At 39.5% G+C, this 288,358-nt stretch overlaps 1 protein-coding gene across 1 annotated transcript; it reads right to left on the reverse strand.

Annotated features, from left to right (window-relative positions):
- Positions 1–24,502: 24,502 nt before the first annotated feature.
- NWD2 (NACHT and WD repeat domain containing 2) lies at positions 24,503–161,457 on the reverse strand. Its single transcript, XM_004579160.2, has 7 exons — positions 161,306–161,457; positions 115,940–116,028; positions 92,051–92,167; positions 42,488–42,691; positions 37,323–37,467; positions 32,807–33,396; positions 24,503–29,602 (listed from the first exon to the last, which is right to left on the reverse strand). The coding sequence occupies exons 1-7, from the start codon at positions 161,454–161,456 to the stop codon at positions 25,670–25,672; spliced, it is 5,229 nt and encodes a 1,742-aa protein (XP_004579217.2). The 5' UTR covers position 161,457; the 3' UTR covers positions 24,503–25,669.
- Between the last annotated feature and the right edge of the window lie 126,901 nt (positions 161,458–288,358).

The raw sequence follows: 288,358 nt of genomic DNA on the forward strand, positions 1-288,358 counted from the left end.
GGTGACTTCCTAAGGAGAGACACGCAGACATAAACGCATAAGGGTGCTTCTTCTCTCTCTTTGCTTCCTGGCCTGGTACAGGATTGTTCCTCAGCAAGTATTCTGTCATTCACGACCCTTATATACCAGACCAGTGGGGCCACATGACCTTGGACTGTGAATCTCCAAAACTGTGAGCCAACTAAAGCCTCCTTCATAAGAAGCTTATATCAGTGACTTTAGTTTACTGAAAAGCTGACTAATATAATCAAGGAAAATTTCAAGTCAGGATGTAGATGAATAGCATATCTTACAGTGAACTAGAGTGAGGATCTGGGAATTGTAGTTAAGAGCTGTAATAACTTAAAAATCCCTTTTGAAATTTAAAATTTTAGTTTCCTATTCATGTCTCACTTGTTCTACTTCTCATCCAGCTCCCTGCTTACGGCCTGGGAAGGTAGTACAGGATGGTTCAAGTCTTTAGGACCCTGCAGTTACATGGGAGACCCAGAAGAAGCTCCCGGATCCTGGCTTTAGATTGGCTCAGCTGCAGCCATTGAGGTCATCTGAGACGTGAAGTAGCAGGTGGGAGACCTTTCTCTCTGCCTTTCCTTCTCTCTCTCAATCTGCCTTTCCACTAAAAAAGAAAAAGTCTTTCTAACAAAGCCAATATTCCAGAGGAGAGAAGATGAAAGTAACAGGAAGAAGTTGAATTTGAACAAGAAAACAACTTTATCCTATGTGAATGGTGGGAATGAGAACAGGATTGACACAGATATAGACAAATCAATGGGTGCAAATTAGATTGAAGTCCTTTGAGCCTTACCGTCTGCACCTGATATGCCCAAGTCAACACCTGGCAGGAAGCTGCCTCATAGCTTGTGGGGACAGACACAGTCTGGGCTACCACGATGACGACTCTGGAAACAGCTCCAAAGGAGCCAAAGGAGAGCTTCTTATGGGGTGTCACGCTCCCTCTTGTTTGTCTTAGGCCTGAAAGTTCCCCGGACGGGCCACCAGTTGTCTCCGACCTGCCGCTACACTACCTACGAGGCACACTCTTAAGGGTCTGAGAAAACAGGAACCACAACCAGACCCCTTATTGCAAAAAATGGCTGCTTTTATACCCTTCTCTGCTGCTTTTCTCCCTGCTCTCCACCAATCACTTCTCCCTGTGGGTCCACTTGGCGCTACCTGATAGGCCAGTAGCAATGGCATAATCGCAGCGAGGACATCAGCCTATCCCTGTGACTTCCTGTTTGCCTACTGGCAGGACCAACCCTGCCTCCTGGCCCTGGGCCAGCCGCCATCTTGCAATGGCCCTTCCTATTCCTGGTGGCCCCCTGCTCTCCACAGCGGGAGCAGTTCATATTAATCTCAGATCAGAGTAAAAATTCTAGATGTTTCTGTTCAGTTGCTTTCACAGCCAAAGACTACATGGCCATAGTTTAAGAAAGACTTCTGAGTACGTCCTAACATCTCTTAAACTAGATACCAAGTTTCTTGGCTTCAAGAATCATGAACTCCCTCTCCACCTGGACACACTTTTAAAAAAATCAAATATATAGAGCCAATTTTTTCCACCTCTTTCTACAGACAACTTTTCTTTTTTCTTCCAATTTTAGCATTGTCAGTTTCTGTGCAAAGTCTTCCCTGCACTCTCTCTCCTTACCATTTATGTGGGAGATCATAGAGCCAGATGGATATCCCTTTGGCAAATTCCTCTTTATTTTGCCACAATTTAAGTTCCATTTCTGTCTCAAGATGAGTTGAGGTTCTTTTTCACCAGCTAGATATCGTAAGTCACACAAGGACAGGGACTCTTTATTTCCACAACATGGCTGGCACAGAGCACAACGCCCAGTGTGTAGTTAGTGCTCACGAAGGCAAATGCCTATACGTGCTGTAAAAGGCAAGGCAGCAGGAAACTGATGGCCTGAAGCTCTCTCCCTTCTCTGAGTTCCTGCATAGCAAAACTGCATCTTACCTCAGTACAGTCACGCATTGTGCCTAATGATTTCATCGCTGTGCAAACATCATATAGAGTATGCTTACCCAAATCTAGATGGTACAGCCTACTGCACACCCAAGTATATGGTAGACAAACATGGCCTAGCCTGTTACCCCTGGAGGCATGACGAACAAAATGTAGCCAGATTCAATAAAGTACAAGAGAAAATGGTGCAATCAAGCTGTGTGGTAAACAGAAGACGTGTGAGTGTGCTGCCTGCCTAACACAGCACACTGTTTTACAGTAGGTGATTCTTTTTATAAGTTGAAGTACACTCTAAAATAATGACAAAAGTATAGTGTAGTAAACATATAAACCCAATAACATTATTATGTGATTATCATGATCAAATAGTATGCACTCTGCATAATTATACACACTGTATTTTTATATGACTGGTAGTGAGTAGGTCTGTTTATGCCAGCACCCCACAAACACATGAGCTATAACTGCTATGAGATCACTGGGCAATAGGAATTTTAAAGGTTCTTAATAATCCTACAGGGACTTCTGTTATCTGTGTGGTCTGAGATTGACTAAAATGCCAATTTGTGGTGCCTCGATGTACGTAAATAAATGGAAACTTAAGGGATTAGTTCTGGAACAAATAACTGAGTTTCAGCCAACCACAGACCCTCAAATAATCACACCAAACCCAGATAAGGTCTACACCTAGCTGTGACCAATCATGTTACTTCTCCTCCTTCCTCCTGAACTCAGACTACTGAGCTGCACAGTGGCTTTCTTGGATCCTCTTCTGGTTCTTAGTGCTGCTCAATTCATGGGCTGTTCTTGAACAAGTCAGCTTTGTTAACCTGATGTTCCCTAAAGATTTCTTTTCAGAAATACTAATGTGGCAAGGAAGTATAGTGGTTAAGAATTTTATTTGTAAGGGCTGGCACAATAGCTCAACTGGCTAATCCTCCACCTGCAAGCACAGACACCTCGTATAGGCATCTGTTCGGGTCCTGGCTGCTCTACCTCTGATACAGCTGCCTGCCTATGGCCTGGGAATATAGAGGAGGATGACATAAAGCCTTGGCATCTTGAACCCATGTGGGAACCCAGAAGAAGCTCCTGGCTTCAGATCAGCTCAGCTCCAGCCACTGTGGCCATCTGCAGAGTGTACCCAAGGGTGGAATGTCTTTCTCTCTGTCCCTCATCTCTCGTTAAATCTGCCTTTCTATTAAAAACAAATTAATTTCTTTTTTTGAAAAAAGAACTTCATTTGCAAATTAAAGTTCTGTCACTTGCAAAAAGAACATTGTGAGAGGTTCTAGATGGTTGACATATTCTTTCTCTAGCAGAGAGAAAATTCATTGTGGACAAAGAATTAAAAGATAAGCTTATTCTGATGCGAAAAAATTTCAGAAACCACATGATTATCTTATATTGCACATGTTTTATGGACTTGTACACATGGATTCAAAAAGGTTTTGCACCAAAACAAACTTCTCTTGCATGATCTTAGAGGGAGAGACAGCAAGCATGGGAGAAAAGAATTCTCTCGCATTTTATGATTTACTTCCCAACACTTACCATGTGCCTACATGTGGTCCAGGCTGTGATGAGGCCAAAGCCAGGAACCAGGGACTACATACAGGCCTCCCATGTGTATAGCAGAGACCCAACTACCTGAGGCATCAGCCCCTCCTCCCAGGGTCTGTATTCCAGGCAGAAGGCTGGAGGCAGAGCTGGAATAAGTGTGGAACCCAGGCATTCTGATGTGGAACAGAGTTGTAGTTAGCTGTGAGAATAAACACCCACCCTAATCTATCCTTTAGTTTCATTTCCCATAAACTTTCTCAAATATCTTTATGTGGGAAAATACATATATTTTTTGAGTGATTATGATCTATGAATGACTAGAATTTTAGTTTCTTTAAGGAAAATAAAAACATATGGGGCTGGTGCCATGGCATGCTGGCATTCCATATGGGTGCCAGTTCAAGTCGTAGCTGCTCCACTGCCAATGTGTCTGGGAAAGCAGTAAAATCCATCCTAAGTCCTTGGTCTCTTGCATCCACGTGAGGGGGATGCAGAAGAAGCTCCTGGCTCGTGGCTTTGGATCAGCTCAGCCCTTGCCTTTGCAGCCATTTGAGGAGTGAACCAATGCATGGAAAATCTCTCTCTCTGTAAATATGCCTTTAAAATAAAAATAAATATATCCTAAAAAAAACCCCACACTTTGTGTCCAGGAAAGTTAATTTAGACAAGAAAATTCAGATTTAACAAAAAGCATTTTTTAGTATAAGTACTAGGGTCCACCAGAACCTTGATTGCAAATTATTTATGTTGAAAAGTACTGACACTAAAGCTTCCGGATAGCTTCTGGGCTGAGCCAACATTAGAAAAGTCAAGTTTGTGTCTTAAAGCTTCACACTCTGGGAGTTTTCTGGGCCATCTTTGCATAGGTTTGACCTCAGATACAAAATGAACGGACAGATTTTTGGTGTACAAATTCATGTACGTGCAAACTTGCAAAAGAGAAGACATCACCAGTGAGATGCTTACAGCCTCTACCGGGAGAATCATTTGCGAACATACTCGTGATTAGTATTGTATAGTAGACAAATATTTTTCCATGTTCCACCCAAAACAAACGAAAATGGAAACTTCATGAACAACTATAAAATACTTTCAAATTTAAAGACACAGCATTCTTTTATCATCTGGCTACCTTGTACATCTCTCATCAGAATTACATATTTCTTACTTAGTCTCACATAAGAATTTCTAGCAGGAATTTTAATTTGTTCCTTCTGACTGTGGTGCAATTCATTTTTTCTTTTTTTTTTTAGCAGTCAAAACACTGCAAAGCAAAAAAAATGAGAAGAGAGTCACATACTTGTTGATTGTGGGTATTAAGGAACATCAAGTAACTCCATCTGGTATAACCCTTAATTACACATTGCAAACACATCCTAACTCTTTCATGGAAATTTTATCACTGTTAATCACAATGTCTTAATGTAAAGGCATGCAAACTATGTCTTCCAGAGTGTCACTGTGTTGCCATGAAATGTTTGGTCTTAGCCATTTGTGAGAGAATACAATCACTACTCTTGTGGCAAATCAGATAATGGGTCAGACATGAAGGGTAACGTTACAGGGTGCATTAGTCCTTGAGTTTCAGGCAGCCTAATTCACATGGTTTATCTTGTCCATCTAACATGTTTTGCATTTTACTAGAAAATTCAGTCTCTATATCTTATACCAAAATTACTATCAGCTTGATTATTTTACTGCTTAATCTGGGCAGCAGATGAACCAGTACAGATACTCCTGAAGGTGTGCAGTATCCAGTTCCAGATTATACAAAGAAAAGGTCCATTCACTCAGTAACTGCTTGGGGTGTGGTGATCCTGTCATCTTGGTATTTTCTATCGTTGTTCTAGCATTTTCTGATTCTAGGATCTATTGAGTTGTAGTTCAATTCATTCCTTCTTTTTTTTTAAAAGGTTTATTTTTATTACAAAGTCAGATATACAGAGAGAGGAGGAGAGACAGAGAGGAAGATCTTCCATCCGATGATTCACTCCCCAAGTGAGCCGCAACGGGCTGGTGCGCACCGATCCGATGCTGGGAACCAGGAACCTCTTCCAGGTCTCCCATGCGGGTGCAGGGTCCAAATGCACTGGGCCGTCCTCGACTGCTTTCCCAGGCCACAAGCAGGAAACTGGATGGGAAGTGGAGCTGCCGGGATTAGAACCAGCGCCCATATGGGATCCCGAGGCGTTCAAGGCGAGGACTTTAGCCGCTAGGCCACGCCGCCGGGCCCAATTCATTCCTTCTTGTTCCACCTGTGATGAAGGCCTCTGGCCACTCTCCCATTCACTCTTCCCTTGACCATACTCAGCTTCTAGCTAAGTATGGTATTTAAAAAAACTCACCAAGAAAAAAAAACCCCTGTTTTGTGAAAAGAACAATTCAATCTTACTGAAAGTCATACTTAGATGACCAAGGAAAGAGTAATTATTAGTGCTTTAAATTTACTTTTGATATCAAAATACTAGCTTGCTTAGTAATGTTGAAAGGCATACTGAAGTTACAGCACTTAGCTGCTGTTGTGTCTCAGGATAAAAATGCATGACACAGACATCTTAAGGACTTAATAGCAGTGTGAATCCAGACAAGATGAGCAACAGAAGAAAAAGTTGCTTGAAAGAGTTGAAACTAAACCTGAACACTGGAATATATTGTAAAACACAGGGGACAACGGGGAGCAAAAGGGAGACAGAGAAAGGGGAGGGGAAGCCCTACCTACAAAACTGTAAAGCAGAAACAAAAATTTAAAAAAAAAATCCTAAACCTGCTAGAACATCTAGATGCTTGTGGGTCGACAGGACCTGAAAAATCAGACAGATGGTAACTTACGATATGGAAAAATGTTTACTAGAAATAAATTAATAAAACACTGGAAACAAGCTCACCAAATATGCAGAATGGGAGGCAGGGAGAGAGTAGTTTCCAAAAGACAGCGGCTCATTAGGAGATGAGCACCAGATGCCAGGTGGAGCGTGGCAGACACATAAGTGCTCTTTCTGATTCGCTTCAGGGGAGCAGCAGAAAAGAACCAGGTGAGAGAGCCAAAACAGCCCTGAGCAGCCTGGGGCCACTTCTCCAGCCTGGCTATTTGCTGGACTCCCAAATGGAAGCCCCCATCCCTCATTTCTGCCAGGGGAGGAGGTTTCTCTCAGTAGGCTGAGTTCCGGAATCATCTATTTGGTTGGTCATAAGAGTGGACAATCTGAGACACTACCCCGGACACTGAACCCTGCTAGGCTGGTCATGTCTGTATGAGATCAGAGCTGTGAGAGCTGTAGGAGAATTAACAGTGGGCCCTGCACAGTGATGTCATTGTCATTCAGGAAGTTCAGGATATTGGTGTGGTGCTACGGGGAAAGCATACCTGTTGACAGTCTTGCAAATCCATAGCTCATTTTGGCAATATAATCAGTCCGGCAGATGCCATTAGCTTATTCTTACGGGGGTGGGAGTTGGGGTGGTGTGTTTGTGGGGGTGGCGGCGTGTGTGTGTTAGTTAGCCTGATAACAAGTCAGTGAGGAACAGAGCCTTCATGACATCTCTGTGTGAGTAGAAACCAAGTGTGGGAGTCTTTCTCTTCCCCAAACTTTAATATTGTCTTTTATATCTGAAGTTAAAGGAAAGGCCATTGGTTCTTTTAATGAACGTTTTACACTGAATGGAACCTGACAATAGATATTGACTGAGTTTGAGCTAATTTCTTTACTTGATGACTAAAGTCAAATTATTCTCAGAGGAAAGAATTCCAGACTACAGGTTCCTGAGCACAATTGATTAATTTAGGGTTTGGCCATGTCATCAACCTCCCTGGACCTTGGTGTCCTCGTGGAGTGAAATGTGTATGATGAACTAAAATAATCCCTAAAGTCTTTTTCAGATCTAGCATTCCAGAATGAATGCAGTTGGTATCTTCAGGAGAGAAAGCAAGCAGTTGGAGACTGAATGATCAGAGATTTTCATGTTAAAAACAATACAGTTTAGGGCTCCGCAGCGTGGCCTAGTGGCTAAGGTCCTCGCCTTGATCCCATATGGCCGCTGGTTCTAATCCCGGCAGCTCCACTTCCTCTCTGTCTCTCCTCCTCTCAGTATATCTGACTTTGTAATAAAAATAAAATAAATCTTTAAAAAAAAAAAACAATACAGTTTGGGCCTGGCGGCGTGGCCTAGCGGCTAAAGTCCTCGCCTTGAAAGCCCCGGGATCCCATATGGGCGCCGGTTCTAATCTTGGCAGCTCCACTTCCCATCCAGCTCCCTGTTTGTGGCCTGGGAAAGCAGTCGAGGATGGCCCAAAGCCTTGGGACCCTGCACCTGCGTGGGAGACCTGGAAGAGGTTCCTGGTTCCCGGCATCGGATTGGTGCGCACTGGCCCGTTGCGGCTCACTTGGGGAGTGAATCATCGGATGGAAGATCTTCCTCTCTGTCTCTCCTCTCTGTATATGTGACTTTGCAATAAAAATAACTAATCTTTTAAAAAAAATACAGTTTGCGCATTCTTTGCATGATCTGCTTTCTCTGATTACCAAAGGACACAGGAGAATCACACAAAGTCCAGACCACAAGAATGTAAAATGTAGACTGTAAATGCTCTTGTAATCTCCAATGGTATCTACTCAGACTTTATTCTTCTAGGTATTTTTTATGAGCCCTAAGTATAATAATTTCTACCTTATAAAATGGAACCCAAAGCACAATTTTCTTCAATAAATTTTTAAAAACTTGAGACATTTTTCCATCATGTTGTTGCACAAACATCTAACTTTTTAAATAATTTATTTTTATTTGAAATGCAGAATTGCACAGAGAGGAGAAATGGAAAAGGGGAAGAGAGAGAGAGAAAGAGAGAGAAACTGAGAGGGAGAGAGAGAGGGAGAGATCTGCCATCCCCTGGTTCACTCTCAAGATGGCTGTAATGGCTGGAGCTGAGTTGAACTGGGGCCAGGAGATAGGAGCTTCCTCCAGGTCTTCCATTTGGGTGCAGGGTCCCTGGATTTGAACCATGTTCTGCTACTCTCCAAGGGCACAAGCAGGGAGCTCAATTAGAAGTGGAGCAGTCAATAACTGTACTTGATCAGTGGATATGCAACAAGGTGGAACATTCCACATGGGGGGAGGGCAGGGGGAGGGGTGGGGTGATTCCCAGTTCCAACGAAACTGTATCACATAATACAATGTAATCAATGAATAAAAATAAAAATAATACAAAGAAAAATAAAAAGAAAAAAAAGAAAAAAAAAAAGAAGTGGAGCGGTCAGGACTCCAACCCACACACCCATACGGGATGTTGGCTCAGCAGACATACAATTACCCTGATATATAACACCATTCTGGCCCTCACATCTCATTTTTTACATTATATTTTAAAATTAGTTCAGAGTGCTGCGGTATAATCTATAAATAGTAGTTGCATAACAGAAATTTTTTTTGTTCATCATGAAGAACACTGTATAATGATTCCATGAACATCTAGTTCCAAAAAATTCCCTTCTAATATTACCTTCTAACACCCATTTCCAATCCATCAACAAGTCCTTGTTACTCACCTAATTTCTTGGGAATCCATCTACCTCCTGCCATGTAATTGCTTCTGTTTCATTCAACTGGCATTTCAACACTGCCCTCTTGTGCAATTGTTTCTTACCTGGTCTTCTCTCTCCCCAAGTCTAACTTTCTCATTATCTTTATTTCCCAGTTTAAAACCCTCAATGGACCAGCACCATGGTGTAGTGAAATCAGTTGCTATATATTATTCTGACTTCTGTGTGAGCATAGGTTTGAGTTCCTACCTTTCCATTTTTGATTCCACCCCATGTCAATCCAAATGGGAAAGCAACAGTAGATGACCCACATGGCTGGACCCCTTTCACCCATGTGGGAGACTGGAGTTCTACACTCATGGCTTCAGCCTGGCCCAGTCTCAGCTGTTATAACCATTTGGGGGAGATTTGGGGAATGAATGAACCAACAGATCTTTGTCATGTTTCTTTCTCTTTCTCTCTCTCTCCCCTTCTCCATCTCTTTCTTCAAAAACATTAGTAACATGAACAACAAAAAGCCATCCAAAAGCTTCTCTCTGTTCTTATGATAAAGACCACTGACTATGATAGCTGCATTTTCCTTAATTTCCTTTCAGATTTGCCAGCACATGCTAATTTCTAAGGGTGTTTCTAGCCCATATCCTAAGACATAGACTAATTGGAGAACACTGGCAAGAACGTCACCAGAAGCCTAGAATCCAGGAGCAGCCTGCCCTAGTGCATGCCTTTGTTTGTGTACAGTCAACATAAAGGACTTTATGAATTAGCCAAGCAGATGTCATACATTAGGTTTCCTTGGTGCGGGTGGTTTTTATGAGGCTGTACTGGCTAGAAGCAGCATGAAGCATTCCCACTCTTGCATCAGTGCAGCAGACTGTAGTGATTTGGGAGCCTGCATACTTCACAATGGCTCTGTTCTTCCTGAAAATGCCACATCCAGCAGCCAGCTCAAAGGATTGCAGCTGCTTGAATTCAACTCTTACATGAGCTCAACTCTTCTTCAAGCAGGCTGTCACAACTGTTCAAACTTTCCATGAAAGATACACTTGGAGAAACCAAAAGAATAGGAGGAGGGACTTCACCGTTCTTACAGAACTAAGTGTGCAGGTGCTTTCACCGTTGCTTATTAATCATCTTGGAACGTGAGGCTGAACGGAACATGAGGTCATGAGGAAGGGAACCTTTATCCCTTACCCACCTCTTCATGTTGCAAGCTTCCACACCTACAAAATTCACTTCCCAAGTACAACACCAGATGACAGCATGTGGCCTCCAAGGTCCTGCACGATCTACCTCTCCTGGGACTCACTGTGGTCAGTTACACTTCTGGAATTTACCCCACCTCAGGCTGTGGGAGCCTGCTCTCTACCTTCCTGCCTCTTCCACTCCCTGTGCCCAGTGAGGTGCCCTTCTACCTGCATATCTCATGCACAAACCCCTCTGTCCTTAGGGAGGCTGCTCCTGCCTGCTGGTGCCCAATATTTGTTCCCTGCAGTCCACACTGGCTCTTTTGGCCATGTGTTGGCATAGTCAACGGACTGACCCTGCTCCCCAGATAAGTCTGTGGCCAGGCCCACTTGGCTCACTTTTGTATCCTCTCCACCTGCCACAGGGCTTGGCCTCCACAGACACTTGCTGAGTAAAAGTACATTTTGGTTTGTCTTCTACACAACATTAACAGAAAAAGGAAAGAATATGTTCTAGCTCCAGATCTGCTACCTAGCTGGGCTCTTCTGCAGAAAGAATAGTTTACAATGAGATTTCTGTAGAAATTCAATGAAATTCACAAAATGAAGGAATCAGAATAGCTAAGAACCAGAAATGAGGCCATGGGTTTCTCTTTCAAGTGCAGTAAGTGCCAACTCGGTGGTTTTGAAATGTTTCTGTGGAAATGACGACCTAATAAAGGTCACCATCTTCAGCTCCTGCTTCAGTATGTTTTGCAGTTTTCCTATCTGAACACTGACATGGTGATCATCTCAGCATGTAGTCATTTCTGCTTTCTTAAGAGAATTCCACTGGGACTCTTTTTCCTGTAAGTTTCTGGCACCTGTCCTACCTGGCACTAATGCCTTATAATTTGGATAGAGTTATGTTTAGAAGGTTTGTCCCTTGAGCATATACTTTAGCAGACAGTTTCTCAAGGAAATGCACCTAGTTTGAAATGGAGGGGAAATCCCATGTATTCAAGCTTGGACATCCATCCTGCCACTTTGCGAGGCCTTCAGCTAAGGCAAAGATGAGGTGAGTTGTGGGGAGGCGTGTACAGCTGGAGCCTCACCCTCCCTTATTTCCTTCCAGCCTGTATCCCTCACACTGCCCTGCTCAGAACTGTCTCATTTTGACATTCAAGAAATCTCTACAGGCCACCAAGTCTGAGAACTCAGAATTCTTAAAGCTTTACCATGTGCACACCTTGCTAAGGAGACACAAGTTAGGGGAAGGAGTCAGCCTTTTGGTTGGATGGATAAGAAAAGTGGAACCCAAGGTGATGAGGTAAAGTTCCTGAGATCCCACAACCAAAGGATGGGCCAGGGTCAAACCTGATGAGAACCCAGCCAGCATTCCAGTCTCTTCGGGAACAGCCAGGCCCAAGGGAGACCACATGGCTTTCACCTTTTCTTCCACTGGGACTCATTCATTTAGGATTTTTACTGCATGATACAGGTTGGCAGAAAGTACATCCCTGCCGCCAAGTATCTTTTCAGAGGACTCTCATAAAGGAAGTCATGGGTGGATGCCTCCTGACATGAGTTGAAGGATTTAATGGGGACAAATGTGCATATGATGCTGTCATTTGTGCCTCACAGGTGTCACTCCAATGATTTCTGACTTATGGGCATGGGTGTGCATGTCTTGCCTGGTCACGCCTGTCATTAGGTGTGCCATTAAGCCTGCAAAGTGCTCTGGCTGCAGATTTCCGAGTTTTGATGTGTTTGCTTGTTTGCTTTTTGTTCAACTGGTTACCTTTTAAAGGACAACTGCCTGCCAGGGATTACAATTCCAGCAATTTTACTCTCTAAAGCTACTTATGCTTCCCCCAATCCTTCCTCCTTTCTCCATTTGAACTACAAAAACGTAACACTCCTATGACTCCATTAAATCCTTCAATGTGGCTCTCTCCACATCAGTGAGCTGTAACTTCTCTATCTCCCATTGTCTTCAGGCTCCTCTCCCCAGAGCGACCAGCCTAGCCCTGTGTTTCAGAACCAAATACTAGCTTCTTTTCCTTGGGACAAAAAAGCAAGGCATCGGTGCGGGGCTGAATACATGTTCTAGCACAAGGATCCTGGGGATGTAGTGGGGCTTGAGGGGGTCTCTGCCCAGGTGCTAGCACATGGTTAAAGCTTTGTGTCCACTCCTAGAACACTTGGCTTCCTTCACCAAAGCCAAACCCAGCAGGGATCATAGAGACCTGTCCTGTCAGGTCTCAAAGAGAATACAGATAAATTGCATACTGTAAGCTAAATCTTGACTGTCTAGCCAATTAACTCTGGTTTATAATTCTCCTTAGGATGTGATGATAGCACTCAATGTTTTTTGTTTTACACCAGCTGGCTAGCAAATCAGGATTAAAACCCTGGTCATTGGTCATTTCAACTTTGGACCATGAGTTCAGTCAGCTTTACCCTACTGCTTGACAGTGGCTGTGAAACATGACGGGAGGGAAGGGAGTTGTTCTGGAGCAGTTCAGTCAAAGACTGTAGAAGTGCAAACTGGAAACCTGGGTTCTCACTTCGGGCTAACCCTAATTTATCTACAGGCTAGCCTTGGCGATCCCTTCTCTTCAGGCCTCATTTTTCTTGAATATAAAGTCAGCGGTTGGGCTAGGGATTTAGGGCAGCTGTTAAGGCCCTGCTTGAGACACCTGTAACCCATAATAGAGAGTTTGGCTGGGGTCCTGGTTATACAGCTTCTGATCCAGGTTCCTGCTAATGAACAACTTGGGAGGGAACAGATGCTGGCTCAAGTACCTGGATCCCTGCCATGCATTTAGGAGTCCGGGAATAAGTTCCAGATGTCTGGCTTTGACCTGGCAACCCCAGTAATTGTGGGTATCTGGAGAATGAAGCAGCAGAGAGAAGATCATTCTCTCTGTCTTCACGATTTCACTCTTTCAAATCAAATAAAAATAAACAAAAAATTTAAAACCATATGAGAGCTTGTGACCAATGAAAGCCCCTTCCAGATCCTGATTCTATCCGTGGACATCTAAATGTCTCAATTTTTGTTGCTTAAGAAATAGATTTAGAGTTGGCATTGTGACTTTGTAAAGCTACCTTCTGCAATGCTGGCATCGCATAGGGATGCTCTTTCGAATTCTGGCTGCTTCACTTCCCATCCAGCTCCCTGTTAATGCACCTAAAAAAGGAACAGAATATGGGCCATGTTTTTGGACCCCTGCCACCCAGTTGGGATAGTCAGATGAAATACCTGACTCCTGGTTTTATCCTGGCCCAGAGCTGGTCGTTGTGGTCGTTTGGGGCATGAGCCAGGAGGTTTCTCTTTCTCTGTGTCTTCCCCACCCAGCCCCACACTGCGTGTGTGTGTGTCTCTCCCCCTTCTCTCTGTAACTCTGCCTTTCAAATAAATAAATAAAATATTTTTAAAAGAACAGAAATAGGTTTAAAATTGACTTAAATCTAAATCTTTTTTCATTATTCAGAAAATCAAAGAAAAGGGCTACAAAAGAGTGTTCATTTTTAATTTTTTAATTTTTTTAATTGGAAAGGCAGATTGTACAGACAGGGAGATATAGAGAGAAAGATCTTATGTCTGCTGGTTCACTCCCCAAGTGGCTGCAATGGACAGAGCTGAGCTGAATTGAAACCAGGAGCCAGGAGCTTCTTCTAGGTTTCCCAGGTGGGGGCAGAGTCCCAAGGCTTTGGGCCATCCTTTACTGCTTTCCCAGGCTTCAAGCAAGGAGCTGGATGGGAAGCGGAGTAGCCTGGACATGAACTGGTACCCATATGGGATCCCAGCATGTGCAATGGGAGGATTTTAGTCACTAGGCTAGTGTGCTGGACCCAGATCCATATTGTTTGAATGATAAAATGTGATTGTTGCCATTGGGTCAACATAAGGATTCACGGAGATAAGAAAACCAGGCAGGAGAAGAAATCCATTTTTAAATGAGGTATTTTTCTGCATTTCCAATGCTCCCACAAGATCCGAGGGTTGCAGCTGATGGAGTCCCCTCTGAGTAGCACAGCCCATTGGCTTCATGGGAAAAAGAGGGATGGACAGGCTTTGGAGGCACAGACGTGGGTTTGAATGTGATCTTTTCTAGGTGGCAGCTCTTTAACCACTGTGTAATGGATACATGATTTTCTATCTTCTGAGATATTAATAAAGAGAGGCTTATCAGAGCTGTCTGTCTCTGGGTTCCCTAAGCTCATCACCTTTATCCTCACTAAGCTCCTCCCACAATTTTTTTTTTTACTTTGAATCTATTGCTTCAAGAGCAACTGTACCTATGCACATATAAATTAGATCTTTGCCAGAATGTTCATACCTGATTTCATTTCTTTCAGCACATAAAGCAAGAAAACGTATTTGTGAAGTTACCTCTTAATGCAAAGCATGGAGCTGTGTGATTTTGGAAGTGACTCCACCCCTCACTGAAGCACAACAAAGACAGGTAGCATTGCATGTGTTTCTGAGTCAGACAGACCCAACAGCAGCTGCTGCAGCCCTCACTCACCAAGCTGCAATCACTAACTAAGCCGGACAAACATGCCTGACACCCAGTCCTTCATCTGCCCACTGGGATTACTGCCTTCACCATTAGTGTTGTGAGAATTTTGTAAAGTGCAGGGCTGTGTGTGCAAGGCCCCAAGCTCCACCTCCTCCAGAGCCCATGATGTTCTCTCTGGCAGAGAGCCCATGATGTCCTCCCCATCTAAAGGTAGGGTCTACTCTCCTTACCCTGGAATCTGGCCTCTTGCTTCCAGCCCAGGACCTGTTGCTTCCCAGGGACTCCACAATGGTCAGCCAATTCTCGGAAATGGAGTCATCTCTCTGACCTTGGATGTGTTAGGAAGCCTGGGCAGGTCAGCAGATAAGACCAACTGTGCCCTGCTCAGATGGCTGAGCCACAGAATCCCAAGCTGAGTAAACAGCAGTTGTTTAAGCCAGTGTGCAGGTGGGGGAGGGGGAGTTACACAGCAGTGGATGACTGAATATAGAAATAGTTTCTCAGTAAACAATAGCTATCATATTCTTTTGGGAAAAGGTACTTAACAGATAATAAGTTGTCCATCTGTGTTTTTAGTTGGTTATTACTAATGACTAATAGCTGATCAGAGAAATGTGATTCAGTATAGTCCCAGTAATTTCAGAAACATTATTTAGCCCCTTCAAGACTCCGTTTTCTCTTCTGTAAACTCAGGTCATTAGACAAAGGGATTTATAGCTCTCGCCCAGATCTAAACAAGCACTCGAGGGTACATTTTTTTTCCAAAATGCAATCTTATTTTCTTGCTATCATATAGTCCTGAACCCAATTTAATGTTCTCTTTACATTACATCTGGCTTATCAGTGACAAAATTCACTGTATTATTTTTGCTGCCTAGGCAACTGGTTGTGACTACATCTCATGCTTATCACTGTAACCCTATGTTGAACCTGTAAGGTGGGTCTCCTTGCTTGGCAGGAACCCTTGTAGCCAAACTCCTAGGGACCAGGGCTGAAATAATGCCACCTATATTCCAGTGGGGATCTAAAAGTATGTGCCTCTTAAGGATGACTGGAAAGTACAGCTGGGAATCTTTTCCTCTTTCTGGGCACATTAAAGACACTGGATGGCCGCGCCTTTCAGCAACATGACCATCCAATACAAGGGGTACAAAGAATCACAGGTATAAAGAATCAAACCTTTGCATTTATGATACATCAATGCCTGAGATATGTACTCATTTATCAAGGGAAGGGGATGATTAAGTCAAAGATGAAAAAAGAATTTGAGACTCTTGTGTGCAGAGTCCCACTCTAGGACTAAGGAATAACTACAACGGTATCCACATACATGTTATGCTGGAAAGCTAAGGGTGTGGCAGGGAGCCCATAGCGAGGGTAAACTACCTGCTCTCACCAGCATGAGGCATCTGTCATAAGCCACCAGTTTATCCTATAAATACAAATTAGTTTTCTGTAACTTACAACTTGCCATATTTTGGTCAACATTCAGTTGGGGAAACAGGGAATAAAGACTGTTCTTTTGACCACTTGCACTAATGTCAACCAATCCAGAGTCAGGTATGTTTTGCCGCTACAAATTAAGCTCCAGCAGGTAAGGTGTATACAACATGTTACCAACAGTTTAATTGTATCTTCAGATACATATATTTAAGTCTACATAAAGAAGCACTAGGTTGTTGATACTGTCAATATAGCTGGCTCACTTTTCATTCAAAAATCTCTTTTCTGTGAGGAAAACCAAATGGTGCTCCAAGGTGATAATGGTGAGCAGAACATTGCAAAGGAGTGTGGCTTACACTTACCTACCTGGCCAAAACAGCCAAAACAGGCCTGAAGTGTCGTGCAAATTAAGATCACAGACTGTCTTCCAAGAATTTCTTTTAGTTCAAATCTTCCACAGCACTGTTTCCCTAAATATCTCTTGAGTTGATTCTACTGTCTTCTTTCTCCTGTTATTTGGGATTTTATCTTACTTATTTCAGAGGACAATGAATACCAAGTGAATGGTTTATTCCCCAAACTCCTAATACAGCCAGGGCTGCACTAGGACCAAGGCCACGATCCTGGTCTCCCACGTAAGTAGCAGGAACCCAGTGACTGGGGCCATCACCACTCCCTCCCACGGGGTCAGCATTGGTAAGAAGCTGGAATCAGGAGTGGAACTGAGCCTCAAACCCAAGCATGAGGTTTTGGGATTTGGGTGTCTTAAGTGCTAGGCACACACTGACCCTCATATGGACGCTTGCAGCAGCTGCCTCTGGTCTTGCTTGTATCTTTCTCCTTTTGTTCTCGATACAGGCCTAATAAACTTTCTAGAACAGAGATCTGCTTGGCTAAAATCCTTCAATGGCTTTGCCTAAGATATAAGACCCTGAAGACAGAGGCTCTGTCCCCAGCACCTGGCCAACTCTCTGGTACCTCTAGGTTCACACACGATATTCACAAGCCCAGGTGAGGGTTTGATTTTTGAGTGCCATCTGTACACCGAACAGAGTTCAGCACTCCTGGTACAACTTGAGAAACATCTTACGTGAGCAACCTTCCCTGCAGGCCCAGAGCATCTTCAGATGCCTAACAACACTCTGAATGACTATTTATAGTCTTCAATGCTCTGCTTTACAACACATAATATCCATGTGATATTTAAGGATAGCATCATGTTGATGATCCAAAGTCCTTCTGAAGAGCCCAACCTTTGCAGGACCATGACATTCACAGGTGCAAAGGGTGTGAGTGGATGAAAGATTTAGTCCACACCTTATTCTCTAAAATAGCATTCAGGGCATAACTGTAGTAAGAAAGCTTACAGCTAGGGAGACAGGATGATTCTGTAGGTAAGAGCAGGTGCTAAGAAAAGCTACAACTGGGTGACACATCTAACCTGCAAATAAATGGGTAAAGGAAGGCCCCAAAACTGTCTTCCCATAGGATGAACCAATCAGTTTTTTTTTTTTCTTGGATACTAGGAAGCATCAATTATGTGATCAGATAATCAGTGAGGAGAGAGAGACAGAGATGACACCTAATAGGAAATAGGTACCATGCATTTTAAAAATGCATTTTTAGATGCCATGTAACCAGCCAAAGATTCAGGGTTCCTGGAAAATATGTATGACCAGGGTGATGTGAAACAGTCCAGAGAGAGGAAAGCCTGCTCCCAGGAGACTAGTGAACTCTACTAACCAGAATTCTGTCCAAGAAGCACGATCGATGGGCTCCTGGGCCCCAAGGCAAGGAGGGCATCACCTACTCTGCCTTTGGGCTGGAATTGGCCAGAGCTTGGCCAGCTTGAGTTTCTAATCTCAGAGAGGCAAACAGTGTGAAGTCCTGGAGGATGAGAAGTGTTCATGTTATTGATAAACAAGTTTTTGCTTCGTTTCACATTTTATGTATGTCAAAGCTCCCTGGAGCATGGCTAAGACGAGTCACATTTATCTTTAGAGATTATTAGATATCTTCATCGTCAGCATCAAGCTCCAAGGCCAGCTGCCATGACAGGAGCTTGCCATGACTTGCCAAATGAAGGGAGAGCAGAATCAGAGGCCAAAGGAAGCACCAAGAGCGACAAGCCACAGGGATAGACCGCCCTGCCCATCCTTTCGTAGCATTTGTTCCATTTCTTGCTTTTTCAGGAACCCATCACAGTTTAGGGAAAAGCAAGTCATCCAAGAGCTCAACTTTTCTTCCCGAGTTTCAGGTAACTGCTGCAATGCCAGTGTCTGTACAGAAACAACCAGAAAGCTGTTTAATGGGCACTGGCGTTCAAAGTCACAAAGCTTCGACACTTGCATAGTTTTTGAAATTAGCGTTCCCTGGAGGATTAAATGGAGGGGGAGCTGTCCACCAGTAATCCACCATCTTGAAAAAAGCGGCCAGTTTCCATGACTTTCTCATCTCCGCTCTCAAGGAGTCCTCTGCCCTAGCCATTCCTCCTCACAGCAGTGGGGCCGCAACCACTGAGGACCCTCGCACTCCACCCCGTCCTCAGCTAGAGCCGGACGCACCCTCAGTACTTCTCCCCCCAGGTAGATGGGAACAATGTACACGCCGTGTATTTTTGAAAAACGATTTTCTCATGGAAGACAGACTTCCTCTAATGTCACTGGGTACACATCTGCACTGTGACGGAACATTAAATGTACTCACACAAGTTTCTGTTTTCAAGGTTTGTAATGGTGAGAAGGGCAAACAACAACGAAAACAACAAAAAAACCCAAACCTGATTTCTTGCTCCTGTCACTGGAAAAATCCTCCAGTGGCAGTTTATGCAAATCTCACTTCACCAGGGTTGCCAAAGTTCAGTCGACCTCGGAGATGCTTGCCTAATTCCTAAATATTTAGTGGCTGCCTAACTGCACGCACCTGGCACGCTCTGCGCACGACGCGCCCGCCTCCTCCCCTTTCTCCAGCTCCACAGCCACGGATGGTGCCCGAACCCTGGACCCAAGGACGTTTCAAAGAAACGGCGGCGCGCTCATTCCAGGTCCGTTTTACTCAAAACGCTCAGTTGCTTAGACGGGTGGAGGGTGGGAAGGGGAAGCACCAAGAAAGAAGAGAAGAACCTCTTGCCGTTTTTCCTGTTCAAGTTCTCAGACACCGCTTAAGGTTCATTAATTGGGGATTTGAAAGAAAAGCCCCCCGCCCCTCCCCGCCCTAATTTGATCCCACCTGAACTTCGTAAACGGTTTGGTCTTTAGTTTGGGGGAATTCACTTCTCTGACAGAGCCCTGGAGCCCTGACTTTGGCCTGAACACATCGATTCAGAGTCGCCTCTGTCCTACTTAGTCGTTAATTATTACTACTGCGGGGGCAAAGGGGACTGCAGAAACAGGAGCGACCCGAGGGGAAAGTCGGGGGCGTGATGCCCCAAAGCCAGGTTCCGCGGCAGTCGCACCCTTCTCCCGCGGCGGACACCGCGCGCGCGGCGCGAGGCCGTCCCTACCTGGGGCCGGGCGGTGGTGGCGGTGGCGGCGGCGGTGGCGCTGACGGGGTCGCGGCGCCCATGGCTTCGCCGTCCTCGGACGGCCGCGCCGGGAACCGCGAGAGGCTGAGGGCAGAGCAGCGCCCGGAGCCCGCCGCGCCCGCGGGGCCGCCCCGGCGCAGTCATTGGGCCCACGCATCACGTGGACGGCCCCGGCGGGCCCCGGCCGTCGGCGTCACCCTTTACCTGTGCGCCCCTCACCGGAACCGCGCGGAGCGGTGCTGGCCCTGCGGGGCGCTCAGGAGCCGGCAGAAGGGGAGCTCGGTCCCCAGCACCGACGGCCCCTTCCCCAGCTTCAGACTCTGACCAAGCTCCCGCCGTGCCGGGAAGCTTGTGGGAAACTGCTGTTTTTGCACTATTGGGAGAAGGGGGTTTCCTGTGACGGCTGCTTAAAGGGGACGGGTCTCCTGGTTGATGGACAGGTGCGGCACAGCCCTGTGCACTTCGGTTTCTCTGCTTCTCCCTGGTTGATATTAGCTGATTAGACCCCATACGCACACGGTCGCCTGCCTTGATGAGCCGGAGTTCAGCGAAGCTGTGGTACCTCCCCAACCGCTGCTCCTTCCCTGTCTTTTGCTGGGGCCAGAGGACGTTGACTGCGGGCACTCCGGGCACTCTGTTCATCCCACTGAGCTTCCCACTGGTAGTTAACTTGTTTCAGTTAAATGCGGCTTAGGGACTGAGACATTCTTTTTGCCACCGCACTCCAAGGACCATTACTGGATCTGCCAACAAAAGATGTGTTAATCTACTGCGCCACCTAGCTCCCCCTTTTCCCACTCATCCTGGGAGAGTTGGTAAAGTAGCAGGCTGGACAGACCTCTGCACTGAGCACTGCACACACATTCCAATTTGAGAACCAGTGCGCAAAGCCTAGTTAGTCAGGTGCATACTTTACTTTTATCTCTTAAAAGCTGACATCATAAAGCCGGTGGTATACTGTTGTTATTCGCAGTCCTTAAACTTGCAGCCTGTCACGTTGATATGCTTAAACTAAGCTCTCTACCTGTTTGTGAAGTGTTACCTCTGCTTTGTGCAGATCACTTGCGTTGTCCAAGTGGAGGCCTCGCGGCTGGATAGGGCTCATAGAAAACGCAGAACAACGCCCATGATGCGTGCGGGAATGACAATACCACCACTCACCCAGTTTTCAAAGTGTATTCATGTATTCAAAGTACGTTTTCAAAGTGTGTTTTGAAATTACATATTTTCAAAGTGTATTCAGTGTAAATAGTTCCTAAGTGACAGGTCATGGAAGATAAGAAACCTACATTATTTGAGTGGGGTTGACTATATGGCTTAACATTTTTAAAGTTTATGGGAAAAAAAAAAGCAATGAAAATGAAGTGTATGGTAACAGCTTACAGTACAACGGAAAGGAACTCTGCCCCATACTAGGCACCGTGGTAAAAGACTCCTGAGACAGCCGATTCAAGGGATGTAGGGCATGATTCCAGTGGCCTGTGTGGAGAACTTACCTTCATGTTCATAGGGTCTGAGCTCATGTCATGGTTCCCCAGGCTTTGATTTTCTACTTACTTTGCATTTGTAACTGTACTATCTACCCCATTTTAGTCAGAACTGGGTGAGGGTTTTCCTTTTGTTCCTTCTGTTTCACTTTGTCAGGTAAGTCCTGCAATCACCCTTAAACTCCCCTTCCTCCCTGTCCCAATATCAAGTTCAGATACTTTGTGCCTTACATCAGTGCAATAGTTTGCACTGGTCTTCTAGCCTCTGCTCTCTTCCCATCTCTAATTCATCTGATGAACTATTTCCCTGGACATTCTGAAATGCCAGTCCAACCAGTGCCCTACTGACTTATTAAAGGCCCAGCTCTCAACGTAGCATTATGTCATTCAGAGCATGCTTCAACTGGCTGTTTCTGCTTCTGCAGTTTTCTTCACCTGAAACACCTCTGAAATTGACACTGCTCATTCTTCAAGCTGTCTTTCCTCCTTTCTTTTTGTCGCTGAGGCAGAGTAAATGGCTCTGCTGTCATGAATCTTGGCTTCTGCTTTTACTAACACCCTTTTTAAACAGATCTGTTTATTGTAATTGAAAGAGAGAGAAACAGAGGGAAATAGAGTGCACGCGTGGGTTGGGCTGAAGCTGGAGCCCAGCATCTTCAACGTCTCGCACACGGGTGTAGGAGACCAAGGCCTTGGGTCGTCCTGCACAGCTTTTCCAGGCCTTAAGTGTAGAGCTGCATTGGAAGTGGAGAAGCTAATATTCAATCTGGTGTTTATATGGGAAGCTGGCACTGCAGGCATTGGATTAGCTTGCTCTGTCACAGCACAGGCCCCACGGTCCGCTGTCAGTCTTTTATCTGGTTTAGGTATCTCCTTTTAGATTATAGGATTCTGGACAGCAAGTCATGTGTGACTTGATTTTCAAATCATCCTAGGATATAACAAAACACCTGGATGTAGTGATCATGCCATACTTGTGTCTTTTACTCTAGCAAAGCAGATATTTAAATCACAAGCTTGATGCACATGAAATAACTGCAAGGACTGATCATCGGTTTCTTTCTTTCCTGATGTGGAAAGGATTAACTTTTGTCCCCAAGAGTACAGGCTAGCTTCTGAGAAGGCATTCTCTGATAGAGTAATGAATTCTTTTATGGGAGTAAGTCTTAAACACCCACTCAGTCTCAGCCATACCCACCCGAGGGCAATAAGCCTGGCAGATGGTTTTGTCAATTTCTTCTTAACCCTTTAAGTTACTCTGAGGGTGCTCATTCATGACAGTTAGGTACTAAGTATCATCTGATTATTTCCTAGTGAAGAGCTCTAGCGCTGCCCTACTTAAAATGTGTGTGTTGATATATTTTTGGTCTATATGTGTGTTCTCAGGTACAAAAATGTTAAACAGGGTGACATTATGAAGAGTTTTGTTCATCTGCTCTCTCACTAAGAGGATTCCTAAGCAGGACTGCTGCTATCTGCCCAGAATCCTCTCCCTCAGCACTCCCAGCCCAAGGAAAGCATGATGCTTGACACCTGCAGAGAATTTCTTTCCTGCTTCCTGTTTAAGGTTACGACTCTAGAAGGCATGGGCTATTTTATTTACCTTTTTATTACTGGTAAAATGTGTGACCAAATAAATGTTTGTTGAATGAACTCATTGGCTATTTCTATGTATCTGAAAAATCTTAAGAGTTTGTAGTGATCTTCAAGAGACCAGCTTTTATATGCAAGGTAGAAAATGGCTTACAGGCAATACTGGCAAGTGCCTATTGGATACCACATGCTATATGTAAATATGTAAATATTAATATATGTAAATATATGTAAATATTAATATATATTAACTTGAGAGTGAGACAGATTTTTTACTGCTGTTTCATTCTCCAAATGCCCACAATAGCCAGGGCTAAGCCAGGCCAAAACTGGGAGGTGATGGTTCAATTCCAGTCTCCCATGTAGTGGTGGGGACCAACTTGAACCCTCACCTATTGCCTCTCAGGGTCCGCATTGGCAGGAAGCTGGAATTGGGGGTGGAGTCAAGCCATGAACCCTGGCGTTCTGATATGAGAGACAAGTGTCTTTACTGGCATTTTTTTGGCTCCAAAATCTATAGGTCAAACACCTCCAGATCCAACACCCACCCCTAAATGCCATGTTTTGATGTGCTTTGAAAAGGTTAACAAAAAAGACATTGGATATTCACGTGGGTCTTGCTCAGGAATTTTCCCTGGACCTGTTTCCAGGTTTCCATGTCTGTAAATCAAGAATACTAACAGTGCTCACCTTATAAGTCTGTTGTGAAAATTGCATGGCCTAGTTCATGCAATGGTCCTACCTCAGTGCCTTGTGCACCTTGAACACTTCAGTGAGCATGAACAGATATTATTTTAATCCAGCCTAAAACTACGTCTTCTAAAGAGAAAAACAACTGACACACAAATCTAAGTGTTTTGTCTTTTATTTGTACAAACAATACATACACAAGACTGAAAGAATTTTCTAGTGTAACAACTCTGTAACAAAATTTAACTAAATGTAACATTTATGAAAAATATAAATCTTTGATTGGGTTATTCTTCCCAACAATACAAAGTTTACATAAAAACATTCATTATGAGCTATCAGTTGCAAACAAGTTAGGAAAAAAAAAGAATCATTCAAGTCACTTGTTGTACTCTATTGGCGTTTACACTGAACATTCACACACTACATTTAATCCATCTAGAGGTTTAATTCTTCAAAAAGGATGGCATGGAAGTCTAGCTACTGATGTCAGGAGTGAGTATGTGTTGCCTGAAGAGCTAAAAAGCATTGATTCAACTCCAGTTGGTCTACATGTGGCTCTGAGCCTTCTCTGGGTTATCACTTCTGCTTGGTAACTAACTTAGGACAGACATCTTAGTAAAAGCCTTTCACTGTGGAGTGGGGTATTTATATTTGGATCACATCTTTGAATGCTTATGCATCAAACTGATTTCCAAAGTGAATGATAACTGGTTTGGGTTTTCTACGGGGCATAACACTTTGGTTTTCTTATTCACATCAACTCTCAACACTCAAGACATTGTTATATATTTTTTTCTTTCAAGACTTTCCAACACTTTGTGAGGGATAAAGCAGATGTTACCAACAGCTTTACCTTGTGGTTAAGAAAAATAATACACTAGCCAAACATCTGGCTAGGAATAGAATGGGTTCATGGCAGAGATTTCTTTTCAGTAAGTATATTTGTGTTTTTAATCATGAAATATCATTTCACACCTTCTACTTTGCAGTGGCTAAGACTGTAAGAGGCTCAGCAGTATCCTCCACCAGGAAGTGTAATAGATAAAGAAGTCTACATAGAGTGTACAGTGGTAAGAAAGGCATTACAAATGGGGACAAGAAAGAACCTTTGGATACTCTGAAGGTATATATTTTAGCACAAGGACAGGAATATTCAATTTGTCCCAGAGTATTCTGTCATCTATCATTTTTTTTTAAATAGGAAAGAAGAAGAATGAGAATAAGGCAAATGTCATTAGTGTTTTAGAGACGATCTGTTGAGAACTTTCTATTAAGATAAACGGCAGGGATCTAGGAAATAACTGATGCCTCCATACAACTGACTGAATAGTACAGACTTCTGCTAGCATGATGATAGAACTGATGAAATTTGTAATGCCCTTCCTATGATTCCTTACATACAGCATGAATATGCATTTCAAAAAGATGTGAAAAAATCATGTTTTCTTAATAAATGTGTTATTTTGTAACTCAGGAAGCAAATAGTCTAAAAATCATATATTCCATCATATAGAAATCCTTGCATGCAGTTGTTGCAATCGTATCTTAAAACCAACTCTACACATTGAGTAGCCCTATGGTAGTGATGTTAGCTCTTGTCCCAGTCCAGCTTATGATCTCACAGTTCATGTTGTGTCTCTCAGGATACCGGGGATGCATCTGGGAATTTTTGTTACAGGATTTTGCACCTTTATACCTTTCATCTGCACACTAGGATAACACAGTTGTCAGGACTGTAAAATGGAAAGAGATTAAGGCTGTGTTTACTTAGCACACACTCGTTCCAAGTCAAGCAGCTCTTTGTCCTCCTGATGTCAACTGAAATTTTAGAACTAATTTCTATCTATAACTCTGCCCTGTCTCTCATCTGAACCAACGACATGAATCATGCTATTTCTTACAACACAAGCAATTCTAAATATTACTTCTAGAAACTTTCTATCATCCCTTCATTTCTAGATGCACTTTGGCAAAATATTTCATCTTGAATCAATCTCACATCCTTGTGTATTTCATGAACACATCAACACAACACTGGGTTTTCAGCATCATTCCTGTCCTTTAAGAAATGGGTAGTCGATCGTTTGGGATATAGGTGATGCATTATTTCTGGTATCTTTTGCATGTGGATTGTGTATATCAAGCAAGAAAAACACTTTATCAGTTGTCAGGGGCATAGCTGTGGCCCCTGGACTCTAGGGCGGAGCACACACGGTCGTAACAAGAGTTGTGTTTTTTGGAGGGCGTGGCTTCATTGGACTCCGAAGAGTCGCTCACTGTGATGGGGCTGTCTCTGGCAAAGACCTCAGTAGACTCTCTCCATAAGCAATCCACAGACACCTTAAAGCAGTAACTGTTAGACTTTGGCCTGGATGTCGGTGTTGCATTACTGAAAATCTGTCTGCTGTTTGAAGTGGCAATTTTAATTTTTAGTGCAGCATCCACCCGGTCCACGACTGTGTATATTCCTATACTCCCATCATCAAAGCCCACAATGATGTGCAGGTGCCTCTGAGAAAGGGCAAGGAAAGTGGGTGTTTTGTAAAGAGAACAAGCACCGATATTTTTGCCATCTGCCAGTCTCATGACAATGAGACTGGATATTGCACCATTTTCATCCTCCTCCTCCCCATTCCGGAAACAGATATACACCAGGTAGCGACCGTCTCGAGACAACTTCTGACGCCAGATGACTCCGGAGGCGTGAACCACCCGTAATTTACCACTGTGTAAATCCAGCACATTGATGTTTTCGTCTCCTCTAGATATAATGCCCAGCTTTCCATTGGGAGAAATTTCAAAATCTTCAAGATTTTTCAAGAAGTTGTTGGGAAGCTGCACACGTCGACAGATCACTTCGTCTGCCAGACTCCAGATGTTGACAGTCTCAGCTGACGTGATAAACACAATGATGTCAGGGCAGTCAGGGATCAATTTGAAATTCACAATGGTGGTCCCATCTTCACAGCAAAATTTTTTGGTGATACTGCCTGTCCACAGACTGACTGCCAGCACTTTGCTCTTTGTCATGCCCACCACAAAGGTGTTTGCAGATGTAATAAAGGCATTCTGCAAAGTGGTCAGGATGTTGCAGACCCTGTGGCCCGTGGCCAGTCTCCACACCCGGGAGGCATTTTCCTCGCACAGCGATACCACAAACTGATCATTGTGTGTGATCAGCAGCTGAGATATTCTCTGCCCATTAATTCGGAAGAGGTTTTCCCCACTGCTAGTGTGCCAGACATACTGGCTGCTTTTGTCATCTGAAGTCACCATGATGTCCCCTGCGGATGTTAACACACAGTGTTCAACTGTTCCTTCATGCTTAAATACAGCTTCAATGAACCCACTGCTGAAGTTCCACTTATGAACGCAGTCAGAGCCATCAAGGGAGTAAATGATCTCGCCTCTGGCAGGCAACACCAGACTTTGGATGGGTTTCCCTGTCTTATCAATGTTGGACATAGCTGTGATTATATCTATATCCCAAATAGAAAGAATGCCGCTGGTTGACAAAGAGAGAAGCATGTTATGATGATTGGATTTTACCAACTTCACTATGGTACCTGAGATCTCCTGTAAGCTTGCCATACATTGTCCTGTGTCTCGCCTCCAAAAGAACACGGCTGAGGTATTTTCCATGGTCGCAATGATGCAGTCTCCATTTTTGGACAGCACAGCAGATATGAAACGCTCATTGTGCTTGGCTCTGAACTTCTCAGCCACCTTCCACACACCAGTGTCCAAGAGCTCAATGCTGAGAGCTTTACAGATCAGAACGGCACTCTGGTCCTCCGAAAGTTCAATGCTGACCACCTCGCTATCTTCTCTTCGGCAGTCAAAGTCATCGGTCAGCTGGGGGTTAGAAATGTCCTCTGTATTCCAAACAGAAAGACTGCCCTCACTATCCACCATTACCATTTCTTGAGCTGTGTCCAAGATGAGAAGAAACTTCACAAACCCTCCTGAGAATTCTGAGGTCACTGTACATAACTTTTCTCCACTCCCTAAGTGAAAAATGGTGGTCGTGTTCAGGTACTGTCCACAGAAAGCATACACACCGTCCAGAGAGCACTGGACACAGGTTACTTCATACCAGCAATGGAACTGGTAGAGGGGCCACCCGTAGAGTAGATCTATGACAGTGACATCTTTGCTGGCTTCAAGCCACGCAAGGGCATGGTTGACTGACAGTGTAAATCCATTGATGTAGGTAGAGCTGCTTCCATGCTTGGTCCCTTTGATTTCCACTTCAGACAGGAGACAAGAGTTGACATTGTCATACACCAACAGGGTGTTATTGGTTGTAGCCACCACGAGGTACTTTTCATCACTGGTGAGTTTCATGCCCAGGATGACAGACTGGGCTGTAGTGATCTGCCTGAGTAGCTGGCGGCTCTCTACATCCCATGTACTGATGGAACCATTCTCTAAAGCTGTGAGGACAGTACTCGGGTTACAGGTAGGCAGAATCTCTGTGACATGCAGGTGACTGGATGATAAAGGCAGGCGCTCCGGGCTGTATGTCACATCCATGGATGAATGCAAGGGCACGATAGAACAATACTTGGGCCCGTCTTTGTCGCATTCTAAAAGAAGGTGTCTTAGCTTGGGCAGGGAACTTACGACAGGCAGCAGTCTTTGCTGAAGCTCTGCTGAGAGCGAGCCAGGAAATGCGATTACCTTGGTTTTGATGCTGCGGAGGGTGCTTGCAAGAAACTTGAGCTCCTTCTCCTGTGAGTAGTTGTAAGCCAGTTCAATGTCCGAAAGCACTTTATCAAACTGGCCAATTTTGATCATGGTATAAAGCCAGCTGAAGTTCATGATGATGCCATAGAGCAGGTCATCGGTTTTTCCACATCTTGTCAGGTGGTGCAGAAGCTCCGACATTTTCCGATGGTTAACGAAGAAAATGTCTGGCTCCAGGGGGTTGCACTGGAAAACCCAGGGTTGGTCTGGGGCCTGCCTGTCAAAGGAAGCCTGCTCCATGAAGTGCTTTTCTTCCTCAAGCAGACTTCTGCTCTCCAAGTCAAGGCAGCCATTCAGGTAGGGGTCTTCAAGGCAGAATGCTTTCCTCCTGCCCCCTGACCAGACCCCTAGAAAATAATCTGCCAGGATGGTGTGCATTTCACGCAGATCACTGTCTTCCTGCAGATACAGCTTCTGGGCTATGAGATGCAGGTGTCTGTTGGCCCAGACCAGCAGTGTGACGTTCTTCACGTGTCTTTCTATTAAGTATCCACTGAGTCCTTCCTTGAGCCTTGCGATATACAGATAAGGGACTCTGAGGGGATTGTTGGGCCTGGTGTGCTCATTGAGCTCATTCATAACAGTGTTGTCCAGGGCTAACACATCCTCCAGCTCCATCTCACTCAGACCCATCTTGGCCAGGGTGATGTAACCAAGAGCCCTGGAGATGAGTTTCTGACCACACTTCTTCTCCAAGGACCAGAATAACTGCTCTATACTCTCATGAACAGTGACGCAGAGGGAGGACTCATCGACATCTTTGTGAGATCTCCAGTGTCTCACCTCCCTGAAGGTCAGGTTCACAAACATTGGCAACGTGCACTTAGAGAACGCATTGTTTACATAAATCTGCTGGCCAGACGTGACCTTCCTTTTTACTCGCAGCAGCTGGTGTTTGAGTACCTGGCTGCACATCTTCCGGTCCCGGGGAATCAGCTCGATGTAGTTGTCTTCTTCGTGGATAAGGCACCTGAGTTTCTGCAGGATCCCATGTTTGTTGGGCAGTGTGGAGAGGACTAGCCGTACAAAGCGGGGAAGGTGAGCTGGGAGCCACCAGAGCTTTCTGGCGTCATCGTTCTCTGAGAGCTGCTCTAGGGCGTCGAATATTATCACTAGGGGTCTCTGCAAGGAAGATTCATTCAAGAGGTTTATAAATAAGTCGCGGAGGTCATGGATCTTCTTCGGGTAGCTTTGAACCAGACACCGGTAGTTAGCTGCCAATTGTTCACAAACACTCAGGAGGAGAGTCCTGAGGTCGGTGCTCATGTCTGTAGTCCCCAGGAACCTCACAACGACTACAGGGTCAGAGTCTGGTCCTGTGTCATCCTGAAGCCAGCCATAGGCCTAAAATACAAAAGTGTTTGAGTTTAGAAGGATGATAGGGATTCACACGGTCCTAGGCAACTGTGTTTTCTCCCAGCAGAGCTCAGACTTCTTGTAAGCCCCATCAAGTGGAAACTGGCCTAGAACTGAGAAATGGACAACTCTTCTGGAAAGGTCAAAGAGCTTTCACAAAACTCACACTCGGAAAGCTACAGGTAAGATGCTCTGGATCTCAAAGGTAACCCTTGCCAAAGGTAGAAAAGCAGTGGAAACAGTATTTTTCAATTATAGGGCAACATTTCAACATTTCCTCAGCATGTAAGTGTGGACATCTGGTGTGGTCAGTTTTTCATCACTGAAGCTGCATTTCCTGGTACCACTGCTAGTCGTGCTTAGAGCTCCTCTAATGATTAAGGAATGACTTATATGCTCTACTGAGCTACTCAACAGCCAATCAGATTTCCAATTACAGTGTGACAGAATGTTCAATACTCAAATTATGCTGAATGTAATGTTTAATGAGTCAGAGACATTTTGTGGTACCAAAGGGTCATTACTGGTTAGTTTTATCTTTGCCATAAGAGTCTATAAGGCTAGCTAAGAGAGTTTTGTTAAATGCTAAACTTTATAATACATGGTTCCATACAAGCATGCAGTCATTAGCACTCAATATTTCCCTGGAGAGCAGGTGGGATGATAGTATCATGTAGTGGAAGAGGAAATGGAGGCCCAAAATGGATACATAAGTAGCTCAGGCTTAAATGGTCACTGAGAGATTAAGTTAAAACGGAAGTCACCTATGGCTTTCGTTTGAAGTGTTTTTCACTTAAAGCCTGTAGACACAAAGTATGTGAGGGGACTAAGAAATTTATTATTTTTCTGTCTGGAGAGGCAAGGGTTAGAAGGGATATGACCAAAGTATTAAACACTTCAATGAGTTTAGTGTGATGAATTCCATTAGTCACAACAAAGAGTCTTCTTTGGAAAGGAAGTATTAATTTATACTTGAAGAAATAATTTTATAGGACTTAGTAGAAAGAGAAAGAGAGAGCTCAGATTTAGGCCTAAATAAGATTAGCAAAGACTTATGCATGTCAGCTTCACAGTGAGCTATGAAATAGGCATGCTGTTGTTGTTTAGTCCCAACATTTGGAGCTGGATTCAAGAGACACTCTGATTACTCTCCAGTTGCTCCTCAGCAACTGATTGCTCCCCCATTGATGCTTACAGTGATCACAGGCATCTCATCCCTGTTGCCAATCACGGGACTCAACGTGTTATGTCAGTAGATGGCATCCCCACATTCATGAGCTTGCGTCTGTCAAAGTGTTGGGAAGCACAGGAGATGGACATGAGCTGTGTGTCCGTATCCTCAGAGGCAGCAGGGGAGGGAGTACAGGCTGTTGTAAAGGATGGGTTCGTCATTCCTCAGGGGAAAGGGAAGCAGAGAATACATATGACAGATCATGGGAATGTTCAGGGAATCAAGTTCTGTTTTTGATAGAGTAACCAACCACAGGAAGAGCAATAAAGAGATTGTGACTCAACACCAGAATAATATAAATCATCATCCTTTGATACCAAGTGAACTGGAGGCAAAATGTAACTAGTTTAGTCCAGATTAGGTGAAGATATATGCCAACAGATGCCACATTCCAGAGAGAGGTCCTATACCTTCACATAAAACTTGAAGGGAAAGTTCTGAAAACCAGTTTTTCTGCCTTTCGTGGACTAACCACATCCAGCCTGGAAAAAGAGTAGAGATGCTGAGAACATTAGAAATGAGGGTGTTGTGGTTTTCAGCTTTTAGTGTTTCATCTCCAAATGACAGTATAGAGAAATGCCGTCTTCAATTTGGGAAGAGGCTCCCATGAACCACTTACCACATGTCCCCTAAATCCTGGGCCTTGTGGTCATCTGAAAAATGCCCAAGGCTGGGTAGCTGTTCCATTGGAGGAGTGGCAGACAGCCGCTGTACTGGATCTGCCCTGGAGGGTGAGAATTGCTCAGAACAATAGGACACCTGAATGCATGGCATATACCAGATGCTGGCCACCAGCAAGGGGGAGCTGACAAGGCAATCTATTCGCTTGTTGTGCTTTCTGCAGGTTCTGTGCCGAGGAACTTAACAGAAGGATTCCTAAGTGTGCTTAGATATTAGCAGCTAAGGAAGTGTTTACAGAACAAAGGCACTGCCTGTGTGTCGAGAGGAGCATGAACGAGAGATGCTCAGTGGGGAAAGGGTACAAGCGACAGGAGGAGAAGGACCTCCAGGCAATCATGGAAAGCCTCAGGTGACAGGAAAGGCAGATTTTAGAAAATGTATTTGTTTTAAAAGTAAAAGTTGCAGAGAAACGGGGAAAGAAAACGAGATCTTCCATTCTTTGGTTCACTCTCCAGATAGCCACAACAGCCAGTGGTGGGACAGGCCAAAGTCAGGAGCCTGGAGCACTATCTGGGTCACCCACATGGATGGCAGGGGCCCACGAATTGGGTCATCTTCCACTGTTTTCACAGATGCATTAGCAGGAAGCTGGATGGGAAGTAGAGCAACTGGGACACAAACCCCTGCTCATATGAGATGTTGGTGTCACAGGTGGTGGCCCCAACTCACCCTGCCAGAAGGCCAGGCCAGAGGCAGCTTTTAATTCTAGCAGAGAGTTCTAAGCCTATTTCTGAATAGTACTGGTCATGTAAGAACTCATGTCTGCCTCATTTTTGTTATGTACTCTAAACCACATTCCTGGAAGGTTCATAGATGCAGCCGGAATGAAGAAAGAAGAGAAAAAAAATGCTACATGAAGAGAGAAAGAAGATGGCTATTTGCTACATAGCTCCTCTATGGTAGGCCTTATCTGGGGGAAGAAATGTATAATATTAATTAGTACCTCAGATTGGACATAGTAAATTCTGAGCTCATGCTGACTTAGTCATCAGAAGTGACCTGGAGGACTTGACTGAGAGGAATGAAAGGAATTGTTGATGGAGAGAATTAACCTCACAACGTGAGTTTGAACAGTGAGAAAAAGTTTGTGGTCGTAACCTGTGACTCTTGTTCTCTCCAGTTAACTTACTCTAGCAAAAAATGAAATACCAAAGTATGCATTCCCAAAGGATTATAATTCAGATAGTAAAAACCAGACATGAAAATAAATTTGACCAGTTTACCTTTCTCTGGAAGTAACCATTTTCATAAATATGCAGAAGAAAAAATTAGGTTTTTACCTTCTTTGCCACTTCAGCTAGCAGAAGCGTCTTCCCAGTACATGGTCCACCAAATATAATGAGAGGGCTGATGTGCCCAGGTTTGCTTGGGAGAATGTATTTATGCACAACATTTAGAGACTCACATTTGTACTCATAGAAGGAGGCATATGTTTTACATAATGATGAATGCTGAAGGATTTCATCATAGAGTGTATCTGTTTCAGTGTCAAAATTCTGTTGCACTGTGGCCTGAATTATGTCAATCATGTCCTCATAAAATTGCTTTCCAAGTCCTTCTATATAATGATTTTCTATTTCTTGGGAATAGCCCAGTTTCATGTCACAATGAGTAACTGATGTGTATACTCTCAGATTAGCTGATGCAACAATAGTAGGAATAAATTCATCCCTAAGTTTTATCAGCTTCTCTTGAGCTTCTGGGTCCCGAATAATCCTGGGATCTGTTCCAGTGATATCCATGTATTTTCCCATCTCTGGAATTTTCACAAAGCGCTCGATGTTAGCAATTTTCCTAATGTAGCAAACACACTTCTTTAGGAACGCTGGAGTCTGCTTTCCTAGAGCGAAGTCAAACTCATCCTCTATGGCTGAAAGAAAATAATAGCAGCAGTTTATTGCCTAGATTGAAGGAGCAAAATGCCCATATCCCAGAACAGAATGCTTAGATACTAATGATAGGTTGTGCTTAAAGTATGTAGTGAAGTAGTCTACAGAATAATCTAATTTTCTAAGCCTCCTGGGACTCATATGCAAGGATTTTAAATTATTTCCCCAAAGACAGGGAAAGGTTGACCATAAATATGATAAAAACCGCATATCCATTTAGGGTATAGAGTTGATTTTTCCATTGCTGTTTGTATCCCTCTTAGCAGCTGTTGTAAGACTGAAGAAAGGTCAGGGACTGATATGGGCCAGGTACTTTATCCTTAACAGTGTGGTCCAACCGCACTGTTTGCAGAGTAGTACACTCTAGACAAGTATACTTCATACATATGTATAATCACATTAAAAAGAAGATATAACCATTTTCTGATTATTGAACAGTTGGAATCATTCCTGTCACTGAAGTGAAATTCCATTGTACTTCTAAGAAAGGCACCAAAAATGATTTTGCATTTAACTTTCTTCTAAGTTAAAGCCTAATATCATGGCTTATAACACACACTTATGCACAACTCAGTCTACATTCTTAATCATATTGTTCCCACAAAGAACACTGAATACTGAATCAGTGGCAATAAAATATAACTTTATGGAAACAACCCTATAACATGATTTTAGCAATGAAAATGAATCGTAAGGCAAGCTGTTCCTCCTTCATGCTGTCCTTCCTTGCTTCCCTTTTTTCTTTTTTTCTTTTTCCCTTCCTTCCTATAATCAGTCTTTACTGAGCACTATTATGTGCCATGCATGTTAGTAGTTACACAGAATGTGAGAGGCTGAATGTATGTGTTCTTCAAAATTCACACATGCAAACCCAAACTCCAATGTGATGGCATTAAGACACTGAGACCTGTGGGAGGTGATTAGGTCATGAAAGTGGAACCCTTATACATGAGATCAGTGCCATTATAAAGAGGAACCAGAGAAATCCCTTGGCCATCCCACAGGGCAGACACAGCAAGAGGCCATCTATAAACCTGAGAGCTCTCCTTGGACACCTAATCTGGAGGTTGCTTTGATGTTGGATTTTCCAGCCTCCAAGACTTTAAGAAATCAATTTCAATTGCTGATAAACCACCCATCCTATGATATTCTGTGATGTCAGCCCAAACAGACTAAAACATTGAGCTTACACTTCAGTGGGGGACAGCAGACTTTTAACCATACAATCTCCAAAATAAATGTGCCATGATCATTTTTAGTCTTGTTACAGGGATCAAATTGCTGTGGTGAGAACAGTTAGGGATCTGACCCCTTTGGAGACATCAATGGAAGACATTTCCAAGGAGGTGACTGCTCTATTGGGTTGGGATCAAAGAAGTGACATGGAGGGAATGCTGGACTGGCCATAAATTTAACAGATGTAAACATGCTGGTCACAACTTTAATGTCAAGTGATACTGAGCATGTACACACATACAAGTCTCTATTAAAGAAAGGTTTTTTTTTGTTTGATTGTTTTTTAAAAGTGATGCCTTTCAGAAGAACTCCATGATAGTGTTTTGTTTTAGTATTGATAGTATTGCCCCAAATTTTTGATTCAAGTGACTAAAATATGCTTATAACCATCAGTGTTTCCTAAGTTGTGCCCATGAAGTCCATTTAACAAAGGGTTGCAAACAGGCAAGTTAGAGAAGTCAGTAAAACGAGCCTATAACAAGTAAGCATGTGTTAAATGGAGACATGGAGTGATAGAGAAATTCCGGCATCATGAGCCACCGCAGGCTGTAACTCCAATCTGTTTCTTTTCTAGCCACCTGTGTAAAATGTTACATCACACTGGGAGAGCAAGCACATCACAAAGAGACAGGAAGTGGTCAAACTGTGGCTAAAACATGTAACACACCATCATCAGATGTGTGCTGCCACTTTCTCTCCCAGATAACAACTCAGCTGACATTGTTATCACATCTGTGGAAAGACCGTATCAATCAGCAGCACGGAACTTAAGTGGGATGTGAAGAGAGACAGAAAAAACTAAGCTGGTACATACAGCAAGCTTTGCTGTATGTACAGGGTGCTTGGTAGGATAGGACGCAGATTCACAAATGAGCCTGAATAAAGGAGTGGTGTGATACAGAGTTAGCTGTACAGAATTGTGGTTAGAGGTAATGTGCAACTCTACGATTTTTGGAGACTTATTTATAATTTTTGACATTTTATATAATTATTGCAGTTTTCCTCTTTGTTGGAAAACTGCATTTATTTTCTGTTTTGGATTTTCTTAATGTTCTTTCATAAGATTTATTTATTTATTTGAAAATCAGAGGGGGAGAGAGGGGGGCTTCTGTCCAATGGTTCACTACATAGATGTTCACAACAGCCAAGGCTGGGCTGAGCCAAAGCCATGGACCAGGAGCTTCATCCAGATGTCCCATGGGATGGCAAGATCCCAAGCACTTGGACCATTTTCTGCTGCTTTTCCGGGCAATTAACAGGGAGCTGGATTAGAAGCAGAGCCGCAGGGACACAAACCCATACCTATATGGGATACTAGTGTTGTAGGAGATGCTTCACTTGCTGCCCCACAACACTTGCCTGGATAGCCTTAAGTCTAGCAAGCTACAGCACCTGACGAATGTGCCACAAGGACTGGATTCCCAGCCCAGGTAACTACCACCCATGAGTCATTACTCTCTTTTCTATCCCTGAGGGCACACAGTTTTTTTTTAAACATTATTATTTTTTTAATTTTTCATGATACAGTTCCTCAGGCTCAGGGATTTCCCCTTCCATCCTTCACTGTTTTCCCCTATATTGTGACAATATTTAGTCCCTCAACTCCACTCACAAGTCCATCATTTTGCTATTTAAGTATATTCTGATATTGTACATATAGACAGTGTTATAAAGTCCAGCATTCTGGTGTCAATATATATTTAACAGTTTCATTGGTAGTCCAGTAGAGATGCATACTGTAGTGTATCTGCACTTCATGGTCTACTTGCCTCCATTGTATAGATCGTTTAGGTAGATATAGGTATATTCATGCTTACCTATGTATTTATTGATCTTGTTTTGCATGGAGGTTGCCTTATATCACAGAGAACATATGATATTTGTCATTTTCAAATTGCCTGAGTTCACAGAAAATGGTCTCAAGTTGGGACCATTTTGTGAGCATTCAGTTTTGATGTTTACAAAAAGATATCATTTTGAGTTCTAATTTAGTTCTCTCCTATTGTTGGAAAAGGTGGATCTAGAAGTGTCACGAATAACACTCAAATGCAAAGAAAACATATAGCTTTATCTTGAATTCTTACTTTCAAGATTTCAAAAAATATAAAATATAAAATAATGTACTATATCCATTGGAAGAGATGGCTCTTTTGCAGCAATTTTGAAATGTGCAGGCAGGGACTTAATTGAGTTTGAAATGTCAACTTAATAATGATCTTGTTTGTTTATGTGCTCCTTCCTCATCTTCTATTTTCCCCACTCCAAAAATAAATGCCAGGAGAGATGCTTCCCGAGTTGTTACTGTTTACCTAGTGCTTGCTACAAAGGAAGCCAGCAGGGGAATAAGTGTTTGCTGGATGAATAAAGAAGTGAATACATGAACAGTTCAACTAATGAGAAAGTCTGATCTGTTCTATCTACCTGAATTTTTAAAAAGAATCACATTTCCCAGGAAAGCCCCTAGGTTAAGTAGAGTTTTTTTTTTTTTATGAGTCAACATAAAAGAACACTTTGCTCCTCCAGCAGATGGAAGCATTCAGAAAAGTCAAATTTTGCTAGGTATTAAACTAGATTCAGTGTGCAGCACCATAAAGGGGAGGCAGTAGCTGCACCTTTAACCTAGTTATTTTATTTATTTATTTTTAATTTACTGAGGATATGTGGGAATTACCTGAGAACAGGTACCTCCTAGCTTGGCTGTGTTTCATTTTACCCTTTTCATGTAACAGTTTTACAGCAGCCTTAAATATCTTCTTGATCTCATCTGATATCTCTTTCCACGTCATCTCATTGTCAGCAGTGGTAGAAGGCTGCACCTGTGGAAATGTACAAGGAAGGAAAACCATTATTTAAGAGAAACAATTGCTGTCACCTGAAGGTCTTATCTGTGCAAAGATTATGATCAAACACATTATGAATAATGTCTAATTTAATCTACTCCCCACTAATAACCCTGAAAGTTAAAAATCATCTTCAGGTCTCTGCCCCGGTTTCGTAAGGCTATGATCCAGACAGTAATTGGTCCTTGGGCTTTCTTATTTTACCATGTTTTCCTTTTTTTTTTTTGAGTTTTGATACAAATGCTTTAAGAAAATTATCACTTGAGCACCCTTTAAAAGGGAGAGAAAGTTAAAATGGAGGGGCTCCTACACTACTGTTCTATTTGTCTATAATCATTTGTTTCAATGATCTGCTATGAAATATGAGAACTGTCTATTAAGACAGTAAAATTTATAGCCTTAATAAGCCTCATGATTTATACAATCCTTTATTTACCAACATTTTATGCTGAAATTTCATGTGCCGTTTTGGGAATATTTATATTCCACTAGGTGACTAGAGAAATAAATGAAGATGTACAAATAACTCATATGCTGAATTCCATTTTGTTTGGGTAAACTGCCGAGAGAGATGGCTGAATCATACAGTAGATCTATTTTTAGATTTCTGAGGAATCTCCATACTGTCTTCCATAATGGTTTGTACTGGTTTATGTTCCCATCAACAGTGGATTTGAGTATTTTTTCTCCCACATCCTTGCAAGTATTTATTATTTTTGAAGTCCTAGATGACACCCATTCTAACTTGGGTGAAGCCTCACTGTGGGTTTTATCTGCATTTCCCTGATAGCTGATGATCCTGTGCATTTTTTTCATGTGCCTGTTGGCCACCTGTATTTAATGGTTTGAAAAACGCCCGTTCATTTTTGTTGCTCATTTCCTAATGGGATTGTTTGCTTTGTTGCTCTTGAGATTTTTTGCGATTGCTACAAATCCTGAATATGAATCCATCATCAGTTGTGCAGTTTGAAATGATTTTCTCTAATTTTGTCAGTTTCTTCATTTTTTTGGAATGTTTTCTTTGTGGTGCAGAAGCTTTGTAACTTGCTGTGATCCCTTTTGTTTAATTTTTGCTTTTATTGCCTGTGTTTCTGGGGTCTTTTCCAAGAACTTTTTGCCCATGTCAAGGTTGTGCAGAGTTTACCTGATGTTTTCCTTTAGTAATTTGATGGTATCAGCTCATAGATTTAGACCTTTGATCAATTTTGACTTGACTCTTGTATAAAGTGTAAGATAGGAGTCTTGTGTCAGACTTCCGCATGTATAGATCCAAATTTTCCCAGCAATGTTTGATGAAGAGATTGTATTTTATCCACGGACTGATTTTGGCTCATTTGTCAGATTAGTTGGTTAATTTCTGGGACTTCCACTTTGTTCCATTGGTCTCCATGTTTATTTTTGTGCCAATGCCAGGCTGTTTTGATGATAACGTCATTGTAGCATGTCTTGAAATCTGGTGTCGTGATGCCTTGGGCTTGGTTCTGTAGTTTAAAATCGCTTTAGCTATTTGCAGTCCCTTATGTTTCCATATGAATTTTAGCATTTTCTCTAAATATGAGAAGAATGTCCTTGACATTACACTTAATTTGGATTGGAATCACACAAATGAAATAAACTGGCCCAAACAGAGAAACATGCTTTCTCTGATTTGTGTAAGTCAATATAGAACACAGGAATGAAATGGACACTCTCTGATTTGTTTTCAGCCCTTATTTATAGTCCTATGGAACTATAATCTTTCCACTTTTTACTTGTTAAAAGTTACTACAGTTAGTGGTGTACTAAGCCTGTGATTATAGTGATGGAACTTAGGTTTTTTTAAATATTTATTTTATTTTTTATTGGAGAGTCAGATACAGAGAGAGGAGCAGAGACAGAGAGGAAGATCTTCTATCTGTTGATTCACTCCCCAAGCGGTCACGTTAGCCAGAGCTGTGCTCATCCAAAGCCAGGAGCCTGGAGCCTATTCCAAGTCTTCCACATAGGTGCAAGGTCCCAAGGCTTTGGGCTGTCCTCGACGACTTTCCCAGGCCACAAGCAGAGAGATGGATGAGGGCTGCTGGGATTAGAACTAGTGCCCATACGGAATCCTGAATTGTGCACGATGAGGACTTTAGCCACTAGGCTACCACACCAAGCCTGGAAATTATGTTTTTAGAAACATCAAAGGGAAAGAAGAAAGGAAGGAAGGAGGCGGGTTGAAGGAGAAAAGAGGGGGGAGATAAAAAGAGAGAGGAAGAGAAAGCACAACTATTAGATTTTAACCTATGAAATGCATGAAATTTGTTTCCCTTTTATTCATAAAATTCTTAAAAATTGAAGATGGAATCATGGAAACCAATTTAATAGTATCTAACCCACTGTGTAAATATGGTTTCTTGAAGTTGTGTAATTCTTCTATTGACAACTGCTCCTAGTGTTTTTAACTGAAGAGTGATTTTGGTTTACTCTAATATTCCTATGTAGAGGAGTGATATTCTGACAACTAATGACATTGAAAAAAATGTGCAGGGAGAAAAAGAAAAATCAAGGATTGTGATGTGATTTCATGCTGTATGAAAAAAATGCTTTATGCTGCAATTGAGGATGACAAATACACAAGGTCCTGACATGTGCCTCTTTCCATAGCTGTCCAACTGCTGACCACACCAAGGATGCTCTCATGGCAAGAGGAATGCATACCTACACAAGGTTTTGAATCTGTCTGAATGTTGCATGCCTTGAATAGGCTCATCCTGCCCATTCTCTTGTGTCACTCAGCTTGAGGATACACACACAGGGTATGTACTTGAACACCAAGTTAGATGAGACAATGATGATCGCATTACACTGAAGGATGAGTTAACCACACACAGTAATTCTGTGTAAAATATGAGAATACAGATCATTTAAATATTTATATTATGCAGTAAGCATATAAATAAAAAGACTGTGAAAGCAGCTAACATGTTAAGAAGGGCCTATCTACTAAAACAAAAATCAAACACACACACATCTTTCAGAAGATAAATATTAACTATTGAACTTGAGGTCTCAATATTTAGATAGCATGGACACAGTGTAAGAAAAACTTATTGAACTAGAGAAAAAAGGTTATGTTCTGGAAGTCACCTCAGAGAGATAGGAAAGTTGATAAAGTGAAAGAGAATTAAGAAACACATAGGGCAGAATATTATGGTCTAGTGACCGGCAATGTATCATATATGGCACTTTGGTCAATGATGTGTTGAATATACATACATTAGTGGTCCCATAAGATTATATTGCCTAATGATGATATGGCTACCTTGACTTGTATAAGAACACTATGTTGTTTATGCAGTGATACAGCAGCCTAATGGCACATTTCACAGAAGGTATCCTTGCCATAATAATACATGCCATTAAAAGAAAAAAGGAAAGAAAAGAGGGGGAAGAAGAGAGATATTATTTGAGGAGATGATTTTCTAGAACTGAAAAAATATATGAACTTTACAGATATAGATTAAATATAGAGAATTCACAGATATAAATATACAACAATCAAAATAATTATAGAAAAGTGGGCAAAATAGTAATTTTCTTTCAGATAAACACACAAAATTCAATACTAGTGGATCTTCATTAGCAGGATTTTCAAAGGTTGCGTTTTAGGAGGAAAGAAAATGATCCAAGAAAGAAGGTTGGAGATGCTAAAAGGAAAGACGAGACAGAGATTCGAAAGTTTTGTAGTTTTGAATTTAGATTTTCTTTTTATTTTAAGGAACACATCATGATGCTTGTTTATTTTGAAAGGCACAAACACACAGATGCGCACACATGTCCTATCCATTACTTCACTCCTTCTACATGTTCCCAATCGTCACATTTGGGCCAGGTGAAAGCCGGAAGCCAGGAATTCCATCATGTCTCCCATACAGTCTTCAGGAACCCATTCTGTGGGACAGCCCCAGCAGCGTCTCAAGGAGTGCTTTATCAGGAAGTTGGAATTAGAAGCAGAGCTGCGACTTGAACCAAGACAGTCTGATGGGGGATGCAGTAGGTGCCTTGACTGTGGTATCAAATGCTCACTCACTATGTTTTGATAAATGCCTATACTGAGTATTGATTACCACAATCAAGAATCTCTCTCCCCTCAGATGGTTCCATTTGGGTGTGAGAACACATGCAGTCACTTTCAAATTTTAACTATATATTACCATTCACTATAGCTATTGTGTTGGTCATAGGTTTCCAGAATTCATTCAGCTTGGACCTGCAAGTTGTACGCTTTGACCAACATCTTCCATGTTCCAACCTATGGTAAACTTTCTTATACTGTCTATTTTTAGTTCAACTTCTCCAGCTTCCACATACAGATGAAATCACATAGCATTGTATTTCTGTGTCCAGCTTCTGTCAAGCTTGATGTTCTATAGGGTTGTTCCTGTTGTTGTGAATGAAGGCAATTCCCTCTTAGGGCTGAAGAATATTCTTCTCTCTCTCTTTTCCTCCCCAGCTCTGTGTATGTAACAAGAAGTACATTTTTAATCCACTCACCTAGTGATGGACATTTCAGTTGTTCCTGCGTCTAGGCCACTGTGAATAATGTAAAAAAAGTAAACATAGGAGGGAAGATAATGCCTCTGTTTCTTTTGGATGCTCACCGGAAGTAGGAGTGCTGGATCCCAAGGCAGCTCTATCTTACATGTCCTGAGGGTCTGCCCTACTGTTCTTCATAGTGGCTGCTCACAGTCCTGCCAGTTTTGCAGCACAGTTCCCTTTTCTTGACATCCACAACTATCTCTCTTTTTTTTTCCTGATGATGACCATCCTTACAGGTGTGAGGTGACATCCCATGTGGTTTTGATTTCCTTAAGGACTACTGTGGATTGAGCTGTGCAAAGGAACTGTAGGGCCTTGCACAGTGTGTCTGTTCATTGTGCCTCTACTGTCAGGAAACCCATTCCTGGACATTGTAAACAATATTATAAAGCAATGGGCTTTATAACACGCACTGCAGAGGAAGGTAACTTACTGCATTTTTGCTGCTTCTCAGCACTTCTGACCTGGGTCTGAGGTAATAAGCTGCAGGCACAGAGTTCTCATCTCGACAGTACCACTCTTCCATTAACTTGGTCTCCAACTTGGCCTCCATGGCAGCATCCAAGATCATTTCAAACTCTGAGGCTACGACTTCTCCAGGGATTCGGATGTTCCCATATTTCTCACCTAATAGTCCCTGTGTATCAACAGGAAAGTTCAGTTTAGAGTATCACCAAGAAAATGCATCTGCCCATTCATATCATGTGATCATTCAGGAAATGTTGATAAACAGTATGACACATTGCTTCATCAGGTTCTTTTTTCAATGACAGTGGTTTGAATTCATAAATGAAAGTAGATTAATCGTATTATAATAAATTCCTCAACATGATGAGAAATTAGATTACCTATAATATCAGGCAAATTTAAAACAACAAATTTCGTAGCAAATCTACTTTCTTCAAATTTGCATATAACAACAAAGGCTGCTTTAATCTGAGATTTGTTTGTAACAAACAAACAAAAAGACATGATGGACATTAGGAAATGTCAAACAACATAAAATCTCAAACAAAAATTCTGTCAGATTCACACAGCTACAAAGATGGCTGATGTTAACTTAGCAAAACAATCACAGAAACAAAAATAAAAACATAGGTTTGGTACTACTGGAAAATAATAAATGTTTCTGATGGCCAAGAAAATTGATCCAGTATTTCTCCTTTTCTGTGAACATGTTTAAAAGTTGTAAAAATCCATGTAGAAATCTCTTGACTTGGTATTTTTTTATACTGAAAATTTGTGTTTAGGAAGTAAAGAGATACATCAAATTTACTCTAACATTTAGGATGAGCCTATGCGTTTGAACAAGAAATGGTCTAACCTAAATGTCCAGCCCAAGAAACATTGGAATAAATCATGATACATCCTGTGCTCTCCTTCGGAGCACATATACTAAATAAATCATATTAAATCATTCAAAGGGAGTACCAGATTATTTTGTAGAACCATATTGAATTGACTCAGAAAGTTGTTAAAAATATCAGGTGAAAACAATAAGTTGGAAAATAGAATGCCTAAGACAATTCTGCTGCTTTATATCAGATATATATCTATGTATCTATATGCTTATTTGTAAAGAAATATGGAGAGAATATCACATATATTAGAAGAGAAAGGATATCATGCCTATGTATACACAGTCATACACGCATATATAAAAGATTTTGTAAGAGAACATAGCAAGGTTATTAATGGTTTATCCATCGGTGGGTAGTTTTAAACTTACTTAGATATTCTGTGAATTTACTGTATTTCTCCACTTTAATATTTTATTTATTATTTTTGAGATTACAGTTTTACTTTATAGTCAAAGGGTTAATATTTGACTGTATAAAGAGTTCCACAGCAAGTAACAAGAGCATAATTGAGCAGGAAAATAATCAAAGGTTATAAACAATGATCAAATGAAAAGATGTTTGGGGATGGTGCTGTGGCTAAGCCTCGGCCTGCAGTGCTGGCATCCGTAAGGCTTCATTTCATCCTGGCTGCTCCACTTCCCATCCAGTTCACTGCTTATGGTCTGGGAAAGCAGTGGAGGATGGTTCGAGTCCTTGAGACCCTGTACCTGCGTGGGAGAAAGGAAGAAGTCCCTGGTTCTTGGTTTCAAACTAGCTTAACTCTGGCTGCTGTGGCCATTCGGAGAGTGAACCAGCAGATAAAAGATATCTCTCTCTCTCTTGCTGTCCCTCGTTTTCTCTATATCTCTGCTTTTCACATAAAAATAAAATAAATCTTTTTTTTAATGTTTAGCTTCACTCACAGAAAATAAATTGTAAAATGGTCACAAAACATCAAAACGTATTATTAAGCTTTAGAAAAAATGAAATTCTATCATTTGCATCAGGATGGCTGGAACTGGAGGACATTATGTTGAATAAAATAAGCCTGACACAGAAAGACAAATACTGCATGTACTTCCCTATACACGGAAGCTAAAACAATAATAATAAAATACCTGGGGAAATTTCTTATTATATTTACTGCTCATAACTGCAACTTCAGTATTCCTTTAATTTGATACTGGGAAAGTGAGAGAGGAAAAAAATCTTGCTAGATCTCTGTCCAGAGTTGTTTATTCCTTGCACATGGAAGTCACTAATAAATAAATTCGTTGAATAGGTGGACAAACTGGCAGAAATCTCATTGTTTGAAGTTTCCTCTTGTATTCAAATATAAAAGCTCAGCTTTCAGAAGGTGGAATAACAATTTGGGAAAGTATTATTTTGTCAGCAGCATTCATTTAAGCCCATCTTCTGTAAGTAAGCATTGCTCAAATGTACCGCTGGTCACCCTTCCCTCTTTATCTCCTCAGCTTACAATCTGTTTCATATATCTGGTTACTGAAGGAGGCTATGGTTAACTGGATTCTGTCTCAAGCTTACTTCTCTTCAGTAGCTGCCTCAGTGACCAGATAAGCATGACCGAGGACTTGACTTGGCTGTTCTCTTTGGCTGCCAACTTCCCTTTCAAAGGGGTTTATGTGGAGAACTTCACATTCTTGGTATCCATTAGTATGGCAGGGTATACAAGATTTTCTTTTTTTTTTTTTTAAAGATTTATTTATTTTATTACAGTCAGATATACACAGAGGAGGAGAGACAGAGAGTAAGATCTTCCGTCCGATGATTCACTCCCCAAGTGAGCCGCAACGGGCTGATGCGCGCCGATCCGATGCCGGGAACCAGGAACCTCTTCCGGGTCTCCCACGCGGGTGCATTGTCCCAATGCATTGGGCCGTCCTCGACTGCTTTCCCAGGCCACAAGCAGGGAGCTGGATGGGAAGTGGAGCTGCCGGGATTAGAACCGGCGCCCATATGGGATCCCGCGGCTTTCAAGGTGAGGACTTTAGCCGCTAGGCCACGCCGCCGGGCCCGGTATACAAGATTTTCTAAAAAGTTTATTTACTTTTATCTGTTTGAAGCACAAAATACTAGAGATCCTCCAACTGCTAGTTCACTCCCCAAATACTTTAACAGGGAGGCTGGGTCAGGCCAAAGCCAGGAGCCAGGAACTCCATCCAGGATTCCCATATGGGTGGCAGGAGCCTAGCTACCTCAGTCACAGCCTGCTGTCTTCCAGGGTGATTGGTAGGAAGCTGAATTGGAAGCAGAGATGGGGTACAATTCCAGTCACTCAGATCTGAAAAGTAGCCATCCCAAGCATTGGTTTAACCTGCTACATTACAATAGTTGCCCTACACAAGAGTTTCTTAGTGCCTTCTTCTGAGACAACATTACTTTGATTGAAACCTAAATGTATTTTTCATAAAGTTTGTTAATCACTATTTTACATTTCAATACTCATTGGTTTGTGATCACTCTGATAACATGCTGTGTCTAAGAAAAATCATATAATTCAAGTTGTTTCTCAACTTCTAATGCTCCAATTCCTCTTTAAAATTTCTTGCCATAGAAAAGACGCATGACCTTATTTTAAAAGTCATGGAGAAGCTGATATTTTTTAAAGTAGCCAGCATGGTGTTTAATAAGAACCACCAGCACAGTCGGAGTTATATGTTATGAAGGGTGAAGTTTTAGAGCTGAGATGAGCATCCAGTAATGCAACATGGCATGTCTAAGTGGTAGGGATCAGAGGAGTCCAAACAGACACAGAGGTGGGGTTTGGCCATGAGTGGGGAACCATACAATTCGAAGATTTCCATCTATCAGACAACAAAGTCCAGAAAAAAAATCACATCAACTGTCACAATCTGAGGTGAGACAAGCTGGGATCGAGAGCACGGAAGAGAGAAGAGAGGCCAAAGTAGCAATTAGTGAACCCATACCTAATCCTGGGGAAAGGCAGGCATAAAGGCACTAGCAACACACTAACTCTTGGTTCTTCTTCTTTTTTCTGTTCTAATAAAGGCTGGTCTTTGAGATGAGGGGAGGGTCCACTCTACAGATCAAACTATAAAATATGCCCTATGAATGATCTGCACTTGGATCATTCAAAAACTCAAGTGCCTAGGTCTCTTGAGATCTCAAGCACACTGTAGATAAGGAAGCCTACAAAACTATATTTTATTCTATTTTCTGGAAAGATTTATTTACTTATTTGTTTGAAAAGTAGTTATGGAGTCAGAAGAGCATGAGTGAGAAGACGAGGGAGAGAAGGACAGAAACAGGAGAGAGAGAGAGAGAGAGAGAGAGAACCTTCCATATGTTGGTTCACTCTCCAAAAAAACTGCAATGACCAGAGTTGGGCTGGTACACTGCCAGGAACAAGGAACTTCTTCCAGGTCTCCCATGTGGATTCAGGGGCTAAGGACTTGAACCAATTTCTGCTTTCCCAGGCACATTAGCAGAGAGCTGTATTGAAAGTGGAGCAGCTAGGACTTGAACCAGCACCCATATGGGGTACTGTGTCAAAGGCAGCAGCTTTATCTGCTATGTCACAATACTAGCCCTGAAACACACATTTTCAAATGATACCCCAAAAATGTACGTAGAATTGGAGAGTGACTGCAATAGGCAATGCATAAGTGGTCTCATGAATAATGGTTAACAAGAACTGAAAGGGTAGATTTGGAGACATCACAGATCATTACAAAAATCGAAAGCTATTTAAAAGTAATTATTTTTGTTGAATACCTGGCCCCAGATACTATAATTATTTAATCAATATAGTAAAGCAAAATGTTCCTTAAAGATTGCTAGAGAAAAATACATTCATTCAATACAAATAACAAATATTGAGCGCCTACTATATATAAAGCAGTAATATAGAACTTAAAAAAAGGTAATAAGGTGCTCTATAGACTTAAAGTTACTTATCGGATTGTTCTCCCTGAACTTTTTTTTTTCTCTCTATTGATTCTGCCGTTAGGTGGAATACTCATAAATCATGGCTCAGTTATTTTTTAGAAGTCCAAGACCAATACTTTAATGTTATGTTGCTGATAAATAGCTAAAGAGAAATTTGAGAATACATTTTTCTGTAAGACGTTTTGGAATTCTTCATGCTATATCCTAAGAACATATGATTTATTGGTAATACGAAAGTATTTAGAAACAAGGTAACCTATAGCTATTTACGAGGGCTGTAGAGAAGGGATTGAGTCAGTCCAACTCATTTACGCAGTCAGGTAGCAAGTTCAGTGTATCAGAGCAGGGTAGGGCTGTGAGGTCTAGTCCGGGAGACTAGCAGAAAGACGCAATGTGGTTAGACAGAGTCCTCCGTTTTGCTTCCTATTCTGACCATTCTGGAGCGCTTACGGAGCATGCACACACGGCCTTCCTGCAGCTGGCCATGAACGGCCATGGGCCTCTTTGTTTTCTGACAGCGAATCAGTCCTTGCCACAGTCCCCAGGGAGCTCTTTTTCCTGTGCTTAAACTTATCCAGTTGGTACAGGAAAGTTTTGTAGGGATTTGAGGGACTTCCTTCAGTTTTGCACTGACGTCCATTTTTTTGCCTAGTTACTATACTGGCCAGTCTGCCTGTGATCTCAGACAGAAAAAATTCATGTGATTGAAATATGTTGCAAGTTCTTATTGAATTGTTCAGATACTGTTTTTTATACATGTTCATACAAATGGGATTTTATATACAAATGGGATTTTATCTATGTGTAGAAATCCATTTCCCTTATCAAATGTAGAAATATACTTAAACTGGCTGTTCTCAAATACTTTAAGCAGGAAGCAATAATCCAACTGAGTGTTCATATACAATCTGGGAAGTTAAATCCAAAAGCCTGAGAAAATTTTCTGTTTTGTTTTAAAAGGTCATTTCTGCATGCACAATTGTAGTGTAAGACATGTTATGTTGACACTAGAGAGAGTGATGGTTGTACAGTACTCTAAATGCATTAATTACTACCTAATTGTTCATTGTCAAAACCAGTTAATTTTATGTGAATTCTATCATAATTTAATAAGAAAGAAAAGCAATACTTTCTGATCAAACGAGCTCTCCATAGCTAGGAACTTTGATGTAAAAAGACTACTTTTTTTTCCCACATCCTTTTGCTTCTTTGCTGATATAGACACATCTAAGCCATGGTTTCAAAGGCTTAGAGATAACATTTTCCTTCTGCTCAATTGAATTTTCTTTTCCATTGAGCAAATATTGATCTTTTTCTCCTCTGCTTTTCATGTGCATTTGGTTCTGCCTGGGCTTGCCACTGAGGTCTTTGGGGTTTGGGTCTGGTGGTAGGCTGTTCTTCTGGCAGCAGATCAAACAGAACAACTGATGTGTTCTTGAAGGTATTGGTGGCCTTAGTATGCCCTTGCCTTTATTCTGCTGTAAGGCATGAGGAAATGCCATGGGGAGACAAGGCTTTGTAGGGTGGGGTGGACAGGTGCTCTCTGGGCTGCTGTTCGTCAGCTATCACTCACAGGGGAGCTGAAAGGGAAAAGACAGATCTTCACCCCATCCCTAAGTGATGTAAGAAGTGCATACTCTGTAAATACCCTATTACCCCAACCCAACCATCAAAGTAAGACAAGTTGGACAATTTCTCCCATTCTAAACTTCCCTTCCACTTATTAAAACTAAATCCACATTACATATGTATATATATTTGTTTATTTTTTATTAGAAAGTCAAATATACAGAGAGGCGGAGAGACAGAGAGATCTTCCGTCTGCTCATTCACTCCCCAAGTAGCTGCAAAGGCTGGAGCTGAGCCAGTCCAAAGCCAGGAGCCTGGGGTTTCTTCCGGGTCTCACACGTGGGTGCTGGATCCCAAGGCTTTGGGCTGTCCTCCACTGCTTTCCCAGGCCACAATCAGGGATCTGGATGGGGAACGAGGCTGCTGGGATTAGAACCAGTACCCATATGGGATCCCAGTGAGTGCAAGGTGAGGACTTTAGCCAATAGGCTGCCACGCCGGGCCCTTTATATTTTTTTCCTTGTCCATGACCTCACACAAAATTCTAGAGTTTGTGACACAGAAGAGTTGACAAGGCAGAACCTAGTCCCATAGAATGCAACTGGCTAGGCCAAGAGCACTTCTCCAAGAAGATACAATAGTTCTAGCACTCACAAACAGGACTTGTAATGCAATAGCCTCTCTCTGTACCTCATCAAGTTAGTTATTGTGCTACTTTCCCTTCTGAGAATGTTTCAGGTGGCTGGGCTGTTTGTGATGGCTCTTCTACCCAGTGCTGCTAGCAGATCCACCACGGATGGCTGTGCACTGCATGCCTCCAAAAGGCACTATTGACAAAGGCTATGTACACAATGTTACCACATTGGATAGTTCTATTATTTTAAATCTGGTTTATTATTGGATAGAGGGTCGTCATGTTGTGTTTCCTGGAGCTCACAGCCAGTGTTCAGATTCATGGCACTCCTCTCAGGTGGAGTTCTGCCAAAGAGTCAGCTATGCCTGATTCCTACACTGGGCACTATTTTCTCAATGTTTTGAAGTAGAGAAGCATTAGGATATATATTTAATTTTTAAAAATATAAACACAAGTTCCTTTATTCAGCAGTAAGTTGTAATTCATTTATACAAACCTCATATGTTAAAAGATGACAACCTGAAAGATAGTACCTGTATATTGTAATATTATTGCAATCTCTAACAACCTGTATCCAAACCAAAAAGATAATGCGATATAATCTATAAACCAACAATTAATGTCAGAATACTTAAGATCTACATCGAAAAACTGTAAAACCTACTATACCCTCAATACACTATGTTAATCCGTAATGGTGGGGGGAGTGCAGGGAAGCCTTTCAGGACCATAAAAAGAGTGAGGAAAAAGTACAATATAGCCTATCATGATCAAATCTGGTAATTCATAGACAACAGACTCAAAGCGGCACTAAACAATAGTAAAACTACTATACCAATGCATGAGGGGGGAATTGGATGTGATCCTGACAACCTCTTAACAGGAGGTCATGTGCGTGGAGCAGGGGGGCACTCCAGGGTAGAGCAGGTGGCAAGGAGAAAGCCTGGATCCCAACCATGAAGACTCCCAGACCTTCACCACAAACTATTAACACGAGCAACAAGGACTATATCCCAACTGCCAAGGAGGCCACAGGGAATTGGATGCCCTCGGAGGCAGAGTACTCTGAGGTCACCCACCCCCAACCGGAGCTCCCGCTAGGGATGGAAGAAGTCCAAACACTACTGTGCAGAAACCAACGTCATCGGAAAGCCAACCAGAAGCCCTGAGCGGTCCGCAGAAACAGAAGAACAATAAATGTCCTTCGGGACCAGGGAGGAGAGCTTTCTCTGGACCGAGCCTGGCTCCACCTCTGGACCCCCCCACCCTCCCTTGCAATGACCATCAGGATCGCTCCGAAAACCCCTCACAGCAAACAATCATACAAACTAAAAAAACCTAAAATAAATAGACAAACAACAAAAAGTAGAGCTTGGAATCTGACAGGAAAGAGCTGGCGTGGATTGGCTCATGCCTCGCTGGGTAGGACATGAAGATTAGTCACTCTTCACCGTGGTGTTGGGGACTTTCCTGCACAACCCCCCCCCAAAAAATGTTCTGCATCTTAATTGTTGACAAATGTCTTGTTAGAGTTACAAGCCAGTCTAGATTATCCTAAAATCTGCCAAGATCAGCAAAATTATACTTCAACACAACAAATGGCTAAATACTAAAATGAAATAGACACGAGACAGCTGAATGGTACCTTATAGCCATTTTAAGGTATATAGCAACCGGTCCTGTGTACAAACTAAAATTGAAATGTCAATGAGCAAATCATAGGTTGTGGTTAAGAACTTGTTTTTTTTGTTTTTTGGTTTTTTTTTTTAACATACTGGTTACGCAAAACCATGTCAATTCCATAATGTTACAAATTGCTGTTAATGTTATATTGGGACTCTTAATTGACCGGGATGATATTCTACCAGCTCTAACTTTGGACCAGAAATGGTCTCCCCAAGAAACTGTTCAACCCATCTGGACAATAAGTAGCTGGACTCTATGCTTGGTATATGTTTGCAAGGAAAGAATCTTGATGGAATTTGAACTGTAATACTGCATCAAGGTGGAGGAATCCACCAGGGGGGAGGGGCGTGGGGAGGGGTGGGGGGATTCCCAGAGCCCATGAAACTGTCACATAATGCATAATAATTTGTGCGGAGCCATGCAGTTGTGTCGGATGGCATGGGTGTGTGATGAGCACTGCTCCTTGGTTAGCAAGGCTACAAGGAGTTTCTAGCAGCGAGGCAAGGCCCGGCGGAATGTCTCTAGTCACCTCATTGCTGCCTCAGCCCATTGTATGGACACTCAATCACCTCTCTGATGTTTCATAGAATTCTCCTGAGGGTGTTGTTGTTGTTTTTCTGCTAATGTGAAGTGATTCCTGTAACTGGTATGACACTTCAAATTGATCAATTATGTCATGATAAAAACATCTTTAGCGATGTAAGGCTATGACACACAGCTAAAGTATACAATGGTACAATTGAGCCCACTATGTTTCCAAATATCCTGTTATGTGCCCACTTTTGTCCTGGAATTTGTCCTAGTATAAGTAATGTTTTCCTTAAGAAATGGCTTGATAATATCTTGCAACTGATGGCAATCATGGAGGTACAAAGAGCTTGTTTACCATGCACCTCAAACTGTTACAACACATGATATGACGCATTCTAGTTTCTCACACAGAAAGCAAAAGTATATGGGGCATCTTCTAAAGGGAAACAAATGTGAACCCCCTCAAAATGGCTTAAAATCTCAATCTTATATTAGCAGTTATGTTTAGGGAAAGAAAACAGTTTATAAAGATAAAAGGAAGTTTTTTGTAAAGGCCCTCTGTAGATTGGCTGAGTTGCCTTGATCCCTTTCATTGCCCTTTAACAAAAGAACAAAAAACAATTCAATCAGCACTAGGTGAAGGTGACGGTAATTAATGCATGACTTGATTATAAGATTTAGCAAAGAATCTATGTTATATGCTTTTATAAGATCCTTTTATGATCTTTTTATTCTGTACTCTTAATATTCTAAGCAATATTAGTTTGCTTGTGTTTAGTAAAAATTGATTTTAAGTATAAGTAAATCATTTGTCACTATGTAACCACATGCACTGCCATCTGTGGAGTTCCTGGCTTTAGCCAGGTGATCACAGGTTTCAGTAATGATTGTTGAAAATGTTTTCCTTAGGATTGTTTTTTGTATTCTCTTAATCATGATGTAAAAATGAAACAAGTGGATATTGTGCAAAAGCTTGTGATGATTTGTGTATAAATAAAGAAGGCAGCTTTTCTGAGTTGTCCATTATGAGCATCAAGCCATAGTGGTCAGTGTCTTATCTCTTTTTCTTATCATCTCGCCGATCCACGCATCCTTTGAAAGCTCTCAGTCAGCCGGAGCAGGTCCCCGGCAATAATTAATAAAAATAAATAAATAAATAAATAAATAAATAAATAAAACAAACCTCATATGTTATAAGAAAAACGAGGAAATACAGAAAGAGGGATGTGGTGATCAATTTTATGTCTCAGTTTGATTTTAGCATTTCCAGATTTTTTGCCTACCGTGACTTCTGGTTATATATGTGTGTGGGGGTGGTCTCTGGATGAGATTAGCATTTGAATTGGTGAGTTGAGTAGGGCAGATTACTATCCCCACTTAGGGCATGCATTGTCCAGTCCTTTGAGATCCTACATAGAACTGATGCAGAGGAAGGGAGAGTTTGTTCTTTGAGTATTAAGCTAAAAAAATTGATCTTCCTTTGCTCCAAGACCAAGGCTTACACCACTGTCCTGGGCTTCAGGCCTTCAGTCTTGAACTGTAATTTATGCCACCATTTTCCTAGGTTTCCAGCCTGCAGATGGCAGATCATGGGACTTGGCCGCCAAAATTATAGCAGAAAATTCTCCATAGAAATGATCATACCCTCCACCCCTAAACACACTTCAAAAAGTTTGTGGGGAAGGTAATCAAAAGATGTTTATTTTGATAAAAAATGTGAAATCTATGCATAGAAGAGATCTTTAAAAGATTTGTGGAGAACATGTATAATGGAAAATCTGCAAGCACATCCATCTACTTAACCACCAACTCACCTACTTACCCAAAAACCTATATATCTTACTGGTGAACTCTGATTATACAATGGGTGATGAAAAAAAATAATATTGAGCAATAATTATCACAAGTGACTAAAACATTATCTCTTGGAGCTGAATCATGTCTGCATAAAAGGTGATGAGGATGGAATAATTAGAAAAGGTGATTATTTTGGCACTAACAGATATAAGGGTAATATAATTAGAAAACTGCTTATCTCTCAATTACTAATTATATACTCTTATATTCAGGGATCCCAAGTGTTGGATTAGTTGATAGATTTGGCATATAGTTAACATATGTGTGTGTGTGTATGTGTGTGTGTGTGCGCGCGTCATTCTGTAATGATTAAGTATTGACTGGCTATCTGTCTACCAGAAAAATATTAATTTCCCATAACTGGCACATACTGAGCTTGTTTTTCACATATCAGAAAAACGAGCCTCTGAAATAGGAAATGTAAATCAAGAGAAAAACTCATGTCCAATATACTTACTCTGTAGTGTTCTGACTAGTATGAAGTTAGGGTGGGTAAAGTGTTAGCAGCAGCCTTAGCTAGTTGCTTCACCTTTGGGTCTCAGCTTTCACATTTGTTAATTGGGGTAACATTATCTTTTTATACTAATCTTCCCACACATTTGCTATGATTTATTGTAAGTGGCAAACAGTTATCATGAATATCAGCATTCTGTGAAATTCAGATTTAGAAATACAGAAGGTACTTAACTTAAACATACCTTATACCTTAAACATGATTTAAACATATCTTATAGAGAACAAACATCCTTGGCTTACATATTTGCAAACAGTAGAAATAACTGCTTAGAAGTACAGCTGGATGGATATAGAAAGGAATGGAATATTTCTTGATTAAAAAGACAAAGATAGGAGCAACACAGTGGGAGATCCTTGTTCATGGAGAAGGAAGATGAGAAAATATGTGGTCAGAGAGACAAAGGCACATGCTCTGCATTTGCAGAAGAGGCTTAGAATGATGTGCTCAGCCAGCCATCCTGGCAACAGATGAGGCATCATCTTCCTACAGAACAGGCAGGGCTGCTGACAGCTGACATAAAACAATGGAATGAAGAATTTGCGTTATTACTGGGGGGGGGGGTTAATAACTATGCAGGAATTGAGTGACTTAAACTCAATTCCTCTAAGAAGGAAGACTGGCCTTGCTAGGGAATTGTGTCCCTCCACTGATTTCATGTTCTCAAGCTTCAAGAGCCCACGTGATGGTATTGGAAGGTGGACTCTCTAAAGAAGTGACTGAAGTTAAATAGGCAGCAAGAGTACAACCCTCAACTAACAATAACAGTGCCCTTCTAAGAAGAGGAAGAGACTCCCAGCTCTCTTGTTTATGTGAGGTTACAGTGAGAAGGGGGCCATCTACATGCCAGGAGAGCCCTCACCAGAACCCAACCATACTGCTACCCTGATTATAGACCTCCAGCCTTCAGAACCGTAAGAAACAGAATCTGATGTGTAAAGCATAGGTCTGTGACATTTTATCATAATGGCTGCAGCTGATTAATGCAAGCACAAAGATAAACAACACAAATCGGATAGCACCAGCATAACTCTGGTATGGTTAACAATCATAAAACAAGGAAGTGAAACTGTAGAATAAATGATTAAGTCATCTCAGTTAACATAGCTGGGTAGTTTAACTGCTTCAAGCAAGTTTCTTCTTTAAAAATTTTATTTTTATTGGAAAGGCAGATTTACAGAGAGGAGAGACAGAAAGATCTTCCATCTGCTTGCTTACTCCCTCCAAGGACAGAAACCAGAGCCTTTTCTGGATCTTCCACTTGGGTACAGGATCCTAAGCCTTTGGGCCATCCTCCACTGCTTTCCCAGGACACCAGCAGGGAACTGTATGGGAAGAGAAGCAGCCAGGACACAAACCAGTGTCCATATGGGATGCCAGTGTTATAAGGTGGAGCATTAACCAGTTAAGCTATCACTCTGGCCCTTCAATTAAGTTTCTTTAATGGTTAATTATTTCAATTTTTATAAGATCTCAGTACAATTTTTATATTCTTTTGAGAAAGTGACATTCACGGGTTAGTTATGGTTATTAAATTTTACACACTTGAATACACCATGAAACTAATTCTTGCAAGATTCTTTTTGTCTCCAAGGCAGTTCCATTACCTATAAAATACTGAACACAACCATTATTCTCTTTAAATATCAGAATAAAAGAAGCTTTCATAAGGATGAAAGAATTGAGTAATAGAACCATACAGAATCAAGTCATGTGAGTGTTTGCAGTTAATTTACATCAGTTCCAAGCTATGAATTGCAACACTAACCCTGACCAATTACCTTATAAAACTGAAACTATGAAATACATAAGGATGACTGGAAGTCTTAAGTGCTACAGGGAGAATTCACTGAGAAAGAGAATGTAAACAGAACAGAGTTTTTCTGGGGGCTGCGGGGATAGAGTTTTAGACAAACCAAAAATGATTAATCGGTGTGTTTTTTAATGGTATTGCCCAAGAAACAATTAAAATTCTGGATCATAGGAAAAGTCTTCTAGCTGGAAGAGTCATGTTGAAAGTCTTCAAGTATTTGTTCAGCAAGTATTTCTCAAGCACTAACCTACCTTACTGCATAGTGACCAACTACTTCAGTTTGCTCAGGCAAATCCCACTTGGGTACTGAGAATACCAGGAACCATCTAAGTCCCAAGTAGGCTGGGATGATCAGCCACGCTGACAGGACAATCATGGTCCCTGCCCCATCAGGCGAGTAGCCAGTTATCTCCACAGACTATGTAGTTGCATTGGGAACAGCAAGGTAGAGGAGCAAGTGCCTTTGGTGTGGCAGCAGAAAAGGGGGAGGAATAGTTGCAAGTCAAGACAGAAGAGAATGATGACATTGAAACTGTGGTGTTGTACAGCAATGGAAAAGTAGACAAATGGTGTGTACAAATATGTAATAAGAGAAAAAAAAAAGAGCCAGTAAGCGTGACGACATTAGTGCCCAACTCTATTTAGAATTGTAAAACTTCAAATGAAAACATATATATGTAATAAACTGACAGAGGACAAGGAGGAAAATACCTAGTGGTTTCCAGACAACAGGAAAATGGGCTCACAGAGAGTACTGCTATGAATGGATAAAACCTCGCTGAAAATGTAATTTGGCAGCAGGAATGAAATTCCATTGCTGGCAATTCATTCTACAATTTGCATAAATATTTGTATTCAAAAAAGTTCAGTGATGCTTAACTTATAACCTGGATTTGTTCTATCAAAGAGTTTGGATTTTTTTAAGAATCTGGATTTACTAACATTAATATGAAAAGTAGTAAAAATGCTTACAATTAATAGTTTCCATAATGCGTGAGACAAAATTCTACTCTAAATTTCCATTTTTCTAATTCTTAGAAATTAAAAACGAGAAACACAAAGAGTAAAAACAAGAATGTCCCCATAGCACAGTCTGATCACCATATATTTTTCCTTGTTTCCAAGTGGCTTTTTGAGATTAGTAAACTAAAAAAAGAATAGTTTTAGGATTACAGAAAAGTAAAGCAGAGAATACAAAGAGTTCCAATTTGCTAACCATTTTCAACATTTTACATTTATATGGCAATTTTAATGAATTAATGAGTCAAGACTTGTATACTTTTACGATGCTCTTAGCTTATTCATATTTTCTTTTGTAAGTTTTCTATTTACATAAAGGGAATAAATGTCACGTGATTCATATAAAGCTTTAAGAACCTATTAATTCCTGCTCACCTCTCTCCCTCCCTTTCCTCACCCTTTCCCCTTCTTTTTCTTTTTCCTTTAATTCTTACAGTGACATTACTTTAAATTTTCTGTATAATCACAATCTTAATCCTCCACTAAAGAATACAACAATTCAGCAAACAAGGCTTCTTACTTAATCTCCCTTTCCAAGACCCCATTCAGAATCGAACAAGTCATTGATTTGTCCTTTCTTTTCATCTCCTCTTGGCTGACGTGAAGAACAGTAATCACGTATTTAAAGTAAACTCTTACACTGGATTTGAACAGATGATTTTCCTGTTATGAGACTGCAGTTATGGTGTTTTTTGAGTGGAAGATGACAGAGGTGGGCACCACCACATTAAGTGTACTTGCTATCACCATTATTTAGGAGTTTTGATATTGACCTTGAAAATCTCACTGACAGGGTATTTATTGTGTTTCTTTACTGTAAGCTTAGTTTCTGATCGCACATTTTTGTACTATACATTGCATGCTGTCCACACCTAAACAGTTGGAGCTCCATTCTTTTCCCTTGGAATGGCGTATCTATGACTACGTAACTTGGAGTAATGCTGCAGTGGAAACTTGTCCCTTTTCTCCCTTTATTAAATTATTATTCCATTTATTCATATCATGTAACGTTGAGTATCCTTTGCCTGTTTATCCAGCTATTACTGCTAACCTTCCCATATAGGAACTAATTATATGCCATTAGCTCGTCAGATCCCTCAGTGGATAGATGTGGAATACAGCTTTCATTCTGAAACTGAGAAATCTAAAGATGAGTGATATCAAGCAATCTGCCTGATATCACATATTTGGTGACAATTGGAGTCAGATTACACCAGAGCTCTAACTCCAAATTCCATGCACTTTCTCCCACACCAAACTTTCTTTTGGGCAATTTTCAGATAGTACAGATACCTTAAAGCCTCTTAAAATGTTTTAAAAGACAAAAAGTGCTCAAACTGCCCTTTTCTGTTGGTATTTCATCTGAATAAGTCTTAAACAGAAGGCACTGCCACAGTTTATCTTTTGCCAGTGAGGCAGCACTGGGAGTGGTTAACAGCACAAGCTCAATGCTATGTGACTAGCTAAGCTGCTTAATCTCTCCATGTTCCCGTGTCTTTCTCCATAAAATACAGATACACGAGGATCAGTCTCAGTGGGTTGTCATGTGGATTAAGAGTACAAATGATAAACACGGGAATTACAATGATAAGTGACATAGCAATGCTCTACAAAGACTAACCCATAATTGGAGAATTAGCAAAAAACAAAAACAAAAAGAAAACACCTGTGTTCTTGCTGACTCCATGGAAAGATTAGGAAGAAGTGAACTAAGTCTTTCTACTGTGGGTTCAATTATTTAGAGTGGGGCTTCTCAGTCATCAAAAAATATAGACTTCAAAAAACCAAATATTTGTAGAGTATGCTGTGAAAAGTGATACGAAAGATTGCACGACAAGTGGATCATGAAACCCAGTAACTAGGTTTTGTCTAACAAGAGCTGACCGTAGATAACGGTGTTAGAAACAGAAGAGGTTAGGCTGGGTGCACACGCTAGGGAGCATGCAGAGTGAAACGCTCATTTTCTACTTCTTATTGACATGCCGGGGCGAAGGAAAGAGCAGTGCTACAACCTAGAATTTCTCATCCCAGCTTTGCCTTCCTCTGTTACTTAACACATGTCCTCTTCAAATGAGTATCCAAACAAGAATCTAATTCATCAATAGAAACAAATTCTAGATATGGTAAGGTGCTCTGCATTTAAATAATATTGCTGAAGAAAAGGTCTAATAAAAATAAACTAATATTCTTTTCTTTCTTGTAATACCATTGTGGTTATCCATTTGGCTAACTTCATACGGTTTAATTCAGTGCTTCAATATCCTATTTTGGTAAACCATAATGTTTGACCCCGGGAAAATGGAAACAAATGGAAAGGGTACAGTTCCTGATCTCAGACGTAAATAGCTAACCTTGCAAGGGCAGCATTCTTATCAACAAAGTGTCAGTTGGGTGGGTATCCAGCATCAGTTATTATGTCATACCAACACAAGATGGGATAAAACACTGTCCAAGGAAGAGATAGTCAGCAGATTAGTTTAGGGATTAAGATTTTTAAAAAGTATCTATTTATTTTTATTGTAAAGGCAGATTCACAGAGAGAAGGAGAGACAGAAAGATCCCCCTTCTGCTGGCTTACTCCCCAGGTGGCTGCAATGGCCAGAGCTGGGCCAATCTATAGCCAGGGACCTCCTCTAGGATTCCAATTCAGAAGCAGGGTCCTAAGGCCCTGGGCCATCCTCTACTGTTTTTTTCCAGCCACAAGCAGGGAGCTGGATGGGAAGCAAGCAGCTGGGACATGAACCGGTGCCCACATGGAATCTTGGTACACGAAAGGTGAGGACTCCAGCCACTAGGTTACTGCATTGGGCCCTGAGTAAATTTTGTTTTAAAAAATGTACAAAATAGACATTATGGATCATATTTAATCAGTACTTACTGGCATTTAATGATCCGTGCTCATTTTGAAAAAAAAAAAAGAGTGCTATTTCCATTTGTTCTGCAGTGCTTTGTACAAACTGACTATATAACATCAATTAATGATAGCACAGGTCGCTGAACTCTTCATGCTCCTGTTGACTAAGCAGACTCTTAGTAAGGCCACAGTATGTAGAACTGTGGAAACCACAATAAAATGTGTATGTGTGTGTGTGTGTGTGTGTGTGTGAATGATTATTGTTCTTCAGGGAAAGGAAACCTGGCTCTTTCAATCCTCATTTCAATAAGCACAGATTGATTGAGATTAAAATGTATGCACTTTCCATTTTGCTTATATTGCATTAAGACTCTCAAGAAAAGCAGAACACTCCATCATGGCTTCCATAAAATGCCCATTTGTCAGCTAGTTGTCAAGAGCAGGTACACAAAGGCATTAGTCACAAAGCTAAGTTCTTTAGCTGGCTTTCTAAATCTTGGCAAGACTCGAGAATATTTTTATTTAAAAAATGACCCATCTAAGTGAGTGGATGAAGACCAGAAAAGTTGTGTCATTTGAGGAAAAAAATACAATTAGCTTATTTATCTATAGATGGATAATTCCTCCCCATAACAGCTGCAGGCAAATGGAAAAATCTGTGCTAAATGAGCTTCATGTCCCCAAACAATTTCTCTTTATTTTCCCACTGGAAGATCTGCTGGGGGAATCAAGCTGTTAGTTCTGGACTTTTTTCATTACTTAAGATATATAGGATAGCTATCAACCCATTTGGAAACTAATGCCAGGGATATTAGCGAAAAAGGGCAGGAAACTAATGATAAGGGATGAGTATGCTTCGATAGCATTAATTTCCAAGACAGTTGAGGCTTTGCTTTTTCAGGTGGTGGAGAGTACAGATTCCATGACTTGGCTTAGCTCCAGTTATTTGTTACCTACTGAAACTATACGAGACACCAAAGGAGTACCCAAATGCTTGAGAATGCAAAATCTGGCGCAGTGGTGCTCTCTCTTAAACACGCAGTAGTCATCTGTAGAGCTGGTTAAAACAGATCCCTGAGCTCAGTGCAGAGTTTTTGACTTTGTAGTTCCAGAGTGGGGCCAGGGAATCTGCATTTCGAACAGGTAAAGTTACAATCCCAAGTTGGAGTGTGGGGCTTCAGAAAGCACTAAAGGAACCGAGCTTATTCTGGAGGGGAGTCCAAAGAGACTAAATGTGTTGCCGCTATGAAGGACAGGTGCAGACACTGCCTCCATTAATAACAGGCTGGAAGGGAGCAAGCAGTCTCTAGGGGCAAGGAAGCCAGTTCCAGGGCAAGTATGAGGGAAATATTTGATTGGTAAGGAGTTTTCAGTGAGGGATCTATAAAGGAAATTCTCCATCATTTTAACTCACAACTGTATAGTAAGCATAAGATTTATAATTAAAAAGTGCCTTCGAAGGAAACAAATCAATAGTTCAAACTAACTAGTACTCATACATTAACCCAGGTGTCTGGCATTAAAACAACTGGAAGGTGGCTGTAGGAGTTCATTTGGTAGGAATCCAGTTTTCCCCCTATTACATTCCTGGATCCAGGTCACGGCAGGGGAGGCCTAACCAGTGGTCCTGGGCCTCAGTCACCCAATGCAATCAAAGTGTGACTGGCCCTGCTTGTGCGGCAAACTGATTATGTAAAAGCAGCAAATTTCATGTATTTAATATGTAAAGTTTTAAGGACATAATTCTACTTCTCACCCTAGCCTCCTTCCCTTGCTCCCCACCTTACTTTCCTTCAGTTGTTGCAATGACATATTTCCAATTTATCTGAGATTTTCTTGAAGGGAAAATGACAAAGATATAAGCCTCTTATTGACCTTCCTGCATGGATGTCATTTCCACTGAATACACAAGCCACCATTTTAAATAACAGGACACACGTCTTTCAAAATTCAATCATACTGAATTTGTGTTCTCTGATGAACAGCCATGCTTATCACATACGGTAAAATTTACTATGCCTTCTTTTTCCCTGTCATGGCAGCTAGAAAATCACAACATCACCTGCCTGTTTAGTGTGAGCTGATCTCACGCAGGATGTTCTTCCTTCCTTTCTTTCTCTTTCAGATTTGGTTTACTTGAAAGAGTTATACATAGAGAGAAGGAGAGACAGAGAGATAATTAGCTCATTAGTTCATTCTCCAAATGGCTATAATGGCCAGAGCTGAAATGGTCTGAAGCTGGGAGCCAGGAGCTTCTTCCAGGTCTCCCCTGGGTGCAGAAGCCTCAGGGTTTGGAGCATTCTCTGCTACTTTCCCAGGCCCTATGCGGGAGCTGGACCAGGAGTGGAGCAGCTGGAACTCATTACCCTGAGGAACTACCACGCTGGTCCCAGCATATTCCTTTCCTTCTTTCACTTCCACTTTCCCCCCTCCCTCCCTCATTACTTTTTCTTTTTCTCTTTCTCTCTTTCTCTTTCTTTTCTTTTCTTCCTTCCTCCCTTCCTTCCTTTCTCTCTCTTTCTCGCTTTCATTTTTTTCTTTCCCTCTCTCACTCTTTCTTTTTTTCTTCCCCTCCTCTTTTTCTTTGTTGGATTCATTGTTAATAGGTGATGCCTCTTGAGTCCTGCCACCTATATAGAAGACCTGGATGGTTCCTGCCTTTGGCCTGACCTAGCCCTCACTGTTGCAAGCATTTAGAGAGTGAACCATTGGATGGAAATCAATTTCTCTGTCACTACATCTTTTTTGAAAAATCTACTTTAAAGGCAGAGATATAGAGTGAGAGAATGAGAGAGAGTTCCCAGGGTAACTAGTGGTTAGCAGCATGTGTTTAAAAAGGCTGCCAGAGAAATTCTAGTAGAATTTCTAGTAGAAACACTCTGTACTTGCTGCATGCTTGTGTCAAATCTGAAAAGAACCTGAGAACGTTGGGGCAATTTTTAATCAGGGTGCTTTAGTTACCCTGACTCTAGCAGAGGCTACTTTATGCCAAGAGCAAGAAACTCTACAGGCCAGAAGAGAATGGAACAACATATTCCAAATTCTAAAAGCAAAAAATTGTCCCAGGATAACATACCCAGCAAAACTTTCCTGTCTTTGAAAATGAAATAAAATTCTTCCACAGTAAAGAAAAATTAAATGAATATGCCTCTTCCAATGATACTTAAAGATGTCCTCTTGACAGAGAAGAGGAACAGTGCCCACCAAAACCAAAGGCAAACGCGAAGAACATCTCAGTAAAATAACAACAGAAGACTAAATCAATGAACAACCCATTCCTAAAATGACAGGCCCAAATACCATGCATTCATATTAACCCTGAATGTCAACGGCTTAAACTCATCAGTCAAATGTCATGGATTAGCAGACTGGATTAAAAAACAGGCGATACATTTCACCAACAAAGACCAGCGGAAATTGTGTCTCATGGATTTTGACTTTGTTTTTGTTAGTTTCATCTCTTCGTAACACTTTCTTCTGATTAAATTCCTCAATGACTCATAGATCATTTAGTAACATTTTCTTCAAGAAGGTTCTTGATTTTCTTTTTCATTTCTTCAGCAACACATTAGTCATTCAGTAGCATGTTATTTAACTTCTTGGTGTTGTTAATTTTTTTTCTTCCTGTTGTTGATTTTATTTTGTGGCTTTTCATTTAAAGGGATTTATAGTAACTGTAATGGAGACTATCATATCTAGTAGCATGTTATTTAACTTCATGGCATTGTAAATTTCTATTTTTGTTCCTGTTGTTGGTTTTGTATTGTGGCTTTTCATTTGAGGGGATTTACAGTAACTGTGTAATGGAGACTATCATTTCCAGATGTGAGGATACAATGTAGTATGCATCTCCAATTCCAAAGATGGACTCCCAGTGAAACCGTTTACTATATCTTGACAATAGGATGCTGGACCCTCTGCCATTGTCCATGACTGCAGTGATGGACATATGACTGTGTATGAAGAACTATGGTAATAATATAGGGGAACTCAGTGATTGGGGAGGGATTTGGGAAGGGGATAAGGGAAATCCCAGGGCCTATGGAACTATATCATAAAATTATAATAATAAAGAGAAATAAAATAAAAATACAGAGAAATATATAAAGAAAAAACTGACAGGGAAAAATCCTCACAGTGAAAGCAGGTGCCACACAGACAACATTGAGGTGGAATTCTTTATCTTTATGGTTAAGAGAAGGGTTGGGAAATATTAGGGAAATCAGAACAGGGTTCTATGTTTATACCATAAGTCCTCTTTCCTGTTTTATGTCTCTTATAGTATATTTGAAAGGAATAATTCTTGTGCTTGGAGGACTTTTCTCTGCTATCTTCAATGGCATTTCCCCCTCAATTCTTTATCAAAACAGTGACCTGCTTTTCAAGGATAGCCTTGTACTCCCAGCCAAGGGACTAAGGAGCTCAGAAGAACTTTTAGTGGAATTGAACCGCAGGAATTGGACATTGTAACAGGAAAAGAAAGACACTGAGCAGGAATAAAAGCACAGGTGTAGAAGCTAACTAAGTCCATCTTACATTAGAGGTTGTGAAGAATGTAGGCAGAGGGAAGTTAGGAATTTAAGGATTCCAAATTCAAACCAGGAGATGATGCAGACAATTTAGCTTCCTAATCTTACAAGAAACTCTGAAATTGTGATCCCTGCTAAGTAAGAGACGCAAATGTTGGCTAACACGTCTGATATTATTTCTATTCATTCTGATTTTTTTTTTGGCTACCTCAACTATCTGCTCTGGAAATTTTCAAGTTGTATTGAGTAATTTTGGATTTTTTTATTCTTTATTACATTTTCAGACATTTCTTCTCATGAAACATAGAGCCTAAAACTTAATGAAAGACCTTAATTAAAACAGTAAAACTGACAAAAATTTCTGTGGGACCCCCTCCCAAAATTTTTCTTTGAGGATCCATTATTTCTCTTGTACAATTTCTGAAACAGAAATAGTACTTGAAAATGCAACAGAATGGTCATTCATAGCAGGAAAGACAATTTTCTCTGAATTCAATCTATTATTTGAGCATAACAGAGGTTAACTTTTTTTTCTGGATGTTTCCTGCCAGCCTAAAGTGGATCCTTTGTTTTCCTGGTAAACGGCCTGGTACCCTTGGCTTGGCCTTGCTGCCACACTCCTTCTCATTTCCTGCAGTTCACTGGGTCAGAGCCAGTGTGCTCAAAGAGGGCAACCAAGTGCAGCTTGCTCCCATAGCCGATTCACTTGAAGGTGGCTGGAAACAATTTTATGCCAAGGCTATAATTGGGGTCAAGCAAATTCTGAAGTATGCCCAGAAAGAACGACAGATTTCTGTGATACTCAGAAATTCTCCAAGAGGGAGGTCAGCTCATCTGGGTTTAAGACTTGTGGAAGAGTCTGACAAGCTCCACAGGTTGAGATGATGGATGATGAGTCTGTGACCTATGGCCAAGCCAGTCTTTCAGTCACTGAGTGCTCTGTGACTGCAAAGCTTTGAAAGAGCAATTGCAAAGCTGAGCTCAAGCTGCACAGGACTCAGGTCATAGTTCAGGAGTCCATTGCTAGTGACTCCCAGTCCACTTCTGGTCATTGCATCCTGGCTTGACTCACTGGGCTCCACATATTCTTGCATTGTCTACAGTCATGGCTTAGCATGGGACTGGTGGAACTGGACTCCCTGGCAGAGATGTTTGACCACCACAGCCTGGGAGAGCAGAAGCCTCAGTGCCATGCATCTTAATCTGTTGTTTCCACAAGTTCTTTCTTTTGGATGTTTGTGCATTCAAAAGGTTGCCTCACCTAACCTAACCTGTGGGTGCCAGGAGCTCAAGAACCTGGCCATCTTCTTCTGCTTTCCCAGCCTCATGAGCAGAGAATTGGAAAAAAAATGAAGCAGCCAGGTCTGGAATCAGTGCACACCTAGACAACAGATTCTCAGAAATACGGATTTAAACATTGCTTTTGCTTTCTATTTATTAATATTTTAGTTATTAAATTAAAACCTATTTGAAAGGCTGGAATTATGGCATAGCAAGTGACGTCACCAACTGTGAGGTCAGCATCCCATATGGCAGCACCTGTTCTTGTCCTAGCTGTTCTGCTTCTGATTCAGCTCTCTGTTAACACATTTGGAAAGGCAGCAGGAAAGGCTTTCTGTCTCCGAGCTTTAGCCTGGAACGGCCGTAGCTGTTGTGGCTCTTTGGGGGAGTGAACCACTGGATCAAAGATTCTCTTTTCTCTGTTGTTCCCTCTCTTTCATGCTGCCTTTCAAATAAATAAAAGTGAATCTTTAAAAATTTTTAAGGCTGTCAGAAGGAGGACAGCAAATACTGCCATCAAATGAATCTTTTTTAAACTGGTAAAGATATGTACAGAATAGTGGTTCTTAATTTTCCTACAATGAGGTAGTGAGGTGAGGACTTTTTCTGAACATACAAGTGGCATAAAACGAGAACTCTGGGGACAAGATTGGTGCTGAGGTCTAACTGCCTCCTCTTCCTTGTCAGACCAGTATGGGATTCATCCTAAAGGTCTTCTGACATCCCATTATTGCTAGAAACCTAAGCATCCATTTCATCCATTCATATGTCTTCACCAAGCGTTTCCCAGTGTGGCCTAGGCAAGCGAAGTCAGCACCTGGGACTACTCACAAAAACACCCTCCAAAGATTCTAATCTTGCATTAAGCAAGTGGTTTCTTTCTTTCTTATTTTAACTCTAAACAAGATGAACATTACCCATGTGTTATTTCAGAAATTTACTGAAATCTAAACCCCTTATTTCCCCCTCTATTCACAAAGCACTTCTACAAAGAACCCCCCACTCTATGACTGTGGTGAATGCATGGGCTCCTACCCCCACGGGCACCTCAATGTATGATCAATATGTTCAGATTCCCATTACTCTGCTGCTTTTTTTTTACTTAGGAGGCGAAGAAGAAGAAGAAGCAGAGAGAGAGAAGAAAACTAAAGTGAGTGCTCCCCATACACCCCAAGTGACTGAAATAAACAGGAATGAGCCAGGATCAAAGCCTGACACCAAGAAGACAATCCAGTTTGCCAATGTGGAAGGCAGGAACTCAGTCATGTGAGCTATTCATTGCCTTTCAGGGTCTGCACTGGTAAGATACTGGAATTGAACCCCGTCACCTGAAGTGGGGCAGGTGCATCTGTGACATGAGGTTAAACTCTTGTTCTATGCTCTGCTTTATATGCTTTATATCATATAAACCTATGCAAGTGTCTTCTCAGAAGATAGCAGAATTCTTGAGTATGGGCACCATACCACTGAATTAATCTTCATACTTTATAGAGTGTAGCGATTTTCAAGGATAGTGGACAGGTGCTCTTGTAGTTATTACTAAGAGGTAAGGCATCAGAATTCCACGAACACAGTTTGTGAGTGAAAAATCAACAGTAAGGGAAAATTGTATTATTATAATCACGTGTAGCTGATAAATGCTCCCAAACTGGATGTTTGTGACAACAAAAATAAGTGATGTTGACATGCAAAATTCTAAATTTAATTCTGGAAATGAAACGTTTAGTAATTGTATTCCACAAACTACTTTATTGAAATATAAAAAGCAATGCACAGCTTGATTTGGTGAACAGACTAGATAGATATTATATAATGTCCATTTTCTCTTCCCCTTCCTTTAGAAGATTTTTTAAAAAAATGTTTGAAATACAAAGTGACAGGATACGAAGGGAGAGAGAAGAGAATCAAGTATCATATTTTTCATGTGTCAGTTCACTTCCCAAATGTCCACAACAGCTAGAGTTGGCCAGGCTGAAATTAGGAGGCAGTAACTCAATCAGGGTGGCAGGAGTTCAAGTTCTTGAACCACTGTTTGTTTTCCAGGCACATTAGTAGGATGATGAAGCAGCACACTGATATGGGATGCTGGTGCTGCAGGAAGTGGGTTAAGCCATGGCACTGCAACACTAGCCCCTCTTCCCTTCTCCTGATAAAAGTCCCACAAAAAATGAAACATTTAACAGTTGTGACAAAATATTCATCACAGTCACTAATGAAGTTTCCTACTATTAGTAGGGTAATTTCAGGCCAATCATTTAAACTCTGAATCTCAATTTTCTGCATCATTTCTAGGGTCATTGTGATCTCTCCCTTTTGATGCATTTAAGACAGTAAGTCTGAAAATCAACTGCTCGGGGATGTCTGGATAGCTTTCAAAACTCCCAATGCCCAGGGACACCCCAGACCAAATACAACCTCTGGAGATGGAACAAAGCAATCACATTCTTTCACGCTCCCTGGGTAGTCCCAACATGCACCACAGGTTAGGACAGTGCTGACTCCTGATGCACACTCAATCAGGTTTGTCAGACCAGTGATTTTCTGAAGTTTAAACGATGGCTCTCGGAGCATACATGTAGCCTAGCAGCTAAGATGCATGCATCCTTGTGGGATACTGGCATTGATTCTCGGGTACCTGAACCCCACTCTCTGATAGTGTGGACCCTGGAAGGCATTGGTGATGATGTCACTGGGCTCCTGCCACCCATGTGGAAGACTGGGCTGAGTTTCTGGCTGCTAGCCTTGCCCCCCAATCCAGCTGCAGCTGTTGCAGCATTTGAGGGGTGAACCAGAGGGTAGGAGCCTTTTTTCATCTTCTTCTTGCTCTGCTACTGTTTCTCAAACCAATAAACACAATTTTTTAAATGGCTACTTGCCCAAAAAGATGTTCTATAACATACCCCCAAGTATCAGGTAGATAGAGACCAAGAAATGTCACTAAAAGCTTACAACCATACAACAAACCCCCAACACAGAATTGTCCAGCCTAAATGTAGCTCGTGTCATATTCTAATTGGATGGAGCTGACAGAGGACAATATCCAGTTTTCTTGCTTGAATAATATAATTGTGCTACATTTACAGAATTGGAAAAATGGGGGTGTGTAGAGAAAAGCAGGTTTAAGAATAAAAATTAAAAAAAAATTCTGCACTGGAAATTCTAACTTTTCCCATAAACTTTAAGATTGATTTGTTTATTTGAGTTACAGGGAGTGGAGGAGGGGAAGTTCACTTCCCAAATGGTACAAAGGCCAGGGCTAAGTTAAGCCAAAGCTGGAAGCTTCATCTGGGTCTTTCATGTGGGTTCAGGGGCTCAAACAACTGGACCATCTTTGGATGGTTTTCCCAGGCCATTAGTGGGGAGCTGGATGGGAAGTGGAGCAGCTGGAACTCAACACGGTGCCCAGGTTAGATGCCAGTGTTATAGGTGGTGATTTCACCTGCTACACTAAACTGGCCCCTCCCCATAAACTTTCTAAGCATTATCTTTTGTGTTTTGTTTTTTTTCATTACCCGTAGATGGAAAAACAGTGCCCTAGCCACTGACCACATTTCCAGTGTGACCACTAGATGGAACCCTTGCATTTCAAGAATAAAGATCTAAGTCCAGATACTGAACTCCCCAGAACATGCATGAAATTTAATACTTATTTTACCTCCAGATAAAAGTTATTGTATAAGGACAGAGGCATGTATGTTGGGAAAACGAAAGTTCAGTGAATGGTGGCAATAGTGTTTGTGTGGAAAGTCTGCTCCTACTTTTCCCTAGTCACACTAGGAGGTGGCCTGGCCATTCCTTCCCTTTCTCTGTCAAGGAAACTGAAATTCAGGCCCAGAAATACGCAGTAGCACGAAGAGCACTCAGGAAATGCAGCCATTGTCACTGTGGTGCCAACGAAGAGGAGGGGAATGTTGAAATCTGAGTTACAAAGAGGCAGAGCAGAACTTAAGCCCAAATGTATTGGCTTTGGCTTCCAGCTATGATAAAATGCAACCGATTTAAGGATCATAATATTAATACCCATTAAATCCACAGAAAAGAGAAGCACATTGGATTTCTATTTTTTCCCCAATGAAACTAGGCTTCAAAGTACTTACATTTAAAGCAAAACAGAATTAACAGCCCTGGAGGGAGGAACAGGGCAGTCTGAGGCTGGGACTCTAATGAGAGACCTCTGGGGCCAAGGGATCAGCTTTGGTTTCACTCAAAGTGCCTTGGGCTCCTGAGAAGGGGGATTTCAATACAGAACAGACCCACTGGCGCTCCTGCAAGGCTCACTCCTTCCCTCCATTTCCCTCTTTGGGCAAAGATGTTTAATAGCTCTCTTGTCCTGCAATTCCTTACATGGTTTAATTTTTCAGGTAAAAATAGCAGACACTATGTTAAATGTGCCTATACTTAATGTCTCTTTCAAGTAGATGCAAATACCAAAAGTAAAAAAAGAAAAAAAGTCAGTAACCTGGAATTGGGGACCAACAGGAAGTTACTGTTGAATGCGGAGTTTCTGCTTGGGATGAGGAAAAAGTTTTTGAAAGAGTTGGAGTGAAGACTGCTCAAACTGTGAAGGTAATGACTACTACTGAACTGGACAATGATTAAAATGGTAAATTTTATTATATCTATATCTCTATATATCCACAATAAAAATCCCAAAGCACTAAAGAATCTGTAGCTTAAAATGAAAACCCTCAGAGTGGTTTAAAAAAATAAAAACACTTACCACTTGCTAAGTGTTTATTCTGTAATGAGCACTTTGGTAAGCACTGATTAAGCAAATCCTCATAGTCAAGCCCAACAGGCATACTGTTGTTGTTCTCATTTTTAGAGTTGGGAACTAAAGCACAGATTGGCTTAGCAACTTCACACACGTCATTCTACTGAGCAGCAGTAACATGAGATATAATCACTGAATACTGATAGCTCCTACTGAAGATGGCTCCACTTGAGATACATCAGGCTTTTCAGTGATGAAAAGTGATATGCATCTAGAAGAAACCATACCTGGAATTTTGAAGTTTGCATTTGCTCGGGCCAGCAAAGGCATGATGATCTTCTCCCCTCTCCTGATGCTGGGTAGCCTCAGCAGAATGCTGCACATTGGACAACGTACTGTGTGGCGAAGCTATGCTGTTCAAGAGGTTAGGTGTATCCAATACACTTTCAATTTATATTTATATTTTCAATTTATATTTTCCACATGAGTTTACTGACATGTGTAAGCTCACTGGAATTTGAGAAGCATCTGCATATGTTAACAATAAGTATTTCAAAATGATTACTCTGGCTTCTGGGTGGAGAACTCACCAGTGGAGATGGGAACAGCTGGGTCATCAGAGAAGACTGAGGCAGAGGTGAAAGAACAGAGACCATGTACAGAGAAGCAGAAGGTTTCCATACGTTTCAGAGGTACAGACAACAGGACACAACACTTGTAGGAAACAGAGATGAAGCTTAGATGGAACACTGCACTGTCCAATGTGGTGGCCCCCTGCCCCATTACTACTGAACACTTGTTCTGTATCTACCAACAAAAGAGATTATATTTCTGAGTATCAAATACATTCAGGATTTTAAACATCTGTTATGCACAGAAGTACACTATACTGCTTTTTATGTTGATATGTAAGTGGCATAGTGGAGGTAATGTTGGGTTAAATAGAATCTACAGGTAGTCTTCCATAACCTCAGATTCTGCATCCATGGAGTCAATCAAATGGATGCCAAAAATATTTTGGGAAAAACTTTTATATTCCACTGAACTTGTACAGACCTTTTTATGTCTTTATCCCCCAGACAATACAATAAGATGACTATTTATAAGGCATTTTACTGTATTAGGTATTAAATATAAACAATCTGAATATCTTAAAATATATGGAGGATTGTGCAGGCTACAAGCAAATACTAGGCTATTTTGTACAGGGCATGTGAGTACCCAGGCTGAGTCCCGGAATTAGTCCCCAGTGGGTGTCTGGGAATGGCTATAACAGACAGCTTCAGAAAGCTCATGGAAATTAATATGAAAAAAAGCCTTTGTGGACTTTGAACATTTTAATAAAAATAAGCTTATGCTTTAATTTAATTTTTCTACAAGCCTTTCATCTATATCGCCCATATATCGGATTATAGTTAATCCACCATACTCTCTATATTGGCATTTCTACAAGATAAAGATCAAGATATTTTATTTTTGTTATAAATGTTTGAAATCTGAAATGTATTTTAACTCAACCCTACACAGTTTCTGCAAGTCAGCAGTCGTAACATGATGTGACTGACAGCTAGGATGAATTCCATCTGTTTTTTTTTTTAAATGCAACTACTATGAAAGATAAGATGACAGATGTAGCTCATGCAGTATTCTTATTGGATGGAGCTGAGAGAGGCTAATATTCAGTTTTCTTGCTTGAATAATACAATTGTGTTACATGTACGGAACTGGAAAAAATGGGGGTGTATAGGGAGAATCAGGTTTAAGACTAAAAAATTAAAAAAAGAGAACACTTTTATGCACTAGAAATTCTAGTTTGAGAAGTTCATGAAATATCCAGTTGGAGAAGAAAAGCTTAAAGCAGAGGTCAGAGCTAGGACCACCACTGGGCAGCACGGCCCGTACATGACGCAAGATGACCCCTTCTGTGGAGGCTAGTAAGGAGTCAAACATGCAATGAGGACCAAATCCTGCGACACCCCAGCTTCACAGGATAAGTAGAAATAGGAGGCCAAATAGTTCAGAAATTACATGCTATTTTCCTGTGTTTTTTTTTAAGCTAGGAAAAAAATGCTACAAACTCACTGAGACTTCAGTATTTTTGTTTGAAATTCATTTTGCTTGTGAACTGCAGTTTCTTTCAATGTGCACATAGGACTGCCTTTTTATTCTTCTAGACTCCATGAGCAGGGTTAAAGCTGCAGAAATCTCTGGAAAGCTTTCTTGATACAGAAGTAACAACACTCAGCATGATGAGCAAGGGCTATAGATAAATCTCACAAAATCCCCACATATCCAACATCAAGGTAAGAAATAGGCTCTCTTGAGAGCTCCTGTGACACATCTCCGTGGCAACTGCCTTGCTAGGGCAGGAAGCTGAGAGAGGTGCAGATTTTCAGAGCTTTTAACATTTCATTTAACCCCCAATTAAATATTTCTTCACAGAAATCAGCTTTTTTAGGCAACAATGAACAATAACATGGCTAAGAACTCAAACTCAGTGATGCATTTGGGTTAACAAATATCTGTAAATTTTTTTGCATGAAATAAATACTTGGCAAGATTATTATTAATCCCTGCTCAGTTCTCCATCCCTTAGTTAACTTCTATCACGTGAATAGGAGGGCATATGTCACCTGTAACATCTTGGTCAAACCTATTTCCCTTATCATGATATATGATGATTTTTCCAGTGGCTGTGTGTCTTGGGCAGGGGTTAAGATGGAACTGTCTTTGTGATGCCCATGTTTGCATATAGAGGAATGCATGAGGGCAACATTTCCAGTTTCTTGCACCCTTATGAATCCTGAGCGCAAGAACGATTGTCTGGAAACTTTGGGGAGATGGAACCAGTTGCACATCTGTTTTGGGAAACCTGCTGTTTTCCAATCTGCTCCTTTGAGCAACATGTTTTGTGGGGATGTGATGCTTTGGCGAAGGCCTGTGGATATATGGGTAAGTGAACACTGAGAAAGTTTAAGACTCCATGCTTGAGGATTTCCAACAGCCACATTCACAGAAAAATGAGGTTCGTAAACTGCCACCTGCCTAATTCCTGTGTTTCTTCGTTCAGAATTAAGCAAGGAAAACATGTGTCTTTAAGTGATACCCTTAAACTTCAAACCTTTGATGCATTCAGCTGGGTGAAACAGAGTAAACAGGCTCCCAGAAGGGCCAGCACACTCAACGGTGGACTTTGAGTGTGAGCAATGACCATAGGTCATAGAAGTGGGAATTGGCAATTAAACATCATCTACATCATGCCATGCAGCTGGGTCTGACTGTTGGCTTTTAAGTGATGTGGCTGAGTTTTACTTTATCCATAGTGAATGACTATTTTCACATAGACAGGAAAATGCATATATGTGGGTAGGGTTGGAGTAGCCTGCCTGTGAGGCAGTCAGAATGAGGTCAGGACACAGGGAGTGTTCTTTATGGTAAAGGATGTTCAGATAGTAGGTAGATGAATGCCCTTTCACTGCTGCTGCTTGGCTCTGTTGTTGGTCAGGGTTCACCAGAGCAAAGACATGGCTGAGCTCCATGTGTACCTCAGTGCACCTGTGGGCATCAGCTTTATGCTAATTAGTGCCAGGGCTATTGAGGCCACATTATTTAGACTGCTCAGAATTCATGGACTACACCCAAGGCCGGGGACTGGATTAATTTCCATAGCTTCTTGTAAATCAGATGACTTGCCAAAGGCTCTTGAGACTCACCTGTGAAAGGTAGTATGGTCAAAATAATTAACTAGAAGATGCCATTTTCTTGGGTTGAAGTAAAGAACAACTCAATGCAATTACCGTAAACCTGAAGATCTATCATGAGGAATCAGAGCAAGGGGGCAGAATTCAAAGGCTTTGAAATATGTGCTTCGGCTTGACAACCACAGCAGGAGCAAGGGGATGTGGAAAACACAATCAAGATGGCAAACTGATTAAAGGTTTCAAGGACAAATTCCTTAAGGGAAAGGCTCGCATTTTAGAAAACAGATTAGACAGAGATGATGTCTTGAAGGCAAGAAGAGATAGCAATAAGTTAAAGGAGATGGGTTTTACTTTGCCTGCCTGAGAGGGTATCAGGAAAGCGGAGAGACCTATAAAAGCTGCTGTTTGAATAGGAAGGGAGATTTTGATTCTATGAAACTTAGTAACAGGTGGAACAAAAGAACTCAGAAAAGTTGGAATTTGTCTTGGGGTACTAGAACACAGCAACTTCTGGAAACAATCAACGTTTGGGGTTCACAGTAAGAAAATCACTGAGGAACCCACAAGGGCCAGAGTACAAAGTACAGTAGGTACCTATGTAGACCTGTTTAGAACAAAAAGCCTGTTGAAAGTCACATAAAACACTCTACAAACTTCAGGTGAGCTGTCAGCTGATAAAGGCATCATAGGGAACATGTAGATATTTTCTAAGCCCTGAGGGATCTGCTCAGAAATATAAGATTATAAGTCTGACAGAGGCAGAGGCAAGATGAGACATTGTATGTGTGAACAGGCAGGGCAATAATAAAACAAGTCAAGTGCAGGTTCTACCCTGATGTGATGGAAAAATAGCACCCTGAGAGAATTCACAAAATTAGAGACAGGTAGAATTTCTTTGAAAAGAAGTCTGGCATATCAACAACTCATAATTTTATATTTATCATCACAGGAGATGCCACATTATGAAATATAGGAGCTATGTTAGCAAATTGTTTTGTTATTAAAAAGAGAAAAAAATCTCTACAATTTAGTAATCTTAGCAGTCTATGAGTTTAAAAGGGGGAAAAATTTGAGGCCAGTATTGTAACGTAGCAGGTGAGGCTGACCTCTGCGATGCTGTCATCTCATAGAGGCACTCATTTGTCCATTCATTTCCTGGCTGCTTCACTCCTGAGCCAGTTCCCTGCTAATGACCTTCAAAAGCAGGTTGGCTGAAGTGTTGTGGCCCCTGCCACCCACGTGGGAGACCTGGATAAAGTTCCTGGCTTTTGGCTTCAGCATGGTCTAGCCCTGGCTGTTGAACATGTCTCTTTCTTGCTTTCTTTCAAATAATGAAATCTTTTAAAAACAGGAACAGAATTTAAGAAATGACCAAAAATTCCTAGAAGGCTTCCTAAACAAACAAACAAACAAACAGACAAACCTAAGAATGCACAAAGATTACAAAAAGAAATAGTCCTTACACTCTGAGCAGTCAGAACCTGAAGGAAGACTGTGTTTTGGGTAGTACATGGCAAAAAGAAATGATTTATTAGTAGGTTCTAAATCATCAAGGAATCTTCCACATGGAGTTTTCCAGTTGGTAGTGAAAATATTTCCTCACTGCGGTACTGGCGTTCCAGAACATGGGCTCCAAGGAGGAAGAGCATATGGGAAGGTGTGGAATATTAGCATTCACAAACATGGACAATTCCTCACACCTGATGACTGAGGTTGCCACCCTCCCAATTATTTACGTAAGCGCAGCAAGAATGTCTCTATGTTATGTTCTGTTATAGGTTGATAGAACATCTAGGAAGAAACACTTTCTTCATAAGGCAAACAGGCTAAACGAATGTCCTGATGGGGTGTGCTCCTGTGGGAATTGGGATTGCTAGTTCCTAGAGTGCATGCCTAGGCCAATGGCCTCCTGGCATTGTGGAAACTAAGGCTTCCGCTGCTCAATAACTGCCTCACTTTGATACCACTGAAACCTCCATGACTGTTTCTGGTAACATGAAGTATGGACCTTGGGAACATAAAAATGCCTTGCTTTTTGTCTTCAATTTCATGGGTGTGACGAATACCACAACTGTGTTTTACTAATGTTTTAGAAATTCACAATCTATTTTTGAGATACTGAAGTTATCACAAACATGCAGAGGACTAGCCCAAGCTTGTCTGAGCAATTAAGAATGCCTCTGAAGGAACAAAACAAGGCATTAAGATCAAGTTTGAAGTTAAGTTTTAAAATCTCAGAAGAATTTTTGAATATTATGAAGTCTGACATAACTACTTTGTATTTTCTTTAAAATAATAATTTGAAACTTAAATTTCTGCCTGTGTAATCGTGAGATTTATACTGCAATAGAGAATACTTGTAGTGCTGGCACATCATTACTGCTCCAGAGATGCTGCCATTCAATCTTGTTACGAGCCTTTGTTGGACAATGCGGCTGCATGTAATTTGGGATGGGAAACAGGAAATAAACTGAATTTCACATTTACAATTAGACTAGACCAGTTAGTAATTTAGTAGTAAGTTCTCTCCTATGTGGTGTTTCCTATCAACAAAATGAGTGCTGCCTGGCTATGGTACAGGAATGTGGAGGATACCCAAAGAATCAGTGTGACTCCCAATCTCTGCTAACAGAGATAAATGCATCTATAACCCATCGCCTTAACAGGTGAACCCAGTGAGGCTGAGAAAATGCAGAACTAAGGATGATGCATGGGATTCCTTTTCTTGCTCAGGGGGTTTCTAACAAGGCGCTCCATTAGAGTAATCCCTGGGGCCTTTCCCTATCTGTATTCACTATACCCAGGGGAGGAATCAGCACTTATCTAACTGGTGATGTGGGAGAAAGAACAGGCTATCAGCAACTTGGCCTTTCCTTCACTTTCTGGAATCTTTCTGCTTACAGAAAGTGCTCACTCAGCTCTTCTCCATAGGGCACATTACTGGTGAAGTGAGGGAGTGAGGAATTAGGATGGCCAGTGGGAGCTTAGCATTGAATCGAAGTAATTTTCTACAACAGTTTTATCATTAGAGAGGTGACATTTTAATCTTCATCTACTTCTTCCTGCAGCCACCTCCTCTCAACAGGTTCTGAATTTAGACAGGGAAAGGAAGGATGACTCCTGACTGGCTGATGCCCTAACTCTTGGGCTCCATCAAGTTTGGGAGGAATGTCTATCTTAACTGGCTTGTCACAATCTAGGCAGAATGTCAATCAAGGCTCTGAATTCAACTTGTCTGGGTTAATCTTGCAGGTGCATTACCAGTCATAAACAGTGGAGAAATCTTTAAAAAAAAAAAAAAACACCAATCAACAACAACAACAACCCTCTCAAAATAACAATTGTAAAATGGGAATAAACTTTTGGTGCAACAAATGAGAGACAATGTAGGGTATTTATGAAATCCACTTTCTTGGTTTCTTGTACGTGATCACTTAACATACAGTTTCTGGTAAAATCACAGCCAGTATGGTTTTAATGGACTCTATAAAAAAGGCCCTCTGCTAAGCCACTTGAACATAGTATCTCATTTGAATTTCACAAAGCCTGTACAGAAGGTAGTACTATTATTCCAATTTTACAAATGAGGTAATTGAAGCCTACATATTAAAAAAAATCTTTAAGGTCACAATTCTATGAGCAGAATAGTAGATATTTAGATCCAACAGTCTGAATTCAGAATCCATAGTCTTAAAGAGCATGTGGTGCCCTGAAATTAACAACCATCATTCAGCAACTGCCTCTTGTTTTTCTGGCACATGTTAAGGGCATTGCCCCACACAATTTCCCTAATGCTAGGTCAGGTAAGGGAACAGACTCTCTAGTCAAAACAAACCCAGTAATTCTTGAAGAACTTTACACATCTCCTGGGTCTCAAGTTTTCATCTGTAAATTACCACAATATCTGCAAGGGTACTTCACAAGGCTGTGGGAAATGGAATTAAATGATGATTTATTTGAGTGCAAAAATATTTGAAGTCGACACACATGAAGAGTTTTCAAAAGCCTCATGAAAAATGCATATTATGGAAAAAAATGTACGAATGCTTTAAATGACTGCAGTGGCTAGGGACTGGAGCCAACAGTGGGTAATGCAATTCAGGTCTCCCACATGCGTGGCAAGTTAATCCAGTACTTGCGTCACTATTGCTGCTTCTCAGGCTCTGCCTTTAGGGGGACACTCGGAGTCAAATCCAGCCACTCTGGTGTGAGACACGTGTCTGAAGCAGTTTCTCAACCATCAGGCCAGTGCCCATCCTTATGCACATATTTCATTTTTGGGGGGCCCTAATCAGTTTATCTTTAATTCCACTTTCTCCAGGAACCTCTTGAAGTTCCCCCAAACATCTCAGAGGCTTGCTCTGGGGGTCCGATGAGAATGCTTAGTACTAGTACTAGAAACTTTCATTAGTTTTAACTTCTGCTTGATAGATGAGCCGTGGAGTGAAACTCATTCAGCTCACAAGTAGCAAACCCAATTTCAAATCCAGATCTAACAAAATAGTCTTTTTTTTTCTTTTTGCAATTTCTGTTTCCAGTACTTATTTCCTGGTCTGAAGAGTGTTAATTTTCCTTTATACCACCCATTTCTTCCTGGAAAGAACAAAACCATTCTTTGCTTTTTTGAAAGACACCACAGGGAAAGTGATGGACTCCTAATTGTGTTCCATGGAGGTGTTCAAGAGCCCCCGGGAGCGGAACAGAACAGCTACACATAAGCGGATGTCTACCTTGCTTCAGTAAGGACAGTTTTGCTTCGTTTATAACAAAAAGAGGGAGTCTGAGTAGGTTTTAAATGAGACTGTTCCTTGGCAAGAGAGAAAAGCCAGCCTCCCCAGGAGTCACAGGCTTGAGGTCAGGAGGCCTGGCGTTAGGACCTCTTAGTCTGATGAGGTTAGCTGGTCCTGCTTCACCATTCTATGTTGACCCAACTGGAAAAACAGAATAATAAAACCTTAATATCTCCTGGGGATATGAAGAGGATTGAGTGAAGATATACATGAAATGCCTTTTGTGGAGCCCAAATACACAGGATAAAGAGAACATATTCTGGAATTAACCTCGGGTTTGAATTCTGGCTCCTGCAATGGCTGTATGATTCTGAGCACGCTATTCAGCCTCTCAGTGGCGTGGGCTGTTCTGTGCAATGGTGACTACAATGACATGCTCAGTATGATGTGGTGAGGGCTAGGCACTGCTTTGTGTTGGTTACCCTTATTGTTAGCTTTGACTCACTATATATCCTTCTCAGCACAATTGCGCCTGCAGAAAGCCTCCTACCCTAACACAACACTGGGAAACAGTCCTGACTCCTGCGTCTTCATCCATTTCTGTTGCAATAACAAAATACCTGAGGCGGGGTACTTCTCAAAGAAAAGATGTTGAGCTTAACAGTTTCAGAGGTTAAAAGAAAAATCCTGAAACAGGTAATCCCATTGGCCAGCCTCTAATTGGGACCTTCTGGCTGTGGGATGAATATGACAGATGAGACCCAACGACAGCAACAGGTGTGAGACAGATCACAAGGTGAGAGGGAGCAAGAGACCAAGCAGGGGCCAGGCGTGTCTTCAACAACCTGCACTCAAGATCTGGAGTGCTACCTTTCCAGGGATGTGCTTCTATGATTTCATCTCCTATGCTTACAAGTCAGCCACTATTCAGGAGACAGGGAGGGGAATTAAACCTCAAAATGGGGTCCCATGCAATAGCCTAGTGGTTCTATCCTTGCCTTGCACTCCCAAGATCCTATATGGGCTCCAGTTCATGTCCTGGCTGCTTCACTTCCTATTCAATTCCCTGCTTGTGGCCTGGGAAAGCAGTAGAGGATAGCCCAAAGCCTTGAGACACTGCACCTCCATGGGAGACCCAGAGGAGGTTCCTGGCTCCTGGCTTTGGATTGACTCAGCTTACTGCCACTGCATTCACATAGGGAGTGAACCAGCAGATGGAAGATCTTTCTTTTTGTCTCTCCTCTGCCTTTTCAATAAAAATAAAATCTTCAAAAAGAACCCAGAAAACTAAAAACCTCAAAATGAACTTTTGGCATTCGCATTCAAACCACATCACTCTGTCAAATAGTTTTTGACCAAATTACCAGGCAATTAGGGGGAAAAAAAAGGCTTAATGGATAAGGGTTGGAGAGGACAGCCCAAAATAATTCAAATTATCAAGCATTTGCCAAAAATTGGTTTTTCTTATAATTAGCATAAAAGTAAGATTATAAAATGTGAACTGAAGCTGCAGGCAGCTTAAAAAATTAAATGCAATCAAACTATTAGTTTCTTCTAATGGTAAAACTATAAAAACGAATGGTCATTCCCAAAGCACCTTTAAATGGCAAATAAGTCCCTGTGAGTTTCAGGAAAATGCTCAATTCTTTCAAAATCCAGGTTTTAAAAGAAATCAGCAGTTGGGCCCAGTATTATAGAGAAAGCCATGGTTTTTTTATTTTTATTATTTATAAAATTACATTTAGAGTGGACACATGCGGGTGAATTGAAATAAACGTTTTCGTAAGAGTCACACAATTATCCATCCCTCTTACTCAAAGGTCACTCCAAAAAGAAAGTCATGTTCTGGGAAACAGCAAAATATCAGAGCCAGCACAAATGTAACTGCATGAAAAGCCAAGGAATTGTCCTAAAATCATGGCAAGAACAAGCCAGAATGCGGTTAGCATAAGCCATGGCTGTATGGGAAAGCGAGTTCTCCCCCAACTTTTCTGAAATTGTAGGCCTTTATTCCAAAGGCATGATAGGGGCCCAATCATTTCAGGTTTTGCTGTTGTCTCCACGGTCTGCATTGGTAGGAGACTTATTATGGAACCTAGATGCTTTGATTTGTGATATGGGCATCTTAACTGGTGTTTTTACTAGGAGGCTAAAATGCCTATCCCAGCAATTGGTAATTGTAAAAATGTTCTAACCTAAATTGACTTTAATTTATTCTACAGTTCTTTTTCTCTTAAACTTGCTAATCACTTTGGATTGACAATGAAAATTTTTTAGAATAATTCTGACATTTTATAGATCTTTATAAAACCTTATCAGTAAACTTTTTTTGTGCTTTACTACACAAAGCATTGCGTTATATTTTTGAAGATCTTTCTCTTCTGCTTCAATGTAAAGAGAAAGAGGGGTGAGCACTTATCTACCAGCCGAAGTCCTTACTGTGGATGTTGCATCTTTGTGGCTCAGATCCCATGCCACTTGCGGTGGTCATTACTTTTGCCTGGCCCTTGACGCTGGCATGAATAGCACTGACCAGTAACTGACTCAACTCTAAAGAAAGTGATTAACAAAGTCCAATATTTAAGAGCTACTTTTGACAACCCAAATGTGGATCATTTCTGTTTTTAAGAATAGTGGCCTAGTGGCTAAAGTCCTCACCTTAAACGTGCTGGGATCCCATATGGGTGCTGGTTCGTATCCCAGCGGCCCTTCTTTCCATCCAGCTCCCTGTTTGTGGCATGGGAAAGCAGTGGAGGATGGTCCAAAGCCTTGAGACTTTGCCTGCACCCATGTGTGAGACCCAGAAGAAGCTCCTGGTACCTGGCTTTGGATCAGCTCAGCTCCAGCCACTGCGGCCACTTGGGGAGTGAATCATCGGACAGAAGATCTTCTCTGTCTCTCCTCCTCTCTGTATATCTTCTGCCTTTCCAATAAAAATAAATAAATCTTTAAAAAATTATGTAGTACGAAATATTTTACCATACAAATATTTAATTGGAATATTCTTTGGGAGTAAGTTTATATAAAATTTTATATTGAAATTCAGAGTAGAAATGCACTTCTCAAACATGGTTTTTTTTTTTTTTGTTGTTGTTGTTTTTTCTGTATCTTTTGTGGAATAGCCTTTTTGATCCCTAACTTTTCATCCATATCTTTCCCTTACTTGGTAAGATTCATCAATTCATCATTATATTTTTATTGTAGTAAAAATTTGTCCAAATTTATTTTCTTCAGTTACATTGGGTTATGGCTTCTGATTCTAGTTTTCTAATTCTTCCTCTGCAGTTCTAGGGTGTATTTTCCATTCTTAGATATCCATCTCCACCTTCCCTCTTATTTTTTCTTCTTCTTTGACACATAAATCCTTTTTAAAAATGTCTTGATGCTACTTGGTTTTGAAGAGAAGTCAAAATAAAGCATCTCTTATCAGTTAACAGAGAAAATGCTTATTCTTATTTCTTTGTCTTTTAAGATTTACTTATTCGAAAGGCAGAGCGATACAGAGGCAGGGACAAATATTCTACCCTTTGGTTTACTGCCCAGATACCTGCAGCAACAAGAGCTGGGCCAGTTGTAAACTAGGAACCGGGTACTCTACCGGGATTCCCCATGTTGGGGGCAGGAATCCAAGAACTTGGATCCTCGTTTGCTGTCTGCCAAATGTATTGGCAGCAAGCTAGATGGGACATGTGGAGGAGGAGGGATATGGGATCGCAGGTGTCCAAGCAAGATCCTCATCATGGCACTACAATTCCCACCTCAGAGGAAATGTTAGTTAAACCCTGAACTCCAGAGTCAGTCTGCCTGGCTTTCAATCCCACCTAGGTGCCTGTTTGCTTTTCTGTAATTGGGACGCTTAATAGTATCTACATCTGATTAGAGCTGTTATGAGGTTACATAAATTACTATGTGTAAAATGCAGAAGAGTTCTGTATACATTAATAATACCCACAAATAAATTAAAAAAATGCCCAGTGAATGTTTGCCATGATTTCTATTGTCCACAGTTAGTGAATCTTAATTTAACTTCTCGTGTCTTATTACTAGTTAAATGTACTTCTTGATTTAGGGTCAGTTTTAATGGGTGAATTTTCCTTGATTTGTGTCTTCATAGCTCATTATGAAGCTAGGAGACATTACACTGAGTAGCTGGAGGACACATACAATATAAATCTGTGTCTTTAAATTCCTTTCTCCCCAAGGATCAGTGGAATGATGTCTTCTATCAGAGACGTAAGAGGAGCAATGGACAAAGCTTTCCTTACTGACACAATGCACTGGCACATGACACTGGCCTTCAGATAGTGATAATCCAAGGCAAAGAAAGAAAAAGAGATTGGAACTAGGGAGAAGGTGAAAGTCAAGAATGCTATACTTTGACCTTGATCTATGACAGAGACATACATACTCTGCAGGTGAGTTATTAGCAGCTTGCCTAAGCTCTAAAGGGAATTTGAGACTGATTGATTAAGATGGCTTTGTAGGTGAAAATGAACAATTCAAATTAAAGAGAAACAAAATCTGATCAGAGGAAAACAGAAAAGCAATATTATCAAGTGGTTAACGTGCAAAGCTCAACACCAGAGCACTGGGTTCATTTCTTTAATTGCTTCTCACTAGCTGAGTCCCCTGTTAAGAACTGGAACTTTTTCCTCTCAGTTATATCATCTGTACGATGGTAACAAGTCAATTCTTTACTGGTCAGGAATGGTAAATGAATTAATCCATGTGAAATATGCAGATCAGCTTATGTGTTCAGTAATGCTTTATATGTTTATACAGATCATTAAGTCTTCAAGCATGCTAGCCATTCTTTTTAAATGAAGTATGTTTTAATATAATTTGGAAGATAATAAATGCAATAAGTAAAAGACTAAGCATTAAGTATGCAAATGTATTATAATTGTTCAGACAAAATGTGTTCTAACAATGAACTAAAGAATCCACAGAAGCACATATTCACCATACTCAATACAAAGAAGATACTACTAATTTCTTTATTAAAATGTATCTCAAGAAACAGAAAGTTTCTTGATTATCTAAAACATACTTGTATTCATTTTTGTATTTCATAAATGTTATTAGCTGAAAACAGCTCTGCTTATCTCTTTTCTGTTAAAATACAAAACGTTTTGCAATGCAAGAATTCATTTCTTCAGAAAAATATTTTCAGCATTAATTTTTCTGCACTGCAGAGTAAAATCAGAATCTGGATATATATTTTAACATTTTCTCCAGGGCACTAAAAAAGTAGAAGACATGAAACTCCATCAATTGGTTTGTGAAAAAAAATTGGAACTGGGTGAGACATGTGTCAACCATAATTATGGATTATAAGTCATCAAGAAAAATGAAAGCCTCCTGCCTTCTTAATTTCCTGAGGAATCTCAACAGATCTAATTAGAATATGAGCAAAAGTCATTATTATATCAGCTATACTCAAGTTTTATTAAAGAAATAGTTTAACAGGTAATATTGGTCATATATTAAAACAGAATTTAAAAATGTGAATAATATTAGGAAGATGTACTTATATATTAAACAGTTTTGGGGTAATTAACCCACCTCTTAAATTTCAGCTTCTGGGTTACTTCAGGGCAATTTTATGTGTGGGTGTGCACTGGCAAGTGTTTGGGGGGTTCTATGTGGGTAGATATCGTAAGACCCTTGGTGCTGCTTACATTCAATAGGGTACCACGTTAAAGATAGTAGACTAAATGACAAACATCTAAATTTAATCTGTAGGCAGGATCATTCCAGCCAGCAGTAACAAAACTGAAAACTAAGACAAGGCTAAAGTTTTTATAATCAAGCTTCAGCCTCATCATTCTTCCTGTCTTGAAGCTGTGAGGCAGAGGGACAGATACAAAGACTTACCTAGTTTTTAAAAGCATAGATCATCTGCTATGTTTTGAAAAGTGTTGAGTCCAGTACTTTGCCAAAACTGCGATAGGCAATTAAGATACAATTGCTTCCCCACTGTTGGTTAATCAGGATCACCTCTGTATTTTATAACTGATTCAAGTTGGAGAACAATTAACATCCATTTTTTACAGGGACATAATTCAAAGTCTCTTTCAAATGCTTACTCAGATGCCTCTTTCAAGGCCGTGTTAACATCCACAAGTCTGTTCTTGCTCTTGGACAAGAAAAGGGAAAGCACCATGGTCAACCCATTGGTATGAAGGAATCTGTCTTCCATAATATATAATAGCATTGCTGTTGGTAAGATGAACATTGAATTCTAGTACAGAAGCATTACTCTAAAGCATGGGTTTGGAAAACCTGGGAGCATGCATGAACAAAAATTTGAGTTTCTGTGTAAGAATAGAAAGGTGACAAGATGCTGAATTAAGAAATAAGTAAAGACTGTCCCAAATTAGTTAACACTATCACCTCTTCATAGCCAGACGTGTCATGTATAAAAACATAATAAAAATAGCACACTATTTAAAGTTTTCTCAAATCATTCAGCTCAGTTGTATGGTCTGGCCAGATGGTGTCACCACTTGTCACAGCAAACTGGAAAGGAGTGAGAGGCAATGGTTTCTACACATTAGATCTACACATCCAGTGCTGCTAAAGAAGGAAATGAAAGCACAGGAAGAAGACAGGGCCCTCCCCGAAGCTCAGGGGCTGCAGGGGCAGGCTGGGATGCAGAAAGCAAATCCTAGAGGCTTTCTGATAGTTGTGTATATATTTTTTTTAAAGATTTATTCATTTTATTACAGCCAGATATACATAGAGGAGGAGAGACAGAGAGGAAGATCTTCCATCCGATGTTTCACTCCCCAAGTGAGCCGCAACGGACCGATGCGCGCCGATCCGAAGCCGGGAACCTGGAACCTCTTCCTGGTCTTCCACGCGGGTGCAGGGTCCCAAAGCCTTGGGCTGTCCTCAACTGCTTTCCCAGGCCACAAGCAGGGAGCTGGATGGGAAGTGGAGCTGCCGGGATTAGAACCGGCGCCCATATGGGATCCCGGGGCTTTCAAGGCGAGGACTTTAGCCGTTAGGCCACGCCGCCGGGCCCAGTTGTGTGTATTTCTAAACTGGAAGAACACCTCCCTCGCCTCCTTCTCCCCCATTTCCACCGCATTTGTTCCTTGACACACATTAACAAAATTGTTCCTCCCCTAATGCTTTAAGGAAGGAAACTAAACAGTGAGAGTATCCATGGAGTGTTGCTGTTCTACTCGGACTTGCTCCTTCTCACTCTCGCTTACTGATTTCACTCTCCTTCCATGCGATACAGCACCGGAAAGGCATATAAAGCAAACAGAGATTGTGGGTAATGAGCAAGAGCACATATGCTTGCTGGTTAATTCAGATTTTATTTTCAGCAAACAACTGTATTTTGTACATTTTGGAATGCGGGTTATACTACTGCAGGTTTTTTGTGTATATTTAAATATTTCAAATGATGGTTATAGATCACGCCACTGCAAGTTTAGGTGTGAATATTTAATTATCTTTGATGATGGGACTGAAGAAAGATCTAATGTCCTGGGTATCAATATATTCACTTCTGATTCACTTGTCCTCCTCAGCACCCACACACTGAACAACTTCTCATCAACTTTAAACTTCTTTAATCTCATCAATCAAACCTCTTTAAATCTTATCAATTAAAGCTCTCTCTGAAGTATCTCTCATCCACGCACACATATCTACTTTCCCCCACTGACACCAGATCATGTTCCACTAGGATCATGGCCATTAGCTGGGTTTCTTCTTCAGTCACCAGCCTCCTCGCAGCTCCTGCCAGTTTCAGAGCTGCATTCTGAACAGACTGTCCCCTGGCTACTTGCTCACAAGCTGGCCTAGCTTCTTCCTTATAAGTCTGGATGCTTTATGTTCCACAATGACCTTCTGCTAGCCCTATGTCTGATCTGTATGCAGGAATGCAGTGTCTGTATAATCAAGGTAACCGCTCTTGTCCTCTGCCTCAGAACCAGAGATGGAAAACTCAGTCCTTCCAGCCGCAGTGTAAATTCACTTCCGCTGATTCACAAAATCAGAATGTATCACTTCTCCATTTTGACCCCATAACATTTTCCAGTATCATATCATTCCATTTATTAAACTGTATTATATTTAATTGTACACACCTGACTTGAGGATATTTAAGAGCACAGAGGTATGTTATGCAGCTTTAGCAGGACCTCGGATATATACTGTGTTTATAGAACAGTAATGTGGCATACATATTTCTAGAAAGCATCCTACACCATTTCCGCTGCTTTCCCAGGAACATTAGCAGGGGCTGGATCGGAAGTGGTACAGTCAGGATTAGATCTGGTTCCCTTATGGGATGTGTAGCAGGCTTTACCTTCTATGCCACAATACCTCCCATTATTTTGAAGCTTTTCGGGTGTATATGACCATAGTAGTCTTACCTTTTCCTCCAGAATGCAACCTCATATCATCCTGAGAGATCTCATTTTATCTTCTTAATGTGAAACCTACCGTATAATCTTTTATTATTATTATTATTATTGGAAAGCCAGATATACAGAGAGGAGAGACAGAGAGGAAGATCTTCCATCCGATGTTTCACTCCCCAAGTGAGCCGCAACGGGCCGGTGCACGTTGATTCGATGCCGGTACCAGGAACCTCTTCCGGGTCTCCCACGCGGGTGCAGGGTCCCAAAGCCTTGGGCCGTCCTCTCCTGCTTTCCCAGGCCACAAGCAGGGAGCTGGATGGGAAGTGGAGCTGCCGGGATTAGAACCGGCACCCATATGGGATCCCAGGGCGTTCAAGGAGAGGACTTTAGCCGCTAGGCCACGCCGCCGGGCCCACGTATAATCTTGATGTAACTTTCTTTTGGGTAGTCTTTGCATGGTATATATGTTTCCATCACTTTATTCTTATCCTTAATTTTCAAAGGGATTCCTGTAAACAATATACACTTGCATCTGTATTTTCATTAGAGGGCTTAGTCTATAAATGTGGGTTGACAGACTACAAGCTTTTAAAAAATCTTTCAGTTCTTTAATAATGTCATTCCTTTGTCTTTTGATTTCTGTATTTTCTTTTTTGGAAACTCAGCTGTGCTTTTGTTGTTTTTGGAATACAAGGGTATTTTCTTTTCTTTTGAGGCTTACTTTCTTTAATTGTGGTTTTCAGTAATTTTAGTATTATATGCTCATGCACAACTTTCTTGCTTGGGGCTACTTGTTTTCTTGGATTTTTGGGTTGATGTCTTTCAATAACTTTGCAAAATTCTTACTTTTCCCTTCATTCTCGCCTTTTCTTTCCCTGTAACTTTACATAAATGTGTGTGTTGCTGTTTGACAATGCCTCCTGTGTCTCTTGCTTGTTTTGCTTTCATTATTTTTCTCATTAAAATTATATGCTTGGGGCTCGGCAGCGTGGCCTAGTGGCTAAGGTCCTAGCCTTGATCCCATATGGCCGCTGGTTCTAATCCCGGCAGCTCCACTTCCTCTCTGTCTCTCTTCCTCTTAGTATATCTGACTTTGTAATAAAAATAAAATAAATCTTTAAAAAAAATTATATGCTTGGATTGGATATTTTCTGTTGACTCCTCTGTTCATGAAGACAGTTTTACGCGGTGTTCAGTCTGTTATTAAGCCAATCAAATGAGTTTAATTTTCAATACTGTATCTTATAGTTTAAAAATGCCATTTGGTAATTGTGCTAATTTGTTGAACTAGCCCTCTCTTCATCTTACTAATATAATCAAAATAACTATTTTAAAGTTTCTCACTGGCAGTCCCATCATCTGGATCATCTGGAGACTGTCTTCCATCATGCACCTTTTTGTCAGTTTATTAACCATGTTTTCTTGTCCTTTACATTTTTTATTGTATTCTGAATATCGTGTTTACTAATGACTTTTGATTTGCAAGTTCCTAAATAGACTGATAGGATGAGAAGCAGATCATAACCATCCCATCCAATGGAAGGCACTGAACCTAGATTGCATTTTAATTGGATTCAGTTTACTTTTAGTTAAAGTATTTCACAGGCAAGTCTCACTGATTGGTCACATTAGTGTCCACAGGAATTTGTTTAATTGCTGACAGACCATGGAAGCATTATTCTGTGTTTCCATCCCAGGTTCCTGTCCTTCCAGACTGGCCCATGTTAAGCCACTGTCTTTTGGAGAAAAACGTCAATGCTTTTGGAGTTCCTCTTCTGTAAAGACAGTTTACCAAGACAGAACTCTTCCATTTTTGGACATTAAGCATGTCTAATTATGTTTGTCTCCATTCTTCTTGCCATCTTTATTAAAAATAGACTGTTTATATTTCGTCTTTTTAAAAAATGTTCTCGTACTATTCAGAAGCAGATGTTGCTTGAATTAAAGAATTGAACTTTTTTCAATTAGATTTGCAAAGATACCCAGTGCTCTCCCACTTTTTCTTCTCCATAATCCTCTTTTACCTCACACAAATATGCTGTCTTACAGAAACTGTGAAACAGTGTTTTAAGTTACAGCTATAGCTTATATAGCAGTTAAGTAAATGGCCCCGGGCCCAGAGCAGTGGCCACTGGGATCCCATATGGGCACCGGTTGTAATCCCGGTGGCCCTGATTCCCATCCAGCTCTCTTCTTGTGGACTGGGAAAGCAGTCGAGGACAGCTCAAAGCCTTGGGACCCTGTAACCGCATGGGAGACCCAGAAGAGCTCCTGGCTCCTAACTTCAGATCAGCACAACACCAGGTTGTTGTGGTCACTTGGGGAGTGAATCAATGGATGGGAGATCTTCCTTTCTGTCTCTCCTCCTCTTTAGATATCTGATTTTGCAATAAAAATAATTAATCTTAAAAAAAAGTAAATGGTCACTTCTTGGCTTCTCCCAGAGTTGAATATTGGTGAGAAACAAGCTGACTTTCAGTCCTTGTCTATTCTAACATTTATTTCGTGGTAGTCAAGCAACTTATTATCACTGGATTTTGAGTATATTTCAACCACTCTATTTTTGGAACCTAATTCAGAACTATGTCAAACAAGGACAAACTGGGCAAGCTTAATACAATATTTGAAGACATCTCTGTCTCTTCATTCTAGCAGCAAAACGTAACTGGGAAATCTGAGGCTTCACATTTATTTTTACTTAAATTTTACGAGAAAAGAGTTAAAGAAAATCTAAACCATTTAATTTACATGGCTTTCTGATTGAAAGCACTAGTTTCTCATTTTTAAGTATATTTTGTTGAATAAGCCTGTACTTACTCATATGGAAATCCCATACTTTATAGTACAAATCAACAATGTGCTATTATTTAAATTTTCATATGTACATGTAGCATATAGATCAATCATACATGATAATGTGAGTAAAATGAAATATTTTCCAAAGTTAAAATGATTTAAAAACACTGAAATACTTTCTAGTGCTTTAAGAAGTCTTACCATTAGTTTATAACTGACAATTATATAAGGAAGAGACTAAACTCTGTCTAAACTTTGTAAAAAAGATTTATTTATTTTTATTAGAAAGTCAGGCACTCAGAGAAGAGGAGACACAGAGAGGAAGGTCTTCCAACTGTTGATTCACTCCCCAAGTGGCCGCAACAGCTGGAGCTGAGCAATCATGAGCCAGTAGTTAGGAGCCTTCTCCAGGTCTCCCACGTGGGTGCAGGGTCCCAAGGCTTGGACCATCCTCGACTGCCTTCCCAGGCCAGGAGCTGGATGGAAAGCAGGGCTGCTGGGATTAGAACCAGCGCCCATATGGGATCCCAGTGCGTTCAAGGTGAGGACTTTAGCAGCTGGGCTATCATGCTGAGCCGTACCATTAGGATTTTAACAGGATTGGGCTCCCCAATACACGCCAGTATCTTATGTTCATGGCTAATGGCTTCTAAGAAATGCACCTAATGAGAGGTCATGAACTCAGAGGTAGTTCTTACAAGGCTGGTTACTTATGCTCAGGTTTGTGGCCATGTGTTCCACTGTGGTCATCCTCCAGATTCCGCAGATGGATATCCTGAAAGAGCTTGCCCACCACTGACTGCGGTTCCTCGCAATGGGAGACCTAAGTAAATCCTCCTTATTAAGGAGCTTCTCCCAGGTGTTTTAATTACAGTAATGAAAATCTGACTATGTTGTTGGATTTGTCTTTACTCTTCCAGCTTCCCTGAATCCTCTCCAAAGTAATCACCACAGTGAAATCTTCACAACTACACTACTAAAAATAGCAAATTTTGATCCCCTTCCACCCCCATGGTAAATGCAGGACTGACAAGAGCCATTTCATCTTCTCTGTTCAATTCTACAGTTGAAGATGCTGGCCTACTATATAATTTTATATGGGCCAACCAACCATATCCCATCATAAAGAACAGAGCTGGGCACAGAGTAGCACTTAAATAGCTGGTTAACAAATAACTTACTTTAATAGAATAGAAAAAACTAGTTTTTTTTTTTTTTTAGAGTCTTATGCACTTTATATTCTTTTTAGTGGGAAATTTATCATCTGCTGGTTTGATTTCTGACCCCATTTCTGTAGGCCTAACAATGTGTGGGGTTGAATGCATATCACAAACCATATGATAAGATCAGCTTTTCAGATCTCTTACTAGCAACTTTAATACTCATCCATGAAGAAGCATTCCTGGTTAAAAGGGTCAGCTTATCTATTGATTCCTGGGAGCTGTTTCAATTCAAGATAAGGCTATCATAAGCTAAATTAAAAGCAGTGATCCACTTAATCATCAGCCACAGAATGGCCTACTTGTCTTACTATCTTATGGCATTTGCATAGCAGAGTGTGTATTCTTTAGAAAGCAATAATGAACTAGTAATAATATTCCACTTGACAAATCTGTCAGTTTGCAGCTTATAAACAGCACTTAGCTGATTACTAGAGAAGCAATTGTTTATATGGTACTACTGCCCACTGGTTGATTTGACACATTGCATGTGCATTGGCTTAATGCTGTTTTTAGCAATTGTGCTGAAAAAATGTTACAAATAAAAACAATAATGAATACATTATACTATAGGATAAGGAAAACTGGGATATTATTGTGGGACTGAAATAGTAATTCTTGTTGCTGGTCACAAGATATTGTTGAGACTGCTGTCAAACCTAGTCATCCCTTTACCATCTCAAACGAGTCACCGTTAATTCACAGTGCTTCCTATGCAAAGCTGATGAGGTTTTTGTTCTCACACAATGAGGGGAGGGAGAGAGTATAAATAAATTAGACATCAAAGAGAAAGGTTTTGTTTCTCTCTAAAATTCTTTAAGTTATCACCAATCAGCAAGGATTCTTGCATTCATCTACAATTTAATATAGAGCATGAGTGTTATTATACCCACAACAAAACATGGACCTGCAGAAGTTTTCAAGCAATCTTCTAGTAGTTTCATGCGTGTCTTCTGGAGCTCTGGGCTGTCCCATTCGTCTTCATCAACTCCCCAGTACAAATCTATGACCTGGGAACAAAGAGACAGCCAGCATTAATGCACCTGTGGGGACATTAAATACCTGTGGGCTCTGTTCCTGGGCCCAGTGTTAAAAGAACGTGATTTTCAACTTTTTCCGGGCTGCACGCTTTTCCCCAGAGAGGGAAATGATATTTAATAGACGAACCTAAAGAGACATTTTGAAATACCGTGATGAGTTGGAAATGAACCTTAGTTCTTATTTTCTTTCTGTTTACACTGTTGACATGGGCCGAGAAAATAAAATGCTAAACGTCGGAAGCTTTGGAGCACAGACTTTCATTATACTGAAATGCTAAAAGGATTTTGTTTTTTAGAAAAATGTTTGAGAGCAGCTGGGATAAGGTTACCATATTATTTGAGACAATTAGATCACAGTGTATAATGTTATTGTATGTCTTTCCTATTATTAAAAAGGGCAAGCTCCCATGGCCATTCATGTGCACTGATACGAAGTTAAACATCTCTATCTTAAGAGAAAACCCATATCTTTGTTATTATGATGTTTTATCCCTTGGGAAAAGGTTATTCTGTTAATATCTGTTTTATCTATGAGTAGCTTGGCTTTCATCAATATATATCAGAAAAACCTATATTGGAAAAAATGTAAAGAGTGTCTTTCCGGGAAGTGAAGATAATGGGACCCTCCATCTCCCCACTTCAAAGCTTACCTCTGTTGAGGATGCTACCGGTTTGCAAAAACTTTGTAAGCACACCAAAAGGAGCGAGCAGAGAAGACAGGAATCATTCCCTTTATTCAACATTTATCTGCATAAAGTAAATGTTCCCAATTGTACCTTTGAAGATGTCTTCTTTCCCTTCCTTTGCCTGCCACAAAGAGAAACAGCACCTCCTGTCCTGTGTTGTGCAGGACATTCAGAAGCAGGAAGCACTGAGGAGGGAGTCTCCTGTGTGGCCTGGGTACATCCTAGTACTTTGCTGCTGATGTCTTGGCTTTGCCCCCAGGTCAGGTTGCACGCACCAACTGCACAAGTTCATCATGTAAGAAACTACTGAAAATGATTTGGGCATTCTTTCCTTTCATCTAGATTACAAGGTTTAATTGCACAGTATTAAGGAAGAGGCTGTCAGAAATGATAACTCCTCTTTGCAGTGCAAGAGCTTCTTGCTGAGGACACATCGAATTAGGTCTAAATGAATGGAGATTAAGCAATTTGGTTCCTCACAGGCTTACCAGTCCTATATGATAACTGGCTCTCACATTGGACATGGAGACAGAATATTTCACCTTCACAGTAAGTTCCACTGGACAGAGTTACAAATGACTAAGCCTTAGAAGTTTAAAAGCATCTAGTACGAAGGAAGACCAGAATAAGGATATAAAAATCTACTTTGGTAAACAATGGATAACCTATGATTGCAAGGTGCATGCTCCTGCCTAAGAAAAGAAGGAAGAAATAACATTTATGGCTTCTCTGTTATGAATGTTTCTGTGTACCATTGATGTATCACAGTATCTTTTATTAAAGTAATATCCTGCCAAACCTGGGCCAATTTCTGATGTTTTAGTACACTTTTTTAAAAGAGAAGATTTATTTATTTTTATTGGAAAGTGAGATATACAGAGAGGAGGATAGCCAGATAGGAAGATTGCCTGTCCAATGATTCAATCCCCAAGTGGCTGCAATGGTTGGAGCTGAGCCAATCTGAAGCCAGAAGCCAGGAGCTTCTTCTGGGTCGTGTATGTGGGTGCAGAGTCCCAAGGCTTTGGATTGTCCTTGACTGCTTTCCCAGGCCACAGCAGGGAGCTGGATGGGAAGCAAGGCCAACAGGATTAGAACCGGCGCTCATATGGGATCCTGGTGTGTGCAAGGCAAGGGCTTTAGTTCCTAGGCTACCATGCCAGGCCCACAATCAATATCCTTTTTTTCACTTCACTATCCTTGGGAAGATACCCAAAGAACTGTGTGTGCGAAGTGCTAAGAAAGTGATTTTCTCTCAATGGGAGCAAAATCCCCTTTACAGGCTGCTCAGATCTCTTGCCCTGAGAAGGACAATCATAGCCTTGGTTGAACAATGGGTGAAGAAAGATAAGCTGAGTAGTATTCCATAGAGTAGATGTATCATAATTTCTTTATCCAGTCCTCTTTCAGTGAGCATCTAGGCTGTTTCCATTTTTCTCTGATTGTTGATTGTGCTGCAATGAATACAGGGGTGCAAGTTGATTTCTCATGTCTATGTATCAGATCTTTTGGATATATTCCCAAGAGTGGGATTGCTGGATCATATGGCAGGTGAATTTTCAGTTGTCTGAATGTTCTCCATACTGACTTCCACAGTGGCTGCAGCAGCCTGCAGTCCCACCAGCAGTGGAGTAAGATTCCTTTTCCCCCACATCCTGCGCAGCAAGTGATCTTGGTAGTTTTCTGTATGTTGTCCATTCTCACTGGGGTTAAGTGGAACCTCAGTGTTGTTTTTACTTGAATTTCCCTTATTGCTAGGGAGCTTGAACATTTTTTATTATGTCTGTTAGCAATCTGGATTTGTTCCTTTGAAAAATGTCTGCTCATTTCCTTTGCCCATTTTTTAACAGGTTTGTTGTTATGGTTTTTCTGGTTATTTTTTTCTTTGATATTCTGGATATTAGCCCCTGTTTGTTGTATGCTGTGCAAAGATTTTCTCCCACTCTGTTGGTTGCTTTTTTTTTTCACTTTGTTGATTGTTTTCTTTGCTGTGCGAAAGCTTGTTAGTTTGATGTAGTCCCATTTGTTTATTTTGGTCTTGACTGCCTGTGCTTTTAATGATTTTTCTAGGAAGTCTGTGCCTGCGCCTATATCTTGTAGAGTGTTTCCTACACTTCTTTCTAATAGCTTTATGGTTTCTGGATGTAAGTTTAGATCCTTTATCCATTTGGATTTGAAATTGTAGTGTTTGTATCCAAATGGGCCCAACTGGAGAACATTATGCCAAGTGAAATGAGCCAATCCCAAGGACAGATATCATATGCCTGCTCTAATATAAAATAACTTCTATTGAAAATACAAAACAAAACAAAAAAAGAGAATAAATATACAAACGAAGGATGTAATAGAGACCACAGTATCTGTAATCAAAGAAAATCAACACAATGCATCTCAACTAAGGAATGAAGGTTCATCCCCAATGAAACTTCTAAATACACCCAGACAACAAAAAATTTGATTCTCTTTTATTGCCTATGCCAACAGTGTCATAACCCATGTAAAGAGCAGAAAGTTGGAACCATTTCTCCTTTATTTCTAATTTTAAGTAGTTGTTCTCTTGTGATGCTCACTGTTAATATGGGTGATGGGTTGTTTTGCTCATCTTCTTAGGAAATGGCTCTTCCATGTTTCAATTTGCAGTTTTTTTGGATCAAAATCCAATTATTTTTGCTGTGAATTTTACCTTGTCATACTTCCTATTCATTTGCATCTTTTTTGTTCTTTTTTTTTTAAAAGATTTATTTATTTTTATTGGAAAGGCAGACATACAGAGAGGAGGAGAGACAGAGAGGAAGATCTTCCGTCCAATGGTTTATTCCCCAAGCAGCCGCAAAGGCCAGAGCTGAGCCAATCCAAAGCCAGGAGCCTCTTTCAGGTCTCCCACACGGGTGCAGGATCCCAAAGCTTTTGGCCGTCCTCAACTGCTTTCCCAGGCCATAAACAGGGAGCTGGATGGCAAGTGGAGCCACCGGGATTAGAAGGGATTAGAACCAATGCCTATATGGGATCCCAGTCATTCAAGGCGAGGACTTTAACCCCTAATGCTATCACGTCAGACCGAATTTTGTGTCTTTTTCAGTAAGTCCTTGTGATTCATTAATAGAACATTCATATGAGACATTTTGATTGTTTGTAAGTAGCTGATGTAAATATCCCTTTAAGCTGTGTTTTTGCTGTATCTCACAGGTATTGATATTTCTGTTTTTATTGCTTTTTCTTCAGCACCACATGGGTTATGCAGTAATATCAATTTCTACAAGGTTTTTGCTTTTCTTTTTCATCACGTTAGTGATGCATTGGTCATTCTGTAACATGTTGTTTAGCTTCATGTTGATGCAAATATTCTGTTTTTCTCCTTGTTGTGGATTGTGTTTCTGGCTCTGTATTTAAGAGGATGTATAATAGAAGTGTAGTGGAGACTGACATGTCCAGATGTGGAGACATAGTGCAGTGTACATCTCTGTATCCAGACCAAAGATGGACTCCTGGTGAAATTGTTGAATATATCCTGACGGTAGGATGCTGGACTCTCTGACACTGTCCATGCTACAATGTCAGGAAACACTTCAATATCAGAATGATGGACTTATGACTATTCATGAAGGGCTACCCATTGCAATGGTAGAGGGAAATCAGTGGAGGAGAGAGGGGACTTGGAGAGAGGTATGGGACATCCCAGAGCCTAAGGAACTGTATCATAAAGTAATATTAACAACAACAACAACAACAATAATAATAAAGAAAGATAAGTTGGTGAATTTGGGAAAAGAAGGATGGCTTCACTGGTTGATTAGAGTTTTACTTCCTAGATTTTATCTATGGATGGGACCAAATAATGCAAGGTTCAATCTTCTGTAAAGATATAAAATTTATAAATGTACATGGAACCAATTACAGAGTCCCAAAATACATGAAACTCAAATATAAATGAAGTGAGAAATACTTTAACCATAATAACTGGATATTTGAATATCCTACATTTAATACAGAGAGGAACAACTGGGTGGAAAGACTAATGAAAAACTGGGAGACTTTTGAAGTACTATAAATACACCAGGCCTACTTTATATCCACAAAATAGTCTACCAAACAACAGCACATTTTTTTTATAAAGTACCCAAAACATTCTCCATGATGAGACATGTAAGTAAGCCTCAGTGAAAAACATAATAAATCTTATAAAGCATGTTTAGTGGATACTGTGGGTTGGAAATAGAGTTCAAAACGTCAAAGAAAATTTGGAAACTAAGAAATTTGTGGAAACTCTCATAATCCTAAATAATCAACAAATAAAAGAAGAAATCATGAAGAACCTTTTAAAAAATATTTATTTATTTTTTATTGGAAAGTCAGATATACAGAGAGGAGGAGAGACAGAGAGGAAGATCTTCCGTCCGATGGTTCACTCCCCAAGCAGCTGCAATGGCTGGAGCTGAGCCAATCTGAAGCCAGGAACCAGGAGCCTCTTCTGGGTCTCCCACACGGGTGCATGGTTCCAAGGCTTTGGGCCGTCCTCAAATGCTTTCCCAGGCTACAAGCAGGGATCTGGATGGGAAGTGGGGCTGCTGGGATTAGAACCAGTGCCCATATGGGATCCCAGCGCATGCAAGGAGAGGACTTTAACTGCTACGCTATCATGCCAGGCCCATGAAGAACTTTTAAAAAGCAGTTTAGGAGGTATGGAAATGAAGACCCAGCATATTAAAAAATTTTCTTCTCAGTACTGAGAAGAAAGACTATAAGCTCAACCACCTAGATTTAAAGTTAAGATCTCAAGTCAATAATCTAACTTTCCACCTTAAGACACTAGAGAAAGAAAAGCAATCAAGACCACGCTATGCAAGAGAAGGGAAGGACATAACAGGTTACATTGGAAGTTAATGAAGCAGAATAGAAAAACACAGAAACTTAGTGAAATATAAAAAAGGTTAATAAAATGGATAAAACTTTAGCTGGACTATCAAAATATAGATGACTCAATCACTAAAATTAGAAAAGAAGAGCCTTTATAACTGATCTTATGAAAATAATTACAAAAGGAAATTTTATGAACTAAGAGTTTTACGGAATAGACATTGAAAACATGTCTTTTACAAGAGATTAAACAGTAATTTAAAAAATCAACACTATAAAAAAGAAAAAGGCTAGGTCAACGGGAACGTTCTGAATAACTTCTATCAAATGCTTAAGGAAAAATTTGTCCCAATTCTTCACAAATTTTGAAAAAAAAAGTTAGAAGGAAGAATTTTTCCAAACTTATTCTATGAGACAAAACCATGCCCCAAAAACTACGGAATGATATTTATTAAGAACATAAGCCAAATATTCTCAACAAAACACTAGAAAACCTAACACCATAGTATATAAAAAAGACTAAACACTGCAACCAAACAGAATTCGTCTGGAACACAGTGTTGGTTAAGCACTAGAGAAGTTAATGCTGCTGTAGACCACAGTAACAGAACAAGAAAATGAGAAAATTTATGATAATCTCAAAATACCTAGAACAAATTATTATTAGAAGTCAATGAATTAGGAACAGAAACAAATTTTCTCAACACTTATAAAACAACCACAACTTATATCATGCTTAATGGGGAAGACTGAACATTTTTTTCTCTGATGTTAGAAGCAAGAGAAGGAAGTCCACTATTATCAGTTATATTGGATACAGGGCTGTAGATTCTAGGCAGGTCATTAGGCAAAATTATTAAACATAAAATCAAAATATTTGCAATTCCTATATTTGGATGAATTTCTGTATAGCATGTGTTAGGAACTCTTACAACTCAATTATATAAGGCATTCATTTCTCCCCAGTGTAGATATAAATTTCCAACTAGGATATACAAAGATGTTCAATATTAGTATTTATCAGAAAAATATCAATCAAAACCCTATTGTGATAACACTTCACACCCAGCAATACAACTATAACCAAAGGACTGCGATAAAAAGCATCGGCAAGGATAAGGAGAAATTGGAACCCTCATATATGGCTGATGGAAATATAAAATTGTTTATCCATTTCTCAAACTGGCAGCTCCTTGGAAGGGTAAGCATAGTTGTTATACAAGAGAATGAAAATGCATTTCAACACAAACATTTGTACATGGATGCTCACTGAAGCATTATTTATAATAGCAAAAAGCAGAAACAACTCAAATGTCCTCAAAGTGATCGATGCATAAGGAAGTACAGCACATTTGTGTACTATAACATTGGCTATTACAACTGATGTAGCAATATGCGCCCACCTTCAAAACATTAGGTTGTGTCAATCTTCAAACATTTTGTAAAGGAAGTCAGTCGTAAGAAACTACACCTTGCATGATTCCTGTCATACATAACATCCAGTATTGGCAAATCTAGGAGATTGATAAGCGATTGCTTATGGCTACTGAGGAGGTATAAGGGGTGACAACGGAGTAATGACAAAAGGGCAAAGGATTTCCAAAATTTGGGGGTGATGGAAATATTCTTTCACATTATATACATATGAACTAGTGTTGGATCATATTTTTTAATGGTTGACTTTTAGGGTCCATAAATGGATTAAATCTAAGTAAGACTGCTACAAATGATATTTATACAGCAGTTTCCAATTTTATTCAATTTTTTAATTCTCACTCACTGTAATGTTGCCAAATATTTATTTAAATCAAGCATCTAGCATGAAGGCACTTTAAAAAGCCCATGGAAAAGTAAAGTCAAATGTATGATTTAATTTTGGTGCACAATCAATTTTGAAATCCATGCAGTTATTTACATAACACAACTTTCAACGAACATTTTGATGATCTCGCTCATATGCATGAATTAAAAACAATTTCTACCAAAATAAAACTATTCTTTAATTTCATTTTTCATGACCTTTTGGAAGTACCTTCATAGATGAAGAGCTAAGCAGCACACTTTAACTCTGTGTGGACCAAATGACCAAGGAGAAAAACATAAAAACAAAGATTTATTTATTCTACTTGGCTTATTTTCTCCACAAGTCAAAGTTATCACATGACATGCTCCCATGGGAGTCTTGTAGTCATTTTTTGCACACCATTTATTTTCAGTGTGATCACCATCACCCCATAAAGGTCTTTGTAATCTATACCTTTCTACTTCCCAGAGCTTTGTTTCAATATTCTCCTGCCTCCAGCTTTTCTCCATCATGTTATTCTTTACCTGCATGCTACATGGGCGGAAAAATGATGAAAAAAGATAAAAATCCAGTAACCATGAAGATGGGAAGGAAACAAATAAACAGAACATCCAACTCATGCAATACAAAAGTGTTATTCTGGGCAAACAGACACGCCATATATTTGCATGATCAATATCTGCCTAAAAAAGGAAAACAAAATACTTTGGAACCTAAAATATTCAACAAGACAAGACTTATTACATACTTAAAAATTATGTTTAGCTTTTAGCCTAATATCCAGGTACCCCAGATGCCAGAATCTAATTTATTATTTATTGGAAGGCTAACTTGTTGACAGCACATTTTAGGTCCCTTTCCTTATTTGATCATTTGAAAGCTGAGGAAAGTAATTTGATTTTATCTTTTTTTTCTTAAAGCCATGGCACAGTAGAGCAACAAATGTATCAGGATTATTGAAAACAAAAATCCAGTAAACAAGGCAAACAATTGTGGTATTATATGACTGTGCTTTACATCTTACCTCTTGAAAGAAGATATTATCATTTAAATGTCCAAATTAAGTAGCAATAAAGCAAAGGGTAAGAAACCATAGTACTGCTTTACATCTTCCCAAATGTCTAATTTGACTCATAACAGCCTCACACTATCATTTCTTCAGGAAAAGCCTTTTAATCTCAAACTATTTCCTCCCAAGTTTTTTGTTTTCCCACACCATAGGACACTATCTGTCTGTAAAACAGAAATGTAACTACAAAGATAATGCGATTGACTATTAAAACAGATCTAGAACTAAAATGAAAACTGTTCCTCAAAGTTATTATGAGAGTTTATAGCTCAGGGCATCTCCTTTTGAAAATAATCTCATTTCATACTGAAAAAAAATTTATCTTGTTTATCATTGAAGTTTGTTTCGATTAAAAATGGTATTTGTTCAAGCTTTCTGGCCTTTACATATATAAGACATGGCTTTTGAGACGACTGTAGGTCTTTCATAAAAACCAAAATCGATTCCTAAAAGTATTAACACCTGGCTACCGCTAACAATATCTAAAAGAACACAGAGCAGGCTCAGAAAGTTTTTATCAGTCACAGAATTGTTGCACTAAGGACATAGTATTCACAGTGGTAAAGACAGAATTCATTTGAATTTTCAGTACTTATGTCTCATTTCTAAACTGTTCATCTCACAGAAGGTAAGCGGAAAAGAATCTTAAAACTCAGACTAACTTTACTGGATACTGTTTACCAATGGTGAGGTATGCTTTAGGTGCAAAATAGGCACAACTGAAGATGGGCGTTTAGTGTGAAATCGATAGCTTAATTCATTAATGGTGATGCTTTCTGTAGTTAGAGGAATTTGCTCCAGCTGCATGCACCTCAAGAAAAACTCTAGGCACACATTACCAATGACTACATATTAACTAGAACTATCGAGAATTTCCAATACAAGTTACCTGAAAGTATTCTCTAACTCATGAAATACACGAGTAAGAGATATGCAGGACCATGCTTCAAATAGACAATTCTTAGAAATACTGATTCTCAACCAAGCCCTCTATGACTGCTAGCTGGCCCAACAGATCCTAGAAGGATGATCACCAGGAGCAAACAGCCCCACAAGATGATGTGACCCAAAGTTCCAAGAAGACAACAAACTGCTAAGACCTGATCCCCTGCATCTTGAGAGTGGGCCGTGGGTCAGATCTGACATACATGATGATAAGGCAAAAATCAACCAGGAACTAAGCCAGGACCTCAGACAATAAAGCTTCACCAAGTGTGGAGAGTAAAAAGAGAGAAAATAGACTTCCCTGAGATAAAATGAAATACTGAGCATATAGCACTAACTTGCCTAAAGCCACAGATAGCAAGCAGTAGAGCTGAGATTGGAATCCAGGTTGCTAACACTTTTGGACAGTGCCTTCCATGCTAAGCTCCGTATCACCCTGAAGACAATACACAAACCTGTGACTAGATTCACAAACTCTGCATATCTGGTCCCTGAAAGACACTCAAACGTCATTCCATATTATACTTTCCTATACTGACTATATTTCATCCACATATCACTGTTTTCATATACATGAATGAATAAACACATACACATTTAAAACACATCTATGTACACACGCATATACATGTTTATCTACCTCTATGCACATCTATATTCATTAACATCCTTTATTTGTAGATGACAAAATTGGAGTAGCCTTTTTATTTTTTTAAAAGATTTATTAGTTTACTTGAAAAGTAGAATTACAAAGAGGGAGAAGCAAGAGGTAGAGACAGAGGTCTTCCATCCACTGGTTCTTTCCTCAAATGGCTGCAAAGGCCAGGGTCAAGCCAGGGCAAAGCAAGGAGCTTTATTTGATCTCCCACATGGGTTCAGAGGCCCAAGTATTTTGGTCCTCTTCCCTTGCTTTTCAAGGCAAATTAGCAGGGAGCTGCATCAGAAGAGCAGCCAGGACTTGAACCAGTGCCCATATGAGATGCCAGTGCTGCAGGCAGTGGCTTAATCCACTGTGCCACAGAGTTGACACCTCAAAGTTACATTTCAAGGTTCTAGATGTAAGTATTGACAAAGCAAACAAAGGCCTTTTTTATTGTGTAAATCTTTTAAAGATTTATTTACATACTGGAAAGGCAGATTTACAGGAAGGAGAGACAGGGTGAAAAATCTTACATCCACTGGTCCACTCCCCAAGTGGCTGCAAATACCGCAGTTGAACCAATCTGAAGGTAGATTGAAAGAGTCAGGAGCCTCTTCCATCTTTCCCATGCAGATATAGGGTCCCATGATTTTGGGCCATCCTCTACTGTTTTTCCAGGCCACGAGCAGGGAGCTGGATGGGAAGTGGAGCAGCTGGGACATGAACTGGCACCCATATGGGATCCCCGTACATACAAGGTCAGAGGATTTAGCCATTGAACCATTGTGCTGGGCCCTTTTTTGTTGTTATTACCATTTGTTGTTTACACCACTTAAACTTTAGTTCAAACTGGTATTGTCACAGACCCTTTATTCTCTCCTGGATGAAGATGACAAAAGTTCTTAAATGTGTGGTTTCTCCATTCTCCTGCTTCTTCTTTTAAATAATATTTTTAAAGCTTCTTGTATTTATTTGGAAGGTAAGAATTACACAGAGAGGCAGAGGAAGAGAGAGAGAGAGATGTTTCATCTACTGATACACCCTTAAGGGCCCGAATGGCTGGGACCGGGCCAGGCAGAAGCAAGGAACTGGACTGGGAGTGGATCAGCTCAGACATGTACTTATGTTCATATGCGATGCCAGAGTGCAGGCAGTGGCCTGACGTATGGAAGCTTAGCAGTGCTGATCCCTATTCCCCAACTTCTTTTCCATAATACAATATCAGGTGACCTCATACCCTTAAGGAGATGACGGAGTTCCTGGGCTCAGTTCTCGGTGAAGCTCACTGTCAGTTTGGTGTTTGCAGCCACAGCTGGGTTTTGTGCAGGTGTAGCCCAATGACTGGCCTTTCTTCTCAGGTTCTTCAGAGCCCGGTGTTGTTTTGCAGCCAGTCTGGGCCAACCTCCCCTGTCCTGAATGAAGCTCTCCAAGTCTTTGGGCCAAACTTCACACAACCCGGGACTTCTTGTGTGTTCTCCATCACAGAATCTGGCAGTAGCTTTCAACTTAGCTGTGGGCATGGAGCAACTGAGGGAAACTTTGGAAAGTTAAGTTTCATGATCTGCTTCTGTGTTTTGCCTAGGCAGCTGGAGGTAGTGTAGGTGATCTCGCTTGCGAGTTCTCAGTAGAGAATCTATTCAGGTAGTTCTCAGTGCCATGTGCCAATATGCTAATTCTCACTGGTCTAATCTACTTGTGTTCTTCAGGAGTGAATCTCAGAGCAAACAGAGAAACAAGTCCGCTGACTTCCGCCTTCCTCTCTCTCCTTCCACAGTCCTCCTAGCAGCCCTCTAGCACAGGACCTGGCTCTGCATTACTGACAAACTGTACCTTTCTCCCTATGTATTATAATCCAGAGGCAAAGTCCCACTGGATAGGCTAATGTGCCAAAGAAGTATTTAAAAAAAAACTTTAGAGAAATCTGTCAGGCCAGTAGCTTGATCAGGAAGCCAGAAGGACTCAATCTTGTTATCGTATGAACTTATGTTAGAACTTAAATCTCCAATGCAATAGTGCTGGCAGGCTTTTTTTTTTGGTGGGGGAGGGCAGGCCTTTGGTCGAGAGGACTGTGAGGAAGGGCCTGATGGATGCATGTGCCTCCGCCTCCCCTCCACTGTCTACCATATGTAATCACAACATTTCTCCCTTCTGGAGGATACAGTGCTCAAGGCTCCTATTAGATGAGAAACCCAACCTCTTGGTACCTTGATTTAGGACTTTGCAGCCTAGAGAACTCTGAGAGAATAAAATTTCTGTCATTTTGTAAATTATTGAGTATGAGGAATTGTGAAACACCAACACATATGGACTTTGACACCCAATCTGCCAATTTGTGTCCTGCTGCATGTAAGTGACATCATGAACATTTTCAGAACATTTTTCATCTTCGTTTTCCTTCTACACTAGCCACTAAACACAAATCAGTAGAAAGAAGCATTACAATGGCTTACTGTATTGGCAGCAGAAATTAAAAATGCATGAGTAATATCATTACACTAGGTTTTTGAGGAACACACAGAATCTAAAAGGGGAATGGTTAAAAAATTGACACTAGCTGAGTTTCTTCCAAGTACCAAGACCTTTGTTATTTTTAAAGACATATTTATTTATTTGAAAGACAGTGTTATAGAGAAAAAGAAAGTGTGGGAAGGAAAGGGAGAAGGAGAGGGACGGGAGGGCAAAGGGAAGGGAGACAGGTCTTCACCTGCTGGCTTACTCCCCAAACCAAATGGCTGTAATTGCTAAAGCTGGGCCAGTCCAAAGTCATGAACCAGAAGCTTCCCTCTTGGTCTCCCATATGGGTGAAGGAGCCCAAGAAGTTAAGCCATCATTATCTTCTGCTTTCCCAGTCATATTAATGGGCAGCTGGATCTGAAGTGGAGCAGCTGGAACTCGAACTGGAGTCTACATGGAATGCCAACACTTCAGGCAGTCATTTGACACAAAACCACAATACTGACCCCAGAACTTTGCTACTGTTAAAATTTTATTTATATATTTATGCAAAGGGAACATGTCTCATGATTTCATACACACAATTTTATGAATATAATGGCCTTTTTCTTATCCATCCTCTTTTCTTTTAATTTTGTGATAGTATACTTTACAAAAAAAATTTTAGAGTGATGGCTTATTTTTAATGTACTTTATATTCTCAGACCTAACCTTCCAGTACATAAATAATTCAATAAATAGAACACAGAAAAACCACTGTTGCTCAGGAGCAAAGACAAGGGCTATGAACAATAATTAAATGTCAAAATGTCAAGTTCACCTATGTACTTCATTTTTTATAGTCCCTATTAGTTACCGTAAATCATTGTTTTTAAAAGACTTGCTTCTTACAACAATTCTGAAGGGAACTACTACCCCATTCACTAATCAAAGGAATCACGTATGTACCAAAGAGTTTAGTACTGAGCTGCAGGGCTGGTCATCTGAAGATCTAGGGTTTGACCCACAGTCTTCCAAAAAAAAAAAAAAACTTTCAGGCAATATACTCTATAATAATATAACAGGCTGCATTTTATTGAATCTGAAAAGCCATCAACTGCAGAATGCTCCAGTGGCATAAACAACACTAAAACATGTACCAATCACATGACAGCACACCACTTATTTGTAAGGTACATTCTGATTTTAGAGATGCAAAAAAAAAAGTAAAAAACCGTCCATCTTGGAATGAATGAAATGTGGTATACACTACTTCAAGGAAAACAGTCTAAGCAGTTTTGTGTATAGTCTGCACCAAAACCAAATATACCAAAGGTGTGGAAAGATTCGGAGAAAGTTATCATTGCTGTGAAGACACTGAAGTTCCAGACTTGTGAAATGGAGAGCAAGTGATAGCTTCTGAGACACATCCTGGCAGATGAATGGGAATGGTGCTAACTTGGGTCTAGTTTGTACAAGGTAAGATGATGGGCTGTAAGGCAAGAATCCTAAGTCTCAAAGACTTGGAAAACAGAAGCAACTGGAAACCAGGTAAAGGGAAAAAGAAAGAGCTCCATTTCAAACGTAACAGCACTTAAAGCAGAACTGCACTCATTCAATTAGGGAGAGCAGAGAGCTGGAGATACTGACAAGCAATGACTCATGTATAGACATTAACTTAAGGAGAAAACAAAGATCTAACTGAGGTGTAAGGAGGAAGGAAAATAGGAGGGCAGGTCTGGAGCTGTGCCACCAAAGGAACTACGGAGATGGAACCGAGCCAAGAAGAGAAGGACCGAAACCAAAGCCCCTCAACAGGCACTCTCCCCTGCTGTCCTCTCTTTGGGGCCTTCAGGTAACAACTGCCACCCTGATGCAGTAAGCAGGTACATGCCAGCTCTGCCTGCCGGTCGGAGCTGCGGGTTTCACTCTCTCCCTTCCCTCACAACCGGAACCCAGCACATGCCTGTCAGAGAGAAGAAAAGCTGGGGCAACACAGGGCATGGGGTTCCTGCTGGGAGATCACAGAATTACAATTAATGGCAAGAGCATTCCTGAACAATCACTTTAGAAAGCTATACTTAGCAAAGCTGCAAAGGATAGGAAATGTCACCTCACAAGACAGGACAAGGGATGTTAATGTAAGATCTGGAAATAAGAGTATAGTTATAGTTTCGATCACACTTCTTTTGATTTGAAATCAAGTATTAACATAGCAGGCAAATAAACTGCCGGCCATGAAGTTTTATTCCTCTTCTTCATACACTGGTCATTCGGTCCTGATTTGCCAGCATCTATGAAAATTGTGTTGATTATTTAAGGTATTACACCCTATAAATGCAACACTCCATAAGGATGAAATAAAAAATGTTATTGTTTTGACGAATGACAAAGTTACATTCTTATTCATTATCTGGATTTATTTTTTACATGTTGAAGTAAATACCATTCCCCCACTAGCTTATATAGGTAAGGCCTCTTGTTTTCAGCTGAACACCTGTCATCACAGGTGAGTTCCTCTCCCCCCTGGCATGATCCCACCAGTGTCATCACAGGTGAGTCCCTCTCCCCCCTGGCATGATCCCACCAGGACCCCACTGCCAGATGCAGCTGTGCTACCTAGCCTGGAGCCACTGGCCACAAGTGACTGTTGACGTTCTGAAACGTGACCAGTCTTAATTTGGATGTGCTCTAAGTGTAGATTCTAAAATGGACTTCAAAAATTTAAGATAAAAAATACATAAATTTGTTCATTCATAATTTTAATTTATGACATTATTAAGTTGAAATTTACTTGTTTCCTTTCACTGTTTAAACGTGGTCTGTAAAAAAAGAAAAATGGAAAAGTACATAGATGGCTTGCTTCTGTGACTCAGTTTTATTATTTTGCAGCATGATGGTCTAGACTCTGTTTCTGTGAATTATTTACTTGATCAGAAAATTCAACCCAATCATCAGCATGTATTATGCATCTAGTATGATCCTGGTGTTATAAAAGTTAGTGAAGGAGGGATATTTAAAAGGGAGTTAATACAAGATGACATGCTATATTAGGATATTAGGGATAAAACACTATATAATTTCAAAGAAGGATAGTCATTGTTTCTTTAATACATATGTATTTCTTTTTTCTACTCATTTGTCTGGGGAGAGGCAATTTAAGATTACCACTGGTGTGCAAACACACGAAAAAGAAGCGAGATGTTTAGTGAACTCAGTGAAATTCAGAAAGATCAGAACAGGCTGTCGCAGGGCAGGATGACAGACAGGATCTCTGTGAGCATCAGAAAGCAAAAGAGAACTTTGTAGATTTTGTTAAAAAGCCTAGACTACCTCTTGTGTTTGAAAGTCAGAATGGATATATCTTCTACAACATTGTGGAGGGTGGATTGGGAAGGTGAGAAGAGAGGGTAGTATTAGGGAGGTGGACAAGATAAAGGTAAGGAGGTTATCTATGGCAACAGTTAATATGGCAATAATATGGACTCAAACAAAGAAGACAGGGAAGTGGGATCAGCAGGTCTTTAGGATTTACTGGATGATAGCGGCAAAAATGTGGATTAGAAACTTTAGTGACCAAGACGAAGCAAGATAAATACTACATTTCCACTAAAGAAGGTGGCTATCACAATATTCTTAGGATATGGTACTAAGTTGGGGGGGCCACACTCAAATGAAAACTGCTTTTAAAAGTCCCTAGATCAGTAAAAAAAAAAACCTTCAAGAAATCCCTACTCTAAGGTTCACTCTTGACATGGTAGATCAGCAAGGCTACATTGGACAGATTCATCAGAGGTCAGTGAGTAGAAGGGATATACTTGGGAATCAGAAAAGCCATTTTGGGAAAGCCAGGCATTGAGCTGGATGTAGAGGGATAGGAATATAAGATTCTGGGGGTATTCCTGGACAGGAGTGAAGAATTTAAATTAAAGTAGATAAGGCAAATGAGAGTTTCAGGTTCATAATGAATCAGCAAGATGTGCTCTGAGGACAGGTTGAGAATGGCATGACTGGTGAAGCCAGTTCATGTTCCAAAGAGTGGGAGATAAAGTTGAACAGACAGTGGAGGTCACATTAAAGACAGACCCTGCAGGCAGCAGGGAGCAATGAGGACCTTGTAGGCAAAGGAACTGACAACATGACTTTAAATAAGATAGGCCAGTGGTGGTGTACAGAAAAACTCATCTAGGGACATGGTCTAGTTTCTTCTGTTAAACACACTTTTACTACTGCATTCTCCAATGCCAAAACTGTATTTCAAGTCATTAGGATTTAAAACTAACCAAGAGGGATAGGCCTCTGGCACAGAGGTAAAGATGTCAGTTGGAATGCATGCAATCCATATCAGAGTACTAGCTGGGGTCCAAGTTTTGATTCCCCTCCCAGTTACAACTTCCTATTAGTGCATAGGTGATGGCTCAAGGGCTTGGGTTCTGTCTACCTGCAAAGAATTGCAGATTCCGGGTTTCAGCCTAATCTACCCTTGGGTATTGTAAGCAAATATTTGCGGAATGATCAACAAAGAGAAGTTCTCTTTCTTTACACCTCTGTCTTGCCATCTTCAAACTAAATTAAAAAAAATTTTTTTAAATCACAATTAAGGACCCAGTGTTTTCCTTGAGGGTTTTCAACCTACCAGGATAAGCAAAGAGATCAATTAGGATGTCCTATATCTGCCCAATCTGAGAAGCTTTGGGTAGTGGGAGTGGAGAAGAGACCTAGGAGCCAGAGATGCCGTCTGGGAATAACCACAGGCTCGCTCTTTATTGGGCTGTTCACCAGCTGCTTGCTGCCCAGTCTGTCTGTCTCTATTCATTCCTTTCATTTTACTTCCTATCCTCTTCCCTGTAGCCAAAGGCATTTAATGAGCACTGCCAAATACAGTAACCTATCATTTAAACATCTTGTCTTTCGGCAAAGTCAAGGGTGTTTGCACTCAGGGGCTTGATGTTCTTTCCACTCAGCCATTTCCATCTTTGAGCCATCTATGCACACGTGCATGTGTGAATGAACACTTACATCCCACAAAGAATTAACTGATGTTCAAATAATCAACCTGGTGCATTTTCATTAAATATCATAGGTTAAGTGAAAAAGCAAAGGAGATATTACAAAATAGCCTGCCAGATAGGCATATGCATGGAATCTGTATAATTCCACATCCTCTCAATGTGACTTAATAGAAAATGACTAGATGGCTTACTATTTGTCAACTGCTTCACAGGTTTTTGGGATAAGTTGAATAAAACACCACTCCAAGACTTCTAGACAGGTAATGAAAAACATACCTGACTAGATGATAGATACCTCCACCTCATTCTCTTCAGTACTTAATTTAGGCCTTGCTAAGATCATTTCTCTCCTATATTATCTTTTTGTTTTTGCCACCTCCCCCTTCCCCAATTCCATTCTATTCATAGCACTTGAGCAAATCTCTTATAAGGAAGCCACATTACATCACGTCCCTCTTTTCCTTTCTTACTCAGTTAAGTTCTAAGTTCTTAACCCTAGTTGTATGGTCTCATACGACTGGACTTTGATGTTATCTAATAATGATTCCCCTTACTTGTTCCATTCCACTCATATTTTGCATATTTACTGTTCCTAGAATATTCAAAACATATTCCCACCTTGGTTCTTTTCTTTATTCTCTTTGTCTTGATTCTTTCTTTTAGACATTGACACAATTTCCTGTAACAATTTTCTATAGATCTTTGCCCAAAAGTGGACCTATCACTGAGTCTTCACTGACTACCTGGTAATAACCCTAGCCTTCATTAGCCTACTTTAAGTAACAACATTTATTCAATAGGTGTATTTAGAACCACACACATTTATCTGCTTACTATCTGCCTCCCACAGTAATACTCAAAGATCCAGAGAAGAGAGTCTGCTGGACTTGCTCTTGTGTGCCCAGCGCTAAGAATGTTGACTGCCATGTGATCAATGCTCAACAAATACTTCTTGACTAGATTAGATGAATGACTGAGAGTTATGCATAAGAATTTAGTGGAACAATGGCAGCATGATGGACTTATGAATGGAAGATATCCATTGTAAAGCTAGAGAGAGGGAGCTTGGCGAGGGGTACAGGAAACCCCAGTGCATACTAAACTGTGTAATAAAACAAAATATTAACAAAAAAGAATTTAGTTGAACAAAGATGAGGGTGCATTGTACACCCCAGGAGGGAAGAGTTCCAGGGAAATATTTCTTAAACAACCAGTGTTTGAGTTGAGTTTTCAATTTTTTTTTTGTTTTCATTCATTCAACACATTCTTACTATAGTTTCTCTAGGTGTTGGGCACTGTTTTAGGACAACAAACGATATGAAAGACAATAAGTAAGCCAACACACAAGTAAAGAACTAATACTGCCATATACTATGCAAAGAGCTAAGATGAGTCCTTAGGGGAGGTTCTCTAGGAATGAACATTGGAGTGGTAGCCATCAGAATACAGCAGGTGAAGATGAAGCGGTGAGTATTCTTGGCAGAACCGCTGGGCAAAGGTCTAAAGTTAGGAAAGGCTTGGAGTGCTCAGGCAACCCAAAGCAGGGAAGTTGGGCAAGGCAGAGAAAGGCACAATGTGTGACCAGACATAGAGACTCTTAATAATGAATAGGATTGAGGAGGTGAGGCAGAAGAGTCAGACAGAAAGCCTGCTAAGTACACAACATGGTAAAAACAGGCAAGCATGCATGAAATAGGTCAATAGTTTCGAGCAAATAAAGAAAATTCATTTATACCGTGCTCCATGTACAACCAAAGGAGGAATCTGGAAACTGTGTGGGTATATTGGCTTTTTATGGAGCTTTTGGCACCGTATTTTGTTGGATTTGAAGAAGGAATTCTCTCTAGAAAACCTATCATCAGAGAGAACAGCTATAATTAATCTACCATAAAAGACTACCATAAAAAGCACATTCTTAGACAACTCAGATCTTATGCTTTTGAGTTTCTGTTAACGTACAGCTGGGAGACAACTGCAACCTTGAATAAGTTACTTCATTTTTTTTACACAACCTTAGATGTGTAAACTGCTATCACTCCTGAATTAGACACGTAGGGACAAGTTAAGTCACTCATGGTGGAGAGCTGGGGCTCAGTTATACATCTTCTGAGCCCAGTGCTATTTCCTTTGCTTCCCAGCATCTTCACCTTACTTATTCACCTTCCTAGAATGGTCCTTGCCAGCCATGGATTTCAACTAGTTTTTGTCCTTTGGCTACATCTTACTTCCCTGTTCCTCCTCGCATTCAGAAGCTATCCCTTTCTCTGTTTTCCTCAGCTATTTCTTGTCAATACCACACTTCATGAAGGCTGCTGTGTTTTTCAACAGCATCATTCCACTACAGACTAAAATGATACAAAACAATACACACAAAGATGGGATTAATGGATCCAGACACATGACTTCTACTGTAATTGAGTCACCAGAAAGTGTTCAAATGTAAGGGAATGCTGACAGATTGGAAGTTTTATAAAAATTGGTATCCTGTTTTCAGTAAAAGCAGATTCTTTTTTTTTTTTTTAATCTATTTTATTGTGTTGTTGACAATCTTTACATAGTTAATTACAGTTAAAGAAAGAAAAAGAAAAGAAGAAAAAAGAAAAAAAAAAAGGTTCAGGGGGATAGGGAAGTGGGTAATACTATTATGTCCACATTGTTTCCATCTTGTATCTGAGGTAAAGGGGGATATTGAGGGAGAAGCCCCACCCGGTTTCCCGCCCACCCCGAGTCCCGGATGTGGGGCATGCTCTGAGATATGTGCTCGAGTGGTGTTAATAGTTCTCCGGTTATGAATCGCTGCCAGTTTCGCTAGATGAGGTCGTCCACTGATTGATATGGTCCATCATAAAGTCTCCGTTTGCCCCATATATCGCTGCCAACATATAGCTGAGATGAATGATTGATCTGCTCTGTCTTCTGTCTTTTCTTGATTAGAGTTCTGAGTCCAGCAGTTCGATTAGGGAGATCTCCAAAGAAACTTTGAGGTATTCCCAGACTAGTTTCTTGTATGCTCTAGCAAGCACAGGGCCCGGCTCAGTCCATCACCACGATCAGCTGGTGGTTGCAATTGCTGGGTTGGTTCTGTTTTCAGTCCCGAGTTGCACTGGAACCAATGGGTGTTGCAGTCCAGTCTGGTTCTGCCCAGCACGTACTCGGCCCTCACGCAAACCAGTGGGAGCTGCAGCCTAGTCGGGGCGACCCACAATAACCCCCACCAGGCCCGCCCCCTACCCTGGTTTGCCAGTATGTGTAGCAGAAGACCAGTCTGTCCCCCATCCCATTTGGCTCTTGTACGTGTCAATGGGTATTAAAGCTTAGTTCTATCTAACCAACTCAACCATCCAGCCCTCACGGTGTTGTTGAGTGCCTCTCTATCTAGCCATCCCAGCCCCCGTCCCAGTCTTCATGCCCTCCCACGGGAATAGTGACCCAGGAAGGGGGAACCCACTTTTTCCCTCCCAGGTCTCTATGTCCCGGTTTATGCACTCTTTAGGTGGTTCTGTGATTTGACTTGACAGAATTAGTCCCCAGTGCCAGCTTCTGCGGCTATGCCCAAACATCCCTCACCCACTCTAATTTATGCTTGCACCAGCAGGAATAATCAGCCCAGCCTGGCTTTTCCCTGATCTGGTCCACATGCAGCGCACAGGTGTTGTAGCCTTGCATAGTCTAGTCTGTCTCTATCCCAGCCCACGCTCTCCATTGGGAGTAGCTGTCCGGCAAGGGGACCAGCCCCTTAATCCCCCGCCAGTTCTGCCCCTCCCTTCCTTCCTGGATCTCATGTGTGCTGGTTGGGTGCTGCATTCATATCCAGTACAGGCAACCACGCCCTGGCATTCCATAATGTGTACTGGTTTTGTCGCGACCAAACCCGGCTCATCCCACACTCTGATCTGGTGATCGGATTTGCCAGTGGGTGATACGGACTGATTCAGCCTGGTCTGCTCCTGACCCATGCTGAATGTGTGCCAGTGGGAAACTTTCCATGGCCTATTCTGGACTGTTTCCTATCATGCTTCTTGCGCTTACCTGCAGGGACTGTGTCCTGCCAGAGGAGTTGCCCAGGCTCCTCCATCAGATCCCCCCCCAAAGGCAGGTTTTGCGCATGCCAGGGGGTCCTTGAGCCAACCCAACTCAGTTCACCTCCTGCCCTAGCAGGAACAGTGGCTTTTCCTGGCTGGCTTTCACCCCATTCTGGTTCTTGTTGTTGGATGTTTCAGCCCAGCCATGGCTCGTCCATACCCACATACAGCTCACGCATGGCTCAGTAGGGGGTTGAGACCCAGCCTAGTCAGTCCCACATCTACCCCCTGGTTCTCCATGCCACCAGATGGTGTTGGGGTCTGAACTGGCCTGGTGCATCCAATCCCAGCCCACACTAGTGCCTCGGGTGACTGCAACTGTTTCCTAGATAGAACGCAGCTCCAATTCTAGCACATACGCCCCTTGGTGGGAACCTCAACCTAGTTAGGGTGTCCCGTTACCTCCCCGATTGGGCTTGTTCCTAGCTGTAAATCATGCACCTGCCCGTGGTTGCTCTGGGGACCAGTAGGTGCAAGAGCCTAGCTCGGTATGACCTGTGTTCCATGCTGGTTTCTAGTTTTGCTTGTAAACAAAGGTTTGTTCAGTCCTGCCCAGTACATTACGGTCCATTACCAAGTTACACATTTTGGAGCTACTATGCCCTGCTAATCTGACCCCCAGATTTGGACGGCATGTTCACCAGCGAGAGCTATGACTCGCCAGGGGAGCTTCCCAAGTACCTCCACTTGATCCACTCCCAAACCCAGTTTACATACATGCCATTGGTTTTTAGGCCAGTGCCCGGTGTACTCTGGCCTCCCATTTGGCCTTGTATGAGCTGGTGAATGTTGCAGCCCGGCCCACCCCACAGCCTATTCAGGATGCACATTTGGGTGCTGCTGCCTTGCCCAGTCCAGTCTATGGTGGATCCCTTTACCTGTGATTGATGGCAGGCTCCTTGGTCACACCTAGCTTAGTCCATAACCACCTAAAATTTAGGTTTACCAGTGGGGCCAAACTTTCTACAGGGTGTGGCCCACACATCCTGCACAGAGTCCACCCCAGTATAAGGTTCTAGAGTGCTAGTTAAAATTATTGCTTGGCAGCGTGGCCTAGTGGCTAAGGTCCTCGCCTTGATCCCATATGGCCGCTGGTTCTAATCCCGGCAGCTCCACTTCCTCTCTATCTCTCCTCTCAGTATATCTGACTTTGTAATGAAAATAAAATAAATCTTAAAAAAAAAAAAAGTAAAAGCAGATTCTACAGAGAAGTTAGTACAGAATTCATGACAAGGAATTTAATTTACGCCCTCAATTTATCAAGTAGATGGTGACTTAGGAGCAGCTATTCAATCGGTGTGTCCTAATGGCCTGCTGCTGACTGATGTTACACAGTGAGATGGAAGGCATTTAGAAGCAATTACTTTATACACCGCATTAGAAGGCATCATGAGGTATACCAAGATAAAATACTGATCCAGTAGGAAACAAAAGTAGAGCAAAGATTTCTTCACAACCAATCTGTAGTCTTGCACTGAAAACTCCTATCTCATACACATCATTTGACAGTATAAATGTATAATTGAGACAGGACCTCCCCAAGCACCTAACTTATCTATTGTAAATAGTTGAAAAAATCTGAATAAATCATAACTGTTGCAAGAACTGTCTATTTCTTTTACTCCTTGGACTTCTACGACACACCCAATTTTTACAAGCACCTTTGCACCAATGGCAAAATCAACACTGAATAAAAACTCAGAATTAGAATGTCAGTAGTAACAAATGCAGATACTGTCCTTTGAAAAGTTGATAGTATTTTTTTAAATAAATCACAAAGCCTTGAAACAAGTAAAAGGATTTTATATGAATAAACTAGAAGGCAAGATAGATGGCAAGGAATGGACAAGCCAGTGAAGGGAAACACTTAAAAAATGCTGGTCATGATTTGTAGGTGAAAAAGCATTTTTAGTGGTACTAGCTTAAACACAGGTATTCAGCATCATTTACTTTTTGGATAATAATGGGGCCTGTCAAGAAAGGAACCAAAAATGGTTCAAAGAAAAATATGAACCAATACTAGGTGGAAACCAAGAACATTAAGATTCAGACATCAAAACTGACTCAATATTATATTTCTATTTCCTTGAATTCTTTTTACCAATGCTCAAAGGAATGAAAAAATTTCAGATATTAGCACTTGTCTTCTACAAGACAAGTTATGGCAAGAAACATTGATTCAGCTGACATAATTAAAAGTGAGATTAGTATTGGCATTACCTGAAATTCCAATCCGTAGTTTTCTCTGCAGAATTCTCTCAGTTTAGGATATACATTTTCTCTTAGTGCTTGTCTTTCTGCTCCCGTGTCTGCAAGTAGAAAAATAAATACGCAGAAATTGAGTATGTCTACACACATTTTTTCTTCCCCCAAAAGAAAATAATATAATCAAGTTGGAGTGCTGCCATGTGACATGATGCAATATCTGACTGTTGGGATAATTTCACAGAGATTCATCTATCAGGAATGCCTGCCGAGAGGAGGGAACCCCAGTGGTAAGTTGTGTTGTATGTGATTTCATGGTTGCCACTTGTCCATATAGGCCATTGCACTGAGCTCTAAAACAGCCACAGTCATGCTGCCTTTGGAAGAGACAGAAGGAACCACTGTGGGTTTATCAGGTGTTCTGGACTCATAGAAGTTTCAAAACACACACATACACATATATGTTATTTGCTGATTTATATAAAAAAAAGCAGACTGCATTATTGTGCCTAAAATATATGGAAATAAGTCACCCTGTACAAAATTTGTACAGCATCTATGCAATCAGCATAATAATAGGATATAAACTGTGAGAGTAAATATTAACAAGTAACAGATTCTACACACTGTAGATTCAATGAACTGGCTGGTGGTTTAAAATTGTACCATTTCCCCCTCCAGGGTTAGGGGAGATGGGAATTGTTTCACATGTGCTGTGACATATACAAGTTCTGAAATAAAGTGTTTTTATTATCTCCTGTCATTAAAAATACATGAAGAAATAGAGAACCCAAAGCTACAGGAATCACAGAACCCACGTGTATTTAATATTTTATGTTTTACAGGAGAGAAGGTTTCAAAGGCACCTGTGCATCAATAACAACATTGTAAGGAAGACTCCAACAGTGGAAAAGAGGCTGTTCATGCCTAACTTACCTCAGTATAACACGGAAAACACGATTTCCAAAAATTAGGTTAATGTGTTATCTCATGAAAAGCAGCATTTGCTAAATGTGCTCCAATCTCAGCCATAACTATGAAACATTTGCACACCACATTTATAACAAAGATACCAATTTAGAAGAATTTCCTTGTTATTTTCAAGCACATCTGTCCATGGAAAGTCAGCCATATGCTGTGTTGACCTACTCTATTTTCCTACTGTTCTCAAGCCTATTTTGGGCAGCACAGAACCAATTATGAGAGTCTGAAATGCAGCTGCAGGCTGGCACAGTGACAGGAACAAGCATTTAAAGGAAATCAGAGCCAGAGAAATACAAGATCTTCTAAACTGCCCTGGGACCCAAATGTTCAGGGTCCTTTCCCACCTAAGACCCAACGTGGGCCTGAGCCCAGTAGGAAAGCCTCAGCCCAAATGGGCAGAGCCAAAGATTTGATGGCATGGCAGGAAGCAGTCTACTAAGCTTCTGCATAAGGAATTTAATCTTGGAATATGGTGTCCCTTTTCTCTTCCCTCATTTTAAAAGCCACAAATGCTCTTTACGGGAAAGCAGATAATCATTGACCAATTCTGCTAAAAGGCCTTAGTAGAGTTCAAAAACCCACACAACAAAAATCCATTTTTTGTTGCTATTCCATGTGGATTTTAGGAATATGTTAGAAATTATTGTTAGGAATTTTGAAAGTAGCAACCTAAGGATTATAGGATGATAAAAGAAACAAAGTTTCGGTTTCCTTAAAAATGTTGTTTTATTTCTTAGCTACTGTCTGAGATCTGAAGTGTGGTAGAAAGAAGGCATAGAGATACAGTACCCAGCTGTGAACCTTTGCTTAGTGCTCAGTACCATCCAGCTGTGTACTATGTTGCATGCAGTTTTTAGTCATTTCCGCTGACAAATCTACAGGTGACTTGGTTGCTCCGTTTCCTCGGCAGAAGAAACAGGAAGGTACAAGGTTCAGGAAACACCCCATGTCATTTGGTCACTACATTGGAGAACTGAGATTTGGTCCAGGCAGCTGTGCCTCATAGTCTGTTTAAACATGACCGTAAGTAACTGGGAAAAGAACAAAGGTTTAAAAAGGACTCCTGCAATAAATGATGAGTGAGGTAAGGGAAGTAGAAGTGAAATAAAAATGTCTGAGGATACTTGGTGGATTCTTGTTTCTGTAATTTAACTTTTAACAACCAACCCAACACTAAGTTCTCTTGCTCTACCTCTAAACAAATCCTGAAATAATCTACTTCGCTCATTCTGTTCCTAGAAAAAAAAATTCATCAACTGTTTGTATTTTCATCTCCATCTTTCCAGACTGTCTCCTTCAAAACGTTCATCACAGAGTCCTTCAACAGCTCTTGGTGGACTCCACACTCTGCCCTCCACATGCTCTCTCCACATGCTCCCTGTTCATGTCACTTCAGCAGCATTGGTCGCACCTTGTTTCTTGAATTCTACTCTCACTCATGAACCTTTGCTTTGGCTGAAGCTTCCTCTGGGATTGCCCAGTCTTGTGATCATTTAATGACATCTATTGCTATTCCAGGGTCAGCATTAATGCTGCTTCCCTAGAGTCCTCTGTCTATAGAAGCCACTGACCTACCTTGTCCTATCTCATTTTTAATGCCCTGCACATTATTCATCAACCATTCCTTTTAAAATTTATTTACGCTTTATCTCCCAACAGAAACGTGAATTTAAAGGGAGACAGATCCTTCTTTTGTCTCATTCACTGCTGCATCCCTAGTGATTACAATCATGCTCAGTGAATGGATGAATGAATGAAAAATCCCACACAGGCACCCCCAACAAGCAGGAGCTGACAGGCAATGCTGCTCTGCAATTTCCTTTTGAAACAGTACATTTTTCTGCATTTGCGTTATAATGTATCCTTGGATAGATATAAAAGAAAGAATCTGTAAAATTTGGGGGAATGAACACGGGTTTAGAGAATTGGTGTCATGAAGGAAGTCAATAAATGAAATCTTTTCTGATTTCTGGCAGAATATGAACACACTTATAGTAGGTTATTTTAAATCTCTCTAAATAAATGAAGAAGGCATCTGGAGATATCTGATATGCACACTGTGTCCTTACTTATAAAACAAAAAATTACTCAGATTTCCTTGTTTGTGTATTAATTTATGATGATTGGCTCTGGAAATTGAAAAGTAATTAAGATAGCATGGATTAATTATTATGGATGGCAGATAAAGTGGCATAATTAAATTAAGAAACCTGATTCATACCAATAGCAAACTTGGGTGGTTTGTAATAGAAAACGTTTGAATGTCACAGAAAAAAATTAGCTTACAGAACCTCACACATTAAAAAGGAAGTAAAAAAATGTAGATCAATGTATATCATTACTTTTTACATGGTCTTATATCCATTTGTATATGTCTAGTTTTTTAATGCTTTGAAAAGATGAATTAACACATTGGCAGAACTATACAATTTTAAGGAGTCACTTGCTAAATGAGTCCTTGGTGATTTCAGAGGCCAGGTTTCTGGGTAGACCTATTACTCACATGAAGTACATTGAGGGAGAATTATTAATTAATACCATTATCCTGGAAACTCAGTTTACCTCCAGAAGGGTTTAAAATACAGCAAAATTTTAGGCCAAACTACAAATGAAAGGGTGAAAGAACCATGCTAGGTCTGAGAGCTTTACAGCTTCTGCCTGCCCCCAGTTTAAGGCATGGATGTTCAAGCTTCCCATCTCAGCTGTCTGGGCATTTATGTTTGGATTCTCTCTGTTTACTCACTCCAGTAGCCGAGCTATATTGTTTGCTAAATAGGTTGGTTTCTGACTTGTTAATTTCCCAATATTACCTCCTTTCCTCACCAGGGTTCTCTGATAAGCCTTGTGTACTCAAACAGCTACATTCATTCTTCCTTTTTTATTTATTTCTAAAATTTTATTCATCTGAGAGAGCTGCAGTGAGACAATGCTGGTTCACTCCCGAGATGGCCATAACATGAAGGGCGGGCCTGGTCATTGAATCCAGGAGCTACATCTGTGTCTCACACATGTGCGGCAGGAGCTCACACACTTGGGCCGCCGTCTGCTGTTTTTCTCAGGCTCTTATCAGGAAGCTGAATTGGAAGTGAAGCAGCTGGGACTTGCACAGGTGCTCACATGGCAGGCAGTATCTTTACTCATTATGCCATAATGCTGGCATTGCATTCTTCCTTATTTTAATATCAGCAAATCTTTTTTCAATTTTATGTTCTAAACATCTTTCAAATTTGCCTGCTATACTTTTCAGAAACAAAATTGTGGCAATTTTCTTTTTTTAAAATTTACTTCTTTTAAATTCAAGGAAAGCTTAGAACCAAACAGGAAACGATCAACGTGGATCCACATATACCTTACTAGATAGGACAGAAAGAGTAGTTAATCCTCACTAGGGGATGGAAGATTTCTCTGCACACCCCTCCTAAAACTGTTCTGCACCTCAACTATTGACAAAGGCCTTGTTAGAGTTATAAGCCAGTTTAGACTATCCTAAAATCTACCAAGTACAGCAAAATTATGCGTCAACACAAGACACTGCTAAATACGAAAATGAAAACAGACACAAGACAGTTGAATAGTACCCTATAGCTACTTTAAGGTGTATAGTAGCCGGTTCTGTGTACAAACAAAAATTGAAGGGTCAATGAAGTATCCACAAGATGTGGTTAAGAACTTGCACTGTTATAACGTATTGATTACTCAATACCATGCCCATTAATTTCATATTGTTGTAAATTGTTGTTGATGTTGTGCTGGGGCTTCCAATTGAATGGGATGATATTCTGCCAGCTCTACCTTCAGACCAGAGAAGGTCTCCCCAAGAAACTGTTGAAATTATCTGGACAATAAGATGCTGGACTCTATGCTTGGTATATGGTTGCAATGAAAGAATTTTGACTTAATTTGAACTGTAATACTGCAACTAGGTGGAGGAATCCATGGGGGGAGGGCATGGGGAGGGAATGGGGGAATCCCAGAACCTATGAAACTGTGACACATAATGCAACATAATTAATTAAAAAAAAGAAAAAAGAAAAAAAATTTACTTCATTATTGTTAGTAGTATTATCATTTTATGATACAGTTCCATAGGCCCTGGGATTTCCATAACCCTCTCCTCAATCTTCTGCCCCCTCACTGAGTTCCCCTATATTATTACTATAGTATAGTTCTTCATACACAGTCATATGTCCTTGATTGCAGGCATGGACAATGGCAGAGAATACGGAATCCTATTGTCAAGATATAGTAAACAGTTTCAGTGGGAGTCCATCTTTGTTTGGAAGTAGAGATGCATATTGCATTGTATCCTCACCTCTGGATATGACAGTCTCCATTACACAGTTGCTATGCATCCCCTTAAATGAAAAGCCACAATACAAAATCAACAACAGGAAGAAAAATAGAAATTTACAATGCCATGAAGTTAAATAACATGCTACTAGATATGATAGTCTCCATTTCACAGTTACTATAAATCCCTTTAAATGAAAAGCCACAAAACAAAATCAACAACAGGAAGAAAAAAAAATTAACAACGCCATGAAGTTAAATAACATGCTATGGAATGACTAATGTGTTGCTGAAGAGTGAAAAAGAAAATCAAGAACCTTCTTGAAGAAAATGATGTTACTGTATGATCTATGAATCATTAAAGAATATGGGAAAAAAGTTTTGAAGAAATGAAAATAAAAATAAAAAAATCAAAATCCATGAGATACAGTTTCCATTGATCTTTGCTGCTGAGATGTGTCTCCTATAGGCAACAGATTTTTTTTTCTTTTAAATCCACTCCTCTAATCTATGATGTATGATTGATGCATTTAAGCCAATTACATTCAGGGTTAATATGAATGGGTGATAATTTGGTCATGTTATTTTAGCAATGGGTTGTTCACTGATTTAGTCTTCTGTTCTCATTTTTACTGGGATGTTCTTCACATTTGCCTTTGGTTTTGGTGGGTGCTATTCCTATTTGTTAAGAGAACATCTTGAAGTATCATTTGTAGGGCAGGTCAGATGAGGCATATTTTAACTTTTCTTTACTGTTGAAGAATTTTGCTTCATTTTCAAAAACAAAGGAAAGCTTTTCTGACATTTTTTTCTTTAGAATATGGAGTATGTCTCTCCATTATCTTCTGGCCTGTAAAGTTTCTTGTGAGAGGTCAGCTGTTAGTCTGATTGTCATTTCTCTGTGGGTCAATTGATTTTTTTCATGTACACATTTAAGGATCTTTTTATTATGTTTGACTGAAGAGAGCTTGATTATCATATGTGGTGGTAAAGATAACTTTTGGCCAACCCTGTTGGGAGTTCTGTGCCCCTCCTTTAATCTGTTTCCCAATTCTTTCTCCAGATTAGGTAAGTTTTCCTTAATTAGTTTATTAAATAGATTTATAAACCCAGCTTCTCTTTGTGCATCTTCTAGAACTCTAATAACTCTTGTACTTGGCCTTTTAGTAGTATCTCTTAATTTTTAAATACTTTTTTTTTTAGCTTGACCCAGTTCTGCTTCAAGCTTTTTGTTTCCCCATTGTGACAAGAAATATCTTCCAATTCTGAGATTCTTTCTTCTGCTTCATTCTATTATTGAGACTTGCCACTGAATTTTTAATTTGCTCTATAGCCTCCTTCACTTCCAATAGTTTGGCTTGATTTTGTTTCAGTGTTGCTATTTCCTGTGTGACATAGTCCTTAAATTCTTCGAACTCCTGTTTGTACTTTTCGTTGCTGATAAGAAGCTTTAAAATGAGTTTTCTGAATTCGGTATCCCCCATTTCCTTGACTATTCCTCAGTTAACTATGAGATTGGCAAAGGTTTTTGTTCCTTTGCAGAGGAGTCTTCAGTAATATTAATGTGCCTTTGTCTCTTTTTTTTCTCTTGATCATTATACTTCTGGTTAGCAGATTCTTCTCCTTAGGGCAGGTTTCTAAGCTGTGTCACTCATAGGCCTACAATTCAATTTTACTTATTGCAGTTGGTACCTGGTTCTTTGCAATCACTTGTGCTACTCCCTCCAGTGAGTCAGGTCTGGACTCTTGTGTTAGACTTCCACCAGGGTCTCCATAGCTTCAATTTCAGGTTCACCATTCTCTACCTCCTGTGGAAGTGGCTGCACAGTTGTCTGTACAACCTTTTCTCCACTTCTGGTTGGAGCAGGTCCCAGGATTAGGGATATATCAGGAGTCCTATATAGCTAGGTTGTTGTTGTTGGTGATCTTGCTAGAACCTGTTGCCCATTCGGTCTGAGGGCTACATGGATCTATTTTGATCCATACAATGCCAAAATCAGTATTCTTTTTGATGTGGGACCAGTGTAATATACTGAGCTCAGTGAGTATGCTCCCAGCTGAGTACATGTGCAGCTCACTGTTGCCTGTTCAATCTCAAAGTCTTTGTCACACTGTACAAAATGGCACCTGATGTGCCAATGGGGAATTTTGGATCTGCTGGCCATTAGGTCTGGGGGTTACCTGGACCTGTCTTTGGTGGAACCTGAAGGATGCTTGATCAATGCAATGCACTGAGCCAGAAATGACTTTGTCCCAGCTTACTGCATGCAGTCCTGTGTCAAAGACTTTGCCTTCCTACACAAAATGGCTTCCGATGCAGCTCTGGTGGGGGTCTACGCTGTGAGGTTGACCCTGTTCCTGCACAGCCTGTTTGGGATTTGCAGCTCTGTCTCTGCTCCTAGTCAAAGCAAACAAATCAGCAGGACAGTGAATTCTTTGCCAATGTTGACCTGTTGAGCTCCCAGTGAGCCCCATTCCCACCTGGTTGCTGGTGGAGTTCCAGCCACTGGTGGAGCTCAGATCACTGTTCATTGGCTACCATTTAGTATCTGATTATTGCGACACCACACCATTGTCTGCGCTGATTTCCTGTGTCTGAAAATCTCCATGTTCCCTTCTGTCGTTCGCCTGTCCTTTCCTATTTTCTGCACTGTGCCCTCTCTGCTTCATTCTCTGTCTGTTTAAATGTGTCCGTATCTATTTGCCATCTTGATTCTCCAGGAGGAGATTTTTGAGTGATTTCTTTCTGTTGACTCGCTATTCAAATGCCCAATGGGTAGTACAGACCTAAGCCAGGAGCCTGGAACTCAATCTTGGTCTCCCATTTTGGGTAGTAGGGATCTAACCATTTGAACAATTGTCTATTGCCACCAGGGATGCACATTAGCAGAGCGCTGGAGCTTGAACCCATGTGCTCTAACATGAGACTGCGCCTAGCAGCATGTTTACTGCTGCAGCCAATGCCTGCTACACATTACACTCAACATTTTGAAACCAAAGGTAATGAGAAAATATTGACTGAAAGATAAAAAAGAACAATTGCGTACAAGGGAATAAGAATATATTTTATGGTTGATTCCTCATTTGAAGAGATGGTGGTCTGAAGGCAATGAAATAATAAAATCAAAATACTTTCAAAACTCCCATTAACAATTCTGTATCTAACAAAATCATCCATTTAAAATGAAGCAAAACTATGAACACATATATGCCTAAGTTAGATCTGTAACAGGTAAATAGAATGAACTCATTTATTTGTAGTGTATGACTAATCTGCAGTTTACAATTCTTATGATTTATTTTAAAATAGGTTTCTTTGCAGGGATCACTGGCACTTATATAGCATATTTGTTAATAGTGACATAATGAGTCTTAGCAAATCAGCTTATAATATTAAACAAACACACACACACACCACTCACTCAACAGAGAAGAAACCAGCACATCGTTTGTGAGAGCCAAATGAAACAAACAAAATAGATGAGTTGCATCAGATGTACACAGAATCAAAACTATGGAATTATCTGGAATACTAAACAAGTACTTTATTTATTTCAGAGAATAAAAGTAGGTATTGGATAAGGAAATAAAAAGAACACATCATGAAGAAGCATTTTGAGATAGAAACTAAAACAGCCTTCAGAAATGAGATGAATTAAAATCCAGTGAAATGCTTAAAGAACTGAAAAAATAAGTGAATAGCAAGGCAGATCTGAATAAATGATTGAGAATTCATCAAAGCCAGACAAAGTAAGGAAAAACACAGGCGACTGGATGATGAATATTCGGTATGTGGAGAAAGATGAATATCCCTCTTCTCAGTCCAAGAATAGATGTGAAACATTAGACAGAGGAAATATCTGAAGACATAATGGCTAAGTATTTTCCAAATTTGCTGAAATTCACTAGTCTTCAGTTTCAGGAAAGCCTACCAATTGCAAGCAGCATAAACAATTCACTGTATTTATATAAATTTGATTTCCTCACGAAAATAAGGAACACTATAAAAGTTAGGTCTTCAGAACTGTCAGAGAAAGGCAGGTTACGTTTAATGTGCAATAATTATATTTTCAAATGACTTCACACAAGCAATAGAAGTGCAAAGACTGGGATATTGCCTTTACTTTGCTGAGAGAAAAACCAACTCTCGGGCTAGAACTAATAATCAATCAAGCTATTGCACAAGGAAAAGATCAAAAGAGGGCAGTTCTAGAAAATCAAGAAGTGAATTTACTGTTACCTTCTTTCCAATGCTTTTGAGATGCAAGAAGTTTTAGTGTGAATGAAAGTGGTAAATATTTTCCCTAAGCCTGAATGAACATTTTCTGCATAAAATAATGATGTCTAATTTGTGGAGTTAAAAATATAGAACCAAAACAAAACAAAAAACAACATAAAACAAAATTAGTATGCTAATCAAGAAATGAGAATGAAAAACCTCTTAAGTTCTTTCTGGTTTCAAGAGAATAATGAGATTTTGACTATCTTTATTCCCTGTTCAGCCTTCTTGTTAAAATTTCTAGGATAGCCATAAAATAAAAAATTAGTGTTATAAGCACACATGCTGTTGAAACAAGCAACTCCTCATGCTATAGGGTAACAAATCAGGACTTTCAGAATATTTGTTAACAAAGTAATTAATAGCAAATGAACTTATTGCAAATTGGTGACTTCAGAGTTTTCAATTTCATAGTAATTTTGGGGAAGAAGTCTCTTCAAATTCGCACAATATATATCATTTTTCTCTACCCTTCATATTAAATTTTACAAAAGGACATCCAGTAGAATCAACTTGCTAACATAATATATAATTTGAATTTCACACTCCACTGGTTATTATTTCACTCACTGCAGTTCTCAGTAAGGCTCTGTCATATTAAAAGTTGATTGTTAATACGTTGCTTTCAAAATATAAGTCATGCAAGGCACAGTCTTTTCCTCCACATTCAGTATTATTGGGGTAAGCTATCAGTAAAGCATGCTGAGGCATGAGACCCAGATCCAGGCAAATGTGACTGAGGCCTGAGGCAGAACAACTGTGACAAACAGGAAGACAGCATGACTACTCAATGTGGAAGTGAAGTACAAACAAGATTTTCCCAGGCAGAAAGGGATAACTCTTTTCTAGAAGAGGTCACATCAAGAATAAATGAGAAAGGCTTAAAAATTACATGCTGTGCCACAGGTAGACCTCACACACACGTAGAACCTCATAAACTGATCTTACACAGAGTAGAATAAGGGTTATCGCACAGTGGAGAGGAAGAACTGTGCAGAGGTTGTTTAATAAGTATTTAGAGTTAAGAATAAGAAATTCTGATGTTCCACAGCAGTGAGAGGATTGTATCATAAAGTGATAATAATAATAATAATGATAATAATAATAAAAAGCAGTAAAATTTCAAAAAATCATCCAAAGTTTTCCTTTTATGCTTCAATCATTTTACATGCTCCCATTCTGTGTTTAAGTGCTCCAATAGAGTCAGTATGGACCATTCCACTTACAAAGCACGTTGGTCAAATTCAACTCCCATTTTAAGTTGAGAATATCTCAGTAAAACCTTTGTGATGTTACTTCTTAACTCAATGCACAACACTTAGAAGCAAAAAAAAAAAAAACAAAAACCACGTGAACAATGTGGTGGCACTAAATAAACTAAGGAAACTGGTGTGCACTGGGAAACTGAAAGCAGCAGGGGAACTCCTTGCTCCATCCTCAGCTGAGAATTGTGCGTGCCTCAAGTGATTCAATTTTCACTGATTGTTGCGTTTCTGTGAATAGACCCTGAAAGTGCCTCCAAGTGTTGATTTTGGAGTTAAATAAATTTGATCAAGTAGGAAAATTCACAGATATAAGATTCATGAATAATTAAGACATGCTAGAATATAAAAATGGTAACACTGTAAAGTGAATTATGGTTATTGAGCATGGATGTTGTCCTGCGAGGGAAAATACGATTTAATTTTTGATACCAGAAGTTTGAAAACGTATCTCAGAAATGTGTTAGTTACAAGGATTTAAGAATTCATGAAAGTCTCCCATGTGGGTGCAGGGTCCCAAGGCTTTGAGCCATCTTCTGCTGCGTTCCCAGGCGACAAGCAGGGAGCTGGATGGGAAAAGGAGGAGCTGCGACAGGAACTTGCACTCACGTGATATCCCAGCACATGCAAGGCAAGGATTTAGCCACTAGGCTCCTGTATGGGGCCCCAGGTTACTCTCTTAAACCTTTTATTAAATCATTCATTCTATTTCTCATAACTTTGTCACTTCACAGAGGTCCTCCTCAATATTATGGCACTGGTGATTTTAGGAATTTGGGGGTGAGGAGATGAATCAAGATAACACAGCCTTCTTAGCCTTAGCTCCCTGCACGGGTCTCTAAAGCATCTGGGAATTCTCCCTGGCAATGTTTTTCCTAACGGAATGTGCGACGCTGGCGAGGTTAAGAGAAGAAGTCACCAAGTGTACCAAGGCAAGGTCATCTTAAGCATGTGAGTTTCATGAAGTCTGGTTTTTAGCATCTCTTTCCTTTTTTTCTTTAAAATTTAAATTTTAGCATTATTTTTAAATTTTGGGTCTGGGATTTCCCTACTCCCTCCCCAAATTCCCAACCCCAAACATCTCCTTTCTTAAAAACAAAAACTACTACTGTGTGGTTCTGTGCAAATAACACAAAGTGAAATTCCCTTGGGGGTGCTTCCACATCTAAAAAGTCAGTTCCTATTCAGGCAGTGCCCTGCATTTCCAAGAAATGACTTAAATTATAGTAAGGAGATTCAGATATGACCTTACACCAAAGGTGTTTGTGCATGATGGATGATGCCTTGCTTTTAGTCTTTTGGATTAAGCTTAAATATCTTGATGATTATGTATTTATGCATGAGTCTCATTCTCAGAGGGAGCTGTCTTAGTCCTATCACACCATCTATAAAGAACATGCATCCAGTCTCATAAAAGAAAACAGCAAACCAACAAGTTTCAGGAGGCTGTCCTCTCACTTGGCTGCCTTTATGAATAATGTATTGTTATGTGCGTGAGCTTCTAAGCACCACTCAGAGCTTAGGTTGTGAACTCTTCCTTTTGGTCCATTAGGAGATATTTTCACTTCACTTTCCCCCAAAGTATCAATATTGAATGTTATAAAAATACTTCCAGCATTGCTTTCAAATAAAATATTCAATGCTTTCATGGAACGTATTCCCTTAAAAATCCATTACACTGAAAGTAAATACCTGTATGGAGTCCAATGGACTGATGTAATGAAAATTAAATTTACAAAAAGGTAATGGAGATTATATCTGCAAAAGTACATGACTCAATGCAGGAGGATCAGTTTAATTTTTTTTCCTACAAAACAGCACCTGGGATTAACAAAAACATTACATTTGAAGTATTTAAGTCCCATAGCAACTGTCAGATTGTACTATTTTCATAATGGCTACTTAATCTTCTTATTACCAAATAATAGATAATGCAAGAAAATCAATGAGATACAAAGAAACAACTTGGCTACATATGCAATTTTTTTTGTAAAATATTGAACTAACTACTCAGGCATGACCTGTTAACCAATTTGGTTGTTGTCACATCCTGTTCTGAATTTATTTCAGACCTCTGTAGGACTCCTCCACTCCACTTTTCAGAACTGTTTCTTTCTGCAACAACAGTACAATCAGTTTCGGACTCAACTCAAAAGGGAATCTAAACAGTCAGTAATTTATCCGGAGAGTGAAGAGTGGAAATGTTTATAGGTCAACCCTTGAGACACCCTTGATCTCCCACAAGAAAATATAGGAATCTTTTAGATGGAGCCCATCTTCTTTTCCAGCCTTCTGCCTTTGTTCCCTGCTTCCTTGTTGTTTGCACCCCATTTCCATTTACCCAACATGCCATCCATCTGCTCATGCTTTTTCTAGGGTTCTGTAATCTAAGTCCTATACTCCCCATTTATTCCAGTTCACTCCTACTTGTTTTTCAGAATCATCTGGAAGCCAATGTCTTCTAAGAAGCTCTTTCTAACCTCCTGCACGGAGCCTCCTAGGACACTAAAATTCTATTGTCTACACACTCTGCCAATCTGTCTTTATAACTTGCCACACTCAGCACATAGGCACCCAGTAAGCATTGCCTTCATCGCCTTCATCCCTCAACTAAAGCTTGTGAGGTAGCTGCCATGTCTCTTGTACTTAGGGCTGTATCTATCACCTTGCGAGAGTTACTCACATAATAGTGGCGTAATACAGAATTTTTGGACCACAATGAATAGTGTCTAATGCAACAATCTTCCTTCCTACCCCGTACACAGTGAAACTTTAATCAACGCTGGCTGGATTTATTTCTGAAGTGGTGAGCGTAATTTCCTTCCTAAAGACTATTATGTGTGAAGAGAAGCAGAAATAACCTCGGTGAGTTATCCCAATAAGGAAATAAAAAATGGGTTGCTCATTTAACCTTCAGGCAGGGTACCTACGTATGTGGTTAGATCTGACTGCTACTTGAGAAAAGCATTATTTGTAACTGGCAGATGGAAATTAATCTATGTTAGAGAAAGCAAATCAGAGCAAGTGTTGCCTCTGGGAGTGAGGATTAAGAACCCACTAGAAAAGGATGTCACAGAAATTCTTGGACGAGGAATATATTTTATATTTAGCAGAAGGCTTGGGGTATGCTGATGTAGGCATTTAGCAAAACTCACCAGTGACTCTAGGGTTTGTGCTGGTTTTTGTTACATCTCAAAGAGTTTGATATTTTTGTTTTTATTTTCATTCATTCAAAAGAAAGTTTTTATTTTTCTTATTAACTTTTTCACTGACTCATAGGTCACACAATAGCATCATCTGCTTCAGGAAGGTCTTTGATTTTCTTTTCCATTTCTTCAGCAACACATTGGTCATTCAGTAGCATGTTATGTAAGTCCATGGTGTTGTAAATTTCCTATTTTTCTCTGTTGATTTTGTTTGATGGCTTTTCATTTAAGGGGATGCATTGTAACTGTAGTAGAGACTATCACATAGAAAAGTAAAGATACAATGAAGTGTGCATCTCTACTTCCAAATCAAGGATGGACACCCAAAGAAACTGTTGAAGGTATATTGACAATAGGATGCTGGACTCTGCCATTGTCCAAGTCTACAATGTCAGGATACACTTAAATAGCAGAATGATGGACTTAAGACTGATTGTGCAGGTTTATACTATTGCATGATATGGGGGAATCAGAGGGGAGGGGGAGGGCTTGGAAAAGGGGGGAACGAAAATACTGGATCCTTATGGAACTGTATCACAGAATAATTAAATAAATTTTTAAAAAGATTTATTTATTTTATTACAAAGTCAGATATACAGAGAGGAGGAGAGACAGAGAGGAAGATCTTCCGTCCGAGGATTCACTCCCCAAGTGAGCACAACAGCCGGTGCTGCGCCGATCTGAAGCCAGGATCCATGAACTTCTTCCAGGTCTCCCACACAGGTGCAGGGTCCCAAGGCTTTGGGCTGTCCTAGACTGCTTTCCCAGGCCACAAGCAGGGAGCTGGATGGGAAGTGGAGCTGCCGGGATTAGAACCGGCGCCCATATGGGATCCTGGTGCGTTAATGGTGAGGACTTTAGCCACTAGGCCACGCCGCCGGGCCCATAATTAAATAAATTTTTAAAAAGTATACTAACTAAAAAATTCTCTGAGTAAACTTTTTTGCAAAAGTATTTGTTTACACAAAGCACCAGGATAAATGAGTGACACAATCTTATTTATTCCTGAAATAATACTTGTTAGAGTTGTAATGACCAATACATAATTCTATATCATCCCAAACTAGATTATCATCTATGGTAACAAAATGTGAAGACTATAACCATTCTGGGGACATCTGTCCAAAACCTGAACAAAGTTTAGGCACCAGCTTGAAAGATTCTTGGCAAAAAGTCACTAACAACCCCAGCCATTAAAAAAGGAAACAAGGCAAAACTACAATACCAGATATAAACTATATGTGGTATTAATCTAAACATATTATCAAATATCAATCACTCAGGTGCATATCTATTAGAGTTTAGGATCATGAAAATAAATACAACCATGCTAGCCCTTTTTGTTCCTAAAACCTTTTGAGTAATATGAATGTGGTGAAAACCAACCAACCTAAACTCAGTTATTCTTTTCAAAAGACTTATTTATTTTTACATGAAAGGCAAATTTACAGTGGAAGGAGAAAGACAAATATCTTCTGTACTGGTTCACTCCACATATACCCAAAACAACCAGAGCTGGGTCAATTGAAAGTCAGGAGCCAGAAGCTAGGAGCCAGAAGCTTCTTCCAGGTCTTTCTCATGGTTGCAGGGTCCCTGAGACATAGGCCAGCCTCCACTGCTTTCCCATGTCGTTAATGGGGAGATGGATCAGAAGTGCAGCAGCTGGACACAATCCACTGCCCATATGGGATTCTGGTGGTTGCAGGTACATAATTAGCCAATTGAACTACATCCTGGTCCCCCGCCAAAACTCAGTTTTATTGTTCAGCCTGATGTATAAATGCACAAAAGTGAAGCACACAGCAATCCCCACTTATCTAAAAATCCTGCCACTGTATACATGGGCCCTGACAGAAGAGCTTTTAATGCTCGACTTTCATGTCACCACATAACCACTAAATCTCCAGGGAAATAATGGTTTGCTGATTAAATTTCTGCACATGCTGTCCTGAAGTATTAACACATAAATTAGGCTGACAATTAGAAGCACTATAAATAACAAGTTTCATTTGATAGCTTGGCTACTGTAATAAATGTAACAACTGTTTCTTCCCCTTGCCATATTCATTTTCACCTTGGGGTTACAGGATACTGGCTACAGTGATCCTGGAACAAGAGGCATTTTACAGAAGGTTAAAGCGTGGAAATTCATTTTCCTTTCACTGGCTTTACTCCTGTTCACAGAAAGGGTTCACACAAAACATTTCACACTAGAAATACTCTCTTTTTTATGATGATTTTTTTCTTTCAGTGTTATTCAACAAAAGTTGTTTAAGCTTTGTGAGACTTCAAGCAGTAAAGCTCTGTATTCAACATTTCTTTAGACCAATATAGGGACCACTCCAGATAGCTTCACATACACTGCTTGAATGAATTCACAATGACCACATGAAGACAGCATGTGTCCTCAAACTTACACATGGGGAAATCCAATGCTGCTCATGAACATCCTAGAGCATGTCCAAGTCGTTTGATCTAGGCTATCCACACACATCAGAGCCCATACTCCTTCTACTGCCCTTCCACCCCATCCCAACACAAATGCTAACTCTGAGTCTCTAACCTTATGTAATCATTGTAATCATTGTTGTACAGGCACACTTCCATGCAAACTGAACTGAGCTTTGGTTCATATCTAAGTTAGTGTCTCATGCAGGTACTGTCATTTTGGGGAATGCAAGAGCCTCATTCACTGTAATACAGCACAGCAGACAAAAGTGAATGTATTTCTCCAAGCCAATTGAGATAGTAGGGAAAACTTGACCCATCTAGTACCAGTATAATTTGGATGACATTTCAACTCTAGGACATTTGGGGAATTTCATCATCTCTACTGTTATTGTGAACAAAAGTGTTATGTAGATACGAGTCTCTAAAGATGTTCCTAGGTAAAGCTCAACACTACATAAAAACGATTAACTTGTCCAACCATATTAGGAAGTGAAAATTTGTTTACAGATGGCAATAAAAGTTTATTTGAAAATAATCATTATGTATTTTAAGTGATACTCCATAATGCTATATCTTATTTTGTTCAGTCAGCTATACATAGGAAATTGTTCTCTTTAGATTTCTGTTGGCAATACCTTTAAATGACTTGCCTACCCATAATGAACTTAGGCCAATTGATGCTAGGAATTAAACACTAAGCTGTTTCAAAATTTTCACATGTATAGAGTGAAGTCCTTTTTAAGTGTTTCCCCCCAAAGTACTTTAAAACAATAACAACCATTTGAGTGGTATTAATGATACTATTACACAGTATATCCTACAGCATGAGCATTATGGAGAATTTTCTGCGTATATAATTTTGGGTGAGGATTACTGTAAACTTTTGCAAAAATTTTCAATATAATGACATGAGGATAAATTAGAAACATTTTAGAAACCCAAGTAATGCAAAAATGTAGTAGTTCCTAAAAATAATTTAGAAAATATTAGCTAGCTCTAATGAAAACAAAGTATAAATTTTCTTAAGTATAATCATTTATATTAGGGAGGCGTATCCTTTACGTGGACAGTAACCAATTAATCTAAAATTACATTTGTAAAATTAGCCCTTAAATTTTTTTTCATTGGATTCTTGGGTACTCATAAAATTATAAATGAGGATCATCTTCCTATTATTTCCTGTATCTCTAAAAACATATTATTAAATTGTGTATGGCTAGAAAGTCTTAGGGATCAGCTATTTTCAAAATACAGGAGACATTTTTATAACTACTTAAGACATTAGGATACCTGAAATAAGTATTTATACATATGTTTGGGCAAACACAGTGATGTTTCCAACAACTTCAGAGCAATGGAAAAGCTTTAGAAGAACGATTCCTGGGGAGTTCTTCAGGCTCTTAGCAACTACGTTTCCCCTTTTTGCCCACTGGGGACCGAAATGCTTACCTCTTACTCCTGCACATCTCTCCAGGATTTCTGAAATGATCAAGAGGCTTTTCTACCAACTGTCCTTCTCCTCTAAGAATTCTTTTGAAAAAAATATTTCTGCCATAGGTTAGGATTAATTTCCTACATATATATATATATATATATGTGTATATATATATATATATATATATATATATATATTTTTTTTTTTTTTTGGTTTAGCCTTATAATTTCTAGAGGCAGCATTTCACTCTATTGTATTCTAGTGTCCAGGGGTAAATTTAGATGTAGATGACAAAATACAGCAGGATTCACCATTACCCATGTGTTTCCCTTTTCATGTTTTCAACTACCTGTGGCCAAGCATAGGCGCAGTGCTACTCAGGAGGGAGGAATCTGCTCAGGGAGAAGGGAGGAAAGAGGAAAAGGATGGGACGAGGGAGTATGTCGCAAGCTCAGTTACATAACTTTAATTACAGTATATTGTGATAACTGATCTATTTAATGATTAGTAATTGATGTTAATCTTTTATTTACATAGTTGAAAGTCAAATTTTATTACAGGCATGTATGCATAGAAAAATAGTATATATAGGATTTGGTAACATCCATGATTTTGGAGAACTTAGAATGTGTCCCTAGTAATAAAGAGATTCTTGTAATCTGCATGTAAGGCAGTGCCTTTTTAAAGAAATTCTACTGAGTAAAAATTAAAGTTTTCAATGAATAAGTGAACCTGAATACATTGTGCAACATGCAATTGACAATTAGTACATAGCAAACTTAGAAAAATATATATGACTTTTTTTTTCTCAAGACAACGTAGATATAACAGAGATGCTTCCAATTCTGAGTACCTTTCGTTTTATTTTTCTGAAATCAACTCTATGGGCTACTATAGCTTCAGGAGACTTGTGGTTAGAATAAGCAACTGATACTCATTCACAAAGCACTTCTGTGTTTACATAGGATTACTAGATTCCATTATGGAATAATGACAATGAACTGCAAATTGCTATGCTGGTTTGTTTTCTTCTGTAATTTAGCCCTGTTACACAACTCTTTTTTGTTGTTCATAATTCAACCCTTCCATTTGGTAAGGCCGACCCACAAAAAAGGCTTTGTTCCCTGTTTGTTTTGGCTTCCAAATGAACTATTATTGAAAAGGAAGTCAATAGATATGTGGAGCCAAAGATCTACAAATCAAAGTGATAACAAAACTCTTGCCTTCAGTAGACTAAAATCCCATAGGAGTTTAGCAGCAATTCTATTCTCTTAGTTTAAAAATATACTTTATTATAAAATACATTTATGTCTGTATCCTATACTTATCTTCATCTTTCTTTGCATTCTTTGATTTGTGGTGATTATTGTTGATGATGTGCAAAGACAGCTGACTTTAAAGCAAAGAAGGGGATGAATGTCTACACTAAGCCAGTTAGTTCTGCCCTGTCTTGATCTAACACCTGATAGGACTGAAAAATGGATTTCCTTCTAGCAGTTAGTAAGCTACATTTAACCAAACTGACCGTGTTCCCTTCTTTTGTTGAGACAGGGAACTATAAAATAAACTTTACACAACTGAATTGGTAAAGATGGTAGTAAAAAAAAAAAAAAACCACGCAACACATGCTTCTCTGTCACGTGTGTGTGTTTTAAAAAAAAAAAAGTTAATTTTTCTTTGACTGTGGTCTGCCCCAATTCACAACACTAATGACGGGTCAAAGAAGTCAGTGCTAATTTCTAAGAAGCTTTGAGGGACAGTAAATGACAACAAAGCTGCTGTGCATTTCAGATTCATTTAAGTATTGCTCCCTTAATATGCCAGGCTTCATCCATTTCTCACAGTACACTTGCTCACATCTGGAGAAAAACATCACTTGGGACTAACGGTGTCTCACACTGCTGCAGGCTAGCAGAGCTGAGGGGGTTCTTTTGGAAAGGGCAAGCCACAGGGCTATCATTTTATCTACTGCAGATAAGACCTTTCACATGATTTGGAGTAGATGCTGATGTGTATTCCCAGTGGTATGTTTTGACAGAAATGATTCTCAATAGCAGTTGAGTAAGGAGGGTCAATGCATCGTTATGCTGGCATCACATAGATTCATGATAAAATCCTTTAAAATTAGGATAGCAGTATTCTCATCAATAAAGAGAAATTATCAAAACCACATAGTTAACATGATTTACATTGAAATATTAAACATGTTTTCCATAAGACTGGAAATAACTCTTAATATTTGTGTTCAATAGCTTATATATGAACCCAGCTTATATATAACCCAGCGATATGACAAAAACAGAAACAAAATGTGGAGAGACCTAAAAGATTCATATCTTTCAGTTTCAGATATGCTAAGGAATTTAAAAAAGAACTTAGAAATAACTCACAAGTGAATTTAGAAAATTCAGAGGGCCTAAAAGGCCAATATAAAAATCGATTATATTTCTAGAAACTAGAAATGATACAAATACTTTCACTTAAAATTTGCATGTGGAATTTAAAATGTTTAGGGAATAATTTAACAAAAAGTGAGCAAAACCTCTTTACAAAAATCTTGATATACTTTTTAAATATCCAAATTGAAAATTAGAAGACTCAACACTGTTAGGATATCAATTACTTTTAAATTTATCTTTGGATTCAATGGAATTCCAATCAAAATTCCTATGGGTGTTTTATAGAAGTTGAAATATTTAATTATTTACATGGAAATTTAAAACAAGTAACCAAAAGCATCTAAAAAATGTAGTGGGAAGATACCTTCTTTGAAGACTTGGAAAAAGATGTGATAATAAGGGGGTCTGGTGCTAAAGTAAGGATCAAGAAAGTGTCACCAATAGAACAGGGCAGAGGCCTAAGCCATTCCCTCCACATAGCCAATGAACTGACTTCCCACAAAGCTGCCAGAGCAAATCAATGCAGGGACAGAAAGTCTTCTAACACAACATTCAGGTACAGCTGGATAAACATGAAGAGCATGAATCCCAACTCCTCTCACAAGCCATACAGAGAAATCAGCTATAACTGGCTCACAGATTTAAACTTCAAAGCTAGAACTGTAATGTTTCTGGAAGAAAACATAATAACTGATATTTTAGGAAAAGGCTTCTGTTAAAGAAAACACTAAAAATTTAACAACTGGTAAATAACATCTCAAAATGTAAAATTTAGCCATAAAAGATATCACTGGGGCAAGGAAAAGGGGTATGCTCCAGATGGTAAGGAAATAGTAATGCCCCAAACATACAATCAACATTATCAGTTAATAGACAAATGATACAATTGAAAATGAGTTAATATTTACACACATACTTTATAACAAAAGGATATTGGTAAATCAGTGCAAGAAAAAATGCTTAGGGCCCGGCGGCGTGGCCTAGCGGCTAAAGTCCTCGCCTTGAACGCCCCGGGATCCCATATGGGCGCCGGTTCTAATCCCGGCAGCTCCACTTCCCATCCAGCTCCCTGCTTGTGGCCTGGGAAAGCAGTTGAGGACGGCCCAATGCATTTGAACCCTGCACCCGCGTGGGAGACCCGGAAGAGGTTCCAGGTTCCCGGCATCGGATCGGCGCGCACTGGCTGGCCCATTGCGGCTCACTTGGGGAGTGAATCATCGGATGGAAGATCTTCCTCTCTGTCTCTCCTCCTCTGTGTATATCTGGCTGTAATAAAATGAATAAATCTTTAAAAAAAAAAAAAAAGAAAAAATGCTTAGTATCAGACCTCCTCAAAGAGATGTTGGAGCCTCAATGAGATACCACGCCTCACATCAAGAGTGACAATGCTAAATGATGAATCACACCTGAATCTATCATGGATCGCTAATAACATAAAAGGAAATCATTGGTTTTTGGAAATTGGCAATAATTTATTTATTAAAAATCCTCTACCTATCATTTTTTTTGATCCAGCCAATCCACTCCTGGATATTAAACAGCAAATGAGAAAAAAAAAATAGAAACTCTTAAAATGTTGGTAACACCTTAATAAGACCCAAAATGCATATCACACAAGTCTTCATTAAAAAGATAATGTATTAATAATTTCTGGTGTGTTCATAAAACAGAACAGCACTCACCAATAAAAACAGGAGTGTACATAATATAGACACAATGGTGGATCTCCAAAACCTTATAATGAGTGACAGAACCCAGAGGAAAGACTATTCCATGATTACATTTGATGCTTAAAAACAAAAACAATTGCTGTGCTGGAAATCAGAACAACGGTATTTCTCTTGAGTGTAGACTGACAGATGCGGAGCACCTGCATGGATTCTTGGGTAACAGAAGTGATCTATGGCTTCATCAGGATGAAATTACACAAATGAATACACTGTCAAACTCATAAAGTTGTACAAACATGTCATTTCATTACACATGAAGAATTTAACATCTTAAAAGGATTGATAAGATTGCAGAATAGCCTTTTTGTTTTCTTTTTTAGACACCAGTCTTGTATTGCTCCCTAATTTCGAGTGCAGCCAACCACTGAGAAGCCTGAGAGAAGATCATAGCTGAATGTCCTGTGTCAAACCAAATAATGAGTGGCATCACTTTTTAGCATGTTCAATTTTCATTAAACACTTACCTGTAATTGCAGCAGAATTATATTTGACAAAAAAAAAAAAAACTTCCAACTCATTTCCACTCCAGAGGGATCAAATTACTCAAAAAGGGCACTGCTATTTAAAGACTTTGCCTGCAAAAATGTCTGATCTCAACTCCCCACCAACTCCTGCTCACGTATACTCAGTGTACACGGTATGTAATCTGAGATTCTCCTAACAAATGCCAGTAACAACAGATGACATGCAACAGTTTATGACAGTAGTTCAAATGCTCCCAAATGAACAGATCCCCTGTGTTATGTGGTTTCTAAAGTGACATTTTATCTCATCCTTTGTCCTCCACTGTCACTGTTCATCTGAGTCGCATGCCCCTGCTCACATCCTTCGTTGGCACAAACTGCACTCAGAAGGCATTTGGTTTTATCTGTCTACTACCAAGTACATCCCCTACCATGTTCCATGTTTTCTTCTGTGGAGAAACAGATATTCACCAACTATAATTTCATGTCTATTGCTGAAGTGTATTACAATATAAGATAGTCTTTTATCCCTTAATCTTTTTAATATGTTCCTTACTGTGGACAAAGGGCCATAGTATTTAACTCTTATAAAACTATTGTACAATTTAAATAATACTAACAAAAACTAAGTCTCATGATGATCAAGAAATTCCTTAAAGGTTAGCATTTTAGAAACTACTACTCTAAAAAATGTGAAATTCCCTCTAATTGATCTTACTTGGTTAGGATGAACTTTCATCAGTTACTTGAAGTAAAGTTGATGACTTATTTCCATTTGTCAAATGAGTTTTAGCAATAGTTAGGTAAATCCGAATGAGTTATGTTGGTTGTTTGGAGAACTCTAGCCCAGATACTAACTCATCTCTTCCCTGATTCCTGCCCTGTGTTTTGACTACCTGCCTCAACCTATTCCTCCTCATCAGCCCACTAAATAGATGGTTGCCAGAATACTTTTTTTTAAAAGATTTATTTATTTTATTACAGTCAGATATACAGAGAGGAGGAGAGACAGAGAGGAAGATCTTCCGTCCGATGTTTCACTCCCCAAGTGAGCACAACAGCCAGTGCGCGCCGATCCGAAGCCGGGAACCTGGAACCTCTTCTGGGTCTCCCACACGGGTGCAGGGTCCCAAAGCTTTGGGCCATCCTCAACTGCTTTCCCAGGCCACAAGCAGAGAGCTGGATGGGAAGTGGAGCTGCCGGGATTAGAACCGGTGCCCATATGGGATCCTGGGGCATTCAAGGCAAGGACTTTAGCCACTAGGCCACGCCGCCGGGTCCCAGAATACTTTTCTTAAAACATTGATTTCCCCTTGTCCACTATCTTCATCTAAAAACAGTGTTACAGAACAGCTTTTTAAAGGGTCTCAGTAGTTACAGAATATATCACTAATGCCAGGGAATGATCTTAATGCATAAAATACCGTATTCTAATCTACATTTATAATTATCTTATTAACATTCAAGCCATGCAATGTAATACTGTACTGCATATTCATGAGGTGTCTTCTGCTGGGCACTGTCCATGGTACTTAAAATGCATACACGAACATGACCAAGCCCTCATTCATTCTTTATTCATTAACAATTAAAGTGGAAACAAGGCAGGGACATTTGTTACAGAGAAAGAATAAAGTAAAAGGCCTATGATTAAACATCAATATTCAAGCAATTTTCATAGCTCACTGAGATGGGTTCTGTCAGAAGGCAGACCATAGATTGGAATGTGAAAGTTTCACAATTTTTGATGAATGGTGGACAAAGAAGAGTCCAGCAGAGGAAGCGCAAGCACAAAGGCTTCATTTGGAAGAGCATACAAAGTGCACAAAAGGAAATCAGCTGACAGGATGGTGCTAAATTATGAGTCTTGGCCACTCAGGTTCTTAAGCACAGACCTTTTCCTATTGGCAGAGACAGGATGTTGGTGTTTCTGGTTTGAGAGGAAGCATGTGTAATTTTTTCCTCAATATAAAGCGATCTTCAGTGTAGAAAGGAAATAATACCGGCCTACGAAATAAGAGAGCCATAGAAGCAGGAACAGCAGTGGCTAATGCTTAAAAAATCAGTTGTGAAGGTACTGCGGGGGGGGGGGTCAAATGTTTTTCATAATTCCAACCACATTACATTTAAATTTTCTTTCACAATTCTAACCCCATCCAATTTAAACAGTTTTTAGTTTGGCTCCCTAAATCAGACTCCAAGCCCTGGAGGCAGACTCCATTCAATATTAATTGATATCAATTACCATTTTAATTGTTATAATAATATTCTTGGCATGAGAAACACTAAATGTTTTGTTTATTTAAAACACATCAAAGGCAAGAGATAGTTCAATACTTCTAATGTGAAATTTTTATTGTCTCAAATTTCTAGCCCAAAGCTTTGGTAGATTCATAGTTTATGCTTGGAAGTAGATTTGGGCAGAGTTCTCAATTTAAATGACAAACGTTTTTCATCAGAAATAGCACAACTGCTTAAAAAATGTGTAGAATCCATTAAGGTCTGCATTAGAAATGGCTACCCCTTATGCCCTGATGGGTAGGCTCACATGACCTACAAATTTTGTGCTATGATGGGGCTGACTTGGCCAGGAGTGGTGCTGCTTTCCCTCTATTTCTCCACAGCACTCCATTTCCTCTGCTCTTAGCATCCCTATTTGAAGCAGCGTGTTCCCTGATAAAAGAGTCATTTACCTTAGCATGCATAAATCATCACAGTAAACCCTCAGTAAGTAATTAAGTGAATAAATGACTGGAGGAATCATTGCAAGATATGGAGAAACTGCTATCGCATGATGAAAATTAACTAATGTGAAAATGAAATACTTCTGATTTCCAGTACAGTTTAGAATAACCAGAAGATCAATTCACCTTTAGGTTTATATTTATTCACATTTCTTTCACAGTCACATAGGTTTTGTGAAACTCCATTGTCTTTGCTATATGTCTTTTTCTTCTTAAATTCTATTCAAGTCTCAGTTTAAATCGTAACATTTTCTCAAGTCATTAAATTCCACAATGCACTTAATTTCTCTGAATTTTAACACTTACTTTAATTAACCTTGAGCTTCCCTAAAATATATTTTGTGCTAAAGTGTTATTTTAAACTCAGTTTAACACAGTTACTTTACACTTATTGTCAGTATTGTATACTGCTAGGGAATAGGTAGGAGGGCTTAGGTAAAAATGAAAAAGACATATGCATTTCCTTTAAGGACACAAAGTGTCAGCTTAATTACACATGTAATCAGTGTCCTGGAAGAAAAACATAAGAGACAAGATAAAGATGGTAAAATTAACAGAAATGATAATTTAGAAGAATACAAACAAAATATAATACAGCTGGAGAAGTCACACTACTTTGACAGTCTTTTCTCCTCTGGTGTCAGATCTACACTTCTCCTATTAAAAGGCTGTTCCTCTTGCCAACCCTCCCATTTACGAACTCTAGCTTCAGTATGTGACCATTAGACCACAGTGACTGGTCCAACGATTGGATGTGTGACTATAAGCCAAGCCAATCACAGTAATTCTCTCAAAAGTCTTTTCAAACACTAGCTGGGGGAAAGAGCTTCTTTTTCTTTCTTTGTGAACTTTAGGTGATCTCTGGCCAGACCCACTTTTGCCAAAACAAGCCAGCTGATCTGAGAGTTTAGTAACCATGCAGATAAGAACACAAGAGAAGCCTGATCATGGTCAAGTGCCTGCCCACACTTGCTTCTGGGGCCCGAGCCACCATTGTCCAGACACAACTCAAATCACTAGAGTCAATAATGTCTCCTATTCTTGTTTAAGAGTCTGAGTGGGTTTTGTGTCATCTACAACACAAGTAGCTAATTTGGGAAAATCATTAATATTGAATGAAGCACAGCAGTGAGATTGGCCTTGAAGCATGCATAGGCTTTAGATAAGTGAAGAGGATGCAGGATGATTCACGAACCAAGGCCAAGGGGAGAGACAGCAGCAGCACCACAGCCACAATGGACCAAGAGGACCGGTGAGAGCAAAGTGGAGAGGAATGGTGCACATTACTGTTGAATCCTGACACTGAGGCAGCAAAGGATTTTTTTTTCCTTAAAGGCTCCAAAGTTGTAATACTTTGGCCCCTCTAAGATATTTCCACCCTAGTATTTAGAACATGGGAAAGTTATCTTACTTTAGAAAAGAGACTGTGTTGATGTGGTGAAACTAAGGATCTTGAAATAGGGAGGATATTCTGATTATCTGGTGGGGTAAGATCCTTAAAATATTAAAACCTTTAATATATAAAAAGCCAATTCATATGTACATGAGCACTATTCTTCTTTTGCATGGCCAAATGTTTGTGGTTGTGTTCTTTTTGGGCATTGTGAAAAATGATAAGACTGGACATGGAAGAATGATTAAACAGGAATATCTTTAAAACTCATGCAAAAGAGCCTGGTGCAATGCCTCAGTTGGTTAAATCCTCCATCTCCAAGATCATATGTAGGTGCCAGTTCATGTCCTGGTTCCCATCTAGCTCCCTGCTTGTATCCTGGGAAAGCAGTGGAGAATGGCCCAAGTCCTGGGGACCCAGCACCTATGTGGGGGACCTTGGCTCCTTGCTTTGGATTTGCTCAGCTCCAGCTGTCGTGACCATTTCAGGAGTGAATTAGCAGCTGGAAGATCTTTGTCTTTCCTTCCTCTGTAAATCTGCATTTCCAATGAAAATAAATCTTTAAAAAACAAAGTTCATGAAAAAAGTAGGATTAACATGTTTATTTTGGTGTGAAAAATTTTAAGGTCCAGTTTTTTCATAATATGAATTTCCATGTTTTCAAAGATTCTCTTATATAATGACAAAAGTACATTTAAGAGGGTTGCAGAAGAATTAGAGTGAGAGGGAGAATTGTGACCATGAGAGCAGAATCAGAGGGCATGTCAGTAACACTGCCTAATGAAACATCTTTCAGAACATATATCTGATGTTACGTGATACATGCATATCATTTCATATCTAGAGCTTATTTTGAGGTTTTATTTAGTACTACTATTACTCCCAAAACATATTCCTGTTTTTTCTTCCCTCATTCGAAGTAGAGGCTAGACAATTTTGCAATTAAGCCACAAAATAGGATGAAGTTGGACTTCAGATACAATTGGATATGATTTTAATACTGTGAGAATGTCTGACAATTTAAGTACTGAGTGGTTTGGTGACCTGTTTTATGATATAATCTAGCCTACAGGTTCTGTACCCCCTGGCATATTCTGTTACCATAACTGCTATGGAAGAGAAGTTAGACTTTGCCTTTTTAAATCTTGATTATTTTCTGGCTGAAAAATGGCATTTTGATTGGTGTTTGTTAATGAAATCCTTAAAAAAACCACATATAATATATAAGTACATATATGTATATGAATATATCAGTATTTTATACAATTTAAGCAGAAAATTAAAAATTTACATATGCACACAAAATATAACTGACTGAATGAAAACGTCTGATTATGTGTTGAGAAAACTGATTTATAAATTTATGGGGCAGGGAATGTTATACTGCTACATAGCCTCACCAGCTTTCAAACACAGATGGAAATATCTGTTTGACATACAGGCATATCCAGATATAAATATATTCAACCTCCTTGGGCAAAAGTCTCCAGAACACCAAGTTTGCTGGCTGTACAACAAAATGACCTATTTAGGAAAAATGTCAGCTGGTTATTAAAAAATATCATAACAATTTAACAAAAAAATCTCAGGATAAATGGGATAAACATTGTAATTAAGAAAGAAGTATCAAAATCCTATATCCATTGAAAGGAATACAAACTCTTCCCTCATCCCTCTCTCTTTCTCACACACACACTTTACTTCCATTTTGATTCAGCCTAACAACTAGTATGAATCTACCTATTATAAGCCTGACATACTACCAAATTTTTCCCATGTAGCATTTCAGTATTCTTCAAAGGAACCCTTAACAGTCAAATATTTTCATTAGTATTTGATATTAATTATACTAATCAATATTAATTAGCCAAGACTGAGAGAAGGTAAGAAAGAAGTCACTCTGCATGAAGCAGTAGAACCCAAGTACCAGGCCTAGCACTATCTGATGCACAGCCAAGACCAACAGAATTTTTCTTAATGTGGTTGTCTTGAACACTCACAGGTCTCTGCATGTACTGGGTCCTTTCACATTAATGTTTGTCCCTCTATCCCAAAGTTTTGTCAGAAAGGCAGGGTCTATATGCATGATTACTTAATAATACAGTTATATATTCATATTTTAAATAATACTGTTCTCTAATAAAGTATTTTTAAAATCTATATATATATATATATACTCATTTATTTGAAAGGTAGAGTTAGTTATGGAGAGACACAGGGTATCTTCCATCTGCTGGTTCACTGCCCAGATGACTGGCCAAGATTGGGCCAGGCTGAAATCGGAGCCATGGACTACATCCAGGGCTCCCATTGGGACCCAATGGCTCCAAGCACTTGGGTGCCTCACCTGTTGCCTTCCCCGGTGGATTATGGTGAATGGGAAGTGAAGCATCAGGGACTCAAACCAGGGTCACCAAGTGCTGGCACTGCAGGCAGTGGCTTAATGTGCTGTGCCAAAATGTCAGCCTCAGTGTAGATCATTTCTTCGACACCAGGGTTTAGCACAGTGTCTTGCATAGAAAACCTTCAACAAATATTTGTTGAATAACTCTTGTGAATCTGACTAAAGATGATGTCTGAGTATAAAGTTTTTTTTTAAACAATGTTTATAATAAACATGGTCTCTTAAGATGTCAACCTTGACAGACAGTTGGAAATGCACATTGTGGTGTAATAGAAACAAACAGAATCTAAATGTTTCCTAACTCATCATCGTGTCACACATCTTTCTTTTACTGAGTGGGCCACAAAGACAGTGCCAGCAGAAGAATGATGTGTTTTAGAAGTCACGGTCAGTTGGCTCAGCCACACTCGATGTCTCTTCCTTATTAGCTGAGCTGTCAGCATCTCTAAGATGGAGAGAGAATGGAGATGATACAAACATTGATAATAGTAATTCTAGTTAATATTTAAAGAGAAATGATTCTGCCAAGGATTTTAGAAACGTCTCATAACCGTTAGGTCATTTTAAAGAATCCTATGCCATTTCCAGTTTCAGAGATAAGAAAATGGAGGATTCAAGAAATTCAGGTAACTTGGTTAAAATCATGGAGTCAGAAAAAAGCACTTGGGAACATCTCAAAGCCTTGTGTTTCTGAGTCTACAATTTTAACATCTACTATTCTCCAGTTTCTATATGTGTTATGTGCTGTACATGCACAAGGGATTCCACAATCCAAGATACAGACCTGTCAAATCCCTTTCCTGCAAGAGTACATATGTAACTGCCTTATCCCGAGTTCTGATACATATCAATCTAAGCCTTTCATGTGTAAGTCTGAAGGAGTCTTCCATATTTGTTTTTAACTCTCATACTTTCCAACTGTAATAAGGAAAATCTAGGAAGAAGTTTATTAATCCTCTCGTATCCTCACTGTTCATACTCAAATAATTTACATTTATATAACACATTACAATGTTTTAAAGTGCCTTTCCATTCACTGTCATAATAAATTCAGAGGCAGAAAGACAGGAAATGTTAATATTTTTCAGACAACAGGGCAGACATGCTCATAAAGTTGTAAAATTGAGGAGATCTCACCATTGCTCTACATAAAAAGATAATCGGATGGTGCTGGTGTTGTGGCATGGTGGGTAAAATCACCACCTGGGAGACCAGCTTCCCATATGGCATTGGCTCATGTTCAGTTGCTGTACTTCCTAGCCAGTTCCCTGCTAATTCCCTGGAAAAGCAAAAGGTGGCCCAAAAGCTTAGGTTGGATCTAACTACATGTATGTACCTTGCCTTGGCAGTTGTGGCTATCTAGCGCGTGAACCAGCTGATGGAAGATTGACCTGTCTCTGCCTCTCCCTGACTCTTAATCTTTAAAACGTGGCACTCAAAGGAATTTCAGAGAAATGGTATAAATAATACAGTTGGAAGATGCCTCAGGTTTTGTTTTTCAATAAATTATTTTCCTTATTTGAGAGAAAACACATCATAGAGAGACAGAGGAAGCTCAAACACTCTGCTTTAATACCTAACAGACTATAATGGCACAGGGGCCAAAGTCATGAGCCAGGAGCTCAAACCATTTCCCTCAGGTGCGTGGTCCAATAATTAGAACCACCACTCCTGTCTCTTGGTCTGAGTTAGCAGGAAGCTGGAGGCAGGATCTGAAGCTAGCAATGGAATTCAGGAACTCTGATGCAAGATGTGGGTATCTTAACTGCTAGGCAAAAATGCCTGCTCTAGGTTTTGTTTTCAAATTTTCTCATTCTAAACATGGAGTTTCAGAGAGAATGCCCATGGTCATAAAGCTATGATTCAAAAACATGGAAAGCCAAGATGTGCCCATCCACTTTATGCTCTTACCACTTCACAATGTCTTGACGAGACAGGAAGTAAAGTACACCCAGTTCTATTAGGAAACATGGAGAATACTTTCTAGTGAACACACTCAAACCTCTCCAACTTCAAATGGCTGTTGGAGTACATGAGTGAAATAGAATACGATAGAATAATAATAAAAAAAACCTTCCATAAAGTAATGCTACAGAGAGTGACAGGCTTCTAATTGGTTCCCGAAGTCATAATGCAGCTAAATCTTAATACTAGCAGCACTGCTTATTGCTTTTGTATGAAGTATGAGAGGTTTTTTTTTTTCCCTCATGAAAATTTAAAACTTCACTTCTTTTGTCTAGTTTCATGACGGAAATATCTGCTTACCTCACTCCTCAGGCCCTACTTTCCTGAAGGGTTCTGAGGCATTCTAGTCTTCTCCCCCCTCCCCTGGGGCAACAGCGGAGCCTGGAAAGCTATCCCTATGGGAAGTGGTTGCTTGGGAACTCTGGTTTCTGGAAGTGTCGACTCTCAGGTGGGTCTCCACCACCACTCCTGTGGGGATCAATCTGTTTTATAGATGAAGATTCAAAGTGTGGGGTAAAAGACAGGGTAAGTATATAACACTGAAAAATGAGGTACGCTGATAGAGGATTAAATCTACGGGTGGTGGGAGTGACCACAATAGGCACAGGGACACGGGGGAGATGAGTTATACTAATTAGAGTCGGCTCTGGTGGTACATAGGTCAGAAGGATGCCACTGACTCAGGTCAGGATGAATCCCACTAACTCCTTGAAGCCTTCTTTGAAACCTTTAAATTATTCTGCAATGTTTCTGGACCCAATATTTTGTATAAGTAGCAACTGTTGATCATACTATAATCTAATTACTTAATATTAGCTTACAAGACAGTTTAAATCCTACATGTTTGGAAGAGTATTTTAAGCAAAGAACAATGGTTTGCTTTTTACATAGGGTTCTCAGTATGTTACCTATGAATTAAAACCCTTGGGGCTGGTGAAGTGGCTAAACAGGCTAATTCTCAACTTTGCAAGCGCTAGCCTACCATATGGGCACCAGTTTGTGTCCTGGTTGCTCTACTTCCCATCCAGCTCTCTGCTTAAGGCCTGGGAAAGCAGTAAAGGAGGACCAAAGTGCTTGGCACCCTACAACCACATGGGTGATCTAAAAGAAACTCCTGGCACCTGGCATGGTATCATGCTTCAGCCACTGTAGCCATTTGTGGGGTGAACCAGTTGATGGAAGATCTTTCTTTTTGTCTCTGTTTCTTTCTGCACCCTGCCTTTCCAATAAAAATAAATAAATCTCTAAAAGAATTAAACCTTGGAACTCCTTAAAGGAAGGCAATATTAAATTGTTTTGATTTTGACAGATGGGAAGATTAAGACTCAAGGTTTCAGAACATGCCCAAGACACACAACTGATAAACAGTGGGTAGTGTTGACTACAGAATTCTGCTTTTGTGATTCTGTGTGAAGCTGAACTCAGAGTGTGTAACACCATCTCCCTTGCAGGTGCAATCCCTGGCACACAGGATGTGCACACACACCTTTTAAGGTTAGCAGAGTGTTAACAGGAGATCTTCATGTTGACATACCCACTGAAGCTGCCCCCAGAGCGCACATGGCATTCATCCTGCTCATCATAGCAGCAAAAGCAAAATCCTTTTATCTCTTTAACACAGTTGAAGTAGGTTAATTTTCCAAAGGGAAAAATGAAAGGCAAGAAAAAACAGAGAAATTATGTACGTATAAATGCCAAATAATGAGTTGTAAATATTTTAAGAATCTCAGTAATAGAATGAAAGCATTTAGACAGGCCCTGTATGCCATTTTCTTTAGGTGAACACGTAACTGGATAGATGCTGGAGGGCAGGTTCTTGGCTTCCCCTTCACCTGTCTCTGCCCTCTGCCATTTTTTCCAAGTGGCACCAAATTAAAAAAACAAAACTTAGTGTCAAAATGCATAAAAGCCTGGGTTTTCTTCCTAATTTCACTCTATTTACAGATGGGTAAGATAAAATCAATGAATAAAACGAATGATTGACCTTTTCACGTTAAAGCTGTCATTCGTCATTCAAGAAACCACCCCCTCTTTATTCCCTTTCATTCCCAAATGTCTGCACCTCTAGGAGGACCTGTGCTTGGTTCTTGCCATCCTGTGGGCTTGCAGTAACCATCTCAGGTACCCAACATGGATGGCTCACATATCATTGAGCCTTGTGTAGTAGCGCTAAGTATTCTAAAAAACAGAATTAGATTCCACTTGTAATAATAATAGTCTTAGCGTCCGGTGTGGTGGCCTAGTGGCTAAGGTCCTTGCCTTGAACACGCTGGGATCCCATATGGGTGCTAGTTCTAATCTCGGCGGCCCCACTTCCCATCCAGCTCCCTGCTTGTGGTCTGGGAAAGCAGTCCAGGATGGCCCAAAGCCTTGAGACCCTGTACCTGTGTGGGAGATCTGGAAGAATTCCTGGCTCCTGGTTTTGGATTGGCTCAGTACCGGCTATTGGCGGTCACTTGGGAGTGAATCATTGGACAGAAGATCTACCTTTCTGTCTCTCCTCCTCTCTGTATATCAGGCTTTGCAATAAAAATAAATCTTAAAAAAACTTAAAAAAATAATGTCTTTCAGTCATGCATGGCATTTGTGTTGAAATCCTTCCTAGACAGCAGTAGTTGCTCCAACACCCCCCGCCCCCCGCCTTTTTTAAAATCAAGTGTGGTTGTTCCCATATAATTGCAGGCACCACATGCTCTTTGGAACATCTGTGGCAAGAAAACTGCACCAAGGTCTAAAAGATTAACAGGAAATAGAAAAACAGCACAGGAACCTTATGTATCTTTAAATCAATCTGAAAGGGATTCTTTATGTGTCAAAGAATTTGGGATTTTTCAAGTGAGTTTCACCTATCCCACATTAAAAGGAAGAGCTAACTTTGATTTTTTCTTGTTTTATTGAACTCTGTTTGCTACTTAACATTTCAAACAGAGCCGTATTTTCTGCAGGCTTTTTTTTTTTTTAATAAAGATGAGTATATCTGTTCTAGTATGTGTCCTAAATTAACTGCATAATTTGTAATCTGCTCAGTTCATATATATGTATTTAACTAATATTATTTAACCAAGGTATTTCTATGCAGTTCCCTGTAGCTAAGCACATACATGGATTATACAGATAAAAAATTTAGGAATTCATTAGGGAGACCACCTTTGCCTTATGCCCCTTCATCCCCAAACATGCCATGATATAGAACATAGCCATTTGCTTTTCAAGTATTATCCTCTTATAGCCACTCACATTCATTATCTTGTGGGGCTTCCAACAAATGCTTGCCTATAATTTGAGTCCTTGTTATTGCTCAGGCATTGTTATAGGTGCTTATAATTTCATTCCCTTTCCACAGTAATTCTGCAAGGTTGATATTATTATCTCTAACTTATGGCTGAGAAATGAAACTTGAGATTCAATTCCTTGCCCTAGTTTATAACAAATCTTGGGATTCCAATCTGATCTAACTCTCAAATTCATTATTCTTCATCAGTGTACAGTAAAAATAATCACCTTGCTTTACTAGTTTTACTCATTCATTAATGCACATGAAAATGAGTGTCTAAAATTATCCCTCTTTTGAATCTATAATTTGGGCAGGGTTCAGTGTGAAGGTTCCTCCCTACATCTCACAGCATCCATCAGCGGGGCAACTCAATGGGGATGGAGATCCAGCTCCACTACCACTCTTTGAGGACAAGCTGGAGCTGCTCAATGGCTCCTTTCCACTGGATCTGTCCATATGGTGGCAATGTACTTAAGGACAAGTGTTTCATGAGACAGAAAGTGGAACTGGCCTATTGAAAAAGCCCACCAGGCTCACTTCTTCTATAATCCACTTGTCAAAGCAGATACAGATTCCAGATTCCAAAGAAGTTATAGATATCACATCTATATTGGAGGACTGCAAAAAAAAAAATTTCAAGAGAGACCATAAAAACAAAAAAACAAACAACAACAACAACAAAAAAACACTGATACCTTCTAAGATTTCCAATTTGGGGCCAGCACCATGCATTGTAGCAAGTTAAGCCTCTACATGTGGTACCAGCATCCCTTATGGACACTGGTTTAAGTCCTGCCTGCTCCACTTTCAATCCAATTTCCTATTAATGACCAGGGAAAGCAGTGGAGGATGGCCCAAGTCCTTAGGCCCTTGCATCCATGTGTGATATTGGAAGATGTTCTGAGCTCTTTGGCTTCAGAGCATCTCAGCTCTGGCCATTGCAGACATTTGTGGAATATTCCAGGGGGATGGAAAAATCTCTTTCTCTCTGTGTCCTCCTATCTTAACTCTGCCTTTGAAACAATAAAAAACAAATAAACCACAGTGATTTCATTGAATTGTTAAATTCCCTGATTTATGAATTCTCTCACCCTTCATGACTTAGCAGGTAACAAAACACTTCTAAAGGATCGCTTGTTAAAGAGAAGGTCTGAATCATGTTTTCATACACACTATTGTTGTAGTCACTTCTATAGATGCGACAGTTTGGTTACATGATGTGCTTTTCAGAGGTTCGTTTGTTAGTGCCTGTTTCCCTGTGTGGCAGTGCTAAGGCATTGCAACCTTTAAGAGGTAGAGCCTACTGGGAGGCAATTAGGTTCCTGGAAGCTCATCTTGGAAAAGATTAATGTAGTTCTCACAGGATCCTGGTTAGTTCCCATGAGTGGGTTATAAGTAGAATGTGCGTGGTCTCTGAATCTTCATGCCTTCCCCTCTTACCATGTGATTTTTTCCCTTACATGCTCCTTGTATTATACCATATTCTGCCATGCTGCGAGGCTGCTGGAAGGCCTTCAACAGCACTAAGCGGAAATGATGCCACGTTCTTGGCCCTTCACAATTATGAGCAAAATATACTTGGTTTTTCTTTAAATTATCCAGCTTTTGGTATTTTGTCATAGCAACAGAAAATTGACTAAAACAATATAGATAATTTAGCCTACTGAATGGAGAATCTGGACAAAAAACATTTTAAATTTTGTGTCTCTTTTCAGTATTCTTAGCAGATTTTCTTTTTTTTCTCCTAGTATTTGATATCTTTGGTTACCTTCTTCTCCTTATCAAACAGTGACTTCAATAGTTTCTGAATGTCATTCTAATTAGTTTTTTAGAATATCATCAACTGTGATTTTTTACTGAGGTTATTTGTTTAGCAATGAACTAATATGCAGATTCTACTTCATACAAGTAGATTTTCAGTCTAGTTAACAGAGTCAATATTTTTCTCCTTTTCAAAAGCAGTATTCTAGAAGCTTTGCCATTTGGGCAAGAAATTTCTCACTAATTAGTTTTTGAGCAAGGTTTTCCTATTTTACTGTTTTTTTTCTCTGCTACAACCAAATGGAATAAAACAACAGCTTCTCCCATTCTATTGCTCTTAGCAATCCATTACTCTATCTTACAGTATTTGAAGTTACAAATATTCTGCATAGATGAAGATATATAGCTTGTTCCTACTGAGCCTAAATACATTCCCATATCCTTCTGTATAAGACATTCCATGCAGTTATTAATGATTCAGAAATGACATTACAAGGTACAGGAGAATATTATAAAAATTTTATGGAAAATGTCATTAAAATAAATTTATTTTGCTGTGAATGTTTTTGAAATTCATGCATCATGTTTATAACAAGCATTTTTTTTTTCATGAACTGTCCGACGATCCACCATATGTTATTCCCCTTCTCTGGAAAACTCATCTTTGAATACAGCAATCAAGTAGTTCTCATTTACCAAACGGTATTCTACATTTCTTTCTTACTAACATTTTCTGCAGCCCAACCCCTGTATTCATATGCTGTCATACCTAGAACCTCACCTCATATCACCAATAAAAACAGCTATTCCCACTCCAGCGTCCCAGTAGGTGCTTTACCCAGGAAGTGGTTAGCGCTATTTCTGTCAGGGTCCTATTACTCACACAGACTTTATGGCCGTAGTCTGAGCTACCAGCTCAGACAGCAGAGTTCAACACTGCCCTCAGGTCTCGATTCTCCTGTTTGGCCAGGGGCTGAGATCCTATTGCTTTTGGCAGATGTCTGCTACCCTGTGTCCTTCCACATGCAATCTTTCCACATGTCCCCAATTCTGAATGGCAGTCTTGTCCCCCAAACTTTCACACTCTGCATTGCTCATACTATGCCATTTATGATCTGAACAAACTCTGGAGTTATTTTTCCAACATTCAGGGCAATGACATAAATTGTTGCCACTGCTCTGCTCATTTGATAGGCTATTCTTTAGATTCCACCAGCCTTTCTAGTACCAAATTTCTCTTCAAAACGGTGCCCTCTCAGGCCCAGCACTATAGCCTAATAACTATATCTTCACCTTGCAACCTTCAGGATCACATATGGACACCGGTTTGTGTCCTACCTGCTCCATTTCTCATCCAGCTCCCTGTTTGTGGCCTGGGAAAGCAGTAGAGGATGACCCAAAGCCTTGGGACCCTGCACCTGTGTGGGAGACCTGGAAGAAGCTTCTGGTCCCTGGTTTTGGATTGGCTTAGCTCCAGTCATTGTGGCCACTTAGGAAATGAACCTGCAGACTGAAGATCTTTCTCTCTGTATCTCCTTCTCTCTGTATATTTGTCTTTCCAATTAAAAAAAAGTCTTAAAAAATTGCCCTCTATTGGAAGAGAATTTGTTATCATCGTCCTCAACTGAACCAGTTTCCCACTGGCCTCCTTTATGCACTAGACAGATTGTTTCTTAGAGCTGATCTAAGTTTGAACTCATGCCCAACTAAAACACCAGAGACAACTAGTTGACTTCAATCATTCCAACAGGCCTTTGCAGGTAAACATCCTTTTCCAAACTGCATTGTTTGTACTTTTGTGTTGTGCTTGCTTTCTTAGTTGTGTGAATCTAAAGGCTCGAGGCAGCAGTATGTATTGTTTAACTTTATGCAACCCTCCACATCAATCAACTAACACTTTGCTTGTACATGATGGGTATCCCACAAACACTGCAGCTGATGTTTAGAATAAAATCAGAAGGAAACACATTTAGTGGCAAGAACATCTCTGAATGACAGGACATGTAATAGATCAGATGAAGCACTCTGAAGGATACCCTTTTAATTTGGTGGTTTCATTTCTCAGTTAAATTCCATAATCACTCCAGAAATGAGACATCTGACATCTGTGCTTGGCTCTTCATCTTGTGTGTGTCCAAGTCTAAGTCTTTGAAATAGTCTGTATTTAAAATGAGATTTCAAGGAAGCATTTCATTAGAAGCAGGGTAGGGGTATTATTCCCTTTGAATTGCAACCACAGCTGTGGTCTTTCATCTTATTAACTTTGGATCATGGAACTCCTTACTCTAAGTGTATATGATCCTACACACCTTATTTGCAGTATCAGAAAGCAAAGGTTTTGGGCACAAGACCCAATGGGAAGAGGGTTCTGTCTACTGAGTCATGTTCCAACCTTGACAATACATAGCAATAATAACAACCACTAATGGTGAATATTTACAGAGCTGAATGAAATTGAATAGTGACTCCATTTGATACCTGTAAACAGAAATTTTGCCCACATCACCAACCAAAGAGTTATGAGAAACAACACTGTGCTGTGTTAGCCACTAAAATTGGGTGTAGGCTGCTATACAACAACAGGTAACTGTAAAACAAATAAAAAGAAAATTACAGATACCTTTATCTTACCATTTTAATTTTTATCCTTTTATTGGGATAGCATTTTTAAGTTAGATATAGTCAAAAGTAAAGATTTCAACTGAAAAGTAAAAAGACCACATTTTAGCAGAAAAATAGGTATAGGCTATAATCAAGTGAAAAGAAGCTCAGGAAAACTTACATACACTTTAAAGTTTTTAAAATACCCACAAAATCATTAACTCTATATCAGCACATGATTTCTATCAACTTGTGTGACAAATATTTAAAACAAACGGTATATTCATAGTACCGTATATACCAATGGGCATTATAAAATGGCAAATGATATCACTGCTATGGTATAGTAAAAATTTTAAGAGATGCATTGATGATTTATTAAATCATTAAGTCTTGGTCTTTTTGTATATAGTATACCTCTAACAGTTGGTCAGAGTCACATTTTCTTTGGAATGTCACTCTAAATGAGTCCCTTCAAGGTAAAGATGACAGCATCACCTCAAAACCTCAGTTCTGTTCTTACGGAAAGGGCTGAAACCTCTTTGCTGAATAACAAAGTCTATCTGCATTTCCCATGGAGATCTCATCATCATTACACTTCATATTGGATTATCCTGTCTCTCTCTACTTGTTTGGGAATCCATTCCAAAATGGCTTATACAACCCTTTTGGCATCCTTTACTCCTCTGCTCAGAGATTCAGGTTAGGTCTCATTACATGTATATTTCTGTAAACTTTATTAGAGCAGAGGCCCTTAGTTTGCTTTATTGTTTATTGTTTGCACACAATAGCACTTTGGGTGCAGTAGGCACCTCATGTTTATTGGATGGGTGAGTGAATGTTTCTTCCCAAGTTAGGCAGTTGCTTCATGGTACCCTATCCTTCCACTTGGAACACAGTGGCTGGAGACTTACAAGTGCCTACACTTGCTTGTTTTGAGGGATCAAATGCCATTCTGGATGCAGCTGAATGAAATCTGGAGCACAAACGGGATGCAGTCCCTCTGTCACTCATCACAGTGGCTGGTGCATGGGACCTAGCAGATGTGTATTCACAGTAGTTGCTAACTTCCCAGCATCGAAGGGCCAGCTACAAAACTGGCAATGACTTCTACAGATTACTGTTCTTTCTTTGGTGGGTGACTTTCACAATGTTGCTAAACGCCTACAGGCGCCCTGGATTTTACTCTTCTAACATGTATACAGTGAGTCTTTGGAAGTACCATATAATATCCAGAATGACTTATATTTTACCCCTAAGTCCTAACTGGTATGTCTCTACAGATTATTTTCTTTGAGAATGGAAGGTTTTTTTAAATATATAAATAATTGCATAAACATACCTGCACTGTTACTGCATCATAGTGGAACACAATGATACAAGTACAAACACTTACTAATCCTTACTATGTGTTCAGCACTGCTCCAAGTGGTTTCTACCTATTAGTATATTAATCTACTCAATAGTCATTTGAGGCAGATGCTGTTATTGTTCTCTTTTATACAGTAGGAAGTTGAGAAAACAGGTTAAGAAATCTATTTAAAAAAATCACAGCATTATATAACTGATTTAGGGTTCAACCTCAGAATCCTGACTCTCAAGCCTATACTTGTACTTAACAATTCCTCCTGCTGAAAAAGTCTGCTTATGGACTCAGAAGACAGTAACTAAATTTTAAACGTTTTCAGTAGTTTTAAGTTATTTTTTTTGAAGAGCAGAGTGACAATGAGAGACAGATCTTTCATGTGCTGGTTGACTCCTCAAATGGCCACAGATTGGAGAGCGTTCTGCACTTTTATTTTATTAAAGACTTATTTATTTTTATTTACTGGAAAGGCAGATTTACAAAGGGAAGGGGAGACAGAGAGAAAGATCTTCCATCCACTGGTTCATTCCCCAAGTGGTCATAATGGCTGAAGCTGAGCTGATCTAAAGCCAGGAGCTTCTGGGTCTACCTCACAGGTGCAGGGTCCCCAGGACTTTGGCTGTCTTCTACTGTTTTTCTGGGCCACAGGTTGGGAGCTGGATGAGAAGTGGAGCAATTGGCACACAAACTGGCACCCATATCGGATCTCAGTGCTTGCAAGGGGAAGATTTAGTCATTGAACCATCAAACTGGGTCTTACCTTTTGCATTGTTAATGATCACATTTCAAATTCCTAAAACTCTGGTAAATGCTCTGTAAGATATCACTCTTTATTGTGCAATCTGGAGTTAGCCAGGACCAAGCCAGGAGTCAAGATTTCCATCAGAGTCCCATGGGTTGGCAGGTACTCTAATCCATGGGCCACCATCTACTGCCTCCCATGTGCATAAGCAGGAAGCTGGATCAGAAGCAGAGGCAGGACCTGAATCCAGACACTGACAGACAATGAGAACGTCCCAAGGGGTGTCTCAACCAGCTGCACCACAACATCCGCTGCCTATCAGTAAAATTTACGATTTACTATAATAAATGTCTTACACATATTTATGATAAAATGTAATGTGTCACTTTATTCCTTAAGACAGTAAATATTTAAGGATGTCCTTGTTGTTTTTGTATATATTTTTGATTACTCATAAAGATGATGACAAAACAGAAAGTCATGAAAATAATCAGAATAGTAACAAAAACAAGAGAAATAGTAAATTGTATGTGAACTTGTCCAGGCAAATCTTACTGTCTCTTGCGTGGGTATGAAAACTAAAGTGAAGGGTCAGTGGTCGCACAACTAAAGCTATGCACAGCTAGGAAGGACAGGCATGTCTGCTGTGGCTTCCATCAACATGCAGAACAGGCTTTCCTAGCACGGAGAAGAGTCCAGAAAGACGCTCAGTCATGCAGATGCAAGAATTCTAAGAGGAAATGGTCCGAACATAAAACATCACATACAAGAGTGTACAACTTTCAAAGAGAAGAAGTGCAATTCAAGGAAGCAGAAAAAGACACACAGAGTTTTACAGCTTTTGTTGTTGCTGTTTTTTTCCTCTACTCCAGATATATTTTTACATGAAGATGCATGGGTACAGTGGCTTTGGGCAGTCCACACTGTCACCTACTGCTCGGGGGAGAAATGTTTTGATAGGATAGCTGAGCACAACAGTGCAGCCCTTTCTTTCCTTCTGGAAAGTGTATCTGCTCTTCTCCACTGGCCCTCCATGTTTTATGGTTTAAAGGGTGTGGGGTTGAGGTCTGTTGCCCCTGCATTACTGGGAGTGACTGGGACGGTAAGTCTATAATTCTGGGGTTCAATATTATGAAGTTCATTTGCTCTGAGTTAAAAACCTCATTTTCCAGTAAAGGGTCATATTCCTTACCTACAACTGCAAATGTACCAAAGCTTTGTGAAGTTTTTCTCCAAAGTGAGAGAAAAACTTAAAATTAGATGAGTTATAAATGACCAGATCAGACCTTACCTGACATGCAGCTACTTATTCTTTAATATTCCACTTACAGATTGTCTATCTGATACAATTGCCAGTAGTCCCTATTGCTTATTTAAACTTAAAGTTTTACACACTTTACCTTCTTAGTCATACTAGCACATTTCAAGTGTTTAACAGCTGTTTGTGACTGTTGCTAAACAGGGAAAAATATTTCTAGTTCTGTACAATGCTGTTTTATAGTTAAGTCATCTTCTTGTACAGATGTATTTCTGATGAAGGGCATTACACTGACCTCACATATTAAACCATATAAAAGCACATCTCCAAAAAAATCTGAAAAAAAATTGTACAAGATCATCTAGCCCACAGAATCACAGACTAGGGATGGTGGACCCACATCAACGTTCGTTAGTACTAAAGCAAATGACTTGGCTTACCTTGTGTGTTAAGACTAGCCTAAGTGGAGGGTCCCCCAGCATCAGTAACAGACATTTGTGCAGGTACCTCTCATCTTCAGCCCTATTGGCTATTCACAGATAATCATGTCTGGTTTAGAACTATTGTTCTGAGAAAATAGAGGTACCACTCTGGAAGGCATGGACAAAATAACTAGAACACCTCCAAGGATTTAAATAGATGAGATACATTTGTGATTTTTGTGTTGGGTGGGAAACAGAACTAGATGAGGTGCCAGGCACACCCATTTAAGTGAACCTGGGATGCTGCAGCCTCCCTGACAAGGGACATGGGTTCCAAGGACACGGGTCCTTCTCCAGTGTCTTCCAGGACACAGACTGGCCAGCTGCAGACGCACTTTGGACAGGAGTGTGTCCAGCATAGTCCATCATGTTCTGAAATGTCCTTGACTGTCCACTTGATTTCCTTCTCCATGGAAGTGAAGTGAGCCAGGGTAGTCATCATTCCTCCCAGCTTTTTATCCTCAAAGCTTGCAGCCAGAAGACACCAGACAGCACTGATCAGCCTCACCTTCTTCCCTTGTGGCTGTAAAGCATCTCAGCAAGATCTGCTGCCGACCAAGGCTGGCCAAGAAGTTCCAGAGAGGTGTTCTGAGTATCCTACAGGTTACCTCAAGTCCGGTTCTGTTGTAAGAATTCTGGCAATTAGCCTTGGCACAATTTTCTTACCTGCAAAACAGGGAGCACCTCCCTGGTCTACCACCCTCAGAGGGTTTTTTGAGGACAGAAATCCAAATTATGCTACTAAATGAACTAATAAAATGGGAGAGCAATCTTCCAGCCTAAAGCCATGTATTACCTTCATTGGGGAAATTCCATACAAGCCCCATAAAGCAACAGCTATTAAGACAATAAGAAAGAGCCTAGCTGGATTCTTGGAGTACCACAGTAAGTTCAACACAAAGTAGCTTATATCTAGAACACAAATTGGATTTCCGTTTCTAAAGAAAGCTATGAGATAATGTTCTTTGCCTTAATTTGACAACGGAGAGGCTCTTCAGCATTGGCCAAGAATCTAATATTGGATTGGACCAAATCAAGCACCTGCTTTCTAAATTGCATCCGTGAAGATCCCATAGTTACGTGCTTTCTCTTACAGAGCATTTACCAATGTTTTTAAAGCTTCATGTTCAGATGATTAGATACCTTGTCCTGTCTTTTTAGCTCCATATGTCTTTAGCTCTCCAGTTTGGATCAGATTGGATGTTTTGCTCCCATAGAAATTTCTCAGGTAATCTTCACACTTTTGGTTTTCTAAACGTGGAAAGCAGCCCGACTTCAAACATGACCAAAAAGCACAAGTGGCTCCACCCTCCTTTTAACTTTCCTAGGATTTATAAAGCTGAAGTTTTTATTTCAGGAAATGAGGGGATTTGAAAAGGCTTAAGAAAAAAATGACACTAATCACTAATCGTAAGCTGATCAACATAAACTATTTTTATCCCAGAAATGGCATATTTAATAAAGAAAAACATTAAATATGAGCCAATTTTCACTGTAACTTGTTCAGTAGAAAAGAATGATTTAGTTGGCTGCACATTAGCAGATTTAAACACATTTCATGAGACTTCACATTCCAGTGAATTGGAAATTTCAAGATTAAACATTTTCTAACATGATTCTTACCAACACTTTAAAATATTGCTAGCATGTTTTAAAAAATACCACTGAAATGTAAGTGGGATATCTCCTTAAATGGGTGGCATAGCTCCAAGTTTTTTTTTTAAAGCAGATTTAGATAAAACAAAAATCCCAGAAGACATATCTATTTTTTAAAATCCTCTTTAATTAAGCCTTATGAAAGTGAGTTATAATCTGATAAAGCAACAGTCTCCTTCAAATGTCTGAGGTTGTTTTGAATCCTAGCTCATGTCCTTGCCGTTCTCCCAATTTCCATGTCAGCACCTGAGAGTCACCTTAAACGTTTGACAGTGCCAACTTTGGGAGACAGACATACCTAGAAAGTTACTTTTTTGTGGTCTTCTTTGAATGATTTTGTGAGCAATGGGTCTTAAGTTTTCAAATGAGGACTCTTTCCCAATGATTTTCTTTCTTTCTTAAAAATTAGACCCAAGGCTTCCTTCAGCACAGAAAAAAGTTTCAAGAGTCATAGGGCAATTTCAGTACCTTATGGAAGAACATTTTTCTTCTTTTAGACAAAAATCCATTCCTGCAGATTTATCCTCCACTTACTAAGAAGGAAAGCTAACAGTTTTAGGGTTCATGGTAGTAATGAGAGTTACACTATCAGGTGCTCGGCTGCAACAAGTTTTCACCACGCCACTACCCAAGGTCAGTCCAAGGCGACCAGACCCAAGAGACACCAGGTCCCGCCTGGCCACCCCACTCAGGGGCACAGCTTGGACCTCGCGGCGCCCCCTTCCTCTCGACCCCTTCCGGCCATCGCTTCCCTGAAGCTGTTTGCCCCTAGAAGGCAGAGTTTCAGGTGAGGTTCCAGGAACCCCAGGCTCTCCTCGCCCGGAGTAAGCGGTTAAGGTAAGGAGTGAGAACGCCTGTTTTGGAGCCCACCACGCAGTCAGAGTCAGGAGGAGCAGCTCTTGCTTTCAGCTGTGACCTGGCGCGGAGGGGGGAATCCCAAAAAGAACCGGTGAGGAAAGAGGGTGGCTGTGGCAGTGCGAGCGGAATGCTTCCAGAAACGTCTGCTGGCACCGCACGCCTTTGTTAGCTCGCCCTGAGGACAGAGAAACGGGTGACCTAGGAGAGTGGGCTCGAAAAGAAAGAAAAGTGACTCGAATGAACTCCCCACGCGCCCAGGCAGCCGCAGCAGGTACGGGCGCACCCGCGGCGCTGCACACTCGCCGGCTCCCGTAGCGCGGACCTGAGAGAAGGACGGGCGGACGCTGGGGACGCGGGAGCTGGGGCCAGGGACTCACCTTCGGGGTTGGCGCTGATGAAGACCCGCACGCTGCGGCCGGCGGGCACGAGGTGAGAAGGCAGGGCCGCCAGGTTCCCGGAGAAAGCTGCCCGCCGGAGCGCAGAGTCCCGGGGGCAGGGCAGTTTGGAGCTCGCGCCGGTCGGCCACATCGCCCTCAGAGAGGAACAGCCGCCTGCTGCTCCTCAGGTTCCTGCCCGCGGGGCCGCGGCAAAGCTGGGTCGATCCCCTCAGGCGGCGCGACTCAAAGACGCCGCAAGCCCGGGGCGCTGCTGGCCAGTTCCTTGGTGCACACCCCTGGCCGGCGGGGAGTGGCCATGCGGACCCTAGGGCCCCAGGTCACCGCCGCCCGCTGTCCACCTCTGCGCGTCTGCCTTCGCTCGCTGCCTGTGTTCGGCGCCACAGCCGGCGGCAGCGGGAGGTCAGCGTGGCTGCAGCTTACGCGCGTGGCTCACATTTGCGCCGGGAAGCGCCGGCGCCGGCCGCCCAGCCCGCGGCCACCTCCCCACCCGCGTCCGCCGAGGGAGGCGGGGGCCGCCAGGCGGCGGGCACGGAGCGGGTGCAGATCAAACTTTATCTGCGCGAAGGCGTCCGGGGTTAATCGGAAGCTGCCGCCTCGTGGCGCATAAATGACTGGGCTGTTTGGGGCTTGGATGCCTTGGGGGGGAGAGGGGGGACTTGGGGGCTGCCCTGGGAGGTTCCCGGGCTCCGGTAGGACGAGCACTAATGCTGAAGGCTGCCTCTTGGGAGACACCACTCAGCGGGAGAGTCCTACTGCTGCCACCCCTCCAACTCTCCTAAAGGTCAAACAAGTCCTGAGCATTTTGGGGGAATCGACGCGTGCGGGCGTCTGCGCTTCTCTGCTCAAGTGCGGGGAATTCGACCTCAAAGTTGAACTCAGACACCTGAGACCGGACACTCAGGGTCTGAAGCGTCAAATCTCCAGACCGTCGCTGAGTCTCTCGAGGCTGAGGTGACTGCTCCTGCGGCTGCGATCGCTCCGCAAGCGCGTCCGACCTGGGGTTTTTATAGCCACGCCGCGCAGCTCACGTGCTCCTCGCTGCGTGGACGCGGGACCTTTCCCAGAGTGGATCTCTGCGGAGAGCTCTCTCCAGGCCACTGAGGCCCAGCGGGTTCCTTCCTGCTTCTGCCCAGGCGCTTTCTTCATCCACCGCGAGGAAGCCTGGAGTCCCGCGAGGCTTGGCGCGCGCGCCTGGGCTGAGCGGACAGGTGCGGGTTGTAGGGAGCGCCCCACAGCGTCCTCCGCTTAGAAACGGCCCGCAAAATGCAGGTGGCTGTGGATTAGGGCGGGGGCTGGTGGTGTGCTTGGGTCTTGGCTCCGTGTTAGCGCTTCAGTAGCTTTTCCAAGTCTGCACAAGGTGACCGGAGAGAATGCGGGACAGTGCTGCTTGGGGTCCAGTCCTCCGAGGTGACAGAAGATGCAGAGCGAACCTCCTCCGACCGCATTCTACAGCTCCCGCGGGAAAAACTATTAATCGCGAGGAGGAGACTAAACAAAACAAAACAAGCGAAAAACCTGTATTGTGTAGTGGTCAGGGAGGGCTGATGAAAGGGGAGCTTTTGAAGCCTTGATTGGGGTGTGGTTTCCGGACGTGGTGTCCTGAGCTCTGGTGTGGGAACACCTGTTTCTGAAACGGAGGGGCGGCTTTGGTTGTGTCAGTGACATTGGAGGAGGGGGCGGAACGCCAACGAGGCTGTTGGCGGCTGCTTGGTGCTCACCAGGGCGGGGCGCGCCTACTCCGGGCAGCCCCAGGGCTTGGGCGCGCCTGCACTTCCTCTGGGCCCTGCTGGTGGCAGTGAAATCCTGTGTTGTGTTGTGTACTTGGTCATCCCACTCCTGGCACACATGTTCTGGGGAAATCGCTGGGGAAGAACTAGGTCTTTAGGTTTTTAAGGCTGAGGCGTCACACACCATTCTTGACTTGCAACGTGCTTGGAAACCTGAAGCAGACCCAGGCTTTAGGAATTTTTGTGAAAGGCAAATTTGTCTTCTTGCCCTGGCCGGGCTCCTTATTCCCAGGTGAAAACCTTGCCTCCCAAGAAGAGGTTTTTTGAAAGGGTGCCTGATGTCCCAAGGGGTATGGACTGAGCTCCCAGCTCTGGTCAGGTTTCGAGTCGACAGTGGCTTGAGTAGTGTTTTCCTTAGGACCACTTGATGCCTGACTTCCGTTTTCTTGATAAAGATGGACAAGAAGTTGCCAGATTGTCAAGGACCAGCTTACTTCCCTCCCTGCCCCAACCCCATATTTATTTGTTTCTGTCTTCTTGAAAGTGAGGTTGCTGTTTGCCTCTTCTGACCTTTATTTCAGATCTCTAGGTGTTGCATTTTCGTCGGATGACTTTGAGATTTTTGGCAGCCTCTGTAACCTAATTAACTGTTCTACACGCGCCGAAGTTTAGCATCTGCCGTGTCACTGCAGACCAAGGCAGCATTGCAGAGTGGATTTTTGTCCTGCCGGTGGGCTCTGATGTGAAAGGCTGTTTGCTCAACCAGAGTGGCCTCAGGTAGAGCAGCTGCTGTCTTTGCATATCTGATCACACACCTCCCCTATATAAGCACACACAGCATCTTCCCCCACACTCCTCTGCCTTCTGCTGGCATCTGCTATCCTAAATCAGGCATTCATTCCTAGCATGCAAAGGGATAGAAAGGGATCACCATGATTTCTTATAAACTGCATTTATGTTCCACCTAGAGGAATTGTGAACACACGCATGTGTTAGGCAGGTCCTTTAAAAAATTTCCCAGAAAATATGTATTATAAAAACTGTGCATGGATTTTAGATTTTTTTTAAAACCAAGATTAACTTGTCTAGAATTCTATTTTCTAAGAACTTTTTGAAGTACCCTTGGTTTGTGTGAGAGAGGGAAAAGAGAGGGCATGAATGTGGAGAGCAGGCCCTGATTTTGTAACCTACTTTGTCTTTTATATCTGCTTAAAATGCTTGATTAATTTTCCTCCTCATTAGAAAATATTGCAATTTAACCCAGGTCTAGTCCTCGCTGATGTCTTCAGTGACCTGGACAATGGCTGTCTAGACCCATGTTCATAGGCGCGGATGCCTGGTTATCTGCCTAGCTGTTTAGACAGGAAGAAAACTCAGTGTTCACATGACTGGACTCTGTTAACATCGAGGACTTTGGTGGGGTGATAAAGGCTTTCAGACTGTTTTCGCCCAATCCTCTTCTTTCCTCATGAAATCACTACCATACAGGAAGTGCAGTGGAGAATTTAAAGAATCTAGAAATGGTGAGAAATGGGGAAAAGTGGATCTGGGACCAAGTTGGCGTTCCCAGTCTCCTCTTCACTCCCAGCTGGCAGGCTGAAGGGCCATAAAGAGGCATCTTGTCTTTGTAGAATAGAGGTCCCAGCCCTTTACAAAGTGTGGCTGTGTCAGGATAAATTACATTTGCCTTGGGTACATTCTGTTCATCAAGCAGGAAGGCGCCTTACTGTGGACTCCAGTTCCTCTTGACGTGTAGGTGGTGGTGGCTCTGTGCAAATTGAAATTAAGCAAGAGGCAGGACAACCAGGACCTGATAGTGGTAAAACTGTATGCTAGATATCATAGTAGGCTTTAAATAAGTATCTCATTCAATTTTGCTGTCCCAGCATGCCCTGTCTCCAAGTTTCATGTTCCTTCTGGACAGTGCTGCCCCTTGTATATGTTTCATTATATGCCTGTGCTAAGTTTTGTTCTTCAGGTGCACTTTGCTTGTTGTAAAGTCGTTGGCCCGGAAATGCTCCTCACCTGTTTGTTGGCTGGGAGAGCTGGGGATTTCCCTTGCAGCTGCATGGCTGTGAATCCTCCTTTGATGTCGGGAGTAGTGATCCAAACACACACAGCCAGAGCCTCTAAGTGATTGAACCAGCAGCAGGGACACAGATCACACACCCTTGAATACATCAAACATCCTGGCCAGGAAATTCCTAGATTACTACTCTGGTTATCCTATTATAGATATAGGTGAAAATAGAGCGCTTTTGAAGAAGACTAACCTATCATACCAAATGCCGGCGTTATGGTGTGGTACGTTAAGACCCTGGTCATAATGGTACGTTAAGACCTTGGTCTCTCATCGTAGTGCTGGTTTGTATTTTAGCTACTTACTGTCTGATCCTGCTTTGTGTGAGTGAGCTGAGATGCCAGCAGATAATGGTTCAAGCACTTGGCCTTCTCTCACTTCTGTGGGAGGCCAGGAGTTCTAGGCGCATGGCTCTGGCCTGGCCCAACCTCAGCTTGTGCATCTGCTTGAGCGGTGAAGTAGCAAATGGAAGATCTTTTTATCGTTCTCCCCCTCTCTGTCACTCTGGCTTTTAAATGAGTAAGGATTTTTAAAAGAAAGGCACACCACTGCTCTTTCTCAAGGAATCAAGCCGAAGAGGCCAATGATGCAGTGTTCGAAAGTGCCTCATGGTAAAATCATTCCTATAGTGGCTGTCTGATTTGCTGATATTCTCATCTGCTGTACTAACATGAGAAATACAAGGTGATTCAACCCAGGGTTCTTCCTAAAGCTGTAGCTCAGGATTTATGTTAGGCCATCAGGAACCCTCTTGCTTGTTTACAAAATAGGAATTTCCAGTCTATGTGAGAATTTGTCAGCATAAAAATTTGGCAACAGAGATTGTTAATTCAGAGGTGTCTGCAGCAGGATGGAGTTCACAGCAGCTTGGTTCTTAAATGAAGTTACACCTTCCTGAAAGTGCTGTCTGATGTTTTCATGACTCAGAAATTCTAACTTTATATCCACCCTCTTCTAAATCTGTTTCATCTATCTTTTGATCAGTCTCCCTCTTGCAAGCTCCTCAGCATACTGCTGAGTGCACTCTGCATACCACACAAATACCACACAAAGAAGAAAATAAATTTTCAAATATAATTGTAAATGAATTTATACTTCTGAAATAAATGTTTTATTTTTCATTTTGTGATTGTCAGGTACTTCCTGATTGCAAGTGGTTTCCATCATGACTATCTAAAATGCAGTATCTTAACTTACTGTTTTTAAAAAATGTTACTTTTAAATAATTTTATTTGGAAAGCAGAGAGACAGACAGATCTTCTGTTTGTGAGTTCACTTGCCAAACGTCCACAAAAGCTGAGTAGGGTCAGGCTAACACTAGGAGCCCGAACTCAGTTTAGGTCTACCAAGTAGGTGGCAGGGGTACAAATATTCATTATTTCTGGCTGTCCTCCGGGGAGGGTATTACGAGCAAGCTGGGACTTGAACCTAGGTACTTTGCTGTGAGGTACAGACATCTCAAGTGCTGTGTGAAATGCCTGCCCTCCTTTTTGTTTTCATTCCCTCGTTTCAAAATCAATGGAGAATTACTTTTTAAAAAGATGCATTTATATAAATGTGTATTTATGTGACATATGTATGTATGTATGTGTGTTTGTATTCCTACATTTAAATACAGCCCAAGAGATGTTAATTTCCAAGTTCACTCAGTTATTTGGAAGAGGTAAGATCAAAACTAGACCTCTGAACACGAAAGTCAACTGTAATATATTGCATGGCTACCAGTGTATAACAAGTTACATATTGCCAAATTGAGAAACATGATTTGCACCTTTCTGTAAGTATAAAAAAGCTGAGAAGAATCCAATGACTTGTTTGGTTTAAATAACTACTATGTGACAAAACTAAAGTATGAGTCAGAGTCATTTGCCGTCATCCTAAGTGAAGCCTTTATCAACACTAAATTTTAAAAAGTATAAGAAAATTGGCCTTTTATAGTATGCCAAGCCAACTTTACCCGAATAGGATAAAGACACTACCCAGGTCAGTTACTGCGTTTTTCTCATAGTTTACATGTTTTTACTTAGCTAGAAAAGTGTTAAGCTTGAATGCACACTGAATTTATTTTAATTTCCAATGGACTTTAAAGGTATAAAAGTGTTTTACTAGAATATTTAATCTATAAAATTAAATATAGATAATTTTATAATAATCGATATTAATATCTAAATATAATACTATGGATTCTATAGTCTGAAAAATGCCATAGCTTTGCCATTTTCCTTTTTCTCCCCACTCATAGTCCTGCTTTATCTTCATTATTCATTAGGATTTGTTTTTTTTTTTAATGAAATAATGGCCTTCATCACAGTCTGTTAACCTTAATTAGTTAAAGAGGTGCATTAGCATTAGCATTGTATTGAGACACCTTCCATAAAAATTATTTATTCCGTTACCTTGATTTAGAAAACTACATGCATAAAATGACATGTCATTTACACACAGTCCAAAGAGAGTAGGTAGCCAATTATTGCTCTGAATTGTTGAAAGACATTCACACATCAAATGATACAATAACAAGTTTTTCAATTTTTATGTCCTGTCACTTCTTGATCATTCTGATGTCATTTGAATCAAATTTAAAATTTAAGAAATACAGAGGTCAGTGTGACATACTGGGTTAAGCTACTGCTTGGTATGCTGTCATGTCACATGTGCACTGGTTTAAGTCCTGACTGTTTAACTTCCTATGCAACTCCCTGTGATTTCACCTGGAAAGACAGTAGAGGATGGCTGGAATGTTTGGGGTCCTGATATTCATGTGGGAATGGAATTCAAGGCTCTTGGTTTCAGCTTGGCCCATCCCTGCCCTTTGCAACCATTTTGGGGAGTAAATCAGCAGGTGGAAGATACCTCTCCGTCTCTCTCTCTCTTTAAAAACATATCTAAAGTTGGGCCTGGCGCAGTTAAAGTCCTCAGCTTGCACGCACCGGGATTTCATATGGGTGCTGGTTCTTATCCTGGCAGTCCTGCTTCCCATTTGGCTCCCTGCTTGTGGCCTAGCAGAGCAGTCAAGGATAGCCCAAAGCCTTGGAACCCAGCACCCTTGTGCGAGGCTCAGAAGAAGCTCCTGGCTTCGGATTGGCTCAGCTCTGGCCATGGTGATCACTTGGGAAGTCAATCAGCGGGCGTAAGAGCTTCCTGTCTGCCTCTCCTCCTCTCTGTATATCTGACTTTGCAATAAAAATAAAATAAATCTTAAAGGATATATACATATAAAGTTAAGGTCAGGTGATTTTCCCCCATAAAGTTAGCATCACTTTTTACTGTAGAAGTTATATTAATATATATATATTCTAATAAAAGCTTGTACATAGTTATTTAAAGGCACTAAATATAAATCTTCATTAATCAAGAATCCTTGTGGGTAAATAACTGTTTTAGTTTGGAAAAACACATGATTTCTTTAAAGAATAAAGGAGTTTAAGAGTATAGGACACAAATGGAATTGAATTTGAAGAATGACTGAAGGTAGGATTTGAAAAAGTCCTTGGAAAAAAGAGCAATATTATATTTCCATGCCTCACTTCTAACCCTGAGTACCATGAATATCTCTCTCTTCCTCTGTATGTGTATGTGTTTGTGTGTACACATTTATATTGTTATACAACTTTTGTATTTGATACTCATGAAAGATTTACAGACAATCCATAGTTCAGGTGATAGAAAGACTAGCCAATTCTCTTTTGTAATCTTTGTCATGAGTTAGTGGACAGAAAAAGAAATCGAATAAGCTTTTATGTTATTTTTGAATTGATGTTTGAGAGTTGGGATTTTGTTTTCTTCTTAGAAGTTATCATATCCCAATCAAAATACTAATATACAGTTTACTAGCTTATGTTTGGAAGCAATGGAAAATTAACGCAGTTACTTTTTAAAAAATTTTACTTTTATTTTGCTACTCTCAAAAAATAGCTGCTGTGTACTTTGTTTTACAAGAACCTCATAGTGTTTGATCATCGTAATTGATCTTTCTTGGAAAAAACTCTGTAGCTCTTTTCTTGCAATTAATCTGCTATGTTGTAAGATAGATGGAGGAAGTAAAACTAAATAGTAAGTATCAGGTTGAAATGGAATTTGTCCCTTTCTCTGAATAATTTTATTAATATGGACATAGCATGATGATTGGCTGAAATGGTTTTTGAAGCCAAGTATTTTGTGTATGTGTGTTACATCGAAAAATAAGTCATCACCCATTCATTCTATGTGGAGTTCTTGGCTGGTGGTGATTAACTAAAGCCCCTAGACAATTTACTAGAAAATTATTGGCTAGGAATTGTGTTGTTGATAGAGCTGGAGATCTCTGCTTGGAAAACTGGAGAGGACAAAAAGAGCTCAGCTGAGTGGATCAGCAACTAAAATACCATAACAGAAACAGAAATTATTGCAGCCTTGATGCTGTTACTGCTAAATCCAACACAGCAGCAGTATGCTCTGCCAACTCTAGTACCATTTGCCGCTGCTCTGTAGATGTTGCCATCATTATTGCCTTATAGTTAATTATATAGACTCTAAACACTACAGTAGTTTCAAAAGTTAGACTGTCAAGTCCTCACCACCTTCTCATCCACAACCCATCCCTTCTCTGGCAAATGTATGGAGACTTCCTGTGTTCTTATTTGATGCAGAACATTTTGGTTCCTTGAACAAAAGACAAATGAAGTATTTTTTGTGTCTCTAGTTGTGCAGTTAGATTTATGATATGCCACCTCTCCAAGAGTTAGAGGGCTAGTGAAACTCACCTCTCTTGGACTTCACCTAAGGCCACAAATGTGAGTTCAAATGAAAAAACCAAGTGTTTGTACTTCTGGGTTCACATACTAATGAACCATACTTTGGTTCTGAAAGTCCCTAGAAGCTTGCCATTCAGGTCTCTTGACACTGTATACATAACTCAAAGAAGCTAGCAAAACCACAGCAGGTTAGCACCACTGGGTTAGAACAGGCAGGACTCTGCTAGTCTCTTCCTCTCTCCACATCTCCCCTCCCTCCATACCTCTCTCCGTGATCTAGACACCACTTAATCTGGGGACAACTGCACTCTGTATGATCAAGAAAGAACAGACTCCAAAGCAAACAATGACAAACTGTAGCATGTCTCAAACTGTTGAGGCCAGTATTCATCAGCAAACAATTCAGAGAGTTGGGATGAGATCAGATGGCTTCTGTGATGTGCAATACCTGATATGTAGTTAGAAGCCAACATCAAATGTAGGCAGAGATTCAGGTAGAATACCACCTTCAACAAGAACATTGTAGGGATATTTTACTTACAAGCCTTCCATAGTGGAGGTTATAGCAATGGTAGCTGTACCAGTAACATTAATAAATGTTTGTTGAATTCCTTTCTTTGGGGTAGATCTAGTTTTATGAACTTTACAGATATTGACCTTTATTACTCTATTTTTATTAGGCCATTGGTAATAATTGTTTCCAGTTTACAGATGAGGAAACTGAAGCAAGGTGATGTCTAGGTACTTTATCCATATCGCATAATTAGGATGTGGTACATCCAGAATCTGACTTGTCATCATTATGATATACTCATCTGTAGATGTATTGATAGCATTCCAATTCTATATAAATAAAAATCCTTTATGAGACAAAGGACCACTAGCTCAAAACTAGGGACGAAGCATTAGTCTTAATGAGAAGAGAGCAAATATTCAATGAATGTTTAAATTGCACCACATTTATTACCTCATATGAATTTCCATGTCCTGTGGGGTAATTATTGCACCTTTTTACAAATGAATAATATCAGGCTTAAAGAGGTTAAGTAATATATTTATCCTTACAGAGCTAGTAAATGACAAAACTGACTCCATGTTATTTCTGCTACAAAGTGACATTGGCTGAACAGCACATTCATGTCTTCTTTTTCCCCTGTTAATTTTATTCATCAATTATTTGTTATATCAAGCAATGGGAAATCCACTCAGTGGGACTTCAATATCGTGGTACTGTGAGGGGCTAGATTCCAAAATCAGTGTAGCTAAAATGGATGTGAAAGTTTATGTAATGAGTGATCTGGAACAACATAAACAATATAAAAAGAGCCAATTGAGACCCTGGGACTATGCTAAAGAAGAAAAATGGAGACTGCAGAATTCTGAAGGTAACCTTGCAGTTTGAAAATGGAAAAACCATACTGTCCAAGAAGAAAATCGAGCCAGGAACAGGGTCATTATTATCCTTTTGCTTGTTATGTAGGGACTATGGAAGCCTGGGTAGGTGAAGGTTAGTGATGGTTGAGACCCTAAATATGACAACAAAGAGATGACAGAACAGACAGTACCCCCTGCTCCTTCTAAATTAGCACTTGCTATTTCCTCCGTGGACTTTTGCAAGAATTTCCCAATTGATCTCTTTGTCTTCCTTCTCAATTCCCTCAGGATAGCTTGTACAAATATTGTGGTCCCAACTTGTGTTCCCCAATTTCTACTCTTCCTTTTCAGGTTTACTCTAAAAGAATGCATAGAACTCAATATTGAGTTTTTTATATTGTTGTGGGGAAAATGGCACACAGGAGAAGAGGACTGCCTCAGTTCTTGTCTCACATGGCAGAAGAATTTTTGTGCAGACAATGCAGTGAGCAAAGGCAAGATTCATTAAATCAGAAACCTCCTGCCACAGTAGCCAGGCAGTTCTAAGAGAGGAAGACTTGAACATGCTGTAAAAATGGAGTCTTTTAAGCACAGTGTTTTGGGGACAAAATATAGAGCAGCGGCTAATAATCAGAGGGTTGTGACAAAAGCCATCAAAAGGCTGAAATTGTAAACCTGACTAGTCTGCCTGTGATAGAACAAAAACCCATCTGATGGGTGTCATCATAGCTAACTTTCTATTCTCATGATGAGCTGAAAGCTCAGGGTGTACAACTATTACTTCCTTGCTATTCCCCTGGTAAGACTGGAGACCCAGAAGATTGAGGTTGGTGTTTTACATTCCAAAGTCAGCTCCCAGGAGAAGCAAGCATCATGTACACGTTAGAAGGAACTCCCGCATTTCTTATTCCAACAGGGACCTAAGTCCACCTATTCATTCATTTACCTCCTTACCTTGTTAAATTGCTTTCTTTCTGTCTTATGAGACTTATCCAACAATCAACGATGCATTGAAGACTGTCTTAAAAACTATTACAAAGCTACTATAATTAAACATGTTATAGGCAAAAAGATAGAATAAGTAGAATAAGTAGAATACCGTTGAAAGAATAGAATTGAGGACCCCAAATAAACTTTTATGCTGATGACAAGTTAATTTGTGATATAGGTGTCAAGATAAATAAACAGTAAAGGGTGAATTTGGACCATTTTCCCTCACCATACATAAAAAATGTACTGGAAATGGATCAGAGATATAAATCTAAGAACAAATTCTATAAATGTGTTATAAGCAACCATGGAAGTGAATTATTTTATTAGGAATTGGATTACACGATTTAATTCTGATTTTTTGCACCACAATAATTTGTTTTTAATTAAATTTTCTGTGATTTTTGAGTTATTTTCATATCTGTTAGGAGGCTTATATCTAGAATATGTGTAATAAACTTAATTGTATAAGAAAACAACACTTTAAAATGATCAGAAAGTTTTAGTAGACATTCCTCTAAAAAATGATCTATAAGTGGTGAATGAGTACATGAAAGGCCACTCATCAGTACTCATTAGGGAAATGAGAATCAAAACCATGGTAAGATTTCCTTGTACACTGATGACTGTGACAAGGTGCAAAATAGTAATTACTAAAAGTTGTTGATGAGGATGTGAATATATTGGATCTTCACATAATGTTACACTGGGAATGTAAAATGATGTAGTCACTTTGGGAAATATTTTAGCAGTTCTTCAAATTGATACACACCTACTATATGGTCAAGCAATTCTAGAAAAACTTCACAAAATATGGAAATATATATCCAACACAAATGTCACACACAAATACTTAGGGTACCATTGTTCACAAAGCCAAAAAGAAAGGAAACTTCCCACATATCCATTAAATGAAGAGAGGATGATCAAAGTGTGGCATATTAATTTTTATAGAAAGCTGTTCATTAATGAGATGTCCTCAGAAATACTGTATGTAATGTTAGAAGCTAGTTGCAAATGACTACATATTGGACTAGTCAATTTATATGGAACGTCCACAGCAGACGAATTTATAGACACAGAAAGTATATTAGTAATTGTCCACGGCTGGAAGGATGAGAGAAAATGGGGAGTGACTGCTGATGGGTGCAAGATTTCTAGTTGATAAAATCTATTAAATGATGTTGCTATGGTGAAAATGTTCTAAAATTAGATTATGATGATGGTTACACAACTTAGTAGTGTACTAAAACAATTGAACTGTACACTTTAAACAGGAACATTGTTATTTATTCTGTATTGAGAATCATCTCAGTAATGATATTGAAATCCACAGTGATTTCATGCAGTGAGAGGCTGACTGCTAATTTGTGCAACATATTCAATGGATGATGGGAGAGCGCTATGGACACTGTGACACTGGGCTGCTGGATGGTCTAATTTATCAAATGCTTCTAGATCCTTCAAATACGAATGTGGTGGACTACCTGTTGTCTCAGAAATATGCATCACTGAATGTTTCCTAGTTGAATAATTGCAAATTGCATAGTTTTTGAACAACATCCTAAACTACTTTGAGGTATTGTTCTAAAACCCCCAAACCTGAGTCCCCTCTCCAGAGCACAGGAAGCCAGTTACTGACATCCAGGTGATAGAAAAAACTAGGTGTGTATTACAAAATGAAGAGAAAGGAGCTGGGCATCTGTTGCTTAATTCCTGAACTTAACAGAGTGGTAGAGATGCAGGTTTGTAGAGATTGAAATTGCAGGTGACAGGTGTGTGATCAGTTTGTGTCCAAGATTCTAACTGGGTCAGTGGTGCTTATGACAGTTGTTTTGTTGGTGAGTGAAGGCATGCTCTTTGTGGAATTGGACGTAGGTTGGTTTAGGGAGGGTACATGTAAGTGGCAGTTACCTTCTGCTCCCACTTGTAATTTTCCTATCTGTACTTGACATTATTCTGATCAAACTTCTCCAGATAGAAAGTGGCCCACTTTTTTTTTCTTTCGGTAGAAACAATTGACTTATGAATCCAGTGATTAAAACCTTGTTGGGACAACTGTATCACTCTCTCAATCTAGTGGCATTCTGATGGTAAAGGATGGGCAGGGACAGCTTGGGCTAGGCAAGACTCATGAGAGGCTGGAGACTGCTTCTAACTGTAGATCAGCTTCCAAATGGTCATACTGAACTTTAGAGAATGCTGATCATTTCAGTTCTACCATGTACCCATATGAGTAGAAATAATTAAGTATTTTCAGTGTAGGCCTTAATGTTCCATTCTTAGTTTTTAATACCCAAGAGCAGTGGCTCTAGTGCTTCAGAGCAATAGAAAATCAACTTTTCTTAAATTCTTTTTCTGTGTCTTTAAAAACAAAGAAGATGGAGATATTTGAATGAATGATACTTGAAAGAGAAAGCAGCGTAAGCGCAAGTCTCATATAGTGCCTTGCCCACAGTAGCGTGTTGTAGTTGTGAGCCAGATGAACAAAGGAACAGTAAAGGAGTGAGAATAGAGCTGTGATTGAGTCCAAGGTGTGAAGCAAGAGGGGTGAGAACTTCGGGAGTTCAGGAAAGAGGACTTCTGCTGAGGCACCCATATCTGATGCTTGCAGTTCCTGTCTTCCCGGAGTCCATGCAGATGGATCAAGACTCGCTGCTGGGCTGTTGTGGTGACCCAGATGGATGGTGTTATCTGTGTCATGGTTTGTTTTCTTCTCAGATACCCACTGCAAGCTTAATGAGGGCAGAAAAAAAGTAGTTTCAGAATAACTTAGCCTTTCAGAATCTCTGCAAGATGATCAAATGTAGTTGTATGACAGCTTCAAACTCTGTGATAAAAGGTGCAATTAGTATTGGGTGTAGAATCTGTTTCGGAACAGGAGTCCTACATGATATGGAGTTGCTGAGCATATCAATGCATGCAGAGTCTGGAGGTAAATCCCTGCTTCCTGCTGAATTCCATTTTCACAGAAATGCTTTCATGAAGACCACCTTCCTTCCAACAGCTAATTAGGTAGTGGAGTTGTATGTATACTGAAGTCATTTTCATATAATGGAGAACTTGTCAAATTAAAGGAGGGCTGACTCTAATTTCAAGACTTTGCTGCTGTGCCAGCTGGAAGGGGCGAAAATCTGCTTCTTTCACATCTCTGTTAGACATATCTCTTCACTCAATCAGTTTTTCAGTTTTTCAAGAAAATGACTTTGCCCTCAGAAACATTTTCACATGTCCATTTTCAGTATTGGTTTTAATAGTGATCAAACTAGCTAAATGACGGCTGCTCCTCTGCTACCTGATGTGCAAACAAGAGCAAACACAAGTTAACCAGTTCTCATAAATTATTCCTCAATAATTTTTTGTAGATTCCAAAAAAAATTGTTAAAAACATTTCTTTATTTCTACCACCAGAAACACTCAGAATTTCAGTTAAGAAGTTAAGAAAGAAAAGAAATAAAAAGACCCATGACACTAGTCCATGCACATTTTAGTTTATTTTAAAATAAGAAAAAAATCACTAATGAGATATGGGAGCAGATTTCACTTTTGAATGTCGTTCTTATGATTATGGAAAGACCAGGGACTAAGGAATCATTTCAGAATAGAAAGTGAAGAGACCACAGGTTAAACTTTATATACATTAGCTGAATAATTATGATGGGTTCAAAAAACACAGAATGTCTACTGGGAGAAGAAATTACACAACCATTTTGTCACCATACTCACTTGGCTTTTTATTTGTTGAATTTCCACAGCGCCTGGCTCTAGAGGTATTTACTAAGTGCTTCTAGAATGAATTGCCCACAATCTGGCTAATGATCTGGAAATCAATTCAAAGTGGCATATAAACTATTGCATCTAGCAAAGACACAGGTACTTGTAGTAATCCCAAGAAAGCCTTATGTGGAGCAGGACATTTTTAGTGCTTCCCTAAGGGAACCACACATACTGCTAATTCTGAAAAGGAGGTAAGCTTTTAACCCACAATTGCAAAAACAATAATGATGAATACTCCAGAACTATCCAAAAACAAACTTCTGATACATGTTGGTCTGTGTTTAAATACTTACCTCTTCCACTGTGTTTCATCAGAAAAGAAAATATAAAAAATCACCCTTGAGATTATTATTCCAGCAACAATTCATAGAGCAGCCATTGCCTTCTTTGTACTGTGAAGGGATGCTGGTCACCATAGGACAGAAAATATTGAAGTGGAGCCCTGAAGAAATACAGGGGCAACATTAAAAGAATAAGCCAGAAATCAAGAGTAACAATTGATATTTACATTCTGCACCATTATTTTGTAAGCCCTTATTCCCATCTGGCTCAATCAGGTAAGAATCAGAAAAAGAGCTTTCTATCTGTGAAAAATGTAGAATGAATCACTTAAACTTGTGGGGAAACACATAAAGTATTTAGAAATTTCTCATAATTAAAATGGTGATTTTCTTGGTTAAGTATAACTGAATTTTGAAAGGTCCTTGTTACATGGAGACATGGGTTTGCAAATGTGTTTTGGGATATATAGTGCTATTCATTCTCTTCAGTGAAATCAAATCCCCTAGTTAAATGAGTATGATACTCACAAATTTACTCATACATTAAGGACACAATCTGTCATGCATTCTAAATACACAAGTTATCCAATGGATATCGATGACATTTGCTGCTGTTGCTTTCACAGGATTGCAGAATAGACTTTAGCTGTCATTGTCATATAATGTTAATCCAGCACCTCCACTACTGGCGAGACCAAGGTTGGACTTGCTGAGGTCCTTTACTTGTGCATTTAGGTAGCTAGACTGGTAACAGGCAAATATAGGAGTTATCAGTGGTCTGTTCCATGGGTACCAGAAGAAGCACAGCAGGCTGGTGAAGGATTATGATTAGAGTAGGCTCAAGAGCTACAGGAAGCACCAGAAGTGGAGAAAGAGCTGGAAGACAAGAAATATGAGTGGGAGTGGGAGTAAGGAAGAGGAAAAGAGATGCAGTAGATATAGAAGGCAAGAGATAAGAGGCAGAAAATGGATGCAGACAGAGCTTGAATTGTTAGGTCATAGTCTGCTCTCATCAAAGTAAAAATAATAATCCAAAGAAGTCTTCTACATAAGTGACAGTTAAGCACCACACCTGGAGGCCTATCTTCTCCCCACCATGCAGTGATCAGATGATTCTGTCCCTGGAGGACAGGGAGGGATATCAGAGCTTACCTAGTTTTCAGCAGGAAATACAGGATGGTTTGGAGACATCTCCGTGCTGGGTGAAATGAGAGAAGAGGGTGGGGGAGGATAAATATTCAGAAACAAATTATAAAATGAAAGTGAAAGCCTTCTATGATAGAGGACAAAGAGCCTTCCCACTCATTGCCTGTGGTTTAACATTCCTGGGTCAGAGTCTTCTGATTAGAGGCTAGGAGACTGCTTTTCAAAATCTGTGTGGGGCTGAGACAAGAAGAGTTATTGTTTCTCATCCAGTTGGAGGTAAACATGAGCAGTGGAGGATCCCCCATAACTTAAAACATCTGCATAGGGTGATAACACAAGTCACAGTTTAAAACATTATGGCTGTGTCTCTATTAACAGTAAAATGTAAATATAATAAAGTTGAAAGTAGATAAAATTGGAAAGCCTTACCTAACTTAGAGCATTCAGGCGAAGATCTGTGATTAGAGTGTTTCAGGCTTTGCTGCCTCTTGTTAGGAGGGCCAGCTGACTTAGTGCCTGTTTTCTGTATGAGGCAACGCTCATTTAGACCGACTGGAGTCAGTTTAGCTAAATGTCAAGAGGCAACTCAATTAAAATAGGACTTTATGTGATGGGGAAAGGATGCTGTACTTTCAAAGCTGTAACTGAGAGAGCAGGGATTACTCAGACATCACTGAGATAATTCGAGCCCACATGTGCTTCTCTTCCATTTGGATTAGCTTTGCTCTCGGGACTCTTTATTAACAAGAAGCATTAGCAAGCATATGGATGTTTTAGTTCATCCTGCTGTCTTTGTGTGTCCAAGAAACAGATCTTTGATGAGACACATGGTTTTTGTGCCTGGCCCTGTCTGTTTCTGTCTGCTGCACTTGTACAAGAAGAAATGACAAGCTGAGGTGAGGCTCTGGCCAGTCAGCAAGTCAACAGACTTTTCTTGTCAACTCATAACCATCCTTGTCACATCTTTGCTTATTTGACTTCAGGCCTACGTGACATTTCTTAGCTTTCTTATGCGTTTTCTACTCAGTGTCTTTCCCAATTACACAGCCCCTATTTTCTCTGATAGTGCACTCAATTGCTAGGCGACTGTTACCCTGCCTACACTAGCCGTAGAGGATGCCATCTGCTTCAGAAGGAGTGGGAGGTCCCATCTGCTCAGTCACACACAAAGGGAATGCACTCAGGTTGAGAGGAAGTAGGGCAAAGGGTTAAAGAAATCGAGGTAGAAGCCCAGGAGTTGGCACACAGTTTGAAAACTGTGTTGATTGGGGGCTTAGTTCTGAATATTGATGACATAGAGGCAAGGGTGAACCTCACTATTTTAGTGTAGCAAACAGAAAAACAGTTGGATAAGATAGTTTTGATGCTGATAAGCTTTACAATTTTAGAAATGAGAATGATGTGATGTTTTTTCAAGGGATATTCAACTTAGAATATTTCTCCGAGGAAGTACCAGTTGAACTCATACCCCTACTTGAGGAATAGAAATGTATCTATGCATTGATTTGGAGGAAGGACAATCAAGGCATACAAAAAACAGCCAGCATGTAGACTTGCCTCTGTTGGAAGGTCAGTTGGGCTGAGCAACAACTAATGAGGAGAATTGTGATTTTTAGATGCCTTAAAGAGAATCCAGGAAGCAACCAGCTCCTACAATTTCCTGCAGGCAACACCTTGGCAATGCATTTAGGCAGTCATTGGAGGGATGCAACCTCAGAAATTGGCATCATCAGATTTATGTTATGAGATTCAGAATCTGGCTGCTGTGTAGAAATGAGCTGCTAGCAGGCAGGAGTGGAATGAGAGAGGTTCTAGGCAGATTGATGGCTTAGACTAGAGATGGTGAGTCATTTGTTCAATGACATTCAGCTAATAAATCCAGAGCAAGTGAAAAAGGGTAGTAAGAGTAGAGGAGCTGAGCAGAACCGCACTGCTTCCTGATGCCCCCTACTCTCCCTGACCTAGAATGTCAGCCAGCATTCCAACCCAGCAAACAGTCCAGCACCCCAGCTGTAACAGAAAACTGTTATGGAGTGCAGCCGGTGATAGCCAGCACCCATTGACAGTGGGCAAAAATATGGTTGTATCTCCCACCCTCTGTCCTGAAGGTGGATCGTAACAGCAATGGAATGTTAATTCCATCCTCAACCACTTCCCCCATATCCTAATTAAGCCATGATTTTGGATGCAGTTGAGTCCAATTAGTCTAGGTGTTTTTAGCTACAAGCCTAATTCCTGTTCCTGCCCATCCCAACAAGTACTAATCAACTCCTTAGCCTGCAACACTTAGGTATTTGCTCCTGCCCACCTGTGACTTATCTATCAACTGAGAGGGGATGGTATTGCATTGTTGTGTAACCACTCCCCTCACGAGCCCCTTTAAAAGGCCCATAAAGTGAGGGCTCTCTATCTCTTTCTGGTCAGGTGTTTCTGTTACTTTGGCACCTCAACTTTTGGCTGACCCAGAACAGGTAATCCCCTGAGCATGGTCCTTGTGTACTGCTTAGATGGGACAATGGATATGGTAATGTTGTTTCTGGTTTGTGTACTATCAGGAGTTCCAGGAGAGGTGAGGCCTAGCACTAGTGGGATGTGGGCAGAGAAGTCAAAGAAAGGTGAATGTCTGCAGCTTTGTAATTGTGTCCAGGTTATTTATTGCATGTCTCTTAGTATAACTCATATTGTTGGGAAAGCTGGGACATAGGTCTTCAGCTTAATGGAGGGACTTAAGGATAATGACCATTTGTTCCTCTTTGGATTATGTTTGGTTGGATTATGATTGGTTGGATTGCCATATGGACTTGTGATTTGCTATTTCTAGTATACTCTATTATCACCAAGCTTGGTTAATAAAGACTCCTTAATAAAACCTTAGACATGTCTGGTGTGATCTCACTCACACCGCATAACAAAATCCAAGTGGACATTTGATATTCCTTTTTTGGCAGTTGAGTGCCTTTGAACATGCCTATAAATGAAGAATTCTCTATTTAAGACTGTGAACATTGTAATGGAGGACTTCAGAAACCATTTGTTTTTCTAACATCGTAAGTATGACATAAGCCCAATATCTAGGTATTGCCAATAAGAGATTTTCATATAAAAATTACACACTTAAAAGTTAGCGATATGGACAGGCAGCTGCTGAGAACACTGTGAAAAAGGCAGCCCCAAAGTGTGGCTTGCAGAATCAGCAAAGAAAAGTGGCTTTGATGGTGCATCCCAGTGTTCATTGTTACCAATTGCCAGATATGGTGCAGGGTCTGTTTTGGGAGCATGCTCTGGGGTAAGTGGACATCATATCTGGCCTCCAAGATTGGTTCTTCATTCTCCCAGAGATGTCCAAACTATATAGTCTTTAGTACACTTTTCTGTTTAAATTGATTTTTTTCATTGACAATTTAAGAAATGCTGATGACACTTCTATCTTAAAATGAAATCACATGTGGAGTTTAAGAGGCCTGAGGAAGGAGATTCCTTATCAAGATTAAAGGGTGTGGGTTCAGAAGACTTTCACCTCCAGCTTGCTGGCACATTCCACTGGGCTTTTGTGTCCATTACAGAACAGAGCCTGGGTACCAATTGACATGCCTATTGTACGTCACTTAAGGAAAAAGGCACAATGAAATTGGTCACAGGGATGTGAGCTGGGCAGGCAAGCCCTGCCTGTTACTCAAAGTGATTTATCATCAAATGGATGAGGCAAAATGAAAGCCAGGGACTCTTTCACAGAAATCGCTTCTGCAAATGGTTGTGTTCACTCAGTACTTGGCTTCTCGTTGATGTTTCCAGAAAATGTACGGCTTCTGACTGATTGGAAATATTTGTAGGCATTTTTCCCACTATAATTGGAAATCAGAAAAAAAAGTGGAAAATACTCCTACCAATTAAGCCCTATGATGAGTTCTAGTGGACAATAAAAGCAAAAAATATGTCAGAAGCTGCCAATGCCCAGGGCCTGAGATACTGTATGCTGTAAATTATAATGAAATAACGTAGAGGAATATGGTTCAACAGGATTTGAGAACATGTCTATTAATAATTCATTATTTCTTTTGCATTTCTTTCTCTTTTTTCTTGCATTCCATGATACAGTTTTGTAGTACAGTGGGTCTCTCTCCTTTCCTCCCTCTCTGTTTCCCCCTTGTACATTTTCCCCCAGACTGTCACGTTAGTTTAATACCTTAGTAACAGTTGCAAGTTTAGTTTTCTGCTACTTAAATATGTCATGTCATGGTGGGTATACGCAAAGATAGAAAATCTAGTATTATGTTGTAAAAGTAAATTTAAATGATTCATTGGAGTCCTACTTTTATTCAGGAGTAGAGATGAGTACTTCAACATGTCTTTACTTTCCAGGACTGTAATCTCCGTCACATAGGTTATCCATGAGAATACAGGTATATTTTTAATTACTTATATCTGTTTATTTTGTACTTTTCCTAAAGACTGTCCTATTTCAGAAAGAACATATGATACTCATTTTTGGGGGGATTGTCATGCTTCATTAAGCATAATCATTTCCAGTTGGGACCATTTTATTGTGAACTGTAGAATTTCATTCTCTTTTATGGCTGAGTAGTATATTACATAGAGTAATTGTACCACAATTTCTTTATCTGTTCATCTATTGACAGGCTTCTGAGTTTTGTCTATGTCTTTGGTATTGTGAATTGTGCTGCTATTAATATAGGGTTCAAGTTTGCTTTCTCATATGCAGATTTCATTTCATGTGGATGTAGTTGCAGGAGTGGGATAGTTGGGTCAAATGGTACATCAGTTTTCAGTTGTCTGAGCACACTGCATACTGACTTAGTCTATACTCTCTCCAAAAAAATGGAGGAAGGTACCTTTTTGCCCACATCCGTGCCAGCAGTTGTTGATTTCTCTGTGTAGACCATTCATACTGGAGATAGATGGAAACCTCAGTACGGTTTTTATTTGGATTTCCCTGATCATTAGGGAGCCAGAGCACTTTTTTTTCTGTGTCTATTAGCCATTTGAATTTCTCCTTTTGAAAAGTATCTGGTCATGTCCTTTACCCATTTTTTAAGGCATTCATTATTTCGAAACAGATATCTCTCAAGGTAAAATTGAAACACACAATAAATCTGATTCTCAAATGGCAGCTATAATTTTTAGTGAGTTGTTTTTACCTTTGTGTCTAAATTTGCCCCTAAGGGCATAAGCAGATAATTAAGTTAAGGGCACAAGATATGGATTCATTTTGATCCCACAAAAGAAAAAGGAAATGCACTTGGCTGACCACCACTGGCCAACTCTTTTTCCCCTGTGCTATTTCCAAGAAGCAGCATATGCAATGGTAAACATAGCCTGTATAAGGCCTTTCATGAATTGAGCTCTGTCTACCAATGGCATTAATTTTACCAGTCTGGTTCATCTGTGGATTTTAATTGAGACTTAGGTTTTATCAGGTTTTCACTTATTTCTCTATTGCCATGGTCAACAGTGCAGTGGATCGCAGCCTTGGTGACTCAGCTGCTAGGGAGACCAAATAATCTCCCATGAAGCAAAAAACAGAAAGAAAGAAAGAACTTCATATGTACGCAAAAACCTTAATGTGTCTCCCACATACATTTTTTTCCCCTTTTGTGACCTACTTCTCAGATGATTCATTTATCTATCATGATTGATTATTTGATCATGGAGATGTAATCAAAGTGCTTTGGAGGATTGCTTTGTGCATTGACAAAGCCTCCATGAAGGCATGGTCTTTCAAGGAAAACCTGGAATGGTGAGATGTATTGCACAGGACAGAGAAGGCCATTCTCAGATCAGTGTGCATAAAAGAAGGAAGGAGTAAGGCTAATGGTTGTTGGAGAACCTTACATGTATGGTGTTTTCTTTTTTTTTCTAAAAATTTATTTTCATTGGAAAGACAGATTACAGAGAGAATGAGAGACACACAGAGAGATCTTCTGTCTGCTGGTTCACTTACCAAATGTCCACAATGGCTGGAGCTGAGCCAATCCAAAGCCAGGAGCTAGGAGCTTCTTCTGGGTCTACCACACAGGTGCAGGGTCACAAGGACGTGGGCCATCCTCCCCTGCCTTCCTAGGCCACAGACAGGGAGCTGGATGGGAAGAGGTGCAGCCAGGACATGAACTGGCACCTGTATGGGATGCCATGCTTGGAAGTGGAGGATTAGACAGTTGAGCCCTTGCACTGGCCCCTGTCTGGTGTTTTCACATAGGGCAAGAAGTCAAGAAGCTGTCAGGGGTCAAGCAGAAGTGGCATGTTCCCTGTGTTACACCATCCAGGCCAGAGAGTTTCATGAATCCTGCCTTCTTTGTGTGGGGGCTGGAACCTTATTGTGAGATCAAGGAGGAGTCACTGAAGGTTATATGAAACATTTTGGGAAGTTTATTTGTCATGAACTGTATTATAGGTGTTTTTCTTCTTCATTTTCATCTTTAGCTCCCTCTCTCACTCCAGCATTTCAATTCAGCTATGACTTCTGAATTGGGAATATTCATCTCAGTGGTACTCTTCTCACTTGAGCTGCCATGTACTCCTCATGATGTACAGCTGTTTTGTATTCTTTATCAAAATATTGTAAAGTCCTTGAAGAGATATTCAGGAGAAACTTTTCAGGATACCTCCATTCAGCAAATGCACTCTAATATTTTTAACAAATGTTTGGCCTTACCTGTGATGACAGCTCTGAGGTGGACACTTTCAGCACGGAAAGATAGGACAGCAGGAAGCAGAACATAATTTCTGTTTGTGCTCTGAGGTTAATCAGATAAGACACACGAAGATAAGAACACCCAGTGTGACTTGGAACACTGATGAGATTGAGTAACTCGGAATGGCATAAATTTTAGTTGAAGTTCAGATAGAATTGGATGGCAGATAAACTTTTAAAACACAATTTACACTTGGGTCCCTTTTTCCCAATCTTCTGATTCCCCAAGTAGATCTTCAGTGCTCCTGACAGCTTTGCATTGAACATATCAGTAAAGAACAAGTTGAGCTACGTGCTGTAGCGTTTTGCTTCACTGATATTTGGTGCATCTATTAAAAACTAAAATCAGTCCTCACATTACTTTGGCTGGACTTTTCTGTCCTAAAATTTAGAATATGTAAATCTTGTAGTTACAAAGAAGGGTCATTGACTTTATTGTGTCTTATGGAAAATGATTAGAAAGTAAAATCCTATTATGAGTAATCTTCAAATGAATAAAACTTACATGACACTTTCTAATTTGCTAGGACTTTTTATGTGCGTTCTTCTTTTGCCTATTTGCAATTATTCTGTTGGAGGGCATCAACTTTATAGGTGAATAAATAGGCTCTAAGAGTTTAAGTGGCCTACATGAAGCAAACCAGCTTGTTCTTAATTTTGACAGAATTTAGATCAAATTCAGATTTATGTATCCCATATTCTCATGTTTATCAATTTGTGGTTCATCTTACCAGTCAGAAATTGCTCCTTAAGTCAACAGAACCAGCTCCTTTTTGGAACAAATAGATTTTGGGTGGAGCAAAAAAAATTCATCAATGATAAACTATGAAAGGAAGAATGGATGGATGGAAGAAGGTAAAAAGGAAGAAAACAACTTGGAGCACAGATGATGCGTTTTCTCTCCCACTTGATTTCTGTGTGACACAGCACTCAGGACTTGGCCTCTTTCCAGCCACTCTCATTTTGCATATATCTCCCGAATTGAAGCACTGCTGTGTTTGCTCTGTAGACTAATGTCTTGAAAATCATTAAAGGTTGTTTTCTTTGAGTGTTTTGCTTTGTAGCAATGAGAGATTGTACTTAGTGAAACTGAAAGTTAATTAGAGTGGTTCTAGAACTATCTTTCTACTAAACACGCAGTCCCAGCATTTCCCTTAGAGTCCTGAATGAAGACAGTGGGCAGTGTGGCTAGAACAGTGTTCCAAACTCAGGGCTCATTCTCTTCTTTAAATCTGTATTTTGTCTTAAGCAAATCCAATCATTCTTTACAGGTCTATGAAACAAGAACAAAAGGAAAGAAATTCAACTGAATACCAGGCCCTTAGGAAAAACAATACTGCTTGCTTTTGACTGTTAGATGTCAGTCAAACTGGACCAATCTCACTCTTACTTCTAACCATGGTGGTCTGCATAACTAATTTAACTTTTCTGGTTTTGCCCCTCAACTGAAAAATGAGGGGAACAAAAGTGGGATGCTGTTTGGCCATGTTTTGTTTGAGCCAAAATAGGAATTTGGTTGAATTGATACAAAGGGTTAAGAAATCTAGCTGACTCACAGTGAGGAACTCTGGCTTCCTGGGCAATGATTTTCTGAGCTACATCCTCCTCATTTATCTAATGAAGACATGGTTCCAAATAGCCCTTAGCAGTGAATCAAGTACTAAAGGTTAGGCTTCCTGACACCCTCATTACATTGGATTTGTGTGCAATGACATTCTTCAAGAATCCCTTGAACATTGTAATACAGAATGAAAGATGGGGAGACAGGCCGCGAGGTAAAAATCTTTCAATATGTATGCATACACAGACACACATCCATGGTTTTATTTGACCGTCTTTTTTCTTGCATACAACTCGTAAATACTTGAAATGTCAGTCTTCACTGAAAATGTGTGGCAAACATTAAATACTGGGATAATTAAAGTCAAGTGTGATGCAACTCTCGAGTTATTAATATAACTGAGAGTTTATGTCTGTATAGTAAATTTTTAAGATTGATTTTTATTTTTATTGGAAAGTCAGGTATGTAGAAGGAAAAGACACAGAGAGGAAGATCTGTCTATTGATTCACTTCTCAAGCGGCTGCAACGGCCAGAACTGTGCCGATCTGAAGCCAGGAGACCAGAGTCTCTTCTGGGTTTCCCATGCCGTTGCAGGGTCGCAAAGCTTTGGGCCATCTTCAGCTGTTTTCCCAGGCCTCAAGCAGGGAGCTGGATGGGATGTGGAGCAGCTGGGACATGAACTGGTGCCCATATGGGATCCCAGCACATGCAAGATGAGGACTTTAGCCACTAGGCTACTGCGTTGGGGCCGTGTATAGTTATTTTTAAAGAACTCATACCTCAATTTAGTATCTGTTTACAACTTCAATATTGTATGCTCATGATGTATAGATTGACTGCTGCAATATAAAATGCTCCTTTTTACAACATTTTCAGAAGGAATTGCCCCTGACAAGATAACACGTTCATCACGGAGTTTTGTCCTATTTATCAGAGAGACAAGGCGTGCTATATTTGGCAATGAGCATCGCTCAATTTGCCACTGCCAGAGTACAATGACAAGCAAATGATGAATGAGTGAGCTATGCATTATGTCAGCAGGAATCCAGTCTGCACACGGGGGAAACCTAAGTCATCGAAGGGAAGAGGTAACAGTGGAAATGTTAGTTACAACAGGTCAGAGAGGCTTTATTCCTTGGCGTTCTGCCCAGTTTAAAGGATCATTTACACATTTTAGAGTGTGGTTTGCTTTGCTAATTGATAAGCAACTCTTCTGGCTCAGAATCACAGAACAGTGCTCGCAGTAAGTTTTATTAGAGAGCAAGGCTGGAAAGAATGACACGTTATCTTCATGATGGAGCACTTTTGTGATAACAGTTGCAATAGAGATTTGCCTAATGGATGATAAATGATAGCATCCTGGATGGACACTCCATCTCATTTATCATTGACTCCAGAGTGGAGAGTCACTTGAATCAAAGTCAGACTCAAAACTACTGAATAAATCTATACTTTATGTTTGCTTGGGATTTCTTTACTTCTGTATTTTGTTTTGTTTTCTGTTGGTTATTTAAGATGATATTGTTTGATTGACATATTTAAGGTAATGGTGAAGAAATTTGTTACAAAGGACTGTACATGCAGTTGAGTGAAATCCCAGCTTGTACTGCAGCCTCAAAGGAGTAAGTGGAAGATGATCTGTGCGAAGGCAGAAGGAGATGGAGAGGCAGAGTTGATGACTGACAAGTGGGACGTGGCACTGGACAGCTTAAGATGAGACTGAAGTGGCCCCGCTCCAGATTTAGGGTCTTGTCAGTTCTTAGAAATACGTGGGTAATGACCATGTATTGAACATTGTCGCGGCTAGCTGAGCCGGCGTAGTAGGCACGGCGAATGTCGGAGCGAAAAGCACCGACACAAGGAGACCATGATGGTGTTACAAGTGCTGGGAGCCGACTCCTCCGAGCCGTCCCTCCACAAGCCTCTTTATTACCATATTACCTCCTCTTTCCCCCAAGCCCATCAACAGGACAATAGGACACCAATGAGTCTGCAAAGGCTAGGTGCTACTGCCCTAGGCCCGATTCCTGAGTGCTCAGCTTAAGGAATGTAAATCAACTCCACAGCCCACAACAGAACATGAACTTAAAATATAAAATTTATGATTTATCTTAATCAGTACATACACACAGCCCTTGCATATGTACACACACTTATGCACATGTGAATGTGATAAGTATACAAAACTGTTGTGATGGAACCAAGTGATGCCATTTGAAATGAAACAAATGCAACCCAGTACAAAATTGGTTACTGGCAGAACATCAAGGCAACGTGACACCATAAAGGTTAGCACAATTAGGGATACTTCTGTGAGAACGATCCTTGAAAACTGGCCTTCTGACAGATGTCATCTTCTGAAGAGGAATCTTAAGGGAGTTTTATTGTTTTTTGTAATATAAAATATAGGCATACTTCAGCAAACACTTTTAGGGAGAAAATAGTCATCCTATTTGTAATGGATGATTAAAAATCGAAACTTTACAATAAGAATTTTGGCGTTATTTATAAAAATCAAGTTCCCACACAAAGCTGAACTGCACCAAAAGTGACAAGCGAAATTAAGTAAGTAAAGTAGTGTAGCCAATTTTTTTAACAGTTGCTTTAAAAACCTGAAAATAGAAAAGAATTTGGCTGTCTCATTACAAAAAAATTTTAAGATGCAAGAATTAATATATTTGAGAAGGGAATTTATTTTTTAATGTGTTTATATCTCTGTTACAAAATTAAAAATTCAAGTGAACACTAAAGGAGCAATTATAAAATGTTTTATGTTCTGAGTGATTTGGAAAAAGTTTGCTTTTTATTTTTGTTCCAATGTGTGAAGCAGGTGTACCAAAAACCAATCTCAAGGGAGGACTCCTACCGCAAGAAGGATGGCAGAGACCGTCACTATGCCAACTACCAGGAATAGGAGTTCTAACACTTCCACCCACCTCATCCTGGGCTTCAGTTTCACCAGTTGCCTGAGTCTGATGACATAGAATGCACTCACATGCAACAAGTTACAACAAGTGGATGTATTTCTTACAAAGATAGCATGAGGAATGTAAGAACCCAGGGACCCACTGTGAGCCAGTCCAAGAGTACTCCAGAGAATAGCCTGCCTGGAGTTACATGCATTAGGGTTATATGCTTTCAAGGCAATGTGACTTCACTAGGTGAACACAGAAAGGCCATCTGGCTTTGAGGGGAGGGAGGAAGAAAACCCAGTCTATCCCAAGCGTTTCCTCCCTAACTCAAACTGCTACATCCCACAGCAGGGACAAAAACAGGATCCAGGTTGTTACAGTCAGCTCTCTATCTCAGGATATTGTCTTCATTGTATGGTTAGCCTGGAAAGTACAGGCAATAAGAGGGAGGAGAAATGGATTGGTCTTAGGCCATCCAGGGACTTTTGAACTCCCAGTATACAGCAAAGTGTAAAGTTCTGATTCAGCACATAGAAGTTGATGGTTATACATGCAGGGTATAAAATAGAAGAAATTAATTTAACCTATTGACTCCTATTGTTGTCTGTTATTAATTAGTTAGAGGAAAACAATTTTAGGAGTTCTCATTTATTGCAGACCTATCTAAAAATCATAACCAATGTACATAAAAATATAAGGTTCATTTATTAGACCAAACTATTAAGTATATCCGCAAATAGAAGGCAATTCTTCACCCAGTCCATGGACAGAATGTTCATGCATTTCGTTTACATCTCATACAATGACTTAAGATGTAAGAAGGGCAGATATTTATCGTGCTTTCTTCCATCTGTATCCCCAATCCTAAGTGTATGTGGTAGACATCACTAATCAATCTTAGCAGTATTTCCTGCCAAGCCCAAGTTTAGTTTGGATTTTTTTTTAACTCAACCATGACTTACCAATTGGAATGCTGTAAAGACACCCTTTTTTACTTTCTTTGTCTAAAGATAGACTTTTTAGAATGTAATATACTTGGTAGTTTATTTAAAATGATTTTGAATGTGGTGATGGTAAGCAGATTTCTGAAAACATATTTTCTCCTTTTATGTCATTTCATATTGAAAGACAAGCTAGTACCATTGAAACTTGCTAGTTGCTAGTTGCTAGAACAAGGTTAAACAATTTTTTAGGATGGGAAAATTAGATTTTCATCTCATAATGTTTTTTAGTTCTTATTCAAATGCTCAGATTTATCTTGCTGTTCCAATTCACATATACCTATTATGTAATTCAGCTAATTTTCACCACGAAACTTTCTTTTGGATTATTGATATTGCTTTTCTGAAAGTTGCTTTTGCCTCTGTTGTATAAAGCCTCAGTGGAAAACAACAGTCTAATAGCAGATTGGGATGAGTTATAATAACAGTTCATAGATCTGCACGGGATTTTTTAAATGAGAGGGGGCATTGCCAATCTTATCACTTCCTGTTCTCAAATATTGATACATTGTGCTGGGCGACAGCATCTATTGCAGGTGCTGTCTTTTCCAGCGAATAACTTTAGATGGAGAGGCACTGAGTCACTGCACAGTCATTTTAAATTACTAGGGCAAGGGAACAAGAAAAAATATAGCTGCACATATAAAATGAGAATTTTCTGTTTCCTGTGGTTGCTGGTCTAGGCTTTTTATATTTCAGATGTAAGAAGCCTTGGCTAATAAGGGATTACTATAGAAACAGTGTAGGTGGCTGAGTCTTGGATTGGTTAAAAGATACTTTCCTAAAGAAGGAAAGAAAATCCCCCACACCTTTAGTGTAACTTTTTCCCTGAGTCCAAGCTCCTCAACAGGTTTTTCTTTCAATTAAAGGAAGCAAGTTCAGGGTTTGGTTGACAAATGGAATTAAACAGGTGCTCTTGGAGGCAGAGGTCATCTACATTTCAGTCCCAGAATAACACATGGGCTGCTGGCGTGTTTATTCCCAGGAAGCTCCAGATCGAATCCCTGCACTGGATGAACGAAGGCATCAGGCAGAGCTGCCAATTAGAATGATCTTTTCCTTTAGATGCCTATCTTAGCTTGTAGAAACTTCAGTGATACTCCTCAAAGTGTCTTTTTAAAAAAAGTTGTATAGAGCATGGGACAATGCAGTTTGCAAAGTTTGCGATGTCCAGGATATCTAGAAGCTGGCCAGGAAGCAAAGCTGACTTGGCATCCTGGGACACATGGCAGAAGCTTCTTGGAGCTACAGAGCACGAGGGTACTGAAAATTGAACTTCCTCCTCCCACTTCAAGAAAGACTGATATTTAGCGTGTTTGCTATAATGGCACGTTTCTTACATTCTTGAGAGACAGGCATAGTCTTTGATAGTCTGGTGATATGGGCTCTTCATCCACAAGAGCAAATTCACATGATTGTTGTGGCAGATGAAGTTGTTGATTACAGGTAAAATGTGTGACTCAGAGTAAGAACCTCAACACAAATTAGATAGAATTATCTGTTCCCTAGCTTATTTGTGAATCATTACTTGCTTTCCCTCCTTGATTCCTTTTATGCAGTTACCCTCAGGTGTCTTGCTTGTGTTGGTTCCCCAGTCTTGGTGAAAGCATCTTCTTTCTGGCTGTTCTCTGCAGAACTTTGTTATAACTCGTCCTCTGTAATTGCTTACTGCCCATCTGTTTGGATAAAAGAATTACAGGATGTGCCATGATGATAGCAAGGTCATCTGAAGCTGTGGAGAAGGGGAGTTAGAAGGGACGGGTCTGGAAATGAGAAAGCTTGGAAGGAGGCTCCTTCAGCTGCTTGACTTGGACCAGGAGAAGGGAGTATGAAAGAAGGAGGGAACAGAGGAGAGGAGCACAATTAGGAGGCAAGATCAGCAGAATCTGATGGAGAGGAAGGAAGAAGTCAAAGTGTGTTATCTGGAATTCTGACTGAGACCTGGACACACTGAACTGCAGGTTGTGGCTGTGCTGGAATTGACTGCAGCCAGAGACATAGGCCAGTCTGCCAGGAAGCAGGGAGGGAGGACCAAGGCAGATCTCAGGGAAGCACCAACATTTAGGAGTTGGGCAGAGGAAGAGAGGTGTACAGGTGTTGTAGGTAGAGATGTTGAAATGATACTGAGTGATAAGAATGAGAGACTCACCACAGAACTATGAGTTTTCCTATTTTACAGGTAGATCGAAAATTAAATTCTACCGAAACTTGAAGAAAACAAAACAAGAAATGAACATCTTGAAATTCCTAATCTTGTGTTCTTTCTATTTTTTACTTGTCAGATATTATTATTAGTGGCTTGTATGTTTTTGTAAAAAATAAAAGAGGGAAGGGAGGGGTATTGAGGGAGAGAGGGAGGAATATACGGTTACTGTCTTAGAATTGTCTATAAAATACATGAAACATTTATACTAATAAAATTAAAATTTGATAAAAAATAGAATTGCCTCCCTTAATTGCATTGAATAAATTTACCAGAGTACAAAACTAAATCTTTTAAGTATTAAAAGCAAGCAAAATGAAAAGGCAATATTTGAAGTTTTTGTGGTCAGGAAGATATCATTTTCAGAAAGTGATATTGTGCAAATCATTAAGAAAAATCCAGTGGAATTAGACTGATTTATGGCAAAAAATTTCAAAAAAGTCATGCAGACAAAAAATGAAACCCAACAAAGAAAGTTATAAAATATTTGCCTTCACTAGTAAAAAAGGTGTGTTTAATAGTACATGTGCACCATTTTATTTAATTTTTAAGAAAAACAAGTGTTTATGTAGTAATATAAAAATATTAGCAAGTATCTGATGAAACCAACTTTCCTGGTGATGATTGGTTGCATTATATATTGATTGGAAAGAATCCATAGCTACAGAATGCTTGTATATTGTTTTGTTAATATTGTAAAACCCAACATTATAGAATATCTTTTTTTTGTGAAGTTACAGGGTTGTAAGTTAATTATGAATAATTAGAATTTGCCGGTAAGACTTTTGGGTAGCCTGCTGTTAGGCTATTTAAGTAAGCATTAGAGAGAGTGCATAACAATCCTCTAAGATGATATTAGCTTATAGACTACAAATATTCAGATTCTAGGAAGATTTGCACTAAAATGTTGACAATAGTTTTGTCATCAGGGCATAATTAACTGTTTTTTTTTTCATTCTGTCATCCCTGCTATGTTGTTTATAAAATTAAAAATAAACATAATGATTGACTCGTTATTGAGTTTCCATTTACATTTTTGGACTAAAAACCATATTCTTTCATTTTTGATGAGATATGTTTTTCTTTCATTAAAACTATATTGGGGGAAAAAACAGATTCTAACATCTGGTTAAGTCCTGTTAATACTGATCCTTGTTAGCAAATGGACAGGCAAATCACTAATGCTAATAAGCATCATGACCATATTGGTGATTTTAATAATAATGATATAGTAAACTTGGATGATATTTTAAAAATTTTAGATAATGGTTTTCAAGTTTTTTGTATATTATCTCATTTAATACTTAATATACTTAGATGAGATCAGCAAAGCTTCTATCATTGTGTATTGTGAGGTATTATTTTCTGAGTGTATGGTATGGGGAAAGTTCACTTTTAGAAATACAACTTTCTTCATTTCAAAATTGAGACAATAGTATAAGCTTCAGCATTGTGTAAAATTAAATTAGAACACCTGATGCTGAACGTTTTGATGGTGAACACCCAGTATACATTGACTCCAAATCTTTAAAATCAAGTGTGACCTTAAAGGTGGTATTGATCAGCCATGATGGATATGGACTGTGATGATACAGCCTCATGAATGAATAAAGATGATTGTATTCTAGAATTTTATGGATTGAATGCAAATGATTATATCCTGGAATTTTATGCATTGGAATTCTTGCCTCATCACCTTTTATGTTCTCAGGGCTCCCCTTGAAGTTTCTGTAAAGTAGATGAAAATGATCCATGATTGAGGAAGAAGGCTCTTTTAGTTTGCAGAAATGCTAACCAACACCAGTGAAGTTTTTCCCTCTATATTTGTCTTAAACTTTTGGCACATGTCTATACTTGCATAATATATTTTCTGATTTAGCACCCCGTTTTATTTTTGAAAGTTTAGATTTTTGAAACAATATGCAATAGCCCTTCTGCAAAGAGTTCCGAGCTCCTAAGTATTCTGCCTTCTAAACATGTGTTGGAACCATGGCTTAGGACAATGTTTTTAGAATGTGCAGTATGTTTTAATAGACTAAATCTTTAAAAACGTGAGAATTATTTTTGATTATCTTTGAATACCAAACATAAAAACATGAAAATTTCTTGCTTGAAATCTACACATTGAAAGTTTTTTGAAGATCAAGAAAATTAACATAAATGTGTGCATCTTGGAATTGTATTTGTGTGTGTGTGTGTGTATATACATATATATATATATATATTCCCACATACATGTACCTGCATATATACAAGGGTACTTCATAAAGTTTGTGGAAAATGAGATGAAAAGATAAGTTTATTGTGATGTGAGATATGCAGTTTACCATAGTAAACCTTTTCATGTACTTCATGAAGACCTTTTCTATGACATTATTACTCTTTTCTTGGATTTGTCCTGTTTCAGCTTCTCAGTGTTTTGATTTCATCAGCTAACCTGTTGGTTCACTGGAAGTCAGAGTTAGTGCTGCCATTGTCTAGGAGAATTCTCATAGTGGTGAACTCTTTCATTTCCAAGTGTGAGCACTTGGAAATTGGTTTCTTGGCTCTCCTACTGTTTTGACTGTATGGCCAAGGACAAAATGTTTAAGCTATCTGACCTACTAAAGTCTTAGTCTCCTTACCTGTAAAGTGAATAGAAATATCCCAAACTTGATATTTTGGTAAAAAATGTGCTGTCAGGTGCAAGTCACTTAGTGAATGTTAGGTTTCTTCTTTCTTAAATTTGTTTGAAAAGCTCAGCTAACAACTTCTGTTTACCTGGATTTAGAGTACCTAAATAAACTGTACTGTATACTCACTCTTTTTTAATGACAATCACTTCTTACCATATGTTGCAATTTATGTTGAACTCTTATCTGATGATCTATGATTGACTTTTACTCTTTGGTTACTAGAACTGCATGATTAATAATGTGTAATCATTACCAAACTCATAAGCCAACTCAAGGTCTTGCTTTTAAGTGTTACTGGTGGAAACTCCTGAGCCGGTTCCAAATTTCATGATACATTTGGTTAATTCCTTCATTGGTAATTGGGGGATTAAATGAGATATCTGTTCAGAATAAGAATATGACTCTGACAGAGTTGGGACAATTGACTGGCTCTCCATGTCCAAACAGGAGCTTCTAGGAGCACTAACATCTGGATGGTGATACAGAGCTTCCCTTGAATCAACTTCATTATTTGCAAGCTTTACTTCTTATCAATCAGTATTTTAATTTTCCCTTATTGAGTGTTTTCTATTCAGATCTATGCTTCCATCTTTTTCTTCTTTAAAAAAAATTCATGTCTGGCTTTATGAATTTAGGCCATTTTATATCTAATTCTTAACATGCCAGAGTTTTACTAAATAAGTCTACTGTTACCCAAATTTCATGTCATGTAAGTTTGAAATCACTGACATTAGAGGCTCACCTTCAGATGAGCATTTATGGAATTCTGGTACATGTTCTGTTGCAGTCTCTGAAAATACCATCATGATACTCATAGTATTTTGTGTGTAGGGGCAATCAGAGGAAATATAATCCTCTTCATAATATTTTTAAGATTAAATATGTGTATTTGACAATTTGAGTTTGACTTTCCAAAAGGTTTAATGAAGTTTTCTCATATTTTCCTTGCCCAAATCAATTGTTCTCTGAATCTGCTGGACTGTAAAGTCCTCTAGAATGTAGGTCTTTTAGGATGTGTTCGTTTTGTTCACATGTGCAGAATAGTAGATTGTTGAAGGAAAGGGGTCTAAAAAGTATAGAGGAAGGTGGGATTCTTTCTCAGAGTATTTATTACACTATAATTTATTGTTATCCCTTTTTTATTTCTTGTAACTCAAAAAATTGGCTAGAATATAGCACATCAAAAAGAGAGTGGTGGTGGGGAACAGGGCCACTTTTCTCCTGCTCACTTTTCTCCTTCTCTGTGCAAGTTTTCATAGCTCCATGAGGTTCAGGGACAGGAGGCAGTCTTATGCTTCATTTTGAGGAAGCCTTTGGGAGGCAGATTCTTATCTCCCAAGACAAATGTACTCTACTGTATGAATTAATTATGAATCCTTGGTGGTGGTGACCTTTTTTCTTTTCATCCATCTAGCACTCTGTATTTTCCCACAGTCCATAAACTTCCTTGCTTTGACAGCTTCTAGCCAGGATTACAGATAATTTTCCCTCTAGATGCTTTCTCAGCCCTCACAGAATCACTAACATTGACCTGAAACTAACAGTTTTCTCCTATGTAGTATGTGTTCATTGGGAATCTTACTCCCAATGAAACTTATAAATGTATGCATTATGATACTAGGTTTTGCCCCTTTGCCTTAACTTACATAACATGATGCATTTAAATATCAGAATGTCAAACATAACTTGTACTATTGTGCTAACATGGTGGGGGGCAGGGGAAATGGCAGGATGGGAAAATATGGAGAGAGAAAAAGGAAGAATAGAGATGAATCCCTATACCTACAAAACTGTATTGTGGGAAACAATGCATAAATAATTAAAATAAGAAGTTTTCTCTTAAATAAGGCTTCATAATATACAAGGATAACATGGTCGATGTTTTCAAGTTATTTATATAATACTAATGTACTGAGTGTTTGCTTTTGTAAACCCACCTTGGAGTGCATGCGCGTGCGCGTGTGTGTGTGTGTGTGTGTGTGATCAGTCTCATGTTTAAAAAGTATCTCTCACATACCTTTGAGTTGAAAGTGCAGTCACTTTATAGTATTATATAGGGGTCCAGTGCGATGGCCGAGCAGCTAAAGCCTTGAACACTCCAGGATCCCATATGGGCACCCAGCAGCCGTGCTTCCCATCCACCTTCCTGCTTGTGACCTGGAAAAACAGTCAAGGATGGCCCAAAGCCTTGAGACTCTGCACCTGTGTGGGAGACCCAGAAGAAGCTCCTGGCTCCTGGCTTCGGATCAGCGCAACTCCGGCTGTTGTGGTCACTTGGGGAATGAATCATCAATCGGAAGATCTTCCTCTCTGTCTCTCCTCCTCTCTGTATATCTAACTTTCCAATAAATAAATCTTAAAAAAATGAAGTATTATGTAGAAAGAACTTCAGGTTACCACCAAGTGGAAGACACTTAAAAGCCTCCCTGCCAAATGAAGTAACTTTTGGAAGAAATATCTGAGACACAGTTTCCCATTCATGGAAAGAAATCCAAAATAGTTCTTCTAAATAAAATCAGTTGAATGGGTGAAATATTTATTGTGTTGATGTGAATGAACATTAAGGTATTCGTGACTCATTTTGTATGCTTTTGTTCTGGGAAGAGGATTGCAGAGAGTAATGAGGGGTCGTTAGTCTAAGACAGATGTGCGTTCACTCTTGGTGAAGTGACATGTTCTGCAAATGTCATGGAACTTTTTGGCCTTTTCCCAAGAAACTTTTATTCAGAACTTTAATTTTCACTTGGAAATTCAAAGTAAACTTCTGAAACAACGCTTGGGTCACAAAACCCAGCCCACCTCCAAGGATTGTTGCGATTGTTGGGAAGACTAAAGGAGTTATTATATGCAAGACACTTAATACAAAACATATAAAAGATGACTTAGAAAAACTTCATGGTGCCTAAAGACACCCATCCTACTGAGAATGTTCACTCTTGGATTAAAGGTGCATAGTTGTGATAGGGACATTGCTTTTTAAAATCATGACTTAATTGTATGTAGGTACAAAATTTTCCTTTTTTTCCATTTTTTTATTATACTTTTGACAATCTTTACATAGTTAATTAGGGCACAAAGGTTCAAGGGCTACAAGAAAGTGGGTAAGACTATCATTTCCACACACATTTTTTTTTCTATATCTGGGGTAAAGGGGGAGGTAAAGGGAGAAGCCCCACTCAGTCTCCCACCCTTCCCAGGTCCCTGATGTGGGGCATGCTCCAAGGGTCTTGCTCAAGTGGTTTTGATAGTTCAACAGTTACGGATTGCTGCCAGTCTCACCATTCCAAGCACGAAGAAATCGCTGTGGAATCCACTGGTTGACATAGTCCATCTGAGAGTCTTCGTTTGCCCTGTTTTTTTTTTTTTTTTTTTTTTTTTTTTTTGTTTTTAGTACCAACATATGGCTGGGGTAGTTTATTGAGTTGTTCTGTCCTCTGTCTTTTCATGGTTAGGGATCTGATCTGGCAGTTCGATTGAGGGGATCCCTAAAGAAACTTTGTCTGAGGTAAACCCAGACCAGGTTCTTGTGTGTACTTGCAAGTACGGAGCCCGGTACAGTCCATCGCCCCAATCAGCTGGTGGTTGCAATTGCTGGGTCAGTTCTGTTTCCAGTCCTGTCTTCCACTGGAACCAATGAGTGTTGCAGTTCAGCCTGATTCTGCCCGGCACACACTTGGGCCTCACATAAACCAGTGGGAGCTGCAGCCTAGTCGGAGTGACCCACAATAACCCCCACCAGGCCCACTCCCTATCCTGGTCCCTGTGCTTGCCTTATGTGCAGCAGACTAGTCCAGTCTGTCCCACATCCCATTCAGCTCTCATACATGTCAATGGGCATTGAATCCTAATTCAACCCAACAGCTCCATTATCCAGCCTGCACAGATGCTGTTGGGTGCCCTTCTGTTTAGCCACCCCAGCCCCTGTCCTGGTTTTTGTGCCCTCCAGTGGGAGTGGTAACCCAAGAGGGAGGAGCCCAAGAAGAAAATTTTCTAGGTCACATACTCTGCAGGATTAAAAAAATCTCTGTTTTCTAGTAGTTAGTGAAAAGGGAGGAAGGAGTAAGACAGGTCTCATAAGTGGATTTCATTGTTGGAGGAAACTAATTTGAGGCACATAAGGAACACCAAATCTGATTGTATATAATTACATTACATGCCCTCTGAAAAACATGCTTCAGCCCATGTGGAAAAATCTGTGATTTCTTATTTTGTTTTATGGGATCATATATAAAAACTTGAACATTTGGTTTTCCTTATCATAGCTGCATGGTGTATAGGGCATGTTTTAGAAATTATATCAAGAGCAAAGCAGTATCTACTCTTGAACCCAAGTTGTCTCACTTTTCTCCAATTGTTCTCTATAGTTTGTTAGGGGAAATGTATGGATAATAATTGCCGCTGGTATGTTGGAATGCTTTTAAAATGTTTAAAATAAAAGTCAGCATAACACTTGAATTGTTATGTCACGCTATTTTAGAAATAAATGCTAAGTATTTTTCCCCTGTGGAAGGTCCTCTGCCCCTCTCCACAGCTCCTTTTTTCCTGGCAAGCATACTCATTCCTGCAATGCCACACCCAAATATGTTCTCCAAACTCCTTCCTTACTCTCTGCACTCCTACTTTTAGTAATGCCTCCTTGGCTCTAAAATTATAATTTATAAATATTGTGATTAGTGTTGTTGTGTATTGTAGATACTTGTTGATTGATTTAGGTTTGTTAGGCTGTGAGTTCCTCACCACAATTGTGGATATTACATGCTGTAAATTACCTTCCTTAGAAGGTGTTTGTGGAGTGAATGAGAAAGTAGAACACTTCCAGGAACTGACCTGTCTATGGATGTGACTCTACATTGACATTACATGACGTGTGTCAGAAGGCACAGATTATGAAGACTGGAATTGGCCATCTGGCAGATGGACGCAATTCTTCCATTAATTCATTCTGATCATGCGTGTATATAATGAACTACACGTGAGTATATGTCTGTCTATAAAATATATGCTTATAATTGTCCGTAAGTTGATTTTTACTTAAATTATTGCATTTGAATTTGTTTTTTTTTTGTGAGCTCTTATGATTTTTGAAGACAAAATGTATTTTGGCAGTTCTTGAAAAGGCTCAGTTTTCTTTGTGATTATATAGTAAGATAAGCCATGGGTTGCTTACTCCTGAATTCGTTTTTCCTTATCTTCTACTCTACAGAGTAGGTAGCTGACACATCTTCCTGTATCCTCCTAGCACTTGTGTTGGCTGTAGTAAACATTTTTAGCAATGAGATAAAGACAGATTTCTCCAGGAAAGGACTTTATTGTTGACTGAGTGCTTGTGTGCTACCGAAGTCTGTAGGTTGAAATTATAATGTCCAAGATGGTTAGGGAGCATTAGGGCATGGAACCCAGAGGAGGTAATTAGGTCCCAAGCCTTCCTGAAGAATATTTGTGGCTTTTAAAGATGAAATGTGAGAGATGACTTCTCTGTCAGCTATGTGAGAATACAATGAGAAAAGCACCATCTACGAACCAGAACGGATGCCCCCAGCAGACACTGGATCTGCTGATTTCTTTGATCTGGGACTCCTCTGCAACCCTGAGAAATAGAGGCTTTTTCTTTAAGCTGAAGTTTGCTTATTTAGCAGTCTGTATTGACTTAGACCACTTCCCTTTTTAAAGTAAAAAAATTAAACCTGTAAAACCTCTCCTTTGCTTCCTTCTTGGGTCGTGGACTCCGTGACTGTAAGAGCAGCGACTGTCTGATACCATGAGGCTTGCCAGAGATATAAGAGTAGGAGGAAGAAAGGATTCTGAAACATGCAGGACACTGATGAGTCATCTTACAAGCCCTGAACTGCTTTCTTTGGATGCTCTTAGGATGTAAGGCAATCACAGTGTAATTCTGTAAGCCATCACAGGGAACATTTCTGTTTCTTTCAGCCAAATACAGAAACAGTTAATTCTATATGCTGTAATAGCGTGGGTTTGTTTATGATGCAGTAAATGAACAACCTGAAAGTCTTAATGGTTACACCTAAAGCAGATATCTTCTTTTCTCCTGGTATGCCTTGCGTCACACTCTATGTTAGTTCCATATTTCAGGCTGCTGAGCTCTTATGACAATTCTGTGTCAACACGTACTCTCATGACCACCACAATAAGGAAGAAGGCAGAGCTGGAGACTTCAGTATGCCTAACAAATGCTCTGGACGGAAGTGATACACTTCATGTTTATGCATTTCATTGACCAAGTCAAATCTCCCGGCCAAGGCAAAACTCCAGAACACAGAGACAGTATTGCCACACACCTTGCAAAAGAGCCTGCATGTAGTGGTGAGCCCTGCTGATGTTCATCGCCACCATCCACATGCTCATCTTCCACTGAAGACTCAAATAATCATTTGACTGATAAAATCACCAGGCAAAACCTTGGGGTGGTTGATAAAGTAAGTGTAGAAAGGCAGATGCTTCTCGTTTTGGTAGAGTAATGTAATCCCCTGATTTCTCCAACATGGTACTGGCTCCAAGTAGAGTTTTGCAGGTGGTTGGCACGGGAGCATGTTTGGCAAAGATTTAAAACAAAGCTTGATGAAACACTGTATTTATGAAACTGAAATACATAAGCATTCCTTTTTTAAAAACTTAGCCCTCAATCCTAAAAAGGGATATGATAAATGTATTTTTGGAATAGGGGCTTATTTGTAGGCAGCAAGCTTTATAGCACTGGAACGGGAAAAAAAAAAGAGTTGACTTAATTTACTGTCCCATCTACCTAAAAAGGAATGCACACTAACTCACCCAGCTTAATGGTCCTATAAAACAGCAAGATTTACATGTACTTGCTTTTAAAGAATATTTCACAGTACTAATAATGGCAATGAAGCAGGCCACACATGATTACAATGCCGGGGCAAGCAGAAATCTCACTATGTTCACAGTACAACGTTTTTCCCATAAACCTTTTTATCTTTGTGCCTAACATGTATATACAAAGAGAAATTAGGGGCTGTTGCCATGATGGAGTAAGTTAAGCAGGTGCCTGCAGCACCAGCATCCCACACAGGTGCTTGTTTGAGTGCTTTCTGCTTCATGTCTGATCTGGCTCTCTGCTTATGATTTGAGAAAATTGTTTGGCCATTAATGGTCTGGGAAAACAGCCGAGTAGAGCCCAAATCCTTGGGCCCCTGCACCCCTGTGGATGATCTGGAAGAAACGCTTGGCTCCTGACTTTGGGTTGTCACAGCCCCAGCTGTGGGCTGTGGATGAATGACAACTTTCTCTGTATCTCTCATCCTCTGTAACTCTGTGTTCTAAATTAATAAAATAAATCTTGAAGACAAATTAATATTTCATATTTGAGGCATCATCTGAAATATGATGCTCACTCTCCATTTCTTCCCATTTCCCATTTAGAAGATCACGTTGGTGACCAGTAAGGATGAAATTTCTGAGCTTTTGTTTTAGACAGGGCCATCTGACTGAGTTCTGAGAAATGGGGTATTACTAGATACAATATGTGCAACTTAAAAAAAGGGCTCTGTAAAATAAAAATCAGGCCTGCCTTTCTCCTGCTGACTGGACATGGCCATTTTGCCTACCTTCAAAGTAAACTTGGAGAGTATTGTGGTGAGAATGGTTAGGTATCCCTTCTTTACTGCAAACACACATTCAACTCTTTGCCATGGAGTGTCCGGGAGCAATGAAATCCCCTCAGGAAAGGTTATGGAAATGGAGACACAAGAAAAGATGTGAGAGAAGCAAAAAGGGCACCATGAATTCTGTGTAAAACACTGGGAAGAATGTCACAGAAAAGTCACATTGTGCTGAGGTCTGAATGATGAGTTCACATTTGCCAGGTAGGGAATATCCAACTGAAGTCATGGAAGCATAGGGCTGAAAGTGAAGATCCTTTTGTGTGATTCTAAATGAAATTTTGCGGGGTGATACTTGTGGAATTTCTGCACTATTTGTTGATGAGTTTGGGTTTGACTCCATTTGTATTAGAGAATGTTCAAGTATTTAAATTGGGGCATTTAGAAAAATACTCTGGCAGTAATGAAGGAAGTAGTTTGATATAAAGGGAAGTGAAAAGAGGATATTATTTTCCAAGCTGTTGATATTAATGATGAATTCTTTCTATCCACCTAATTTTTTGCTTATCTATTCTCTTTCCATATGTGAGTGTGTGTATACATATATACTATATATACACACATATATACATATGTAGTATATATACACACATATATAGTATATGTATAGTATATATACATATATACATATAGTATATGTATAGTATACACCACATATAATATATATATATATAATATGGGTATAAATTATCTGTCATCTATCTATCTCTTTACATGAAGTGTATTTCAAAATTTGGCCTTGGCATGTTAGAACTTTATGCTGCTCTTCTACTCTTCTTTTACCTGTCCTGTGTATCTTCAGGATACATAGGTTGTATTCAAGACCAGTAATCAGCTGGTGCATACCAGTGTGGCTTTTCAATTGTTGAACTACTGAACTATTGAAGTTGTGAAATAGATGTTGCTTTGAGCTCCTGAATTTTCTCCATTCCACAGCTCTGGCTACCTGGGGCATCATTGGAACCCTGACAGCCTGAGGATTGTCTCTGGATCCCTGACCTGTCCTCCAGCTGCCCTCAGCTCTGAATGGTCATGTATAGTAACAATTTCATTTTTAATTATTTTGAATTTTCTGGGATACATGTAAAGGAAACATGGGTTTGGGAGTAATTGGAGAAAGGGAAAAGAAAGAACATATTTGAGACACATTTTGAACATAAAATGTAGGGGATTTCTTTAACACTAAATGTGGGAGTGGAGAGAAGGAAGAGATAACATTTGTGGGGTTTTGGTATGGTGAGTATTCAGCTGGCAGCACCACTGCCTAGAAAAGAGAAATGGTTACACAAACGTGGAAAAAAAGATAAGTTTAATTTTTGTTTATATTTGTATTAATATTGAGCTGTCATTACCACATCTATGTAGAGATGAAAATGAATTGGTTATACTGTACTGGTGTTTAACAACTGCTACTCAAAGAAGGCAGAAGTTTTTTCTTGTTTTGCAACATTTACTAACTTCCATGTAATGAATTCTTCCACAGTGTCTAAGTTGAAGCTCCAAGTATAATGTCGCTGACACAGAAAACATTTTTTTTGTCTAAATAACCAATGTTAATTTTATGGGGCCATACTGCATATAGGCTACTTTGATGTTCAGATTCATTCGCTGGAAAACTCCCTCACTTTAATCAGGCAAGGCTGAATTCAGTGGTTGCACTAGTCGATCATTTGAAAATACACATATCTGTCCTCATGATGTTTATTTTTCATGTTGATGCTTCCTAGTTTCTTGGTCCCAATTTCCTTTTTGACTCCACATTTTACATCTGTCCTTCATCTGTCTCTTTTATTTAATGAAGTTGACACTTGTTTTGGAATGATTTTCAAAACTGTCCTTGGATACCCTGATATATATCATCTGAGTAAGATGTTCCGCCTCAGCTTTCATCTTTGTGCAGTTTCCCCTAACACTCTGCCTCCTGATTCTTCTTCTTTTACACTTTTAATTCAACACCTGTTTTATTACCATCTTTTTGTCAAAAAACTCCTTTATTCTAAAAGAAGACTTAATATATAAAACAATTGGTTTTTTCTAATTTTTACAGGAAATTACTATACCTTTCATTTGTAAATTTAACCTTTTTATATAAAAGAAAGAACACCCTAATTTGGTAGTAGCCTATCTTGAGATCTGAAATTTTGAGTTTATTTTTAAAATTGAAAAGGTATTGGAGACACTTTCCCTAAAGAATTCAGCATAAATTTAAATTAATGAGCTTCTTTAATTTATGTAATCTGTAAATTGACTTTTAAAAATTTAATTCTACCACTGATCAAAAGTAAATCTATTAAGTAAAGGAAGGTGCATCTGAAATTATATTTAGAAATGCAGCCACTTTTTCCATAGACTGTGTTTTGTAACACCAATCTATTTCCTATCTGAGGGAACAATGAAATGCATTGTTATGATGTTTAGATTGCTAGCATATTTTACTGAGAAGCAAGGTAGGTATAGCTAAGAGAATTCAAAAAAAATCACAAAGAACACATTAAATCATTTTTGAAATTGGCAAGTGTCAGGAAAGAATGAAAACATGTGAGTGGTCAGAGGTTCAATCTCCTGAATGTAAATGGCCAATGTATAACACCTTTAGTGTTCCTGTGTTGATTGTGAACTTTCTTCTGTATCACTCATATTCACATGGCCCACGGACTGTCTCCTGAACCCTAAGCCCCATGGCACACAAACTCCCTCAGCCCTGAAGGTTGGTAGCTATGTCTTTCAGGCTTGTAAGTGAATAAGACCAAAATAATAAAACATTAGATTAGAAAGACATACATATTCAATCTGAAGGAACCATGCTTTAGAAATAGAACATATCTTGGATGGTCATTCTGCTGCAGTGGCTTAACCTGCCACTTGTCATACCTGCGTCCATGGCAGAGTGCTGGTATGCTTCGTTTGCTTCTGATCCAGGTTCCTGCCACTGCTGCTCTGGGAAAGCAGCAGAAGGTGGCTCAAGTACTTGGGTTCTTGCCACCCGCATGGTAAATCCAGATGGAGTTCTTGGATCTAGATTTCAGTCCTGGATATTGTGGAATTTGCAGGAGTGAACCAGCAAGTGGAAAACTTCTCCCTCCTTCCCTTTCTTTTTCCTGTCATTCTGTGCTCAGGTTGATAAAATAAACATTTTATTTAAATAGGCAGTACGACTCCAATGGAATACTAATATTGAATTATTCTAAGAAACTGTTTAGTTTACTAATAATCATGCTTGGCAAAGATGGTGCTGCTCAATACTGACTAGTTTGTAGAAGCTGATACTGTTCTGTGCTGACTGCAGCATTCACTTCCACATGTTTTTTGAAATGCAGTTGTATTTATGTATCAAGAATAGTAAAATTTTCTTTGATCCAATAACTTTGCTTCTGGCAATTACTAGAAAGAGACAGAGATGCTAACAAAGGTGCTTATATAAAGATAACCATTTTAGCATTTATTATTGTAAATGATTAGAAATGGTCTTAATTTTAAAGATTTGGAGAATGTTGCATGTTAGTTATGGAATATTATATGAGAATGGTACATAGTTAAGTCATTAAAAATATGGTTTGGAATATTATCTGTCTGTAATGAGAAAGCAGGAGTCCAATCTTTTTTTCAATATATTTTATTTATTGAGTAGCAGAGTTACAGAGAGTGTGATAGTGAAAAGCAAAGAGAGAGAGAGAGAACTTTCCATCCCCTCATTCATTATCTTTATGATTACACAGGCTAGGACTGAGCCAGGCTGAAGCCAGGAGCCTGAAACTCCATCCAACTTGGACTGCCACATAGGTGGCCGGGGCCCAAAAATTTGGGCTCTTTTTATGTTTTCTTCCCAGATGCGTTATCAGGGGACTGGATTCGAAGTAGAAAAGCCAGGACTCAAATTGTCACCTAGTGGGATCACAGGCAAAGGCTTAACTCATTGCACTATAAGGCCAATCACAGGAAAACAGTCTTTTTGTGAAACCATCCCTATATATCTCTGGATATGTGTTTTTCCTTGTTTCCTTGAACTCAATTCCAAAATTGTCTTCAATAATCACATATTACTTTCACAAAATGTTTGTACAAAAACAAAAACAAAAAGAAAAATGTGTGCCAACTTCTGGGAGGATTCTTCTGTCTGTTCACCCAAATGAGAGCCCCAGAAAGTTAGTTGAAAAATGTATGTGAACTTGATGCACAGCTCTGCCATCTACATTGTCCAATTGGGGATACTGACTTAGGTAACTATATGTTTGATGTTTTTCCAATTGTGACCACTGATGACAAAAGGAATAACTGAGACAGCAGCAAGGGTGAGAAAAAGCAGAATCAGTCCAATTCTGTTAAATTGTCTTGTTAAATTTCTCTTTCCACCCTGGTAGGTATCAAAGCTTTGATATGCTATGCTGAGCTGTTTGTTTAGGGTGGTTTCTGTTTACGATAATTGTGATTCTGGGCTGGAAATCTTCCAGGTAATTTTGAGGTTATATAAAAATGGCAAGCTAATTATTTTGATATGAGTTGAAGGAGTCTTTGGTGGTAAGAGGCAGAGATTGTGGCTTGGGGAGGGCAGGTCCAGAGTGTTGCCTTCTTTCTACTCAGATAGCTCATCTGTTGGGACTTTGGGGACTTTGTAAGGTCTTTTGAAAGGGAAAGTGTCAGAAATATTATCAACTCAAAGAGGTAATGCATCCAAATGAAATAAAATGATTTGTTTAAATATTTTTTTTCCAATATTACTTTCATTGATTAGGTGGTGCCAAATAATCACTTAGAATATTTTCAAAATTCCTGTCACACAGTTGGAAGAAATATTTATCCAAGAGACAGAGGCATTGATTCTCCAAATGCTCACAATGGCCATGGCTGGGTCAGGCTGAAGCTAGGAGCTGAGAACTCAATCCAAATCTCCCTTGTGTGTTGCAGAAACCCAAGCACTTGAGCCATTAAACTGGGGACAGAAGCTGAAAGTGGTGCTGAGCCCAGGAATATTAGGAGAGCTCATGCATCTAACTGTGCAAGTCAAATGCTTGCCCTCAATTACAAGATCATATTATGGGATTTTTTTCAATTTGAGTAGAAAAAAAAGTCTTTATTTTCATTCTCTTTCCTTCCCTTATTTCTTTTCATTCACTCCTTATTTTCTCTTGGAGCTTGAATTTGAGGATGCCACTACTTGGCAAAATTACACTCACTAAGGCAAGGAGCTTTTCTGCTTTCTTGTCTTTGAATCCCATGGGAAGTTAAAAGGTTCTGCACACCTCTAAGATGTTGGAAATGATGCTGGTCCTCACCTTGCACTGTCAGAGATGACTTAGGTCTCTGCACTAGATTGTGAGCTGGGATCTTGTCATATTCAGTTTTAAGTCTCCAGACCTCATTTCCGTGTAGGCACAAGACTGGTCCTTTATAAAATGAAAAGAGTTTGGTTTTCTTAGTTGATGTTTTTTCTTTGCAAAAAATCTGGGTTCTTCTAGTTATTTCACTTGTAGGGAAGCTTCTTTTTTATGAAAAAATTCTATTTTAAAATATTTGAGAGGAAGACACAGGCACCTGTGTATGTGTACACACACACACACAAAATGAGTGAGCGAGTCAGAGAGTGTGCCCATCTGCTGGTTCACTCCCTAAATGACTAGGGTGGTTGGTGCTTGCCTGAGATGGAAACCAGGAGCCAGGAACAAGAACCAAAATTTATGGATTATCCTTGATGCTTCGCTGGATGTGCACAATCAGGAAGCTTGGGTCAAGAGCAGGAGGAGAACATCAAATCTAGGGACTCTGATATGGCTTATGGACATTTTAAACTTTATACCAAATGTCTGTCCTCATGGGAAAACTTTTGAGAATTGGAAGCTTTTCATTGTATTGTCTCCAGATGTTTTAATATGAAGTGCTGATGTCTCACAACAGAAGGAAACCAGTAATAATTAAGTTGAACAAAACAAATATTGATTTAGAGTTATGTGTGGGTTTTTCTATTAGATTTACTCCTCACTTCTATCAATACAATTTTTAAAAGTAATGGGAGCCCCTTGGTTAAGTTTTAATGATAACTGAGCTCCTGCTGTAGAATGTTTTCACAGAAAATGTTTCTTTTTCTTGTGTGAGTATGGGTGTTCAGTTGCCCTAAGGGAGAATAAAGGGCTTCAAAATGCTTATATGTTCTCTCCATCAAAGAGAATATATAAATGCAAAAATATCCTGTAGGTATTTATTGCTAGCCTTTTGGAAAATCCTATACATATAAGTTGGTTATGATTTTAAAAAGACTTGTGTTGGCCTATTTGATCAAAATAGCTAACTAGAAGACTTTTGGAAAAATAGAAGGTATGTTATTTATCCATTCAAAGGATCTTGCAGTGGGACCAGGTGATTGGGAAAGGGAGAGAGGTTACTGACTGAACCTGAAAGATTCATCTTAGCCAGGCGGTCTGTTGACAGTCTGCCAGTTGGTTAACACACACATTCAAGGAGTCGGCTTTCGGCAAGAGAGTAGCAGAAGCTACAGTAACCATTGTGGCTCATTCTCTCCCCTCAAGCTGCTGAACAGATAATGCTGTTCTAGTGGAGAGGCTACAGGAGTGTTTCCTGAAAGACAATTCCTTGAGGAGTGGGGTTATTTCATCCTTCTATTCTCGTGTTGTAAGACAGATCTCTTGTTTAATTAGATGTGTCTGAGTGCTGCCTGAGAATCATATTCTATTACCTTAGCAGTGGAAGAGTGGAATCAGGACACAGTGGGAGACAATGGCAATATTCTGTGGGCATCAGCAGCCAGAGCTCTTGTGTGTCCCAGGAAAAGGGATGATGTGTCTATATAGGAGTCCTGTATAGGGTCCATGTAGGACTCCTATATAGGGTTATATAGGTCTCTATTTAGGGGTCTATATAGGAGTCTACACAGGAGTCCTATAAAATAGTCTTATATAGGGTTTATGTAGAAATTTTAAAAGGGTCTATATAGTTGTCCTATATAGGGTGTGTATATGAGTCCTATATGGTCTGTATAGGAGTTCTATATAGGGTCTGTATGGGAACCCTATATAGGAGTCTATTTGGGAGTCCTATGTAGGGTATATATAGGAATCATATATAGGGTCTATATAGGAGTCCTATATAGGAATCTATATAGGGCCTATACATGAGTCCTATATAGAATCAACATAGAATGCTATATAGGGTCTATATGGGGGTCCTATATAGGATATATACAGGAGCCCTGTATAGGGTCGTATGGGAATTCTATATAGGAGTCTATCTGAGTCTTATATAGGAGTCTATATAGAAGTCCAATATAGTGTCTATATAGGAGTCCTGTATAGGGTCTATATAGGTGTCCTATATCGGGTCTGTATAAGAGTCTTATATAGGGTCTATATGAGAGTGCAATATATGGTGTATATAAGTGTCCTATATAGGTGTATATGGGAGTCCTATATAGGGTCTGTAGGGGGGTCTATATGGTTTAGCTGCTGGATTATAGCAATAAATTCAACAAACTCCCTGTTCATGGATCTCTTCTAAATTTACTCACTGAAACATTGTCTATAGGGGTCAATGAGACAGCAGAAATTACTCAAGATCTTGAATTATAGTATTAGCTGCTCTCAGTTTCCTATGAAATGAGCTTTTAAAATTTTGTTTGTGTTCTGAATAGTGAGTTAGTATAGAATGTTGTAAATATCCTGTATATCTATAGCTACAGATTCACATTTGTAGAATCGAAATTGCAACTCAGGCACTAGCTGTGTGATCCTGCACAGGTTACTTAATCTTTTTGTATATAAGCTCTTAATAGTAAAAGGATGATGAGTATAAAATTGCCTGAGTCATACGAGCATATGACGCTTAAAGCACAGCTCAGTTAGCAGATGCTATGCCCACTAATGTCATCACACACACAGTTGTAAGGATCAAATGAGATTAGATATGGATTTTCAGAGAAATAGCAAGCCCTAGACATGTAACTCATTATACTCACTCATTTAGAGATATTTCATAAATGCTCTGCACTGTGTTAAAATTTAGGAAATAAGTGGATGTGAGGTCACATTTGCCCTAATACATTTTTGGAATCTTTTGGAGGATACAAGGCCTAATATCAAAACTCTTGGAAGGTATCCTGGTGTAAGAAATGCTTCATAATATTATTGTTCCAAGAAGTGTTTGAAACATTTTCGAATTACGTAAGTCATATAGACATTTAGAATCTTAAATTATAATAAAGAGAAGCTGGGCATTTAAAAATGTCATGAGAGAAACCATAACTAAGGGAGGCCTGACAAAACTCCTGTGTCATTCCAAGACAGTCTTTGCAGCTTGGGGAGCCCGGAATGGAGTTCTTAGGAAAGGGAGTTTTCACTGAAGATGCTGGATACCATATAGTATTTTCTAAATGTATCAGTTTTTTCTCATCACATTAGAAAGATTTGAAAAGTTGTTTGTACATTGATACACGACAAGGGCTCACTTCCTCATTAGTTTTACCGGAAGGTGTTGGGAGGAGGAATGGCCAATTCACTAGAATCCTTCAATTTCATTCAGATATTTGGTGTTGTGCTGGCTTGTTTTGCCAGGGGGAAATCCTCCAATCTCTTGCCTGGGATGGGAAGACTTGACTTCCAGGATTTCTAGAGCTAAAGGCCCCTAGGTGGCTGGGACCAATTAGGAGTTCTTCCTTACACGCCCTTTAGCCCTTCACCCTCTGTTGGTCTTGATTTCATGCACCTGCCTCTCTGTGGATCATTGCTTCTGGAAAGTTAGCAGTTGTTGGAAAGTTTAGCGAGGCCCCATCCTCCTTCACCCTCTTGTTACCCCATCTAAAATAACCATTATGCTGTCAGAGGACTTTTTGTGCAGAATTAGAATGCAAATCAGTTAAGTTTAAGGTAAAGATTTGGCCAAGGTTGTGGCATAGCAGGTAATGTCATTACCTGTGACACCTCGGTCTCATAAAGATGCTGATTAGCTTCATGAGTGCTCCATTTTCAGTCTCGCTCCCTGCAAAAGTCAGCAGAGGATGGCTTTAGAACTTGATGCCTGAACCCACACGGGAAACCCAAGGTAATCTTCTGGCCTATGACTTCAGCCTGACACAGCTCTGGCTGTTGCAGCCATCTGGGAACTGAACCAGTGGGTGGAAGATTTCTCTTTCTTTGTACTGTGACTTGCAAATAAATCTCCTTTTCAAAAAAAAAAGAGAGATTATTATGAATTATCTGGGAGGACAATGTAATCACATTCAACCCTGAGAACTGAAAAAGGAAAGCAAAAGAGGAAGGCAGTTGAGGAGATAAGAGGGTTGTGGCAAGTGGAAAGGCAGGAAGAAAAGGGGAACATGCAGGGAGTTTCTCAGAGGTGAAGTGGCTTCCAGTTTCCAGTTAGCAAAGAAATGGTGTCTGAGTCCTTACACATTGTGGAAGCTTATTCCCTAGAACTCATATGTTGGAAACTTAATTCACAAAATCGTGGGTTAATGATATTTGCTGAGGCCATTTTTGGGAGATGACTGAGTCTTGGGAGTTTAGAACTCATGAATGGGCTTGTTCATTGGTTACAGATAGTGAGTTAATTACTGTAGGAATGTATGGTTCATTAAAGCCAGTTTGGCTATCCATTATGGCCTGCTCACCTTACCGTGTGATTTCCTGTGCTGCCCTGGGATTCTGCAGAAAGCTATCACCAGCAAGAATTTGCTCACCAAATACAAACACTGAACAACGAACTTTCTGGACTCTGTAGATTTCTTATTCTCTATTTTCTTTCTTCTTTTTTTTTTTTGTTGGTTACTTGGGCAGCTTTTTATAGCAAAAGAAAGCAAACTAAACAGTTTGATCATCACAAGGAACAGAATTCTAGTCAAAAACTTTTGACTTGACCAAGTGGGCCACATGTATACTTAGAGACTGGCATTACATAATTGGGTTCCTGGTGTGGTTGGCAAGAAAGAGACTTGAACTTCCAGCAGTTATCCCTGGCTACCAACATGTGAAAAGACATGGATTTCAAGACCTGATGTAACCTAGGAGGAGAGGGGGTAGAAGTTTTAAGATACTTTCAAACTGAGTTGAGATTGGCTCTAGAAGTGATGAGAGTAATTGCTGTGGATTCAGCAGTGAGAAACTAGCAATGACAAAGTGGAAAGTGGGGAAAGAAAAAAATTACCATTTTGGCAAAGATAATACAAGGCAGGGACGAAAAGGGAAGGATTCTTAGAGTTGGTGACAAGAGAAACCGAGAAGTCGAACTGTACGACGATGTATTCTATTACTTTAATTGGTATTTACTTATATTCATGTTAGATGTTGACAAAACATCAGCTAGGATTAGGGAATGGAGAGCCTGTCAGAACTGGATATGCATGTTTTCTTCATACAATCTTTAGTGGTAAGATTTCTAAGGCTAAAGATAATGAGAGAGTAAAATCTAAGAAGTTGTTTTGGAGAAACTTCTAGTTAGAGCATGGTAGAGTACAAAAATTTGCAGTTTTTTAAGATTAAAAAATTATTTATATAAACAGAAACATTTTCATGCGTTTGATACAGAGTTAAGAGCATTATGCACGTTCCATCCAACCTTTCCTCCTGTCCCTGCTTTCACCCCCTCCTCATTTTAACTTTTATAGTGACATTCTTCGTTTATGATCAGAGCAATAATGATTAATAGCTATTTAGATGTGACTTGCCATGTGATCAGAGTGTTCTTAATGGCCCTTCAATGTATTTTCTCTCTAATGATCATCAAGAAAGATCAGTATTAAGTTGGGAAGTAAAATTGGAAATGTAAGATGAGATAAAATGGAATAAGATTGCTTTAAGGGTTACTCTCAAAAATATATGGGGGAAAGTGAATCATAATTTCCTATTAAATGGAAAACATTCAGATTATTGACATATCTTCCTCCTCAGCCTGATAGAGAACATTTTTCTTTAGCCACGTTTTTGAGAGTGCTAACAATATTGTCATTCAACCCTGCTTGTTCTGTATTCCATAAGTGTTTCTCTGCTTTGCTCATCATGACTTTATATCATCATCTATCATTTCGGTAGACTTTAATGGCATGTTATAGTTCTTTTCACATAGATTATATCTTTAGTAGGCATATGGAGAAACCCTTAATTTTATCATAACTAATCACATTATGTGATGGCCTCTCATTTTAATCCTATTGGGAATAAGTACTGGTTAGTGTACATTTCATCACAGAGGAATGTTAATTTGACCAGGAGAAGCAGTGTTACTCAGTTTAATGGATGCTGCCAGAATCTCCCTGGCTTATGACAACAATGCCTCAGTGTACAGTGTTCAACTGGATTCATGCTGATAGTTTATCCTGCACTTGGAGCTTTGCCAGTGATCATGGTAAAACGCAAAGAACATAGAGGGAGCTCACATAAGGACTGAATGTTGAAGGTTTTGGTGGTAGGATCCTAACTCAAATAGTCTTATCTAAGTTAACTGGAGGAGAATCTTCACCAGCAAGAGCACCAATATTGGTGAGTTTATCACAGACATAGGAATTTTTGCACTTGTGTGTGCTTACTGAATAAGTTAGATATTATTCAAGCTTTTAGGACCTAAGTATTCATGTTCTAGTACATATTTCGTTTATTTACAATGGCACTGTTTTCATACATATTGCTTTTTTGCAGTGTGTTTTTTTCTTCTTAGAGTAGATGAGTAAGAATGGTAAATACTGACTACTTCTTGTGATGACCAAGATCTACTGCCATGGGGTTCTGACTGGTCTCCATATTTAAGGAAATATTAGCTCTGCATTAGCTCTTTGAGAAGCATCACCATTTTCTATGCTGGAATTTTGTTATATATTGAATTTTAAAAATAATATTGCAGCCATTGAATAAGTTCCAAGATTAAGAAAATTGGCCATAATAGTCTTTGAGGAAGATTGACAGTGCGAAATTTCCTGTGCAATTAATATTCTCACCCCAGCATGCCATTCCCTCCTCATAAGTCAGCTTGTCTAGGTATAGGCTAGCAAAGATCAATTGTGACTTTCAGATGTTCACCAAGCTGTCTGATGGTGCTTAGATGTTTCCAAGGAAACAGCTTTACTTATCAGCAATTGTTGCCACAGAAGAACCAACTTTAAATATCCCACTTCCTAGATATAGAAGCAATCAGCTAGGGTAATTTATACCACTGAAAAGCCCACAATTCTGAGTTAAACTGTACCATAGGAAAAAATATGAGAATTTCATTATCTTCCTCATTTGAGATATAAATATAATGAAATATTATATAATTTAAATCTCTACCTTTTGTATATAAAATTATGCTTAAGACTTAAAATATTGAATGATATGATGTAGAGCTGATAGTTGAATTACAGTAATTTTTTTTCCTGCAGCATAACACTACTTGAAGCAATATTATTTTAAGATTTTACATTTGGAACTTTATGTCATAATATTTTGACCTGAAGGGCTGATTCCACATGTAAACTAATCACTATACTGTATCAGACTTGAGAGCACCATGTACATTTAGGTAATCCCTAGAATCTTCAATTTTAGTTAAACTTGAGAATCTATTCCACACAATGTTTTAAATTGCTGTGTGTGGGCTGATGTTTGGTGCAACGGGTATGACACTATGTAAGACACCCACATTCCATATTGGAATGCTTGTTTCCAGTCCTAATTATTCCTCTTCTGATCCAACTTTCTGTTAATGCGTATCCTGAGTGGTAGCAGATGATGGCTCAAGTGCTTGTGTCTCTGCTATTCATGTAGGAGACCTGGATTGAATTCCAGATGCCTGGTATTGATCTGGCCCAATCCTGGCTGTTGTGGGTATTTGGGCAGTTCTCCAGTGGATGGGAAATCTCCTGTCTTTTTCTTTGTCTGCCTGTCTCTCTGCTTTCTAAATAAGAGTGCAAGCTAACTGAATATAAATCTAAACTAGCTTATGAATTAAAAAATAAAATTATCTGTAAAAAATATATTTTCATGGAGTGTTAACTGAATTGTGTATGTATGGTAGTGTGGAGACACCACCATCATTATCACAGTCTCCCAAGTCTACAATAAGCATGATCACATGGTAGCAAATCAGGCCAACAATCACAAGTTATTCCCTACTAGGTAGATGTGTGATCTGCTTGTCTCTGAATTGTCTGGGCACACATATAGACCTCTCCTGGAGAGCTGAGAATAAACTTCAGAGCATGCACACCAGCCTATTATTGATCAGTTAACCTTTAAAATAACCTCTTTTCTTAAGGTTTTAAGCCATCTTTACCCTTTCTTTGCTGAGATGTTCAATAAAAATAAGCAAGACATTAAAAAGAAAGAATTTTGAAATCATGTAGTTTTATCACATTTTCTGTGAACTTTTTGAAGGCTGTATATTTCAAAACATTTTTGCATGAAAATAAACATTTTAAAATTCATTTCCATGAACTTTTTTTAAAGGTTCCCTACTATGTGTGTTATAATGAGAGTTATAAAATATTCAATACTTGCAAGGTTTATCGTAATGCCTCTTTAATAATGAATATTTCTTCTAGAAATTTAGTTAGGTAAATACCTGGAAAGCTGAACAAAGATGTGTGCATGTGTTTGTTCATTGTACTTTAAAAAAATGAGACCAGTAGAGCATTTATTACAATTAGAATATGATGTTATTCATCCTAAATACTAGGCAAAAGATAAAAGAAAACTAAAGACCTTTATTCTTATGGATTAAGTGAAAAGAGCAGATTATGGATTACTTATATTGTTTCACTAGTGTTTTCATAGTTTTTTACTCTAATATGATGAATAACCTTTCTTCATCTTTTAAATACCTGCCTCTCCTGTTACTGTACCACCCTTCTACACTTATTTTGAAGATTTATTTATTGTTATTGCATAGGCAGATTTACAGAGAGAAGCAGAGACAGAAAGATCTTCCATCTACTGGTTCATTCCCTGAATGGCTGCAATAGCCAGAATTGAGCTGATATGAAGCCAGGAGCCAGGAGCTCCTTCCTGGTTTCCCATATGGGTGCACATGGGTCCTAGGGTTTTGTACCTTCCTTTGCCGCTTTCCAGGCCATAAGCAGGGAGATGAATGAGAAGAGGAGCAACCGGGACAGAACGTGACACTTACATGGGATCCTTACACAATAGAGCCGTTGCACGATGGCCTATGTGTATAATTTTAACTATACTATTTTTTTAAGCCTCAGAGTACACTCTGAGAGTATTTTGTAGATGAATAAATTGATAAACTAACCAACTCTTGATGTTTTCACAGGCGTTTTCAGAGCTGAATCTGAAATTCAAGATGGCCCAGGTGTGTCAAGATCAATCTGTTGCATACATTTTTATTCCATCTTTTTCAAAAATTTCCAAAAAATGTTACCAGAGCAGTGTTGGGAGACAGGCAGAACAAATGTTATTAATTCACTGATGGACATATAATCAATTTTTATATTTACAACCCTTCTGCATAGCAGGGTATCAATTTTTGTCTTTCTATTTTTGTCTTTCTTGATTGCTTACTTCTATGTGGAGATGGAGCAAAACTTTTGAATTTTTGTTTGGGAAGGGTGTTGGATGGGAAGGGACTCACCTTTTCTTTCTTCTGTTTTTAGGAGCTCAGAGTCCTGTAGAAGAAATAATTTAATTCTGTTGTTTTTTACTGTAAGTTGTGATGTTGTGAAGGGAAGTTATGCATTGCCAAGTGCTGTCTTGAATGTTACAGATAAGTCTGCCATTCTGTGATTCCTTGTCAGAATGCAAATTGTTGCTTTATTATTTAGCCAGATTGGCTTAAGTGCCATTGTATTTTCCATTAGGTTAATATTTGGTTTAACTACTTGACTGAAACACAACCAGTAGATGGTAAATAAGAGTGTATTTATAGTGCTTTGTTTAATGCAACAATGACAAAATCTCCACAAGATAAACTTGATAATTTGTCAGGTGGGCAACAGTAGACCAGAAATTTAATAGTTGTGAGCATAAAATCGTTTTTAGAGGCTAAATACATAATTGGTATGCATAGGCAGATGAGATCCAGTGTGGTAATAATTTGTATGTAAAGTTCCGTGGGTTTGCTTTTATCATTAGCACCATGACTGGAGACTACTGTAGGTCTGTGAGGTGAACCAGGATGGTGAGTGGTGTGTAAACAATGTTACTTAAGTCAATCAGAAGTACTTCTTGGGTGTCTGAGGGTTTAAGCTAAGAAGCAACATTGCCTGTGCTTGAATTCACACTCTGTAATTTTGATCAATCTATGCAACTGTCTTTGCAGAGGATTTTTATCAGGATTTAATAAATTAATGTCCCCTAATCCATTAAAATAGTGAGGGCATGTAGTAAAAGCTTGATAAATATTAGCTATCATTAAGTTTATCATTTCCATATTCTAGACTTATTACATCAGTGAGTTTAATCTTGTCCTGTACACTGGTTCTAAAGTTATCATGTTTAACCTTGACAGTATTTCATTTGATCTTCTGCTTGTCTTACTTAATATTGCATATGATTTTAAAGTATCAGGGGTCAGAGTTGGGGTGCAACAAGTTAAGCTCTGATTGCAACACTGGCATCCTGTATCAGAGTGCCAGTTGGATTTCCAGCCATGCCACTTCCCAAAAAATGCTAACTGTTGTTCTTATTGTTCAACCAGCTCTCAAACGTGGTACCCCTCGGGGAGAATAACTTGACTAGCACATCTTCAGAAGTATGACCCTTTGTTACTCCCCTAACCCCAGATACAAGGAAAAATGATAATATTAGAGTGGAAACAATGGTATTACCCGCTTTCACCCTGTAACCCTCGACGCTTTGTACCCTAATCAACTAAGTAAGATTATTAATAAAAATGTAAAAAAAAAAAAAGAAGTATGAATGTCAGGGCAGTATTTGGTACAATGATTAAAGGGAATTTGGGACCTTCATTCTGTTTTTGCAATGCCTGAATTCAAGTCCAGGGTCCCTTTCTGCAAAGAAATGGGGAAATGAATTTGATGCGACTTCATGTAACAGAAATATTCAGCAGAAATTTATTTCTTGAAAATGAAACATGTTCTCATTGTAATAGATCTCATTTTTCTTGATTCCACCATTATTATTTCAACAGGTATTTATTATTGAACTTCACTTATTAGTGACATTCTTAGTTAGATTAGAGAAATAAATAATGAATAGGGCAGACATCTTTCCTGTTCACAGGGTGCAGATACATTATGTCTGCAAAAAGTAAGAATTAACTGATATTTTGAAAAAAAAATCATAGAATTGTATTGGAAAAGCTCTTGAATTATCTTCAAAGGTTCTCTATACCTGTCTGCTCCCCTTTCTAAAATTCGATATCTTAAGGACAACAGTATTATTTGAGGGGAATTGTAAGATAAGCAATGTTATGGGTGGGTAGTAGAATGATATGAAATAATTAGCTATTGTCACAGAGTAGCACTGTAATTAATCATGTTTAAATGTTAACAATCTCTTTTCATATGTGGAGAGTAAACAAACTGTAGAAATTATCTGGAAACTAAAGATTCCAAAAGAATAAATCAACGTAATTTGAATACGTGATGAGTTTTAAACCTTTAAATAACGTGTAGATTGGTTACTTTTAAGATTATAGGAATTGAGATATTCACACAGAACAAAATTAAAAATAGACACAATTGAAATATAAATCAACAAAAACAAAAATGTTGCTCAAATCTATGATATTCTTGCTTTTTAATTTTTTTATTTTGTGATGTAAAACATCACAAAATATACCTTTTGTGGTATCTTTAGTATCTTTAGTATCACTGATTGAAAAGAGGAGGGTCCCACAAAACGGGAGACCACAGATGCTCAAGTTCAAGCAGTAAGGCAGAAGTAGTATAAATCCAAACTTTTCCTGCTTTTTACTCTATTCAGGCTTCAATAGGCTAATCAGTGTGCACTGGGGAGGTCCACATGCTTAACTTAGTCTTCCAACTAAAATGCCTTTTACAAACACACCAGATATAATGTCTGGTTAGCTACCCGGGCATCTTATGGCCTAGTCAAATTGGGAACTCTTGGTGAACTGTGTTTTCAATGCAGTTGTTTGATGGTTTGTTGTTCCCACCATACTAAAATGAAAACAAAAATCTCAAGGTACTCTTGGACACAGAGTCACCTGAGTGGTTGATCTCAAAGGAATGAGAAGTCTGAATGAGTTTGAAACACCTTTGATCAAATAGAGGAGATGACTGAACAATTGGGTATGGGAGAGTCAGTTTAACAGGAACTGTCACCTGTACCAGAATGGAGATGACAGAGCAGGAAGACTCATGCAAAGGCAAGCAATCATCAAAAGGAAAAGCAGGTCTATTCAGGCACTTATCTATGGCCCATATCTGCTAGCCTCAAAAATTTTTAGCCCACTTATTGCCCAATCAGATCTGAAGAAAGCACTTTTTATTCCCCCAAATCAACTTTTCCTAATCCTGAAGGAGTTATCTGATACCGAAGATTCATAGAGAAAAGTTTGCTGACAGGTTGTCTGCACAATGTGCAATTGCTTTGGGAATTAGAACTGCAGGCCAGTCCCCTGTGTGTTCACATGACATGATCAGCACTGTTTAGATAGGATTACCAATGATAACCTCGAAATTTACAACTGTGTTATTGAGGAGAAACAATTATTGCTACATGACTTCTGCAGAAGAGGAAACTTAGATACAGTAAGGTAGAACTTGCCCTTATATGTACAAGTGTAGGCATATTAATACTATCTCCACGGTTTCCTGACCGGCATGCCCCTGTGACCACCGAGGGGATGGGGCAGCGTCAGTGTTTCTCAGCATGAACCACCAGGGACAGTATGATCTAGTATGTCCGTTCGTTGTAAAGCATGCACCAACTTATATAGACTAAGACAGTCCTCCCATCCAGCAATGACAGTATAATTGGCTAGAAGGCATGTCTGTCTCTCAGGACTATCCAATCACGTAACAGGTCTTGTACAACATGCAAAGTTAGCAGGAATGCTGTAGATCAAGTTCACCACATGTGGCTGTGGATCAGTTGTTGAAGGTGAGCCACACCATGTGGCAGGCAACATGGTACTGCAGGCAACATGGTACTGCACCAACTTATCAAAGTTGCTTATCAAGGAAGTCCCAGCACAGCTTGTGCAAGGTCAGAGAAGAGAATGGGGTGCAGCCCACTGCTCTCATCTGTATGACCAGAGAACAGGCCAGGTTGGGGTCTCTGTCAGCCAAGATCATTGTCAGGGGGTTTCTTGGGGACACAGTGTGCTGCGTGCCTATGACCTCCCAAATAGTACAAGTAGGCAGAGATCCAGGGACGATCTCCCACAATAATAAAAGCATATCAATTCTAATTTTCATAAGCCCTAGATTCTAGATGATATTAAAATTTTAAATGCCAGTGTCTTTGGTGAGAACCTCTCTTCTTTTTTTCTTTTAATTTTATAGGACCTGGGGCATTATTCTACGTAAGTCTGTAATATTACAAACGACTTTAACAAGCTGTATTTTGTTTGTAATGTTATGAACCCTATCTGTTTTCATACTTCCACTCTGCTAACCTTAGATGATGAGTTTTATCCTTGTGCTTGTTTCTTTACATCTGCAAAATAATTGCTTCATTTCTAGACTCTTACCTGCACAAAAGGGGACAAAAGGGCAAGGGACTAAGAGATATGTGTCAGAGATATTTTCAATCTGTTTAGAAAGCAATAAACTCAGTGTCTTTATCTAATTTATCTATTTCATACACCTGTTGGCACAGGAGTCTGTGAAATCAAGCATCTTTATCTGGTACATTGCTTGTGTAATTAAAATGGAGAGTATTAAAGTAAGTAGGTACTCAGCTGTATCTACACAATATGCCTAATACCATGTATTCTGACTATTTATGGCAGATTGTCTTTTCTGGTAGCTGGAGTCTATGTCATGACTCTCCATTTTGCCTCTTTATACCCTGTTCAATAGTAATGCCTGTCGTACTGAAGGCACAGTGAATATTTGTCGGATAAATGACAGTGGCTCATGACTCTGGCATTGAGCCTCTAGGCAGTTGTTGTTTTATCTAAAGCTGGGTTTGAAATGATCAACTCAGATTTCATTGTGAATCATTTTCTGCAGCATTGAATGTCTTTTCAGAGACTGGAAATACATGTAGTACCTGAAAAAAAATTCATCTGATCACTGAATTAGAACTGCTAGAAGCACAACTGAGACATTGCTGTAAAATGTACACCATCTGCATTGCTCTTTTAGGAAGAACTCAAATGAAGCAAGTGCTGTATGGACTGAAACAGTGGGAGGGTGAAAGGTACAGTAAAGCATCAAGCAGTTACTTGGACTGGTGCTTCTGTGCTGCACAGGGAGAGCATGGTTGCTAGGGTGGGTTACAGGGAATATCCACGTTTCCCTGGGAGCTAGGATTCTATAAACTTTTTCTAAAGAAAGGATATTTGGTTCTTCCATTATTCTTAAACTTCCAGGAAAAAATTTATTTCATGTTTTTTTTGCTTTCTATTTTTCAAAAAATGAATCACCTGAGGAAAAAAGTTTAAAACATGTTTTTGTGTATGCGTCTTCATTTGATTTGAAAGACAGAAGACATCCAGACACAGTGAAAGTTTCTATCTCAGTTGATTCATTCCCACAATGCTTGACTTAACCAGACCAAGGTCAGGAGCCCACAACTATATCCAGGTCTTTCCCCTGGCTGGCAGGGTGACAAGGCCTTGAACGTCATCTGCTGCTTCCCAGGGTGTGAATTGTTGAAAAGTTGTATTGAAAGAGGAGTAGCCAAAGAGCAAACCTGGCACTCTAAAATGAGATGTGGGAGGCTCAAGGTGGGGCCCAATTCACTGTACCAAATGTCTACTCGTAAAGAAGTTGAAATCTTCATGAAACAGTAATAGAAGTCTAGTTTCTAGCTAAGCACTTTGGGATGGGGAAATGAAAATATAAAACTCCGTATGTCTATGTTGACTTGGGGGGGAAGAGAACTGAGCTAGCTTCAAGTGGCATGAAATATGACAGAAATTCCAGGTGTTTAGTTAGTGTCCTCTTCCTTTTTACCTTTTATCCTATTCCTCTACAGGGCACAAAAGGTTAACTGTTCACTCTGAAATCCTTCCAGATTTACTTGTTGGTATTAAAGACAGAGTGATGTGGCAGGGTGAGAGAGATCTTTCATCTCTGAAGTCACTTCCCTAATGATCACAGTGGTCAAGGCTGTAATGAACTACTGTAATATAAGTTCCCTTCTGTGATTTGATGTGTCTGTATATATTGTGGGCCTGGTTGAATGTAAGTTGTACCACGCTGCACTCTGCTCTGGGTGTGAGCTCTATGGACTGCACCAACCAAATTCTCCTTGGGGCTGTGATGGCTGGTGGGTGGCTCTGGCAGGCAAAACAAAGCTGAGGAAACAGAGTGGAGTTAGAGTATTTATTCTGTTGAGTCCTTTCCTTTGTGGTTGTGATCTTGCTCTTTGCTTCTTCCTCTTTCCTATAGTCATAGGTTGGCCTTGTAGGCCTGAGAGAGATGTCCATCACACAATGTTGCTGTGAGCTTGGGACTGTCACTCTTATTTGTCATCTGCATGGTGAACAGACTGTCCCTTTGATCCTTGCCTTTGTTTGCTTTGTGTGGCTCCAAATGAAAAATCTGGCACCCCATATCACTGAGCTTGTACTTCCATGAAAGATTTTCCATTCCATTTCTCACAAGAAACATGGTGGATCAGTTTTATTCATTTGAGAAGTCAGAGGGTGGGAAGATAAAAGAAGCTAGAGAGAGAGATGGGGGCAGGAAAGGAAGAGAGAGAAAATGCACCCAGTGCATGGTTTACTTCCCAGAGCCAGGAGCAAGGAGCTCAATTCAGGTCTCGCAGGTGGGTGACAGACACTCATTTACCCAAACCGTTACCTACTGCCTCTCCTGAACCCTAGGTCTGTGTTATCAGAAAGTTGGAATCAAAACCTCAAACTGGGACTCTCGCTCAGGTACTCTGATATGAAATCTAGGCATCTCAAATGACATTTTTAAAAAGAGATTTATTGTTTATTTTATTGGAAAGTTGGAATTACACAGAGAAGGAGAGACAGAGAAGAATCTTCTGTCTTCTGGTTCATTCACCAAGCAAAGGCCAGAGGTAAGTTGATCTGAAGCCAGGAGCCAGGAGCTTCTTCTGGGTCTTCTGTGTGGGTTCAGGGTCCTGCTACTGCTTTCCTAGGCTACAACAGGGAGGTGGATTAGAAGTGGAGCAGCTGGAACGTGAACTGGTGCCCATATGGGATTGTGGAATGTGCAAGGTGAAGACTTTAGCCACTAGGCTACCATGACAGGCCCTCAAAGGACATTTTAACTGGAGTCTTAACAGCTGTGTTTGTCCATGCTGAGGCTATTAATAAGAGTATTAAGATAATGAAGAAGACTTTAAAGAATGCTTATATTCCATGAAGTTTTTTTTTTTAATTTTTTATTCCATCTAAACTTATTTTGACAAACTACCTCTGTGATTTGGACAAACCAAGTCATCTCTTTGGTCCTGGGTTTGCATGTCTGTTAAACAAGAAGTTAAATTAGTGAAAGAAATTTTATTTAAATGAAATCCAATAAGAAGCTAAAGTATGTATAAGATATTCAGCTATGATTATATTAATATGAATACAAATTAAGTCTTGAGTGTAGCATATTTATTTATGATTAGAAAACATTTTAAATTATTGTTAGAAATGACAACTGCAGTTTGCATGTCTCTTGTCTCTTTGCTTTCAGTTTATTTCAATATTACTGCTTATGTTAACAGTATCTAGAAAGGTCTTATTTCTTCAGATAAACAGTTGCAAATGGAAGCAGTTTTTTTTTTAAAGTTTCCCTTACAATCTCATTATACTTTGAAATTGAATTAATTAAGAAGCTTGAGAGAGGAGTAGCAAGATGTTTTCTCATTCAAAATTGAGTTACCAATAATGACTACCAACTGTTTCAATTTTCTGCCTGGCTTGTTTTGTTTAGTATAATGTTGTATAGTTTCATACATGATACACAAATGGCAGAATCTCTCTCTCTTTTTTAGACAAGGCTGACTAGCACATACGTAATAAATATTACAATCCATTCCTCTGATCCAAGTCAGGTTGTCTTCACATCTTGTCCATTATGAATAATGCTGACATAATCTCATTAATATGTGAATCCTAACAAATTTTAATGTACTGAAGCAGAAAGCAGAATGTTAGCCATGTTTGGGTGGGGAAATGCTGGTAAAAAGGTTTAAAGTGAATTTAGTGAGATAATTAAGTTTTAACGACATATACAATATTTGTTTATAGTGTTTTTATGAAGTGTTTCTATAATTTAGTAATATTAAATATCCCACAAATAGTAAAATGGACGTTATAATAAAAGTGATCTTGTGTGAATAATAAAGTTATTTTCATTCTCGTCATTACTCAGGATAATTCATAGATTTTAAACATTAAAACATTAAATCCTATAGATTTTAGAGTTCTGTTTTTACATAAATTTTCTTGAGAAATGATTGAACTTCAACACTCAGGAGGTACGGTCGAGAACATTTGTTTCATCATTAATGATAGCAGTTACAAATTTGAACAACCCAATATTTTCAAGGAGGAAAAGAAGCTATTCCTACAAGACAGAACTGTGTAGAGCTGAATGAGAGTGATCTAGGTCTGTATGTAACACATGGATAGTTTTTGGAAAGGTAATACTGGAATAAAAAGGTTTATATTTTTAATGAGAAAGGATGAGAATGTTTATGGAAAGCCATGATGTTAAATGTTTGTGGCTTTTGAAATTCAGCTGCACCTGAAACCTTAAGATTAATTTATTTTGGATAGTGGAAGCACCTGAAAGTTAAAGACTACACCCGTAAATGCACTCTTCAATGCCTCTACAATTATTCATCATACAAATCCTTCTTCCTTTCCATTTGATGGAATATAGATTATTCAAGTCTGTCACTGTAACAGTTGATTCTGGAGTGAATGTTCTTACACATGTCTCCTGGTGCTCTTGTGCAGTAGCTCAGTGTTTATCAGCTGTGAAGAAATGGAAAGTTATGGAATTGTGTTGAGAGGTGAGGCTTGGATCTTGTTGCCATGTAAACAAGCATGAGGAAATGTACTTTAAGAGTGTACTTGTAAACATTAAGAAGAAACATAAGGGAGGAGGTAGGAAGTTGGAGGGAGGCAGGGTGAGGGCGTGGGGAGAAAGTGTCATGATGCCCTTCAACTGTATATATGAAATATAGGAAATTTGTCCCCCTTATATAAATAAAAGAAAAACAGGAACAAAGCAAAAGGAGTACACTGGTCTGTACATTTTATTGGAGAAGTTACATGGATCTGAAGAAGTGAAACCATTGCAGAACATTGACATCCTAACCTACGAACGACATGCCAATTTATTGACAGACATGCCTTATTCTAATGTCTGCTGCAAATACGTTAACTGGTAGAACACATTAATTCATTGACAATACCTTTTTGAGAATTTACATATTAGAGTTTAAAATGCAAGATTTCAAAGTACAATGTTTCCAAAATCAGGATATGTCATAACAATATACATAACGGGTTTTTTTTTCTCCTAGAAAATTCTTATTAAATTGTGATTTGGAGGGTTAACTGGACACCTCAATACGATCATGTCCTGACCTAGAAGTCTAGATTTCTTCTTCTTGAACTTGTTTCTCCTCCAGACTTCCATTTCAGGAAGCAAAATTTAGTTGGATGTTCAATTCAAGCACTTGGGGTCATTCTTCGTTTTTTTTTTTGTTGTTTTGTTTTGTTTTGTTTTGTTTTTTCGTCTCGTTGCACATCTCCTCTAGCTATTAGCTCTCATGGCACATTAAAACCACACTCTTGACACATCTCTACATTTGTTCTGCTCTCACTCTTCTCCGTAGCAGTTTTTAATATATTAGTGATTCAAATCCTATGTTATAAATTTCCATTTTCTTTTGTGGTTATTTCCTTTCATTTTTTATGATGTAACTTTTGGAAAAAAACTTTTAATGTCAATGTAAAAACTTACTAGTATTTCATTTACAACTTGTTCTTTGTAAATGTTAAACTCTATAGTAATGTCTTACAGGCATTAAGTAATTTTTTAAATTCTAAAATTCTGTTGTATTTATGTGTGTCTTTAATTTCACTTAATTTTCCATCTTAGAACACCTAATGTATTTAAATACAGATACTGTGGTCTTGGCATCAATTTGGAGTAGTTCCTCTTATACAATGATTTTGCATACAATATATATGAAGGATGTATATGGACCAATATGTTTATAGAATTTCTGTTATTTTCTTTCTGGTTTTTAAAGATTTATTTTTATTAGAAAGTCAGATATGCATAGAGAAGGAGAGACAGAGAGGAAGATCTTCCATCTGATGATTAACTCCCCAGGCAGCCACAGCTACTGGAGCTGCACTGATCCAAAGCCAGGAGCCAGGTGCCTCTTCCAGGTCTCCCACGTAGGAACAAGGTCCCAAGGCTTTGGGCTGTCCTTGAAGCCACAAGCAGGGAGCTGGACAGGAAGCGGAGCTGCTGGGATTTAGTATGCATCCATATGGGATCCTGGCGCATTCAAGGCGAGGACTTTAGCCTATAGGCTACCTTGTTGGCCCTGTTGTCTTATTGTCTTTTTTGTTTCTTGTGCCAGGAATACTGTGGTTTAGTTGCTACTGTTGCTGAATTTGTCTTGATGTCTAATGGATCAGTGATTCTCAAATTTCAATAGGTTCAAGCAAAGCATCACTGGAAACTTGGAAGGAATTTGAGCATTTCAACAAACTCAAGCCTCTATTAATTCTTCTATTGATTATTAATATTAACAAATTAACTGTTGAACCACTGTCATAGTCAGATGTCTCTCAACAAACCCTCCTGCCCATCCTCTGCTTCCCTAAAGACAGGTTTTCCTCTTAATTTTATAAAGTCTGTGTCTTAGGCTTATATGATATTTGTTAGGACTTAGATGAAGAGAATATTGTGTCTATGGATCATTTTGTAAGAATTTGCTTCTTCCTTACATGACCCTTGTAAATGGAGTTCTCATCACTGCACTGGAAAAGACACAATTCGTAGGTTTTGTTAACCATCATGGAACCGATTTTCATGTTAAAATTCATGTTTGATGAATAGCAGGTAAAACATTTACATGGAAAAGATGTTCTCTGTGCAAGTTTGCCCAAATGTATTAGTTATAAGAATTTGGTTGCTGATGAAATTAGGTATTGATTAAGGGAAATTTGGGGCCCCCAAATCACCTTTCCTAGCAGGGCTGATGAACACTAAAACTTGTCCATGGTTAGAAATGATTTCACAATACTTTTCCATTTATCTGTGAAACTCCATAGTGAATGGATTGCTTAAGTTACATTAGGAAAATGTACTTGCTTTATTGATTTCTAGAGAAGAGTCAGTTGGAGTATTGATTGACTTGACAGTTCTTTCACTTCTCAGAAAGCAAAAGAACTAGTACATAAAAGTGGTATGATTTTTTTTTTTAAGAAAGCATTCTTATCTCAATGGCCTGCCGCTCAGAGATGAGACACATTAGCTGGATAACAAGATGACTTTTCTGGAGTTGTCGGCTGAATTTCATAATTCTAATAATGTGCAAAGTGATCCCCATTTGTGTCTTGTTAGTGGCTATCTCACCCTCGCCTGTTTTCTAGAGCCAATAGTAAAGTTGATCTAAGAGATAATACAGAATCATTAGAGGAAACATCCACAGTTTTGCTTTTACGCATTTCACACATTGACCTAGCAGTTTAATTTGCTTAACTCTGTCCTTTACAAATAAAGCAATGAATCTGTTCAATTGACAGATATGCAGAAGTTTAGGCATTATGGTTCTGATAGGGGTCCATCCAGCTCTTATGGGAAAGTCCTGGGTATGTCCAGGAGATCAACCACCTGTACATCTCTTAACACTGCACCGGGTCAATGTCAGTCATTCCTAATCATCTCTCCTCAGGGGACTCCTGCAATTTTTATGCACATGTTACTATACACCAGAGTAGCCATAGGTAATTCACAACATCAGTATCTGGGTATTTAATATAAAATGAGAGTAGAAGGGAGTCCGAAGGGAAGATACGTTTCTGATGTTTACAGATTCCCCACTGTCAATTTCTTCATTCCATATTTCTGGAATATGTGCATCAACTCCATTCTGGCTATTTCTTCCTGATTTCGGGCAAAGTAGGGGATTTAGGGAATGAAAAATTTTGACAAGGTAAGGACTTCTTCCTTGGTTTCCCACTCTAAGGGAGAACAAAGTCAAATTTTCAAAGTCTGCATATGCATAATAGGATGACTTTAAACTCTTAAGTAAATCCCTAATACTATTATTGAAAGTCCTAATTTTAAAATTCCTTCAAAAATCAACTTGATCAAATTGGCACCAAAAAAAGTTAAGAAACTAGTTTCTAGCTCCTGTTTCCAAAATGCAAATTAGAAGGATTAATAATTGTCACCAAAGACTTTTAATCTCAAATTAGTAGGGCCATTGATAGAGGCTCAATATGGGGGAGTCACACATAGCATTAACCTGAATATGTGCATGTTAGAGAGTTAACAAAATGTTCTCTGAACTATTAAGGTTATAAACACAACATTGCACTTACAGGAGGGCATGGATTTCCTCTTGGCATGCTATCGGAATATGTTAAGCTTCTTGGATTGGGAGGATTGTCTTCCTCAGTAGGAAAAATTAAAGAACAACCATCTTTGCCTCTACATAGCCCAATAGACACATAACACATACAAGCATGGACTTAATGTAAATTCTTAATTTCTTACTGCTTCCAAGAATAAGGTTGGCCAAGGGTCGTGAGGTTAACCATTTGGGAATAGGTATCTGGTAGCAATACTTTTATTTCTCAAGCTTCCTAAAAGATTACTACTGCATATTTAGCTTTTACATTTCCCCAATCCTGTGTGGAGTTTCTATGGGGACACCAATCAAGTAGAGCCTTTGGAATATAATGTTCAATGCACTCATGCATCAGTTCCTCAGAAGGGTCTAGAAGCAAGGTGGCTGTATCTAAAGACAATATAATGTTTAGTATAATATTTAGATTTTCAGCTGATACGACTTGTCATTTTCTAAATAGTACCAGTGAGCCTGTAACTGTCCTGTTGTTCCGTAAGTGGCAATACACAGTGATATGGACTACCCAAGAGTGGATTACTCTACCTCCTGAAGTACATCACACGTGGCTGTTATTCAGCCCTCCTTGGGCCGCAATGTCCAAATGCCGTTGGGCATCTTATTCCTTTTTAGACTTTGAGTCAATACTCTCAATCCTAAGTCAGTCATCCTGATTATCAAAAAGTCAAAGAGCTGTCTCCAGGCCTGACAACCCCAGTATGGGTGTGATATATACTTTCCAATATAGGTAGGAAAATTCCAAGCACCATATCTAGATAGCATATCTGTGAAATGGACAGCTCTGGCAATCTATTTTAATACTTGCTCTCAGTTAATCATCCATAGAAACCCTTCTCATAACTTCTTGGCTTTAGATTTTATTTCAGGATTGATACCTGTGACTCCATCTTAGCTTGAATATACCTCCCTTTCATCTTTTTCTTAAAAGCACTGTTGGTTCGTCATTCTGTAGCTAGGAATGGTTTGTTCCAAGTTTCCAGGATGAACTTGTTCCTCCCTGTTTTTCTTGTTTGGTACCAAATTGGGGATTTTTGGTGGAAGGAGACTGATGACCGGGAGTTCATGTTAGAACCTTTTCAGCCACATTTGAGCAGTAAAAAGGTAGAAAACAAATGTCCTTAGACTATGTTTAGCTTGAGTCCGCAATTAAAATAACTTAAAATCTTTTTCAAAGTTAAACCAACAAATAGGATGGAAATGTATTTCAAAAATAAAATCACATTAAGTTAGAGAATTTAAAATTTAAAAAGAATGAAATATTTTCTTTCATAATGAAAAGGACTTTTAAAATCATTATACTTAGTGAAATATGCTGGTTCCCCAAACACAAATATTTATTTTCTGTGATTTGTGGTAAATAATACATAGTTTCTAAAATTTTAAAAATGTATTGTATATGAGTGAAACTGACACTTTGAGATTTGGTTATTTGTTTATGACCCTTGTCTGTACTCTTGAGGAACAATGGTTTTCTACTTGTTGCTTATTGACTTCTTTATTTAGTAGAGGGGTAAGCTTGTGATTATAAAAAAGATTGAAAACATGTCATTATAAAAATTGAAAGAAAAATAGGAAGTGATGGAGAAGGGAGGGTGAGAGTAGGGTGGAAATTATCATTATGTTCTTTAAACAGTATATTTGAAATGCATGAAACTTATCCCCTTTATGCAAATAAAATTTATTGTGTGTGAAAAAAGAACAGCTCCTGAACCTGGAAGCTTTGAATAGAAAATGGTAAAATTATCACTTGACCACAATTGCAATAACTTTATTTTGTGATTGGCTGTTATATATTACCACTCATTTAAAGGCAAGAAGAGTTGTTTGAATTGCTTTGTTTATGGCTGATTGCTTTAATTTTATGCTTTGTGTTTTCTTGCTACATGATTAGAGATAGTGTTTTAGGCAAATCAACATGACTCAAAGTTTTGACATTATTTTCTAAAATGGGAGGTCTTGAGGTATATCTAAACTTTGGATTGTAGTTTACTTTTGTTCAACAGATTGTATTCAGTCTTTTAGACAACACATAGTTGAAATAGGCTAGTGTCAAGATTCCATTCTCAGAGGTGACTAAAGATTAAATCACAATATGATATACGTTCGTTGTGTAGATGGGAAAACCTATGTCTGTGGTGGGGGAAATTACATAATACAATGGGTGGAAAGAATCAGCTTCTGTAATTAGAGGCCAGGACCCCTTTTCAAACTCCTGTTAAAAATTAAATCTTATTTTGGATAAATTGATTTAATTCAAACTCCAAAGTTGCTGACTTTTGAATGATGTTATCAGCTTTTTCATTTCCTGTTTATCTGAATATACTCTTGAGGTTACAATATTTTCTCTGTGCCCTGAGTGTCCTTCTGTGACTAACTTCTATTTTTATTTATGTTTAAATAAGCTTTTATTTCAGACCAGTATTGCATTTACAAAACAAAAATTGTGAAGTAGTACAAAGAATTGTTATACAATAACAGCCAACTTCCCCTATTATTAACATCATATGTTAGTATGCTATCTTTGTCACGGTGAACCATGCCTGGTTTCCACAGCTTCTTCAAATGGAAAATTGCGAACAACAATCTTTTCATGTGTGAATTCTGAGTTACCTTATCTGATTGATTTGCTGTTTGTTCAGCAGTATGCTGCTAAGGAACAGGATGGACTAATTGTAGTGCTATGTGTCTAGGATTCCTCAGTCCATGTGGTGTCCTGGAAAGTGAATAGCTTTATATTTGTGTGTGCAAGGTTTAACATTCTGGCTTGTCTACTTCTTGGTTGATTTTTGCACTCCAATCCCTTACTGTTCCCTTCCCAACATGGGCATGAATACTTCCAAACCTATGAATTTAATGTTTAATGCTTGCTTAGGTGATGCTTTAAATTCTAAATGCAATGTAAGATTGTTTTGGGAATGGAGTCTATTCAATAGAATGTGGTATGAAGGTCAACCTTACCGTCTTTTTCTAATCTCACTCCAATATATCTCAGGTATCAATAAAGAAAATTCTTGGGGCATATCCTTCTGTGTCTGCTTTCTTGTGTCTCTCTTACACACACACACACACACACAAACACACATACACACACACACACACATACACACACCCCTCTACACATCCTCAGAAGCTTTTAATCTTTTTCTGTGTGCTTAACAAAATAGAATAATGCTTTGCAGTATGATTTTTCTTCTTTGCTTAAAATACAGAACAACATCTATGCCAGTGACTATACCAAGTCTATTTTAAAAATTCTAAATCTGTTATGCATGTGCACTAACACAGAGACATGAGTTTTATGTGAAAATATTATTTCATACTTAGTCTTGTAATACTTTCTTAAGTTTCTGTGATATTATAATCATTATGGCATTACAGCATGGTAGCCACAACCACCTAATCCGGCTTAGTCTCTGCCCTTGAGTGCCAGTCCTTTTTATATGTGTTTTGAAGCTCAGGTACTTTCTTTAAAGCACTTAATGTAGTCCCTGATAATCACAGACAATTTCATCTCTTGTTTTAAAATTCCCTGTATGCCAGTTTCTAATTGTATGTACAAGGTTATTTTTAAAGATTCTTCCAAGCCCTTGATTGAAAGTATTTAAAGAACTTTCTAGGGACGATGTAAGCCCAAGGCAAAATAAACTCACGGAGCCCTTCATTCTAAGTTCTGTATTCATATCTGGTCTAGGTCAAGAATGAGTGACAGCAACAACTTTAGCACCCCTAGGGAGAGGGACTAATTCCATTTCTGGACCTGCCCAATTTGATCTTTTGTGACTCAGGAAGAAGTCTCAGAGATAGCTCGAATTTTGCTTCGAAGCTGCTTTGAATGTTTGGAATTGGACCATATTTTAAATTCAGAGCCATCTAGGGCTTTTCTCTGGTACTGCCTCATCCTGCATTGAGAGAGGAGTCCTCACTTCCTTTTTTTTTTTTTTTTTGTTTCTTTCTTTCTTTCTTTCTTTTTTATTAATTACATTGCATTATGTGACACAGTTTTATATGTACTGGGATTCCCCCCACCCCTTGCCAAGCCCTCCCCCCATGGTGGATTCCTCCATCTTGTTGCATTACCACAGTTCAAGTTCACATGAGATTCTTTCATTGCAAGCATATACCAAACATAGAGTCCAGCATCTTATATGTCCAGACAAATTCAACAGTTTGTTGGGGAGACCATCTCTGGTCTGAAGGTAGAACTGGCAGAGTATCATCCCGATCAATTGAAAGCCCTGACATAACATTAGCAACAATTTATAATGTTATGAGATTAATTGACATAGTATTGTGTAACCAACATGTTAAAAAATGCAAGTTCTTTACCACATCCTGTGACTCCTTCATTGACATTTCAATTTTAGTTTATACACAACTGGATTCTATACACCTTAAAATGGCTATAGATTACTATTCAGCTGTCTTGTGTCTATTTTCATCATAGTATTTAGCATTATATAGCATTGAAGCATAATTTTGCTGAACTTGGCTTTTTTTTTTTTCGGGTAGTCTAGACTGGCTTATAACTCTAACAAGACATATGTCAACAGTTTAGGTGAACAGTTTTAGAAGGGGTGTGCAGAGAAATCCTCAATACCCTAGTGAGGAGTAACCAATCTTTGTGTCCCACCTAGTAAGGTATAAGTGAATCCATGCTGACTGTTTCCTGTCTGATTCCAAGCTTTCCTTATTCTCTATCTATTCTAGAGTTTTGTTTGTTTGTTTGTTTGTTTTGAGGGGGTTCTGGAGCGATCCTGATGGTCATTGCAAGAGAGGGTGGGGACCCAAGCGAGGACCAGAGAAAGCTCCTCTCCTGAGTCCCCAAGGAAGTTTACTGTTCTTCTGTTTCTGCAGACTGCTCCTGGCTGTTGTTCTGATGCCCTTGGATCCTGCGAGGAAGGATTTGAACTTCTTTCATCCCACGTGGCAGATCCAAGCGGAAGTGGATGACCTCAGAGTTTTTGGCCTCCGAAGGCACTCAATTCCCCGTGGTCCTTGGTGAGAATCCGTGAGTCTTCAGGGTTGGGATACAAGTCTCCTCCTGTCCCCCTGCTCCACTCTGGGGTCCCCCCCTGCTCTGTGCACATGAACTCCTGTTAAGAGGTTGTCAGGACCGCTCTTAATTCCCCTTATACGTCTTTGTAGTTTAACTATTGTCTAATGCTGATTCGAGTCTGTTGCCACTTCCTTTTTGATTTTGTTTCCTCAGCTATAAAATTTGAGTAAGCTCTTGGGGAGTTTCTTTAATACTATTGAGACCATACATATGTGGCACTTCTTTAAAAATATGAGCTTTATGCACATATCTACATCAAACTACAATGTGCGAAGCACTGTTCAAAGTACTTTACATATAGCAAATCATTTAATAAATATAGCTAACGAGGCTCAGAGCAGTTTTGATGAGTCATGCACTGTTGCAGATAATCAATGGTAGAACTGAATTTCAAGTTCAAGAAGCCTAATTTCAGAGTCTTTAAGCCCCTAAGAGAAACTGAAGCACAAATCAGTGAAGAAACAAAAAGTTTATTGAGACTGACTTGCAATGGCAATCTGCAAAAGCACAAAACTACTGTCTTGTGCTCCCTGGTCATACAGACTTCAAACAAGTCTTAAAGCCAAAGACCACAAACCAAGGGTGTGAGGATTACATCTTATGTTTTCCATGAATTTCGACTGGTGCAGGTAGGTTAGTAAATTGTCTTGTATGCAGAATGCTTTGAGTAACAAAGTGATCCATGTGAAGTGGCGCTCAGTAAGTATATATGGAAAGTATAGATAGGAAGGAATAAGAACAGAGAAATATCTGGGAAAGGAACTGACTGAGTAGTGAAATGACTCTGACCATCACCTACAGGTTGAAAATCATTCTACCTTAAAGAAAAACTATCAGCCTGTAGACATTTTGAAGTTTTGCAGGACCTGAACACACACTGGAAAAGGCACGTACCTTTCTGTAGGTCAAAAGCTGCCTGACATCTGTTACTATAAAATCAGGTCTTCCATGTGCTTATGTGTTGGGGATGAGTCAGTCTGTTTTGCCTTTTGATGTTTAGTGATATAATAGTCCATGATTTTATTGTTTCTGTATTTCCTCAAATGGTAGCAACTTTTATCATCTGGTTTTAAAATGTTTAATACAATAGACTGTAAGTTGCAAGATGTGTGTGTTACTCCTGTAGGCAGTGTTATTATAGTCACTTAAAAATAAGACATCAAATGAGAGCTTATTATAAACTTTTAGTGAAAATTACATAGAACCAATACATTTAAAATAGCATACCTAAGGATGATTTGAGAAATTCTTTTTTCTCCCAGACTATTCTATTAATTTAATATATCTTTCCTTGAAATTAAGAATGATTAGCCGTATTGATTAGGAAGTTGAAGAAGTCCTTCTCTACTTACTATCCAGCACTAGCTCTGATGTTTTAAAGACATTGAAACACCCTTTCAGTAGGATGCCTGATGCCGTGGTTAAGATGACATGGAGATACTCACCTTGTATCAGAACACCTGCTTTCAGCTCCAGCTCCTCCATCTTCAATCCAACCTCCTCCTCTCTCACCTCCACCCCCTTTCAATCCCCTGGCTAATGCACATCTTGGGAGATGCCAGATGCTTGTGTGTCCCTTCCACCAACATGGAAAGCTCATGCTGAGTTTCAGGCTCCTACTTTTGCCCTGGTTGAGGCCTGGTTACTGTGGGCATTTGGAGAATGAACAACAGGAAGGAAGATCTCTGACTGAGTGTGATTCTGTCTTTCAAATAAAATGAAAAGAAGTCACTAAAATTTTCCAAAATTTCAGCATCTCACTGTTGAATTTTCTGATATTTTTCCCATGGAACAGAATCAACAAAACAGATATTAGACTCATAAATAATCAGTGAATTTTCATAAGTTCCTACTTAAAATCTTCAAAATAAGTGCTTCTAATAGTTGTAGAAAAATTATAGATCAAAACTGAACAGTTTTCTTGTTTTTACGCTGAGGAATTTTGATGAATCTTCGGTATGTGAATGAGTCTGTAAATATCTCAGTGAGGGATATGCATGTGATTGCTGCTTGATTTGTTGGTGATGTAACCTACTGGGGGCTTAGCAAAAAGGTCAGCATGACTGGGCTGAATTACCTTTCCCAGAATTCCTGTATGTTTTGGTTAGGGCCAGACACAGTAGAAATTCCCATGGAAGACCTAGAAAGTAGATATGAAACAGAAGTAATCTTGGAATCCGCACATTTTTTTGGTCATTTACCATCTATCCTACTTTCCCTGAGTTCTCCTTCAGCTTCTCTAGCCCCTGGGCCAGTTTGTTTTTGGCTTCTTGTGGAAGGGCCCCAGCTTTTTCCACAATTTGTCCAGGACTCTAATGTGAGCAACAGGAGGAACCGAGATGAATTCTACCTGTGCTGGGTTTTCACTTGTTCTGCCCTCCCTCACTTTATATCCATCCTTCCTTCCTGACTGCACATTCTCTGGACTTCACACTCAAGTAAAAAATGTGAGGAATGTCTTTACATGGATGGTATAAACAGGTTCCACAATTATATGAGTTAAGATATTATAAGATATATGTGACATATGATATGTGACACACACATATATAAATGATTCTGATTCTCCCATTGTGGTCTGTTAGTTGTATAATTCTCCAGTCAAGCAACAGCTAATTATACCTTCAGAAGCAGTATTCTGTACAACATTAATTGGGAAATGTTAATATAGTAATGATTTAGATGAAATTTTCCCAATAGTAAAAGCACATTATGTGTAAGCTATCACATGGCAGCATCTAATTTGCACTTCAGTGAAGGAATAACATTTAGAGTTTTATTGGTGGTTGGATTATTAGCCTGCAAAAAAGGCATTCAGGGTCTAATACCTGTTGTTTAAATGCATCTAATTTGAAAACAGAAATTAAAACACAAGATGTGGTCATACTGGATTAGGGTGGCTCTTAATTCCAATCATAGGTACTCACTAACTCATGAAGTCCTAAGTTTTCAATGCATGAACATTTTAATGACATAATGTTTATTTCAAAGCTATCTAAGCTGGCATGTTTACTGCTCAATTTAAGTCTTTATAGGTGTCCTATATATAGGACAATTGGGTATAATGTGTTAAAGAAGAGATGTGGAACTAGAAATAGGCACATAGAAGGAAGGTAGCCATGTAGGTGGAGGCAGAGGTGAGAATTACGTTGCAACAACCACAGAACACGTAAAAATTACCACACCCCATCCAACCTGAACTTTTGAACCTTTGGTCCTTCAGAGGGAGCATTGACCTGTTCCACCCTAATTGTGCACATTGAGAACTATGCTACGGATTTTGCATAAAATCGGCTCTCTTTTATCTTAATGAAAAAGCAACATTAAAAAATTCTATTGTTTTATGTCACCTGGTTTGTGGCATTTGGCTTTGGCAGTGGTGGGGCACTACTATGGAATGTAAATTAATTCTACTTATACTTTTTTAGTTATATTAGGTCTCATCTCTCACAATGACTTAAGTCCACTGCAGAATGAGGTTAAACAGGGACTTGGTAGCCTTCCTAAAAGTCCCACTAATTCTGTTCCTTTTAATAAATAAACCACACTGAACAGTTATGAATGATATGCTGCTATTCTTGAATCACTGATGTTCATGTTCTTCAAACAAGACCTCTGGATTACCATGTCTTATGCAGTTAATGCCAAATGATTGCTTTCTGGGAAGGGGAATAATCCTGGGGTATTAGTCCTTAGATGTAAGGAAGATTGATAACTTAGAACTAAGCCAATCTCAGTATTCACAAAGGCAGCACAGTCCCTCAGTTCTGCCAGTCTTGAGACTTCATCTCTACTTCCCTGAGGAGAACTTCCTTTCCACTCCTTCCTGGGACTATGGACTGAATTGTCTTCTACTGCAATTCATATGTTGTAACCCTAACCTACAATGTGACTGTATGTGAATAAGGTGCTATGATTTAAACGAAGCCATGAAGCCAGGGTTCTAATTTGGGCAGACGAGTGTGTTTATCAAGGGAGGAGGTATGAGCACTCTTTCTGTACAATGAGAAGGCTGCCAGTCTGATACAAGCCACGTCCAGGATGCTTGCCAGGAGCAAAATCCACCAGAACCTTTCATTTCTTAGACTCCAGAACTGGAAGAAAAGAAATTGATATTAAACAACTGAATTTATGGTACTGTTTGAACTGACTGAAACACTCAACTAGGGTTATTTGTCTAGTACCTGTTATATAAAAACTTACTCTGTAGATTTGTGTCTGAATATCCCTGACTCCAGAAGGTTTCAGTTTCTTTAATGGTTTAGGAGCTGGAGGTAGAGGAAGTAGTGGCTGGATTTTGCAAATATTAGGAACTGACATGCCGGAATCATAGTTTAGACTTAGATTGTCTCACTACTTGTGACTACTTCCTTTTGCCTATCATTCCTGTCTTCCTTTCCTCTTCTCCACCTTTCCTCTTCTTTTTTTTTATAATATTTTTTATTGCAAAGTCAGATATACAAAGAGGAAGATCTTCTCTCCGATGATTCACTCCCCAAGTTAACGCAAAAGCTGGCTCTGTGCCAATCTGAAGCCAGGGGCCTGGAGCCTCTTCCGGGTCTCCCACTTGGGTGCAGGATCCCAAGGCTTTGGGCCATCCTTGACTGCTTTCCCAGGTCACAAGCAGAGATCTGGATGGGAAGTGGGGCTGCCAGGATTAGAAGCAGTGCGCATATGGGATCCCATTGCATTCAGGGTGAGGGCTTTAGCCACTACACTATTGCACCGGGTCCTCCACCTTTCCTCTTTTCAGCCAAAATTTGTATTACATACTATGGTTCTTTATTACCCACTATCCCACTAAGAAATTCCTGGGGTTCCCCCCCCCCAAATCAACCAGGTACATTCACAGATAAAACTAGAAATATATGGCATTGGTGTTTTGCCTGGCAACTAAGATACTGCTTGTCATGCTCGCACGCTCTGTCAGAATGTCCGCATGTGAGTTCTGGCTGCACTGTGGATTAGTTCCTGCTAATATGCATCCTGGAGGTGGCAGGTGATGGCCCAAGAAGTATTCCCAGTTGTAGCTTTGGCCTCATCAAGCTCCAAATGTTGCAGGACTTTGAGGAGTCAGTCAGTGGGTGCAAATTGTCTGCTTCTTTTTGTCTCTGAAATAAGTAATAATTAGTCTTCCCCAAATCAGCAATGCCCGTAGTATTTAATATGAAGATACAGTCTATTTCCTGCAATGGTGGGGATGGAGTAGCATTCCAGACAGGAACGACAATGGAGATAAAAATCGTAGATGCAATAACATCTTCCACAAAGGTGCATCTAGGAAATGGTATAGTTGGGTCACATGGGGGAACTGGTTAGAAATGAGAGTAGAAATGAGGGTAAGATCATTGAAGGGACTTCACTGACAGTCTCAGGAATTTATAATTTATTATGTTGGTTTTTTCTTATTTTAGAGTCTAAAAGAAACTTTCATATTTAGACAAAGTAGAGTAGTATCATATATGTATAGTAATTGTGAAATTTATCACCAGAAGTTTATAAATGTACCCAAATCAGAATATTTCTGGTTTCTTCGGGGTCCAAAGGTCTTGTGCGGTACCCATATTTGAGTGAAATTAGAAATAACTCAGCCCTGGGGCCCGGCGGCGTGGCCTAGCGGCTAAAGTCCTCGCTTTGAACGCCCTGGGATCCCATATGGGCGCCGGTTCTAATCCCGGCAGCTCCACTTCCCATCCAGCTCCCTGCTTGTGGCCTGGGAAAGCAGTTGAGGACGGCCCAATGCATTGGGACACTGCACCCGCGTGGGAGAGCTGGAAGAGGTTCCTGGTTCCCGGCTTCGGATCGGCGCACACCGGCCCGTTGCGGCTCACTTGGGGAGTGAAACATCGGATGGAAGATCTTCCTCTCTGTCTCTCCTCCTCTCTATATATCCAGCTTTCCAATAATAATAAAATCTTTAAAAAAAAAAAAAAGAAATAACTCAGCCCTTAAACACTTAAAATAAGGTCATGGCAGTTCTAGGAAATAAATCGAGTGGATTTTAATATGAACTACCACTTGTTAGGTTTACTCCATTCACTGATATTAGTTGTGCAGCAACCACTAAATCATATAAGACAATGTATTTATTATAAGTAGCAGAGTAATCTAATTTTCCTTCCAGGAAAATAATTGAAATGGTTCTTTAAAAAAGAATATGCATAACATATGCACAAGATTATGCCTAGAAATCAATTTTACCAGTAGCCAAAAGCCGAGTAAAGAACTTAAAGGAAGAAAGGATATTTTTCACTTGGCTCATCCTTTCCTTTGCTGTTTGGAAGCTTCTTAGTTTGATGTTGTCCCATTTTTGTGACTGTTGTAATAATATAGGAGAAGTCAGTGGTGGGGGTGGGATGGGGAGGAGAAATGGGGAAGGGCTGAAGGGAAATTCCTGAATCTGTGGAGCTGTATCATAAAAAAAAAAAAAAAAAAAAAAAAAAAAAACTAAAAAAAAATGAAAGAGAAAGAAAAGAAAGAAAAAGAAATGGTAATAATAAAGAATGAATACTGATTTTTTATTGTTATAACACTCTACTCCTTATTGTTAGATTCTGTGTATGGCATGCATTCCAGCTGAACTGTGGTGTCACACAGGTCAGGATCATGCTCCTTTGGTCCTTGTATCACAAAGTTGGCCACAATTCTTAAGGCAAAGACAGACTCCTAAATTTTGTCTTGAGTGAATGAATGAAATTTACAGAAAGTGAATACACATAGCCCATGCTTGACATTTGAATTATGATTCTTATATTTGTATAGAATAATAGAATGCAAATTTGAGGAATCTGCCAGTTTTTACCATCATCATTCTTATGCTTACTCTAAACTCATCACGTTGCGAGTAGGTCCAGAGCCGCTTGTCTGTTGTGGGGACAGAGGGTAAATGAATGATGCATACTGGCACCAACGTTACTGTGTTGGAAATTATTGAGTTGCTTGCACATGTCCCCAGAAGAAACAATTACTATTGTTTAAGTTTACTTTGTCCACAAATCTCATTTTCCAACTAATTAATCTTCCTTGTAGCTGTCCTGGTTTTTTGGTGCCCTAATCTCTTGAGATCATCAATATCTTGCCTGGAAAAGAAGCAATTTGAACCTGATGATCTGCAAGGGAACAGATTATGGGCAACAGTATTTTATGAGCCGATAAGGCTGGAAATCCATATGTAAGAAGTGCTCTGTAGCTAATCTTTGAAGAAGATTTATATCTCAGTTGATAAATTAATATGGAATTACTATGTTATTGATTTAAGAGGAGTTATTCCCTGAAATATGTGCAATATGCTGTAATGATGATTTGCTTTCATAGGTTGTTGAGAAAACAAGGTGGTTTGTCTTTCATGTAAGAGGAAAAACCACAAATGTTGAGTGGTTAGTGTGTGCCAGAAACATTGCATACTTTATCTCTTCTCTTTAAAGAACTCAAGGAGTTGTTATTTACTCCTGTTTCCCACTTGCCCAACATTGCACAGTTAGTGATTCAGAGAGTCAAGTTTTGAACTCAGGTCTGTTCAGATGTAAAGTTAAGGTTCAAATATAAGGTCAAGGCTCTTTGCTTAATATCCTGAAACTGTTCAGGACATGGAAGGAATAGTCCAGGGTGCTAGGCTATTTTTAGAAATTGTCATTGTCATTTATTAAGCATCAGATGTGAGGATAAACACTTCCACATCAAGGAACATATGAAATGTCATCTACTCTTTGCCATAAAGCTATTTCTGGAGAAGAGATATCACTGTTTCATAAATAATCAGTGTAAGGACAAGGGAATTGAAATAGCTCTTATAGTTTGGCATAGTTAGGAACGGACAGAGCCGCGAATTCTGACTTCATGGATAGTGTCTTTAAAATATGGAGATGTTTTTCCACAGAAAGACTACTAGATGTGCAATTTTAATCTTGATGAGCATATCTTTCTTTTAAGATTTATTTATTTTTTTATTGAAAAATCGAATCTACAAAGAATAGGAGAGACAGAGAGAAAGGCCTTCTGTCTGCTAGTTTACTCCCCAAGTGGCTTCAACCACCAGAGCTAAGCTGATCCTAAGCCAAGAGCCAGGAACTTCCTCCAGGTCTCCCACATGGGTGCAGGATCCCAAGGTTTTGGACTGTCCTCGACTGCTTTCCCAGGCCACAAACAGGGAGCTGGATGGGAAGTAGGGGGTGGGGGGCAGGATACGAGTCTGTGCCCATATGAATCCTGGCACATGTAAGGTGAGGATTTTAGCCACTAGGCTTCCACACTGGGCCCAGTATTCTTGTGTTATGAGCTGATGGTATTGCAAAAGAGACCTGGGGGCATTCTTACAGTTTTCAACCAATATTTTTTGAGCAGAAATTGAACATGCACCATTCAGGATTCATTGGATGCAGCAGTGATGGGGGGATTAGTTCATATCTGAGACTAGTTCACGTGGCGACTTGCCATGTAAAAAATGTAATCCTCAGGAAATTAATGGTAGAGATTTTTGCACAAACATACATGCTTAATGCTCCTGAGCTGTACAGTTAAAATATTTGACTTGATGATAGATGATTAATGTAATTAAGATGCACTTAGGATGCTCCCCTGTCAGACTTCTGAATTCAAACCCTGTCTCTTCTTTTGATCTTCCTGCTAACGCGCATGCTGGGCGAAGCAAGTAATGGTTCATGTACTTGGGTGTCCCTGTCACCCAAGTGGAAACTCAAAGTTAGTTATTGGGGCTTGACTTTCCATATAGTAGAGGCCCAGCTATTGCAGGCATTTGGGGAATTGCCAGATAGAAGATATCCGTTTCTCTCTCTCTCTCTCTCTCTCTCTCTCTCACACACACACACACACACACACTTTTCTCCCACACACCCTTTTCTCCCCAACCCCTCTCCCGATTTCTCTTGGCCTTAGAAATAAAGTGAAAACACAATTTAAAAACCCTAAGAATTCTTTTTCTTTGGTTTATTGATGCCAGGTATTATTTTTAAAAAATTTGCATGTATTGAGTCATTTATTATTAATAATAGCCTCATGAAAGACAAATATTATTTTCTTTGTTTTGCCTATAGAGACAAAGCAGAGAACTCTTAAGAAGTGTGGCATAAAGTTATATTTGTGCAAGTTGCTGGAAGCTGAATAAACCTAGACAATTTCCCTCAGGGGCCCACAGTCTTAACTGCAACTTGTTTCTAGCTAAGGCCATCCACTGAGGAGCAGGGACAAAGAGGGTCAGCCATCTAAAGAGTGTGAAGGCAGAATAATTGAAGAATGTGATAAGATCATAAGCAGTGTCAAGAGCTCAGTTGACACCAGGAGTTATAAATTGAAAGTGCTATCAATCACCCTTGTGATATAATTTTTTTCCCCCTGAAAAACCCTGCTACTTGAGTGCAAGCACTGGGAAGACGGACTGTTGGGTTTATCCAAGGTTAGGATTGATTGGGTATGGCAGGCGGGCAAAGGGACAATGCAGAGTGAGGTTGGCTGTGATATTCCACAGAGAAAAGAGGCTTTGGGGCAATGGAATTTTGGTAAGTAGGGCAGAGATTTGCGATTCAGCTACTTTTTACATTCTGAGATTTAGCATATGCTTTATGCTTATACTGGCTATATTTTGAACTTGGAATTTGCTGTTTATCTTATATTGATGCTATTAGTTCCAGGTATTTTATCTAAAAATCAATATGTCAACTCCTTAAGTGTCTTTCACTCTGGACTACCTACCTACAGTATATTGTGTATGAGATCATATCAAGCATTACTTTCAGGTTTCTTTTATGTTACTTATGTTACTCCATATAAAAATATTATGGTTGTAGTAATATGGACAGTCCTAAATTTACACCTCACATTGCATTTTATAATTTAAAATGCTGGAATTTGCCTCTGAGGAAAATCAGCAACAAAAGGTATAAGTAAAGTTATCATAACATGAGGGTCCAGTTCAATGGCCTAGTGGTTAGGGTCCCCGCCTTGTTTGTACCAGGATCCCACGTGGGCATAGCTTGTTGCCTGGGAAATCAGTTGGGGGAGGCCCAAAAGCCTTGGGTTCGTTTGCCTACATGGGAGACCCAGAGGAGGGTCCTGGCTTTAGATTAGCTCAGCTCCTGCTGTTGTGGCTACTTGGGGAGTACGCTGGCAGATGGAGGATCTTTGTCTCTATAAATCTGTCTTTCAAATAAAAATAAAAAATCAATCTTAGAAGGCTATCTGAACATCATAACTACCAATTCCAAAACTTTAAAAATATATGTATTTAGCAGTATATAAATATACATACGTGTACATATAGAGAGAGTTCCCATCTGTTGATTATACTTCAAATGCGTGAAATGAGGATAGGAGGCGGAGAATGAGGGAGGGGCCAGAGTGAGACAAAGCTTGAAGCCCAGATCTGAGTCTGTATAATCTATGTGGGTGACTGAGTTACCAGCTACTTGAATCATCATTACTACCTCTCAGGGCTCTTTCTAGCAGCAAGGTGCAATCAGAACTTGGAACTGGCAACAGAACTCTGGCAGGTCAACACCAGACGGGGGCATTTCAAAAAGCATCTGACCTGTTGGCTGACTGCATATTCTCCAGAAAACTTTCAGCAGTTAAGACTTGATTGGCTAAAGCTCTCAGTGAGGGACTGGGAGAAGAAGATGCGAAGAGAGCGGGAGGAGGAGTAAGAGAGGGGGAGAGACTTTTCTCTGATCCTTGATCCTTCCCACCCTGTAATCACCATCAAATAAATAAAATTGATTTATTTTTTTAAGAAAAGAGACAGAGACACACACACAGTGAGAAACTTTAATTATTCCAGCTGGTTCACTCTCCCAATGGTGTCAACTTCAAAATGTGAACCAAGATAAAGACAGGAACCTGGAACTCCATTGTGGAGTACTTGGTCCACCCTCTGCTGCCTTTCCAGGTGCGTTAGCAAGGAACTGGATTGGAAGCATTTTGCTCTAATATGGGATAGAGCATCAAGGTATGTCAAAAATTTACTTTTATGGTTGCCTTGATGAGCAGAAACTGTGGATTGGATTCTGAATCATGAATAAAATGCATAAGTCATACAATAGTGAAATCAGTAGAGGTAATTTTACTTTGAGCTTATCAATGAAATGTGCAGACCTGAAATCTAAAGGCAATAGAATTAGTTGCTGGAAATCAGAATCCTGCAGATGACATGTGGCATACCAAGTTAAGTCTTTGCCTGTGGTGCTGGTATCCCCTATGGTCACTGGTGAAGGACACAGCTGTCCCTGTTCTGATCTAGCTACCTGATAATGTACCTGGGAAAGCAGCAGAAAATGACCCAAGTGCGTGGGCCCCTTGCATCTGCATGGCATACTTGGAAGAAGCTCCTGGATATGGCTTTAGCTTAGCACAGCTCTGGCTGTTGCAGCCAATTGAGGAATGAACCAGCAGATGAAAAATTCTCTTTCAATTCTCCTCACTCTGTAACTCTGACTTTCAAGTAAATAAAAATGAACCTTTAAAACAAAAATTGAAAGAAATCAGGCTCTTGAGCTCCATTCAAAGGCTGCTAAATCAGTGACTCAGAATCTGTGGTTCAACAAAATGTCTAGATATGTGTATGCCTGTAAAAATTTGAGAATCGTTTGTTTAGATCATCATTTTAGTAATTAAATAAATTGTTGGGTTGATATACAAGACACATGAAGCATCCATTGTTATGATCTAGCAAGAATCAGAACCCATTTGAGTTCAGATTATTTTCTAGGTAAAATTATAGCTAAAATATAACTAGAGAGAGCGTGGGGAGGTAAAACCTACATTTTCATTTTGCTTTAGTGACTGGTTGGCAGGAGCAACCTGATGATTTTGGTAGCCATTTTCTTTTTGAAAGACTTATCTTATTTTAAAGGCAGCGTTAGTGAGAGGTAGAAAGAGAAAGAAGCACAAGGAGAAAGGCAGAGGGAGAGAAAAAGAAGATACCTGCCCTTCATGGGTCATTCCCAAATGGTTGAATCAACTAAGGCTGGGCCAGCATGAATCCAGGAGCCACGAGCTTGTTCCTTGTCTTCTGTGTGGATGCAGGGACCAAAGAACTTGGACTATCTTTTACTGCTTTCCTAGTTACATTGGTGGGAAGCTGAATGGGACGTGGAGCCATGGGGACTTGAGCCAGTACCCATTTGGGACGCTCACATCACAGGCAGAGGCTTTACTTACTACTGTACAGTGCTGGTCCCTATCCATTTTTGTCGAGTACTGTTTATAATCATATTCTGGCTTACCTCTTTTTATTTATTTTTCAAAGATTTATTTTTATTGGAAAGGCAGATATATAAAGAGGAGGAGAGGCAGAGAGGAAGATCTTCCGTCTGATGGTTGACTCCCCAAGTGGCCGCAACAGCTGGAGCTGAGCCAATCTGAAGCCAGGAACCAGAAGCTTCTTCCGGGCCTCCCACACGGGTGCAGAGTCCCAAAGTTTTGCACTGTTCTTGACTGCTTTCCCATGACACAAGCAGGGAGCTGGATGGAAAGCAGGGCCGCCAGGATTAGAACTGGCGCCCATATGGGATCCCGGCATGTTCAAGGCGAGGACTTTAACCACTAGGCTATTGCTCTGGTCTCTGTTTTTATTTTTAAATTTTCTGTTTTCCTCATGTAAAATCCATGATTTCTGAAAGGAATCATATCTATATTTTTAGCAGATGGTTATTTATTGCATAAGAAAGCATTAATCCAATAACAATCTACAGAGTTGGTAGAATTTTTGATAATCTTTACTCAGAGCTCTAATTACTGAAATGGTTTGTATTTTTTTTTTCTTCCTGAAAAGGCAGGAAGTTGAACCACATGAACTAATGCAATTAATTTGTAGCCAAGGCATATTCAACGCAAAGAGGTGATTTTTTTTTTTTTTTTGGTCATGGAGCAATGAAAGATCATGGCATTTGCCCTGTCCATTCCTTTCCAACATAGATCAGCCAGATTCTATCATTATTGCTTCTGAGTTTTTCTTCTCTATGTTTCTTTTTCAAAAGTATAAAATGCCAAAGTGAATCACAGAGAGCGGCTATTCAACATACGGTGAAGGCAACCAAGCTGAGGTTTTCTCTTTGTCCAAAATTTCCATTGGGAGCACGTTTATATCTTTTTGGCTATGATTTATTTTTCAGGAGATAATGAATGACAGGTCAGAACATCAGGACAAATAGAAGACCTCCAAAGAGAAGGGCAGAGGTATTTTTCTCTCTTCTTGCATGATTTTCTTCACATTGCTATTGGCCAGGCAGATGCTTTTAGCTAGAGATGCCACATGAAACAGATGGGAAAACATTTTATTACACAATTATTCTAGATTAGGACCAATTGTTTTTGAGTTGTTTTAGCTATTCAAGAGGATGAACTAAGTCTAGAAACATGTGTAAGTATAAAAATGAAGAGAATGTTCATTGCATTCATACAGTAAGACAAATAAGTAGCATTTATTGAGGACTATTAGATGCATTATCTCATTTATAATACCCCCCAACCCCGGAATGTGGTACTGGCATAATCCTCCTTCTCTGACAAAAAAGCAAATATAAAGACCTAGATGACGTTCACAGGGTCACATGACTTGTCTGTGGTGTAGCTGTGATCCACTCTCAACACAACATCTCACTCCCAAAAGCTGTTCACTGAGTTACAAAACAAAGTGAAGATCTTTATTCATGGTTTCTCCAATATCTTTACATATATTTCTCACATATCTCATAAAGTCCTTTATTATACTAGAATATGTGTCATGCTGTGTTCCTCCTAATCACCAAAAATTTGAAAATGTATTGATGATTATTGGCAGGAGTCATTATTTCTTTGATCACAGGTAACATTAATTGAAAACATATTATTATTGCTGAATCCACAAACTATATGAATTAAATTGGGAGTTGGCTGTGAAGAGGATCCTAAGAAGAGACTCTAATTGTTCTTTAACACTGAAATAAACAGAGAAAGCAAAAAAAAAAAAAATACTCCCCCTGGTGATGCATTCACTTCTAATTTCCTCCAGATGCCACTCTGTCATCCGTATTAACTGTCCCTTACTATGGGATATAAAAGAACAAATGAATCAAAAAGAATTCGCTGTTATATGAACTGTGTCAGGACCATAGAGATCATGGACCAGGTGGCTTTTGTTGCAGTAAACGGTCCTGTGAATTACAGAATGATAGTAGCATCCCGTACTGTCAGTAGTAGTAAATGTCATAGTAACCCTCCCATCCCCCAAAGTTGTGACAAAAATAATTATCTCAAGACTTTACTAAACATCCCCTGGGTAGCAGTAACACTTCAAGTTGAAAGCTACTGCTTTAGTCCCACTCAATATCATCTGCTTCACTGGTTAATGCATCAGACTCAGTTCACCTTAAATAATGCAATATGTAAATCTAATTATGTCACAGTCCTTTATAAATCTTATTAGCTTCTCAATACCTGGAGAATAAAACATGAAGCTCTTTAAAGCATTTTGAAGTTTTGATGTTTGTTTACTCATCAGCTTCTCCTTGGGTTGTATCTGACCTCTTCACATTGGTGTTTGCTTTAAATGCCAATTCTGCATCCTGGGGCTTCCTTCAGCTTTTGTTTTTTTCTTGGAATGTTTTACTTGTTCCACTCCTTTCACCTCGTCAGTTCCCTTCATCTTTGAGATCCCAACTGACATGTTACTTCCTTAAAGACTATAGCTTGTCCCCCGAAGGTGTGTGTGCTTGTAGGTTCGTCCTTGGTGTGGCAGTGGAAAATTTTCCCCAAAGAATGGTCATGGCAGCCATATCCTCATCATAATGCTCTCTCATCAAGTGGTTTAGGGTTCAGAGACTGCATTAGTTCTTCTGAGAGTGGGTGATTGCAGCTGCATCGGAGTTTTTGCATATATTCAATTAACTTTTCATTTCTTGGCTGTGTTTGGCCATCTTGGTAGCATGCTAGTGCCAAGTTTATGGACCCTCCAACTGCCATTATTGTAAGCCAAGCAAACCTACTTACTTTGTAAAGCACCCTGACTCAGATATCTTATTTCAACAACACTGGATGGGTTAAGACTCTCCCTATCCAACAATAAGTTTACCTTCTAATGGAATAGGATAATGAGCCGTTCTTCCCTAAAGCACTGTACTTGCATCTTCATCATTGGTCTTTCTGATGTAATTGTCTATACAGTTATTCTCTTTCCTGTCCAAATGACAGATTGATGAGAATAGCTACTATGTTTATTTTATACTATGTTATATGTTTGATGTGTTCCACAAAGCTGGGCACAGAAGCAGATTAATACATGTTTGCAGATAAATTCTTGCAAGTCAGCATATACAAGAGCTATTTTTACTCTCATAGTTACAGAAGCTCAATTCACAATAGCTAAGTAATGGAATCAACACCAGTGTCCATTAACTGATGACTAAATAAGGAAAATGTTCCATATGTATGTACAGAATACTACCCTGCCACAAAAAGAACCAAATTCTGTCTTTTACAATAAAGTGATGCAATTAGAGGCCGTTGTGTTTAGTGAAATAACCCAGTCATGAAAAAGCAAATATAATATTTTCTGTTACTTGTGGTAATTAACATATTTATATATTACAAAAAATGTATATGGTGAAATTGACGTCTGATATTTGATCATTGTATATAGCCCTTGTCTATGCTTCTGAGGAACAGTATTATTTTTTTTTAAAGATTTATTCATTTTATTACAGCCAGATATACACAGAGGAGGAGAGACAGAGAGGAAGATCTTCCATCTGATGATTCACTCCCCAAGTGAGCCGCAACGGCCGGTGCGCGCCAATCCGAAGCCGGGAACCTGGAACCTCTTCCGGGTCTCCCACGCGGGTGCAGTGTCCCAATGCATTGGGCCGTCCTCGACTGCTTTCCCAGGCCACAAGCAGGGAGCTGGATGGGAAGTGGAGCTGCCGGGATTAGAACCGGTGCCCATATGGGATCCCGGGGCGTTCAAGGTGAGGACTTTAGCCGCTAGGCCACGCCGCCGGGCCCTGAACAGTATTATTTTTTAACTTACTATTTGTTGAATTCCCTCTTTTTTAAAGTGGAGGGTTAAACTTGTGATTATAAAGTAAATGTGAAGTATGTAATTGTAAAATATAAAAACATAAGGAAGAATGATGGAGGTTGGAAAGTATTTTGTTCTTGAAACTATTTATGAAATACATGAAATCTGTTCACTTTATTTAAGTAAATAAATAAGCATCCACATTACCTCCATCCTGGGCTGACTAATACTACAAAGTGACATTGCTAATAAGTTATTCTACTCACTGCTACTAAGTTTCCTATAGTAAGAAAAGAACACTAGTGGGCAATACAGTATTACCTTGACTTTAAATTTATGAGGGAGAACAGTATATTGCTTTCCGTGCTTCTATAGCTGCTTCTTAGGTTTTCCAGAAAGTAATGGAAGGGATTGCAACATTCCAATGAAATGTGAGGCCATTTCTGCTTAGTTTCCTGTAAAAATCACTTGCATCAGAAACATAACTGGTGGTGTAATCCTTGCAATGGCTTTTGCTATTGCAGCAATGCAGATAAGGAAGCAATTCAGATAAAAAAATGGGAGGCAGAGATCTTGAAGAATTCTTCCTGAGCTCATTAGGCGTCCTGCACCTTCATGCAGAAGAGCGCCACCATTTGAAAGAAAGAAGCAAGGCGAACAGTTGTCCAAGTCCCTTAATGCTGACGAGGCCCTATAATGGGAGCCAGCCAGCATTGACTGACAATGTATTTATTTATCTTTTCTTTTTCTGTTAATGGTTGATACATGGTAACTGCACATATTCGTAGGGGTGACCCATAGTAACTGCACATATTTCTGAGGTACGGTGTGATGTTTTTCTGCATTTATGCACTGTGTAATAATCAAATCAGAGTAATTAACATACCCATCACTTAAATATTTATCACTTCTTTATGATGAGAGGGTTGTAGCTATTTCAAAATAGTTTCTGAAATGTCTTATTTCCCTGAAGGGTAGCTCCCAGGTATAGGGGCTTGTTGATGAAGAACATAGGTGCTGGAGTACATGCATATATGCCACTTTTTCCTCAAAAAGTGGGTGAATTATGTGGGCCATATGGGCTTTGACATTATGCTTAGCCAATTGTCCACATGGTTCAAAAGCTAGACATAGCTAACATCCTGGGACAACTGAAATTAGACTTTTTTTTTTTTTTTGCGGGCATATATGAACACTAAAAACCATGCTACATCAGAGAGCCAGCAGAGGATGCCACTTGGAGCAATGATGATTTATGTTTGGAAAATCAAGCCAAGGGAAAGCCATCATTTTCTAAGAAATATTGCAATCATCTTTAAACTCTCAGCTGCTAATTCTTTTCTTATTTCTATAACCACCCGCTCTGTAGCTTGTTTAATGAAAATAAGGGATGATGGCAATCATAGCTTAACTGGGCTAAATTTGATATGCTGTGAAAAAATCAGTGTAAAATAATTTCTAATTACAAAGCTGGGAAACAGAACATTTAAGCAAAAATGTGTTGAAGGAGTGAGCCCCGGTTCCAAATGCTAGAATCATCTTGAAAATAACTGTTTCCTTTTTTTAAAAAAAATCTAAATATTTAGCAACTATGGCACAGTTTGGCTTGAAGACTCATTTTTCTAGGTTGGTAATATTTTATACCTTAAAATTGTGTGTTAGTTTTTTTCCTACTAAATGTAGAAATTATGCAGGATGCCATGAGCAATGTTTTTAAAGCTTGATGGGTGCTGTGTGACAGGTGTCATGTTAAGTGCCTCATATGTTATCTGCATTAAGTTTACTTCCCAACTAAGATAATGACACAGTGGCAAAAATCCAGATAGAGTTATTTCAAACTCAAGCACAGCCATATGTGATATGCCAAGCAGTAGTTTAACCTCTGCACCAAATACAGGAGCCTTGGCACACTAGAGTGTTTTCTGCCTCATACCTCTTAACTGGACTGCTTGTTTTACATTAAAATGGTATGTTTACTATTATGCAAAAGCAGTGCAAGAATAGAAAAAAAATTCATACAGTGTTCCAACCCAGGGCTATCTTTAAGATTTTGCCATGGATAGTCACCACAAATTGTGTATTTTCACAAAAACACTTGCTCAGAAATGTGTCTCATTATTCATTTGCCACTTCTTAGTCTTTTCAATATAAACTCTAGCCTATTAAGTGTAAACAATATTCAAAAATAGTATCATTTCTTTTTTGGAAATAGCACCATCCTATATACACATGAAAAATATTTGCCAAATTAACTATTGCATGAAAAATATTTAATATGCTATCAATTATTAGTATTTAATTTTATGAGTTCTAAAGTATGAATATTGAGTAAATTGTGAGTCTGAAAGTGATATCACATTTAACTAATGGTAAGTGACCATCCTTTTTATTTATAGCTCCTCGAAAATTCTAGGACATGAATTCCATGCTACCTTTCAATATTGGTTAATTCTAAAACTTGGTAATATGCTCATAATGTGACATATATATATATATTGTATATTTCAATAATTTCATCTTTTGAGGAAAAATTCCAGGGGGGCATTTTTCCATAATTGTTTTTTTAAACAAGAAGACTAAGAATAGGGCTTACTTATTTGAACTCTCATTGCTTTTGTCTCACATGAATATTGTCCTTGGGATTTTTCTGTGGTCTCTGGATGCTCAAAACTAGTCTTTAGCTTTGTGGAGCTTGACACAAATACAGCATCTCAGGCTCCACCCATACCTAATGATCCCCACACAACATGATCTCCAGCTATTTAAGTTTGAAACACACTCATACTGACCCAGGGAATGAGGAATTTAAAATAAGATTTCTAGACTAGGCTGAAGAGTTGTTAACTATTCTAATCAAGCAATTAAACTGCTAAGTCAAGCAAGAATTATTCATTATTAAAATGATTGATGTATTAACATGTTGAATTTTTAGCTTTATCCATTGATCAACAGTATTTATATGACAGCAAAATATCTAGCAAAAGACTGAGACATCTAAACTTCAGCTATTTTTGCATGATATTAATCAGTTTTCATTACTTTCATTGTCTGAATATTTATCCTGTACAGATGCATATTAAATTTATCATTGGATAACCTGCTTTAAAAATTTTTATTTTATGATACAATTCCATAGGTTCTGGGAGTTCCCTTATCCTCTCCCCAGATTCCCTCCCCCACTACTGGTTTTCCCTATATCATTACAATAGTATAGTCCTTCGTGAGCAGTCATAAGTCCATCATTCTGCTTTATAAGTGTATCCTGATATTGCAGACAGGGACAATAGCAGAGTCCAGCATCCTATTGTCAAGATATATTTGACAGTTTCATTGGGAGTCAAACTTTGATTTCCAAGTAGCAGTGCATACTGCATTGTATCCTCACATCTGGATATGATAGTCTCTATTACACAGTTACTATAAATTCCCTTAAATGAAAAGCAATAAAAAAAATCAACAGCAGGAAGAAAGTTTAAAAATTTACAACAACATGATATTAAATAACATGCTATTGAATGATCAATGTGTCACTGATTAAATGAAAAAGAAAATAAAAAAAAAACACGGAGAAACCATGTTTCTGGATTGGCAGAACTGACATCACCAAAATGTTCATATTGCCAAAAGTAATGTACAGATTCAATGTGATTCCAATAAAAATCCCAACAGCATTCTTCTCAGAAATAGAAAAGATGATAAAAAAAGTTCATCTGAAAACACAAGAGACCACGAATAGTCAAGGCTGTCCTGAACTATGGAAATGCAATAAGGTGGAGCAATCCACCTTTGGGGGGAGGGTTTGGGAGGGGTGGGAGGAATCCCAGTGCTTATAAAAATGTGCCACATAATGCAATGTAATTAATAAAAAATAAATTAATTAAAAAAAAGCTGTCCTGAAGAATAAAAAATCAAACTAGAACAATCACAATTCCAGACCAAAAGACATACTACAGAGCAGTGGTCATCAAAGCAGTCTGGTACTGGTGCAGAAACCAAGAAGGCGGCCAAGGAACAGAACAGAAACCCCAAATTGAGCTCACACATGCATAGTCAACTAAACTTTAATTAGAGAAGTGCAAATCATCCAGGGAAAATACCTGACTTCCTCAATAAATGCTGTTGGGACAATTGGATAGCAGCCCACAGAAGTATGAATAAGAAACCCACCTTTCATCTTATACAAAAACAGCTCTAAATGGATCAAGAACCTAAATCTGCACCCAGAAACCATTACACTATGAGAGGAAAACATGGAAACACACTCCAAGATATAGGAATGGGGAAAGATTTCTTAGAAAAGTCACCAAAAGCATAGGCAATCAAAGACAAACAAATGGGGCTACATCAAATAAAAAAGCTTCTGTACAACAGAGGAAACAATCAATAATGTGAAGAAGCAACCAACAGAATGGGAGAAAATCTTTGCACCCTACACAACCAATAGGGGACTAATATCCAGGATTTACAAAGAGCTTCAAAAACTCAATGACAGCAAAACAAACAACCCTGTGAAGAAATGGGCAAAGGAAATGAACACATTTTTCAAAAGAACAGATTCAAATGACTAATAAACATGAGAAAATGCTCAGGCTACCTATCTGTCATTGAGATACAAATGAAAACCACATTGATGTTGCACTTAACTCCAGTGAGTTTGGCCTATACTCAGAAGTCTGCTAACAACACCTGCTGGCATGGATGTGGGAAGAAAGGTACCCTCCTTCACTATTCTTGGGAGTGTAGGCTAGTACCACTATGGAAATCAGTATGGAGAGTGCTTAGAGAACTACTGGGAATATATCCAAAAAAAACGAGATCTGCATATGAGAAAGGATCTGTGATCCTGTATTTACAGTAGCACAAACTACAATAGCAAAGACATGAAAACAACCCAAATGCCCATCAAAGGAGGAGTGGATAAAGAAAGTGTGGTACATCTTTATTGAAAAAAAAAGTGAGACTTGCTGCCCTAGGTCTCTGGTGGAAAGTTTGGCAAGCACTTTCACTGGCTGATTTTGTGTTTATGGCTGGAAGAATAGGATATGCTGATTGGAAAGGACAGGTCACTTAACCACCCATGTGGCCAAGGCAAGATCAAACAAAGGAAAGGACTTGGCCTCCACACAGTATAATGAAGAAATTGCCTTTATGAGGGTGAAAAAAAAAGTTTGAAGTGAGTCAAAAATCATAGTTTGAGACATCCTGGCTTGTCTTTTCAGTTACACGTCACTGAAGCAGGGAGGAGTTTTCCTGTGGTTGACACTGTGCATTCATCTTGAAATCACCTTCTGGAACATGTAAATGTTCAGGTGCCTGAATGAAACTCTAAGAGTAAAAGCCTTGAATGGGACAACCTAAGGGTTGTATGGTTTCAACACATGCCGTTCTGTACTCAGGCATTTTGATTAGTTCAAACCACTCTGTTGAATTCAAACTAGATAGAAATTCATGACTAGAAAGCTTAAAGTTTATTTGTTTTCATATTTTTTGTTTTTATTTTAAAGAAAATAAATGTGTGTCACATTCAATCTTTAGGTAATCAGAACTGTGGAAAATTCATATGATTAGATTAAGAATTCCTATTAGCATGACAGGCAGCAGGTGGAATCTTATTTAGGAAAAAGAATAGCTCATAAGCATTTGCCTTGTAAAGCCTTGCAAGCAACACAGCCAAAGACACGTTCATCGCCCAAGCGATCAATATTTTGCCACATTTCAAAAAAGGTTAAATTTTTATTTGAAAGCCAGAGTCACACAGAGAGGAGGAAAGAGAGAGAAAGATCAGTATGCCATATTCTGATTCACTCCCAGAGGGATGCAATGGCAAGTATCTTGGAAGTTTATTTGTAACCGTGTTTATGGAAATGAATGTGAGAAAAAAGAATGGACTGTTGGGTATGATGTTTTCATTGCATCTGTGGGTTAGGTGCCATAAACCTTCAAGCCCAAAATCATTTCCCGCCGCCATGGAAACCAAGTTCTCTGGCAACACATATGTGGAACAGTGGATGTGACACATAGAGAACACAGTGTGGTGGTGAATGGCAACTTCCCGAAGCAGCAACACAGCTCTTCCAGTACCAGAACAACTCCACCTGGCTGATGAACCTCAGGAAATCCTGTTTGGTCACTTGCGCTCCAATGCCCATTGGTCCCAGAGTGATGGACTCAAGCAGCTTGAGCACCCAAACAAAAGTAACATGGAGCTGCTCACTCAAGGCGCTCAAAACTCCAATGCCAAATGTTGTCTTTTGCTGTGGAGTTTTGAGTGCCTTGAGTGAGGAGTTACTTGGTAGTTGTTTGTGTGTGATGATCCTGCTTGTTTAAATAACACTGAGTTTCTTCAGCTTTTCATTAAGCATGCATTAATGCATTCATGATTCATTCTTTAGTAACCCTTAAATGCTGAAATACAGGTAACATGTAATGATTATCTTTAAATCATCTGTTGGTTTCTTTTTATGTGACATAATGGTGCAAACTCCAGTACTTGGATAACTACCCTGTCTGTAATAGGATGGTGCTAATCCGTGTCTCTTAAATCCCGCTGTTCATTCTATTATGTGTCCTTTTATAACCTTTCCTTTATTCAATAAAGTGCTTCACAAGACATCTACTGCTCATCATTTAGTTCACAGAAAAATTCCCTGAAGTCTTTTCAACTCAAGCTTCTTTTTTAACCTGAGCATGGCAATTCAGTACTCCTCTCTTGTGTAGTACAAATCTTTCTTCATCTGAAAATAACTTCAAAAGGTGTTTCATTTTTTTTCTTAGAAAAGTAGTAAACCTCAAGATACTCACAAGTCACCTTGTTCAAAGCTTCGAGTGCTTTGTTTAAGGCATGCTACTGAAGTGCTAGGCTAAACTTAACACATGTAAAGATATTTACAGCATCTGAGTGGGCTTTGAAATCTCATCACCTTGGGCATCATAACTAGGATGTGAAAAGAAGAATATTAAAATTACGACGCCTTCCTTCTATCCCATGATGGTGGCTTCTTTTAATTTCATATCTTTCAAATATGAAACCTGCTATTTAAATAAGCTGATAAATAAGTAAGTCCTTTTATTCTTAAAGCTGAGAGATAATTGTAGCTTTATTTTTAACATCAGCAACAAAATTGTTATTTAAAATGGTCTTGGAAATCTAAAATTTTGTACTTAATTCTTCCAATGCTAAATTTAAGAAGTTTTGCGTGACAGGGACATGAAGTATGCCTATGTATTCAAAATACATTTTAAACTTAAAGGTAACCATCTGCCTGTCTTGTGTTTTCAACTCTTTGTGCTATTCTCCTTTCTACCATGTTTAGTTCTTCCTCGTAATTTCAGAGCAATAAATATACATGAGTTAATTTGCTATCAACATCCATACATGTATTATTTATGTTTGTAAATAATCTATCTTTTTAGTATACACCAATGCACTAAATACAGAAAAAGAGCTGGAATATTACTCTACACCTTATCCAATAACAGTCATAACTAAGAAGGAGTGGGACAGATGAATTAGGCAGCAGAGTATGAAAACGAAATTTCATTTTTTGAATGTCAGTTAAAATGCACCCATGCTTAACTAGTGTGAACATTTTACACAACTGTAGGCTCTGTCAAGCTATCATTTGTAGCTGATTCAAAATTTGGGGGCATGGGTGAAATCTCAGGTTCTTGGTCATGGACTTCCTGGCTCTTTGCTTTTTTGGAGGAGTTGATTGATGACTTCAAAGCAAATTTAAGCAGGAAATCAGCAAGGGTTAGGATTTTAAACTTATTAGTGAAAAGGAAATCACCTATTTCTAAATGTCAAGACTTTAGGGACTGACACAGTCATAGCTCAAAGGAATCAGAAGGAAGAGAAAATTTTTTTAGCTAATTTATTTTTATGTATTTGAAAGTTACACATGAAAGAGAGAGAAGAGGGGAGGAAAGGAGAGGAGAGGAGAGGAGAGGAGAGGAGAGGAGAGGAGAGGAGAGGAGAGGAGAGGAGAGGAGAGGAGAGAAGTGATAACACTGTCTCCCAGCTACTGGTGAAGTCCCCAAATATCTGCAACTGCCCAGACTGAGCCAGGACCAGGGCCAGGCTGAAACCAGGAGTTAGAAATTCCATCCAGATCTGCCATGAGGGTTTCAAGGACTCTGGTACATGAATCATTATCTTTTGTCTCCAGTGTGTGCATTAGCAAGCTACTGGGTCAGGGGCACAAGTGGGACACTCCTTTAAGCGATGCAGGCTTCCTGAGGAATACCTTAAACCAGTTTGTTTAAGCAATACCAGGTATTGTTTAAACGATACCTGCCCCAAAGGGAACATTTTTGTTGTGGAAGGGAAGACTTTGTCATGTTGGGTGCTCAGGGAAGGAAAACTACAGTGGAACTTTTGTCTAAACAAAGGAAAATGGGTATTGTAGCAAGCTTCCGGAGGAAGTCTTGAAAGTGGCAGGGATGAAAATCTTAGAACAGGTCTGTTAAAAATGCAGTGGATGGGTGTTTTAAGCAACGGTTAAGATGCCATTTTGGGACACACATCCCACAGTGCCTGAGTTGGGGCACACATTCCTTAGTGCATTAACATTTCATTTTTCTTTTTTTTTTTTTAAAGATTTTATTATTATTGGAAAGCCGTATATACAGAGAGGAGAAGAGACAGAGAGGAAGATCTTCCATCTGATGTTTCACTCCCCAAGTGAGCCGCAATGGGCCGGTACGCACCAATCCGATGCCGGCACCAGGAACCTCTTCCAGGTCTCCCACGCGGGTGCAGGGTCCCAAAGCTTTGGGCCGTCCTCTCCTGCTTTCCCAGGCCACAAGCAGGGGGCTGGATGGGCAGTGGAGCTGCCGGGATTAGAACCGGCGCCCATATGGGATCCCGGGGCTTTCAAGGCGAGGACTTTAGCCGCTAGGCCACGCCGCCAGGCCCAACATTTCATTTTTCAAATGTTGTGTGTCCAACTTCATTATGTCTGCTGGAGTGTACCCTGGATGCCTGCAAGTGATCTCAAGTATCAGGGTTCTCGGCACGCAGGTGGATTTTATGCTCCTGACTTTGATCTGGGCCACAACTGACTTCTGTGGACATCTGGAGAGTGACCTATGAATGAGAGATCTATTATTTTCTCTCTCTCTGACTCTCCCTGAGTATGTTGATTTTAAATAAATAACAGTAGATAATTGTTCTGAAAAGATTCAGTGATCATTTATTGTATTACAGGCTAAAAAAATTTACCAGTAAAAGAATGTTTGTCATTTCTAAAAAGAATTACAGCATAAGTTTTTTGTCTAAGAGAACTCTATTTGAAGAGGTAGAGGAGGCATTTTCCTTTAAGAATTTCATGTCTGTCTACCTCAGCAATAATATAGCGATTATTAGACACTCCAACAAATCCTTGTAACCTAGTTAAGTTTTTAGTCTCTCCTATAGCATGTGATGTTGAAATCTCATAGGGAGATCTGTGCTACTTTTCAATAAAAACTATCTGGACAGCAGTTAAGTGGAGCATTAACCTGTTTCAGAAAAAGAATAAACTTGCTGATGCTTGCATGTCTGTGGAAATTAAATGTCCAGAAGAAAAATACAAGTGACACCTCTAAATTTAGAATGTAGATGATGTTAAGGACACATGTATATACACTCATGTAAATCTTATGTATATAAATAATAATTATACATACATAAGTTACCTACACATGCAAGTCACTACATTAGATATAAAGAAAAATAAATGTAGGCATTTGGGGAATAGTAACATGCTTAAATATATTTAGAATTGCATATTTAAACTTTTACAGAAGTCCATTTAGTGACAGGTTAAAATGGGATCTGACCAGCTTATGCCCCACATCAGAATGCGTAACTGTAACTCCTCGCCCCAGCTCCTGCTCCATTCTTTCTGCTAATGCAGACCCTGGGAGGACAGTGATGGCTCAAGTGACAGGGATCTGACACTTATGTGGGAGACTGCAGTGAGTTCTTGGCTTCTGCCACCGGGTATTGCTATTGGTATTTGGTGAGTGGATCAACTGATGGAAGTGCTTGCTCTTTCTCAAATAAGAAATAAAAATATGTTAAAAATGAAAAACTTTATCACAACTGTGCAAAATCTCTATGATCCTGCAGTAACAGTTTTACCTGATAACTAAGTGAATTTTAGAAAACAGGAAAAGGTGACGTGGAAAATCAGAGTCATCTTTAATCACTCTACTCAGAAATGTTACTATTAGTATTTTGGTGTAATTAGTGGTCTTTTTCTCCCCAACGCATTTGACAAATAGCCTGTTATCCCCATTGAGTGAGACCACATCACAGGGTTGGAATTACTATGTGGATAGGTGTAATCATTTTTGAGAATCTTAAACGTATTACTAAATTATAAGAACATCTATAGCAGTTTGTGTGCACTTGCCTGCATTAAGTGTATATCTTTAAATATATTCATTAATACAATAGGTGTGAAACTAAATCTCATTGTTTAAATTTTGACTTCTTTGTTAGTTGAAGCAGCTATTGATATTCATTGGGACACTATTGTAAAGAAATTATTCTTCTTGACCCAAGCTAGACATGAAAATGAACCTGTCAGTGTCTACCCTGAAGGAACTCTAAAAAGAGAAGAAACATAAGGAGAAGCAAGATGAATGTTCTGAGGATACAAAGCATAGGTCCTGAGTTATGGGAGCAAAGCGGAAGCAGTATTTTTCTGGGAAGAGTAGGATAAATGAGCTTTTTTGTTTTTCTCTTGGGCAACAAGTAAATTAAAAGTTGTAATGACTCTTTAAATCTGTGAAAGAATGCTTTTAATTTTATTGATAAGCACAAATTCAGAGTCAGCTATTTACTTTGGATGGGAAATCTAAGAAACAGTTAAGGAACAAGTTAGAATCATCTTTCTACGTAGCTTGTCCATCATGCCCAAGAAAGCTGTGGCACTTCTGTTTATTTGCTCAACCTGAGATTTCTAGCTTAATTCAGAGATCAGTTTGATTTTGCAGTCCTGTTTCTGCTCAGTGCTCAAGGCATCGAGGGAGCTCAAAGCTACATCTGAATTTTACAGAAGGCCATCAAGTTTAATTTGCTTGTTTCCGGCGAGGCAGCTGAAGCTGAGAAGCAAGCATTATAGTTACTTATGGAGAAATTGCCTCTAGAACTCACACTTCCCAATTTCCACCTCAGTAGTTTTCCTCCATAACATAATGCCTTTGGTATTAAACTTTTGTTTCAACAATGTTGGGAGTTTGCCCTCCAAGGTGAAGTGGATTTTGAAAAAATGTTTCAGTGGTCAACTTCACTTTTGTTCAGTTTCTTGCTCTGTGTTGGTTCAACCATATAGGGATATTTAGATAGCCTGCTCTGCTCTTTCCAGTCATGGAAAGGGAGGGAAAAACTGAACATTTTCCATGCCTACTCATTCTATGCCAGACTCCTCGGCACTTTACGCTGTGCAGTCCTCACAACAATTTCTTGATGTAGCTATTATAGTCTTCAGGCACAGATGGGTGCATAGGGAGACATGCAGGAGGGAGTTTATAGAGCTTGCTGAAGTTAAATTTCTTGGTTTCTAAGGAGAAGTGCAAAGTGTGGAACTAAAATCTGTCTGACACCAAAGCCTATATGCCTTTCCCACTGTTTCCCACAGATTCTAAATCCTCATTAAGGATTGATGAAACCTTGAGACTAGAGAGATGCAATTATGGTCCAGTTACTTATAACCACATCTGCTTCTCTTCCTGATGCTCCAATGTTGTAACTGTTCCCTGTCTCTCCCTTTCTCAGTCCAAACTAGTGGAATTTACTTCAGTTCCTGGAATGAACCACTGGATTTGTATTTTTTGTTTGTTTGTTTTTGGCATGGACTCAGCAAGAGGCAATGTAGAATAGTAGCTGACTGCTAGCCATGAGGATGGTAAAAACTTAGTGGTTGGGTTCAGCTGTTTGTTACACCATTTACAGGCTATGTCACCTTCAGCCAGATGTATAAACTCACTGCTGTTCCTCAGTTTTTCCTACCTGGAAGTGGAATCAGTAAGAATGTGAGGTTGAAATGAAATGTCAGGTGCTCAGTGCCTTGCCTAACACGCATTGAAATTCAATAAATATTGACAATTATCATTGTTATGTCTGTATTTGTTGGTCCCATTTGTCTAGAACACTGTTTTCTATGATTTATTCTAATTTCCATCTGCTGATTAAGTCTCAGTTTCAAAATCATTTTTCTCTGTGAAACCTTCCTTGACCATCTTATTAGATGGTCTGGGCTAAGAGCTTCTTGTTTACTGAGGTCTACTTGTTTATCCCTGCTGAGGACGATGCGCAATGTCAAACTCAAACCCTGTCACTGCTCATCATAAAGCTCTTATGTTAGTGATAAAGACTACATCCTTTTTGCTCACTGTTGGATCCCTGCAAAGCCCAAAGTGCAGAACAGGTAGGCATGTTCTTGGGCAAATGACAGAATTTCACTTTTATATGTTAGTAGTGAGATTTTGACCAATGTTTCCTTTCAGAGAAGAACAATAGCAAAGGAAGCACCAGATTGGATGTCCTCCATCTCTCGTTTTCCTACAGACACAGATATTAGCTTGAGCCAGGCTGTCTAATTTTGAATCACATAGCTATCTTTAGCTTTTGAGTTCATGGGTGTTTACTGCATGTTTATGTAGTTCAGGGAGGTGAAAAAAATAAAGGAAATAAACAGCTTCAGAAGCACTCACTGGTATGCATTAGGAGAAAATAACACATGAAGAGAGAGAGAGAGAGAGCGCGCGTGAGCATGAGAGCAAGCAATATGGACATCTCAGCAGGAAAATGGCCAGTAGGTGGTGGTAGCTGCCATGCTGACTTTCACAGCATGCAGAGAAACCCCTGTAAATTGAACATGGCAGTTGGAGCAATCAGGTCCTCCCTTCTTTCCCAACACAAGGAGCCATATTCACCACTTTGATAGGTTATATGCTTCTTGACTCTGAGTGTTGTCACAGATTACCACAAACTTGTCAGGTTAGATAATAAATATTAAGTTACTGCTCTAAGAACCACAATTCCAACATGGATCTTGGTGGGCTGAAATTTAGGGTTGTATCATCTCTAGCTCCTTAATGTTAATCACATCTGAAAATACCTTTCCATTACGGAAGGAAGCACAATAACAGGTACTAGTGGTTTAGAGGTATGATTTCATATGTTTGAGACAACTGATCTACACTATTCATTGATTCCGTGCTTTGTTAATTCTTTGGAGAACCTCCCAATGGCCGGAAATGTTCTGTGCTTGACGCAGTGTGAGATGTTCTTTGCACATCCTTTCCCCTTGATTTCAGTTGGTAGGAACATTGATACTGATTATGTACAACTGAGACCCACTTTTGGCAACCATCATCTACTACTGTCAGCCTCCACAACCAAAGATATAGCTTCTCTGGGGACCAATCGCACTTTTTGATGTGTGACAGTGGGCCAGGAGGTGGCAAAAACACATAGATTCTCTGTGTTAATATGGTGGAATTCTTATGGCCTCCCTAGCTCCAGCCTGCCCGATGTCTTCCCCTCGACTTTATGTCACTTCAGTGTCTTGCTTTACCGATTCCTGCTCCGTTCTTGTCCTCAGTTTTCCAGTAAACCTCTGCATTCAATGCATCATCTCAGAGTCTGTTTCCTGGCAAGCTGTCTGGACAGGTCTATGATAGAGTAGGTTTGGATTCCTGGAAGAACATGTTTCCTAAATCTGAAAAGTGCACTTTTTTTTTTTATTGGAGCAAATCTCACCTTGGTGTGTATCCATTAGCATGCTAACCCTCATGACTGTTAAATATTCTCAATCTTCACTATTTATGGATTCCTTTCTCATTAAATTTCCCTCCTCATTAAATTTCTCTTCTCATTAAAACTTACTGTAACCTCCTGCTAGGGCTTGAATATGGTTTCTCTCCACCAAAACTCATGCTGAGATATTTATTATCAACCTAGCAATTTTGAGAGATGGCAGCGGCATCTATCTGTGCGTCCTTTCACCTCTTTGCAATTGAAATTAACAAGAGGCCAGTGCACAGCCACGTTTATGGGGCGTCATACCTGAGCTCAAGGAAGACAGCACTGTGGGAACAAGTTCTCATGGTTGGTTTTTCAACAAGGGATGAGTGGCTTTTTTTATGGTGTGGCAGTGCCTTGTATTCTGGCTCATCTGCTTGAGTTTATGGCATTCTGTTTGCATCTAACTCAGTGTTCAGCACAAATTCAGGTTTTTTTAATGCAATATGCTCAAAATGACAGTGTTGGTCACTACTGTGATGCCAGAAAGGTCATTTATTTTATTGTTCATGTTGTGTATTCTGAGTGCAGGTTGGGAAGATCCTTGACATGACTGTAAGGGAGTCTTGTGATTAGAGCATGGGTGCTCCTTCATGTTGATTAGTTTGGAGCTGGAAAGGGTTACTTGTCAGGTTGGAAGGGCTTAATTAAACTATTACGGGGTGCGAGTGAGATCACACCAGACATGCCTAAGGTTTTATTAAGGAGTCTTTATTAACCAAGCTTGGTGATAACAGAGCTTACTAGAAATAGCAGATCACAAGTCCATATGGCAATCCAACCAATCATAATCCAAAGAGGAACAAATGATCATTACCCTCAACTCCATCTGTTAAGCTGAAGACCTATGTCCCAGCTTCCCCAACAATATAAGTTAGCCTAAGAGACATTCAACAAATAACCTGTTCACACTTACAATGCTGCGGACATTCACCTTTCTTTGGCTTCTCTGCCCACATCCCACTACTGCTAGGCCTTACTTCTCCTGGAACTCCTGATAGTACACAAACCAGAAACAACATTACCATATCCATTGTCCCATCTAAGCAGGAACCATGCTCAGGGATTACTGTCCTGGGTCAGCCAAGAGTCAAGGTGCCAGAGTAACAGAAAACACCTGACCAGAAAAAGAGAGCATGAGCCCTTGCTTCACGGGCCTTTTAAGGGGCTTGTGAGGGGAGTGGTTACACAACAATGCAATACCATCCCCTCTCAGTTGATAGATGAGTCACAGGTGGGCAGGAGCGAATACCTAAGTGTTGTGGGCTAAGGAGTTGATTAGTGCAGGAACAGAAACTGGGCTTGTAGCTAAAAAGACTAATAGGACTCATCTGCATCTAACATCTAGGGCTGAATTAGGACATGTGGGGAGGAGTATACAAGGAGAGGTGAAGGAGCAATCACTGGCTGCACTCCATAATGAAACCTTTTTTTTTTTAATTTGATGTATTTGAAAGGCTGAGTTTGGGGTGATGAGTACTGGTCTTTCATACATTGGTTAACTCCCCAAAAGACTGCAGTAGCAGAGGTTGGGCCAGGCTAAAGCCAGGAGACAGGAGCTTCCTCTAGGTCTCTCTTATGGGTACAGGGGCCCAAGCAGTTGGGCTTTCCTCTGCTGCTTTTCCAGGTGCATTAATAGGGTGCTGGATAGGAAGTACAGCAGCCAGGTCTCAAACCAGTACTCATATGAGATGTTATACTGCAGCAAGCAATTTAATCTGCCAGCCACATCATAGACTCTTAGTTACTCCTTTTTAAAGTGGCAGTTCAAGTCATGCAGGCTCTGGCTTCAGTGTTACATTCGTGTAGTTTCAGGGAGAATAAGTCAGTTCGTGCAGAAACAGGTCAGTTCGTGCAGAAACAGGTTGTATAAAGCACACCTGGCACTTCCAGTTACTTTCTCTAACATTGTAATCTTTTCTGTACATGCCTGCTTCTCTTGTACCATGAGATAGATTTTCATCAGAAGCCAAATTACCCAGTCGCAGGCCTTTTACTATTGCAGCAATAATGAACCAAATACATGCCTCAACCAATATTCATGGTGCTTTGGAATGGAGCTCATGTTGAGACATGGTTGAGGTAGTGAAAAGATCTGAGTTACCCAGTGAACATGCTCCCCAAAGTGACACTCCGCTTTTTAGTTTCCACCCTTATACTGTGAACGAGTGTCCTTTTTTTGTGGTCTGGTTATTATCACATTTTCCACACTTTAGTCCTTTTCTGTTGGTGTGTTTGGTGTTTGAAATCATTCCCAAGCATACTGCTGAAGTGCTGTCAAGTGCTTAAATGTGTTAAGAGTTTCTGTGGTACTTCACAGGGAGAACAGCCGTGTTAAATAAACTCTTCCCGGGCACAGGTTATGGTGCTGTTGGCTGAAAAGTTCAGTACTAGTGAGGCAAACAATATTTGTTGAGTAAGATGTCTTTAAGCAGAAACATACGTAAAATGGTATTATAATTATCTGACGAACAAGTGATGATCACAGGCTCATGAGAGCCTAACCTTCAGTTGCTTTAGAAGAAATGCCTCGTTACTTACTTATTCAGAGTTCTTTGTGGCTTCACAAAACGTAACTATCACGAATATAAAAAACAGATAATGTAATTGCATTTTTCCCTTTATACTTGTAACCATGTCAGATATACTTCTCTTATGGAGCTATACTTTCTGTAGCACCTGCATAGTTACTAAAAATTACAGACATGCTTCACAGTAGGAGAGAAGAAAATCCTTTCTTCATTCCATACCCCACTCGGTTGTTAGAGTATCTGAGTTGGATATCTAACCTGGTTGGATAGGATGATTGTTGAACATTTGCTGGCACCTTTTACACCCTGGGGACAGGCACCAGGTTCCGAGCCTAAGCCTTGTGCAGTTCAGAGGAGTACGATGGGAAAGGAGCACCCACAGGATAATGGGAACGTCTGCCAACGGTCATGGCCTCCAATGCGATTACTCTAGGATGGAATCTGTGTTCTGCAAGCTTTATCTCTCCTGCGTTCAAGCTGCAGGCATTTTAAATAGATCTCTGTAAATAAGAACTGACCCCACTTTTCAGCACACCATCCTTCACTTTCCACCTAATCCCCTTGCTTCTTTTTGCCCAGTTCCTAAGGTTCTGTCTGTATTTCTGTGTCTCTCAGTGTGCTCCTGTATGCGTTGTTATGTTTTTATAACACATCCACCAAGAGTGTAGACCTTGCTGTAATATGCCAACAGGTGTCCCCCATTTCCCATCCAAATGGGCCGGGTCCACATACTCATTCATGTTAGCTTCAGCTGTTTCTGATTGGATTCTGCTGAAAGCAGTACTAACATCCCTGATTCTGCACTTGGTCATGGAGAAGACATCAGTGGTCTAACCATCTTAGCCACAGGGCTTTCAGGCTTCCACCTTTCTAGGCTCTGTGTGCTCCTCATTCTTGACCACACAAGGAAAGTTTCTGTTTCTTTCTTTGATGCACTGGAGAGCACGATAACTGAGGCTACTGTCATTCTGTCTGCCTAGCTACAGATCACAGCACTTCTCCCCTGACTGTGCCTCAGTTACGGAAAACAAAGGGATCCTTCCCTTTTAAAGACCTGGAGTCAGAGCTGCTGCTTCCCCAACCCCATATGAAGGCATTAGAAATTTCATTGCATGTAGCACGTAATTGGAATTACATACAACTCACACTTTTTAGAATTCCCTCCATTGCTTCTGCAGCTTCAACAAGGGGTTGGGGGAAAGGCACAGATTTCTCAGCAGTAACACACTGAAGTATGTTCTCTTTTTCTTTCCTGTGACAAATCCTGCTCCTCTGCCAGTTTATACAATCTCAATTGAGAGTCTAAGATTCTTCCGGTCTTCGTCTGTTCTCCCAAGTAGTTTCTTCTATGGCAAACTTTATGTCTTGACTCCTGTAGGGTTTGCTTTGATTCTCAAAATAGCTTTACTTCATATCAGTGCCTCTGCTTTAAATTTCAAGAGACATTAAATGTTGAAGCTTTATGGAGATTACTCCCTTGTGATGTGTGTTCAGCTGCTACAGCCTACCCTGTGGTGATGGATATATCATTCTAATTTCAATGGAGAAGTACCTGTTAGAGTGCTTTAGGTGAAAATTGAGAGTATGTGGAACACGTTAAAATATTACTCACATAATCACAAGTCTTACAAGTTTTTATTACAAAAAGTGTTTGAACATGTTATACTTTCTTCTGTATTTATTTTTCTGCTTATATTTATTAACTGCTTGATGACATATTATTTACCGCAGTTGAGATTGCTAAATATGCAAGCATCCACAGAGATCAGTCTCCCTTTTGCTGTTTGGAGTGTGCTAAGCAGATTGAAACATCCATCACTACGTGATTATGTAGAGCAGACTAAAAGGGAGAGCCCATTCATTACTTTTTTTTTCAGCTGCTCTTTCATGCTTCCATATCTTCATAAAGCATTGAACTCTAGCAGCACATTCTTGTTTCCAAAAACACAGAGGGCTTTTTAAAAATTATTACTGAGAAAAATCTTAATGAAAAATGACAGTCGATCTCCTGGTCATGATTCAATTTTTAGACTCAAATTTTATAATTTATTTATATCCACCATGATTTTATCTTTCTTAGCATTTTATTGATTTGTGGATTTGTCAAATGCAAAATTTCCATCGAAAGAAAATGTAGAAGCAAGTAATGTAACTTTTTCTTGTGGGAGCTTGCTTTCTAGCACTTTTACCCACATCCAGATGGAGAAACAAGAGTTTGAAGAGTTTCTAGTACCATTAAACTCACTGTTTTCCATAATCTGTGCTCCAATTAGTTCCTGTCCACTCCCTTTCTTTTTTATCTTTACTCCCTTTCTCAAACATACACACCACTTGTCACTATGTCTCCTTCGTCTGTCACACTTGTTAACAAAACAGTAACAGAGACAAGCACAACCACCTTTTATTCTCTGTGCCTGACCTCATTCAAGTAGCTTCTGAAATGGTGTGCAATAACATGTAGGGAAAGAAGCAAAGAGCCTGTGTCAAAATAAGTAACATGTGAACAGATACCCAGAAGATGAGGTAGAGAGTTTGAACATCAACGCTCTTTCTCCTAGAAACCATTACACGTAGAGAACATTGATAATTCCGGGCCCGGCGGCGTGGCCTAGCGGCTAAAGTCCTCACCTTGAACGCCCCGGGAGCCCATATGGGCGCCGGTTCTAATCCCGACGACCCCACTTCCCATCCAGCCCCCTGCTTGTGGCCTGGGAAAGCAGTCGAGGACAGCCCAAAGCTTTGGGACCCTGCACCCGCGTGGGAGACCCAGAAGAGGTTCCTGGTTTCCGGCTTCGGATCGGCGCAGCACCGGCCGTTGCGGCTCACTTGGGGAGTGAATCATTGGATGGAAGATCTTCCTCTCTGTCACTCCTCCTCTCTGTATATCCAGCTTTCCAATAATAATAAATCCTTAAAAAAAAAAAAAGAACATTGATAATTCCCCTCAGTGAGCATTTTGGTCCCCAAACAAGTAACTAACCAGGCCAGCATAATGCTCTGGAGGAACAGTGGTTTTTCTACTTATTACTTGCTGATTTCTGAATTTAGTGGAGGATTAAGCTAATGATTTAAAGAAAATTGAAAATGTGTCATTGTAAATATAAAAAGAAAGTAAAGGAGGGAGGATGAGAGTGAAGTTAGGATCAGAAATGTCATTAGGCTCTCAAATCTGTGTATATGAAATATATGAATTTTGTTTTCTTTTTGATAAATAAACATGTTTGAAGTTAATATTTAAGAGACAAAGGGACAAAAGGACAGGGAGACATTAGAGAGAGAGAAAGGGATAGAGAGAGAGACACTTTCCATCTTTTGGTTCACTCCCCAAATGGCTACAGCAGCTGGATCTGGAGCAGGCTAAAGCCAGGAGCCTACAACTCCATCTGGGTCTCCCACATGGGTGGCAGGGGCCCAAACACTTGAAGAGATGGGAATTGACACTTTAATCTTGTCAAAGATAGCTTTCGGGGAGGGTCTTTGCATTTCCCCAGTAGGATTTTCCCTGCTTTTTTTTTTCTTCTTCACATTTCCTGATAAAAGTGGAAGTCAGAGAGGTAGAGCTCACATTGCAGTAGGAGATCTACCTAACAGCCCTATTGCTGTTCTCATGGTAAAAACCAGAAGTCAGGAGGAACTTGGCTTTCCAAAGCAGGTCAACACAGGGGAGAAGCAAGAGTTTATATATTCAAAAGAAAATTTCACCAGGGACCTTGACCCTATTAGTTGGCAGAGCAGAAGTGACTCCACCATTCTGCCTAAGTCAAACTTACACTCCCATCTAGGAACCTTGGAATGCTGGATCACACTAACCTTGTCTCAGTGCAGAAGGTCAGGCCCCACCCTGTGGCCGTGGTTCCTTGCTGTCTCCAGCCAGGTGTGGTCCATCAGACACTTTTCCCTAATAAAACTCTGCCTCAACTTAAAGCTTCTTTCTCTTACACTGGATCACCTCTTAGCCTAACACTAACTATCCTTACATTAATATCCTACTAAATAAAGAGGTCAAAAAGTAAAAAAGCAAAAAGACTGATTCAGCGATAATAAACTCTAGGGAAGCAAGGGGTATAAACAATTAACAAATAGAAAAATGGCCATTTACTCATATACAGTAAATGTTGTAATAATCACAGCTGTTGGGGCTGGTGTTGTGGCATGGCAGGTGAAGCTGCTGTTCCCATCCCACGTGGGTGCTGGTTTGAGTCCAGGTTGCTTTACTTCCAATCCAACTCCTTGCTAATGCACCAGGGAAAGCAGAAAATGATGAGCCAAGACCTTGGGCCCCTGTTCCCATGGAGAAGACCTGGATGAAACTCCTTGCTCCCGGCTGCTGGTTTTGAGGAGTGCAACAGTGGAGAAAGAATTTTCTCTCTCCCTGTCACTTTCTGCAATTTCACCTTTTAAATAAATCAATACATCTTTATGAAAATCATAGCCTTCATTGATTTCTTTATTAACCAATGGAAAAAAAAAATCTCTGTATGCCCGAATATGTCCTTGTGTTGCTGTTGCCGTTAAATACTATTATATTGGTTATAAAATTCAGTATTAAGAGTTATTTTCTTGCAGAAATTTTTCCTGTACCTTTGGGTATCTGTTGTTGCCAATATAGAGTCCTCTCCGTCTAATTGTCATTTCTTTGTAGTTAACCTCCATTTTTCTTCTGATAACTTTTAATATTGTCATCTTTCATCCTCTTCCTTGATGCCCTACAGTTTCAGTAAGATAGATTCAAGACTAGATTTATTTGTTTTCTTCCCTTGGTTTTAATGTTCACACTGTACTTTTACACTGTATTTTTACACTGTACTTTTGAAGATATGTTTTTTATCTTTAAATGAAAATCTATAAATTTTTATAGTTTCAAATGCAGTTTTTGGCCCAAATGTTCCTCAGTTCAGTGCTGGATTTGCAAGAAATGCTAGAACTTTGTGTCTGTTTTTCATAACTTCTCATTTCTCAATTTCTTTTATTTTTATTGTGTTCTTTCCTTCCTAATATATTATGGGCCAAGTGTTTTAATTTACTTTCTGTGTTCAGTTTATCTAGTGAATACTTAATTTTTAAACATCAATTGACCTGAGACCTTTAGTGCAGACTGGAATGCAGGCTTACCTTTATTGAATAATACTTGGAGGGGAATTGCATGCAGACATGCTTAGCTTTTTGTTTCCTGGAAGTTTACTGGGTTAGAATTTAGAGTCAACACTTAGTCTACTAAGTAAAATCTTGTTGTTTTAGAGATTTGGAAAACAGAAGATTTGGGCTGAAGATCTAAGACTCTTGGCTAGAGAGTATTCAGAGCCAGGAATGTGGCACCTGGCCCTGCTGTTCTTGGTTTGCTTCATGATTTTCTTTATACTCAGAATATGTCAACTTCTCCAGCAGGAGTTTTTTTTTTCTTTTAAGATTTTGACATATGCTGGAAAAAATTTTAAATATATGTCAACTTCTGCTCATCTTCACTTAGACAGATTTTTCACTAACTTTATCTTACTTCTTGGAAACATGAGAAACACTTCTTTTTAGTGGGTAACCAGCAAGATCAAATGCTAAAACAGTTGTCTGGTTTCCTCTACCTTAATTAACAAAATGTTTCTTGGGTACAGTCTTTCACCATGGTGTTATTCTCAAAATAGATTTAACTTGCTTATCTTATAAAAATATTGAGCACATGAGAAGCAAATCTTTTAATCTAGTCTGTAAATGTATTCTCTCTCTAGCAAAAGATCAATTTCTTTTTTCTTGTTTTTAAAATTTTTATAACAGAATATTTTTAAATTTATGAAACAAAAACTTTAGAGACATTTTTAACATTCCATATGCTCACTCCCAGATTTTCCAATTATTAACATAGTGGTTATGTTATATTAACACATTCATCATAATTTGTAAGCCACACCCATCTTTCCCTATTTTTCAATCCAAGCTTCCCCCTCTGTCACCTTCTAATAATCAACAGTCTGTGTTTATATTGAGTTTTTTTTTTAGCTCTGACACATGAAGGAGAACATATAGCATTTGTGTTTTTGCATCTGACTTTTTTCTTTGGAGATGATGTTCTGTAGTTCCATCCATTTTGCTGTCACTGATGGAATTTCACTCTTTTTTGTGACTGAAGAATATTTCATTGTATGTGTATCACATATTTTTATACATTTACTTTATGATGAAAAATAGGCTGATACCATATCTTGGATATTGTGAACAGTGCAGCAATGAATATATTCTAACAAATATCTATTATGTGGACTAGCTTACTTAAAATGAATAACTAATAAATTATTAAAACTAACAAATTAATAAATTATAATTATTCTTTCACTTTCTTCCTCTTTTAAGCTTTGTTTCCACAATACTGTTCATTATCTGCAGCTTCAATCTTTTGTTGAAAAATCAAACATTTAAAATAACATGACATAATTTGGTAGACCTGGGAAAGGAGCGTTCAACCAGCTCGTCAACACACTGAGGAAGGTAGGCGCTGGTGGTTTGCTGCAGGATTCAACTGCTGACTGTGTTGCTAGAATCTTGTATGAGCACCGTTTCAGGTGCTGGCTGCTCCACATCTGACCTGACTGCCTGCTAATGTGTTTGGGAAAGCAGCAGAAGAGGGATTAAGTAGCTGGGTTCCTGTCACCCACATGAGAGAGGTGAATAGAGTGTCAGGCTTCTGGATGCTTCCAGTCATTGTTGCTATCTGGTGAATGAACCAATGGATGGAAGGTCTTTCCCTTTGTCTCTTCTTCTTTTGGTCTGTAATTCTACCTTTCAAAAAAAAAGTAAATCTTTTTTTTAAAAGAATAAAGATCCACGAAGCAATTGATAACTCTGTCTTAGCTCCTGCTTCTTAATGTACTGATCCCCAAGATCAGTCAGAGGTAAGAACTGTAGGCCTTTCCAGGGCTTTCTTGTTCATGCACACACTGCTGGATATGCACTCATGTCCATGAACATGACAACACTGCATCTGGACTATACACATCTCACTGTTAAGTTTTCCATTTAAAATATTTGTCTTATCTATTGTTTCTCCAATTACACATTGCTTAAGGCAGGCAAAACTATTTTTGAAGTGAGTAAACTTCTTGTAAGATCAAGTACAGTTAGTCTTATAAATGGTGCGCCTCAGGGCACCTGTTAAATAATGATAGTTGTTTTGAGAAAAGCTGCAACTCTGTCTTATTCCATTTGTTGATTCCAGGAATCATGGGGAGTGCAGGCTGTTTGTTTTCAAGGCTGTTGGAGAGCTTGAGAGAGGGAAATGGGGTTAGAACAAGTTAAAAAACCATGAAGATTACACTTCTTACTGACATTCACGAGTTTCTTGGGTGACACAAGCTTTTTGCTGATTTTTTAATATTAAGAAAAGTTGAGTCTTGCTATTTTCTCATTGTTTTTGTGAGATAATTTTGGGGGGTCTGAAATCAATCATTTTCATGAATATTATAATTGATTTGTTCTCTTTAGTTTAAATAAATGATGAATTATGTTTTCCTTTTCACTGTATATCTCCATATTACTATTTGCGCTACTATGCATTTAATTGCTTATTTATTGCTTGTGATAGACTTTATGCCCCCAATTCTCCTTTGATTCCCACTTTCCATTTTAGTACACTTTTACCTGCATTGAATGACCTGCTGTGGAGTGTGTTTCCCATGCTGGTTTTTAGCTGGCAAGCTGTTATTTCCAGCTCTTGACAACAGGAGCGATGTGTGTAATGTTGCTGTAACTGTCTCACAAGATTGTTGCTTGCTATGCAATTATTTTCCCTTCCCTCTCCAAGGGAGGAGGGATATAAACAGTGTTGATAACAGCTCCACCCATTCAGGTAAGGACTATGATGCAGATAGATGTGCCAAATAAAAGCCTGACAGAGCGTGAATAATATGTAGAGAAACTACTTTTCATTTTCAGTATGTTATTGACACTCAATTTTTAAAACAATCTCATGATTGACTGTGCACCAAAATTTTTCCTAGAATGTTATTCCCAATTTGTTTTGGATGAGGAAGGCAAAAGTCTCAGACAGATTCATGTAAGGAACTGCTAAAATATTGCCAGTAACATTTCCTATGTGAACTCATCATTCCATTACACAGTAGATGATATATTGAAGAATGCTTCAGAAGAACTGAGCATACTTGCTAATATTCCATGTGAATTAAATAAAAATTCCAAATCAAATTTCTGAATTCTAGAAAAGCACACACAAGAGACTTAGATACAGACATTGGACTATTTTAAGAAAACCAACTCCAATTGAGTTATGTAGACAAGATAAAAACAGCTGAATCATGTCAGCTCATTGTTGACCGGCATATTTAATTACCTGGCATTTGCCTTCTGGTTTTATGTGGATGAACAAGATGTGATGGAGGTGATTTCTCTTGCGTTACATCATGGCAAGAACTACTAGATTCCAACCTTAATTGCTTGTTCCTGGAGGAATCATGGGCAAATACAGCTTTAAAGCATTATCTGCAGATTTTTGATTAACATCATCATAGTCCATCTTTCATGTGATGATCTCAAAATATCTCCCTCACCTATCTTCCTGGAAGGAGGAGAGATTCAATTTTTGTTTAACTATTCTTGTTTATTTCTTCCTTCACAACTGGGAGTTTACTTTGCATAGCTTATTCTGAGATCTCCTCTGTACTTCTTGTAAGCTAGTTTTCTGGGATGTGTGAAAGATGCAACTTTTGCTACAACACACTGATGAAAGACAGTGTCCACAGGTGCAGGGACTCAACAGCAATGGGCGATATACCTTATCTCGGGTGAGCTCACAACCTCTCCACTTTAATTGTGAGACTGATCTTCTGTAGAAAATTTCTATGTGTGGGTTACTTGTTTTTTCGAAGTATTTGCATTATATTCTTTGCTTAGGGACTTGATTTGGAAAATGTGAAGAACATATTATTTAGAGTTGCATCGTTAATTGCTGTCAGTTCCGAATACAGAGCTTAAAGAAAACTGAAGCTCATTTTACTTTCCACTTCTGTGAGTTCAAGAGTGTTTCTGCTACAGTACTGCAGAGAGGAGTGGTCAGGTGGATAGTGCTTTCAAATAGTCACCTGGGATCAAAAACTACATGAGCATCATTTCTTTACAACAATCCTAAGAACAATTGTGACATTTATTAACATTCCTATTGTTTCCATATAACAGAAGAAAAAGAAGAAAAAAATGATTCAATGGCTGATCTTTATCTAGAAAGGGGGAAGTGTGCGTTTTAATGTTCCTCTTGGTACTTAGACCTCTACCTCTATCAGATCTAAACAATTTAATGACTTACTACTAACCGACATGATTGGATGTTGTATTGCTTGTTGTAAGTGAAGATAAACTTTCAAACTGGGATCCCAGCCTGCAAGCTCTAATAGCAGATATATGTGTGTGTGAGTTTCGTTAGTTTGAGAACAAAATCAATCACTATTCCTTTTGAGTAGTCAGTTTGTATGACATTGACTCTGTGATGACAAAATGCGGTTAAAGGTTTTCTTTCCTGAGTGAAGCCTCTTCTCATTTGACAGCTCCATGTAGCATCTCAGGCCAAGATGCAAGTTCAGGCTGCAGTCACCAGGCATGAAAAGTCTGTCCACTGCTGAGCTTACAAAGATGGTTAGAGATCCTGCAGTTTGAGTCCCCCATGCCTGCTGGAGGGCATCCAGGGGTTGTTTTCAACCTTCAAGATTTGTATGTTTCTAGTGTTAGAGTCACATTATCCTACAATAAACATTGGATATCTGGGACTGGATCACTTAAAGTTCTTCTATTATAGATGTTGTCACTTCCTGGATTCTGTTCTGTTCATCCTTCCCTATTCCCAATACATCTTCTTGGGCTTATTTTGTCATATAAGGTTTTATGGGTCATTAGGTTTCCACATACATACAACATACTGAGCCTAGAGCTAATACTTATCAAACTGTGGGCATTAACTCTGCTTTCCTTGTGTTAAAAATTCTGAGTTTCCTGGAATCTAATGGCCTCTATGGCTGCTCCTATTGCCCCATCACCAATGAGGAAGGAACAGGAGTTAGGGCTGAGCCGTGAGTCTGTGCCGGACTCTTACACTAGAACTCCTTAAAGTGAATGTCATGCCTCTTCTGGGAGAGGCAGCAGTCACTTCTCCTTTTTCCCTCTATTCCCAAAGTTACTATGTTTCTTATGCCTATTAACTGGAAGCTGAACATCAAAAATCTACTGGAAATCTGACTTAAAATATGTTTGTTTTGATACAAAATAATTAGAAATGAATGTATAATTTTATATAATTTCTGTTTTCCATGACTGTTTGGATCATTCTTTCCCCCCTCATTTCATGTGTCTAATGCAGCTACCTATTGTCTGCGTGATGGCTGATTTGAAGTGAAGAAACTAAGGGGAATTTTAGGAACCTGGGATCAAGTTCCAGAACCAAGGTGGCAGAATAGGGCAAGGACACGTTTAAACAGACAGAGAAATATTAGCCAGGGTGAAGCAGAGAGGGCACATTCCAGTAAATAGGAGAGGACAGACCGATAGCAGAGGGGTATCTGAAGACTTACAGACATGGGATAGCAGAAGACAACAGTGAGGTGTTGCAGTGACCAGATGGCCCAGCAGCATTCAGTGAGCAGTGATCTGAGATCCAACAGTGGATGGAAATCCCCCAGCAGCCAGGTGAGAACGAGAGTTCATCGGGTGCTTAGGAGGTGAACCCAAAGAACTTCCCATTCTGCTGGTTGGTTTGATTTGACCAGAAGCAGAGATAGAGCAGCAGAATCCAAATGGACAGTGTGGGAGCAGTTTTGACTAAAAACAATCTTCAACACAACACACGAGAATCAAGCTTCAGTTGAATGTAAGGAAAAGATCCTTAAATGTGCTCTTGAAAAAATCAATTGGCATATAGAGGAATGGCAATTAAATTCACATCTAACCTCTCACAGGAAGCTCCACAGGCCAGAAGAGAATGGAATGACATAGTTCAGATTCTAAAATGAAAAAAAAAAAAGCTGCCAGCCCAGAACAACCAACTTAGTAAAGATTTCTTTTGTCTTTGAAAATGAGAGAAATTTCTTCCATAGTAAAGAAAAACTGAAAGAATATGCCTCTTCCAAATCTGTGCTACAAATGACACTTAAAAATGTTGCCTTGACAGAGAAAAGGAATAGCACCCACCTAAACCAAAGGAAAATGTGAAGAACATCCCAGTTAAAGAACAACAGGAGACTAAATGAACAACTCATTGCTAAAATGACAGGACCAAATTACCACCTGTTCATGTTAACCCCGAATGTAAATGGAGTAAACTCATCAGTCAAACATCATAGGTTAAAGTGGATTTTTAAAAACTGCATCTATTTGTTGTTTACAAGAGACACATCTCACCAAGAAAGATTAGTGGAAGCTATATCTCATGCATTTTGATGTTTTGTTTTTAGTTTCATTACTTGAAAACACTTTTTTTTTTCTCATTAAATTCTTCAGTGTCTCACAGGTCATACAGTAGCATCATTTTCTCCAGGAAGGTTTTTATTTTCTTTTTCATTTCTTCTGTGATATATTAGTTATTCAGAAGCATGTTATTTAACTTCATGATGTTGTTAATTTCTTTTTTCTTTTTTTTTGTAGTTTTTCTTTTAGGGGGATGTACAGTAACTGTGTGATGGAGACTGTCATATCCAGTAGCATGTTATTTAACTTCATGGTATTCTAAATTTCTGTTTTTCTTTCTGTTGTTGATTTTGTATTGTCGCTTTTCATTTAAGGGGATGTATAGTAACTGTGCAGTGCAGACTATTATATCCAGATGTGAGGATACAATGCAGTACAATGCATCTGTACTTCCAGATATAGATGGACTTACAATGAAACTGTTAAATGTATCTTGAAAATAAGATGCTGGGCTCTCTGCCATTGTCCATGCCTGCAGTGGTGGACATATGCCTATTTATGAGGAACTACACTACTGTAATAATATGAGGAAATCAGTGGAGAGGGAGTAGGGAGTTTGCAGAGAGGGTAAGGTTAATTTGAGGAATTAAAAATTATAAAGCAAAAATAACCATAACTCAGAAACCATGTTTTAATAGAAAGATAATGAATGAGATGGCTGATTCTAAAGTAATTAAAAATATTTGTTACCTCCGGAAGATCAGTGTGGAACTGTATAGGAAGTATAAATGTATGTAATTTACAAAGCTCTCAACTTCTGTAGGGAACAAGTAGAAGTAGGGCAGCCTGTCTGTCTTCGCCTCTGGAGGTGAAGCCCAGGTCTTTATCTTGATGAAATTCAATAATTTTGCATTATCTCCTTTTATTCAATAATTACTGGTCAGTTCTTTAGTTTCAAAGAAGCCTGATTACACAGTTTATAGAACTGAATTAACAAGAATTCTGGACACTTTTAGGGCTTTGCTCTTATATCCTTAGCATAATGAGATGCAATAGCCTTGTCTTTGGGATGACAATGAGACCCAGATGCATTAGGTGTGGAGAGGGCTTGGTGGGGCATTTGGTGTCAGGTCTCTCACCAGCTTTAGGTAGAGCCTGCCCTCTGGCTTTAGGCGGAGCCTGCCCTCTGGCTTTGCTAACTCCCTGGAAACTGATGAAAGCACAGGGTCAGTGCTTACATCTCAATTGAAGTGATTGCAATTTAGTCTGGGACAATTGTGGACCTTGTTCACCTGGCTCAGCTCTTTTCCAGCCTCCTTACATTCTATTTGCTTCTTTCCTTCCCTATTAGTGTGACTGATGAAAAAAGCTGAGCTGCTGGGCATTCCTTTTCAGCAGTTACAGCTTAACTGTTCATAGTAATGACTCGAAGTGAGAGGAAAACTAAGGGGTTGATTGCCAATTTCATTCCTCACAGCTTCCTACATTTGTGGTTTTAGGTACTCTAACTGAATAAATGCCAACTTCTATATTTGTAAAATAAGAATCCTGCAATATTTCTTATACAATAGTATGGTAGTGTATTAAGGTATCTGATAAAATTTCAAAATGAGATTCAGAATCCACTTCTGTGGAACTGCTGAGCAAGTGACTCACACATTTGAGGCTGATTTTGCTACGTGTGAAGGAACCAAAGTTTCGGAGGTACAAGCTGGGCAGGGAGGGAGAAACATGAGTTGGATTCAGGAGAGGGTGTTATGTGCTTTGTCACTCTCCCAGTGTCTTTGATGTTGGGTCCTGGGCACTGAGAGAAATCCAGACCAGTGCCTCTCTGCAGTTCCGGTTGACTGAAGCAGTCTTAATGTTCTTGTCAGCTTGAAGAAACTTCGTACTGTAGATTTCTCACTTTTTCCTCCTAACATTTATTTTACAAAGCCTGTAATTGCAAATTAGATCTCAACCTCACTCAGATGTAAGTCATTTTAAAACTCTGTAGCCTGTTTTATAAACCAGACTATCCCTAGCAACTGGCAACCATCACTTTGAAGGGAATCATCAAAGAAATAACACCCCTCTCTCTAAGTTTCTGAGAGCAGAAACCTATGTTAGATGGGTACTGTCTAAAACTACCTCCAGTTATGAAGTGAAATTTTAGTTTTCTTTTCCTTATGATGATATAAGGAAAAGATAAGACGGCCTATGTTTTCCCTTTACTGCAGCTCTCAGGAATTTGTTTTGCTTTGTTTTGGTAGACTTCAGGTTTAGTTCTGATCTCTTCTGCAGTATAGAACTCCTGAAGAGAGATGTCCATGTGTGTTTCACTTTGGTCAACGTAACCTCATCTGATGTGGCAACAGAAGACACTCCCATGGCTTAAAGGGCAGTGGACACTGAATAGCTGAATGGGAGGTATATTGGACTCAAATGTGAATACTTCATAAAGCACATGGAAAAGAGGCAATCAGTTATTTAGTGCAATTTTTTTTCAAATCCATGCATACCTTTTCACAATATGTACTTCCTATATACTTTTGGAAGTATCCTAGTATTATAAAAAAAAGTCGGTTTTTTTAGTTGATCTATTTTTATTGGAAAGGGAGATTTAAAGAGAGAAGGAGAGAGAAAGGAAGACCTTCCACCTTTGGGTTCACTCCCTACATAGATATAATGGCCTGAGCTGAGCTGATCTAGAGCAAAGAGCTAAGAGTCTGTTCCGAGTCACCCAAGCAGGTACAAGGTTCCAAAGACTTGGACCAGACCTCCACTTATTTCTCTGGCCATAAGCAGGGAGCTGGATTGGAAGTGGAGCACTCAGGACACAAACAGGCACCCATAAAGAATGCTGGCATTTGCAGGTGGAGGACTAGCCAATTGAGCCATTGTTCTCGCCCTTATAAAAGTTTTCCTTGGGGGAAATCTTGAGGTGATTTGATTTAAGAACAGTTGGTGAGGAAAAGTGAGGCATGTTATGAGGTTACTCTCATTGATACTACCATGTTGCTGTTTAAAACTCACAAGGATATCCAGGCTATAAAAATGACACTAAAAAGCATATAAAGATGAAGACTTGCCAGGTTACATGCTATTTTTTCCATAACCACACCAGTTCATTGAGAGCATGTGTGTCAACCACGACTAGGCACTGAGGCTGTGACAATGCACATGGCATCAGTGGAGTCCTGCCCTGATGAAGCTTTCCTGCTGATGGAGGAGAATCAGATGGTGATATTCATCATACAAACAGTAGAACAAACTAGAGAAGTTGGAGAGAAATCAGGGAGCTAAGGTACTTAAGAAAACATTCTGTGAGTGTGAGTGCGTGTGCGTATGCGTGTGCGCATGCACGTGCATGCTAGAAAGAGTTTTCCTAATTGCAGTCCTTCATATACACAGTCCCACTGGATGACATGACCCCGCATGTAGAACAGCTCACTCTCATCCTCCATGAAAATATTTTAACTCAACTTTGTTCCATTTTTTTTGATTCTTGTGAAGTGAAGCCATTCAACCATTGTCTTATCAATGGGAATAGTCCAGTTATGATTCAATCCCAGTGTTTGCACATGATCCAAGATAAAATGAAGGGCCTTGATAAATCATAGCATATTATTAGCCTCAGTTGCCATGAGTAGCTTTATTTTTTATCAAGCTTCCAACTTCTGATGACTTCAGGATTGGTCATGCACAGCAGAGGCAAAAATCAGTTGTTTTCTCTTCCAGAAATATGAGTGTATGTGTCCTCTAAAAGCTACTATTCTTTTAAAACTTTCGCTTGCCCTAGTGCATTTTCAATTTACTTCTCGAGCAAGGTTCCCCCTGCAGACTGTCATTGGCAAAGCCTAATCAGTTTCATATACTCATTGCCCATATTGATGAGTTTGCTTGTATAAAGTGCTTTTTGGTAAATTTTTCTAAAGATTTATTTATTTTTATTGCAAAGTCAGATATACAGAGAGGAAGAGACAGAGAGAAAGATCTTCTGTCCGATGATTCACTCCCAAGTGACCACAATGGCTGGAGCTAAGCCAATCTGAAGTCAGAAGCCAGGAGCTCTTCTGGATCTCCCATGTGAGTGCACGGTCCCACACTACAAGCAGGGATCTGGATGGGAAGTGGGGCCGCTGGGATTAGAACTGGCACCCATTTGGGATCCCCGTCTGTTCAAGGTGAGGACTTTAATCTCTAGGCCACCATGCCGGACCCTGGTAAATTTTTTTGAATTGTATTTCTATTTCGAAGCAAATATCAGTGAAGCTAAGGAGAGAGTAGGCAAACATGTCTCTTTATCCTTTGACTGTCTTTTCCTACAGCATGGGAAAACAAGTACTCAGCACATCTCATCTCACATTTCCACCTGCGTTTCTGCTTTGGCCTGCTTTCCCTGTATCTCCTACTAGCTGCATTTATTAATGCAAGGATCAGAACTTAACTGATGTTTACTGTGCAGACTCTGGTGATGACTCTGCATGAGTCATAATGAATGAATGAAACCATTAAGAAACAGTGCCCTAACTTCTTTCTTTCACTGTACAAATGGGGTGAAAGTTTAAAGAACTATTGAGATGTTTGTAACACACTCATGTGATGTGTCATTTGGGTTGGAAATACTGCTGTTAATTTTTGACTTTGAAATATCTCCCAGCTGGGGAAATACCACATTCAGTAATAAGCTTCCCTGGGCCACTTGGCTTTTCCTCTGTAAATAATCACCAATTGTTTAGGACTTTTCAGCTATGGATTTATTAAGAACACTAGTACTATTAAATTTGGGCTGATGATGAAATACTTTCGAAGTTATATCCTATGGGATTTTGTAATGAAAACAGATTAAAAATCATTTGTGTTATTCCAGTGAGCAATAAATGCATACATGGCATTTTAATATCAAGATATAAGCTGTTAGAAAGGTATCAAAGAATATAGGAAGAAACTTGCTAGACATACATTTTTAGATTATGCTTGCTATGAAAATATGTGATATTTTATTATGACAATGATATTGTCTCATATATTCTGTTAACATTTTCCAGCTTATTGAGGTATAATTGACAAACAAAAATTGAACATACTTAAGGTACAAAGTGTGATGTTTAATACATATTCAATGGTTATCACAATCATTCCTTTATCGTGAAAGTGCTTCAAAGAGTTCATGAAAAAGTGGAATTGGAAGGAGTTATTTTGGTGTAAAAATTGAAATTCACGTATAGTTTTTTCCAGGAATTTATTTCCCATGTTTCTGTAGACTTAGATGTCCAAAATGAAGGTGCTGGTTGCCTCAACTTGTGGTGAAAGCCTGAGTCATGTGTGGAAGAGTGAACCTTTTTGTCCAACTCTTGTGGATATCCCTAGGGCCTTATCTCCACATCTCTAAATGCCATCACAACATAACTTTCCAGGAGATACAAATATTTAGTCCATAGCACATACTTCACATTGTTTATTCCTTTTGAGCATCATCATGAATTTGTATCTGCTTTTAATCTCAATTGTTTCCAACATTTGGATGCATGTGAAATTTTTCCAGTAACACATTAGCTGTGCTCCAACAGTGGCAATGTAGCCAATGGAAATCCATTGGATCTGGACTCTATCATAGGCGTGAACCTTTGGAAGTTCTTTGTTGTAACAATAAATGGGAGGTTAACCTTGAAATTTTCTGTCCCAGAGTCAGTTCCATTCAGGGGGGATTACAAGAGAGTGTTCTTTACATTATGAGTTCAATCTACTTTTATCTTGCCTAGGCATCATTTTTAATCTTGTTTTATCATGAATGTCTATTAGTCTAAGTCTTTCCTGCCCAATTCTCGCTGTTTTCCTTGGGCTAGAGGTCCTGCCTGCCAAGAAAAAACAGGGCATCATGAAGAAAATATACTCTGGAGTCAGACAACCTGCTTGTGTCTTCAGCTCCACCGCGGAACAGTTATTTAGTCCTTCGTCTGTGAATACATGATTGGGTTGTTGTCTTCACACATGCAGACATTTCAGAATAATATTTTGTCTTAAAAGTTAAACAAACAATAGGTACTATTAATTATGAATCCCTGTGTTCAGCATTGACATAGGAAACCAAGATTTTAAATGGAAAGGTTGCCTCCAAACTTGAAAATCTTTGTTATTTTATGCTTTCATGCATCTCAAATGCACAGTAGACTAAACTAGATGGTTTCCCTTGCTGGCATCCCTTGCAAAAATTAACTTTCTAGTCCAAAAGAGAAATCTTAAAACTGAATAGAATCCCTAGATTGCTACTAAAACATGCCTTAAAATCAGAACAATGAAGAACATGTTCTTTAAGTTTTTTGTTTAAAATTCTCTTTTGGTTCTTTTTTTCTGGTCATTTAATTATTTTCCTTCTACCACAAAAGGTTTTACTGATGAATTCCAGAATTTTAACAACTGTAAGTTGATTCATAATAGATTCATAAGATGTTATTGTGTAGTTTTCCAATTTGACTTCCCAAAATTTATTTGTAAATGTCCACAATATGAGGAAACTAATATCAAGAATCATCAGAAATATCCAGAATCATCAAAGATGTCTTTGGTTCCAATGTTCATTTGCAATAATTTGAGTAGTTTCATATGAATTCTCAGTGTAGGTATATGGCACAATGGGTTAATCTACTTGAGATGTCTGCATCTCATATCAAAGCGTTAGTTCAAGTCTCGGCTACTTCAGTTCCAGCCTAGCTTGCAGCTAGTGCACATTGGAAGGCAACAGATGATGCCCCAAGTGCATGGGCCTCTGTCACTTGTATTAGAGAACTGAATGGAGTTCAAGACTCCTGGCTGAACCTTGCCCTACTCCTGGCAACTGCGTGCATTTCAAGAGTTAACCAACATATGAAACATGTTTTGTGTGCCTGTCTCGTTGAGTTCAAGTATATTTTAAAAATCTTTTAAAAAGTATAGAAATGTATTTTCCCCAAATTTTGTACATTATTTTCCTATGCTCGTGACAGAGCAGCTTTATGAGAATATTTAAGGAGACATTCATCTGAATTCCATTCATTGCTTGCTTCTGGCAGCAAGTTGGACTTCTTCTAAGTAATTAAAAATTAACTGTACTTCAAAATCATCTGACCGAAACTCCCCTCAATTGTTAACTTTTTCTCCACGTTGTAAATCATACCTGGAAAAAGAAATCTTCTCAGTCATGCATATCATTTACAACCTCAGTATGTTGGCATGATTGTCTGTGAGAAAGTCTTCTTTTCTTGATTTCTCATCTCCACTTAATATGCTGACTATGCCAAATCATTCTGCTTTAAGATCTCCTTATTCTGGGCCTGGCGTGGTGGCCTATTGGCTATAGGCCTCGCCTTGAACTCGCCAGGATCCCATGTGGGTGACGGTTCTAGTCCTGGTGGCCCTGCTTCCCATCCAGCTCCCTGCTTGTGACCTGGGAGAGCAGTTGAGGATGGCCCAAGGCCTTGGGACTCGGCACCCATGTGGGAGACCTGGAGGAGTTCTTGGCTCCCGGCTTCAGATTGGCGCAGTACTGGCTTTGGATTGGTGCAGTACTGGCTGTTGCATTCTCTTGGGGGAGTGAATCATCGGACAGAAATCTTGGTTTCTGTCTTTTTGTTGGTGTATCTGATTTTGCAATAAAAATAAATAAATCTTAAAAAATTTTTCCTTATTCTTGCCAGCTTGAAATGACTTCTGCCTCTGTAGTATGTGTCTTGAGTGTTCCTTGTTTAGTCTTTTAGATACTTTGCCACTTTGGTTTTTAGCTCTTTAGTATTTGTGGACCACCATTGCATTTTGGGTATATGGTACCTTTGCCTTGGGTATATAGTACCTTTGCTTAGCTTTTGAATAAAGATTAACCTGTTCTTTCCTATTGAGGAATAAATAATGGCAAAATAGAGAAGATACTACATGGAATCAGGGGTTTGATATCTGTGACCAGTTGTACGTTATGTCACTTTGCACTAGTCATACTGTTTGACATCATTATTCCTGGCTTTCAGAGAAACTGAATGAGTTTGGCAAGCTTTTTATTTTATTTTATGGGAGCGTGAGAGCACTCCCAAACTGATGTTCATCCTAAAAGTGCCTGCTGCAACTGGGGTTGGACCATGACTAATGGCAGAAGGTTGGGATTCAAACCAGGTCTCCTATATAAGTGTCAGGAACTCAGTTATAGGAGCCATCACTGCTACCTCCCAGGCCCTGCTTAGCAGGAAACTGGAGTTAAGGTCCTGAGCTGGGACTTGAACCCAGGCATGATAACATGAGCTGTGGGCTTCTTAGCCAATGTCTTATGTGCTAGTCTAAAAGTCTGAACATGTAGGTAAACTTTAAAACTTTTTCTTTTAAAATCAGCTTATTTCACAGTAACTTTTTCTTCTTCAGAAATGAAATGACACTAATTGCTCATGCACAAGTACTTTAAATTTGAAAATATATCATATGCCATGTTTTAAATTTGACAGGAAGTCATTGTTCATAAGAGAAAGCTTCTATGCTGAAAAACTATACTTTCAAATATTTGGAACCATAAAAAATAATCTAATTAACAGAGCTATCAAGAGAATTTCTTTTGTCATTTTCTTCTAAGACCCCAAACGTAATGATTTTAAAAAGAATAAATCATATTTAAGCTATGTATGAAAAGTCTGTGGCTTAGGTACATTGACTCTGAAAATTGACTAGGAAAGAAATACACATCCTTAAATAAGTACAAGATATTCCTCTGATATTTTCTCAAAGTTTGTTAGCTGTGTCCTTAAAAAGATTAAATTTAACTTTTGACGCAGTCTTACTCACTTTTATTCATTTGCTAGTTAGGATAGATTTTAACTCATGAATTAAAAAAAAATCAAATTAAGAAACATAAAATTATGTTGATTTTAGTAGCATCTGAAGATTTTGGCATATTTAAATTACTTTTATCTAAATTTAATTCTAAAAAAGGGAAATCAGCGTAATTATAATTAAATAGAACCTTGGTTCTTAATGAATGTAACACTGAAGGTATGATACCTAAGTTGACTCAGTGTTGCAGAAATTAGCATTTCAATTTGTCTCATTCTGAAATGAAAATATCTTTTCAGAAAACAATTATTCATGAGATAAAACATCTGGTAGGATTGACTCAGATTCTCTGTGGCAACAGACACCTTTATAATCAACAGATCTGGCAAGCAGCTTGAAGTAATACTTGAGCAAATTAAACATTTTTAATATTCCATGGGAATTTAGTTTTTTGCTGTTCCCTTCAGGCTCTTAATACTCCATGGAGCTTGAAATCGATGGTTTCTGTTTAATTCCAACGACATAAGACTATCTCAGGAATTGCATTATGTGTGTGTGTGTGTGTATGTGTGTATATATATATATATGTACATATATATATATAATTTTAAAAGATTAACCTCAAGAGGTTTTATTTACCAATGGGCTAAACTTCTTTGATTATTTACATAACAGGCTTCTTCTCTCAGATGGTTTACACCCCTCACAAAAGGAAAAAAATAAAAAATGCTCCTGATGTGTTCAGTTCCACTGCTACAGTGCTACCAGTAACCAGAGCGCTCCCATGGCTGCTTAGACTGCAGTCTACTTGGAGGACATTCCTTCTACCTCCGCAGATCCGGAGAACGGTCAGTGTTGTCCACTACTCTGATCTAATATCCTATTGGAACTCATGTCAGGTTTCAGACTGAGGGATGATTCTTTGTTCTGGAGGCTGTCCTGGGCATTATAGGATGTCTTGGAACATCCCTGGCCTGTATCTCCTACATATGGGCAGCACACAATACTCTCAGTACCAGTGTGTGAAAACATGAAGTGTCTCCAAAGTTAATGTCCTCTATTGGTGCAGTGTAAAATCCACCTGCACCCACCACCTCCATTCAGAGCCACCATTTAACAGGATTGCATTCATGCTAGCGCTAAACACAGTCCCTAACATTTGAAAGCCTGCTCCTGCCTTTTCTAGCAGTGTGGGCTTGAGCAAGTTAATTAACTAAGGTGAACCTCCATGTCTTCCTCTTCAAAATGAACACAGGAATTGCTTGTGGGGCCATTACAAGGATTAAGTAAAATAATGCACACAATAAAGTCTTAACCTGCTTTGGAAACTTTGTATTTTAATCCCCATAATCTTTAAATAAGACTTTTAATTGTTACAGTAATGCAATATTTAGAGGCTTTCCTATGAACTTTGAGCTATATAATAGGTACTAATTGGTAGGCATTTTTTTTTCTTTTTGCCACCAGTTAAAATGAGCACCTGACAATTTTTCCAACGTGTTTTCCAGAAATAGAAAGGGACACATTGCTCGAAGTTTCTCTAAGATGGACTACTGTCCACTTGCCTGGGGCTAGGATGTGGAATATGTTTAAAGGAAAACATTTTGTGATTTTCTAAAAATCACAGGGTTACCCAAAACTTTACCCAAACACAGGGTGGACAAACTTTTATTTTAATAGTAATTGATGAGAATGCTAATAGCTCAACACCAGTGCATTTCAGAACACAGCAGTAGCTGAGGCTGCCTTTAAAATCTCAGCAGGCATTGCTCTTATGCTTGCCATAAAACCTTAGGCCCCCAGTAGAAGAGGGCATGATTAAGTCCAGTGTTCAATAACACCACAGGCACCCTCATGTTTGGAAATGGCTAGAAAGTCGGTTTTTTGTTTTTTGTTTTTTTTTTTTTCTTTGAAATTTGAGCTTGAAACAGCCCTCTGACATCTTGTCAAAATAAATACAGGTTGTGGCTTGTATTATATCAACTCACCGGGAAGA

This window comes from Ochotona princeps, chromosome 11, assembly GCF_030435755.1.
Source record: "Ochotona princeps isolate mOchPri1 chromosome 11, mOchPri1.hap1, whole genome shotgun sequence".
NCBI lineage: Eukaryota > Metazoa > Chordata > Mammalia > Lagomorpha > Ochotonidae > Ochotona > Ochotona princeps.

Excerpts from the sequence above, each read along its gene's own strand:
- NWD2 (XM_004579160.2), bottom strand. The coding sequence starts at position 161,456 with ATGTGGCCGACCGGCGCGAGCTCCAAACTGCCCTGCCCCCGGGACTCT. Across the intron at positions 116,029-161,305 it reads CATCAGCGCCAACCCCGAAG|ACACGGGAGCAGAAAGACAA; the intron begins GTGAGTCCCTGG and ends TTCTACTTGCAG. Across the intron at positions 29,603-32,806 it reads TAGCTGAAGTGGCAAAGAAG|GCCTATGGCTGGCTTCAGGA; the intron begins GTAAAAACCTAA and ends TTTGTATTTTAG.